The 288,358-nt window shown below is 39.8% G+C and overlaps 2 protein-coding genes across 2 annotated transcripts in view; one reads left to right on the top strand and one right to left on the bottom strand.

Moving 5' to 3' along the window:
• The window catches only part of LOC128654716 (ligand-dependent nuclear receptor-interacting factor 1), a 44,262-nt gene extending 19,123 nt beyond the window's left edge, over nt 1–25,139 (top strand). The window contains exons 4-5 of the mRNA XM_053708794.1: nt 21,582–21,815; nt 22,734–25,139. Coding sequence (XP_053564769.1) covers nt 21,582–21,815; nt 22,734–23,252 — 753 coding nt within the window. The 3' untranslated portion in view covers nt 23,253–25,139. The remainder of the gene's footprint in view (nt 1–21,581; nt 21,816–22,733) is intronic.
• A 68,360-nt stretch (nt 25,140–93,499) lies between these two features.
• LOC128652708 (short transient receptor potential channel 2-like) lies at nt 93,500–230,599 on the bottom strand. The gene is given in 16 exon segments (XM_053705639.1): nt 93,500–93,718; nt 93,721–93,818; nt 110,693–110,822; nt 122,109–122,178; nt 125,464–125,591; nt 129,631–129,823; nt 145,871–145,963; nt 146,696–146,858; nt 159,180–159,380; nt 181,929–182,103; nt 199,928–200,092; nt 201,234–201,437; nt 219,744–220,436; nt 227,336–227,495; nt 229,793–229,978; nt 230,433–230,599. Coding segments are annotated over 16 exon segments (3,045 nt in total).
• Between the last annotated feature and the right edge of the window lie 57,759 nt (nt 230,600–288,358).

The following is a 288,358-nucleotide window of genomic DNA, read 5'->3' as shown; positions in this document are numbered from 1 at the left end:
GCCGCTGAGGCAGGACCTTCTACTCCAAGGTCCATTCAAACATCTAAATCTAATTTCTCTGCGTCTAACTGCTTGGAGATTGAACGCTTGATTTTATCAAAAAGTAGTTTCTCCGAGTCGGTCATTGATACCTTGATTCAGGCTCGAAAGCCTGTCACCAGGAAAATTTATCATAAGATATGGTGTAAATATCTTCATTGGTGTGAATCCAAGGGTTACTCATGGAGTAAGGTCAGGATTCCTAGGATTTTATCTTTTCTTCAAGATGGATTGGAAAAGGGATTATCAGCTAGTTCCTTAAAGGGACAGATCTCTGCTCTGTCTATTCTTTTACACTAGCGTCTGGCTGATGTTCCAGACGTTCAGGCGTTTTGTCAGGCTTTAGTTAGAATCAAGCCTGTGTTTAAACCTTGAAATTTGAAAAGATACCAATGGCACTACTAACATATGAGACCTTGATTCCTACAGTTATTCAATAGTTAGTCAGGATGTGGGTGCTGTGTATAAAACCGTATTTAGCAAAGAAAGAGAAAGTATACACTTCTAGCACTCCTAGGTCTAAAAGTAAATTGAATCTAACTGGATGATACAAATTATTCCCTAAGGAATAAATGGAAGGGGAGAAAAACAGATTGCAAATTAAAATATAACTTTTATTGGGTTACGTTTAAAATAGGAATATACTTAAAATCACACTTAAGCACCGATTTTATTGATGTCAGCAAATAAGTACAAGTTAAGGTTATTGCTCCTAGTACTTTAGTGTAAATGTGGGCTTGGGGTAAGGACTGCTATATACTTATATCTGGAGATCTAATACACCAAATTATCTGTGTCCAAAGTTACCAATTCTTATATAAGAATTAAGTATATAATGTATTCTTTATGTCTCCATAATAATATATCTTTCTATGCGAAGTTTGATTAGGATTGGACAGTGGGTATATAATTTTCAGTATTTCTGCTTGTTTCTAGCTAAGATTATATATACCCCACTTATTATTAGGATTCTAAATAAAATCCTTAACTTGTTCAAATTAACTTCGCTTTTATATTAGCAGTTACCTACCTGAAGATTAAAGTGTAGGCTATTCCCTCCACAGTATTAAAAGCTAACTTGCATAAGTGCTTTTAAATTGTATATAAATAATCGAACTGAATTATAATACACTTTATGTTTATTGAAACAATGTATGTCGTTGTTCAACTGAATAGACTTTTATATGTTTGGTTTCTCTGCTACAACTGTAGTTCAGGATATGCCTGAGTAGTATATTCCACGACTTGTGAGTCATATATAGTTTTTTGTTGTGAATGAACTTCGGTGAAATTTATCTGCTCACAGTTTCTTTTAATACCAGTTTAAGTGGCTCTCTGTGATGCGGCCTTTAAATAATCTTATATGTTTATCTGTTCCTATCATCACAGATTGTCACTGATTTGATTGAGTACCTGTTTGGATAACTCACAGTGTACCGGTGATTAAATAGTGTAGTTTCGTAGTACACTGAGAAATAGTTGTTCTCAGTGATACCAGAGTTTTTTAGCAGATAGATGTACAAAAATTCCGCTTGTATTGTGAGTCTATGGAATTAAACCTGCTGCTTACGTGATCACGCTGTACTTAATAATCTCACCCAAAGCTAATATAATAGCGCTCTAAATATGCTTTGTGCACTTTGGTTTTATAAGATAGAGCTATCTTACAACAAGCAGTATCGTGATTATATACCCAGAGCAACTCGAAGTAGATTTTAAATTATTAGGAGATAGCCGCAAACACAATTCTATTCTTCAGTCTTTGTGTATTTTACATATTACAGTTAGCTATTATAGGAGGGATAGTACTTGCAACAATATTCGGTACCAGCACCATATATTAACACATGATTAAATCTGAGCGTCCATTATTCAGTGAAACCGTGGCTGACTACAGTAATTTGCGGTAGCTTAAGGCTGTCTAAAAACACAGGAGCTCCTAGGACTCCTCACCATTACCCTATCGTCCCTAACATGTTTCGCAACTTGACGTTGCTTTTTCAAAGGTGAACGCGCCGCAATATTCGCGGCTTTTTAAGGCCGTTGGAAACACGCCCCCAATAGGCGTGTGTTGTAATTCAGACCAATGATGTGAGATGAGCTCGTGATTGACGTGTAGAGACGCATCTGAATTCTACTGTTAGAGCGGTTTATTTGATTCTAATTACGAGCTTATTCTTGAATTCGTTCCCAAACCTGATAATAGATAATGATGCAAAAATGGTATAGTAAAAATAGTTAACCTATATGAAATAGTTATTATTTGCCAAATATGTTAACAGAGGTGGCTAATACTATGTTAACCTCAGTGACTCTGTGCATAAGTTTGTATTGTTATGATATACTATTTTCAATTGGCTTATCCTGAGATGTTGTTATATTATTTTTATCATATTGATAGGTCTGATAGAGATAGAATCAGATCTGAGATTGTGATCTGTGTGAAGCCTAATCTCCTAAATATGTGGTATGGAGATAACTATAATGTGAAGTGACGTGTTGAATCGTGATGACAAAAATAGTAAAGAAAAATTGAGATGAAAAAAATTTAATAAATAAAAATAAGAAACAGAACATGGAAAAAGAGGGGAAGTGTTTAAATTATAACCTCCAACCTAACTCAATTAATATGTGCTTAATATTGTGAACATGGGGGATTTATAGACCCCTGAGGGGTGCAATTAATTGTGTACTAATAATTTTAGTCTTATAGAAGAAATGTGAGAAAAAGAATTGTTAACATAATATGGGTGCGTTGATAAATCATGATAAATATCATGATGGGTGGTGTTGAAGTTAGTGCACTAGCACTTATCTAGAAACTTAGTGCATAAGTGTGTTTTAGTGTGAATGAGAAAAATAAGGTTACTAAGATTTGCTGTCTACTTTACATAGACAATCTGTTTTTACAAGAAAGGAGTAAAATTATTTATTTCATTTAATCCATACGGTTGAACTGAATTCAAAAGAAAGATCCATTTGCTCTCCGCTCTGAGTAGGGCATTCTCTACATTGCCACCCCTTATGCCCAAATTTATTTTCTGGATCCCAAAGCATTTCAGATCAGACTGTTTGGAATTGTGTCTTTTCAAAAAATGGCGAGCTACAGATGTCAGATTTTTACCTTCTTGCAGATCTTTAGTTGCATTTTTTATATTCCTCAGATGTTCTTGGAGTCTTTGTCTTATTTTTCTTGTTGTCATACCAACGTATAACAGATTACATTTGCATTGTAAAACGTATATGACTCCTTCTGTATGGCAATTGATGTAGGATTCAATTTTATGGATTTTCCCAAAGTGATCAGTGATTTCTTGTTTATTGACCATGAAGCTGCATGTGCTGCATGTTCCACATTTAAATGATCCTTTCTTGAAGGCTCCCAAGGTTCTTGGTCCCTGTAAATGGCTGGGGCTGATAAGGTCCTTGAGATTGCGAGTTCTTCTGAAGCCAGTTTGTACTTTTTCTCCCACGATTTTAGAGATTATAGGATCAGAGGTTAGGATGTGCCAATTATTTTGCATAATATTAAGAATTTGAGAGCTTTTAGGATTGTAGGTGGAGATGAATCTCACTTGTTCCTGTTTTAATTTGTTTTTCGTTTTCAACAGTTCATGTCTCATGGTATTTTTAGCTCTAAATTCTGCTTTTTTTATTATTCTTTTACTATAACCTCTTGAGATTAGTCTCTCAGTTAGTTCTTTTGCTCTTATTTTGTAATTCTCTTCAGTGGAGCAATTGCGTCTCATCCTGAGAAATTCTCCTGTGGGGAGCGCTTTTACTGTGTTGGGGGCATGAGCACTTGTACTAAAAAGTAAGCTGTTAGTAGCAGTTTTCTTACGATGGACATCTGTTTCCAATGTGCCTGTTATTGTTTTTGTAATTTTTAGATCCAGAAAGTCTATGCTTTCTTGGCTTGCTTCATAGGTCAATTTGATGTTTAGTATATTGGTATTCAGTTTGGCCATGAATTGGTCCAATTCTGTACGAGTGCCTTCCCATAGGAAGAGCACATCGTCTATGTATCTCATCCATAACGGTATTTTATTTAAATCCTCTGTATTGTCATCTGAGAACACATGTTTTTGCTCCCACCAGCCCAGAAAGAGATTGGCATAGGTGGGGGCACAGGCGGTGCCCATTGCCGTGCCTCTGGTTTGAAGGTAAAAGCCGTTATCAAAAGTAAAGAAATTGTGTGTCAAGATGAATTTTAACAATTGTAGAATGAAACTGTCATGAGCTGGGTCTTCCTCAGATCCCATAGAGAGAAACCACTGTACAGCTTCTATACCAAGATCGTGATTTATACAGGTATATAGTGATTCGACATCAGCCGTGACTAACCATGTAGATGGTAATAGGTGTACATTTTCTAGCTGAACCAAGACATCAGTGGTGTCTTGTACATATGATGACAATTGACGAAGATAATTCCTGAGTCTGAAGTCAATGTATCTGCTCGCTTTTTCCGTAAGACTGTTAATGCCAGATACAATTGGCCGTCCTGGGGGTTGTTGTTGGTTTTTGTGAATTTTAGGAATTAGATAGAAAGTTGCTACTGTTGGTTCCTTCACTTTGAGAAATTGATATTCTTTGTTTGTGAGTAGATTATCAAATTTAGCCATTTCTATGATATTCATGTATTCATGGAGGAATGTTTTATTTGGATTAAAGCTTAATTTTTTATAGCACGATGTGTCCCTAAGTTGTTTGTCTGTTTCTTTTTTGTACATATCAATGGGCCACAGAACTATATTTCCCCCCTTGTCTGAATTTCGGATGATGACATCATCCCAGTTTCTCATGTCATTTAATGCCCTTTGTTCCTGAGTTGTCAAGTTTCTTTCAGTTAGTTTGTCTGATAACTGCAGTATTTCATTACAAACTACATCAGTGAACACCTGTAGTTGGGGGCATTGATTTATCTTAGGCATAAAAGATGACTTGTTTATTATCTTATCTCGCCATTTTCTTTCTGTCAAGGAATCAGCTGATTGATCTTGTCCAGGAGTATTCTCTGTCAGTAGAGTTTCTAGTATTTCTAGAGTTTCTCTCTCATCTTCTGTCCAGCTTTGTGTTGAAATTGGTTCTGTAGGTTCTGATTGAGTATTGTTTCTACTGTAGATTCTTTTTAATGCTATTTTTCGAACAAATAGGTGTACATCTTTAATTAGTTCGAATTTATCAAGTTTCGGTGTAGGGCAGAATGACATGCCTTTGGATAAAACTTGGGTATGCGCTTCCGATAGAAGTTTTTGTGATAAGTTTATAATTCTTAGTGAGTCAGTTTGATTTGGGAGAAGGGGCTGGGAGCTCTTTGATAGGGTTTCCAATTTTTCTTGTTGGTTCTGTTTGATGTTTGACTTTTGTTTTGTCTTTTTGGTTTTCCCCCTGCCTCTTCTGGTGTGTCTCCGCTCGAAGAGGCTCCTGCCCCTAAAAAATCTTTCCTTTTTCCTCTTGTTATTCTTATATTTCTCTCCAAATTGGGTGTTTGAGGTTCCACATCTGATTCTGCAGTTTCAGATTCTTCTCCCTCTGTGTCTGAGACATCACTTTGAACCAAGTTTACCCTAGATTGTCGCCCTTTGTTGGTATTGGTTCTAATTTTCCATTTATACACCTTTTGATTTGCATAGTCAGTTTTATCCCTGCTTAGTTTACCTTGTTTTGTTTGTTTTATTTCATTTTCATACTTATCCAGTTCCTTTTGATATTGTTTATATGTTTCCTCAAAATTAGAAAGAGGTTCAAATTCTTCTAATTGTTTATTTAATTCCTGAACTTTGATTTCCAAACAGTCATATTCTTCCTTATCATGTTTAATGAGTATTTTCATCAATTTTCCTGAGCATTCTGTCAATGCTTCTTCCCATTCAATGTTATGTGATGGGTTGCGGAACTCGAATGCTGGGAATAATTGTATTCTCAATCCTCTGGGGATTAATTTTAATTCTATATATTTCTCGAAGAAATGATGGTTCCACCATAACTTGTCTTGTTTAAACATTAATTTGTGTACTTCCCTGAGGGTTGAGTTCATTTTATCTTGTATATTTGAGGCATTAGTGGGTGGATTTTTGAATACATCATTAAGGTCTGTTTCTCTTTTTCGTTGTCTAGATTGTCTGTCTTGCTCCCATTTTGAAGACATGATGGTAAGTTAGATTAAATTTTGTGTGTGCTCTATTGGTGAGAGGCCTGAGAATCAGGTATTGAAATTATTGAAATTTGAAAAGATACCAATGGCACTACTAACATATGAGACCTTGATTCCTACAGTTATTCAATAGTTAGTCAGGATGTGGGTGCTGTGTATAAAACCGTATTTAGCAAAGAAAGAGAAAGTATACACTTCTAGCACTCCTAGGTCTAAAAGTAAATTGAATCTAACTGGATGATACAAATTATTCCCTAAGGAATAAATGGAAGGGGAGAAAAACAGATTGCAAATTAAAATATAACTTTTATTGGGTTACGTTTAAAATAGGAATATACTTAAAATCACACTTAAGCACCGATTTTATTGATGTCAGCAAATAAGTACAAGTTAAGGTTATTGCTCCTAGTACTTTAGTGTAAATGTGGGCTTGGGGTAAGGACTGCTATATACTTATATCTGGAGATCTAATACACCAAATTATCTGTGTCCAAAGTTACCAATTCTTATATAAGAATTAAGTATATAATGTATTCTTTATGTCTCCATAATAATATATCTTTCTATGCGAAGTTTGATTAGGATTGGACAGTGGGTATATAATTTTCAGTATTTCTGCTTGTTTCTAGCTAAGATTATATATACCCCACTTATTATTAGGATTCTAAATAAAATCCTTAACTTGTTCAAATTAACTTCGCTTTTATATTAGCAGTTACCTACCTGAAGATTAAAGTGTAGGCTATTCCCTCCACAGTATTAAAAGCTAACTTGCATAAGTGCTTTTAAATTGTATATAAATAATCGAACTGAATTATAATACACTTTATGTTTATTGAAACAATGTATGTCGTTGTTCAACTGAATAGACTTTTATATGTTTGGTTTCTCTGCTACAACTGTAGTTCAGGATATGCCTGAGTAGTATATTCCACGACTTGTGAGTCATATATAGTTTTTTGTTGTGAATGAACTTCGGTGAAATTTATCTGCTCACAGTTTCTTTTAATACCAGTTTAAGTGGCCTCTCTGTGATGCGGCCTTTAAATAATCTTATATGTTTATCTGTTCCTATCATCACAGATTGTCACTGATTTGATTGAGTACCTGTTTGGATAACTCACAGTGTACCGGTGATTAAATAGTGTAGTTTCGTAGTACACTGAGAAATAGTTGTTCTCAGTGATACCAGAGTTTTTTAGCAGATAGATGTACAAAAATTCCGCTTGTATTGTGAGTCTATGGAATTAAACCTGCTGCTTACGTGATCACGCTGTACTTAATAATCTCACCCAAAGCTAATATAATAGCGCTCTAAATATGCTTTGTGCACTTTGGTTTTATAAGATAGAGCTATCTTACAACAAGCAGTATCGTGATTATATACCCAGAGCAACTCGAAGTAGATTTTAAATTATTAGGAGATAGCCGCAAACACAATTCTATTCTTCAGTCTTTGTGTATTTTACATATTACAGTTAGCTATTATAGGAGGGATAGTACTTGCAACAATATTCGGTACCAGCACCATATATTAACACATGATTAAATCTGAGCGTCCATTATTCAGTGAAACCGTGGCTGACTACAGTAATTTGCGGTAGCTTAAGGCTGTCTAAAAACACAGGAGCTCCTAGGACTCCTCACCATTACCCTATCGTCCCTAACATGTTTCGCAACTTGACGTTGCTTTTTCAAAGGTGAACGCGCCGCAATATTCGCGGCTTTTTAAGGCCGTTGGAAACACGCCCCCAATAGGCGTGTGTTGTAATTCAGACCAATGATGTGAGATGAGCTCGTGATTGACGTGTAGAGACGCATCTGAATTCTACTGTTAGAGCGGTTTATTTGATTCTAATTACGAGCTTATTCTTGAATTCGTTCCCAAACCTGATAATAGATAATGATGCAAAAATGGTATAGTAAAAATAGTTAACCTATATGAAATAGTTATTATTTGCCAAATATGTTAACAGAGGTGGCTAATACTATGTTAACCTCAGTGACTCTGTGCATAAGTTTGTATTGTTATGATATACTATTTTCAATTGGCTTATCCTGAGATGTTGTTATATTATTTTTATCATATTGATAGGTCTGATAGAGATAGAATCAGATCTGAGATTGTGATCTGTGTGAAGCCTAATCTCCTAAATATGTGGTATGGAGATAACTATAATGTGAAGTGACGTGTTGAATCGTGATGACAAAAATAGTAAAGAAAAATTGAGATGAAAAAAATTTAATAAATAAAAATAAGAAACAGAACATGGAAAATTGCCATACAGAAGGAGTCATATACGTTTTACAATGCAAATGTAATCTGTTATACGTTGGTATGACAACAAGAAAAATAAGACAAAGACTCCAAGAACATCTGAGGAATATAAAAAATGCAACTAAAGATCTGCAAGAAGGTAAAAATCTGACATCTGTAGCTCGCCATTTTTTGAAAAGACACAATTCCAAACAGTCTGATCTGAAATGCTTTGGGATCCAGAAAATAAATTTGGGCATAAGGGGTGGCAATGTAGAGAATGCCCTACTCAGAGCGGAGAGCAAATGGATCTTTCTTTTGAATTCAGTTCAACCGTATGGATTAAATGAAATAAATAATTTTACTCCTTTCTTGTAAAAACAGATTGTCTATGTAAAGTAGACAGCAAATCTTAGTAACCTTATTTTTCTCATTCACACTAAAACACACTTATGCACTAAGTTTCTAGATAAGTGCTAGTGCACTAACTTCAACACCACCCATCATGATATTTATCATGATTTATCAACGCACCCATATTATGTTAACAATTCTTTTTCTCACATTTCTTCTATAAGACTAAAATTATTAGTACACAATTAATTGCACCCCTCAGGGGTCTATAAATCCCCCATGTTCACAATATTAAGCACATATTAATTGAGTTAGGTTGGAGGTTATAATTTAAACACTTCCCCTCTTTTTCCATGTTCTGTTTCTTATTTTTATTTATTAAATTTTTTTCATCTCAATTTTTCTTTACTATTTTTGTCATCACGATTCAACACGTCACTTCACATTATAGTTATCTCCATACCACATATTTAGGAGATTAGGCTTCACACAGATCACAATCTCAGATCTGATTCTATCTCTATCAGACCTATCAATATGATAAAAATAATATAACAACATCTCAGGATAAGCCAATTGAAAATAGTATATCATAACAATACAAACTTATGCACAGAGTCACTGAGGTTAACATAGTATTAGCCACCTCTGTTAACATATTTGGCAAATAATAACTATTTCATATAGGTTAACTATTTTTACTATACCATTTTTGCATCATTATCTATTATCAGGTTTGGGAACGAATTCAAGAATAAGCTCGTAATTAGAATCAAATAAACCGCTCTAACAGTAGAATTCAGATGCGTCTCTACACGTCAATCACGAGCTCATCTCACATCATTGGTCTGAATTACAACACACGCCTATTGGGGGCGTGTTTCCAACGGCCTTAAAAAGCCGCGAATATTGCGGCGCGTTCACCTTTGAAAAAGCAACGTCAAGTTGCGAAACATGTTAGGGACGATAGGGTAATGGTGAGGAGTCCTAGGAGCTCCTGTGTTTTTAGACAGCCTTAAGCTACCGCAAATTACTGTAGTCAGCCACGGTTTCACTGAATAATGGACGCTCAGATTTAATCATGTGTTAATATATGGTGCTGGTACCGAATATTGTTGCAAGTACTATCCCTCCTATAATAGCTAACTGTAATATGTAAAATACACAAAGACTGAAGAATAGAATTGTGTTTGCGGCTATCTCCTAATAATTTAAAATCTACTTCGAGTTGCTCTGGGTATATAATCACGATACTGCTTGTTGTAAGATAGCTCTATCTTATAAAACCAAAGTGCACAAAGCATATTTAGAGCGCTATTATATTAGCTTTGGGTGAGATTATTAAGTACAGCGTGATCACGTAAGCAGCAGGTTTAATTCCATAGACTCACAATACAAGCGGAATTTTTGTACATCTATCTGCTAAAAAACTCTGGTATCACTGAGAACAACTATTTCTCAGTGTACTACGAAACTACACTATTTAATCACCGGTACACTGTGAGTTATCCAAACAGGTACTCAATCAAATCAGTGACAATCTGTGATGATAGGAACAGATAAACATATAAGATTATTTAAAGGCCGCATCACAGAGAGCCACTTAAACTGGTATTAAAAGAAACTGTGAGCAGATAAATTTCACCGAAGTTCATTCACAACAAAAAACTATATATGACTCACAAGTCGTGGAATATACTACTCAGGCATATCCTGAACTACAGTTGTAGCAGAGAAACCAAACATATAAAAGTCTATTCAGTTGAACAACGACATACATTGTTTCAATAAACATAAAGTGTATTATAATTCAGTTCGATTATTTATATACAATTTAAAAGCACTTATGCAAGTTAGCTTTTAATACTGTGGAGGGAATAGCCTACACTTTAATCTTCAGGTAGGTAACTGCTAATATAAAAGCGAAGTTAATTTGAACAAGTTAAGGATTTTATTTAGAATCCTAATAATAAGTGGGGTATATATAATCTTAGCTAGAAACAAGCAGAAATACTGAAAATTATATACCCACTGTCCAATCCTAATCAAACTTCGCATAGAAAGATATATTATTATGGAGACATAAAGAATACATTATATACTTAATTCTTATATAAGAATTGGTAACTTTGGACACAGATAATTTGGTGTATTAGATCTCCAGATATAAGTATATAGCAGTCCTTACCCCAAGCCCACATTTACACTAAAGTACTAGGAGCAATAACCTTAACTTGTACTTATTTGCTGACATCAATAAAATCGGTGCTTAAGTGTGATTTTAAGTATATTCCTATTTTAAACGTAACCCAATAAAAGTTATATTTTAATTTGCAATCTGTTTTTCTCCCCTTCCATTTATTCCTTAGGGAATAATTTGTATCATCCAGTTAGATTCAATTTACTTTTAGACCTAGGAGTGCTAGAAGTGTATACTTTCTCTTTCTTTGCTAAAAACTGTGTTTAAACCTGTTGCTCCGCCATGGAGTTTAAATTTAGTTCTTAAAGTTCTTCAAGGGGTTCCGTTTGAACCTTTGCATTCCATAGATATCAAGCTTTTATCTTGGAAAGTTCTGTTCTTAGTAGCTATCTCTTCGGCTCGAAGAGTTTCTGAGCTATCTGCCTTACAGTGTGATTCCCCTTATCTGATCTTCCATGCAGATAAGGTAGTTTTGTGTACCAAACCTGGGTTTCTTCCTAAGGTAGTATCTAATAAGTATCAATCAGGAAATTGTTGTTCCGTCACTGTGTCCTAATCCTTCAAAGAAGGAACGTCTGTTACACAATCTTGACGTGGTTCGTGCTTTAAAGTTTTATTAACAAGCTACTAAGGATTTTCGTCAAACATCTGCATTGTTTGTTGTCTACTCTGGGAAGAGGAGAGGCCAAAAGGCTTCGGCAACTTCTCTTTCCTTTTGGCTGAGAAGCATAATCCGGTTAGCTTATGAGACTGCTGGCCAGCAGCCTCCTGAAAGAATTACAGCTCATTCTACTAGAGCGGTGGCTTCCACTTGGGCTTTTAAACATGAGGCCTCTGTTGAACAGATTTGTAAGGCGGCGACTTGGTCTTCGCTTCATACTTTTTCTAAATTCTACAAATTTGATACTTTTGCTTCCTCGGAAGCTATTTTTGGGAGAAGGGTCTTGCAGGCAGTGGTGCCTTCCGTTTAAGTACCTGCCTTGTCCCTCCCTTCATCCGTGTTCTAAAACTTTGGTATTGGTATCCCACAAGTAATGGATGAACCCGTGGACTGGATACACCTTACAAGAGAAAACAAAATTTATGCTTACCTGTAGTGTATCCAGTCCACGGCCCGCCCTGTCACTTTAAGGCAGGTGTTTTTATTTTTAAAACTACAGTCACCACCACTGCGCCCTATAGTTTCTCATTTTTCTTACTTGTCTTCGGTTGAATGACTGGAGGTGGGGGTTAGGGGAGGAGCTATATAGACAGCTCTGCTGTGGGTGTCCTCTTGCAACTTCCTGTTGGGAAGGAGAATATCCCACAAGTAATGGATGAACCCGTGGACCACAAGAGAAAGAAATTTATCAGGTAAGCATACATTTTGTTTTTCTCTAGCAGTAACCAAAATTGTGAATAAAGTCGAAATCTGAAAATCGCAATCGCGTTTACGCATTCACCCATAACTGAACACCTCACTATTGTGCAAACAACATAGCAAATTATTATTAGCGCTAACCTGACATGAATATAGGTATGTTTCATTTTCCAATGTTGTTTTCCATAACGGAATATGTTCTATTTATTCATAATTAAATGTCTACATATGTGATGGTTTATTAAAAAAAAATATATATATATATATATATATATATATATATATATATATATATATATATATATATATACATACATACATACATACATACATACATACATACATACATACATACATACACATATACATACACACACACACGTCTAAAGATGGATATGTGTATATATATAAAATGTATTTAGAAGTGTATAAATGTATGTACAGACATATATATATATATATATATATATATATATATATATATATACATACAAACACAAATATACAAGTACACATAAATAGACATATATGTGCATTGGAGCCCTTTGCAGTTAAGTAGATGTAAACATAAAAACATATTTATGCAATTTTCATTTTTAATAAAGGTTTTAACTATGTATTTACTGTAAATATTTCACATTCCAATGTTCTGTACACAGGGAAATATGTTCTAAGTGTGTGTGTGTGTGTGTGTATGTGTATATATATATATATATATATATATATATATACACACACACATACACCTATATATAATTATATATATATATATAGGTGTATATATGTGTGTGTGTGTGTGTGTGTGTGGGTATATTTATACATACTGTATGTGTGTATGTATATATATATATGTGTGTGTGTGTGTGTGTGTGTGTGTGTGTATGTATATATATATATATATATATACACTTAGGACATATTTCCCTGTGTATAGAACATTGGAATGGGAAATATTTACAGTAAATAAATAGTTAAAACCTTTATTAAAAATGAAAATTGCATAAATATGTTTTTATGTTTACATCTACTTAACTGCAAAGGGCTCCAATGCACATATATGTCTATTTATGTGTACTTGTATATTTGTGTTTGTATGTGTATATATGTCTGTACATACATTTATACACTTATAAATACATATATATTTTTTATATATATATATATATATATATATACAGATCCATCTTTAGACGTATGTATATATATATATATATATATATATATATATATATATCTCTGATAAAGCCCTTTTGCAGCTTTAAGCCTTTGAGCCTTTATCACCTTTTTGTGCAATATATTTTTTTAATAATTTCTATTAGATGTTGTTATGAGTGTGACTGTCCTTTGTAATGTACAATTGATGTGTAAGTGTCGGAGAACAGTTAACCACAGCTCTGAGATCGCGGTAAGAATTTAAGCGTAAATCGCAATTTTGCTTAACTTTTAATATCAGCGCAATTAAAACTGCTTGTGAAAACACAATATCTCTTGCACAAAATCATTTGCGCCTCACTTGTAATCTAGCCCATAGTGTTTTGTTACGAAATATTTAAATTCTCAGTTTTATTAAATTCCTTAATATACAGGTTATATATATATAAGGTTTTCTTTCTAATGACACAGTGAGTCCACGGATCATCATCAATTACTGTTGGGGAATATCACTCCAGGCCAGCAGGAGGAGGCAAAGAGCACCACAGCAGAGCTGTTAAGTATCTCTTCCCTTCCCACAAACCCCAGTCATTCTCTTTGCCTGCGTTACAAAGAAGAGGTGAAGTTTTTGGTGTCTGATTATTTCTCTTCAATAAAGATTTTATTATTTTGGAAGTCAGAGTAGGTTTACTCTGATCTTTCCCCTCAAGATTGGGTCTAACCGTACTCCACTTCAGTCTCTTCAGTAGGATAGTGGTGGCTTTTAAGCAGTTAGGAACTTGTAAAGTGTGCTTTGCTGCGTTTTCCTAACAGGTTGCTGCCCTGGTATAGAAAGCCTGAGTAGGTTTACTCTGTCTTTCTTTTTTCCACAGGTCTCTGTGAGGAGTGACATCCTCCCATACTTTGTGAGGTCGTCTGACTGTCGGACGACTGGAATGCAGGTAAGTGCCCTTTTTGCCTACTGGGGCTAGGAGGTGAGCACTGAAAGGGTTAAGGACTCTGGTAACTGCCGTTATATGGGACATGAATTCCTTCGTTAGGAATATTCTGGCAGTAAGCAGGTACTACTTAGCATATGAGTTTGGAGACTAAGGGGTTAACTCCTTCAGGAAAGAAAGGGGTTAACTCTTTTGGGGCTCGGTGTTATTTTATGAAATATTCTCTGAGCTATCATGTCCTCAGCAGTATTAAAGAAAGAAGGAAGCACTCTTATTTTTTTCAGCGCCATTCATATTGGGAGAGTATGCAGTGTAATTTCCTCCGTTTTCTTTTGAGATCGGAGCGATGAAATGTATTTAATTTCTATATATGATTTCATAAACCTTAATTCTTAATATTCCATTTTTGTTGTTTGAAGTTCAGCAACTGAATATTTACTAGTAGAACATATGATGGATAGTGGCGCGTATAGCTGATAGTACCACCTTCAGGGTGACAAGCTGTTTGTCCGCACTCTCTGTCCTCTCTACACCCCTCTATCTAAGAGTATACAGGTTTTTTATTGCTCTGGTTTCAAGACCAGATACCTAGTTCGGGATAAAGCGTGAATATCAGAGTGCTTCATCCCATACCGTTTTTATGGCTCCGCCGCCTCTTAGAAGCGGAGCGACACCATTTTAGGCTCTTGTTAGCCTTTTCCTATAACTCTGCCTTGTTTTCAATCGTTTACGGAGCCTCGTTCTCATTATGCATATCCTTCACAGCGGAGTGGTCTTATTGAGAGATCTGCAGAGATAGGGAGGGCTTCTCTTGCAAATATTTGGAAATACTGTACTCCTAGTGGAAACGTTATTTATAAAAGGTTGAATATTTTTTAATATACATAATAATAGGTTCATGTGTTTTTATTAAGATTCTCAAATTGGAAAATTTGTTCTTGGGACAGGGGTTTGTTCTTGGGCTCTTGAGGACCTAACCTCATGTTTAGAATGTTTCACAATAAAATCATTCTTTGATTGGAGCCTCATGACTCATGTCCCTCAGGATTAATTGTCTTTTGCAATTCAGAATTGCTTGCATAGCAAAGGAGCTAAGTAAGCTGTTTTAGTAACTGGAAGTTGCTGGTGAATCCCTATTCTGGTAGGGCCAGTATTTACTAACTATTGAATGCATAGACAGCTGGACAGATAGCTCAGCATGCTAAGGCACTGTGGCTGAGCTCTGTAGCAACCCTAGGGTTGCAGGTTTGATCCCCGGCGAGGTCCACTCAGCCTTTCATCCTTACGAGGTCGATAAAAATGAGCAGCGCCTTGAGACCCTTACGGGTAATTAGCCGCGCTTTACAAGTACCCAATACATACAGTGTGTTTAACTGTTTAATGCCCAATGAGCCCAATGAGCCCCTTGTCTCCCAGGATATTGTTCAGGCAATGCCACAGCTTTCTCCTTACACGTCCCAAGCCTTTATGGCGTCACATGCAGTACCATGCGGTTCGTCTCACTCTCCTGGAGGTGTGCATTTGCTTGCAGATTATGCAGCTCGGGTATCCCTGCGGTATCTGCAGCTTTATCTGTTTTTTCTTTCTACAGAGGAAACCCAAGAGGACTTTTAATGATTCAGATAGTAAGATTTCTACTCCATTCTCTGATACACAGGTTGCTTTTTCTGCTGAGAAGGATTCGCTGGTAACCTCTGAGGGTGAAATGACAGATTCAGACAGTATAATCCCTTCATCTGATGCTGATGTGGTCTACTTTAGATGTATTCTTGCATACCTCGTGTACTGTTATAGGAGGTTTTCGCTACTTGGACGATATCAATAACCCAATGTCATTGTCAACCCTTGGAATTTTTATCTTTCTCATTTCTATGATGTTCCTCCTATGAGGACGTTTTCTAGTTGTGTTTTGGATATTTTCACAGAAAGAGGTCTTCTCCCTGTCTTCCGTCCTTAAAGGATTTTCCTGTCGCTGACTCCAATTATATGCACGGTGTAGAAGGGACCTTTTCTACTATGGATTAGAGATCTTCAATTCATATGGAGGGTAGCTTGGTCAGCTGAGAAGCCTAACTGTGGCCTAGTGGTACAGCCTAGGCTTTATAATTCTGCATTTACAGTTTCAGCATTTTGGGTTTTCTCCAAATCCTCGCTTTGGTTTTTCCTTTCAAGGATAACACCTTGTTTGCACTTGGTCTGGCTGAACTTTCTCTGAATTACGGGGTCAGGTATGTCTCTTGGAAACCTACGTAACCTAGAATTGCCTCCCAAGGGCAGCTTTCTCCTTCTAGAGTATTTGCAATCCAGGTATGACGAGAGGCATTCCTGGAACTGGGTTCAAGACCTTCCTCTCGAAGTGTTCCAATCCCAGTCTGCGAATGGGATTTAGGTATTACCTCAATTTTCTCAGGTTCTGAACTTGCATGGTTCAAGAGGGCCTGTTCATAACGAACATAGACCTAAGGATGTGTTTTTTTTTTTTTTTTTGTTCCCATGATTGGGGATCTTTTTACATTTCTGCGAGTCTTCATCCTAGTAAGACTTTTGGATCTTGGAGTATCGCAAGGGTGTTTTCCTAGACAATATATGGTTCAGGTCTCCATCTTCCTTCAAGCAAACTCTTTTAAGAGATCTTGTCCAATCCTTTTTTCCATGGATGGGAAATTTAATCTGGAGTACAGCTCCCTTGTTCCATCTACATGGGTGAATTTTTGAGAGGAGATTACTAACAGAGGTCAGATAATATAGGATCAAGAGCAGGATCTAGTGGTCCAGTAGATAGCTTATTCATCTTGCAACCAGAGGGCTAGGAATTCAAATCTAGCTGCAGTTGATTTTCCTTCACTTTTCAGTGACTCAATGTATGGAGGGAATTGGTCTCATAGTTATCATGGACATCATTCCCTTTGCTATTTTCCATAAAAGGGGAGAACTTTCGGATCTGTTTCAGAGGATAGATCTAGATCAGTCAAGTGATTTTCTCCCGTAGTGGTTTCTCAGGAGTGTCGGTCTCAGGGCGCGTACTTCTAGAGACATTCCTAGGTGATGTGACAGCGTTCATCAACCAGCTAGGGCTGGGAAACAGTCTGAGTCTTGTTAAAGGTGCAGGGATTATGGACTCGGGAGTCTCTGCTCTCCTTTTTAACATCTTGGAGTTGAGAGCGATGTACAATGCTCTGATAGCGTGGCCTCAGTTGTCCTTAAGCTTGGTTCCAGTTGGACAATATCGCCTCAATGGTTTACATCAACCACCAGGGAGGAACTCTGAGTTCCTTAGCCATGTAGGAGGTGACTTGAAATGTTCAGTGGACGTAAGCTCACAATTGTTGTCTATCTGCCATGCACATTCCAGGAGTGGACAACTGGGAAGCGGATTTCCTGAGCAGACAGATTTTTCATCCTGGGGAGTGGGATCCCCTTCCAGAGGTGTTTTCCATCTTGACTCTCAAATGGGGAGTGCAGAGTTGGATTAGTTGACGGCTCAGCAAATTTCCGAGCTGCCAAGGCTGCTCTGATAGATGCTCTGGAGGTTCCTTGGGACATCAGGCTGGCATACCGGTTTTTCTCAGATTGCACTCCTTCCACAAGTCATTGCTCGTATCAAACAGCAGAGAGCGTTGGTAATTCTAAATAATTCCTGAGTGGCCTCTCATGATCTTGTATGTAGACCTTGTTGTCTCTTCACATTGGAGACTGCCTCTGTGGAAGGACCTTCTGATTCAGGGTCCCTTCTTTCATCCAAATTTCGTTTCTCTGAAGTTGACTGCTTGGATATTGAACGCTTAGTTCTGTCTAAGCGTGCTCTTTCTGAGTCGGTCATTGAGACCATGATTCAGGCTTGCAATCCTGTTATGGTGAAGATTTTCTATAAAATATGGCGTAAATATCTTTATTGGAGTGTAGCCAAGGGCTTCTCTTGGAGTCAGGATCCTAGGATCTTGTCTTTCTCCAGGAGGGTCTGGAGAAGGGTTTCTCAGCAAGTACTCTGAAGGGTCAGATTTCTTCCTGGTCTATTTTGATGCATAAGCGTCTGGCAGATGTGCCAGATGTGCAATCCTTTTGTCAGGCCTTGGTCAGAATCAGCCTGTGTTTTAAACCTGTTACTCCTCCCTCCTGGGAGTCTTATCCTTGTTCTTAAAATTTTACAGCAGGCTCCGTGTGAGCCTATCCATTCTTTAGATATTAAGATGTTATCTTGGAAGGTTTTGTTTCTTGTTACCATTTCTTCTGTTTGGAGAGTCTCTGAACTCTGCGTTGCAGTGTGATTCCTCTTATCTTATTTTTCATTCTGATAAGGTGGTTCTGCGTACTAAGTTAGGTTTCCTTCCTAAAGTTGTTTCGGATAGGAATATTAATTAGGGAATCGTTGTTCCTTCTTTGTGTCCTAATCCTTCTTCTCATAAGGAGGGTTTGCTGCACAACCTAGATGTGGTGCGTGCGCTGAAATTCTACTTGCAGGTGACTTTCGCCAGTCTTCTGCTTTGTTGGTCAGCTTCTCTGGGAAACGCAAGGGTCCGAAAGCTACAGCTACTTCTTTCGCTCTGGCTGAATAGTATAATTTGTTTGGCCTATGAAACTGCTGTGCAGCAGCCTCCTGAGGCAATCACGGCTCATTCCATGGGGGCTTTTTCTTCTTCCTGGGCTTTCAAAAATGAAGCTTCTGTGGAACAAATTTGCAAGGTTGCAACTTGGTCCTCCTTGCATTCTTTTTCTAAACTTTTAGAAATTTGATAATTTTGCTTAGGCTGAGGTTTCTTATGGGAGACAGGTTCTTCAAGCAGTGGTGCATTCTGTTTAGGTTGCCTGTCTTGTCCCTCCCATATCTGTGTCCTCTAGCTTGGGTATTGATTCCCAACAGTAATTGATGATGATCCGTGGACTCACCGTGTCATTAGAAAGAAAACAAAATTTATGCTTACCTGATAAATTTCTTTCTTGCCACGGTGAGTCCACGGTCCGCCCTGTTTTTGTAGACTGTTTTTTGGTATATAAACCTCAGGCACCTCTGCACCTTGTGTTATTTCCTTTCTCTCCTTTCTTTTGGTGGAATGACTGGGGTTTGTGGGAAGGGAAGTTATACTTAAAGTGAAGGTAGACTTACCTTCTATTCGATCGAGTATTAGATTTTTTGGCCCCAATCAATAGGAGTTTACTTCATCATTTTTTTCCAGTCTTACTGTAAGCAAAGATATTGCCACTTTACAAATTCGACCTTTTTTTTTTTTTTGTCTCGACTTTTTTAGCTTGTCCAATTGAAAATCGGGCCGTCCAAGGAGGCGGATGACGTGGGAGAAAATAAAAACGTGATCAAGAATAACAAAAATGGAAAAACAGGTCGAATTTATAAAGTGACGATAACTATTTATAAAGGCAATAACTTTGCTAAAAATAAAATTAAAAGAAATTGATTATTTAAACTCCTATTGATTGTGGCCAGAAAACAAAATACTCAATTGAATAGAAGGCAAGTTTACCATCATTTAAACAGCTCTGCTGTGGTTTTCTTTGCCTCCTCCTGCTGGCCAGGAGTGATATTCCCCAACAGTAATTGATGATGATCCGTAGACTCACCGTGACAAGAGAGAAATTTATCAGGTTAGCATTAATTTAGTTTTTATAACAAAATCTTTCATTCCTGCCTTCTAAGCAGTTGTTAGTATAGAGTCTAGACAACTGTTTATCAAACCTGGCCTCAGGCCTCCATAACAGGCCACATTGTGAGGATATCTACACTATGGAGCACAGGTGAAATAATCAGCTGTTTAGTAAACATGGTTATTTTACCTGCTCTCATTCAAGGTAATTCTGAAAACCTGGCCTGTTGGGGAGGCCTGAGGACAGGTTTGAAAAACAGTTGTACACACCAATATCTGCCAATCCAAAAAAGGACCAATTTTTCCTACAACGTGTACTTGTGTTTCATTCATATTTGCTAAATCTGTAAAGGGTGGGGAGTGATTAAACCCTCTGAAATTGATTTTAAAACTTTACCTTTTCCTATGTAAATTTTCCATTTTAGCAAATTATGAACACAGCATGATACTTCTGGATAATTCTGTATCTTAACCCTTTGGCTGCTAAGCCATTTCCCACCTGGGTGCTAATATTTTTTTTTATTATTATTTTTGCAATTTTTGAAAACTTTTTTTTTACTTTTTTATTTTTTTTACAGACCCCCAATACTTACACTGTTGGAAAGGTTAGGTGATTACCTTTCCAACAATGGGTCTTGGGGGTCTGTAGCTGCTTAGATGCCTGAGATACAGGCTTCTAAGCAGCATGCCCCCTCCTCCTATACTTAACATTGTTAAGTATAAATAAAGTTGCGCGGTGACGTCATCACGTAATTGCGCGTGACGCCCTGGCGATGCCTGTCACTCTACAGGCACGATCGCCAGGGTAGGAGCAGCAAGGAGCCCCCAGATCTCCCTCAAGGTGGGAGAGTACTCATGACAGAGCCTTCATTAACACTCAAAGGGTTAAAGAAACACTGAACCCATTTATTTTTTTTATTATTATTTTTTTTTTTGTAATTCAGATAGAGCATGGCATTTTAAGCAACTTTCTAATTTACTCCTATTATCAAATTTTCTTTAGTCTCTTGGTATCTTTATTTGAAATGCAAGAATGTAAGTTTAGATGCCTGCCCATTTTTGGTGAACAACCTGGGTTGTCTTTGCTGATTGGTGGATAAATTCATCCACCAATAAAGTGCTGTCCAGAGTTCTGAACCAAGAAAAAAGCTTAGATGCCTTCTTTTTCAAATAAAGCTAGCAAGAGAACGAAGAAAAAATGATCACAGGAGTAAATTAGAAAGTTGCTTAAAATTGCTGCTCTATCCGAATCGCGAAATAAAAAATTTGGGTTCAGTGTCCCTTTAAGACTAAAATATCTTTTTATATATCTGATAAGATCAAATTATTTAATAAAATTCGGCAAATGCATGTGTGTTCTGCATATGTAAATATATGAATATTTTTTGATTAAAGAATTAATTTGTTTTTAATTGCCTTAGGAATGTCCGCTATCATTCTGTTATGACTTTTTTTATTGTGAAATGTAGTAATTAAAAACTAAAGAGTAGAAATTAGTTTTTATCAACACATATTCTGTCCTCATTACAGACGAACACCAGAATGTCTCCCAAATTGAAAGTGAACAACAAACTGCCATTAGACCAAATGATTAAACGGTTAAGATGGAAATTTGGCTTGGTAAAAAAAGAAAAGGTTACATTGAAAAGGCTTCCTCTGTTTCATACAGAAAGAATAAAATCCTGCACCTCAGTTTCTAATCGTCTACAGAATAATGTTACAGCAACAAACAAGAGCTCTCAGAAATATGAACTGCTGTCACAGGTCAGTATAGTAGTACATTTTCATAGAAACCTAGATTTCTCATCTTTAATGCTTTTTACATTGATCTTAGTTTTTTCTTTTTTTAAAGGGACAGACTACTCAATTTTTTTTAAAAAAAAGATGGATAACGCCTTTTTCTACCCAGTCCCCAGCTTTGCACAAGCAACATTGTTATATTAATACACTATATAACATTTAAAACTCTATTTCTGCCAGTCTCTAAGCCTATTATCTCGGTGCATTTTTATAGCTTATCACAGCAAGACACTGCTAGTTAATTTGTAACATATTAAATAACATTGTGCTCACTCCCATGTAGGTATTCATGAGTCAGCACTAATTGGCTAAAGTCTCCCCAGGACATTTTTAGTGGTGCACCACCCGGTTGATTTTACTGACCACCCGGCTAAAATTTTAGCCAATATTAAGCTAAAATAAGCCAGTATTAAAAATGTTAACTTTTTATTGCACAAATAAAAATACATTTTATGTTAAATTATGCAATTAATTGATGCTTTGGATAGCTGAAAATTTTATATAATGTTAAAATTTATTACACTGCCCCCTCCTGGGTTACTTCAAAATGCAAGAGTTCAAAAGTATTATGGGGTATTCTCTTAAAAGGTTAAAGGGACATAAAATCCAAAATGTTTTTCATGATTTACATAGATCATTTGATTTTAAAAAAACTTTACACTTTTCAGCATACCAGAGCTCACACCCAATAGCAGCTTCAGAGTGAGTTCTCCTATAATTTGTTGTTCCCAAGTTTCCTTGTTATAGAGAGTTACTTTTTCTGTTGTGGGAAACACCTGAGAAAGGATTGTAAAATTGCCTTTATGATGTGCTTTTTTTTTTTTTTTTTTTTATGAATTGTGTATATAGTTCGCAATAAACTACATTTCCTTTACTGCATAGGTTCCGTTTGAAATGCAGCAGATGAAACGAAAATCAATATCTTTGGACACTTATGAAAACGCAAAGAGACGAAAGAATGATACCTATTCAGCTGTAAACTCTGGTTCACCTTCTGTAGTGTCATCTAACGCTTCTGCCAAAACAATAAATTGTTCTACTCCGCCAAGTATTACCATTTTAACAGGACCAAGCTCCTCCGCAATGGCTAGCAGTTACCTGCCCCACACACACATTGCTTATCCTCCTGTAGTAGCTACTTCATCTTATGTCGACAGCTGGGAAGAAAATCCTGATGACTTACCACCAAGCTCTGAAAATAATTCATACAGCACCGACATCCAGAATGGCCAGGTCTCCTCTGTTCCACTTGTTCCTCCAACTATTAGGTCAGGCCCTGTGACCCCTTCTCCAGTAGATATAGATGAGACTGTGCGTGATGAGAAAATCCGACGGCTTAAAGAACTTCTTAGGGAACGAGAACAAGAACTAGAGGCCATCAGATGGCAGAGGAAACCCTAAATTTAAATCCGGTGGTGTGTGTGTGTGTGTGTGTGTGTATATGTGTGTATATATATATATATATATGTGTATATATATATATATATATATATATATATATATATATATATATATATATATATATATATAAAAAAATCATAATGTGTGTAAGACAGACACTTTTGAGATCTGCACAAAGAGGTAAATAACTTGATGCCTTCTGTCTTGGCTGGCAATCTTCACAAGCAGTTTAACAGTGTACGACGAAGTGGAGACTGAATTGAGTTAGATGTCTTCCAACAGGAACATTTTCCAATGGATCTGAGTTGCAAACCCTGCCGGAATGTGTTTTTACTGAGTTTCAGTATAAAAGTCCTTCCTATTTTGTGTGCATTCACGTTCATTTGCTTAAAGGGACATGGAACCCAATTGTTTTCTTTCATGATTTAGATAAAGCATACAGTTTACTTCTATCAAATTTGCTTTGTTCTTTTGGTATCTTTTGTTGAAGGAGCAGTAATGCACTACTGGGAGCTAACTGATCACATCAGGTAAGCCAATGACAAGAGCAAATATGTGTAGCCACCAATCGGCAGCTAGCTCCCAGTAATGCATTGCTGCTCCTGAGCTTACCTAGGTATTCTTTTCAACAACCGATATCAAGAGAACGAAGCAAATTAGATAATATAAGTAAATCAGAAAGTTGCTTAAAATTGCATACTCTATCTGAAAAATAAAATAAAACTTTTAGGTTTCTTATCCCTTTAACCCATATTGTAATAGGAACACTTTCCCTGTCAGTGTTTGTCTTCATAATTCTGCTAAGATCCATTTAGGTTCATTTATAGCACCAGAAAAAGTATTAACCCAGGAATGTTTGCTTTGAAATACTTTTGTATTTGTTAAATTTATATTTCATATGACTATATGGAATAAATAGTCAAATATGATCAGTTTAATGAAGATACATTTGCAATTTGTAGATGGTTGTTGCAAGGAGGCTAAATCCACCACCGCGGTATCAATGTGTTAAAATTATATATATATATATATATATATATATATATATATACATGTTTATGTGGCTAGCTATCTCAAATCAACAAAAGAGGATGCAAATATTGTTTTATTAATGTTGTAAATAATCTAAATTACCCCACTATCCTTTCAGCTTTTTACTTGAGTGAAAGCTGACATAGCTATTTAGTAAACTTCTACATAGTCAACTAAGTTTCTGTTTCACAAATCGGTGCAAATTTGTTAGGTGGCTCTTATAATTTATTTTTGAAATGACTTTATCATGCGGGCAAATGGTCTCTGTGTCTCTTAACTGTAGTGCACTTAGCAGGCCTGGGCCGCTGGAGAAGAAAAATGGTAGTGTTACTTGAGGACAGGTGTTGATAAATGCTGCCCTATGCAGGTATTATTGCTAGTAGTGTATTGACATAACATGCTATTGGGTGTCTGCTTCCATTTAGAATCAGTTTATATGGGATGTGGTGTCCTTTTGTAGCACTGTAGAAAACTCCACTTTATGTTTTAATGTATTTTACAAACCCAGCAAACCAAATCTGTCAGTGATCTGTTAATTAACTTCATTTTTACTTATCCTTAAACAAAAACAATTTTTTTGTGCATTACATCTCCCCACACTGACATTTTTTTTAAATATAAATTCCTTTATTTTGGAGTATATAACTATGGTATTATTATACATTTTATTTTTCTTTTGCTATTGTTTGTGTTGTGTTTTACCTTCACGTAGCCTCCGCTTTATCATCAAATCTAAGATAAGCCATTAAACCACTGTAAAAAAAAAAAGTTTGTCCACTGATTGCAAAAGTTATTTATGGTTATGTTTAATATTTGTAAGCTTGGTGATTGATAAAGTCCTTAAAGTGTGAAAAATGTAAAGCATTTGTGTGTATATATCATGTGAAGGTGCATGTCAAACAAAAAATAAGAGTTTTACAAAACCGTAATACAATACTTTCCAGGCAATTACTTTATCCCCATAGCAACAGAAAAACAGCGGCACTCCAAACTGTATATTCTTTCACAGATTTATTGCAGCATCAGCAAACACAGCATTGTGTTTTTATCATTACTTTATCCCCCACATCCATTTAGCCAGGAAAGTATGACTACCCCAGTTTTATTTTACTTTTCAAATATTTTTTGCAAGTTAATGACCAAGGGGGATATCTATCAAGGCGTCAACTTTGTTGCATTCAACGGCACCAATACGCTCACCTAACATCGCGGCCGCAGACTTGAATACGATCTCCATATTAATAAAAAAGTATGGGGCGATGAGCAGCGAACTGTTGTTAACTAGCAGTCATCGATCTCGCTGCTATTCGGCTTTTTACCAACTTTATTTCTTTTTAATGACACGATGAGTCCACGGATCATCTTAATTACTTGTGGGAATACCACTCCTGCCCTGCAGGAGGCGGCAAAGAGCACCACAGCAAAGCTGTTAAATAGCTCCTCCCTTCCCTCCCACTCCAGTCATTCTCTTTGCCTACGTTAAGAGCAAGGAGGTGGAAAGTTAGACCTTCTGGCATTGCAGTATGAGTTCCCTTACTTTATTTTTCATTCGGATAAGGTAGTTTTACATACTATATTTGGATTTTGTCCTAAAGTTGTTTCTCTTGGAACATTAATCAGGAGATTGTTGTTCCTTCCTTATGTCCTAGTCCTTTAGAAGTAGAAAAGAGGGCGCCACATAGCGTAATATTGTTGACTCAAAGCCCAAATAGGTGATTATTGTTAACGCTTACCAGAGGTAAATGCACTGTATTATAACCGGTGCTGACAGGCAGGCTAACACTTTCAGTGGCTAGCACACTGGGTGGCCTCAGGCAGGCTGTACACAGGTGGTACTCAGCGTTTGCTTGATTGATGGACGTCTGTGCAGCTAATGTGTGAGACACTGCGGTAGATCAAACACTTTGAAACCTTTACCAGGAAGGATCAAAAGAGAACGAAGGACAACTTCCGTATATAAAATAAAAGAGTTTTAATCCATACAAACTGCTACGCGTTTCTAGACCTACACCGGTCTTTTCTTCAGGCATGTATACAATGTATGCCTGAAGAAAAGACCGGTGTAGGTCTAGAAACGCTTAGCAGTTTGTATGGATTAAAACTCTTTTATTTTATATACGGAAGTTGTCCTTCGTTCTCTTTTGATCCTTCCTGGTAAAGGTTTCAAAGTGTTTGATCTACCGCAGTGTCTCACACATTAGCTGCACAGACGTCCATCAATCAAGCAAACGCTGAGTACCACCTGTGTACAGCCTGCCTGAGGCCACCCAGTGTGCTAGCCACTGAAAGTGTTAGCCTGCCTGTCAGCACCGGTTATAATACGGTGCATTTACCTCTGGTAAGCGTTAACAATAATCACCTATTTGGGCTTTGAGTCAACAATATTACGCTATGTGGCGCCCTCTTTTCTACTTCTAAATTACAGATATCTTCTTCCCGAAGACCAGAGGAGCCTTGCCGCCAGCACATTTGATTGCTCTACAAGACACAGCACCATCATCTCACATGAACTAATATGGTTTGTCCATAGACAAAAATCACTTATTTTTTGTTAGCGCACCCCGCTCGGGGTTCCCTTTTATGACTGTTATGTCCTAGTCCTACCTCTCAGAAGGAACGGCTTCTGCACAATTGGGACGTGGTTCGTGGAAGTTTTTTCTTGCAGGCGACTAAGGACTTGCGTCAGTCTTCTGCTTTGTTTGCAGTTTTCTCAGGAAAACGTATAGGGCAGAAAGCTGCGGCTGCAGCTCTTTCTTTTTGGCTGAAGAGTATAATACGTTTTGTATTTGAGACTGCTGGACAGCAATCTCCAAAGAGAGTTACGGCTCATTCCACGAGGGCTGTTGCTTCCTAATGGGCATTCAAGAATGAAGCTTCTGTGAAACAGATTTGCAAGGCTGCAACTTGGTCCTCTCTTCACTCTTTTTCAAAGTTCTACAAAGTTGATTTTGTTGACTTTTTTTTCGGCTGAGGCCGCTTTTGGGAGAAAGGTTCTTCAAGCAGTGGTGCCTTCTGTTTCGGTTCCGTGTCTTGTCCCTCCTGTATCATCTGTGTACTCTAGCTTGGGTATTGATTCCAAATAGTATTTAAGATGATCCGTGGACTCATTGTGTCATTAAAAAGAAAAATTATGCTTACCTGATTATTATTTTCTCTTGTAAGGTGTATCGAGTCCACGGATTCATCCATACTTGTGGGATATTCTCCTTCCCTACTGGAAGTGGCAAAGAGAGCACCCACAGCAGAGCTGTCTATATAGCTCCTCCCTTAGCTCTGCCCCCAGTCATTCTCTTTGCCTGCTTAACTGCTAGGAAGGGTAAAGTGAGTGTGTGACAAAAATGTTAGTTTTTATTTTCTCAAGCAAAAGTTTATTTTAAATGGTACCGGTGTGCAGGGCCGCCATCAGGGGGTGACAGGGGTGACTACTGTCAGGGGCCCAATGAGCCAGGGGGGCCCCATGAGTCAAGAACTAAAAAAAAAAAAAAAAATTTTTTTTTTTTTTTTTTTACATTTTGGCAGCCACCAGTGGGTACTACAGCAGAGTGATAATTGAGCATGGGAAATGTTATTACAAGGAGTAAAGTATTAGCATTTGAGAGGATTTCTTAGTGTGCACTAAACCACTATGCGCAGTGTGAGACAGACTTGGCACTTTGTACAGTGTGTGCCTGAGTCAGACGGCAGATCACTTTCATTTGCAGAGGAGGTAGGACTTACTTAGCAAATGTTTTTTATTTCTTTGTGCAATTTTGGATTGTAACTTCAGTGTGGTAGTAGTTGTTTGGTGGGGCTAGGGGTCCATAAAAACAATTTTTTTTTTTAGCAGCAGTGTATTTATGATTATTTGACAATGCTGTAGAAATTCTATATTTAAAACCATGCAGAAATGTTTCCTCCTCAATACACAAATGGTAGATGCCCTTTTGGCAGATATGCATTATATATATATATATATATATATATATCATTCCAGTTTACTGCCCCTTTATGCAAGGACTTTCCAGATGCAAGGAGGCATTTTATCTAAGATTTTTACATCTGCATAAAATTTTATACTCTTAGACTAAGATTGCTCAGTGTTTGAACAGTTTTAAGTTAACTTGTCTCATTTCAGTTTACACTACAGATGACTTAATTTTGAAATACATACCAACAAGCCTAAATCCGGCATTTAACCAGATCTAATGGTATGAGTACCACAGATTATGGTCCCATCAAGACCATATAGAGTACAGCAATTTCAAAATCCATAAGTACAGCTGACAGCTGGGAAAATTTGTACACTATATTTGAAGTGGTGCTCTTGGTTGGGGAAAATGGGGACAAAACAAACAAACATATGTCAACCTTTTAAAGGTACTTTTCTTCATCTATCCATCTACCCAGCTCATTAATGTACAATTTTGAATTCACAGAATTATTTTTGTTTGCACATTTACAAATATGATTCTTTAAAAAGTGATCTCTTAATTTCTAAAAAATATTTTTATCATGCATGTCACACACTGTTGATTTAGGTGATGCAAGGTGCATAAATGTTTCCTCCTGTGGGTGTTTCTGTGGGTGTCTGTGTTTATGTCTTTGTGCTTTGGTTTGTGTCTCTATGAGTGTGTATGTATTTTTTATCTGTGGGTCTCTCTGTGGGGGTGGGGTGTATGTCTTTGAGCTTTTTCTGTGGGTGTCTCTGTGAGGGTGTGTGTATGTTTGTCTTTGTGCATTTTCTCTGGATGCCTCTGTGAGGGTGGGTGTGTATGTCTGTGTTTTCTGTGGATGTCTCTGTGTGGGTGTGTGTGGGTATGTATGTATGTATGTCTGTGTTTTCTGTGGATGTCTCTGTGAGGGTGTGTGTTTTATGTGGGTGTCTCTGTGAGGGTGTGTGTATGTCTTTGTGTGTTTTCTGTGGATGTCTCAGTGAGAGTGTGTGTATGTATGTCTTTCTGTGTTTTTTATGTGGTTGTCTCTCTGTGTGTATGTCTTTCTGTGTGTTCTGTGGGTGTCTCTGTGTGTGGGTGTATGTCTTTGTGTGTTTTCTGAGGCTGTCTCTGTTGGTGTTTCCTTGGGTGTATGTGCAAGTTTGAGTTTGTGTGTGTGTGTCCATTGTCTGTTCCTTTTTAGGACATTTTGACCTTACTACTAATTATTCACATCTTTCTACAGACTTTGAGACTAACAAGACCTTTCCGGAAGTAATCAATCCACCATTTAACCTTTAAATTATTGTTTAGGCAGTTCAGGGCCCTTCCTTTCAGCCACTGCATGCTGTTGTCATAATTTAGTTGTCATTTTCCTTTACAAAAAGATAATCAGAACTCCATATTTTGTTTTCTAAATCTCCTTTTTTTATTTACAAAACTATAGTTTACCTCATTACTTGTCAGGTCAATGTAAACAAGTGCTAAGTGTCTGTTTGGGTGTCTGTGTCTGAGTGTGTTTCTTTGCGTGTCTGCTAGAGTGTCTATATGTGAATCCTTATGTGTGAGTTTGTTTGTGTGTTTCAGTGTATGAGTGTGTCTGTGTGTGTGTATGTTACTACCTTTACAACATTTCCAAGTTTAAATAGACAATTAAGAATAAAGTGCATATACGTTTTAGTCACTTGGTCAAAAATTGCACATGTCAAAGGAGGGGGGGGGCCCTGATCAATGGATGAGTCAGGGGCCCCGAAATTCCTAGTGGCGGCCCTGCCGGTGTGTAATATTTACTCTCTGGCAGAAAAGGGATGAAGATTTCTGCAAGGAGGATGATGATCTTAGCATTTTGTAACTAAGATCCACTGCTGTTCTCACAAGGGCTGAAGAGTACAGGAAAACTTCAGTTGGGGGAACAGTTTGCAGGCTAAACTGCATTAAGGTATGTTCAGTCTATTTTTTTCTAGACAGACTGTGTTATTTCTAGAAAAGGCTGGCAATATCCCCATGAGGGAAAGGTAAACTGTATTCAGTAAAAGAGGAATCCAAGCTTGCATAAAGGGCTCATAGTTACTGGTGACACTAATAGGAAAAAAACGTTTTGCTTTAATTACAAATATAAAGTTTTTTGAGGGACTTTAAGGGGTCTTTGTGGCTTGTTTAAGGGTTATTAACCCACATGGCTAGTTTAAGAAACACTCTGTGGTGTTTCTTTTAGGCCCCATAACATCGAGTGAGGTGGGAGGGGCCTATTTTGAGTTGCACAGTTTATTTACCTCAGAAGCATCCAGCTACTTCTCCAGAGATTCCTGCTGTATTTGAGGGCTGTAAAGAGGTTTTTTTTCCTCCACAAATCATTCCTAAAGGGCAGGTAGGCGCCACAGCAGAGCTGTGGCAAGGTGCTGAACGTTATTTTACCAGTTTTGAAGTTTTTTCAATCCGGTTTTTACATTAAGGGGTTCATTGTTTATTTGCATAGTTGTGCAAAGTTACTAAGGCTTTATGATGCTACTGTAAAAAATGTGTTTTGTTTACTGCTTTTTTGTACACTGTTTTGCAGAGTTTGTGCAGCTTTTTTCTCTTAAAGGCACAGTACCGTTTTTGTTTAAAGTGTTATTTTCTTTGATTAAAGTGTTTTCCAAGCTTGTTTGTTTCATTACTAGCCTGTTTAACATGTCTGACACCAAGGAAAATCCTTCTTCTATGTGTTTAGAAGCCATTGTGGAACCCCCTCTTAGAATGTGTCCCACTTGCACTAATATGTCTATAAATTATAAAGAGCATATTTTAGCACTTAAAAATATTGCAATAGATGATTCTCAGTTAGAAGGAAATGATGGTTTAGCATCTAGCTCTCCCCAAGTGTCACAACCAGTAACGCCCGCACAAGTGACGCCAAGTACCTCTAATGCGTCAAATTCATTTACTTTACAAGACATGGCCATAGTTATGAATAAAACCCTCACAGAGGTTTTCTCTAAACTGCCTGGTTTACAAGGAAAGCGTGACAGCTCTGGGTTAAAAACAAATGCTGAGCCGTCTGACGCTTTAGTAGCCGTATCCAATGTACCCTCACAATGTTCTGAAGTAGGGGTAAGGGATTTGTTATCTGAGGGAGAGATTTCTGATTCACGAAAGACGCTCCCTCAGACAGATTCTGATATGACGGCCTTTAAATTTAAGCTTGAACACCTCCGCTTATTGCTCAAGGAGGTATTAGCTACTCTAGACGATTGTGACCCTATAGTGGTCCCAGAGAAATTGTGTAAAATGGACAGATACTTAGAGGTTCCTGTTTACACTGATGTTTTTCCAGTCCCTAAGAGGATTGTGACTATTGTTACTAAGGAGTGGGATAGACCAGGTATTCCGTTCGCTCCCCCTCCTGTTTTTAAGAAAATGTTTCCCATATCTGACACCATACAGGACTCGTGGCAGACTGTTCCTAAGGTGGAGGGAGCTATTTCTACTCTTGCTAAGCGTACAACTATAACTATCGAAGACAGTTTGTGCTTTCAAAGATCCTATGGATAAAAAATTAGAGGGTCTCCTAAAGAAAATTTTTGTTCAAGGTTTTCTTCTCCAACCTATTACATAGTAGATAGTAACATAGTAGATAAGGTTGAAAAAAGACTGAAGTCCATCGAGTTCAACCTATACAAATCTAAAATACTTACAAAAAGCTCCAGTTAAGCTTAAATAACCCCATTAAAATGTGACCCATTTAATACTAGCAATCATATCCATGAATTTTGTTTATATACAGAAATTTATCCAGACTATTTTTAAATGTATCTATGGTATTGGCATTCACTACCTCCTTTGGTAATGAGTTCCACAATTTTATTGCTCTTACAGTGAAAAAACGTTTCCGTTGCAGGAGATTAAATCTCCTTTCCTCCAACCTTAAATTATGACCTCTTGTCAGAACCAATTTTCTTGGAATAAAAAGAGCTTCTGCCATCTCTGTATATGGGCCTTGAATATATTTATATAAAGTAATGTCACCTCTCAAGCGCCTTTTTTCTAAAGAGAACAGACCCAGTTTGGCTAGCCTCTCCTCATAGGTTAATTTCTCCAATCCCCTTATTAGCTTTGTGGCCCTTCTCTGAACTTTTTCTAGTTCTGCAATATCTTTTTTAGCAATCGGTCCCCAGAACTGCACTCCAAACTCAAGGTGAGGTCTTACCAGGGCTTTATATAATGACAGAATTATGCTTTCCTCCCTTGAATCAATGCCTCTTTTAATACATGCTAGTATCTTATTAGCCTTTGAAGCCGCTGCCCTGCATTGTGCACTCATCTTTAGCTTGTTATCTATTACTACTCCCAAATCCCTTTCCTCCTGTGTTTGGCTAAGTCTTGTCCCATTTAAAAAATACATAGCCTGCTTATTTTTACTTCCAAAATGTAGAACCTTACATTTTTCCGTATTAAATCTCATTTTCCATTCACTTGCCCATAGTTCTAATTTTAGCAAATCCCTTTGCAAAGAGAGTTCATCCTGCTCTGACCTAATGACCTTACTTAACTTAGTATCATCTGCAAAAATAGAGATGTCGCTATTTAATCCTTGCTCCAAGTCATTTATAAAAAATATTAAAAAGAACAGGGCCCAGTACTGATCCCTGGGGGACGCCACTGATTACCTTTGTCCAATCTGAGTATGATCCATTTACTGCTACTCGTTGCTCCCTATCTTTTATCCAGTTATTTATCCATGAGCTAACATTTTCAGCTATTCCCAGTCCCTTAATTTTGTGCATTAATCTCTCATGTGGCACTGTATCAAATGCCTTTGCAAAATCTAAGTATATCACATCAACTGATTCCCCTTTATCTATATTTTTACTTACTTCCTCGTAGAATCTAATTAGATTAGTTTGACATGATCTATTTCTCCTAAAGCCATGCTGATTAGAACTCATAATCTTGTTTACACGAATATGCTCATCAATATAATCCCTTATAATCCCTTCAAATATCTTCCCCACTATTGATGTCAGACTAACTGGTCTATAGCTTCCTGGATCATCCCTGCTTCCCTTTTTGAAGAGTGGCACCACATCAGCTTTACGCCAATCCTGGGGTACCATGCCTGAGGATAATGAGTCTTGAAAAATTAAGAGTAAAGGTTTGTCTATAACAGTGCTAAGTTCACTTAACACCCTTGGGTGTATTCCATCTGGGCCTGGAGTTTTATTTACCTTAATATTTTTTAGTTTTTTCCTGATATCCTCTAAACAAAACCCAGTTAGTGGTATGGACTGGCATGTTCTATTCTGTTCCAAAGTATCATTCAATGGTTCCTCTCTTGTGTATACTGAAGAAAAAAACTGGTTTAGTACCTCAGCCTTCTCCCTGTCATTATTTATCATGCTACCCTCCTGCATGCATTGTTCCTGTAACTACTGCAGCTGCTTTCTGGTTTGAGGCTCTCCAGGTGGAGACTCCATTAGAGGATATTATGGATAGAATTAAGGCCCTTAAGTTGGCTAATTCTTTCATTACAGATGCCGCTTTCCAAATGGCTAAATTAGCGGCAAAGAATTCAGGTTTTGCCATTTTAGCACGCAGGGCGTTATGGCTTAAGTCCTGGTCTGCTGATGTGTCATCAAAATCTAAGTTGTTGAACATCCCTTTCAAAGGAAAGACCCTATTCGGGCCTACACTGAAAGAAATTATTTCAGACATCACTGGAGGGAAAGGCCATGCCCTCCCTCAGGATAAAACAAATAAGATGAGGACCAGACAAAATCATTTTCGTTCCTTTCGGAACTTCAAAGATCCTGCTTCAGCTTCCCCTGCAGCAAAGCAAGAGGGGAATTCTGTCCAATCCAAGTCAGTCTGGAGACCTAACCAGGCTTGGAACAAAGGTAAACAGGCCTGCTGCTTGCCTCTAAGACAGCATGAAGGGGTAGCCCCCGATCCGGATCTAGTAGGGGGCAGACTCTCTCTCTTCGCTCAGGCTTGGGCAAGAGATGTTCACGATTCCTGGGCTTTAGAAATTGTGTCCCAAGGATATCTTCTGGACTTCAAAGACTCCCCCCCCCCCCCCCCAAGGGGGAGATTTCACATTTCTCAATTGTCTGCAAACCAGACAAAGAGAGAGGCGTTCTTACGCTGTGTAGAAGACCTACATACCATGGGAGTGATCCGCCCAGTTCCAAGAGCGGAACAAGGGCTAAGTTTTTACTCCAACCTGTTTGTGGTTCCCAAAAAGGAGGGAACTTTCAGACCGATCTTGGATCTCAAAATTCTAAACAAATTCCTCAAAGTACCATCTTTCAAGATGGAGACTATTCGGACTATTCTTCCTCTGATCCAGGAGGGTCAATATATGACAACCGTGGATTTAAAGGATGCGTATCTACACATCCCTATTCACAGAGATTATCAACAATTCCTCAGAATCGCCTTTCTGGACAGGCATTACCAGTTTGTGGCCCTTCCTTTCCGGTTGGCCACGGCTTCCAGAATTTTCACAAAGGTGCTAGGGTCCCTTTTGGCGGTTCTAAGACCACGGGGTATAGCAGTGGCGCCTTATCTAGACGACATCTTAATTCAGGCGTCGACTTTCCAGCTAGCCAAGTCTCACACGGACATTGTGTTGGCTTTTCTGAGATCTCACGGGTGGAAGGTGAACATAGAAAAGAGTTCTCTCGTCCCTCTCACAAGAGTTTCCTTCCTAGGGACTCTGATAGACATTCTAGAACTGAGAGCGATATTCAACGCGCTTCAGGCATGGCCTCAGCTAGCTGCGGCCAAATTCATCAGATTTCAGTCGGAAAACATCACGACTGTAGCCTATATCAATCATCAAGGAGGAACACGGAGTTCTCTAGCGATGATGGAGGTAACCAAAATAATCCGATGGGCGGAGGATCACTCTTGCCTTCTCTCAGCAGTCCATATCCCATGGGTAGAGAACTGGGAGGCGGATTTCCTAAGTCGTCAGACTTTTCATCCGGAGGTATTTGCCCAGCTGACTCAGCTATGGGACACACCAGAATTGGATCTGATGGCGTCCCGACAGAACGCCAAACATCCTTGTTACGGGTCCAGGTCCCGGGATCCCCAGGCGGTACTGATAGATGCTCTAGCAGTGCCCTGGTCCTTCAATCTGGCTTATGTATTTCCACCGTTTCCTCTCCTCCCACGTCTGGTTGCCAGAATCAAGCAGGAGAGAGCTTCGGTGATTCTGATAGCGCCTGCGTGGCCACGCAGGACTTGGTATGCAGACCTGGTGAACATGTCATCTGTTCCACCGTGGACTCTGCCAATGAGGCAGGACCTTCTAATCCAAGGTCCATTCAAGCATCCAAATCTAATTTCTCTGCGTCTGACTGCTTGGAGATTGAACGCCTGATTCTATCAAAGCGTGGTTTCTCTGAGTCGGTCATTGATACCCTGATTCAAGCTAGAAAGCCTGTCACCAGGAAAATCTATCATAAGATTTGGCGCAGATATCTTTGTTGGTGTGAATCCAAGGGTTACTCTTGGAGTAAGATTAGGATTCCTAGAATTTTGTACTTTCTCCAAGAAAGATTGGAGAAGGGATTATCAGCTAGTTCCTTAAAAGGACAAATATCTGCTTTGTCTATTCTTTTACACAAACGTCTGGAAGATGTCCCAGACGTTCAAGCGTTTAGTCAGGCCTTGGTCAGGATCAAGCCTGTATTTAAACCTGTTGCTCCACCATGGAGCCTAAATTTGGTTCTTAATGTTCTTCAAGGGGTTCCGTTTGAACCTATGCATTCCATAGATATTAAGCTTCTATCTTGGAAAGTTTTGTTTTTAGTAGCTATCTCTTCGGCTCGAAGAGTTTCTGAGTTATCTGCTTTACAGTGTGACTCACCTTACCTAGTTTTCCATGCAGATAAGGTGGTTTTGCATACCAAACCTGGGTTTCTTCCTAAGGTTGTTTCTAATAGGAATATCAATCAGGAGATTGTTGTTCCTTCTCTGTGTCCTAATCCTTCATCAAAGAAGGAACGTCTGTTGCACAATCTTGATGTGGTTCGTGCTTTAAAGTTCTACTTACAAGCAACTAAAGATTTCCGTCAAACATCTTCATTGTTTGTTGTTTATTCTGGTAAACGGAGAGGTCAAAAGGCTACGGCTACCTCTCTTTCCTTTTGGCTGAAAAGCATCATCCGTTTGGCTTATGAGACTGCTGGCCAGAAGCCTCCTGAAAGAATTACTGCTCATTCTACTAGAGCAGTGGCTTCCACATGGGCTTTTAAAAATGAGGCTTCTGTTGAACAGATTTGTAAGGCGGCGACTTGGTCTTCGCTTCATACTTTTTACAAATTCAGTACTTTTGCTTCTTCGGTGGCTATTTTTGGGAGAAAGGTTTTACAAGCAGTGGTGCCTTCCATTTAGGGTACCTGTCTTGTCCCTCCCTTCATCCGTGTCCTAAAGCTTTGGTATTGGTATCCCACAAGTATGGATGAATCCATGGACTCGATACATCTTACAAGAGAAAACAGAATTTATGCTTACCTGATAAATTTCTTTCTCTTGTGATGTATCGAGTCCACGGCCCTCCCTGTCTGTTTAAGACAGGTAGTATGTGTGTATATATATATATATATATATTTATTTTTTTAAACTTTATTTATAGAAAAGAATCGAAGACATACACGGCAAGTACAGTCACATTAGTGAAAATGTTTCGATGTTAACATATGCATAAAAAAGACAAGGAAAATAAAGACCGTGTTACAAAGCATGATACATAAATGAAATTTTCATGCATGCACTTGGACTCAACTTTTTTTCAAGACCATTTTTTTTTTACAAACAAAGAAAAACATCAAACACTAGTATGAAAAAGAGAGAGAGAATTGCATCGGCATAAGATGCAGTTCAAAGACCAGGATAAATAGCCAAACACTATATAATGACAAGATTACTACAATAAATCAAAAAATATATGTGCGGTTTATTAGAAAGTAAAAAAACATATTAGATCAAAACACACTTATTAGGCTTGCAAAATAAAGAAATATACCACAGAAAATATTAGGTTACAAAGCATACAAAACCCCCACATAAATACACATGGGACAGACAAACAATACACATGGGCCCCACTTATACCACAAAACTAAACCTAAGCCGGCAAATAAAGGTTCATGATAAGCAGCTATATCCAGCATTGACTGAAATGAAGAAATGACATGGCAACAGGCCAAAACAGGAAATGAATGATGATGGCTGATGCTATAAATGAAAAATGTTCATGGATGACTGAATGAGGAGATGGTTAATAACAGTAAGGTATTCCAAAGCTTAGGTGAAGTTGTAGGGTAAAATACACAAGCAGAGCAAATGCCAAATTGTCACAAGTATATGGGTGGAGAGGTGTGGCGGGCGTAACTTAAATAATAGTTCAAATATATAATCCAGCTGGGGGCGAGTACATGGTCAGATGGATAATGCACGCAAGCGGCAGTAGTAAAGTACTCCAAGCCCCTAATGTCGATCACTCATGCGATCCTTCCTTTCATACTTACGACCGCACCTCACCAACATCCACCAGGTCTCCGATAGACAGAGATAGCAAAACAGGCTTGCTAAGATAGATTGCTTCTGCATACAAGTAGAGGGGTATCCCACGGCCAACACACGCTGCTCACCGACGCGTCCTGTTGCGCGTTTCACTCCCACACGGCAGCAGGGAGCTTCTTCCCGGAAGAAGCTCCCTGCTGCCGTGTGGGAGTGAAACGCGCAACAGGACGCGTCGGTGAGCAGCGTGTGTTGGCCGTGGGATACCCCTCTACTTGTATGCAGAAGCAATCTATCTTAGCAAGCCTGTTTTGCTATCTCTGTCTATCGGAGACCTGGTGGATGTTGGTGAGGTGCGGTCGTAAGTATGAAAGGAAGGATCGCATGAGTGATCGACATTAGGGGCTTGGAGTACTTTACTACTGCCGCTTGCGTGCATTATCCATCTGACCATGTACTCGCCCCCAGCTGGATTATATATTTGAACTATTATTTAAGTTACGCCCGCCACACCTCTCCACCCATATACTTGTGACAATTTGGCATTTGCTCTGCTTGTGTATGTTACCCTACAACTTCACCTAAGCTTTGGAATACCTTACTGTTATTAACCATCTCCTCATTCAGTCATCCATGAACATTTTTCATTTATAGCATCAGCCATCATCATTCATCATTCATTTCCTGTTTTGGCCTGTTGCCATGTCATTTCTTCATTTCAGTCAATGCTGGATATAGCTGCTTATCATGAACTTTTATTTGCAGGCTTAGGTTTAGTTTTGTGGTATAAGTGGGGCCCATGTGTATTGTTTGTCTGTCCCATGTGTATTTATGTGGGGGTTTTGTATGCTTTGTAACCTAATATTTTCTGTGGTATATTTCTTTATTTTGCAAGCCTAATAAGTGTGTTTTGATCTAATATGTTTTTTTACTTTCTAATAAACCGCACATATATTTTTTGATTTATTGTAGTAATCTTGTCATTATATAGTGTTTGGCTATTTATCCTGGTCTTTGAACTGCATCTTATGCCGATGCAATTCTCTCTCTCTTTTTCATACTAGTGTTTAATTCTACTTACCAGGTTGCTGACACTCTATCATTATTTTATTTAATATTTTGGTACCACCTCTTCATCTGTTTGGTGTGTAAAGAAAAACATCAACTAAGATAAGAAGACAAAGAAAATGAAAAGAAAAACAGATAACAATCATACTTACCCAGAGTACCTCCGGATCCCCCCCATCCAGCCGACACATCGATTATATATGTGTGTGAGAGATCGTTAACGGACCTGATCAGAGGATAGACACCAATTGCCTCTAAGATTTTCATTTAGGACATACTGGCTGTTTTTAAAAGGCAGGATAACTCTGTCACTCACTATGTCCGGTAAATGCAAAAGATAGACCTCCCATGTAAGGAGAAATCTCTTTACTCTTTTCTCAGGGTCTCCCCTCGTATCTGCCTGTTCAATTAACATCTGAGTATGTACTGTCTTGAGTAACTGCTGAAACGGTAGGGTCCGCTCACCCACCCACTCCTTTAGAATGATCTGTTTAGCTAGCATGAGGACTGTAGTTATGAAGATGTCATATTTCTATGTCAGGTCTTTAGGCATCAAGAAAATCACATGCTGCGCCGAGAGGGACAAATTTTGTTTTTTCAGCCAGTACGAAATTTTCTGCCAGAATTTCTGCACCTTGGGGCACTCCCACAACAAATGAATCCAATTAGGAGATTTGCGGCTGCATTTACTACATAAATTATATGCCTCTTGAACCCATTTAGCACGCATACCAGGGGTAATATAGGCTTGGTGCAAGAATTTCAAATGCGATTCTCTCAATTTCGCAGAAATAGTACTTTGATTTGCCCTCTCAAAGCTCACAGTGATCAATGTAGTGTCAACCTCTAGTTCCCCAAAGTGTGACCATTTTGATACAATCCCACGTAAGGTGGAGTCCTCAAAATGACGAAGCAGCAGATTATGTGTATGAGAGTCTGTAAGATCCCATCCTTGCCAAAGCACAAAGTCTATCTAAATTAGAAGGTCCCTTGGATAACAGTCCCCCCGAAACCAATGTAGAGATGTAATGTCTGCATTGGAAATAAGCAAACCTATGAGTGTGTGGGAGGTTGTAGCGCGTTTGCAAGTCCTGGAAGGGCACCATATCAAAAGTCAGGGGGTGAAGAAGTTGATGAAGTCTTGTAAGTTGTAATTGTTGCCATATCTGAAATGTCTTTGTAGTGTACCCAGGAAGGAAATTGAGGTTGCCCTGAATTGGGAGATATTCCCCAGATTCTGCAAATTTTGGCCCAGGCTCTCAGGGGATCCCTAAACAATATATGGCTTTGGACAATTGGGGATAGAGACTTAAGATCTGCATGGCTTAATAAAGTTGGACTCTAAGTCAGGGATGGTGTAGCAGTCTTTCCCCACCAGCCAATCTAGCACAAATCTGGATAGGGCCGCCCAATTATACCACATTATATTAGGAAGACGGAGCCCACCCACTGGCATTGACAAGGGCGTTCTACCTATTCTGTGTTTCTTGCCCTGCCAGATAAAATTTCCAATGGAGGTTTGTAAGAAGGTAGCGTCCTGCTGGGTAAGAAGAAGGGGCAACATTTGCAAGGGGTAAAGAAGTTTAGGTAAAGGGACCAGTTTAAAAAGATGTACCCTGCCCGAGAGAGAGAGGGGAAGCCTCATCCAACCCAGCAACATCTGTTTAATGTCACTAAAAATCCCGCTAAGGTTAAGGGAATATAATTTATGAGGATCAACGTGCACCCAAATGCCCAAGTATTTAAAGCAGCCTTCAGTGGTTTTAAGACCAGTATCTGCTAGTGTTATGTTGCGGGAGTTTTGTAACCAAGTGACTTCCGATTTGTCGATGTTAATCTTGTAACCCGAGAACTTGCCGAAGCTCTTGATAATATCCAAAAGAGGATGTAAGTTAGTGCAGGGATTGCCTACAAACAGCAGCAAATCATCGGCATACAATGACAAATTCTGCTGTTGACCACATAGGTCTAGGCCAGTGCAGTGTTGTCTGATATAAGATGCCAAAGGCTCAATAGCCAAGTCAAAAAGGAGAGGGGACATCCCTGTCTCGTACCTCTCTGTAGTGTAAAAGAAGGGGAAAGCCCCCCATTGATTATAAGAGAAGCCTTAGGGGCTGAGTATAATCTCTGTAAAAAGTTAGAAAAATTACCATGTATACCAAAGTTCGACAATGAAGTGTGTAAGTGGTCCCACTCAATCCTGTCAAACGCCTTTTCGGCGTTAAGCGCCAAAAGGAAAGCGTCTGGTAACGGAGAGGGAGATTGTGCATGTGCATTGTACCAGTAATGGGCAACAATACCAAGGGTTTTTCTAATATTTATCACAGATGACCTACCCTTCACAAAACCAGTTTGATCTGCATGAACTATATATGGTAGGACCTTCGCCAGCCTGTCTGCCAAGATTTTTGTTAAAAGTTTATAGTCCCCATTTAGCAATGAAATTTGGCGGTATGAAGAAGTTTGAGTGGGATCTCTATCAGGTTTTAATAAGAGACAGATATTGGCTTCAGAGAATCTGCCACCCATCTGCTCAGTGCCCGCCAAATAAGCAGAGTACAAGGAAGATAGGACTGGGGCCAATTCCTCATCTAGTAATTTAAAATATTCCACGGGCAACCCGTCAGGACCTGCAGCCTTTCCCAGCTTACGCTGCCGTATGGCCCTGAGAACTTCCTGAGGTTGTATAGGCGAGAGAGGTTTGCTCATCTGTAAGGGTAGGAAGTTGTACTGCGCCCCAAAAGTGTCGCTTTGCCTCTAGGTGAATTGGCTGTTTGGAGTATAAAGAGGAATAGTAGTCTACAAATTTGGCCATAATTTCCCTAGAATCAGCAGTTAGAGTACCCTTAGATTTAATAGCTAAGATCTGGGACTTAGGCTTATATGAATTAACTAACTTGGCAAGCAGCCTGCCGGCTTTATTGCCATGCCTGTAGTAATGACCCTGTCTATAAATATTAACTTTGTTGTCTTGTTGAGCTAGAAATGTGTCCCTCGTCTGCTTGAAATCATAATAAGTTTTCCTAGATGATGGAGTGGGGGTAGATAGATAGTTATTGTAAGCGTCAGTAAGCTGGGAAAGAAGATCCCCATCCACCTTTTTAAGCTGCTTATTGTGATGTGCTGTAAAAGAGGTTATGTAGCCTCTCATTACCGCCTTTGAGGCATGCCAGAATAAATCTGGAGCTCCCAGATGGGAGGCATTGTCCGACACATAATGTGCCCAAGAGGCTTTTAGATGCCGACGGAACTCAATATTGTTATAGAGTTGGAGGGGAAATCTCCAACTTCTGTTTGGAGGTTTAGGAAGTTGAGGCTGGAGTACCAAAGTAATTGGGGCGTGATCCGAAATAGTAACTTGACCTATATCCATGGAGAAGATCTGTGGTGTAATAATTGGGGAGGTCAAAAAGTAATCAATACGCGACATGGTATGATGCGTTTTTGAAAGGCAAGTGAAATCCCTCCCATCTGGGTTTCTCGCTCTCCACACATCTAACAGGTTCAGAGTCTCCTTAAAGGAGCCGACCAGGGATACCTCCCGTTTATATCTAGTCACATGTTTTTTCAAGGTCCTTGAGATAGTGGGATCTTTAAACCTATCTAGAGGGAGAGCCTAGGCCAAATTAAAGTCACCTCCCATAATTATAGGAGCGTTGTATGTGGCCAGTTTTGCTAATAAGTTTGTCCAAAAGTCGGGGTCGTATACATTAGGGCCATAGACATTACAGAGAGTATATGTAAAGGTATCAACCTGGAGTAAGGCAACTATAAATCTCCCCTTCTTATCTATCTCCACCTGGGAGAAAGTAGCCGCTAGGCCCTTTCGCACTAAGATGGCAACCCTCCTCTTCCTACCTTCTGTAGGGGAGCATATAATGTGACCAACCCAACGGGTTTTTAACTTCTCATGTTCCTTAACCGTCAGTTTAGTCTCTTGGAGCAAGGCTATGTCAGTACGTAGTGAGTTTAAGTGGTGGAGAATCATGCTTCTTTTTGCCGGGGACGTGATAACCCCACATTCCATGCAATGATCTTAAAAGGAGGTGTCATGTCTAAAACACATAAGGGTATGAAACATGCGGCCCGGAAAGCAAACCCGGCCAGATGTCCTATTTAGTGTATGAGGTGTAGGATGTGTGTTTTGACTTACAGTTGTGTAATAGAGCAGATGAGTCCTCAAAGATGGGTGGCGCAGTGGAGAGGGGGGAACCAGAGGCCTCCAGGCACCAATCTGACAGTAACTGAAAAGAAAGCAAAAACATATGGCAGCATTAGTTATGCATTGAGAAAATAGACCTCTAACCACTTCTGCATTTGTAACATTAAATATGGTCAATAAGGCAACCTGTCTACCATATAGCTGGATAAATAAAGAACTCTCTTTGCAAGAAAAAATAACACAGTAACCTAGGTCCATGAGTCCACTTAGGGAAGGCAGAGCAAGGTAGGGCAAAGCCAGATATGACACAGAGGCATCCAATCTGATTTTAAGGTATAAAGTTGCCTCAAGGGTTTCAGCATGGGGCAGGGGTAGGGGAACAGACATATAATGGCTGGATAAGTATTGAGGTGAGCGACCATATAACTTGTGCTCGTTGTTGATACCCTGGGACCGAGATAGATCTATAACATAAACAACAGTGTACCACAAAGGGTAGAGGGTGGGCACAGGGTCTCCATAGGGTTTTGTGAAAAACAAGTTAGGGGCCAGGCATACGGGGGAGCAAAAGGAAGACCAGAGATAAATAAGAACCTTATTAATAACAATAACTTCTGAACCAAGATTCAGATGCCATGAACACTGTCGCATGGCATCATTTAAACTGTGCATGTAGAAACATGGACTAGTACACACAGTATGAGAACCAGATAAACAAAATATTTGCAGAGTTATATATCTTATAGAACCTAATTCGCTCGTACAGACCGGAGAGGAGGCACCACAACACCCGTAAGCGCAATAAGCGTGTATAAGTAAGGCCAGAACTTAAGGTCAGAAGGCACCTTGGCATCACAGTGCCCCATCTCCCAGCCCCACGAGCGTATATTCAAACCTAGAATAAACAACCAAAACCACAATCCCTGCAAAAGAAAAACAGCATACATTATAAAATACATTATATGCGAAAATTGAGAGCATTAGTACTTATTAGAGTCCCATCAGCCATTGTCCTGCCTTCGCTCTGATGTCAGGTATGCCTGCGCTGCCGCAGGCGTGTGGAAGGTTTTTGGACCTGAGAGGGTCTGGATCTTCAGGGTAGCTGGAAACATAAGAGCGAACCTACGCCCTTGTTCATGAAGGGTGGAACAGATTGAAGCAAAGTCCTTACGTCTCTTAGTGACCTCAACCGAGAAGTCCTGGAATAATAAAAGGCGATGGTCTTCATAAATGACTTCTTTAGCCGCCCTATAGGCTCTTAGAATGGCTAACTTGTCCTGGAAATTCAGACATTTAAAGATTACTTGTCGTGGCCTCTCCCTGGAGTTTTCCAGATACCTGTTGGGGCCTATGCGGTGTGATCTCTCAATATCCAATGGTAAATAGTCCAGCGGCAAACCCAAAAGTTTTGGGAGGGTCGAGACGGCAAACTCCAATAAATCTTTGTCTTTAATGGATTCAGGAAACCTACGATTCGTAGATTATTTCGCCTACTGCGATTTTCTAAGTCTTCCACTTTGTCCATTAGTTGTTGATTCTGTTTCAGTAAGTGTTTTAATGAGATTTCTGATTCCTGTTGCCTATCTTCAACACCAGAGATTCTTTGTTCTGCAGCAGACATACGTGTAGAAAAAAGCCACTCTTCGCTGGTTAATGTGTCTACTCCAGCCTGCAAACTATCCATTTTTGGTAAGAAGAAAGCTTTGAGCTCCTGTAAGTGTGAGGTGTGATCTCCTGAGGAGTTGCTCCCAACATCTGCAACTGAAGAGTTTGCCTGTGCTTCTGTGATGGTTTTTTGTCTTTTTTCTTAATTTTTTGATCTGTGACTCATGGTGCTGCTTGTAGGCGAAGGTAGCCTGTGAAAATACTCGTCCACTTTCATAGAACAAAATATAAAAAGAACTGATGATGCAGTAATGCTGTATATAGACCACTAAGTGGCACTGTTGTTCTGTATAATGCAACAATCACATAAGTAGTGAGAAAAAAAAAAAACGATGAGCTTGCAATCAACACATCTCAGGATGCAAACCGCAATAAGTTTTTCCCTTCTTCCCCTGCAAAGGCTCTTTATATCAATGAGCTGAGGGCAGTCTCTAAAGGGTGCTAGGGCAATCACCTGGGAGGATTTACAGAGTAACAGTGTGGGCAGCAGTATTGAAGCGTGCTTAAACTTTCCCCTGCCATGCAGTTCACATAGAAAACGATGAGATTGCAATCAATCTCCAGATGTAAGCTGTAATGAACCCCTTCTCTTCTTCCCCTGCAAAGGCTCTTTATATCAATGCACTGAGGGCTGTATTTAAAGGGTGTTGGGGCAGACATACAGCAGGGGCTGCAAAATAACAGTGTAGGCAACAGTGTTGAGGCGTGGTTAACTTTCCCTTATTATGCAGAGTCAGTAATTGAAAGGCATTTGCCAAGTACTGCAACAGCCCAGAACTTTTGAGCGATAAAGCTTGTCCTCCCCAGGGAGTTTATACAGATATATAGGGAGTGTAATATTAGAACCGAGCCTTCCTCCTGCACATACACCAAGCAAGGTTAATAGTAAACAGCTCACCCCAGCCAGCGTGGCCGCTATTCACTGTGAGTAAGGATGCTGTCCCTGAGTGTTCCCAATTAGCCAGACAGGCCACAGAGGCCATACACATGCAAACAAATGCAGCCAATATCGTTAGCTCTCTTACTGTGTAAGCCGGATTGCAGCCGTGATGGGAGGGACCCGGGTCGTGGCAAGGTCTGAGGTGCCGTTTTCCAATATGGCACCGTTTGCGCCTTTTTCTTAATCCCTCCGTGGGCTAGGACTGCTGTTATAGTCCTACGTGTGGGTGTCGGCAATCAGCCTGGAAATGGTGGCGAAGTGTTGGGCCACCTATCAGGCAAGATACAGGCACGGGGGCAAGCTGGAAAGCAACCTGGAGAAGCAATTATCTAGACGGAGTTGCGGAGCTCCTGTGAGTTGGGACCAGCTAGTTGCCCCGCCCACCGGAAGTCATCAGGTAGTATATTTTTAATTAAAAAACTTCAGTCACCACTGCACCCTATAGTTTCTCCTTTTTCTTCCTAGCCTTCGATCGAATGACTGGGGGCGGAGCTAAGGAAGGAGCTATATAGACAGCTCTGCTGTGGGTGCTCTCTTTGCCACTTCCTGTAGGGAAGGAGAATATCCCACAAGTATGGATGAATCCGTGGACTCGATACATCACAAGAGAAAGAAATTTATCAGGTAAGCATAAATTCTGGGGGGTTTTGACACGAGTCCACGGCCCGCCCTGTTATTAGACAGGTTATTTGTATGTTATAAACTTTAGACACCCTGCACCTTGTTTTTTCCTTTCTCTCCTTAACTTTGGTCAAATGATTGGAGTGGGAGGGAAGGGAGGAGCTATTTAACAGCTTTGCTGTGGTGCTCTTTGCCTCCTCCTGTAGGGCAGGAGTGGTATTCCCAATAGTAATTAAGATGTCAAAAAAGAAATAAATTAATCAGGTAAGCATACATTTTCTTTTATACCCTGTCACTAAATGCCGCCACTATACTAAAATGTTTAACCCCTATCCCGCCGCTCCCGGACCCCACCGCAACTAAATAAAAGTATTAATCCCTAAACCGCCAGCCCCCCACATCACCATAAACTAAATAAAGCTATTAACCCATAAACCTAACAACCAGCTAACTTTACATTAAAATTACAACATCCCTATCTTATAATAAATTAAAACTTACCTTTAGAATTAAATTAAACTATTAATTAACCTACCCTATTATACTAAAATAACATTAAACTACCAATTAAATTAACTATATTACATATTAAAAAAAAAAACTAACCCTACTCAAATGATTTAAATCTACAATAAAAAATTACGAAGTTAAACAAACCACAGTATCAAAAATAAAAACGAATTACACCTAATCTAATAGCCCTATAAAAATAAAAAAGCCACCCCCCCCCAAAATAAAAAAAAAACCCTAGCCTACAATAAACTACCAATGGCCCGTAAAAGGACCTTTTGTGGGGCATTGCCCAAAGAAATTACCTCTTTTACCTGTAAAGAAAAATACAAACACCCCACCCAACCCCCCAAATAAAAACCCTATCTAAAAAACCTAAGCTCCCCATTGCCCTGAAAAGGGCATTTGTATGGGAAGCTCACCTTTAATACGGTCTCCGCTGTAAACTGGATCTTGAATGCAAGTGACGTCATCCAAGATGGCGTCCCTTGCATTCCTATTGGCTGAAAGGTTCCAAGCGGCCCCTTCCAATCAGCCAATAGGGTGGGAGCTCAATCCTATTGGCTGATTGGAACCAATATTAGATTAGGTGTAATTCATTTTTATTTTTGATACTGTGGTTTGTTTGTTTTTTGTAACTTAGTGGTGTTGGTTTTTTTTGTAATTTAGTAATTTTTTATTGTAGATTTAAATAATTTGAGTAGGGTTAGTTTTTTTAATATGTAATATAGTTAATTTAATTGGTAGTTTAATGTAATTTTAGTATAATAGTTAGGGTAGGTTAATTAATAGTTTAATTTTAATTCTAAAGGTAAGTTTTAATTTATTATAAGATAGGGATGTTGTAATTTTAATGTAAAGTTAGCGGGTTGTTAGGTTTAGGGGTTAATAGCTTCATTTAGTTTATGGCGATGTGGGGGCTGGCGGTTTAGAGGTTAATAGGTTTAATTAGTAGTAGTGATGTGGGAGGCCAGGGGTTTAGGTGTTAATACTTTTATTTTGTTGCGGTGGGGTCCGGGAGCGACAGAATAGGGGTTAATACTTTTATTTAGTTGCGGCGGGGTCGGGCGGCAGATTAGGGGTGTTGAGACTCTGGGATTTTGTTAGGGTGTTAGGTGTAAACTTTACTGGTTTTCTACCATAGAAATCAATGGTATATCTGGCAGCATCAAACATAAGCTTTTGCTGCTTTCAGACTCCCATTGATTCCTATGGCATCCGCGGCCTCCAGGGTGGCGGATTGAAAACCAGGTACTCTGGGCCGGAATAGCCGCAAGCGTACCGGTTAACTATTGGATAACTTTTTAAAAAGTGTCAAATAGTGCAGAATGTGTATTCGGAATATCTGTAATGACGTAAGCATCGATCTGTGTCGGATTGAGACCGGCGGTTCGTATGTTACGTCAGATATCAACTTTTGCCGGTCTTTAGGCTTTGATAACTAGGTCGAATCAAGCTCGCCACAATTACGCAGCGGAATTCCAGCGTATTTGTGGTTGACGGCTTGATAAATATCCCCCCAAGTATTAGTTTATTAGGGATCCTTACATACCTGCAGCACTATGGATTCGTTTTTTTTGTTTTGTTTTTTTTTTGCAATTTTAGTGTTTTTATGGGGGTTTTTTTTATTATTCCTATCGATTCTACTGCTTATGCCCTATGGATCTGCAATATTCTGCAGAATTCCTGGTTATGAGCAGAAGCATTTATTCGGATTAATGTCTTCTCTGAACAATGTTCGAAAGCTATACCAAAATGTATGATCTTTTATCTGCTACTGGAACATGGAAAGTATTTTATTTTTTGTCATTACTGCAGTGTTTTTTTTAGTTGTTATTAAAGCTAATTCATGCATGCCGTTATTAGAACCATAGGATAAAAAAACAAAAAGACCCATCAAGTCTACATATATTACATGTTTATTCCCCCCCCCCCCCATATGCTGCCCCCTGTATCATGTGACAGCCATCAGCCAATCACTGACTAGTATACCCTATGAACTGGTGCACATGCTCAGTTGGAGCTGGTGCATCAAAGTGTGTATATACAAATCTGTCTCATGAAAGTTTAATATTGATTTTAGTATCCCTTTAAGTAATGATCGTTGGGTGGTGATTTTTTTTTATTTATTTAACCCCTTAAGGACCAAGGACGTACGCCACACGTCCTCAAAAAAAATACAGTTAATGACCGAGGACGTGTGGCGTACGTCCTTGGTCTGGAAAGCAGCTGGAAGCGATCCTGCTCGCTTCCAGCTGCTTTCCGGTTATTGCAGTGATGCCTCGATATGGAGGCATCCTGCAATAACCCCCCTTGGCCATCCGATGCAGAGAGAGCCACTCTGTGGCCCTCTCTGCACCGGACATCGGTGGCCGGTATCGTTGGTGGGTGGGAGCAAGTCTGGGAGGCGGGTGGGCGGCCATCGATGTGCCCAGTGGAGTGGAGGGGGGCGGGATCGGGGGCGGGAGGGGCGGGAGCGCGCACGGGAGCGCGCGCGTGCACGGGGGGCGGCGGGCGGGCGCGTGCACGGGGCGGGAGCGGGAGGGAACCGCTACACTACAGAAAAATAAACTTTCAAAAGTACAACAAAATAAGTTTTTGAAAGCTGTAAATAAACAGCTAAGAGATGTGGAAGGGGTGGGGAGTTGATCTTGGGGGGGGGAAGCTACACTACAGAAAAGGTTTTTTTTTTTTAAAAAGGCACATTTTTTCACTAAACTGGGTACTGGCAGACAGCTGCCAGTACCCAAGATGGCGCCCATTAAGGCAGAGGGGGAGGGTTAGAGAGCTCTTTGGTGGGGGATCAGTAAGGCTGGGGGCTAAGGGGGGATCCTACACAGCAGCATATGTAAATATGCTATAAAAAAAAACACAAAAAAAGCCCAAATATAGCTTTTATTTTAGTACTGGCAGAGTTTCTGCCAGTACTTAAGATGGCGGGGACAATTGTGGGGTGGGGGAGGGAAGAGAGATGTTTGGGAGGGATCAGGGGGTCTCATGTTTCAGGTGGGAGGCTGAGCTCTACACTAAAGCTAAAATTAACCCTACAAGCTCCCTACAAGCTACATAATTAACCCCTTCACTGCTAGCCATAATACACGTGTGAAATGCAGCGGCATTTGGCGGCCTTCTAATTACCAAAAAGCAACGCCAAAGCCATATATGTCTGCTATTTCTGAACAAAGGGGATCCCAGAGAAGCATTTACAACCATTTGTGCCATAATTGCACAAGCTGTTTGTAAATGATTTCAGTGAGAAACCTAAAATTGTGAAAAATTTAACGTTTTTTTTAATTTGATCGCATTTGGCGGTGAAATGGTGGCATGAAATATACCAAAATGGACCTAGATCAATACTTGGGGTTGTCTACTACACTACACTAAAGCTAAAATTAACCCTAGAAGCTCCCTACATGCTCCATAATTAACCCCTTCACTGCTGGGCATAATACACGTGTAGTGCGCAGTGGCATTTAGCAGCCTTCTAATTACTAAAAAGCAAAGCCAAAGCCATATATGTCTGCTATTTCTGAACAAAGGGGATCCCAGAGAAGAATTTACAACCATTTAAGCCATAATTGTACAAGCTGTTTGTAAATAATTTCAGTGAGAAACCAAAAGTTTGTGAAACAATTTGTAAAAAAGTGAACGATTTTTTGTATTTAATCGCATTTGGCGGTGAAATGGTGGCATGAAATATACCAAAATGGGCCTAGATGAATACTTTGGGATGTCTACTAAAAAAAAATATATACATGTCAATGGATATTCAGAGATTCCTGAAAGATATTAGTGTTCTAATGTAACTAGCGCTAATTTTGAAAAATAATGGTTTGGAAATAGCAAAGTGCTACTTGTATTTATGGCCCTATTACTTACAAAAAAAGCAAAGAAGATGTAAACATTGGGTATTTTTAAACTCAGGACAAAATTTAGAAACTATTTAGCATGGGTGTTTTTTGGTGGTTGTAGATGTGTAACAGATTTTGGGGGTCAAAGTTAGAAAAAGTGTGTTTTTTTCCATTTTTTCCTCATATTTTATAATTTTTTTTATAGTAAATTATAAGATATGATGAAAATAATGGTATCTTTAGAAAGTCCATTTAATGGCGAGAAAAACGGTATATAATATGTGTGGGTACAGTAAATGAGTAAGATGAAAATTACAGCTAAACACAAACACCGCAAAAATGTAAAAATAGCCTTGGTCCCAAACGGACAGAAAATGGAAAAGTGCTGTGGTCATTAAGGGGTTAATATCAAATTACAACAATATTGTAAACATATCACTTTCAAAACAATATAAGTTTTACAGTTATGTACCAACGTAATTCAATTTGAAAACGAAGGAATAAAGAAAAAAATATGAAATGGCAAATGCTATTAATCCTCAAGCAAGTTGTAGAAAGGGTCTCTAGATAAAAAGTAAATATTAACACCATATAACTTGAGAGGGACTTTCAGATCACATAATTAAAGTCCAGGTTGTTGAATAAATGTCCCAAACTAAAATCTGATGGACTGTGAAGCCTAGGAGTCTAGAAGAAAACCTGATCCAATAAACAAAATTTTATATTCTGAAATGATCAATTCTTAAGACCTAACCTTTTAGGTAGTGTTGAATATGCTGAAGAATGGAAACCTTAAAGTGGAGCAGGAAAACAAATATGTTGCTGAAAAAAAGAAAACAAAAAACCTTCCAGGGTTATTTCTGCCTAACATTTCTCCTAAAACGTGTAATGTGTATAAATATCACTTTTAAAGAACATCGGAGGAGGAAGGCCACAGCTGCAATAACTTGTGAATGTCCAGCCTATTTGTAAGGAAGTAGTTTGAGTGTAAATATGAATAATTGAAATAGTGTCATTTTTATTCATACTTTGGCATTTGTATTCAATAATAAGGAAAGAGGAATTAGAGTAATGTGACAATTTAAATAACTAATCTTTATATTTCTTTTTTATGACACGATGAGTCCACGGATAATCTTAATTACTAATGGGATATTCACCTCCTGGTCAGCAGGAGGTGGTAAAGAGCACCACAGCAAAGCTGTTAAATAGCTCCTCCCTTCCCTCCCACTCCAGTCATTCTCTTTGCCTACGTTAGTTATAGGAAGTGGTAAAGTGATGTGTTAGACTAGATTCTTCAATCAAGAGTTTATTATTTTTAAAGTAGTACAAGATTGTGCTGCTTTGTCCTGGGGTGTAGCCATAGTCCATATCAGTCTCTTCAGTAGAGCATTGGTGGCTTTAGAGTAATGGGAACTTGTGGGACATAATTCTTACTGCGCCTCCCATATTTAATGCTGCCCTAATTTCCTATAGTCTGAGGGAATATGACTCCGTCTTGATTTCTCGGTCGATGTGAGGAAGAGGGCCTCTCAAACCTGTGAACTGCCTTGCTGTCAGGCAGTAATGTGAGGTAAGTTCTACTTTTATTTTCTGGGAGCAGGAGACAACTCAGAACAAAGTAAGCACATTGGATTTGCCTTATTATCTATATAAAGAAGCTCAAGGTAAATGGGGCACTTTATTACTTTTATAAACTCTCCTAGGCTGGAGAGGACTGCAGACAGAATCTTATAGCAGGCACTGGTGCTGGTTTGAGCGCTATAAGATTGGCTACGGTGGTTAGGGGGTTAACTTTTCCCCGGGAAGAATACTTTTACTTTGGACACGCCCACGATGGGCGGGTCTGTCTCTTCTGCGCACCACTTCTATGCGCTGCAGTCTGGGGGACATACTGAGTAGAGTCTGCCTATGCCTGTCTAGGAGCGCATGTTCCATGCTAAACATGCGTTCCTAGGACCGGTCTGCTGAATTTTCTTCTGGCGGTATTCCGGATGGTCTACTGCACGCAGGAAATTCATTCAGCTCTTGGCCAGTAAGGTAGGTGCCTCAGCAGCGTAGCTGAGGTGTAGTGGTAGCTGCAAGTTTATTTGGTAAGAGAAATAAGCATAAAGTGTTATTACTACTTTACACAGACCTCAGACAAATAGTTGCGGTTTGAATTTAAAGAAACAGTAACATTTTTTGGGATTAAATTATTTTTAGTAAATGTTTAGCTTTTTATTCAAAAGTTTACCAAGTGTGAACCAGTTTGGATTAAGGGACTTTGCAAAATGTTCCTTGCTCCTTGTGTTTTAATGCTATTGTGGAACCACCAGTACGTTTCTGTCCCTCGTGTATTTAGAGGACTTTAAGTTATAAGGAAAAAATAAATTCTGAGCCAACTTCTCAAGCTCTGCAAGTTTTACTGCCCTCACAAACAGTGCCCTGCGCCTCCTCTGTAGCTCCCACTGGAGTTACTTCAGGGGACATCACATCTCTCATGTCTTCTACAGTTTCTGATGTGCTGTCTGCTTTCCCTATGTTACAGGGGAAGCGTACAAGGAAGATAAGACATTCAGTAAGCGAGGTTTCTGATGCAATTGTTGCGTTTTCGGAGACCTCTCAAAATCCGGAGGAGGATGCCGTAGTAGCATCTGATGGCGAGATTTCAGATTCTGAAAGCGTAATTCCTCTCGCTGATACTGAGGTTGTATCTTTTAGATTTAAACTAGAGCACCTCCATTTATTACTTAAGGAGGTTTTAGCTACTTTAGATGACAGCGACTCCACGGTTGTGGTTGTCCCTAAAAAAAAGCTGAACAGATATTTCGAGGTTCCTTCCTCGACAGACGTGTTTCCGGTTCCTGACCAAGCTTTTGAGATCATTGCTAAGGAGTGGGAGAGACCGGGTATTGCTTTTTCTCCATCTCCTATTTTTAAAAAAGATGTTTCCCATAGCCGACTCTATCAAGCAGGCTTGGTTAACAGTATCCAAGGTGGAAGGGGCTATTTCCACCCTAGCTAAGAGAACTACTATTCCCATAGTGGATAGTTGTGCCTTCAAAGATCCTATGGACAAGAAGTTAGAGGGGCTACTTAAAAAGATGTATGTACACCAGGGCCTGCAATGGCAGCCAGCTGTGTGCATTGCTACCGTCACTAGTGCGGCGGCATATTGGTTTGACGCACTGTCTGACGCTATCAGAACTGAGACCTCTTTGGATGAGATCCAGGATAGGATAAAAGCTCTTAAGTTAGCTAATTCCTTTATTACAGACATTTTCCTTCAAGTTATCAAACTGGGAGCTAAGATTTCGGGGTTTTCTGTTCTAGCTCGCAGAGCCTTATGGTTAAAGCCTTGGTCTGCGGACGTTTCTTCCAAGTCCAAAATTCTAGCTAACCCTTACAAGGGAAAAACCTTATTTGGACCTGGCCTATTGGAAATTATCTCTGGTATCACGGGAGATAAGGGTCACCTTCTCCCTCAAGATAAGAGAAATAAGCAGAAAGGACGACAGTAATTTTCGTTCCTTTCGTAAATTTCAAGGAAACTTTTCCGCTTCCAAGCAAGAACAGTCCAAACCTGCACGGAGACCCAGCCAGTCTTGGAACAAGGGAAAACAGTCCAAGAAGCCTGCCATTGAGTCAAAGACGGCATGAAGGTCATGCCCCCGATCCAGGACCGGATCTTGTAGGGGGCAGACTCTCCTTCGCTCAAGCTTAGATTTGAGATGTTCAGGATCCCTGGGCATTAGAAATTGTGTCCCAGGGATACAAGTTGGAATTCAAAAGTTTTCCTCCCAGAGCCAGGTTTCTGCTTTCACGATTATCTGCAAACCAGACAAAGAGAGAGGTATTCTTACATTGTGTAAGAGACCTCTCCGACCTGGGAGTGATTGTTCCCGTTCCATTACTGGAGCAGGGTCAGGGATTTTATTCCAATCTATTCGTGGTTCCAAAAAAAGAGGGAACCTTCAGATCCATTTTAGACCTCAAGAGTCTAAACAAATTTCTCAGAGTACCATCCTTCAAGATGGAAACTATCCGTTCCATTCTTCCTTTGATCCAAGAGGGTCAATTTTCAACAACAATGGACTTAAAGGACGTGTACTTGCATGTTCCCATTCACAAGAATCATCACAAGTTCCTAAGGTTCACCTTTCTGGACAAACACTTTTAGTTTGTGGCTCTTCTTTTTGGTCTTGCCACTGCTCCCAGAATTTTCACAAAAGTTCTGGGATCGCTGTTAGCGGTGCTTCGTTCACGGGGCATTGCAGTGGCGCCCTATCTGGTCGACATACTAGTCCAGGCGCCATAATTCCATCAGGCAAGATCCCACACGAACATGGTGCTATCCTTCCTTCATTCTCACGGGTGGAAGGTAAATTTACAAAAGAGTTCTCTTGTCCCAAGTACAAGGGTAACTTTCTTGGGAACCGTAATAGATTCTTTATCAGTGAAGATATTTCTGACAGAAGTCAGGAAATCAAAGATTATCGATACTTCTCGGCCATCAGTGGCTCAGTGCATGGAGGTAGTCGGGCTGATGGTGGCAGCAATGGACATCATCCCGTTTGTTCAGTTCCACCTCAAACCTCTTCAGTTAAGCATGCTCAGGCAATGGAACGGAGATTATACCAATTTGTCTCCTCGGATACTACTGGAGCAGGAGACAAGGGATTCTCTTCAATGGTGGTTGTCTCTGGATCATCTCTCCCAGGGAACCTGCTTTCACAGACCATCCTGGGTGATCGTGACAAAAGACGCCAGCCTTATAGGGTGGGGAGCAGTCTGGGGCTCCCTAAAGGCTCAGGGAGTTTGGACTCAGTCAGAGTCTGTTCTTCCTATAAACTTTCTGGAGCTGAGAGCGATCTTCAATGCTATTCTGGCTTGGCCCCAGTTAGCCTCGGTCCAATTTATCAGGTTCCAGTCGGACAACATAACTTCAGCGGCTTACATCAATCATCAGGGAGAAACGAGAAGTTCCTTAGCGATGACAGAGGTAACCAAAATAATTCAGTGGGCGAAGGCCCATTCTTGTTGCCTGTTAGCGATCCACATCCCAGGGGTGGACAACTGGTAGGCGGACTTCCTAAGTAGGCAGACCTTTCATCCGGGGAAATGGGAACTCCAGCCTGATTCTCAAGTGGGGTCAGCCAGAGTTAGATCTCATGGCATCTCAACAGAATGCCAAACTCCTGAGATACGGATCGAGGTCCAGGGAACCCCAGGTGGAAATGATAGATGCTCTGGCGGTTCCTTGGACCTTCAGTCTAGCATACCTAGTTCCTCCGTTTGCTCTTCTTCCTCGGGTAATTGCTCGAGTCATGCAGGAGAGGGCATCGGTGATCCTAATTGCACCAGCCTGGCCTCGCAAGATTTGGTATGCAGATCTGGTGGACATGTCATCTCTGCCACCTTGGAGACTTCCATTGAGAAAGGACCTTCTAATTCAGGGGGCCTTCCTTCACCCAAATTTAGTTTCTCTGAAGCTGACTGCTTGGAGATTGAACGCTTAATTTTATCCAAGCAGGGTTTTTCTGAATCGGTCATTGAGACTATGATTCAGGCGCTTAAGCCTGTAACTAGAAAGATTTACCATAAGATATGGCGTAAATATCTCTATTGGTGTGAGTCCAAGGGCTACTCATGGAGTAGTAGAGTTAGGATTCCTAGAATTTTATCCTTTCTCCAAGAGGGTTTGGGGTAAGGATTTTCGACAAGTTTTCTAAAGGGTCAAATCTCGGCCTTATCTATTTTGTTACACAAACGTCTGGCGGATGTCCCAGATGTACAATCATTTTGTCAGGCCTTGGTCAGAATCAGGCCTGTATTCAAACCAGTTACTCCTCCATGGAGTCTTAATTTAGCTCTCGAAGTTCTTCAAGGGGCTCCGTTTGAGCCCATGCATTCCTTAGATATTAATTTGTTATCTTGGAAAGTTTTATTTCTTTTTGCGATTTCTTCTGCTCGGAGAGTGTCAGAGCTCTCGGCATTACAGTATGAGTCTCCTTATCTTATTTTCCATTCAGATAAGGTAGTTTTACGTACCAAATCAGGATTTCTTCCTAAGGTTGTTTCTGATCGGAACATTAATCAGGAGATTGTTGTTCCTTCTTTGTGTCCTAATCCTTCTTCTTAGAAGGAACGTCTTCTGCACAATTTGGACGTGGTCCGTGCTTTAAAGTTTTACCTACAGGCGACTAAGGACTTTTGTCAATCGTCTTCTTTGTTGTTTTCTCAGGAAAACGTAAGGGACAGAAAGCTACAGCAACTTCTCTTTCTTTTTGACTGAAGAGTATCATACGTTTTGCGTATAAGACTGCTGGACATCAGCCTCCTGAGAGAGTTACAGTTCATTCCACAAGGGCTGTTGCTTCCTCATGGGCATTCAAAAATGAAGCTTCGGTGGAACAGATTTGCAAGGCTGCAACTTGGTCTTCTCTTCAAACTTTTTCAAAATTCTACAAATTTGACACTTTTGCCTCAGCTGAGGCAGCTTTTGGGAGAAAGGTTCTTCAAGCAGTGATGCCTTCCATTTAGATTCCCTGTCTTCTCCCTCCCGTATCATCTGTGTACTCTAGCTTGGGTATTGAATCCCATTAGTAATTAAGATGATCCATGGACTCATCGTGTCATAAAAAAGAAAATTTATGCTTGCCTGATAAATTTATTTCTTTGTTGACACGATGAGTCCACGGCCCGCCCTGTTCTTATAAGACAGGGTGTTGGTTATTGTAAACTTCAGACACCTCTGCACCTTGGTTTTTCCTTTCTTTCCTTAACTTCGGTTGAATAACTGGAGTGGGAGGGAAGGTAGGAGCTATTTAACAGCTTCGCTGTGGTGCTCTTTGCCGCCTCCTGCTGACCTGGAGGTGAATATCCCATTAGTAATTAAGATGATCCGTGGACTCATCGTGTCATAAAAGAAATAAATTTCAGGTAAGCATACATTTTCTTTTTTAAAGTAGTGCAAGATTGTGCTGCTTTGTTCTAGGGTGTAGCCGTAGTCCATCAGTCTCTTCAGTAGAGCATTGGTGGTTTTAGAGCAATGGGAACTTATGGGACATAATTCTCACTGGTCCTCCCATGTTTTCTTGCTGCCCTATATCCTTCAGTCTGAGGTAAACATTTACTCAGCATTTTATTCTCCTCAAGTCGATGTGAGGGAGAGGACCTCCCAAACCTGAGAGCTGCCTTGCTGCCAGGCAGACGCTAAGGTAAGTGCTACTTTAATTTTCTGGGACACATTGAAACAGTAAGGAGACTCAGAAAAAAAAGCCTAAGGGCACCCCGTCTCTGCAAGGTCCTTAAGCATAAGTCCTGGAAAAATTGCACCACATTTCCCTGATGTTTAAATGTAGGATTTCTCCTAGCTGCCATCAGAATTTCTTCCTTTTCCTGGTATTTGAGCATCTTGATAATGATGTCACGCGGTGGTTCCTCACCCTTAGGCTTAGGTTGTAATGTTCTATGAGCCCGTTCCATTTGGAATTTATTTTCATCCTCATTCCCCATTATTCTGTGGAACAAGTTGGTTAATAATTATTCCATTCCTTAGGAGTCACCGCTTCTGGAACACCTTTCAGCCTTATATTACAGCGGCGGCTCCTATTTTCCAGATCTTCCAGCTTGTCATAGATATCTTCTATGTCTTGTCGTTGGGCATTCGACTAGGTTACTATGTCATTTAAGGCATCTGCCTAAGTATCCCCATTCTCTTCAAGCGTGTTAACTCTGGAACCAAGTTCTCCCATCTCTTGTTTAAGATCATTCAGGCTACTTGTAACTGTGTTTTGTAACGTTTCCATTTTCTCAAGAAGCTTCTCAAAATTAATGGAGGTGTCTTGTTTTGACACCAAATGGTCTAAATCAGCCCTCGTTAGTGGGGTTTGGGTGTTTAACTCCGGACGTCACCTATTATGTCAGCCTGTCCCCCATCAGATCTGGGTGAACGTTGTTCTGGGGATCTCTCACCCCTACCAGTTTTAAAGAATATAGGAGCTGTAGTTTGCTTGCCTAATGGCGTGGCCTTTGTATTCCTCTAACTGCCATAGTGATACTCCTCCACTGATATCAAGCTCACCCCTCCTAGCAACTGTTCTGCTTGCTGCGCTCTTAATTCAGTTAATACCCTTCTTCCTTATTTGTAAAGCTTCTTGGTTTTTATTTTAAAGGCACTGTTTCTCACGCAGTGTGCTTCTCTAGTACCCACCTTCTTTGTGTGGCTGAGGTAAGAATAGGCCGCAGCCTGTTAACACATATGGCTTGTATTCTTGTAATCTGTACCCCTGCTCCAGAGAAGCTTAACTTGTTTGGTGGGCACAGAGCTTACACAGCTTCAGCTACCCATGTAGCTTCATGTCATCTTGTTATAGTGACTTATCAAAGTTGCGACTTCTGAAGCTGTCTAAAGGGGGCTTGAAGTCTGGGGACTGTTAGCGCTGCTGCTTTCCTACTTGTCCCTTCATATTACAATGGCGCCAATTTTATACGGAATGCTTTCACTTTGTCCCTCGTTAATTAGGGGCCTCACAATGCCGGACCTCTGTCCTCATATGGCTATCTGTGCTATCCATATAATTTCCCCCTCTGCTGTACCTTTTGTTTGTTTTTTTTGGGCTCCTTTCAGCGCCCGCTGTCACTCCACGTGGGTTTCCGACATTGACCTCTGCTCTGCATACTATGCGGTTCCGTCTGACACGCTGCTGTAGATAAGCGTTACCGCTCACTGCTGTCCCATCTCAGTCACAAGAAGTGACCCCTGCACTCCGGTCTTTATTGTGGTGACTCAAAGTTCCTCCAGCTGCTGCCTTTATAGCCTGCTAGCCTTTTCCAAACTTTGTACTGCCTGGAGCTCCACACTTATGCAGCCATTTCTCGGCTCCCCCGAAATATGACACTTTAAAGGGACAGTCTAGTCCAAAATAAACTTTCATGATGCAGATAGAGAATGTCATTTTAAACAATTTTCCAATTTACTTTTATAACCAAGTTTGCTTTGTTCTCTTGGTATTCTTAGTTGAAAGCTTAACCTAGGAGGTTCATATGCTAATATCTAAGCCCTTGAAGGCCGTCTCTTCTCTCTTGGCATTTTGACAGTCTTTCACCACTAGAGGGTGTTAGTTCATGTGTGTCATATAGATAACACTGTGCTCATGCACGTGGAGTTCAGGTGAGCCAGCTCTGATCGGCTAAAATGAATGTCTGTCAAAAGAACTGAAATAAGGGGGCTGTATGCAGAGGCTTAGATAGAAGGTAATCACAGAAGTAAAAAGTGTATTTAAACACTTAAACACTGAGGCCATGCTGTGATTGGAGAAGCCGGATTAGTCATTGCTGACGTGTGAAGAGAGGATTTCCAGGAGGGGAAGCTGCTGTAGCTGTGAAAAAAACAAAGGTAAATTTTTTATCAAAACGGCTGATTTGTAAACTTTGATGAATGAAAGTGCCCCTGTTTTTAATAGTATTTTTAAAAAACGGGTTTTCATTCACCAAAGTTTACCTTCACTTTAAAGTACCACTTGATGCAGTAGAATTACATAATTAACACATGCATAATGAAAAGACAATGCAATAACACCAACTCAAAAAATTTATTTTTGGCAAATTTATTTTTTCTCCCATGTTCCGGCCCCATGTATCATGTGACAGACATCAGCCAATCACAGACTAGTATACGTATACCCGTGAGCTTGTGCACATGCTCAGTAGGATTTGTTCCTCAGAAAGTGTGAATATAAAAAGACTGCGCAAAATTTGATAATGGAAATAAATTTGAAAATGTCTTAAAACGTCATGCTCTGAATCATAAAAGTTTATTTTGACTTGAGTGTCCCTTTAAGAAATGTTACTTTATTTCCTGAAATAAAGTGTTCAATACAGTATCAATGAAACCTCTTTGTTATAAAAAAAATAGGTATACAATCTCCAATCCAGATGAGAGATCTTGATGATTGGAGAAAGCCTAAAATATGAATCAGATTCACAAACCAAGTTCTGTGGAGCCTGACTGGAGCAGTCAGATTAACGAAGAATGCTCTATTCAATTTGAATTTAGACTCTTGGAAACAGAAGCCATCAGGTCTAGCTCTGGGAGACCCCATTGTTCCACAATCTGGTAGAAAACTACTTGAAGGAAAAAAAATCATTTTGGAAGGGATTACTTACTAAGAAATCAGTTTCCCAGATTACATTCCTAGGATGCAAAATATAAAAATGCATCCATGTGTCCAATCAAAAAACGTTGAGAATTCCAAAACTATTGATAAGGAACTGCAAGTTACCACTAGATGGCAAATATAAGCTATAACTATAACATTGAATGAAAATGTGGATAAGTTTCTCCTTTCAGAAGACAGCTCTGAAGGGACCTAAAGATTGCAAAGAGTCCAATTATTGGTAACCTCGCCTCCTGAGGAAACCAAACTCCCTGTGCTCTCCTGGACCCCCAAACTCAACCCCAATCACAGAGAACGGTATCTGACATTTTCCAAGTTGGGCAAATAAAGTAACAGCTTATGAATAACAGACTATATTTTAACTGCTACTCTGGAAGTTTGCCCCTTTCTCTTTAAATAGCCCAGTGACTAACTGTAACTACCATGCGTAGGCCTAGATTTGGAGTTTGGCGGTAGCCGTGAAAACCAGCGTTAGAGGCTCCTAACGCTGGTTTTAGGCTACCTCCGGTATTTGGAGTCACTCAAAATAGGGTCTAACGCTCACTTTTCAGCCGCGACTTTTCCATACCGCAGATCCCCTTACGTAAATTGCGTATCCTATCTTTTCAATGGGATTTTTCTAACTCCGGTATTTAGAGTCGTGTCTGAAGTGAGCGTTAGACATCTAACGACAAAACTCCAGCCGCAGGAAAAAAGTCAGTAGTTAAGAGCTTTCTGGCTAACGCCGGTTTATAAAGCTCTTAACTACTGTACTCTAAAGTACACTAACACCCATAAACTACCTATGTACCCCTAAACAGAGGTCCCCCCACATCGCCGCAACTCGATTAATTTTTTTTAACCCCTAATCTGCCGACCGCCAACTACGTTATCCTTATGTACCCCTAATCTGCTGCCCCTAACACCGCCGACCCCTATATTATATTTATTAACCCCTAATCTGCCCCCCTCAACGTCGCCTCCACCTGCCTACACTTATTAACCCCTAATCTGCCGAGCGGACCGCACCGCTACTATAATAAAGTTATTAACCCCTAATCCGCCTCACTAACCCTATAATAAATAGTATTAACCCCTAATCTGCCCTCCCTAACATCGCCGACACCTAACTTCAACTTATTAACTCCTAATCTGCCGACCGGAGCTCACCGCTATTCTAATAAATGTATTAACCCCTAAAGCTAAGTCTAACCCTAACACTAACACCCCCCTAAATTAAATATAATTTATCTAACGAAATTAATTAACTCTTATTAAATAAATTATTCCTATTTAAAGCTAAATACTTACCTGTAAAATAAATCCTAATATAGCTACAATATAAATTATAATTACATTGTAGCTATTTTAGGATTAATATTTATTTTACAGGCAACTTTGTAATTATTTTAACCAGTACAATAGCTATTAAATAGTTAAGAACTATTTAATAGTACCTAGTTAAAATAATTACAAAATTACCTGTAAAATAAATCCTAACCTAAGTTACAAAAACCTAACACTATACTATCATTAAATTAATTAAATAAAATACCTATAATTACCTACAATTAAACCTAACACTACACTATCAATAATAATTAAATACAATTCTACAAATAACTACAATGAAATAAACTAACTAAAGTACAAAAAATAAAAAAGAACTAAGTTACAAAAAAAAAAATATTTACAAACATAAGAAAAATATTACAACAATTTTAAACTAATTACACCTACTCTAAGCCCCTAATAAAATAACAAAGACCCCCAAAATAAAAAATGCCCTACCCTATTCTAAATTACTAAAGTTCAAAGCTCTTTTACCTTACCAGCCCTGAACAGGGCCCTTTGCGGGCATGCCCCAAGAAGTTCAGCTCTTTTGCCTGTAAAAAAAAACATACAATACCCCCCCCCCAACATTACAACCCACCACCCACATACCCCTAATCTAACCCAAACCCCCTTAAATAAACCTAACACTAAGCCCCTGAAGATCCCCTACCTTGTCTTCACCTCACCAGGTATCACCGATCCGTCCTGGCTCCAAAATCTTCATCCAACCCAAGCGGGGGCTGGCGATCCATCATCCGGTGGCTGAAGAGGTCCAGAAGAGGCTCCAAAGTCTTCATCCTATCCGGGAAGAAGAGGCGATCCGGACCGGCAACCATCTTGATCCAAGCGGCATCTTCTATCTTCATCCGATGACGACCGGCTCCATCCTGAAGACCTACACCGCGGACCCATCTTCTTCCGGCGACGTCCAACTGAAGAATGACGGTTCCTTTAAGGGACGTCATCCAAGATGGCGTCCCTCGAATTCCGATTGGCTGATAGGATTCTATCAGCCAATCGGAATTAAGGTAGGAATATTCTGATTGGCTGATGGAATCAGCCAATCAGAATCAAGTTCAATCCGATTGGCTGATCCAATCAGCCAATCAGATTGAGCTTGCATTCTATTGGCTGTTCGAACAGCCAATAGAATGCAGCTCAATCTGATTGGCTGATTGGATCAGCCAATCGGATTGAACTTGATTCTGATTGGCTGATTCCATCAGCCAATCAGAATATTCCTACCTTAATTCCGATTGGCTGATAGAATCCTATCAGCCAATCGGAATTCGAGGGACGCCATCTTGGATGACGTCCCTTAAAGGAACCGTCATTCTTCAGTTGGACGTCGCCGGAAGAAGATGGGTCCGCGGTGGAGGTCTTCAGGATGGAGTCGGTCGTCATCGGATGAAGATAGAAGATGCCGCTTGGATCAAGATGGTTGCCGGTCCGGATCGCCTCTTCTTCCCGGATAGGATGAAGACTTTGGAGCCTCTTCTGGACCTCTTCAGCCACCGGATGATGGATCGCCAGCCCCCGCTTGGGTTGGATGAAGATTTTGGAGCCAGGACGGATCGGTGATACCTGGTGAGGTGAAGACAAGGTAGGATGATCTTCAGGGGCTTAGTGTTAGGTTTATTTAAGGGGGTTTGGGTTAGATTAGGGGTATGTGGGTGGTGGGTTGTAATGTTGGGGGGGGGGTATTGTATGTTTTTTTTTACAGGCAAAAGAGCTGAACTTCTTGGGGCATCGCCCGCAAAGGGCCCTGTTCAGGGCTGGTAAGGTAAAAGAGCTTTGAACTTTAGTAATTTAGAATAGGGTAGGGCATTTTTTATTTTGGGGGTCTTTGTTATTTTATTAGGTGGCTTAGAGTAGGTGTAATTAGTTTAAAATTGTTGTAATATTTTTCTTATGTTTGTAAATATTTTTTTTTTTTTAACTTAGTTCTTTTTTATTTTTTGTACTTTAGTTAGTTTATTTCATTGTAGTTATTTGTAGAATTGTATTTAATTTATGTATTGATAGTGTAGTGTTAGGTTTAATTGTAGGTAATTATAGGTATTTTATTAATTAATTTAATGATAGTATAGTGTTTTTAATTGTAACTTAGGTTAGGATTTATTTTACAGGTAATTTTGTAATTATTTTAACTAGGTAACTATTAAATAGTTCTTAACTATTTAATAGCTATTGTACCTGGTTAAAATAATTACAAAGTTGCCTGTAAAATAAATATTAATCCTAAAATAGCTACAATAAATTATAATTTATATTGTAGCTATATTAGGATTTATTTTACAGGTAAGTATTTAGCTTTAAATAGGAATAATTTATTTAATAAGAGTTAATTAATTTTGTTAGATAAAAATTATATTTAATTTAGGGGGGTGTTAGTGTTAGGGTTAGACTTAGCTTTAGGGGTTAATACATTTATTAGAATAGCGGTGAGCTCCGTCGGCAGATTAGGAGTTAATAATTGAAGTTAGGTGTCGGCGATGTTAGGGAGGGCAGATTAGGGGTTAATACTATTTATTATAGGGTTAGTGAGGCGGATTAGGGGTTAATAACTTTATTATAGTAGCGGTGCGGTCCGCTCGGCAGATTAGGGGTTAATAAGTGTAGGCAGGTGGAGGCGACGTTGAGGGGGGCAGATTAGGGGTTAATAAATATAATATAGGGGTCGGCGGTGTTAGGGGCAGCAGATTAGGGGTACATAAGGATAACGTAGTTGGCGGTCGGCAGATTAGGGGTTAAAAAAAATTAATCGAGTTGCGGCGATGTGGGGGGACCTCTGTTTAGGGGTACATAGGTAGTTTATGGGTGTTAGTGTACTTTAGAGTACAGTAGTTAAGAGCTTTATAAACCGGCGTTAGCCCAGAAAGCTCTTAACTACTGACTTTTTTCCTGCGGCTGGAGTTTTGTCGTTAGATGTCTAACGCTCACTTCAGACACGACTCTAAATACCGGAGTTAGAAAAATCCCAATGAAAAGATAGGATACGCAATTTACGTAAGGGGATCTGCGGTATGGAAAAGTCGCGGCTGAAAAGTGAGCGTTAGACCCTATTTTGAGTGACTCCAAATACCGGAGGTAGCCTAAAACCAGCGTTAGGAGCCTCTAACGCTGGTTTTCACGGCTACCGCCAAACTCCAAATCTAGGCCTACGCATGGTAGTTACAGTTAGTCACTGGGCTATTTAAAGAGAAAGGGGCAAACTTCCAGAGTAGCAGTTAAAATATAGTCTGTTATTCATAAGCTGTTACTTTATTTGCCCAACTTGGAAAATGTCAGATACCGTTCTCTGTGATTGGGGTTGAGTTTGGGGGGTCCAGGAGAGCACAGGGAGTTTGGTTTCCTCTGGAGGCGAGGTTACCAATAATTGGACTCTTTGCAATCTTTAGGTCCCTTCAGAGCTGTCTTCTGAAAGGAGAAACTTATCCACATTTTCATTCAATGTTATAGTTATAGCTTATATTTGCCATCTAGTGGTAACTTGCAGTTCCTTATCAATAGTTTTGGAATTCTCAACGTTTTTTGATTGGACACATGGATGCATTTTTATATTTTGCATCCTAGGAATGTAATCTGGGAAACTGATTTCTTAGTAAGTAATCCCTTCCAAAATGATTTTTTTTCCTTCAAGTAGTTTTCTACCAGATTGTGGAACAATGGGGTCTCCCAGAGCTAGACCTGATGGCTTCTGTTTCCAAGAGTCTAAATTCAAATTGAATAGAGCATTCTTCGTTAATCTGACTGCTCCAGTCAGGCTCCACAGAACTTGGTTTGTGAATCTGATTCATATTTTAGGCTTTCTCCAATCATCAAGATCTCTCATCTGGATTGGAGATTGTATACCTATTTTTTTATAACAAAGAGGTTTCATTGATACTGTATTGAACACTTTATTTCAGGAAATAAAGTAACATTTCTTAAAGGGACACTCAAGTCAAAATAAACTTTTATGATTCAGAGCATGACGTTTTAAGACATTTTCAAATTTATTTCCATTATCAAATTTTGCGCAGTCTTTTTATATTCACACTTTCTGAGGAACAAATCCTACTGAGCATGTGCACAAGCTCACAGGGTATACGTATACTAGTCTGTGATTGGCTGATGTCTGTCACATGATACATGGGGCCGGAACATGGGAGAAAAAATAAATTTGCCAAAAATAAATTTTTTGAGTTGGTGTTATTGCATTGTCTTTTCATTATGCATGTGTTAATTATGTAATTCTACTGCATCAAGTGGTACTTTAAAGTGAAGGTAAACTTTGGTGAATGAAAACCCGTTTTTTAAAAAATACTATTAAAAACAGGGGCACTTTCATTCATCAAAGTTTACAAATCAGCCGTTTTGATAAAAAATTTACCTTTGTTTTTTTCACAGCTACAGCAGCTTCCCCCTCCTGGAAATCCTCTCTTCACACGTCAGCAATGACTAATCCGGCTTCCTCCAATCACAGCATGGCCTCAGTGTTTAAGTGTTTAAATACACTTTTTACTTCTGTGATTACCTTCTATCTAAGCCTCTGCATACAGCCCCCTTATTTCAGTTCTTTTGACAGACATTCATTTTAGCCGATCAGAGCTGGCTCACCTGAACTCCACGTGCATGAGCACAGTGTTATCTATATGACACACATGAACTAACACCCTCTAGTGGTGAAAGACTGTCAAAATGCCAAGAGAGAAGAGACGGCCTTCAAGGGCTTAGATATTAGCATATGAACCTCCTAGGTTAAGCTTTCAACTAAGAATACCAAGAGAACAAAGCAAACTTGGTTATAAAAGTAAATTGGAAAATTGTTTAAAATGACATTCTCTATCTGCATCATGAAAGTTTATTTTGGACTAGACTGTCCCTTTAAAGTGTCATATTTCGGGGAGCCGAGAAATGGCTGCATAAGTGTGGAGCTCCAGGCAGTACAAAGTTTGGAAAAGGCTAGCAGCTATAAAGGCAGCAGCTGGAGGAACTTTGAGTCACCACAATAAAGACCGAGTGCAGGGGTCACTTCTTGTGACTGAGATGGGACAGCAGTGAGCGGTAACGCTTATCTACAGCAGCGTGTCAGACGGAACCGCATAGTATGCAGAGCAGAGGTCAATGTCGGAAACCCACGTGGAGTGACAGCGGGCGCTGAAAGGAGCCCAAAAAAAACAAACAAAAGGTACAGCAGAGGGGGAAATTATATGGATAGCACAGATAGCCATATGAGGACAGAGGTCCGGCATTGTGAGGCCCCTAATTAACGAGGGACAAAGTGAAAGCATTCCGTATAAAATTGGCGCCATTGTAATATGAAGGGACAAGTAGGAAAGCAGCAGCGCTAACAGTCCCCAGACTTCAAGCCCCCTTTAGACAGCTTCAGAAGTCGCAACTTTGATAAGTCACTATAACAAGATGACATGAAGCTACATGGGTAGCTGAAGCTGTGTAAGCTCTGTGCCCACCAAACAAGTTAAGCTTCTCTGGAGCAGGGGTACAGATTACAAGAATACAAGCCATATGTGTTAACAGGCTGCGGCCTATTCTTACCTCAGCCACACAAAGAAGGTGGGTACTAGAGAAGCACACTGCGTGAGAAACAGTGCCTTTAAAATAAAAACCAAGAAGCTTTACAAATAAGGAAGAAGGGTATTAACTGAATTAAGAGCGCAGCAAGCAGAACAGTTGCTAGGAGGGGTGAGCTTGATATCAGTGGAGGAGTATCACTATGGCAGCTTAGAGGAATACAAAGGCCACGCCATTAGGCAAGCAAACTACAGCTCCTATATTCTTTAAAACTGGTAGGGGTGAGAGATCCCCAGAACAACGTTCACCCAGATCTGATGGGGGACAGGCTGACATAATAGGTGACGCTCCGGAGTTAAACACCCAAACCCCACTAACGAGGGCTGATTTAGACCATTTGGTGTCAAAACAAGACACCTCCATTAATTTTGAGAAGCTTCTTGAGAAAATGGAAACGTTACAAAACACAGTTACAAGTAGCCTGAATGATCTTAAACAAGAGATGGGAGAACTTGGTTCCAGAGTTAACACGCTTGAAGAGAATGGGATACTTAGGCAGATGCCTTAAATGACATAGTAACCTAGTCGAATGCCCAACGACAAGACATAGAAGATATCTATGACAAGCTGGAAGATCTGGAAAATAGGAGCCGCCGCTGTAATATAAGGCTGAAAGGTGTTCCAGAAGCGGTGACTCCTAAGGAATGGAATAATTATTAACCAACTTGTTCCACAGAATAATGGGGAATGAGGATGAAAATAAATTCCAAATGGAACGGGCTCATAGAACATTACAACCTAAGCCTAAGGGTGAGGAACCACCGCGTGACATCATTATCAAGATGCTCAAATACCAGGAAAAGGAAGAAATTCTGATGGCAGCTAGGAGAAATCCTACATTTAAACATCAGGGAAATGTGGTGCAATTTTCCAGGACTTATGCTTAAGGACCTTGCAGAGACGGGGCCCTTAGGCCCCTTACTTCACAATTAAGGAAGGCCCAAATACCATATAGATGGGGCTTCCCTTTTGCTTTACATATAACCTGGGAAAATAAATTGATGTCCATCAAAGAGCCGAGGAAATGCCAGACATCTGCAGAAAATTGAAACTAGATATTCCAGAATTATCTCAACAACACGCTCCAGCAAGAAAAGAGGAGAGAGATAGACCACCTTTCCAGAGGAAATGGGCCAGAGTGCCAGAAAAGAAACGGAAAACTTGAGTTTCTCGAGATTGCCTTGTAATACAGATTGAGGGAAAGAAGAAGACTGCGGAACAGGAGAAGGTCGGGAGGTGCCCCGAACTTTATGGAAGGTCTACAGTCTTTCATAATTAGGAGGACAAGAGTTAGAAATTCAAGGACATTTCCAGTGATCGGACAGATGAGTATAAGTTTATGTTGTTCAAAATGTTAAAATCGATGTAGTATACATTAATGATAACGGTAATGTTGTTTTATTTGTTCCTTTTGTAATCGTTAAAAATTATGGTGCAAAATATGTGAACTGTTGCAAAAGAACTGGCCGCACAGGGCGGTGAGAGACACTTTAACAGACTCTAAGTGAAAACCTTTTATACAGACATTTGTTAATGCTTTCGATATCCTGGTTGACCACCAATGTGACTCCAGTAGGTGATGGTCAAATATATTTCAAACAGGATTAATACGTTGCTTTACATAGCTTGAGGAGACTTCAGCTGAAATAAATGCTAGCCTTAAACGTTAATAAGTATGGTTAAAAAAAAACAAAAAAAACCCAGTATTTGTACTGCCTGTTTAGGTAGGTAATTATAATGTACTATGTTGTTATTACAGTGAAAGTTATTGTTTACATGTTGTGTTTGGGGATGTTAATGAATGTTTTTTATCAGGGGGTGCCATTTAAGAATAGAGGTGGGATAGGGAGGGTGAGGAAGTCAAGAGGTGAAGTTAGAACAGGGAAATATGATGGAGGACAGGACTCTTTCTATACACTAGATATTTATTTAAAAGCAGGGGGTGGCAGACAGAGGGGAGTTACAGAGTGATAATGGCGCTTAATTTTGTACTCCTTTCGCATAACGCAAGAGGTCCCAATACAGATGTTAAAAGAAAGACGGCCATGTCACAGTACCTGAAAACCAGAGCCAAAATAATTTTTTTACAAGAGACCATTTTGTTAAATCAAATATTCCCAAATTTTGGTTGCATCCCTTCCCGTCCCACTTTCATGCTACGATGGACACCAAAAAAAGGGGGTCTCAATTTTGATACATAGATCACTAGATTTTGAATTAGATAAGGTGATCAGAGATAATGAGGGCGTTATGTAGTAGTCCAGGGAGCAATACAGGGTACGAAGGTGACAAATTAATCCGGTGCTCAATGGAGGAGCAGGGTCTGGTGGACTCTTGGGAGGCATTAGGTAACTCAGCACATGACTACACTTACTATTCACCAGCCCACAAGACTTACACAACACTCGACTATATATTTTTAGTCAAATTCTAGTACCGAATTTAGTGACATCACAAACTCAAACTTGTGTGTGGTCTGACCACTCCATTATACTTTTGGAACTTGCAGGATTAGTGCACTTTTCTAGGCAAAGATCGTGGACATATAACCCGACCTTACTAAAAGACCCTGAGATATTTGATAGGATACAAAAGGCACTGTCTGAATATTGGGAATTAAATGAAAGCTCAGTCGACAACCCTTAGTGACATGGGCAGCCCATAAGGCTGTCATGAGGGGATTGTTGATTAAGGAAAAAGCAATGCAGAACAAAAAAATTACGGCACTAGCTACTACATTATTGAGGGAGGTAGAGCAATTAGAGAAGGAACACCAACATACACTATCTGAGAGGGTATATAAGAATCTGGTTTTAAAAAGAAGGGAGCTAGCTACGTTACTGAATGATGCCTCAGTGAGAGCTGCTATGCGGCTAAAAGCCCATTACTTCATGTTCGCAAACAAACCGGACCGATATCTTGCGCACAAATTGAGGAGAGAAATAAGTTCTTCTTAATCCCCAAGATAGATACCCCACAAGGGGAGACGACAACGAACCCACAAGAAATTGCAGACAGCTTTGCTCAGTTCTATGAACATTTATATGATGGGAACAAAGTTAAGGGAGACAACATAGACACCAAGATAAGCGAGTTTCTAGAGAGAGCCAATTTAAAATCTATAAGGAAGGCGGATCTAGAGAGCCTTAATTCTAAAGTTACCATGGGTGAGGTAGTGGGAGTAATTAAAGACTTAAAAGCTGGCAAGGCGGCAGGTCCTGATGGGCTGATAGGCGAATATTATAAAGTATTTAAGAAAGAACTGACGCCCCATCTGACTAACTTATGTAACGGGATTTTGGAAGGTAAGAATATACCTAAAGAAATGCTCCAAGCAAAGATAATTGTAATACCCAAAAGTGGGAAGAATGCAAGCTATGTCAAAATTATAGACCTATCTCCCTGATCAATCACGATATCAAAATTTTCACTAAGATAATGGCCAACAGATTGAAAAAGATCTTGCCTACACTGATCCACCAAGATCAAGGGGGGTTTGTCCAGTATAGGGAAGCACCAGATAACGTTAGAAGAACACTTACTTTGTTAGATTATTTGATGGCATCAGAAACTCCAGCTCTACTCCTGTCGCTGGACGCAGAAAAAGCGTTCGACAGGGAGACTGGAAGTTCATGTTTAGGGTTCTAACGGCCATGGGATTTAGGGGGCATTTATACAAGCGTTAGGAAGTATTTACTCCAATCCGACAGCGGTAGTGGGGGCAGCGGGATATTTATCAAGGCACATAGACATTAAGAATGGGACGCGGCAGGGCTGCCCGTTGTCACCGCTGATATTTGCAATCTGTATAGAGCCACTAGCGCAAATATTAGGAATGTGAAAGAAATTACAGGAGTGCAAATAGGAGCTTCCGACTATAAAACCATGCTATTCGCAGATGATGTCTTACTGACAATCACCAGACCCCTAAACTCGCTGCCGTATCTGTACAAAGTACTAGAAGAATACTCTGAGATCTTGGGTTATAAAATAAACTCCGGAAATGTGAGGCACTCGCGATCAAATTACCTCCCCACACCAAAAAAACAATCGAACTAAATTTTGCACTTACCTGGGCGAATAACCACATCACATATCTGGGGGTCAAGATAGGAGATAATGTGGCAGATCTATATAAAATAAACTACATTCCCGTGTATAACGCGATCAGAAGTGATCTGAGGAGGTGGAGGAAATGCAATTTCTCATGGTACGGGAAACTGGTGTCCATAAAAATGAATGTGCTTCCAAGACTAATGTACCTATTCAGGGCTATACCGATTAACATACCGCTGTCAGACTTACAGGTCTTACAGGCTGACGTACTGAAATTTCTAAGAGGAGATGGGAGACCGAGAATAGCCTCTAAGTTGTTAATGCTGCACAGACAAGTAGGGGGAGTAGGAGTTCCAAATCCGGTGGAGTACTACCAGGCTGCTAGGTTGGCGCAGACGGTTATATTGGGGAAAGAACGAAATGAATTGGTGTGGCCGCAGGTGGAGGTGGATATAATGGGTAGCGCAAGAGCGGCAGATATTCTATGGGATCCTGAAGGAAGTTTGAAGTCAAAGGAGTATAGGTCACCAATAACATTAGAAGCAGTAAGTTTGTGGGAGGGAATCACGAAAAAGTTGCGTTTGATTAGGCATGATTATGGGTTAAGACCGCTTAGGTTTCCAATACCAAAGGATCTTAGCAAAACAGTAGACAAATGGGCAAACAAGGGGTTGTACAGGGTGGCAGACTTCCTTACGGGCGCTAAAATGCTTACGTTTAATTTGATTAGAGAACGAATAAACCCTGAGCAGTTACACTGGTTTATGTATTTACAAATTAGTTCAGCCATAGCAGCATATAGGACGCACAAACAAACCCAACAGCTCACTGAGTTTGAGAGAATGATAGTGAGCCCTAACAGAGGGAAAAAAAAATATTTCCAGGATATATGTACTACTTCAGAAAGCTAAACGAGATGCTGATTTAACAATGACAGAAAAATGGGAAAGGGATACATTGGAGAAGTGGGGGGCAGAGGAATGGAATGAGTTGATGTCGAGCTCTTATAAAGGCCTGATTAGTGCAGATATGAGGGAAAATTGTATAAAGGTGATGTTTAGATGGTACTTGACACCAGAGAGGACAGCTCATTTCTCCATAGGGTTTAATGGATACTGCTACAGAGGCTGTCAAGAGAGAGGTACATATAAACACATGTGGTGGGAGTGTCAGGAAGTTCAACCACTGTGGGGGAAGCTATCCAAATTAATTAGCAAACTGTTAGATGAGAGAGTGAACTTCACCATGACACAGGCTTTATTACATGGAAGGGTGAAGCCTTTTAACACAGCAATTAATAGATTTATAAGAATAGTATGCACGTGTTTAAGAATATGTATAGCCAGACACTGGAAGGTGGGAGCGCCCTCATGGCAGGAAGTGGTAGGGAAAATCACGGAGACCTACACATTGTCATAGCTGCATGGGCACAAGGACAGACAGCGCAGTTTCATAAGACTTGGTTCTATTGGGTACTAAGGTCTAGGGACTAACTAAGAGGGAAGGAACGGGGGACAACAATCTACTTGACTAACTGAAGAAACCTATATCATAGACAAGGAATTTCCCTCCATGTGAGAGATTAGGAGATAACTGGGCACCATCACCTCGAGAGGAATAGTAGGCTTGCTAGGACTATAATGGCACCTCCTGGTAGGGAGGGGGTGGGTATTAGTGGGGGAGGGTGGGATAGTAAGGATAGGCAAAACATGAAGGCAGTAAAAAGTACATTGGGATGGGAGAATTACACAGGATATCAGATACATTAGGATATAATGCCATGAGATTTATGTAACCTGCAATCCCAATGAGTTTTTGTTTTGTAGCAACCTTTATAAGAACCCTAATGTACAAATGGGGTAATGCGAAGAGTTTTGTATTGTTTTATTGTTGTTGTAACCAAATAAAAATTATTTCAACATAAAGTGTCATATTTAAAGCTTTTTTTCTTTCTGTTTTATACTACTGGACAATTTCTAAGTGTCTTCACATCAAGGTGTTGTTCAGACTTAGAGGTCGATTTATCAATGACCGCATTGCCCCCAATGAATCTGTTTCGGCTCACCGGAAACAGGAGTTTTAACTCGTAGGCCACCTCTGAAGTGGCGTACAGCATACGATCGGGATAATTGACACCTCCTGCTAACGGCCGATTCAACAATGGTTTGACGCATTGTCTGATTCTCTTCAAGCAGAGATTACTTTGGAGGAGATCCAGGATAGGATTAGGGCACTTAAGTTAGCCAATTCCTTTTTAACTGACGCCTCTTTGCAAGTCATTAAGTTGGTAGCGATTTTGGCACATAGAGCGTTATGGCTGAAATCTTGGTCAGCAGATGTTTCATCTAAGTCTAAGCTTTTGGCAACTCCTTACAAGGGTAAGACCTTGTTTGGACTGGGGTTTGGCAGAAATTATTACCGATATCACGGGTGGTAAAGGATCTTTTCTGCCACAAGATAAGAAGAATAGGTCGAAAGGACGTCAGAGGTAAGTCTTCCCCCTCCTCTGCCAAGCAGGAACAGTCCAAACCTTCTTGGAAACCCAGTCAGTCTTGGAATAAGGGGAAGCAATTTAAGAAGCCTGCAGCTGAGTCTAAGTCAGCATGAAGGGGTTGCCCCCGATCCTGGGTCGGATTAAGTGGGGGGCAGATTTCCTCAGTTCTCTCAAGCATGGATACAAGATGCCCCAGATCCGGGGCCGTGGACGTAGTATCCCAGGGTTACAAATTAGAATTCAAGACCTTTCCTCCCAAGGGCAGGTTCCATCTCTCAATATTATCTGCTGACCAGATAAGAAGAGAGGCGTTCTTGAAATGTGTTCAGGATCTTTCCCTCCTGAGAGTGATAGTTCCATTCCCAGTACAGGAACAGGGTCTAGGGATCTATTTCAATCTGTTTGTGGTTCCCCAAAAAGAGGGAACTTTCAGACCTATTCTAGATCTAAAAAGTGTCTAAACAAGTTTCTCAGAGTGCTGTCCTTCAAGATGGAAACTATACGTTCCATTCTTCTGTTGACGACCATAGACTTTAAAGTTGCGTACCTACATGTTCCCATTCTCAGGGATCATCACAAATTTCTGAGATTTGCCTTTCTGGACAAATACTTTCAGTTTGTGGCTCTTCCATTTGGCCTGGCCACAGCTCCCAGAATTTTCTCAAAGGTCCTGGGGGCTCTTTTGGCAGTGATTTGGTCTCAGGGAATTTCAGTGGCGCCTTATCTGGACGACATTCTGTTTCAAGCGCCATCTTTTCAACTAGCAAAATCTCACACAGAGATCTTGTTGTCTTTTCTTCGTTCCCACGGATGGAAGGTGAATTTGGAAAAGAGTTCCCTTGTTCCGGCTACAAGGGTGATCTTCTTAGGAACCATTATAGATTCTCTATCAATGAAAATATTTCTGACAGAAGTCAGAAGAGCCAAGATTCTTTCCTCTTGCCTATCTCTACATTGTGCGGTACAACCATCAGTGGCCCAATGTATGGAGGTAATTGGTCTGATGGTGGCTTCCATGGACATAGTTCCTTTTGCCCAATTCTATCTGAGGGCTCTACAGTTATATATCCTCAGTCAATGGAACCGAGATTGTGCAGATCTGTCTCAGAAGATAGTTCTAGATCAATCAACGAGAGACTCTCTTCCATGGTGGCTCTCTCAGGAACATCTGTCTCAGGGACATGCTTTTGAAGACCCTCCTGGGTGATTGTGACCACGGACGCCAGTGTGATGGGCTGGGGAGCAGTTTGGGACTCGTTTAAGGCGCAGGGACTTTTGTCTCAGGAGGAATCTGCTCTTCTCATAAACATATTGGAGTTGAGAGCAATCTTCAATGCCTTGATGGCTTGGCCTCAGCTGGCCTTATCTATCAGGTTTCAGTCAGACAACATAACCTCGGTGGCTTACATCAACCACCAGTAAAGAACTCGGAGCTCCTTAGCCATGCAGACGGTGGCTTGGATCATTCAGTGGGTGGAAGCTCACAATTGCTGTCTTTCTGCCATCCACATTCCAGGAGTTCACAACTGGGAAGCGGATTTCCTGAGCAGACTTTTCACCCTGGGGTGGGAACTCCATCCAGAGGTGTTCTCCGGGTTAATCATCAAATGGGGGGTACCAGAGTTGGATCTGATGGCGTCTCGATAGAACGCCAAGCTTCCAAAGTATGGTTTGAGGTCAAGGGATCCTCAGGCCTTCCCGATAGATGCTTTGGCATACTTATTTCCTCTGTTTGCTCTCCTTCCATGAGTCATTGCTCGTATCAAGCAGGAGCGAACATCAGTGATTCTAATAGCTTCGGCGTGGCTTCGCAGGATCTGGTATGTGGACCTAGTGGAAGTGTCGTCTCTGCCGTCGTGGAGACTACCCTTGAGAAAGGACCTTCTACTTCAAGGTCCTTTCCTTCATCCAAATCTAATTTCTCTGAAGCTGACTGCTTGGAGATTAAACATTTAATTCTGTCTAAGCTTGGTTTTATCATAGTCTGTCATTGAGACCATGATTCAGGCTCGTAAGCCTGTTACTAGAAAGATTTATCATAGGATATGGCGTAAATATCTTTATTGGTGTGAATCCAAGGGCTACTCTTGGAGTAGGGTCAGGATTCCCAGAATTTTGTCTTTTCTCCAGGAAGGTCTGGAGAAAGGTTTGTCGGTCAGTACTCATAAGGTCAGATTTCTGCTCTATTTTGCTGCACAAGCATCTGGCGGATGTACAATCTTTTTGATCAGGCCTGTGTTTAAGTCTGTTGCTCCGCCTTGGAGCCTTAAGCTTGTACTTAAAGTTTTGCAACAGGCTCCGTTTGAGCCAATGCATTCCTTAGATATTAAGTTGTTATCTTGGAAGGTTTTGTTTCTTATTGCTATTTCTTCTGCTTGGAGAGTTTCAGAACTCTCAGCCAGGGCTGCCACTAGAAATTTTGGGGCCCCTGACTTAACCATTGATCAGGGCCCCCCCCCCTCCTTTGACATGTGTAATTTTTTACCAAGTGACTAAAACGAATATGCACTTTATTCTTAAGTGTCTATTTAAACTTGGAAATGTTGTAAAGGTAGTAACATACACTGAAACACACACACACTCACACATAAGAATTCACATATAGACTCTCTAGCAGACACGCAAAGAAACTCAGACACAGACACCCAAACAGACACTCAGCACTTGTTTACATTGACCTGACAAGTAATGAGGTAAACTACAGTTTTGTAAAAAAAGGAGATTTAGAAAACAAAATATGGAGTTCTGATTATCTTTTTGTAAAGGAAGATGCCAACTAAATGATGACAACAGCATGCAGTGGCTGAAAGGAAGGGCCCTGAACTGCCTAAACAATAATTTAAAGGTTAAATGGTAGATTGGTGACTTCCGGAAAGGTCTCATTAGTCTCAAAGTCTGTAGAAAGATGTGAATAATCAGTAGTAAGGTCAAAATGTCCTAAAAAGGAACAGACAATGGACACACACACACACAAACTCAAACTTGCACATACACCCAAGGAAACCAACAGAGACAGCCTCAGAAAACACACAAAGACATACACACACAGAGAGACAACCACATAAAACACAGAATGACATAGATACACACACCCTCACTGAGACATCCACAGAAAACACAGACATACATACACACACACACACACCCTCATAGAGACATCCACAGAAAACACACAAAGACATACACACACCCTCACAGAGACACCCACAGAAAATACACACCCTCACAGAGACATCCACAGAAAACACAGACATACATACAACACACACACACCCTCACAGAGACATCCACAGAAAACACAGACATACACACCCACCCTCACAGAGGCATCCAGAGAAAATACACAAAGACAAACACATGCCCACCCTCACAGAGACACCCATAGAAAAAGTTCAAAGACATATGCACACACCCTCACAGACATCCACAGAAAATGCACAAAGACATACACACCCACCCTCACAGAGATACCAACAGAATAAAAATACATACACACTCATAGAGACACAAACTAAAGCACAAAGACATAAACACAGACACCCACAGAAACACTCAACAGTGTGTGACATGCATGATAAAAAAAAATGCAGAAATTAAGAGATCACTTTTTAAAGAATCATATTTGTAAATGTGCAAACAAAAATAATTCTGTGAATTCAAAATTGTACATTAATGATCTGGGTAGATGGCTAGATGAAGAAAAGTACTTTTAAAAGGTTGACATGTTTGTTTGATATTTTTCCCATTTTCCCCAACCAAGAGCACCACTTCAAATATAGTGTACAAATGTTCCCATCTGTCAGCTGTACTTGTGGATTTTGAAAATGCTGTACTCTATATGGTCTTGGTGGAACCATAAGCTGTGTTACTCATACCATTAGATCTGGTTAAATGCAGGATTTGAGCTTGTTGGTATGCATTTCAAAATTAAGTCAGCTGTAGTGTAAACTGAACAGTTTTAAGTTAACCTGTCTCATTTCCAACACTGAGCAATCTTAGTCTGAGAGAATAACATGTTATGCAGATGTAAAAATCTTAGATAAAATGCCTCCTTGTATCTGGACAGTCCTTGCATAAAGGGGCAGTAAACTGGAATCTAATATATATCATTTGTGTATTGAGGAGGAAACATTTCTGCATGGTTTTAAATATAGAATTTCTACAGCATTGTCAAATAATCATAAATACACTGCTGCTAAAAAAAATGTGTTTTTATGGACCCCTGGCCCCACCATACAACTACTACCACACTGAAGTTACAATTTTAAATTGCACAAAGAAATAAAAAACATTTGCTAAGTAATTCCTACCTCCTCTGCAAATGAAAGTGATCAGTTTTCTGACTCAGGCACACATTGTACAAACAAAGTGCCAAGTTTGTCTCACACTGTGCATAGTGGTTTAGTGCACACTCAGAAATCCTCTCAAATGCTAATACTTTACTCCTTGTAATAACATTTCCCATGCTCAATTAGCACTCTGCTGTAGTACCCACTGGTGGCTGCCAAAATTAAAAAAAAAATAAAAAATTTTTTTTTAGTTCTTGCCTCATGGGCCCCCCCTAGCCCATTGGGCCCCTGACAGGAGTCACCCCTGTCACCCCCTGATGGCGGCCCTGCTCTCAGCTTTGCAGTGTGATTCGCCTTATCTCATTTTTCATGCAGATAAGGCAGTTCTTCGTACTAAGTGTGGATTTCTTCCTAAGGTTGTTTCAGATAGAAATATTAATCAGGAAATTGTTGTTCCTTACCTCTGTCCTTCTCATAAGGAACGTCTGTTGCACAACCTAGATGTGGTGCAAGCTCTTAAATTCTATTTGCAGGTGACTAAGGATTTTCGCCAGTCTTCAGCATTGTTTGTTTTGCTTTTCTGGGAAGCATAAATGTCAGAAAGCTACTGCTACTTCTCTTTCTCTGTGATTGAGAAGTATTATTGGTTTGGCATATGAGACTGCTGAACAGCAGCCTCCTGAGAGAATTATAGCTCATTCCACTAGGGCTGTCTCTTCTTCTTGGGCTTTCAAGAATAAAGGTTCTTTGGAAGAGATTTGCAAGGCTGCAACTTGGTCTTCTTTGCATACTTTTTTCTAAATTTTCTAAATTTGATACTTTTGCCTCGGCTGAGGCTTCTTTTGGGATAAAGGTCCTTCAAGCAGTGGTGCCTTCCGTTTAGGTATACCTGTCTTGTCCCTCCCTAGTCCTCCGTGTCCTTTAGCTTGGGTATTGGTTCCCAACAGTAATTGAGGACGCCGTGGACTCACCATATCTTAGGAAAGAAAACAAAATGTATGCTTACCCGGTCAATTTCTTTCTTTCTGAATATGGTGAGTCCACGGCCCCACCCTGTATTTTAAAGACAATTTTTTGACTAAACCTCAGGCACCTCTACATCTTGTATTTTTCCTTTTCTCCATTTCCTTCAGTTGAATGACTAGGGATTGTGGGAAGGGGAGGGATACTTAACAGCTTTGCTGTGGTGCTCTTTGCCTCCTCCTGCTGGCCAGGAGTGATATTCCAAACAGTAATTGAGGACACCGTGGACTCACCATATCCGGGAAAGAAAGAAAGCATAAATTTTGTTTTTTCTTTAAAAAACAAAACAAAAAAACAAACAGATCATTCAAAATTACACTTTCATGATTCAGATAAGGCATTCAATTTAAAACGGCTTTCCAATTCGCATTTATCATCAAATTTGTTTTGTTCTCTTGGTAGTCTTAGTTGGAAGCTAAACCTAGGTAGGCTCATATGCTAATTTCTAAGCCCTTGAAGGCCGCCTCTTGTCTCAATGCCTTGACAATTTTTCACAGCTAGAGGGCGTTATTTAATGTGAACTTAGGGGGTGGCCCTCGGGTAGGGTTACCTCAGAGGTTTACAGAAAACCGATATCAGGCAACAGTCTCCTACATGCGAGGAGTTGCCACCCAGGCATATGCCCCATTCAGTGGCAAAGGGACAATTTGTGTGGCTTAAAAGAAACTGCACCTTGGCCCCTTGCTACGTGAAACATGCGGATGATCTGGAGAAGCGTTTACAGCAGAGGGGCTATAACAAAAAGGTTATTAAGAGAGCCAGAAATGAAGTTAATTCCTTACCTAGGGAACAACTCCTGCTGGATAATGGGGTCCCAAAAAGAGAATCACGAAGTAACAAATTAACCTTTGTAACGGATTATTCGGCCCAGTATAGTGAAATCTGTGAGGTGGTCCGGAAACATTTCGGATTGTTAATAGCAGATGATGCCCTTGCGGAGACAGTTAAGGAGGGCTGTAGATTTTCCTATAGGAGGAATAAGACTATAGGTAATTTAGTCTCACCCTGTCAACTTAAGAAACCAGTCTCCCTAGAGGCATCATCGTCATCATGGCTCAGACATAATGGTACATACAGATGCGGCTATTCACAGTGTAAGGCATGTGAGCACGTCCAAGTGGGGACCTCTTTTTCTTCAGTGGTGACAGGGGAAACCTTTGAGATTTCCTCTTGTTTGAACTGTAGATCAACGTACTGTATTTATTTGCTCTGGTGCTCAACCTGTGATTTACAATACATAGGTTTGACCACCAGAGATGTCCGCTCAAGGATACGAGAACACTATCCACCATTCGAATTGGCACGAGTACTACACCTTTGGTATCTCATTTTGTACAACATCATAAGGATAGCAGATCCCTAAAGTGGACAATCATTGAAAAGGTGTTACCTCAGAAAAGAGGGGAGACCGTTTCAAGGTTCTAGCAAGACAGGAAATGTACTGGATTTTCAGGCTCCAGACTAAGAGACCTCTGGGCCTGAACTCCGAGTACGATTTCATTAATTACTGGACTTAGCTCACGGTGTCATATAGCTAGACCTATTTTCTATGTTCCCTTATAGCTTATAATTTAACCTGTGAGATCAGTACATTTGAGTGTAAGGGACCTCTATAGGTCAATTTAGTGTATATAAAAATCTTTTCTTCCCATATTTTATTCTTATTCAGGATCACTCTGTCTTCCCTTAATGTTTGATACGCCCATTCAAAAATATCTATCTATCTATTAGATCTGTTCCCCAAGCTGGTCACCCTCTGCATATAGATTAATTAATATATGTGTATTAGGTGAACAAGCGTAGCTTAGGGGATGACCTTATTTTGGTTAATAACTTAGGTTATTAGCATTAATATAAGATCTAGATGGACTAGAAGTGTCCTTAAGTACGCTTTAGTAAGATAGATTTTGAATAATCTTAATAAAAGATGAGGTTGTATATACAAAATGGGTGATTCATCCAATATTAAATATATTCAAGTTCTGTTTTTGCTATTTGACACCTTGTATATAGGTCATTTCACGAACAGCAGTTGGTAGATGGACTTTGAATGATATTAATGGTATGATGTTAGAATTTATTAAATTAATTTAGGTCTTTTTATTATAACATATTGGAGTTTCAATGTATATTTGTTTTAAGTTAGAGTTAGTTTGACGTAATACAGATGATGATAAGAAGTTATATGTATAAACATGATTTACATTTGGGCACAATATGTTTTCTATGCTTAGGAAAAACCTCTGTTTCTTTAAATTCAATTAGGAGCTCTGCCAATGAGAGTGGAGCACTAGGTATAAATGTTAGCACATTGTTCGAGTTTTTAAGGACTATGAATACGGCTCTCCTAGCCGAAACGCGTTAGTCTGTGTACAGGGGTTTTTATCCCTTCTCTCTATGTTTAATTTTAATTAAGTTAATAAAGTTTATTTTTTTTAAAAATAAGGTGTTCAGCGAAACGTTTTCTTTTTTGCGGTGTTATTTAATGTGTGCCATATAGATTATATTGTGCTTACTCCTGTGGAATTACTTATGAGGGCACTTATTGGCTAAAATGCAAGTCTGTTAAAAGAACTAAAATAAGGGGGCAGTTTGCAGAGGCTTAGATACAAGGTAATTACAGAGGTAAAAAGTATATTAATATAACTGTGTTGGTTATGCAAAACTGGAATGGGTAATAAAGGGATTCTTTAAACAATACAAATTCTGGAGTAAACTGTCCCTTTAAGTGTGTTACTTGTTAAGCTGTTTCTACTCCAGTTTATTTATGTGGCTCATGTTTAACTATGTTATTGCATTTAGACTAACCTAAAGCTGCTTCTAAGGGTATTACCTCTCCTTCTGTTTGTTTATTACAGGAGACTCTACAGATTTATCTCCAGGAGTGAAAATTGTTATCAAATCTGCAGTTTCTGAAGTGCTGGCTGCTCTCTCACCTTCAACTAAGCATAAAAGGAATTTACCGTCTACTAGTTTTATAACCTACTAAGGTTTATAGTTATAAGGCTGCTGTGTCTTTAGAGGGGGTGGTTTTCTTTGTTGATCAGGAGCCTTTCTCAGAACTTTTATTTATTTTTCTGTTAAACATTTTTCATTCTTTTTCATCCAGACCTTGTATTTAGATATTTTATTTAATCAGGATTCTAGTTCTTCCGACTTCATGGCTGGAGATAGAATCAGAATACTTTTTGTTTTTGAACTATTTGTTCAGTTTCTGAGTATTTATTTGAGGCATGTTAGTCTGTTATTTAAAGGTCAGAGAGGCCTTTATTTCTTGGGTTTTCTTTTTCCAGATTTCTGGCTATATTCTCAGGTTAGTCTACATAATAGTTTATCTGCCAGTTCTTTAAAAGGTCAGTTTATGTACTTGTTTGTTATGTTTCATAAAAAGATTGCTCATGTTTCTGTCATTCTTGGTTTAGCCCTAACCTGGCCGTGTTTTGGTCTTCCTTGCATATATACCATTTTGTTCTGTTTTTGCTTCTTCTGAGGCAGCCTTTGGTAGGATGTCTTTAGGCAGTTGTCTCATGTTAATTTATTTTTGTCTGTTGGTTATTTGTCTTATTTAGGCTCCTTTGGGGTTGTGGATTTAGTTTCTCAGTGAAAAGATCCCACGCTTTTCTGTTATTACTTATGGATTCCACAGCATGGGTATAAGTTCCTAAAACTAATGGATTGTGGACTCTCATCACCTGTAAGAAAACATACATTTTCCTCATAAATTAATTTCTTTCATGATGATGAGAGTCCACAGTGGTAAGGAAAAGTAATTCCAAGGTAATGGACAGTGGACTCTCGCCACCATTAAAGAAATTAATTTATCGGGTAAGCAAAAGTTATGTTTTCTTTCATGTAATTGGCAAGAGTCCATGAGCTAGTGACATATTGGATATACAATCCTACCAGGAGGGGCAAAGTTTCCCAAACATCAAAATGCCTATAAATACACCCCTCACCACACCCACAATTCAGTTTTACAAACTTTGCCTCCTATGGAGGTGGTGAAGTAAGTTTGTGCTTGATTTCTATGATTTCTTCTATGATAAGCGCTTCTAAGCATTCTGAAGCCCAATTCTCTCAGAGTACAGTGTTTGTCAGAGGGATGTGAAGAGAGTATCGTCTATTTGATTTTATGGTTTTCCTTGCGGGAAATCTTTTCAAGGGTTCTCTGTTATCGGTCGTAGGGATTCATCTCCTACTCCCTTTGCAGATGGACGATATACTCTTATATACCATTACCTCTGCTGATAGCTTCAGTACTGGTTTGGCCATCTGCTATATGTGGATGGGTGTCTTTCGGTAAGTATGTATCATTATTTAAGACACTCTCAGCTATGGTTTGACACTTTATGTATTAATATAAAGTTTTAAATATATGTATTTTACTTATATTTGCCATGAGTCAGGTCTATGTGTATTTCCCTTTGCAGTCCAGCATTTCATTATGGGAATCATGTTTTAGGAAGTTTGTCTTACCTGGGTATACCCTTTTTTTCAATTTGACTTGTTTTTTCTTTGGGAAACTTGCGGGCAAATTAGGCTCGTGAGGGCGCAAAATGCTGTTATTTATTGCGTCATATTGGCGCAAATTTTTTTGGTGCGAATGTGCGTCTTTCATGAAGCAAGTTCGTAATTTCCTGCGTCTTAGTTGACCCTAAGTGTTTGGCGCAAAATTGTGTTTGTTATGACGCGAGTTGCACCATTTCCGGATGTTTGTTGGCGCAAAAAAATTCAACTTCCTTTTGCGTTGTGCGTCATATTGGCGCCAAAAAAAATAGTTTTATTTTACCTCACTTCCTATAGTTCCTGCCTTCTTTATGCTCAGAGGGCTATGCTATTTGCTTTTTTTGCCAATTTTAGCATTTGCATTTTTTCCCATTCCTGAAACTGCTATATGTGGAATAAGATATTTCTGTTTAATGTTATTTTTTCTTTTTTACATTTTACAAGATGTCTCAATCTGATCCTGTCTCAGAAGCTGCTGTAGGAACCATGCTGCCTAAACACAGTTCTACCAAAGCTAAGTGTATCTGTTGCAAGCTAGTGGAGATTATATCTCCAGCTGTAGTATGTAACAGTTGTCATTATAAGCTTTTGCATGCAAAAAAGGTTTCTATTAGTGCTAGTACAGTATCTTTGTTCCTTCAACATCTAAAGTACATGATATCCCTGTTGATATGAAAAATTATATTGCTGAGGATACAGAAAGCTATGGCTGCTATACTGCCTTCAAATAAACGTAAAAGGTCTTTTAAAACTTCTCATAATACTGATGAAATTTGTAATGACCGGCAACATACTGATATATCCTCCTCTGATGAGGATCTCTCTGACTCAGAAGATCCTACTTCAGACATTGACACTGATAAATCATCTTATCTTTTTAAGATTGAGTATATTTTTTCTTTGTTAAAAGAAGTGTTAATAACTTTGGATATTGAGGAGTCTGATCCTCTTGATAATAAATCCAGTAAATGTTTAAATTCTGTCTATAAACCTCCTGTGACTACTCCTGAGGTTTTTCCTGTTCCTGATGCTGATGCTATTTCTGATGTGATTGCAAAGGAATGTCTAAGCCTGGTACTTCTTTTGTTCCTTCTTCAAAGTTTAAAAAGTTGTATCCTTTGCCAGTGGCTAAATTAGAGTTTTAGGAAAAAGTCCCTAAGGTTTGAATACTTCTACTCTTGTTAAATGTACTACTATTCCTATAGAAGATAGTATCTCTTTTAAGGATCCTTTAGATAGGAATATTGAATCTTATCTAAAGAAACTTATTTGCATTCTGGCTATATGCTCAGACCTGCCATTTCTATGGCTGATGTTGCAGCTGCATCAACTTTTTGGTTGGATAGCTTAGCACAACGGGAAAAAGACTCTGATTTGCATAGCATTGTTTGTTTGCTTCAACATGCTAATCATTTTATCTGTGATGCTATTTTGATATCATCAAGATTAATGTTAAATCTATGTCTTTGGATTTTAGCTATAAGAGCTTTATGGCTCAAATCATGGAATGCTGACATGGTATCTAAATCTAGGTTACTATCTCTATCATTCCAGGGTAATAATTTGTTTGGTTCCCAGTTGGATTCTATTATTTCCATTATTACTGTGGGAAGGGAGTTTTTTTGCCTCAAGATAAAAAGTCTAAAGGCAAATCTAAAGCTTCTAATCGGTTTAGTTCCTTTGGTCAGAATAGAGAACAGAAAACAACTCCTTCCCCTAAAGACTCTGGCTCCAATTGGAAGCCATCCTTGAGTTGGAATATATCCAAGCCTTACAAGAAACCAAAGCCAGCTACAAGATGCATGAAGGTGTGGGGGCAGATTGAAATTATTTCAAGATGTTTGGGCAGGTTCCATTCAAATCATTGGATTCAGAATATTGTCTCTCATGGTACAAATAGGTTTCAGAAAAAGACCTCCTGTGAGAAGATTTTTTTTTCTCTCTCACGTTCCAACAAATCCTGTGAAAGCTCAGGCTTTTCTGAAGTGTGTTTCAGATCTAGAGCTTTCAGGAGTGATTGTACCAGTTCTAATTCTGAAACAGGGTCTGGGTTTTTATTCAAATCTATTTTTGATATCATCAAGATTAATGTTAAATCTATGTCTTTGGATTTTTTAGCTAGAAGAGCTTTATGGCTCAAATAATGGAATGCTGACATGGATCTAAATCTAGGTTAGTATCTCTATCATTCCAAGGTAATAATTTGTTTGGTTCCCAGTTGGATTCTATTATTTCCACTATTACTGGGGGGAAGGGAGTTTTTTGCCTCAAGATAAAAATCTAAAGGCAAATCTAAAGCTTCTAATTGGTTTCGTTCCTTTCATCAGAATAGAGAACAGAAAACCACTCCTTCCCCTAATGACTCTGGCTCCAATTGGAAGCCATCCTTGAGTTGGAATATATCCAAGCCTTACAAGAAACCAAAGCCAGCCTACAAGATTGCATGAAGGTGGGGGGCAGATTGAAATTATTTCAAGATGTTTGGGCAGGTTCCTTTCAGAATCATTGGATTCAGAATATTGTCTCTCATGGGTACAAATAGGTTTCAGAAAAAGACCTCCTGTGAGAAGATATTTCTCTCTCACGTTCCAACAAATCCTGTGAAAGCTCAGGCTTTTCTGAAGTGTGTTTCAGATCTAGAGCTTTCAGGAGTGATTGTACCAGTTCTAATTCTGAAACAGGGTCTGGGTTTTTTATTCAAATCTATTCATTGTCCCAAAGAAGGAAATTTATTTCAGACCAATTCTGGATGTGAAGTTTTTGAATAATTTGTAAGAGTTCCAACTTTCAAGATGGTGACTATAACGACTATTCTGCCTTTTGTTCAGCAAGGTCATTACATGTCCTCAAAAGACTAACAGGATGCTTATCTTCATATTCCGATTCATTCAGGCCACTATCGGTTTCTGAGATTCTGTTTTCTAGACAAGCATTACCAGTTTGTTGCTCTTCCATTTGGACTAGCAACATCTCCAAGAATCTTTTTCGACGTTTCTAGTGCCCCTCTATTTGTAATCAGATATCAGGGTATTGCGGTGTTTCCTTATTTTGACGATATCTTGGTACTGGCTCAAACTTTTCATTTAGCAGATTCTCACATGAATCAACTTGTGCTGTTTCTTCAAAGACATGGTTGGAGGATCAATTTACCAAAGAGTTCCTTGATTCCTCAGACAAGGGTCACCTTTTTAGGTTTTCAAATAGATTCAGTGTCCATGACTCTGTCTTTAACAGACAAGAGACAAATGAAATTGGTTTCTGCCTGTCGAAACCTTCAGTCTCAATTCCATTCCATTCAGTGGCTATGTGCATGGAAGTTTTAGTCTCATGACTGCAGCATCGGACGCGATCCCCTTTGCTCGTTTTTATAATGAGACCTCTGCAGCTTTTCATGCTGAATAAATGGTGCAGGAATTATACTCAGATATCACAGTTGATATACTTAAATCCCAACATTCAACCCTCTCTGTCCTGGTGGTTAGTGCAATCAATGGATTATTCAAGGGCCTCTTTTGTTTGTCCTGCCTGGACTGTGATTTAAACAGATGCAAGTCTCACAGTTGGGGAGCTGTCTGGGGGCTCTGACAGCACAAGGAGTTGGAATCCTAAGCGGCAAGGTTACCAATCAATATTTTAGAACTCCGTACTATTTTCAGGGCTCTTCAGGCCTTGGCCACTATTAAAGAGAGAATTATTCATTCATTTTTCAGACAGACAATATCAAAACTGTGGCATATGTCAATCATCAACGGGGAACTCGCAGTCCTTTAGCGCTGAAATTTGGTTTCTCTGATAATTTATTGGGGCAGAATCCCACTCATGTCTAATTTCTGCAATACACATCCCAGGTGTAGACAAGTGGGAAGCGGTATATCCCAGTAATCAATTTTTACATCCAGGGGAGTGGTCTCTCCATCCAGATGTATTTTGTCAGATTGTACAGATGTGGGGTCTCCCCGAAATTGATTCTGATGGCTTCCCATCTAAACAAGAAGCTTCCCAAGTACCTTTCAGGTCCAGGGATCCCTCAGGCGGAGATGAGTGGATGCGTTAGCAGTTCCTTGGTTTTACCAACCTGCTTACAACCTGCTTTCTAGTTCTTCTTCCAAGGGTGATCTCCAAGATCATATTGGAAACAATCGCATGTGTTTCTGATATACACCAGCATGGCCTCACAGGTTTTGGTATGCCGATCTTGTCCGGATGTCCAGTTGCCAACTTGTCCACTTCCTTTAAGGCTGGATCTTCTGTCTCAAGGGCCGTTTTTCCATCAGGAACTCAAATCGCTAAATTTGAAGGTATGGAATTGAACGCATAGTACTTAGTCATAGAGGTTTCTCTGACTCAGTGGTTAATATTATTTATAAAGGCTCGTAAGTCTGTTTTCAAGAAAAATTTATTATCGGGTTTGGAAAACTTATATTTCATGGTGTTTTTCTCAGAAATTTTCTTGGCATTTTTTTAGGATTCCTAGAATTTTACAATTTCTCAGGATGGTTTGGATAAAGGTTTGTCTGCAAGTACCTTGAAGGGACAATCTCTGCTTTTTCTGTTTTATTTCATAGAAAGATTGCTACACTTCCTGATATTCACTGTTTTGTTTCAGGCTTTGGTTCATTATTAGACAAGTGCATGGCGAAAAAATTTGGTTCGGTTTGGATCGATTCGGATTTTTTTGAATTTCGGTTCGGAGCGATTCAAATTCGGAAAAATTTGAATCAATTCGGTTCGGATTTGTTTCGGATTCATTCGGATTTGAATAAATTCGGTTCCGGATTTGTTTCGGATTTGGTTAAAATTTGTTTGGATTCGGTTCGGTTCAGAAATTCGGAATTTCGGTAAGTGTTAGGTGGGATATTAGACTAGTATTATCATATTATGTACTAAATTCGGCTGAATTCGGTTTGATTCGGTTCGGTTCAGTTTGGAATTTCCGGTAAGTGTTAGGTGGGATTAGACTTATACTGTACATACTAGTGTAATCCATGGCCATCCGAATTTACCGAATAAATCTGAAGTAATTCGAATTTATTCGGTAAATTCAGCAGTATTTTAATTCGGAAATTCGGTTCGATCCGAATCGCCGAATTTTCCGAATCGATCCGAATGAATCGCACATATCTAGTTCATATCAAGCCTGTTGTTAAATCAATCTCTCCTCCTTGGAGTCTTAATTTGAAGGCTTTGCAGGCTCCACCTTTTTGAGCCTATGCATTATTTGGATATTAAACTACTTTCTTGGAAAGTGTTGTTTCTTTTTGGCTATCTCTTCAGCTAGAAGAGGTTCTGAATTGTCTGCTCTCTCTTGTGACAACATTAGTAGGGAAATTGTTGTTCCTTCCTTGTGTCCTAATCCAGGAATACTCTTGAAAGATATTTACATTCTTTGGATGTTGTAAGAACTTTGAAATATTATGTCAACGCTACTAAAGGTTTCAGGAAGACTTCTAGTCTATTTGTTGATTTTTCTGGTCCTAGGAAAGGTCAGAAAGCCTCTGCCATTTCTTTGGCATCTTGGTTAAAGCTTTTGATTCACAAGGCTTATTTAGAGGCAGGACAGTCTCTGCCTCAGACAATTACAGCTCATTCTACTAGATCAGTCGCCACGTCTTGGGCTTTTAAGAATGAAGCTTCGGTTGATCAGATTTGCAAAGCAGCAACTTGGTCTTCTTTGCATACATTTACTAAATTTTACCATTTTGATGTATTTGCTTCTTCTGGACCAGTCTTTGGTAGAAAAGTTCTTCAGGCAGCTGTCTCAGTTTGATTCTTCTGCTTATGATTTAAAGGGACAGTCTAGGCCAAAATAAACTTTCATGATTCAGATAGAGCATGTAATTTTAAACAATTTTCCAATTTACTTTTATCACCAATTTTTGCTTTGTTCTCTTGGTATTCTTAGTTGAATGCTTAACCTAGGAGGTTCATATGCTAATTTCCAAGACCTTGAAGCCCACCTCTTTCAGATTGCATTTTAACAGTTTTTTCACCACTGGAGGGTGTTAATTCACGTATTTCATTAGATAACACTGTGCTCGTGCACTAGAAGTTATCTGGGAGCAGGCACTGATTGGCTAGACTGCAAGTCTGTCAAAAGAACTGAAAAAAGGGGCAGTTTGCAGAGGCTTAGATACAAGATAATCACAGAGGTTAAAAGTATATTATTATAAAGGTGTTAGTTATGCAAAACTAGGGAATGGGTAATAAAGGGATTATCTATCTTTTAAAACAATAAAAATTCTGGTGTAGACTGTCCCTTTAAGTTTTTTTTTTAAAATTTATGTGAAATTTATAAGAAATACTTATTTTTTTGTGGATTTAATTCTTTCAGCGGAAATAGCTGTTTTTATTTTATCCCTCCCTCTCTAGTGACTCTTCTGTGGTCTCCCACATCTTGGGTATTTTTATCCCATACGTCACTAGCTCATGAACGCTTGCCAATTACATGAAAGAAAACATAATTTATGTAAGAACTTACCTGATAAATTCATTTCTTTCATATTGGCAAGAGTCCATGAGGCCCACCTTTTTTGTGGTGGTTATGATTTTTTTGTATAAAGCACAATTATTTCCAAATTCCTTTGTTGATGCTTTTTACTCCTTTCTTATCACACTACTACTTGGCTATTCGTTAAACTGAATTGTGGGTGTGGTGAGGGGTGTATTTATAGGCATTTTGAGGTTTGAGAAACTTTGCCCCTCCTTGTAGGATTGTATATCCCATACATCACTAGCTCATGGACTCTTGCCAATATGAAAGAAATTAAAATTTATTAGGTAAATTCTTACATAAATTATGTTTTTTTTAAGGGGGGCTTTAGTTTTAGAATAGGCATAACAGTGGGGGTGGGGGGTAATTTGGTTATGTTTTGTTGTTGGCTTTTTGTTATTTGTAATGGTATTTTTTTTTTTTACTGTAATGAAAGTTTTTTTTAATGTAAATATTATGGGGGTTTTTGTTCAGCAATGTTAGTTTTTTTATGTAATGTTAGGTTCATTTTTTGGTAAGTTAGTGGATGTTATGTTAAGGGTGTTGGTTTAGGGGTTAATAGTGTAGTGGGGTACTTTGCGATGGACTATGTGGTGGTTTAGGGGTTATTAGAGTAGGGGGCATATTGAGATGCACGTTAGCGTGTGAGTATGGGTGTTAATTTTTTTCCTACATTCACGCTCCATTGAAGTCTATGGAAGAATACATTAACGCAGTTGCGATATTGTAACTTTCGCTTTTTGAATGCGTTGGGTTAGCGCTTGAGCAAAATTTTTACTTTCAAACTTGTAATACGCTCAAGCGGGAGTGATAAATAGCGCTCCACTCTTAATCAAGCCCCTAATTGGGTTAACACATTTCATTTATTGTTTTATCTTATAGAACAGCTGAGTCCTACTAATTTGAACAGCTACCTCTCCTGCATGTACATCACAAGCTACCAAAAATATTTGTTTTTAAAGAGTTAAATTTTAATTTTTTTTTTTACAAAATTTCATACGTTATTATTAATTATTACCTAATCACCCTAACACACATCTGGGTACTTTACTTCCTATCTTCTCTGCTCTTTTTGAGATATTTAATTATCACACAGTTTGGGTAAAGGGCTTAGTACTGTCATATAAATATACTTATTGGGTTCCTTTTTACAGGTGACATCTATTAAACCAATTATTATTACATCTACTACATTTTATAAGTTCCATAAACTTGTTACAATGTACCAGAAATCCTTATCCCTTAATAATCCCCCTGACTTGTACATGACACATGTATTGTCTTTTTCCTCAACTATCTCGCCTTAGTCAGCCCAACTCAGTTTTCCTTAAAGGGAGGGGAAAAAATATAAAGTGACAGAAACATAAAAATATCAACAGAAGCATGTGCAGCAGGGAAGAGTTGTTTATTATACATATGATTCTGTCAGGTACTTCCCCGGTCTCCGCCCAGGTTACAAGTGGTGCACTATTGATAGCGCAGGATATCAAGGGTCTGCCTTCAGAATAGCACACTATTTGGTATTGCAAGTCAATGGTAAAACAGAATTGTCAAAGAATGTTTAGTGCGGCTGACGTCTCTTTAGCACGCCCTATACTTTCAATGTATAGTGCAGCCGCACTAAACATTGCTCATATTACAAAAAACACATAACAGGGCTCAAAAAGTTAGCGCAACTTGAGACCTGAAGTACTAGGACTAGAATAATGTATAACAAAACACATATAATACATACTGAAATAAAGTATTAAAAGTGTTTTTAACATGTTGTGGTTATATACAGCCAACTATTTATTGATCATTTTGTTGGCTGGTTACCTTATTTCCTCTTCTCTGACATCTCTGCCCTCATTCTGGGGTTTTTAACACCCCCCCCCCCCCTGTTGATAATCCTACTGCCCCCTGGAGCAAAACATTTCTCCAGCTCACTTTCTCTTACAGTCTGTCACAATGGACCGACTGTCCCTCTCACAAAGATGGACACTGCCTTGATCTGTTTTTCAGCTATCAATACACTCTCTCAATCTTCGCAAATTCCCATTTTCCTCTTTCTTACCATCATCTCCTCATTTAACACATCATAGATTTTCCTATTACTCCCCCTTTATCTAACCCACACACCAACTCCACAGAAGCATTAAGTCGCTAAATCAGCAGTATCTTTCAAACTCTCTAAAACCTGTACTACTTCCATCTCCTCCTTTTCCTGCCCTGACCAATCTATCTATCACTACAACTTCACTCTTACATCAGTCTTTGACAATTTGGGCCCTTCTACCATAGCTCGCAAATCACGCGCTAATCCTCAACCCTTGGTATACTACCTATTGAAGAAAATCCCGTTTTTTTGCTTACTTTCTTCACTACAAGTTCATCTTGAACTCCTATTATTCTGCCCTTAACCTCTCTAAACAGGATTACTTATTTAGTCTTATCTCTACTCTTTCTTCAAACGAAAAACATCTGTTCTCCACTTTCAATAACCTTCTCCATCCACTCCCACCTCCTATTATCAAATCTCTCTCAGCTCAAGATTGTGCCAACTACTTCACCAACAAAATTGATTCCATCAGAAATGAAATAATCTCTCAACACATTTCCAGTCTCTCACTAACATTTTTGTGCTCCACTTGTAATCTAGTCCTATATATTTAAACAGTTTCCTGCATTTAGTAAGTATACTAGAGCGTCCCTAGTTACCATTACTTTCCTAGGCGGGTAACAGTGTGCAAACATTAGAGAGAAAGGTTTTTAAATTAAAAAGGTGGAACATTTCTGTTTACACTGAGAAGCTGCATACATGATTTTCAGCACTTTTACATTCATGTTTTACTGTATCAGAGTAACCCTTTCTAACACTCTATATTTTGTTGATAACTATACACAATAGTTAGTTTGTATCTATATCTCATACAGACAGCTGGTGCTATATGAAGTAATTGCAATAATATAGCTGCTAATATATTTTCAGCAAATAAGGCACATTTAATTTGCAGTCTTTACTCCATGAGTAGTTATCCTGGTCTGTAAAGAGCTGGATCTATTTAACTTGATCTCTCTTACATTTACTCCTGGTCAGCATCCTGTCGCACAACACTAGTGTACAACACTTCCTCAGGGTATGGTGGGCAGTCCTCCTCAGGCACACTGACCATATTGTCTTGATGAATTGTCACCTCTGATGATTCCTTTCCTGAGCTGATGGATTCCTGGTCAAAGTTCTGGAAGCTGTTCTTGACTTTCATGAAGTAATGACTCAGCACATTCCCATTATCACTGGGCTGACAGGTGCCTTGTTGTCACAGAGTGAGCGTCTCATATTCTTCACCTCCGACTGCAGGCGAATAACATTCTTGTTTAACTCTGTGATCCTGTTCCCCAAATCTGCAGGAATAATGACACAGCAATTCTTACAGAGTAAAAAGGGCCGTAAACAGCTTGTAATAACAAGTCATTTCTTACATCTTAATGTTTTTAAAACAAATTAACATTATTTTTACTGCAATTGTTTATCAACAGCCAAACTCTAGCCACCATTTGCCTTATTTGGAGGAGCCAATCCGGGCTTTAGTCAGCAGACAACAATACTAGCCACTGTCATTATGTTAGTATAAAGTGCATTGTTTTTCAGCTGCTATCCAATAAAGTCAGTTAGGGACAACTATGTAGTAGGGGTAGCCTTGATACATCAGCAAGTGCACTTGAAAAGGGGACACCAAAAAAAAATTAAAATATATTGCAATTTTGTTGTTTAATTGCACATAACTAAACATTATGGGCTAGATTACAAGTGGAGTGATAAATTATCACGCACCTGCAAATGGGCAAATTTGCCCGTTTGTGGGCTCGCAATAATTAACCAGCTAATACAAGTGGCTTGTTATTGCTACCAACGAGCTTGCGGTAGAAATTAGCTATCAGAAAATTAACCAGAGATCAGATCTCTGGTTCATTTCTAAAAGTGCCAAAAATGCCCCCAAAATAGAGGGGCATTATAGTTTATTTTAAAAAAATGTAGCTTTTTTTTTTAGATAAAAAACAAACTGCACTAGGCAGTTTTTGGATTCTAAAGTTGGTGGGGGTGGGGTGTACCTTTACATTGCGGTCTATGGGAACTGTTTGTTCCCAGTAAATATATATGTATATGCTTATATACAAATTTGCTAGTTTGCGGGAACTCGATAATTAACCAGCGATTACAAGTGGCTGGTTATTACCACTGCAAGCTCGCGGTAGCAATTAGCGCTCAGAAAATTATCCAGAGATCCAATCTCTGGTTAATTTTCTAAAAGTGCCCCAAATTACCTTAAAATATATGGCATTGTAGTTTTTTTATTTTTTTAAAAAATGTAGCATTTTTTAAAATAAAAAACAATTGCACTAGGCAGTTTTTGGAGTCTGAAGTTGGAGTGTTAGGGGAAAAAAAGGCACTGAAAAGTGCCTTTACATTGCAGTCTATGGGAACTGTGTGTTCCCTGTAAATATATATGTATATGATTATATAGTAAGCAAAAGACTTTCCTTATAGATTGCTCCCAGACCAGAAATAATCACTATTTACGGCACATTTATCTGGCGTGGGAACAGTGAACAATGCAAAGAATTTGTGAAGTACTTAAATACTAATGATTTAAACCTAAGTTCCACATTTCAAACTGACAAATATAAAGCAACCTATTTAGATATCCAACTAAAGGTAGAAGAGCATAAAATAGTTACTGAACTATATAGAAAAGAAATTTCAGGAAAACACAATTTGAGGGCTGATTCGTGTCACCCAGCCCACACGACTAAATCCATTCCTAAGGGACAACTAAAAAGAATTAGGAGGATATGTACCAATGATAGTGACTATCTAGATCACTCATTAAACCTAGTTCACAGGCTTACCAATAGGGGATACGATAGAAACAAACTCACTAAAGCTAGAGCTGAAATAGCAAAAATTAAGAGAAAAGATCTAATTAAAAAAAACCGATGAGGCATCCAAAGTATCCAAAAATTGGAAAAGTGACACCATACTTTGTGTCACACAATATAGTAAACAATTTAATCAGATCAAAAATATAGTCAATAACAATCTAAAAATTCTTAGACTTGATGAAAAAATAGACAAATGCCTAGGTAATGGGGTTAAATTTGTATCAGAAAAGCACCAACAATTGGAAGTAAAGTTGTCCAATATGTTTACAACAATTCTACTATAAAGTCCAAAGAAACATGGCTTTCTAAAAAAGGTTTTTTTAAGTGTGGTAAGCACCCTTGCAATGTATGTCAACACTGTCACCTTGCAAATACTTTTACATCATCAGCAAATAATAGCATCTACAATATCAAATACAGACTAGATTGCTGTTCGAAATATGTGGTGTATTTAATAACTTGCCAAATCTGTAGGCAACAATACACAGGCTGTACTAGTCGTTTTCTGAAGGATAGAATACGTGAGCATTTGACATCATTAGAAAAGGATCCACCTAAAACACCAGTAGCTAAACACTATGCCAATCATAGAATAACCATTGAAGAAAGCAAAACAGCCTTTAAATTCCAAGCCATTGATTTTATTCCAGCAAATAAGAGAGGAGGAGATAGATTCAGGAAACTATTGGATAGAGAGGCAAAGTGGATATTTAAACTAGCAACCAAAGAGCCAAAAGGAATAAACTCCAGATGGGATCTTGATTTGTATCAAGGGAATTAAAGCATTAATATGTAAAAATTAAACAATAACCAAAAATCAAAGTTTGGATAATTACAACAGAACCAAACTAGTTTAATAATACTTGTTTACTCCCCAAATACCGGTCCCACCTACTCTATTTTTATTATGTGTCTAAGCCTTGAAAGCCCCAATAAATATAAAATAATAATATAAAAAAATATCATTATTTATTCTAATAAATAATATGCAGGTTTCTATATCCAAGTAGTGAAACAAAAGCCAAAATGGATTCACTATCAAAGAACGATATATAATTATCTAAATCGACAAATTATAATATCAGGTGTAAAGTTCAAAAAACTGTTTATTCACACTAAGTATACAAATTTTAGTATTGTAATATTTTAGTGTTGATATGAACTATCGGCTCTAATATATCTAGTTAACCCCTGCGAAGTAAGAAGATAAACTCTTAAAAAGTAGAGATACACATAACGTACTAATTCTAAATAGTGACAGAGGGGGTAATAAGAAGACTGACAAGATTTCAGACAAACGGAAAACCGTAATGTTCTGAATGCCTATATAAATAAAAGTATCAGAACTTTTAGAAACAAAAGAACAAAACATATATTAACAAAACACAAGAATGACTAAAAAATAGTATTGTAGTAAAATCTCAGTAGAATAAATACAGTACAATGCAACTATAGGAATTCTTTTGTTCTTTGCTATTGGTCAGAAATATGTATGAGCCGTATAGTATCATAAGTTAGTATCTTTTAATAAAAATAAAAATAATTTTTTTAAATAGCGACTCACTTTAAATTAATACACGTAACAAATTTCAATTAAAATATACAATCATCAACACTTTTTAATACACTTTATCACATATAGGTACTAATTATTTTGATTACACAGTTTGCTACTATGACATCACAAAAGGAGGAGTTTTCTTTCACATAAAGTATGCTCACTACACACACCTCCATATCTTTGACAAAGCGCCAGAAGGGCGTGAAACGCGTCAGATGACGTCACACTCCACACACCTGTTTCTCCTGGTAGTCACACCACTTACATTTGTCGAGTGTTTGTCCAACATGCCAAAATAGAGGTATGATCAATTTGCTTTACTTTGATTCATGTGTCTGTGCTGTGCCTTAAATAGTGATTATTTCTGGTCTGGGAGCAATCTATAAGGAAAGTCTTTTGCTTACTATATACCTGGAATGGGCAGCCTGGTCTGCAAGTCTGGGTTTGTGTCGGGAGAGGCGCCGGCACAGTGTTTCCTGTGTGTTCCTGCATAGACCTTACCTTTCAGTCCTTGAACTCTCACTCATCTGTGTATATATGATTATATACATATACATTTATGTGTTAATATGTGTATATACAGATATATTTATCTGTATATACACATATTAACACATAAATATATATATATGTAGCAGCGCCTCCCCTGTCCTATGTGTGTAATTACACTTTTTACATAATGTTTAAAAAAATAAAAAAATATTTTTTAAGTTTTTATATATATATTTTTTATCCCAAGGTACCCCCCCATCCCCCCCCCACCGCTACCATGCAAACATAAACTTAACTATAGCAGCATAGCAAGATTCCACATCCATATTGCGCAAAGAAGGAGAGGCTGTGAACCGTTCAGCTCCCCCTCCTTTGCGCAATATGGATGTCTTAGGAGCATTGAAAAGAAGGCCCGCTAGAGACTGCCACCCAGTGGCTTAAGTCTCTTAGTTGAAGTTAGTTAGTGCGGCCAGTACCGCTCAATAGAGGCTATGTTTTTAAGCAGCCTCTGCCGGAGCCCAGCCAATCAACGCCCTGCTCTCTTTTTTGTCATAGATAGAAGGTCTGGGCGCCGGGAGACTGAGAGATCCGACAGAGAGGTGGAGTCTTGTGTGAGCCGGTGAGGAGGACACTCAGTGTGCACTGTGAGGAGGAGTGGAGTAAGGAGTTCTCTGTCTGAGGCAAAATAATGCACTGCAGAGGTGAGTAGCTGAGCTGGCTCTGTGAAGGATTTTCAAAACAAACTGTCACATCAGAGCTTCCAGCAACCCCCTCCCTCCCTCCCCCTCCACTCCGGTGTTCTGTTTTTTTTTAACACACGGGCAGTGTCAGGTGGTTGAGGAAGAAGGCAAGCTGAGGTTCCGCTGCTATTCTGGAAGCTCTGAGCTAAGTATGCAGTCCCTCTCCCAATAGTGACTCCGGACTGCAGACTCATCACTTCAAACTTCAAAGACATTCTCGTTCAGCACATGGTCACTTTACAGGGGAAAATAAGGTACTGGGTGCGTGGCCCTAAAATCAATTATTTAGTTAATAACTCATTGTGATTTATTTGCCATTGCTACTCATAGTTGTGCTAATTGTTATGTAAATAAAACATGCTGCATATATAAATATATATTCATTCATTGAATGAAGCATTTTTTAGTTAGTGTAAACATTCCCAAAATACAAACTACATTATCTCTCTCCTCTCTTCTCTCTCTCCTGCTAAAGCTCAATGCTTTGTATGTTTGCTAAGATTATGTTAGACCAAGAAAAAATACAAAATAATTATAGTTTTTTTAACCCTGCATATCTTGATATATTATTTTTATAATACACAAAAAGAAAAAGTAACATGGAAGTAAGGAAGATTTTAAAAAAGTTTCTTGCTAGCACTTATAAATTATTCTCGAGCAGTCTTTTTTTTATAATATCAAAGTTAGGTGCCTATGGAGATTTTTTTTGTACACCTTTGATGTAGGTATGAAAGCTACTGTACTGCACTAAATGATGTGATTAACAACTAAATGATGTAATTGTATGTAATTTTATATATATCACGTGGAGCCCAAAAATTCCTGGCTCACTAACCTCTGACCTCACCGGTGTATAAGAGTGTATCTGTGTGTGTCTGTGTTTGTGTGAGTGTGTCTGTGTTTGTGTGAGTGTATAAGAGTGTATCTGTGTGTGTGAGTGTATAAGAGTGTATCTGTGTGTGTGTCTGTGTTTCTGTGAGTGTGTCTTTGTGTGTATCTGTGTTTGTGTGCGTGCGTCTGTGTTTGTGTGAGTGTATAAGAGTGTATCTGTGTGTGTGTTTGTGAGTGTATAAGAGTGTATCTGTGTGAGTGTTTGTGTTTGTGTGAGTGTATAAGAGTGTATCTGTGTGTGTGTCTGTGTTTGTGTGAGTGTCTCTGTGTGTTTATATGTGTATTTCTGTGGTTGGGGGGGGGGCCCAATCAATGGTATAGTAAGGGGCCCCAAAATGTCTAGTGGGGGCACTGCCAGGGGTGGAACTACAGGTGAGGATAGTAAAATAGAAAATTACATACTCTAATTCATTAAAGCATGCTATTTTAAGACTCTGGACCCCTATATCTTTGCCCCCCCCCTCTGCAAAGGTGTTAAACACATAATAGAAATACCACTCAGGCCTCACACACCACTGGTCCTGAGTGGAAACTGACACTAATACAATTATCAGCACTAGTAGCGTGATTCAGCAGTGTAACTAGCACTAATTATACTATGTATTTAACCCATATGCAAGGGTTAAACACGTGGAGGTACAGGTCACTAGTCTTAATACTGCATGCTCTACAGAAAAAGAGTATGTAGTTTTTCAACTATAATGTCCCTTTAATTTCTAAATACGGTGATATATATATATATATATATATATATATATATGTGTGTGTGTGTGTTTCTTGGGGGTATCACAGCCAGTGCCTCACTAGCATCTGAGCTCACCGCACGTCACTGATGCTGCCCCATATCGTCACACTCCCACCTCCTTGATTCACTGTTGATAATCCTGACCAGGTTCACACCAAACATGCTGCACCCCATCTGAGCTGAAAAATTGTATCTTGGTCTTGGCCATCTTACTAATTAATGTGTTCCCAGTAATCATCAGGCTTTTCATGTTGTTTAGCAAAGTTTAATCTTGCAGTTTTATGCCAAAGAGCAAACAAGGTTTTTTTCTCTTGGATGCTGTCCATAGAAGTTGACATTATGCAATGTCCTTAGCACTGTCTGAGCTGTCACAGAAACTCCAATTTCTAACAATAATCCCTAAGCTAAATCTGAAACACTTGCCTTGATGCAAATCTGAAGCACTTGCCTTGATGCAAATCTGAAGCACTTGCATGTTTTTCAGAGCTAGATTGTGCAAGTAGCGCACTGTCCGTGGCGTCATTTTAAGAGGACAGCCACTGCGGCCCTGATTTTTGGCACTGTACCTCCTGATTACTGCTGCAACTGTGTTTTGACTGATTTTTAGTTGGTCACCAATCTTCCTGTATCCTTTTCCATCTTTGCGAAGTCTCACAATCAGATTTTTCCATTCCTCTGGCAATTCTTTTCCATGTGGAGAAATGATGCAGACTTGCAGATAGACACAGCCCATTGGTCAAAAAATAGACTGTTCTGGTAACTATGCTAATGCAATTAGGCTAATTGGAAATCATAGATGTACTCAATTTTGTTTCAGTGATCTAACTTGTGTGTCAGTGACCACAGGTGTATTCACTTTTGTTGCATTAAGTTTCTACTTTGGGCCTGTATTTTTGATTGTTTATAATAGGAAATACTGTACTTATCAACTTAGAAATAAAACAATTATTGAGAGGTGATACCATTTTGAATAGTTTGATATTTAAGTGATATTGCCCAGAAGTGTACTCACTTCTGTTATATACTGTGCTTATATGTATATTGTATATATATATATATACATATATATATATATATATATATATATATATATATATATACACACACACATACATACGCACACAAACACACACTTTTTTATTTCTTTTTATAGACAGGAATTTATGTGCCTTACAGTCACAAATTTAACTGAATGAAGTTGAAACCCTCTTGGCATCAGTAAGGTTAAATAAGTTATTTTATGAAAACTTGAGGGAGTTTTCTGAATGAAATTTGAAAATCCCTTGTCCGGAAGCTATCTCAAGCAATCTTTGCCATCAGTGGAGATGTAAGAAGGAGGAAGGTAATTTGTCAAATTATACACAGTGGACGACCATAGTCAAACTCTGGCTATGTTTGCTGAGATATACACACATTGGAGCTTGTTCTCCTCCTTACGTCCCCACAGCTGTCCATCAAAAGTGGCTTTCTCCGTGCGGTCTATTAAATATTTCCCTTACATATCAATTTTACACATGATCAGCCCATACTCCTACTGACCTGAACCTCCCCGCAGAGGTCCCACCCGCTCCCGCCCCTCCTGCCCCCCTCCTGCGATGGGCCGCCCACCTGCCTCCCTTCTAACCCTCCCACGCCACCAACGATTGGCACCACCACTGCCCGATGCAAAGAGGGACACAGAGTGTCACTCTCTGCTTTGGTACCTCTGCAGGACTATTACTGCACTGCCCCACTCTTGGGGAATGCAGAAATAGCTCATCTCCCTACTTTTAGCGAGATTGCAGCAGAGAGCATCGGTGCTGTTTGTTAAGGGGTTAAGGCCAGGTATGTTTGTCTCGCGCTGCAGTCTCTACTGCGCATGACTGCGTCAGACAAACATACCTGGCCTTTTATAATATAGGACGTCAAGATGCTTACTGTCCCTTTAACATCAATTAGTAGAGCTTTTATTTATTTATTGCATGTAGAATGTTTACTTAAAGGGCATGTTAGAGATAGTGCTCTAATTACAAGTGAATTTATTACATATTTAATCCAGTGCTCTCAGAGACATAACATCATTATTATATAAATGCACAGTAGAGAACAACATTCCAGCACAGCTTTGTAAAAGATCTACCTACAAAAAGAAAATGTATGCTTACCTGATAAATATATTTCTTTTTTGACACAATGAGTCCACGGATTATCTTAATTACTAATGGGATATTCACCTCCTGGTCAGCAGGAGGAGGCAAAGAGCACCACAGCAGAGCTGTTAAATAGCTCCTCCCTTCCCTCCCACTCCAGTCATTCAACCGAAGTTAGGAAGAGAAAGGAAAAGCCAAGGTGCAGAGGTGTCTGAAGTTTACAATAATCCAAAACCTGTCTTACAAGAGCAGGGCGAGCCGTGGACTTATCGTGTCAAAAAAGAAATAAATTTATCAGGTAAGCATAAATTTTCTATTCTTTTTTAAGACACGATGAGTCCACGGATCATCTTAATTACTAATGGGATCCAATACCCAAGCTAGAGTACACAGATGATACGGGAGGGACAAGACAGGAAACCTAAATGGAAAGGCACCACTGCTTGAAGAACCTTTCTCCCAAAAGCGGCCTCAGCCGAGGCAAAAGTGTCAAATTTGTAAAACTTTGAAAAAGTGTGAAGAGAGGACCAAGTTGCAGCCTTGCAAATCTGTTCCACAGACGCTTCATTTTTGAATGCCCACGAGGAAGCAACTACTCTCGTGGAATGAGCTGTAACCCTCTCGGGAGGCTGCTGTCCAGCAGTCTCATATGCAAAACGTATGATACTCTTCAGCCAAAGAGAAAGAGAAGTAGCCATAGCTTTCTGTCCCTTGCATTTTCTTGACAAAATCACAAACAAAGAAGAAGACTGAGAAAAGTCCTTAGTCGCCTGTAAGTAAAATTTTAAAGCACGGACCACGTCTAAATTGTGCAGAAGTCGTTCTTTCTGAGAAGAAGGATAAGGACACAAAGAAGGAACAACAATTTCCTGATTAATGTTCCGATCAGAAACAACCTTAGGAAGAAATCCTAATTTAGTACGTAAAACTACCTTATCTGAATGGAAAATAAGGTAAGGAGATTCGTACTGTAATGCTGAGAGCTCTGACACTCTACGAGCCAAAGAAATGGCAACAAGAAATAAAACTTTCCAAGCTAACAACTTAATATCTAAGGAATGCATAGGCTCAAACGGAACCTCTTGAAGCACTTTGATAACTAAATTAAGACTCCATGGAGGAGTAACTGGTTTGAACAAAGGCCTGATCCTGACCAAGGCCTGACAAAATGATTGTACATCTGGGACATCCGCCAGACGTTTGTGTAACAGAATAGATAAGGCTGAGATTTGACCCTTTAGGGAACTCGTCGATAAACCTTTCTCCAAACCCTCTTGGAGAAAAGACAAAATTCTAGGAATCCGAACTCTATTCCACGAGTAGCCCTTGGATAGAGATATTTACGCCAAATCTTATGGTAAATCCTTCTAGTTACAGGCTTACAAGCCTGAATCATGGTCTCTATGACCAAGTCAGAAAACCCCCGCTTGGATAAAATTAAGCGTTCAATCTCCAAGCAGTCAGCTTCAGAGAAACTAGATTTGGATGAAGGAAGGGCCCCTGAATCAGAAGGTCCTTCCTCAACGGATTTCTCCAAGGTGGTAGAGACGCCATCTCCACCAAATCCGCATACCAAATCCTACGCAGCCAGGCCGGTGCTATGAGGATCACCGAAGCCCTCTCCTGTTTGATTCGAGCAATTACCCGAGGAAGAAGAGCAAAAAGAGGAAATAGGTATGCTAGACTGAATGTCCAAGGAACCGCCAGAGCATCTATCAGTTCCACCTGGACCTCGACCCGTATCTCAGGAGCTTGGCATTCTGACGGGATGCCATGAGATCCAGATCCGGGTGACCCCACTTGAGAATCAGGTCGGAGAACACTTCCGAATGGAGTTCCAATCCCCCCGGAAGAAAAGTCTGCCTGCTCAGGAAGTCCGCCTCCCAATTGTCCACCCCTGGGATGTGGATCGCCGACAGACAGCAAGAATGGGTCTCCGCCCACTGAATTATCTTGGATACCTCCGTCATAGCTAAGGAACTCCTCGTTCCTCCCTGATGATTGATGTAAGCCACTGAAGTTATGTTGTCCGACTGGAACCTGATAAACTGGGCCATGGCTAACTGAGGCCAGGCCAGAAGAGCATTGTAGATCGCTCTCAGTTCCAGAATGTTTATAGGGAGAACAGACTCTGAGTGAGTCCAAACTCCCTGGGCCTTTAGGGAGCCCCAGACTGCTCCCCACCCCATAAGGCTGGCGTCTGTTGTCACAATCACCCAAGATGGTCTGCGAAAGCAGGTTCCCTGGGAGAGATGATCCAGAGACAACCACTATTGAAGAGAGTCCCTTGTCTCCTGATCCAGAGTTAATTGAGGAGACAAGTCTGCATAATCTCCGTTCCATTGCCTGAGCATGCTTAACTGCAGAGGTCTGAGATGGAAACAAGCAAACAGGATGATGTCCATCGCCGCCACCATCAGTCCTATTAGCTCCATGCACTGAGTCACTGACGGCCGAGGAGTGGACTGAAGGACTCGGCAAGTATCTATAATCTTTGATTTCCTGACTTCTGTCAGAAAAATCTTCATGGACATAGAGTCTATAACGGTTCCCAAGAAAATGACTCTTGTACAAGGGACTAGGGAACTCTTTCCCAAATTTACCTTCCACCCGTGGGTTCTCAGGAAAGATAACACTATGTCACTGTGGGATCTTGCTAGTTGAAACGATGGCGCCTGGACTCGAATGTTGTCCAGATAAGGTGCCATCCTCTATGCCCCTTGACCAAAGTACCGCCAACAGAGACCCCAGAATCTTTGTGAAGATTCTGGGAGCAGTGGCCAGGCCGAAAGGAAGAGCCACAAACTGGAAGTGTTTGTCCTGAAAGGCAAATCTTAGGAACTTTTGATGATCCCTGTGAATAGGAACATGTAGGTATGCATCCTTTAAATCCACAGTTGTCATGAACTGACCCTCCTGGATTAAGGGAAGAATGGAACGAATAGTTTCCATCTTGAAGGACGGAACTCTGAGAAATTTGTTTAGACTCTTTAGATCTAAAATTGGTCTGAAGGTTCCCTCCTTTTTGGGAACCACAAACAGATTGGAATAAAAACCCTGACCCTGTTCCTGTACTGAGACGGGAACAATCACTCCAAGGGCAGCGAGGTCTCTTACACAATTTAAGAACGCCTCTCTTTTTGTCTGGTCTGCAGATAATCTTGAAAGAAGAAACCTGCCTCTGGGAGGAAAAATTTTGAACTCCAATTTGTATCCCTGAGACACTATTTCTATTGCCAGGGATCCTGAACGTCACAAACCCAAGCCTGAACGAAGAAGGAAAGTCTGCCCCCTACCAGATCCGGTCTCGGATCGGGGGCATGCCCTTCATGCTGTTTTTGATTCAATAGCAGGCTTCTTGGATTGTTTACCTTTGATCCAAGACTGGTTGGATCTCCATGTAGGCTTAGATTGCTCCTACTTACAGGAGGAAGAGGAAGAAATTCCCTTGAAATTTCAAAAGGAACGAAAATTACTCTGTCGTCCCATTTGTTTGTTTCTCTTATCCTGAGGAAGGAGATGACCCTTACCTCCCGTAATATCAGAGATAATTTCCATCAGGCCAGGTCCAAACAAGGTCTTCCACTTGTAAGGAATCGCTAGAAGCTTAGACTTAGATGACACGTCCACGGACCAGGGCTTTTACCATAAGGCTCTGCGGGCTAGGACAGAGAAACCCGAACTCTTAGCTGCCAGTTTAATAATTTGAAGGGAAGCATCCGTAATAAAATCATTAGCTAGCTTCAGAGCTTTTATCCTGTCTTGGATCTCCTCCAAAGAAGTCTCAGTCCTGAGAGACTCGGACAAAGTATCAAACCAATATGCTGCTGCACTAGTGACAGTCGCAATGCATGCAGCAGGCTGTAATAACAGAACATGGTGAACATAAATCTTTTTAAGTAAACCCTCTAACTTCTTGTCCATAGGATCTTTGAAAGCACAACTATCCTCTATGGGAATAGTGGTTCTCTTGGCTAAGGTGGAAATAGCTCCTTCCACCTTAGGAACTGTTTGCCAAGCCTCCTTGAAAGAGTCAGCTATGGGAAACATCTTCTTAAAAATAGAGGAGGGAGAAAAGGGAATGCCTGGGCTCTCCCACTCCTTAGTAACGATCTCCAAAGCTCGCTTTGGAACCGGAAATACGTCTGAGTAAGAAGGAACTTCAAAATATCTGTCTAATTTACTAGACTTCGCAGGGGCAACCATGACCGTGGAGTTGCAGTCGTCTAAAGTAACCAAAACCTCCCTGAGCAGCAGGCGGAGGTGTTCTAGCTTAAACCTAAAAGTTACAACCTCTAAGTCCGTCAGAGGCAATGAACCTTATGAATCTGAGATTTCACTCTTAGATGAAACAGCAGTACCCTCCTCTTCATGGCCTTGGGAGGGTACCTCCAAAATTGCAACAATTGCATCATAACTTACTGAATGTCTGGTTTTCCTCTTACGTTTGCCCTGCAACATTGGGAAAGCAGACAATGCATCAGAAATTGTAGAAGACATGAGAGGAGCAATGTATTTTAAAGTAACTCCAGCAGGAGCTATAGCAGAAGTGCAGGGCACTGCTTGTGCGGGCGGTAAATTTTGGGACGCTTGGGGAGAAAGCTGCGGCATACCTTGAACCTCGTCATTAGACTCTTGGACAGCATCCGCCTTTGAAAAGTTTTGCTCAGAAAAAATCTTTTCCCTAAAGTTTAAAGTCCTCTCAATACATGAGGGACAGAAAGGGATAGGTAGTTCCACATTTGCATCAAAACACAAGGAGCAAGTAACACTTTGCAAGTCTCCTTGGTCCATACTGAGTCACAATAGTATAATTATGCAATAAAAACTTTAATTTTACCCAAAAAAGTTTGAATGCAAAAAACGTTACTGTTCCTTTAAATTTAAAAGTGCAACTTTTTTACTGCACGTGAAAAAAACGTAGCCATAAACTAATAAAGATAAATGAATTCAAATTGAGACACCCCTACACCTCAGCAACTCTGCTGAGGCGCCTACCTGCCACCCGGACTTCACTATCGCCCTTTGTGGAGCTGGATCGATCCGGGACAACAACAACAACAAAACCGGAGCACAAAGCACTAGAACCGCCTGCCTCAAGTATAGAAAACCATGCGGTTCTAGTGACACGCTTTCCAGACGTCTCTACCACAGAAGATGTACTGAATATTGCGCAGATACAGGAAGCATGGGAATTCGAAGCTCCGCCCATCGTGGGCATTACTGCATTTTAACTCCCGACCGGCTTATCTACTTGTTTAAGCCGTAGGAAAATTTAATCACCCTAGCAAAAAATAAAACCAGCTTAACTCCCAGCCCTAGTGCCTGCAGTGATTGCTGTCCAAATACCCTCCATATAAAGAGAGCTTGATGTCCCAAACATAAAAGCCCCTATCAAATGAGCCTTATATGTTTAACTGATTAAATTAAATTAAAGTGCCCACTTTCCTCTGAGTTAATGTCCTTGACCCCAGAATAACAAAGTCAGCACTTACCTTAAAATCTTGGAGTGGGAAGGGAAGGGAGGAGCTATTTAACAGCTCTGCTGTGGTGCTCTTTGCCTCCTCCTGCTGACCAGGAGGGGAATATCCCATTAGTAATTAAGATGATCCGTCGACTCATCATGTCTTAAAAAAGAAATCTGCCCGACAGCAGGGCAGCTCAGCAGCTTTATGAGGTCCTCTCCCTCACATAGCCCTGTGGATAAAGATAAAGCCTGAGTAATCTTACTTAAGCCATCGGGGTTAGGGCAGCATCAATGTATGGGAGGTGCAGTGAGAATTATGTCCCACAAGTTCCCATTGCTCTAAAGCCACCAAAGCTCTACTGAAGAGACTGATATGGACTACGGTTACACCCTAGAACAAAGCAGCACAATCTTGCACTACTTTAAAAACAATAAAATCTTGATTGAAGAATCTATACTAACACCTCACTTTACCTCTTCCTATCACTAACGTAGGCAAAGAGAATGACTGGGGTGGGAGGGAAGGTCGGAGCTATTTAACAGCTCTGCTGTGGTGCTCTTTGCCTCCTCCTGCTGACCAGGAGGTGAATATCCCATTAGTAATTAAGATGATCCGTGGACTCATTCGGCTAGATTTAGAGTTTGGCGTTAGCCGTCAAAACCAGCGTTAGAGGCTCCTAACTCTGGTTTTGGGCTACCGCTGGTATTTAGAGTCAGTCAGGAAAGGGTCTAACGCTCACTTTCCAGCCGCGACTTTTCCATACCGCAGATCCCCCCACGCCATTTGCGTATCCTATCTTTTCAATGGGATCTTTCTAACGCCGGAATTTAGAGTCTTGGCTGAAGTGAGCGTTAGAAATCTAACGACAAAACTCCAGCCGCCGAAAAAAGTCAGGAGTTAAGAGCTTTCTGGGCTAACGCCGGTTTATAAAGCTCTTAACTACTGTGCTCTAAAGTACACTAACACCCATAAACTACCTATGTACCCCTAAACCGAGGTCCCCCCACATCGCCGCCACTCTATTAAAATGTTTTAACCCCTAATCTGCCGACCACACACCGCCGCCACCTACGTTATCCCTATGAACCCCTAATCTGCTGCCCCTAACACCGCCGACCCCTATATTATATTTATTAACCCCTAATCTGCCGCCCCCAACGTCGCCTCCACCTACCTACAATTATTAACCCCTAATCTGCCGACCAGACCTCATCGCCACTATAATAAATGTATTAACCCCTAATCCGCCTCACTCCCGCCTCAATAAATAGTATTAACCCCTAATATGCCCTCCCTAACATCACCGACACCTAACTTCAAGTATTAACCCCTAATCTGCCGACCGGACCTCATCGCTACTCTAATAAATTTATTAACCCCTAAACCTAAGTCTAACCCTAACCCTAACACCCCCCTAAATTAAATATAATTTAAATCTAATGAAATAAATGAACTCTTATTAAATAAATTATTCCTATTTAAAGCTAAATACTTACCTGTAAAATAAATCCTAATATAGCTACAATATAAATTATAATTATATTGTAGCTATTTTAGGATTTATATTTATTTCACAGGCAACTTTGTAATTATTTTAACCAGGTACAATAGCTATTAAATAGTTCATAACTATTTAATAGCTACCTAGTTAAAATAATTACAAAATAACCTGTAAAATAAATCCTAACCTAAGTTACAATTAAACCTAACACTACACTATCAATAAATTAATTAAATAAAATACCTACAATTATCTACAATTAAATCTAACACTACACTATCAATAAATTAATTAAATACAAATACCTACAAATAAATACAATTAAATAAACTAACTAAAGTACAAAAAATAAAAAAGAACTAAGTTACAAAAAATAAAAAAATATTTACAAACATTAGAAAAATATTACAACAATTTTAAGCTAATTACACCTACTCTAAGCCCCCTAATAAAATAACAAAGACCCCCAAAATAAAAAAATGCCCTACCCTATTCTAAAATTAAATAGAAAAGCTCTTTTACCTTACCAGCCCTTAAAAGGGCCCTTTGCGGGGCATGCCCCAAAGAATTCAGCTCTTTTGCCTGTAAAAAAAAAAACATACAATACCCCCCCCCAACATTACAACCCACCACCCACATGCGGGGGCAGCAGATTAGGGGTTAATAAGTGTAAGGTTAGGGGTGTTTAGACTCGGGGTACATGTTAGGGTGTTAGGGTGTTAGGTGCAGACTTAGGAAGTGTTTCCCCATAGGAAACAATGGGGCTGCGTTAGGAGCTGAACACTGCTTTTTTGCAGGGGTTAGGTTTTTTTTCAGCTCAAACTGCCCCATTGTTTCCTATGGGGGAATCGTGCACGAGCACGTTTTTGAAGCTGGCCGCGTCCGTAAGCACCGCTGGTATTGAGAGTTGCAGTGGCGGTAAATATGCTCTACGCTCCCTTTTTGGAGCCTAACGCAGCCCTTCTGTGAACTCTAAATACCAGCGGTATTTAAAAGGTGCGGGGGGAAAAAAGCCAGCGTTAGATACGCGGGTCGTTACCGACAAAACTCTAAATCTATAGGGTCAGGGTTCTGGGTCCTGCAGAATTCACTCCAACCTCTCTGGTGAGGTGAAGAAAAACACAACACAATTTATATAATAATGACCATGTTTTATTATTTATACTACTATATATGCTGTAGTACTCATGCTCATGTAGCCCTACATACAAAGCTGACAGTCTCACTAATGATTTATATGTTACCTGTCTATGCATATTGTATGTCTGCATCTGTCTATTTTATATAATGACATTAATTGTGTTACCTCTGTGTTTATTTTTGTAGGTTTTCTTTATATTCCATGTAGTTTCTTTATAGAATGGGTTATTTGTGTGATATAATCACAGTAGAGGCAGTAAGGACTAATACTTAAAGGGACACTAAACCCAATGTTTTTCTTTCATGATTCAGATAGAGCAGCAACTTTAAACAACTTTCTAATTTACTCCTATTATCTAATTTTCTTAGTTCTTTTGGTATCTTTATTTGAAAAGGAGGCATGAAATCTTAGGAGCCGGCCCATTTTTGGTTCAGACCTCTGGACAGCGCTTGCTGATTGGTGGCTACATTTAGCCACCAACATTTCAGCACAGGTATATACTTATAATTACAAATGTTCTTTGTTTTTTCTGTAAGGTATGGATTTGCCACTATATTTTGTGTTGCAGTTGTATTGATTTGTCTAAGTTTGACTGCTCCTGGATTAAATACCTTGGAAGAGCTGCATTTTAAGACAGTATGGTTTGGCAGGCTTATTGATTACTTACCTTTACGTCTTCCCTCTTCAAACTCCCTCCTGGCTGTATCTATGTACCTCTGAACCAGAGCTCTGATCACCTGCAGGCGATACGATGCACGGCTTTCTCCAAGGTCACCTTTTTCAAGAGCCCTGTTAGTCTGAACAAATAAAGGCATTCAGAACATTGTAGTATTAAAGTAAAATAAGAAGACAAATTGCCCAGTCCATCAAAATTTCTGAGCAAAAGTAACAAGCGACAGCTTTATTTACATAGACCAAGATTACAAGTTTTGTGCTTTACCGGGTGCATAAATAAAACAAAATCCATCAAGTACAAATTTTCACTTTCTGTCACTTCTGTTGAGTCAAAAGAAGGCAAAAAAAAATTGAAGCTATTTCTAATTGTGCCTTAAAGTGTCAGTCACATTTCTCCTTGGATCAACAACATACTGATAGGACTAACTGGTATATCCGTGTATGCTCTGCTTAGCCAACTAGCATCTTAGCATCTAGTCCTGTTCTTCTAAAAGCATCTACTGAATTTACTAAATCTAGGTAGAGTTCCATGTTCTTATTGTTACGCTGCTGTAGGTGAAATCTCTGTTCATCAAGTCTCAGTGATTGGCCCCTGGTGCTTTGTATAGTCCTACTGATAAACAGGTCCGCCAGTAATTGCTTATATGGACCCCGTATATATTTGTATAAAGTAATAATATCCCCTATGAGAGGTCTCCTATTCAATGTAAATAACTGCAACATGTCCATCCTTTCTTCATAACCCAAATCTTCCTTCCTGAAAACTGCAGCCCAAAACTGTCCGTTACTGTCCTCTAACTGCTGACTGACTTTGTATCTTGTTGCTAAAGTCTTTAGCCTACAATAACTCTCAAGTCCTTTTAATGATATCTCTAACTCATTTACCTCCCAGCTGTCCCTGATTGTGAGCTCTGCCCCTGTGAGACAGCCATATGCTCCTCTTCACAGAATTTCCCTTAGCTCCACCCATGAAACACCCAGAAACACCCACAAATTGCCCTGACAAACCCAAAGACCACCCAGAAACACCCACAAATTGCCCTGACACACCCAAAGACCACCCAGAAACACCCACAAATTGCCCTGACACACCCAAAGACCACCCAGAAACACCCACAAATTGCCCTGACACACCCAAAGACCACCCAGAAACACCCACAAATTGCCCTGACACACCCAAAGACCACCCATAAACACCACAAATCCCACCCATGATCCCTTCCCTCCCAACATGGCTCCACCCACAAAATGGTGACAACCTCCTATTGACCTGTGTCCCTCATTCTCAGCCAAAAATGTTGTGAGGTTTACATTTAAAACAACTTTCAATTTACTTCTATTATGTAATTTGCTTAGTTCTCTTGGTATCCTTATTTGAAAAGCATACTTAGGAAGGTTCAGGAGCAGCAATCCATTATTGGGAGCTAGCTACTGATTGGTGGCTGCATATATATGCTTCTTGTCACTGGCTCCCCAGATGTGCTCAGCTAGTTCCCCCGGAGTGCATTGCTGCTCTTTCAACAAAGGATACCAAGATAATTAAGCAAATTTGATAATTGGAATTAAAATCACATGTATGTCTATAATCACATGTATATCTATAATCACATGTGTGTCTATAATCACAAGTATATATATATAATCACATGTAAGTCTATAATCACATGTATGTCTATAATCACATGTATGTCTATAATCACATGTATATCTATAATCAAATGTATATCTATAATCACATGTAAGTCTATGATCACATGTATATCTATAATCAAATGTATATCTTTAATCACATGTATGTCTATAATCACATGTAAGTCTATAATCACATGTAAGTCTATAATCACATGTATATCTATAATCACATGTATGTCTATAATCACATGTAAGTCTATAATCACATGTAAGTCTATAATCACATGTGTGTCTATAATAACATGTATGTCTATAATCACATGTAAGTCTATAATCACATGTATGTCTATAATCACATGTATGTCTATAATCACATGTATATCTATAATCACATGTATGTCTATAATCACATGTATGTCTATAATCACATGAATGTCTATAATCACATGTATGTCTATAATCACATGTATGTCTATAATCACATGTATGTCTATAATCACATGAATGTCTATAATCACATGTATATCTATAATCACATGTATGCCTATAACCACATGTATGTCTACAATCACATGAATGTCTATAATAACATGTATGTCTATAATAACATGTATGTCTATAATCACATGTATGTCTATAATCACATGTATATCTATAATCACATGTATGTCTATAATCACATGTATATCTATAATCACATGTATATCTATAATCACATGTATGTCTATAATCACATGTATATCTATAATCACATGTATGCCTATAACCACATGTATGTCTATAATCACATGTATATCTATAATCACATGTATGCCTATAACCACATGTATGTCTACAATCACATGAATGTCTATAATAACATGTATGTCTATAATCACATGTATGTCTATAATCACATGTATATCTATAATCACATGTATATCTATAATCACATGTATGCCTATAACCACATGTAAGTCTATAATCACATGTAAGTCTATAATCACATGTATGTCTATAATCACATGTATGCCTATAACCACATGTATGTCTATAATCACATGTATGCCTATAACCACATGTATGTCTACAATCACATGAATGTCTATAATAACATGTATGTCTATAATAACATGTATGTCTATAATCACATGTATGTCTATAATAACATGTATGTCTATAATCACATGTATATCTATAATCACATGTATATCTATAATCACATGTATGCCTATAACCACATGTATGTCTACAATCACATGTATATCAATAATCACTTGTATCACATGTAACTCATGAAGGACAAATTGTGGGTGCAATATTCTGTAAAACACATAAAAACAATAGTAGACATTTTACAGGCGTTAAATGAGGTTTACACAAGGAGAGGGAAGTAGTAATGTTGGGAGCAGACAGACATGAGTATGAAGTATAGGCATATGTGAGGCTGTAGGCTGAGGTCAGTATTCTATAAGGTTGACACAGGGGAACTAGAAACTATAGGTATATGTCAGGCTGTAGGCTAAGGTCAGTATTCTGTAAGGATGCCACTGGTGGAACTAGCAAGTATAGGTATATGTGAGGCTGTAGGCTAAGGTCAGTATTCTATAAGGATGCCACTGGTGGAACTAGCAAGTATAGGTGTATGTGCGGCTGTAGGCTAAGGTCAGTATTCTGTAAGGATGCCACTGGTGGAACTAGCAAGTATAGGTATATGTGAGGCTGTAGGCTAAGGTCAGTATTCTATAAGGATGACACAGGGGAACTAGCAAGTATAGGTATATGTGAGGCTGTAGGCTAAGGTCAGTATTCTGTAAGGATGCCACTGGTGGAACTAGCAAGTATAGGTGTATGTGAGGCTGTAGGCTAAGGTCAGTATTCTGTAAGGATGCCACTGGTGGAACTAGCAAGTATAGGTATATGTCAGGCTGTAGGCTAAGGTCAGTATTCTATAAGGATGCCACTGGGGGAACTAGCAAGTATAGGTATATGTCAGGCTGTAGGCTAAGGTCAGTATTCTATAAGGATGGCACAGGGGAACTAGCAAGTATAGGTGTATGTGAGGCTGTAGGCTAAGGTCAGTATTCTGTAAGGATGCCACTGGGGGAACTAGCAAGTATAGGTATCTGTGAGGCTGTAGGCTAAGGTCAGTATTCTGTAAGGATGCCACTGGGGGAACTAGCAAGTATAGCTATATGTGAGGCTGTAGGCTAAGGTCAGTATTCTGTAAGGATGCCACTGGTGGAACTAGCAAGTATATGTGAGGCTGTAGGCTAAGGTCAGTATTCTGTAAGGATGCCACTGGGGGAACTAGCAAGTATAGGTATATGTGAGGCTGTAGGCTAAGGTCAGTATTCTGTAAGGATGCCACTGGGGGAACTAGCAAGTATAGGTATATGTGAGGCTGTAGGCTAAGGTCAGTATTCTATAAGGTTGCCACTGATGGAACTAGCAAGTATAGGTATATCTGAGGCTGTATGCTAAGGTCAGTATTCTGTAAGGATGCCACTGGGGGAACTAGCAAGTATAGGTATATGTGAGGCTGTAGGCTAAGGTCAGTATTCTATAAGGTTGCCACTGGTGGAACTAGCAAGTATAGGTATATGTGAGGCTGTAGGCTAAGGTCAGTATTCTATAAGGATGCCACTGGTTGAACTAGCAAGTATAGGTATATGTGAGGCTGTAGGCTAAGGTCAGTATTCTATAAGGATGACACAGGGGAACTAGCAAGTATAGGTATATGTGAGGCTGTAGGCTAAGGTCAGTATTCTGTAAGGATGCCACTGGGGGAACTAGCAAGTATAGGTATATGTGAGGCTGTAGGCTAAGGTCAGTATTCTATAAGGATGCCACTGGGGGAACTAGTAAGTATAGGTATATGTCAGGCTGTAGGCTAAGGTCAGTATTCTGTAAGGATGGCACTGGTGGAACTAGCAAGAATAAATATATGTGAGACTGTAGGCTAAGGTCAGTATTCTATAAGGATGCCACTGGTGGAACTAGAAAGTATAGATATATGAGAGGCTGTAGGCTAAGGTCAGTATTCTATAAGGTTGCCACTGGTGGAACTAGCAAGTATAGGTACATGTGAGGCTGTAGGCTAAGGTCAGTATTCTATAAGGTTGCCACTGGTTGAACTAGCAAGTATAGGTATATGTGAGGCTGTAGGCTAAGGTCAGTATTCTATAAGGATGTGACTGGGGGAACTAGCAAGTATAGGTATATGTGAGGCTGTAGGCTAAGGTCAGAATTCTATAAGGATGCCACTGAGGAACTAGCAAGTATAGGTATATGTGAGGCTGTAGGCTAAGGTCAGTATTCTATAAGGTTGACAAAGGGGAACTAGCAGGTATAGGTATATGTGAAGCTGTAGCCTAAGGTCAGTATTCTATAAGGATGACACAGGGGAACTAGCAAGTATAGGTATATGTGAGACTGTAGGCTAAGGTCAGTATTCTATAAGGATGCCACTGGTGGAACTAGCAAGTATAGGTATATGTGAGGCTGTAGGGTAAGGTCAGTATTCTATTAGGATGACACAGGGGAACTAGCAAGTATAGGTATATGTGAGGCTGTAGGCTAAGTTCACTATTCTATAAGGATGCCACTGGTGGAACTAGCAAGTATAGGTATACGTGAGGCTGTAGGCTAAGGTCAGTATTCTAAAAGGATGCCACTGGTGGAACTAGCAAGTATAGGTATACGTGAGGCTGTAGGCTAAGGGCAGTATTCTATAAGGATGCCACTGGTGGAACTAGCAAGTATAGATATATGTGAGGCTGTAGGCTAAGGTCAGTATTCTATAAGGTTGCCACTGGTGGAACTAGCAAGTATAGGTATATGTGAGGCTGTAGGCTAAGGTCAGTATTCTATAAGGATGCCACTGGTGGAACTAGCAAGTATAGGTATATGTGAGGCTGTATGCTAAGGTCAGTATTCTATAAGGATGACACAGGGGAACTAGCAAGTATAGGTATATGTGAGGCTGTAGGCTAAGGTCAGTATTCTATAAGGATGCCACTGGGGGAACTAGCAAGTATAGGTATCTGTAAGGCTGTAGGCTAAGGTCAGTATTCTGTAAGGATGCCACTGGTGGAACTAGCAAGTATAGGTATATGTGAGGCTGTAGGCTAAGGTCAGTATTCTGTAAGGATGCCACCGGTGGAACTAGCAAGAATAGGTATATGTGAGGCTGTAGGCTAGTGTCAGTATTCTATAAGGTTGCCACTGGTGGAACTAGCAAGTATAGGTATATGTGAGACTGTAGGCTAAGGTCAGTATTCTATAAGGATGCCACTGGTGGAACCAGCAAGTATAGGTATATGTGAGGCTGTAGGCTAAGGTCAGTATTCTATAAGGATGCCACTGGGGGAACTAGCAAGTAAAGGTATATGTGAGGCTGTAGGCTAAGGTCAGTATTCTATAAGGATGCCACTGGTGGAACCAGCAAGTATAGGTATATGTGAGGCTGTAGGCTAAGGTCAGTATTCTATAAGGATGCCACTGGGGGAACTAGCAAGTAAAGGTATATGTGAGGCTGTAGGCTAAGGTCAGTATTCTATAAGGATGCCACTGGTGGAACTAGCAAGTATAGGTATATGTGAGGCTGTAGGCTAAGGTCAGTATTCTATAAGGATGCCACTGGAGGAACTAGCAAGTATAGGTATATGTGAGGCTGTAGGCTAAGGTCAGTATTCTATAAGGTTGACACAGGGGAACTAGCAAGTATAGGTATATGTGAGGCTGTAGTCTAAGGTCAGTATTCTGTAAGGATGCCACTGGGGGAACTAGCAAGCATAGGTATATGTGAGGCTGTAGGCTAAGGTCAGTATTCTGTAAGGATGCCACTGGGGGAACTAGCAAGCATAGGTATATGTGAGGCTGTAGGCTAAGGTCAGTATTCTGTAAGGATGCCACTGGGGGAACTAGCAAGTATAGCTATATGTGAGGCTGTAGGCTAAGGTTAGTATTCTATAAGGATACCACTGGTGGAACTAGCAAGTATAGGTATCTGTGAGGCTGTAGGCTAAGGTCAGTATTCTGTAAGGATGCCACTGGTGGAACTAGCAATTATAGGTATATGTGAGGCTGTAGGCTAAGGTCAGTATTCTATAAGAATGCCACTTGTGGAACTAGCAAGTATAGGTATATGTGAGGCTGTAGGCTAAGGTCAGTATTCTATAAGGATGACACAGGGGAACTAGCAAGTATAGGTATATGTGAGGCTGTAGGCTAAGGTAAGTATTCTATAAGGATGACACAGGGGAACTAGCAAGTATAGGTATTTGTGAGGCTGTAGGCTAGTGTCAGTATTCTATAAGGTTGCCACTGGTGGAACTAGCAAGTATAGGTATATGTGAGACTGTAGGCTAAGGTCAGTATTCTATAAGGATGCCACTGGTGGAACCAGCAAGTATAGGTATATGTGAGGCTGTAGGCTAAGGTCAGTATTCTATAAGGATGCCACTGGGGGAACTAGCAAGTAAAGGTTTATGTGAGGCTGTAGGCTAAGGTCAGTATTCTATAAGGATGCCACTGGTGGAACCAGCAAGTATAGGTATATGTGAGGCTGTAGGCTAAGGTCAGTATTCTATAAGGATGCCACTGGGGGAACTAGCAAGTAAAGGTATATGTGAGGCTGTAGACTAAGGTCAGTATTCTATAAGGATGCCACTGGTGGAACTAGCAAGTATAGGTATATGTGAGGCTGTAGGCTAAGGTCAGTATTCTATAAGGATGCCACTGGAGGAACTAGCAAGTATAGGTATATGTGAGGCTGTAGGCTAAGGTCAGTATTCTATAAGGTTGACACAGGGGAACTAGCAAGTATAGGTATATGTGAGGCTGTAGTCTAAGGTCAGTATTCTGTAAGGATGCCACTGGGGGAACTAGCAAGCATAGGTATATGTGAGGCTGTAGGCTAAGGTCAGTATTCTGTAAGGATGCCACTGGGGGAACTAGCAAGTATAGCTATATGTGAGGCTGTAGGCTAAGGTTAGTATTCTATAAGGATACCACTGGTGGAACTAGCAAGTATAGGTATCTGTGAGGCTGTAGGCTAAGGTCAGTATTCTGTAAGGATGCCACTGGTGGAACTAGCAATTATAGGTATATGTGAGGCTGTAGGCTAAGGTCAGTATTCTATAAGGATGCCACTTGTGGAACTAGCAAGTATAGGTATATGTGAGGCTGTAGGCTAAGGTCAGTATTCTATAAGGATGACACAGGGGAACTAGCAAGTATAGGTATATGTGAGGCTGTAGGCTAAGGTAAGTATTCTATAAGGATGACACAGGGGAACTAGCAAGTATAGGTATTTGTGAGGCTGTAGGCTAAGGTCAGTATTCTATAAGGATGCCACTGGGGGAACTAGCAAGTATAGGTATATGTGAGGCTGTAGGCTAAGGTCAGTATTCTATAAGGTTGCCACTGGTGGAACTAGCAAGTATAGGTATCTGTGAGGCTGTAGGCTAAGGTCAGTATTCTGTAAGGATGCCACTGGTGGAACTAGCAAGTATAGGTATCTGTAAGGCTGTAGGCTAAGGTCAGTATTCTGTAAGGATGCCACTGGTGGAACTAGCAAGTATAGGTATCTGTGAGGCTGTAGGCTAAGGTCAGTATTCTGTAAGGATGCCACTGGGGGAACTACCAAGTATAGGTATTTGTGAGGCTGTATGCTAAGGTCAGTATTCTATAAGGATGACACTGGTGGAACTAGCAAGTATAGGTATATGTGAGGCTGTAGGCTAAGGTCAGTATTCTATAAGGATGCCACTGGTGGGATTAGCAAGTATAGGTATATGTGAGGCTGTAGGCTAAGGTCAGTATTCTATAAGGTTGCCACTGGTGGAACTAGCAAGTATAGGTATCTGTCAGGCTGTAGGCTAAGGTTAATATTCTATAAGGATGACACAGGGGAACTAGCAAGTATAGGTATATGTGAGGCTGTAGGCTAAGTTCAGTATTCTATAAGGTTGCCACTGGTGGAACTATTAAGTATATGTATATGTGAGGCTGTTGGCTAAGGTCAGTATTCTATAAGGTTGCCACTGGGGGAACTAGCAAGTATAGGTATCTATAAGGCTGTAGGCTAAGGTCAGTATTCTGTAAGGATGCCACTGGTGGAACTAGCAAGTATAGGCATATGTGAGGCTGTAGGCTAAGGTCAGTATTCTGTAAGGATGCCACTGGGGGAACTAGCAAGTATAGGTATATGTGAGGCTGTAGGCTAAGGTCAGTATTCTGTAAGGATGCCACTGGTGGAACTAGCAAGTATAGGTATATGTGAGGCTGTAGGCTAAGGTCAGTATCCTGTAAGGATGCCACTGGTGGAACTAGCAAGTATAGGTATATGTGTGGTTGTAGGCTAAGGTCAGTATTCTATAAGGCTGCCACTGGTGGAACTAGCAAGTATAGGTATATGTGAGGCTGTAGGCTAAGGTCAGTATGCTATAAGGTTGACACAGGGGAACTAGCAAGTATAGGTATATGTGAGGCTGTAGGCTAAGGTCAGTATTCTGTAAGGATGCCACCGGTGGAACTAGCAAGTATAGGTATATGTGAGGCTGTAGGCTAAGGTCAGTATTCTATAAGGATGCCACTGGTGTAACTAGCAAGTATAGGTATATGTGAGGCTGTAGGCTAAGGTCAGTATGCTATAAGGTTGACACAGGGGAACTAGCAAGTATAGGTATATGAGAGGCTGTAGGCTAAGGTCAGTATTCTATAAGGATGCCACTGGTGGAACTAGCAAGTATAGGTATATGTGAGGCTGTAGGCTAAGGTCAGTATGCTATAAGGTTGACACAGGGGAACTAGCAAGTATAGGTATATGTGAGGCTGTAGGCTAAGGTCAGTATTCTATAAGGATGCCACTGGTGTAACTAGCAAGTATAGGTATATGTGAGGCTGTAGGCTAAGGTCAGTATTCTATAAGGATGCCACTGATGGAACTAGCAAGTATAGGTATATGTGAGGCTGTAGGCTAAGGTCAGTATTCTATAAGGATGCCACCAGTGGAACTAGCAAGTATAGGTATATGTGAAGCTGTAGGCTAAGGTCAGTATTCTATAAGGATGCCACTGGTGGAACTAGCAAGTATAGGTATATGTGAGGCTGTAGGCTAAGGTCAGTATTCTATAAGGATGCCACCGGTGGAACTAGCAAGTATAGGTATATGTGAAGCTGTAGGCTAAGGTCAGTATTCTATAAGGATGCCACTGGTGGAACTAGCAGACATTTAGGTAGAGATCAAGCACTCAGAATGGATTGGAAGGGGGAGTGGCCAGAGTTGTTAAAGTCAATTAGGAGTAAGTTGCAATAGTCAATATGAGACAAACTGAACAAGTGAATTAGCATTTTGGTGATGTCTTAGGTAATGAAGGAATATATTCTAGACATATCACATAAATAAACACAGCAGGATTTAGCAAGTGCTTCTTTATGTGAGGTGGGGAGTTTAATATTAATAATGACTGACTAATGTGTTTGAATGCAGGTTTGTTCCCTTATTTATGTTAATGAATTGCATGAGTAATTCAGTTACTTTTAATTTTATAACATTTTTACTTTACAGATATTTAATTGTAAATAAATGTTGTGATGTCCATGTTTAAGCTATGCACAATTTCCACAGTTTAAAGTGTGATTTCAGCAACTATTTGACATTTGTATTAAACAAAAACAATGTGTTGATTAAGTAGCCATACTATTCAAAAAATAACATGCGCTAATCTATTATAGTCATTTAAATACTATCAACCCTACACTACTGTGTGTTTAATCCCTGCAAAGAGGTTAAACACACAGTATAAGTACAGATCGTGCCCACAGAGTACTGTTGGTCTCAATCAAAAGCCTCTGCTGATCCAGTTAGCAGCGCTAGTCACATGACTCAGCTATGTAACTAGAGCTGCTAATTGGATCAGAACCAGTTTCCGCTCAATACCAGGAGTGATCTGTGGGTCCTGAGCAGTACTTATATTGTGTGTTTAACCCCTTTATTGGGGTTTAAACACATAGTAGTGGAAGGTTGCTAGTCTTAAAATGACCTGCTCTAACAAATTAGACCATGTCATTTTTTTAATATTATGGCCCTTTAAGTATGAAGTTGTGAGAATAACCAAGATGTGCAACTTAGCAGCACAAGGCCGTGTTCAAGAAGCCAAGCAATGTACAAAAATCCTCCATAAATGTGCTGAAAAGGATTTGCAGTTGCTGAATTGATCCCATGCAATATATAGGGATGTTATAGAGCTACAAATGTATTTGAAAAGCTTGGGATTAATTGGTTATGGTGAGAGTGCCACCAATTGCATGCAGAAAAATGCTTAAAGGGACACAAACAACAGCATCTTTCTTTTATGATTTAGATAGAACAACTTTCAATTTACTTCTATTATCAAATCTGTTTCATTCTCTTGGCATCCTTTATTGAAGGAGCAGCAATGCACTGCTAGGAGCTAGCTGAACACATCTGTAAGTCAATTAAATGAGTTATAGATGTGCAGGCACCAATCAGCAGCTAGTTCCAAACTCCTGAGCCTACCTAGGTATACTTTTCAACAAAGGATACCAAGAAAACTAAGCAAATTAGATAACAGAAGTAAACTGGAAAGCTTTTTAAATAATTGAATAAATCCTTTGGGTTTTATGTCCCTTTATGGTATTTTGCATGGACATTCTGCTGCATTGGAACAGACCAGAGTGATGTGAAGTCTCCCTGCTGATGTAAATCATTGCAGTAATCCAGTAAAAACAAGCGGCGTGCAGATACTAATATTAGCGCAGGAACTTACTATAGAGGCAATAGGAGGGTATTCTTGCTTTTTCTTAGGTTTTAAACAGCATAGAAATCTGCAAATGCCCCTGTAGGTAAAATACAATACATTTATTTCATATAAAACAACAAACTGCTATAGATATCATGCATAGGTGATTAGAACTTATTATTATGAATTAATAAAATCCAAAATTATTGAGAAATGTAACTTTACAGTTGGAAATGGGAAATATTGAAACCTGTTATTATGCAAAAGAGGGTAAACATGTTCAATGTTAGGAAAAATAAAATCTATTTCAAGAAAGAGGCTAAGGGGTAGATTTATCAATCAGCGGATGCTGCAATCTACTCCCGAAGTTTCAGGTCCACCTGAAACATAGGTTAAGAAGCAGCAGTCGTAAGATCGCTGCTCCTTAATTTATCCGCCACCTCTAAGGTGCCGGACGGCAATCATCCTGATCAGATCGGAATGATTGACACCCCCTGCTAGCGGCCGAAATGCTTGTACAATGTTAAATGCCGACACTGCCGACAGCGTATGCTGTCGGCATTTAGCTATGTCGGGCTGACATGATCGGCTACAGCGGATCATGTCCGCCCACCATTTAAAGGGCCATAATACCCAAATGTTTAAACACTTGAAAGTAATGCAGTATAGCTGTAAAAAGCTGACTAGAACATCTCTATGTAAAAAAGAAAGATATTTTATATCAAAAGTTTCTCAGTAGCCACATCCCATTGTAAAGGACTTCTAAGCAGCAAATCAGTATGTCTGTCCTGGGACAGCGGAAGGAGCAAGCTTACGTGCACACTCATCTTATTTCCCTATTCAGTGTAAGGAAGTTTACAATGAAATCTCATGAGAGTTAAGTCAAATCTCATGAGATCACAGTAAAAGAGTTCATGAGTTGACTTTAGCACTGCTGATGCTGATTGGCTGCTGTTCATTTCTTCATTTTTTTATTTTATTTTTTTACCTGCAGCTGGGCAGTAACTAGGGTTGCCACCTTTTGCCCAGAAAATTCCTGGACACTTTTTAAGTGGGCGTGGAGAGGGTGTGTCTAGGGGGCGTGGCTTCTTGCAGCCTCAAATTAATTATGAAATCAATTTATATATATAACAGTATGATATAACGGTTAAGCAGATTTGATCTATTCAGGGATATACCAACCAAAAGGCCAGATCATATGGGGCAATACTGAGAATTACAGGGATCACACATAAAAGAGCGTTTGAAGATGGCATTTTATTAAAAACTCTGGCTCTTTTCCCAGTATAACAATATTTCCTGACACTATTATTTTTGACTAATAATAAGGTAGATGTGGAAATACAAAACATTTGTTACTTAATCACTGAGTATTTTTGAATTGCAAATGGTGGATTACTGGTTTTATTGTATGGGAATATCTAAGGAATGCAAGCTTTCTACATTCAAAGCTGTGGGTAGTACCATAACCCTCCTAAGTAACACGTTAACAGATTGTGTTTTCCTACCTACAGTTGGAATCAAGACTGTATCCATTAGAGACTGTGCTTCCAGATAGCTCATCATGCACAGATGATCTAAAATGGCAGGTTATGTTCCTGTTCTGATTCTGAATCCTGCTCTCAGCAAGATGCAACGTCACGACTCCCCTCCCACTGTCATCACCATCCTCCGTCTCCTCCAGACTCCACCTATCCGGGCTAAGCGCTCCTCTGGCCAGCTAATTTTTTGTGAAGTCTGTGCCCTGCTCACTGCTGCGCCAGGGGAGCGCTTAGCCCGGGGCATTTCAAGGTAGTTCCGGGACACGGGACACAGAGCCCCAGACCGGGACTGTCCCGGTGAAACCGGGGCGGGTGGCAACCCTAGCAGTAACTGAGTATATTTTTTTTTACCTGCAGATGAGCAGTAACTGAGTATATTTTTTTACACATAACTTACTCTGCTGAGCTGAGGAAATTGTGAGGTAAAATATCTTCTTTTTTACATAGATATTTTCCGTCAGCTTTTTACAGTTATACTGCATCAGTTTCAAGTGATTTAGCATATGAGTATTATGTCCCTTTAATAAATCTACCCCTAAATATATATTTATTGATTTGAACTAAGAATTAAGAGGGGTAAAACTTTTTAATCAGAGAAGACTGAGCTTCTCAATTCCAGTTTTCAAGGTGCCTGAACAGACCAGATTTATATTATTTTCCTGCTTCAGTGAAGAAGAGGCTAAAAATCGAGCGAGTGTGTTTTTGATAAACAGGAATGGGTAATGAAAAGGGCCATGAATTAAATGTAGACAATACGAGTGTGAATATTCTTCTTTATAGAAGAGGTCAAATATATCTCAAATAGAGAATTAACAATGAATGTATCTTCTTTATACACATAAAGGGACCGGAGTAACCATAGGGCTCACTAATATGCAGGTGATAAACTGCAGTGGTGAACACCTGTCCTTATACACATAAAGGGACCGGAGTAACCATAGGGCTCACTAATATGCAGGTGATAAACTGCAGTGGTGAACACCTGTCCTTATACACATAAAGGGACCGGAGTAACCATAGGGCTCGCTAATATGCAGGTGATAAACTGCAGTGGTGAACACCTGTCCTTATACACACCAGGGAAGCACTTTATAGGCAGATGGGGGATTTTTCAGAGCCCTATGTATTTCCATAAACCACAGGGACTGGCATGAGAACCCATTTTAGAAAGAGAGGGTCACACCACTCCCATGAGGTATTTCATGTTCATTCTTATTTCCTAAAAGTTCACACCTTATAGAATATAAAAATCTACATAAATTCTTTATTCATGAAAATACTTGTCTATTGGCTTAAAAAATACACAAAGAGAGAAGCGCACTCACAGGAACGAACAACCAGCTCAATAACTTGTTAGCCTGTTCTATGGCGATTTACCACCTGGGTGCGGCTTCTTTTTAGCCCAGTAATGCTTTTCACAGAGTAGAACTTTCCTGTAGTATATCAGTCGAAATACCAAACAATTTCTCTCTAAACAAGGAACACGGCAACCCCAAATGATCATTTCAACCTTCACTGGGCCTCGTCAGTGAGGTGCAGCCATATATTTCTCTAAGCACACTGAGCAAGGAGTCCACGTCTGGTTGCCCCTTTTTTGGCTTAAAAAAAAAATCAGAATCCCCCCACTTGAATGGGGCCTTGAATTGGGGTCCATTAAACACCTGCACAAACAGATTCACATGACTGTTCTAATGGATTTGTTAAGACCCCATTGATTACTTAAAGATTATTTACTTTAAACTTAGTAATTGAGGGAGGAACTATTCTTTCTTGACAAGCGAAATCTTCTATAGATTTGTTGAACAAGATTAGTGGCTATTTGCTTAAAACACTAACATTACCTGATGATGTAGTACAGGGCTTTCGGTGTGGGGATGATATTAAAGGGGACAGGCAGAGTCAGACCTTCTCTGAAGTAGGACAGGTAGAGTTTGGATCGAGCAAATTTCCACTCTACGTCAGCATCATCCTGCAGAGACCACAGTATATATGAGCAAACCAGGAAACCCTTGTGTAAGTTTATGCAGCTTCTTTTTCTTCTAACATTTATAACCTTTTATAGGATTTTATGGTAAGAACTTAGCTGTAGTTATTCTTTTGGGAACTTTACATGTTTTCTAGAAAATCAATCTATATTATAAATAAGGAAGGTGTCACAGCATGTTTTCCACATGAACATAACGAACATAATTCTTTTCTTTAATAACTCTGGGCCTTGAGATCATTTATATGTTATCTGGATGTGATGATCTTCTCTGCTGACATCTGTGTATGGCCTCCCTCTGCCTTTTGACCTGTCTTTGGATCACTTCTGCATATCTGTGTATGGCCTCCCGCTGCCTTCTGACCTGTCTTTGGATCACTTCTGCATATCTGTGTATGGCCTCCCGCTGCCTTCTGACCTGTCTTTGGATCACTTCTGCATATCTGTGTATGGCCTCCCGCTGCCTTCTGACCTGTCTTTGGATCACTTCTGCATATCTGTGTATGGCCTCCCGCTGCCTTCTGACCTGTCTTTGGATCACTTCTGCATATCTGTGTATGGCCTCCCGCTGCCTTCTGACCTGTCTTTGGATCACATCTGCATATCTGTGTATGGCCTCCCGCTGCCTTCTGACCTGTCTTTGGATCACTTCTGCATATCTGTGTATGGCCTCCCGCTGCCTTCTGACCTGTCTTTGGATCACTTCTGCATATCTGTGTATGGCCTCCCGCTGCCTTCTGACCTGTCTTTGGATCACATCTGCATATCTGTGTATGGCCTCCCGCTGCCTTCTGACCTGTCTTTGGATCACATCTGCATATCTGTGTATGGCCTCCCGCTGCCTTCTGACCTGTCTTTGGATCACTTCTGCATATCTGTGTATGGCCTCCCGCTGCCTTCTGACCTGTCTTTGGATCACTTCTGCATATCTGTGTATGGCCTCCCGCTGCCTTCTGACCTGTCTTTGGATCACATCTGCATATCTGTGTATGGCCTCCCGCTGCCTTCTGACCTGTCTTTGGATCACATCTGCATATCTGTGTATGGCCTCCCGCTGCCTTCTGACCTGTCTTTGGATCACTTCTGCATATCTGTGTATGGCCTCCTGCTGCCTTCTGACCTGTCTTTGGATCACTTCTGCATATCTGTGTATGGCCTCCCGCTGCCTTCTGACCTGTCTTTGGATCACATCTGCATATCTGTGTATGGCCTCCCGCTGCCTTCTGACCTGTCTTTGGATCACTTCTGCACATCTGTGTATGGCCTCCCGCTGCCTTCTGACCTGTCTTTGGATCACTTCTGCATATCTGTGTATGGCCTCCCGCTGCCTTCTGACCTGTCTTTGGATCACATCTGCATATCTGTGTATGGCCTCCCGCTGCCTTCTGACCTGTCTTTGGATCACTTCTGCATATCTGTGTATGGCCTCCCGCTGCCTTCTGACCTGTCTTTGGATCACTTCTGCATATCTGTGTATGGCCTCCCGCTGCCTTTTGACCTGTCTTTGGATCACTTCTGCATATCTGTGTATGGCCTCCCGCTGCCTTTTGACCTGTCTTTGGATCACATCTGCATATCTGTGTATGGCCTCCCGCTGCCTTCTGACCTGTCTTTGGATCACATCTGCATATCTGTGTATGGCCTCCCGCTGCCTTCTGACCTGTCTTTGGATCACATCTGCATATCTGTGTATGGCCTCCCGCTGCCTTCTGACCTGTCTTTGGATCACTTCTGCATATCTGTGTATGGCCTCCCGCTGCCTTCTGACCTGTCTTTGGATCACTTCTGCATATCTGTGTATGGCCTCCCGCTGCCTTTTGACCTGTCTTTGGATCACTTCTGCATATCTGTGTATGGCCTCCCTCTGCCTTTTGACCTGTCTTTGGATCACTTCTGCATATCTGTGTATGGCCTCCCTCTGCCTTTTGACCAGTCTTTGGATCACTTCTGCATATCTGTGTATGGCCTCCCGCTGCCTTTTGACCAGTCTTTGGATCACTTCTGCATATCTGTGTATGGCCTCCCTCTGCCTTTTGACCAGTCTTTGGATCACTTCTGCATATCTGTGTATGGCCTCCCGCTGCCTTTTGACCTGTCTTTGGATCACTTCTGCATATCTGTGTATGGCCAACTTGCTCTGGGCCAATTAAAATACCTACATTTCTGTTTACTGGATTATGCATGCTGAACATGAATACAGATTTCTGTCTTCATATCTGAATACCTGCGTATTGCCCTGCTTGTTTACTAGACTACGCTTTTGAAAACACATCTTAAATTCCCGTATATTACCCCAATTTCTGAATTACTGCTACTTTTCATGAGCTCTTGTTGACTCATCCCGCTTGGTCTATTTAGTCTGCCGATTCACCGGTATTATATACTTTGGCCTGTTAGATTATATTCCATTATATATACTGTTCCTGAGGTATTTATTGATTTCTGGTTGGAACTGTTACACTTGGGATATAAGCCATTATTAGAGTTTATTTGAATAGTGCTGCATCCCTTTTTTAAAGAGTTTCATCTCAAGTCTCTGCATTAAGAACTAAATGAGAGATAATTCACTAACATACATCTTTCCTCAGTTTCACTTTAGCCTCGTGCTGAGAGATACAAAGCAAGAGCAGAGAAAACTCCCTGATATGAATATGTGGCCCATAAATTGTGGCATGCACTTCTACAGGGTCTTTAGACAGCAAATCAATGGACACTTCCTCTGTAAACAAGTGTTCTTCATTGTATGGCTTCCTCCTTTATCTTTATTCAGAGCTGTTGGAATTAAGGCCTGGAGACTGCGTAGCAAAGACTGAACAACTTGGATCTGTATGAGACAGGGATTTCTATTCAATTTCATAGCTTCTTCAATATCTTTATGAACCACAACAGATTGGATTTACAGGCATCATCTGATGTGAGGTTTGGTTCTATTTATCAGTAGGACAGTGGGTTTTGTATTATCGGATTGGTTTTGCTTTCTTTTTATCCAGGAGTTGTTTTATCACTCCTCTGGTACTCCCTTGTTGGTGAATTGGCTTCAAATACAGAAAAAAAAATCTTTAATTATATGTCTTCCCTCTGTACTGTGGAAGAACCTCTCAGACCCTCTCAGTATTTGTCTGGAAATCAAGGATGACACACGAGACTTAGGGTTGTTTTTAATTCAATCTGCAGTTTTTTTATAATTAGGGTTGGGCACCCTTTTTCTTGCATAATGAGTACGATTTTCTGGACTGAGTTTAGAAAATATAGCAGTCATGTGCTTACCAGAACATTCGGATAGCCAAACCTGTTGGTTGTATCTGACATCAAAAATGTATAATCTTTACGTGTGTGTGACTTTTTATTTATTTAACACCAGCATATGGTCTCACAGTTGAGTATAAAATATGATTTATCTAATGAATTCGTATAACCTATCCATAATATCAGTAAAAAGATGGATATTCTGTCATTAGACATTTGGGGCTATCTATCAATCCCCGAAAGGAGCTTGATGCCCCGTGTTTCTGGCGAGTCTTCAGACTCGCCAGAAACAGCAGTTATGAAGCAGCGGTCACAAAGACCGCTGCTCCATAACCTGTCTGCCTGCTCTGAGCAGGTGGACAGACATCGCCGGAAATCAACCCGATCGAGTACGATCGGGTTGATTTACACCCCCTGCTGGCAGCCCATTGGCCGCGAGTCTGCAGGGGGCGGCGTTGCACCAGCAGCTCTTGTGAGCTGCTGGTGCAATGTGAAATGCGGAGTGCGTATTGCTCTCCGCATTTAGCGAGGTCTTGCGGACCTGATCTGCACTGTCGGATCAGGTCCGCAAGACCTTTGATAAATATGGGCCATTGTCTTTACCTCTTAATACTATAGCCCAAAAAGAAAACAAACTAAATCACATTGCATCAGAGAATAAAATATATAAATTCTTTCAAGCTGTAAACTATTCTCATGGACTAAAATCAGTAGAAAATGACATGTATGATATATACTTAGTATAGAACTGGTGAATATAAATGCAACCAGGACTCACCTCAATCTTCTGGAAGGAGTTTGTGATCATAGCGATAAGCATATTGAGCAGGACGATGACCATGATAATAGTGAAGATACCATATAGAGCCCGACCAACAAACTCAGCCACTATGTAATGATTCATGTCTACTGTGGTCCTTTCCACCATTTGAAACATTGTCCAGAAGAGAAATTGAAAGGTCTCATTGAAGCTGAAAAAAACATAAAAAAGTGCAAGTACTGAGTATGAACGTTGGGCAGTCTTAATATATTATTCATAGTTCATCTGACCCACTGCAATTTTGGGGCCAATTGATCAAATGCCGGGCGGACATGTCGAGGTGTCAATCATCCCGATCGTATCTGATTGGGACGAGTTAAGGAGCAGCGTTCTTAAGACCGCTGCTTCTTAACTCCTGTTGCCGGTGAGCCGTAAGGCTTGCATTGAATAAGCAGCATCTGCTGCTTAATAAATTGGCCCCCTTGACTTAGATTACAAGAGGAGCACAAAAATATTGGCGCTATAATGTGTTAATCTCACTCAAACGCAATCAATAGCGTTCCTAATATTGAACAAAGTTATTTGTTATCACTCAAGCGATCGTCTAGGGTGTGGTAACATCGGCATGTTAGATAGCATGGGTACGCTAAATCCCTCACATAATAGACCAGTAAAATTCATGTTGGTGCACAAGCTATTCATGTAGTTCTGTGCTATACTATTAATAATAATGGTTTACCTTAGGTCTCAGAAAGCACTACAGTTTTCCACTTGTAATACAAGCTCAATGAGCGAACTAATAGTGCTCCCTGTGCTATTAATTATACGTACATAGGGCGCTAAAAATGATTTGCCACATTAAGGTGCTCTGGTTAAAATTTGTAACAATCCACCGTTATTCTTAGCACAAGTGTAAGATAACACAACCCGAGCTACTGTTTGTGCTCCACTTGTAATCTATTCCTTAGTGGTCTTAAATTATAGACAGCACTCATATAGAATATAAAGAACTACCCCTATAGCAATACATAGTAATATGCTTTATTCAAACTTTATTCAACAGAGCAAACCAAAAAGACATTTACCCACCAAACCGCAAGTGCTACCCAGGTGCTGAACCAAAAATGGGCCGGCTCCTAAACTTATATTCCTGCTTTTCAAATAAAGATACCAAAAGAACAAAGATAATAGGAGTAAATTAGAAAGTTGCTTAAACTTGGTGCTCTTTCTAAATCATGAAAGAACACAATTGGGTTTCATATCCCTTACAGGGACAGTACACTGTAAAATAGTTTTTCCCTTAATGTGTTTACAATTGCTTTTTGTACCAACTGCAGAGAAAAAAATGTATGAAAATGAGCTTTTTAAGGCTTATTTGTGTATATTAAAGCTCTGATTTTGTGTTTTGAAGCCACAGCCTAATAAAATGGGTTGAGCTTGTAGGTATAATCAGATCTCATTACTGTATCACATTGTGTACATATACATGTGTCTGTATCTTATATCTGTAGGTATAATCCGATCTCATTACTGTATCACATTGTGTACATATACATGTGTCTGTATCTTATATCTGTAGGTATAATCAGATCTCATTACTGTATCACATTGTGTGCATATACATGTGTCTGTATCTTATATCTGTAGGTATAATCCGATCTCATTACTGTATCACATTGTGTACATATACATGTGTCTGTATCTTATATCTGTAGGTATAATCCGATCTCATTACTGTATCACATTGTGTACATATACATGTGTCTGTATCTTATATCTGTAGGTATAATCCGATCTCATTACTGTATCACATTGTGTACATATACATGTGTCTGTATCTTATATCTGTAGGTATAATCCGATCTCATTACTGTATCACATTGTGTACATATACATGTGTCTGTATCTTATATCTGTAGGTATAATCCGATCTCATTACTGTATCACACTGTGTACATATACATGTATCTTTATCTTATATCTATATATAATCAGATCTCATTACTGTATCACACTGTGTACATATATATGTGTCTTTATCTTATATCTGTAGGTATAATCAGATCTCATTACTGTATCACACTGTGTACATATACAGGTGTCTGTATCTTATATCTGTAGGTATAATCAGATCTCATTACTGTATCACACTGTGTACATATACAGGTGTCTGTATCTTATATCTGTAGGTATAATCCGATCTCATTACTGTATCACATTGTGTACATATACATGTGTCTGTATCTTATATCTGTAGGTATAATCAGATCTCATTACTATATCACATTGTGTACATATACATGTGTCTGTATCTTATATCTGTAGGTATAATCCGATCTCATTACTATATCACATTGTGTACATATACATGTGTCTGTATCTTATATCTGTAGGTATAATCAGATCTCATTACTTTATCACACTGTGTACATATACATGTGTCTTTATCTTATATCTGTAGGTATAATCAGATCTCATTACTGTATCACACTGTGTACATATACAGGTGTCTGTATCTTATATCTGTAGGTATAATCAGATCGTATAACTTTATCACATTGTGTACATATACATGTGTCTGTATCTTATATCTGTAGGTATAATCCGATCTCATTACTGTATCACATTGTGTACATATACATGTGTCTGTATCTTATATCTGTAGGTATAATCAGATCTCATTACTTTATCACATTGTGTACATATACATGTGTCTTTATCTTATATCTGTAGGCATAATCAGATCTAATTACTGTATCACACTGTGTACATATACATGTGTCTGTATCTTATATCTGTAGGTATAATCCGATCTCATTACTGTATCACATTGTGTACATATACATGTGTCTGTATCTTATATCTGTAGGTATAATCAGATCTCATTACTGTATCACATTGTGTACATATACATGTGTCTTTATCTTATATCTGTAGGTATAATCAGATCTCATTACTGTATCACATTGTGCACATATACCTGCTTCTTTATCTTATATCTGTAGGTATAATCAGATCTCATTACTTTATCACATTGTGTACATATACATGTGTCTTTATCTTATATCTGTAGGTATAATCAGATCTCATTACTGTATCACACTGTGTACATATACATGTGTCTGTATCTTATATCTGTAGGTATAATCCGATCTCATTACTGTATCACATTGTGTACATATACATGTGTCTGTATCTTATATCTGTAGGTATAATCAGATCTCATTACTTTATCACATTGTGTACATATACATGTGTCTTTATCTTATATCTGTAGGTATAATCAGATCTCATTACTGTATCACATTGTGCACATATACCTGCTTCTTTATCTTATATCTGTAGGTATAATCAGATCTCATTACTTTATCACATTGTGTACATATACATGTGTCTTTATCTTATATCTGTAGGTATAATCAGATCTCATTACTGTATCACATTGTGCACATATACCTGCTTCTTTATCTTATATCTGTAGGTATAATCAGATCTCATTACTTTATCACATTGTGTACATATACATGTGTCTTTATCTTATATCTGTAGGTATAATCAGATCTCATTACTGTATCACACTGTGTACATATACATGTGTCTGTATCTTATATCTGTAGGTATAATCCGATCTCATTACTGTATCACATTGTGTACATATACATGTGTCTGTATCTTATATCTGTAGGTATAATCAGATCTCATTACTTTATCACATTGTGTACATATACATGTGTCTTTATCTTATATCTGTAGGTATAATCAGATCCCATTACTGTATCACATTGTGTACATATACATGTGTCTGTATCTTATATCTGTAGGTATAATCAGATCTCATTACTGTATCACATTGTGCACATATACCTGCTTCTTTATCTTATATCTGTAGGTATAATCAGATCTCATTACTTTATCACATTGTGTACATATACATGTGTCTTTATCTTATATCTGTAGGTATAATCAGATCTCATTACTGTATCACACTGTGTACATATACATGTGTCTGTATCTTATATCTGTAGGTATAATCAGATCTCATTACTGTATCACACTGTGTACATATACATGTGTCTTTATCTTATATCTGTAGGTATAATCAGATCTCATTACTTTATCACATTGTGTACATATACATGTGTCTGTATCTTATATCTGTAGGTATAATCAGATCGTATAACTTTATCACATTGTGTACATATACATGTGTCTGTATCTTATATCTGTAGGTATAATCAGATCTCATTACTGTATCACATTGTGTACATATACATGTGTCTGTATCTTATATCTGTAGGTATAATCAGATCGTATAACTTTATCACATTGTGTACATATACATGTGTCTGTATCTTATATCTGTAGGTATAATCAGATCTCATTACTGTATCACACTGTGTACATATACATGTGTCTGTATCTTATATCTGTAGGTATAATCAGATCTCATTACTGTATTACATTGTGTACATATACATGTGTCTTTATCTTATATCTGTAGGTATAATCAGATCTCGTTACTGTATCACATTGTGTACATATACATGTGTCTGTATCTTATATCTGTAGGTATAATCAGATCTCATTACTGTATCACATTGCGTACATATACCTGCTTCTTTATCTTATATCTGTCCTTAAAACAATCACCAGTACTTTGAGAGAACAATGGAAAATCAACATTTTATTACCTTATCTCTGCTATATCCCACTGGGAGTGTAATTTCTTCTGCTGGCTGTGTTTACAAAGCTTATCTATAGCTGGTACGCGCGGCCACAAACTTTCAGAATAGGTGGGGATACCACATGCTAAATCAACAATTTCAAATGCCAATATAAGGGTAAAGGAGCTACTTGTAAACAATTTAATACACTCCAGCAGCTAAAGTGGATCATTGGGAACAAATTAAAGGGGAGAAAATTTTTGAGTAAACTGTCCCTTTAAGGACATTCTCAGCCTGGAGGTTTGGATGGGATAATCTTTTCTTTCAGATGATTGGGAGAATAGAATCTTTCTAAAACGATTCAACAATATTCCAACTAAGCTTCATAAAGGGATGAAATTAATACATTTATCATTATTCAGGCAGTCAGGTTATTGATCTCGTCACCTGAAGAAGCAGATTCTGCTTAAACTTGTAGCTGCTCTGCATAGCCTCAAACCCTGCAAATGCTGCTTAATAACTTTACCCTAAAATATTACCAGAGACCTTGCATCAATGCTTTAGGAGTTTCCACCAGAATGGTAATTCAGAGCATATATAGATATCTATAAAGGAGCTTTACTGATCCCGCCTCCATTTCATGTTAACAAAGATTGGGATTAGAGCTTCTGATGGCGATATTTACCCTCGTACAGGAACATTATTTACCCTAATACAGGAACATTATTTACCCTCGTACAGGAACATTATTTACCCTCGTACAGGAACATTATTTACCCTCGTACAGGAACATTATTTACCCTCGTACAGGAACATTATTTACCCTCGTACAGGAACATTATTTACCCTCATACAGGAACATTATTTACCCTCATACAGGAACATTATTTACCCTCATAAAGTAACATTATTTACCCTCGTACAGGAACATTATTTACCCTCGTACAGGAACATTATTTACCCTCGTACAGGAACATTATTTACCCTCATACATGAACATTATTTACCCTAATACAGGAACATTATTTACCCTCATACATGAACATTATTTACCCTCATACATGAACATTATTTACCCTAATACATGAACATTATTTACCCTCTTACAGGAACATTATTTACCCTCGTACAGGAACATTATTTACCCTCGTACAGGAACATTATTTACCCTCGTACAGGAACATTATTTACCCTCGTACAGGAACATTATTTACCCTCGTACAGGAACATTATTTACCCTCATACAGGAACATTATTTACCCTCATACAGGAACATTATTTACCCTCATAAAGTAACATTATTTACCCTCGTACAGGAACATTATTTACCCTCGTACAGGAACATTATTTACCCTCGTACAGGAACATTATTTACCCTCATACATGAACATTATTTACCCTAATACAGGAACATTATTTACCCTCATACATGAACATTATTTACCCTCATACATGAACATTATTTACCCTCATACATGAACATTATTTACCCTAATACATGAACATTATTTACCCTCTTACAGGAACATTATTTACCCTCGTACAGGAACATTATTTACCCTCGTACAGGAACATTATTTACCCTAATACAGGAACATTATTTACCCTCGTACAGGAACATTATTTACCCTAATACATGAACATTATTTACCCTAATACATGAACATTATTTACCCTCGTACAGGAACATTATTTACCCTCATACATGAACATTATTTACCCTAATACAGGAACATTATTTACCCTCGTACAGGAACATTATTTACCCTCGTACAGGAACATTATTTACCCTCGTACAGGAACATTATTTACCCTCGTACAGGAACATTATTTACCCTCGTACAGGAACATTATTTACCCTCGTACAGGAACATTATTTACCCTCGTACAGGAACATCATTTACCCTCGTACAGGAACATCATTTACCCTCTTACAGGAACATTATTTACCCTCGTACAGGAACATTATTTACCCTCTTACAGGAACATTATTTACCCTCGTACAGGAACATTATTTACCCTCGTACAGGAACATTATTTACCCTCGTACAGGAACATTATTAACATTATTTACCCTCGTACAGGAACATTATTTCTTCTGTTAAGTGTGATCAGTCCACGGGTCATCATTACTTGTGGGATATTAACTGCTCCCCTACAGGAAGTGCAAGAGGATTCACCCAGCAGAGTTGCTATATAGCTCCTCCCCTCTACGTCACCTCCAGTCATTCTCTTGCACCCAACGACTAGATAGGATGTGTGAGAGGACTATGGTGATATATTTAGTTTTTATATCTTCAATCAAAAGTTTGTTATTTTATAATAGCACCGGAGTGTGTTATTCCTTCTCTGGTAGAATTTGAAGAAGAATCTACCTGAGTTTTTCTATGATTTTAGCCGGAGTAGTTAAGATCATATTGCTGTTTCTCGGCCATCTGAGGAGAGGTAAACTTCAGATCAGGGGACAGCAGGCAGATTAATCTGCAAAGAGGTATGTAGCAGTTTATTATTTTCTGACATGGAATTGATGAGAAAATCCTGCCATACCGTTATAATGTAAACTCAGCCTTGAATGCAGTAGATGTAGCTGATATCAGGCTGTCATGTATGTATATTTTACACTTCAGTTTTCTGGGAAATGGTACTTCTCTGGCTTTTAAACTGTATACATAGACTTAACCTATTTTGCAGGGACTTGCAATAGGTTTTAAATGACAATTAATTATTGAGGTAAAACGTTTTTTTGCTGGCATGTAAAAACGTTTTTTTCTCTGAGGTACTGGGTGAAAAAATGTTTTGGGCACTTTTTTTCCACTTGGCAATAGTTTTGATTTAAATTAGAGCAGTTCACTGATCCCTCTCACTGTTATGTGTGTGGGGGAGGGGCCATTTTGGTGCTTTCACTATGCATCAGAAAAACTCAGTCAGAGGTTCATTTTCTTCCTGCATGATCCGGTTCATCTCTACAGAGTTCAGGGATCTCAAGAGTCTTTTTTGAGGGAAGTAATCATTCACAGCAGAGCTGTGCTGATTGTATTGACTGTGATATAAAAAACGTTTATTTGTGTATTTTTTTCTGCTGCCTGGGTTAGTTATCATTTGCTGAGGGGAACAATCCTTTGCTAAAACTGTATATTCTGACAAAGATTGATGCTATAACTTAATTATTTTATCTGTTATAATATTTTCTGTGCTTCTTAAAGGCACAGTTCGTTTTCATATTATTTGTAAATTACTTTGAAAAGTATTTCCAAGTTGCTGTTTATTTGCTAGTGTGTTAAACATGTCTGATTCAGAGGAATATCTCTGTGCTATATGTGTTAATGCCAAAGTGGAGCCCAATAGAAATTTATGTACTAAATGTATTGATGCTACTTTAAAAAATAGTCAATCTGTACAAATTGAACATATTTCACCAAACAACGAGGGGAGAGTTATGCCGACTAACTCGCCTCACGTGTCAGTACCTGCATCTCCCGCTCAGGAGGTGCGTGATATTGTAGCGCCGAGTGCATCTGGGTGGCCATTACAAATCACATTACAAGATATGGCTACTGTTATGACTGAAGTTTTGGCTAAACTACCAGAACTAAGAGGTAAACGTGATCACTCTGGGATGAGAACAGAGTGCGCTGATAATGCAAGGGCCATGTCTGATACTGCGTCACAGTTTGCAGAACGTGAAGACGGAGAGCTTCATTCTGTGGGTGACGGTTCTGATCCAAATAAACTGGACTCAGACATTTCAAATTTTAAATTTAAGCTTGAGAACCTCCGTGTGTTACTAGGGGAGGTATTAGCGGCTCTGAATGATTGTAACACAGTTGCAATCCCAGAAAAAATGTGTAGGTTGGATAAATATTTTGCGGTACCGACGAGTACTGACGTTTTTCCTATACCTAAGAGACTTACTGACATTGTTACTAAGGAGTGGGATAGACCCGGTGTGCCTTTCTCACCCCCTCCTATATTCAGAAAAATGTTTCCAATAGACGCCGCCACACGGAACTTATGGCAAATGGTCCCTAAGGTGGAGGGAGCAGTTTCTACTTTAGCTAAGCGTACCACTATCCCAGTGGAGGATAGCTGTGCTTTTTCAGATCCAATGGATAAAAAATTAGAGGGTTACCTTAAGAAAATGTTTGTTCAACAAGGGTTTATATTGCAACCTCTTGCATGTATTGCGCCTGTCACGGCTGCAGCAGCATTTTGGTTTGAGTCTCTGGAAGAGACACTTCAATCATCCACACTAGATGACATCACACACAAACTTAAATTCCTTAAGTTAGCTAATTCATTTATTTCAGATGCCGTAGTACATTTAACTAAACTTGCGGCTAAAAATTCAGGATTCGCCATTCAGGCACGCAGAGCTCTGTGGCTAAAATCCTGGTCAGCTGATGTTACGTCTAAATCTAAATTGCTTAATATTCCTTTCAAAGGGCAGACCTTATTCGGGCCCGGCTTGAAAGAGATTATTGATGACATTACAGGAGGTAAAGGTCATGCCCTGCCTCAGGACAAGGCCAAAGCCAAGGCTAGACAGTCCAATTTTCGTTCCTTTCGTAATTTCAAAGCAGAAGCAGCATCAACTTCCTCTGCACCAAAACAGGAAGGAGCTGTTGCTCGCTACAGACAAGGCTGGAAACCTAACCAGTCCTGGAACAGGGGCAAACAGGCCAGAAAACCTGCTGCTGCCCCTAAGACAGCATGAATTGAGGGCCCCCGATCCGGGACCGGATCTAGTGGGGGGCAGACTTTCCCTCTTCGCCCAGGCTTGGGCAAGAGATGTTCAGGATCCCTGGGCGTTAGAGATCATATCTCAGGGATACCTTCTGGACTTCAAATCCTCTCCCCCAAGAGGGAGATTTCATCTGTCAAGGTTGTCAACAAACCTAACAAAGAAGGAAGCGTTTCTACGCTGCGTACAAGATCTTTTATTAATGGGAGTGATCCATCCAGTTCCGCGGTTGGAACAAGGACAAGGGTTTTACTCAAATCTGTTTGTAGTTCCCAAAAAGAGGGAACCTTCAGGCCAATCTTGGATTTAAAGATCCTAAACAAATTCCTAAGAGTTCCATCGTTCAAGAAGGAAACTATTCGAACAATTTTGCCCATGATCCAAGAGGGTCAGTACTTGACCACAGTGGATTTAAAGGATGCTTACCTTCACATACCAATTCACAGAAGTCATTACCGGTATCTAAGGTTTGCCTTTTTAGACAGGCATTACCAGTTTGTAGCTCTTCCATTCGGACTGGCTACGGCTCCAAGAATCTTCACAAAGGTTCTGGGCACTCTTCTGGCGGTACTAAGACCGCGAGGAATTTCAGTAGCTCCATACTTAGACGACATACTGATACAAGCTTCAAGCTTTCAAACTGCCAAATCTCATACAGAGATAGTACTGGCATTTCTAAGGTCGCATGGATGGAAAGTGAACGAAGAGAAAAGTTCTCTCTTTCCACTCACAAGAGTTCCCTTCCTGGGGACTCTGATAGATTCTGTAGAAATGAAGATTTACCTGACAGAGGACAGGTTAACAAAACTTCAAAATGCATGCCGTGTCCTTCATTCCATTCAAGAGACCAGAAATTCTCTTCTATGGTGGCTTTAGCGGCCACATCTGTCCAGGGGAATGCCATTCAGCAGGCCAGACTGGTCAATTGTAACAACAGACGCCAGCCTACTAGGTTGGGGCGCTGTCTGGAATTCTCTGAAGGCTCAGGGACTATGGAATCAGGAGGAGAGTCTTCTTCCAATAAACATTCTGGAATTGAGAGCAGTCCTCAATGCTCTTCTGGCTTGGCCCCAGTTAGCAACTCGGGGGTTCATCAGGTTCCAGTCGGACAACATCACGACTGTAGCTTATATCAACCATCAGGGAGGGACAAGAAGCTCCCTAGCAATGATGGAAGTATCGAAGATAATTCGCTGGGCAGAGTCTCACTCTTGCCACCTGTCTGCAATCCACATCCCGGGAGTGGAGAACTGGGAGGCGGATTTCTTAAGTCGTCAGACTTTTCATCCGGGGGAGTGGGAACTTCATCCAGAGGTCTTTGCCCAAATACTTCCACGTTGGGGCAAACCAGAGATAGATCTCATGGCGTCTCGACAGAACGCCAAGCTTCCGCGCTACGGGTCCAGATCCAGGGATCCGGGAGCGGTCCTGATAGATGCCTTGACAGCACCATGGACCTTCAGGATGGCTTATGTGTTTCCACCTTTCCCGATGCTTCCTCGATTGATTGCCAGAATCAAACAGGAGAAAGCATCAGTGATTCTAATAGCGCCTGCATGGCCACGCAGGACTTGGTATACAGATCTGGTGGACATGTCATTCTGTCCACCTTGGTCGTTACCTCTGAAACAGGACCTTCTGATTCAGGGTCCTTTCAAACATCAAAATCTAACTTCTCTGAAGCTGACTGCTTGGAAATTGAACGCTTGATCTTATCAAAGCGTGGTTTTTCTGAGTCAGTTATTGATACCTTAATACAGGCTAGGAAGCCTGTCACCAGAAAGATTTACCATAAAATATGGCGTAGATACCTATATTGGTGCGAATCCAAAGGTTACTCTTGGAGTAAGGTTGGGATTCCTAGGATATTGTCTTTTCTACAAGAAGGTTTAGAAAAGGGGTTATCCGCTAGTTCCTTAAAGGGACAGATCTCAGCTCTGTCCATTCTGTTACACAAGCGTCTGTCAGAAGTTCCAGACGTTCAGGCTTTTTGTCAGGCTTTGGCCAGGATTAAACCTGTGTTTAAAGCTGTGGCTCCACCATGGAGTTTAAACCTTGTTCTTAACGTTTTACAGGGTGTTCCGTTTGAACCCCTTCATTCCATTGATATAAAGTTGTTATCTTGGAAAGTTCTATTTTTAATGGCTATTTCCTCGGCTCGAAGAGTCTCTGAGTTATCAGCCTTACATTGTGATTCTCCTTATTTGATTTTTCACTCGGATAAGGTAGTTCTGCGTACTAAGCCTGGGTTCTTACCTAAGGTAGTCACTAACAGGAATATCAATCAGGAGATTGTTGTTCCATCCTTGTGCCCAAATCCTTCTTCGAGGAAGGAACGTCTTTTGCACAATCTGGATGTAGTTCGTGCCCTTAAATTTTATTTACAGGCAACTAAAGATTTTCGACAAACGTCTTCCCTGTTTGTCGTTTACTCTGGTCAGAGGAGAGGTCAAAAAGCTTCTGCTACCTCTCTCTCTTTTTGGCTTCGTAGCATAATTCGTTTAGCTTATGAGACTGCTGGACAGCAGCCTCCTGAAAGAATTACAGCTCATTCCACTAGAGCTGTGGCTTCCACTTGGGCCTTTAAGAATGAGGCCTCTGTTGAACAGATTTGCAAGGCTGCAACTTGGTCTTCGCTTCATACTTTTTCCAAATTTTACAAATTTGACACTTTTGCTTCCTCGGAGGCTATTTTTGGGAGAAAGGTTCTTCAGGCAGTGGTTCCTTCTGTATAAAGAGCCTGCCTATCCCTCCCGTCATCCGTGTACTTTTGCTTTGGTATTGGTATCCCACAAGTAATGATGACCCGTGGACTGATCACACTTAACAGAAGAAAACATAATTTATGCTTACCTGATAAATTCCTTTCTTCTGTAGTGTGATCAGTCCACGGCCCGCCCTGTTTTTTAAGGCAGGTAAATATTTTTTAAATTATACTCCAGTCACCACTACACCCTTGGCTTCTCCTTTCTCGTTGGTCCTTGGTCGAATGACTGGAGGTGACGTAGAGGGGAGGAGCTATATAGCAACTCTGCTGGGTGAATCCTCTTGCACTTCCTGTAGGGGAGCAGTTAATATCCCACAAGTAATGATGACCCGTGGACTGATCACACTACAGAAGAAAGGAATTTATCAGGTAAGCATAAATTATGTTTTACCCTAATACAAGAACATTATTTACCCTCGTACAGGAACATTATTTACCCTCGTACAGGAACATTATTTACCCTCTTACAGGAACATTATTTACCCTCGTACAGGAACATTATTTACCCTCGTACAGGAACATTATTTACCCTAATACAAGAACATTATTTACCCTCGTACAGGAACATTATTTACCCTCGTACAGGAACATTATTTACCCTCGTACAGGAACATTATTTACCCTCTTACAGGAACATTATTTACCCTCGTACAGGAACATTATTTACCCTCGTACAGGAACATTATTTACCCTAATACAAGAACATTATTTACCCTCATACAGGAACATTATTTACCCTCGTACAGGAACATTATTTACCCTCGTACAGGAACATTATTTACCCTCGTACAGGAACATTATTTACCCTCTTACAGGAACATTATTTACCCTCTTACAGGAACATTATTTACCCTCGTACAGGAACATTATTTACCCTCGTACAGGAACATTATTTACCCTCTTACAGGAACATTATTTATCCTCATACAGGAACATTATTTACCCTCTTAAAGGAACATTATTTACCCTCGTACAGGAACATTATTTACCCTCTTACAGGAACATTATTTACCCTCGTACAGGAACATTATTTACCCTCGTACAGGAACATTATTTACCCTCGTACAGGAACATTATTTACCCTCGTACAGGAACATTATTTACCCTCTTACAGGAACATTATTTACCCTCTTACAGGAACATTATTTACCCTCTTACAGGAACATTATTTACCCTCGTACAGGAACATTATTTACCCTCGTACAGGAACATTATTTACCCTCGTACAGGAACATTATTTACCCTCGTACAGGAACATTATTTACCCTCATACAGGAACATTATTTACCCTCGTACAGGAACATTATTTACCCTCGTACAGGAAGGTACAGGAACATTATTTACCCTCATACAGGAACATTATTTACCCTCGTACAGGAAGGTACAGGAACATTATTTACCCTCGTACAGGAAGGTACAGGAACATTATTTACCCTCATACAGGAACATTATTTACCCTAATACAGGAACATTATTTACCCTCGTACAGGAACATTATTTACCCTCGTACAGGAACATTATTTACCCTCGTACAGGAACATTATTTACCCTCGTACAGGAACATTATTTACCCTCGTACAGGAACATTATTTACCCTAATACAAGAACATTATTTACCCTCGTACAGGAACATTATTTACCCTCGTACAGGAACATTATTTACCCTCGTACAGGAACATTATTTACCCTCTTACAGGAACATTATTTACCCTCTTACAGGAACATTATTTACCCTCGTACAGGAACATTATTTACCCTCGTACAGGAACATTATTTACCCTCGTACAGGAACATTATTTACCCTCTTACAGGAACATTATTTACCCTCGTACAGGAACATTATTTACCCTCGTACAGGAACATTATTTACCCTCTTACAGGAACATTATTTATCCTCATACAGGAACATTATTTACCCTCTTACAGGAACATTATTTACCCTCGTACAGGAACATTATTTACCCTAGTACAGGAACATTATTTACCCTCGTACAGGAACATTATTTACCCTTGTACAGGAACATTATTTACCCTCGTACAGGAACATTATTTACCCTCGTACAGGAACATTATTTACCCTCATACAGGAACAATATTTACCCTAATACAGGAACATTATTTACCCTCGTACAGGAACATTATTTACCCTTGTACAGGAACATTATTTACCCTCGTACAGGAAAATTATTTACCCTCTTACAGGAACATTATTTACCCTCTTACAGGAACATTATTTACCCTCTTACAGGAACATTATTTACCCTCGTACAGGAACATTATTTACCCTCGTACAGGAACATTATTTACCCTCGTACAGGAACATTATTTACCCTCGTACAGGAACATTATTTACCCTCATACAGGAACATTATTTACCCTCGTACAGGAACATTATTTACCCTCGTACAGGAACATTATTTACCCTCGTACAGGAACATTATTTACCCTCATACAGGAACATTATTTACCCTCGTACAGGAACATTATTTACCCTCGTACAGGAAGGTACAGGAACATTATTTACCCTCATACAGGAACATTATTTACCCTCGTACAGGAAGGTACAGGAACATTATTTACCCTCGTACAGGAACATTATTTACCCTCGTACAGGAACATTATTTACCCTCGTACAGGAACATTATTTACCCTTGTACAGGAACATTATTTACCCTCTTACAGGAACATTATTTACCCTCGTACAGGAACATTATTTACCCTCGTACAGGAACATTATTTATCCTCATACAGGAACATTATTTACCCTCATACAGGAACATTATTTACCCTCATACAGGAACATTATTTACCCTCGTACAGGAACATTATTTACCCTCGTACAGGAACATTATTTACCCTTGTACAGGAACATTATTTACCCTCTTACAGGAACATTATTTACCCTCGTACAGGAACATTATTTACCCTCGTACAGGAACATTATTTATCCTCATACAGGAACATTATTTACCCTCATACAGGAACATTATTTACCCTAATACAGGAACATTATTTACCCTTGTACAGGAACATTATTTACCCTCTTACAGGAACATTATTTACCCTCTTACAGGAACATTATTTACCCTAATACAGGAACATTATTTACCCTCGTACAGGAACATTATTTACCCTCGTACAGGAACATTATTTACCCTCGTACAGGAACATTATTTACCCTCGTACAGGAACATTATTTACCCTCATACAGGAACATTATTTACCCTCGTACAGGAACATTATTTACCCTCATACAGGAACATTATTTACCCTCATACAGGAACATTATTTACCCTCGTACAGGAAGGTACAGGAACATTATTTACCCTCATACAGGAACATTATTTACCCTCATACAGGAACATTATTTACCCTCGTACAGGAACATTATTTACCCTCGTACCGGAACATTATTTACCCTCGTACCGGAACATTATTTACCCTCGTACCGGAACATTATTTACCCTCGTACAGGAACATTATTTACCCTCGTACAGGAACATTATTTACCCTCGTACAGGAACATTATTTACCCTCGTATAGGAACATTATTTACCCTCGTACAGGAACATTATTTACCCTCGTACAGGAACATTATTTACCCTCGTACAGGAACATTATTTACCCTCGTACCGGAACATTATTTACCCTCGTACAGGAACATTATTTACCCTCGTACAGGAACATTATTTACCCTCGTACCGGAACATTATTTACCCTCGTACAGGAACATTATTTACCCTCGTACAGGAACATTATTTACCCTCGTACAGGAACATTATTTACCCTCGTACAGGAAGGTACAGGAACATTATTTATCCTCGTACAGGAACATTATTTACCCTCGTACAGGAACATTATTTACCCTCGTACAGGAACATTATTTACCCTCGTACAGGAACATTATTTACCCTCATACAGGAACATTATTTACCCTCATACAGGAACATTATTTACCCTCATACAGGAACATTATTTACCCTCGTACAGGAACATTATTAGATTGATATAATTCAGACATAAGAGGAGCAGCAGAATACAGGGCTCATGGTCTGTTACATTATAGGCTGTGGGCAATAAACGTACTTCCCCAGCTTGTCGGAGTCACCGTAGTTCACATAAATGTTGTTGAGACCACACAAGAAGGCGGTGAGGATGATCATCAGGATAAACATGAACCTGCCCAAGACACAGAAGATAATCAGCACGAATCCTATGTATAACGTTGTACTGTTCAGTTGTTAGGATAGTTCAGGTGTCGTGTGATTATGGTAATAGTGTTAGATTAGGGTGACAGTGACTATGTGAATGCCATATGCATAGCCATTACAATTTACATTCCAGTGTTTGTCTCCTAGGGCAGTAACAGAAGACAGCAATCACATGTTACAATGAATTGCTTGCGTTTTTGCAATATACATCCATTACCAAAATGCTTTACTGTTTTTTCAGCAGCATACACACATATGCTGAGTACCCCGTGCACCAGCAATTAAACACCACACCTTTTTAGAGTCAGTGCTGACTTGTATGACACAAATGAAGTCTTCACTGATGCAATAAACACCACAAACAGCTCTATGAGTCCTGACCCTCTAGTTACATGTAGCATATGTGCATATGCCACTGAAACAGTGATTACTTTTACTAGAAGTATTTTGTAAAAATGTTTCCATTTAAAACTAAAATGTATTCATGTATATTTCAATTTTGACCTTTATATCCCTTTAAGGAAGAACATTTGTAACATTTGAATCAAGTGAATTCGTTCAAAGTAAAAAAATTAACATTTACTGAACACTTTAGGTTCTAAAAAATATCTGAAAAAAGCAAATGTCAAGGAGGCAATCTGTACTTCAACTAGAATATCGCACGTTAGAGGAGAATTGTAGGGCTATACGGTCTGGTTACCTTATCATATCATCAATCATCTTGCCAATGGATATCTGCAGGGTCCCCAGGGTCTCATGAGCTGGCAGGATATACGCCAAGCGTGTAAAGCTCAGCATACTGGTCACCGCAAACAGAACCTCAGCTATGAACTGTGGGTCTTCTGTATTCCATTCAGGCCTTTCTGCAAGAGTCAATTAAAAAGGAAAATAATATCGTCTTTATCATTATGGGCTACAATACAAGTGGAGCACTAATTTATAGCGGGTGCGTGATAAATAACCAGCCATTACATTATTCTCTGGTTCATTTTCTAAAAGTGCCGCAATTGGCCCCAAAATAAAAAGAGTCTTTTTATAAAAAAAATACTGAACGGAGCAGTTTCTAGGGGTTAAAAGAGCCTTTACATTGCGGTCTATGGGAACTGTGTGTTCCCTGTAAATATATATGTATATAAGCAGAAACATATTTATATTTGCTGCCCATCGTTGTGCGACTTACCCCCTTTGCTGTGCTAGTTCTCATTTCGTGTCTGTCGGCAAGAGAACAAGGCTCCTATTGGAGCGTATGTAAGCGCGACTTTGTGAGCACAATGCTTCTGTGTAATGTAAGCGTGACCTGCACCTCTCTTGTAATACCAGTGCACATTAGCGTACACTGGTATTACTCAGGTGAGCGCAAATATCGCTTTAGCGTAAGCGATATTTAGCGCCCTACATGTTCTGCACATCTGATCTTCCGGACACAATTTAAACACTGTTTAGCAGGATTTTATTATACTGACCCTGATATTTAGTTCTCTCCTTTCCTACTAACAATAGGAGTTGATTGGTCTTTTAAACAGAAAGCATAATACGAATGGGGCAGGCAAATGCTTTGCCATAACTGTTTAAAATAATAAATATTGGTCATATTAATTATTAACAAATGTTGACTAATTGCTGAACATTCAACAATCACTTTTGAAAAATAATATACATTTTCCCCATGGAATGTTACATTTGAATATCAAATGTATTAATCATATATTAAAGGGACATGAAACCCAAAATATGAATTTAATTATTCAGATAGAAAATACAATTTTAAAGAACATTATAATTTACTTCTATGATCTAATTTGCTTCATTCTTTAAATATCCTTTGTTGTTGAAGAAAAAGCAATGCACATGGGTGAGCCAATCACACGAGGCATCTATGTGCAGCCACCAATCAACAGTTACTGAGTCTATTTAGACATGCTTTTTAGCAAAGGATATCAAGAGTTAATAGATGTAAATTGAAAAGTTGCTTAAAATGTTCTTTCTGAATCATGAAAGATAAAATTTGAGTTCCATGTCCCTCTAACATTCAAAGGTTGATTATCATAGACATCACTGTAAGTTAACAACCTTGAAAAAAGAGATATTAAGTGGAAAAAAGGTTGTGTTTCCTACCGCACAAAGGTAGGAATTGCATATTGCATTACTCATATAGTAGAACATTCATTAGATTTAAGGCGGTATGGTCCAAGATACACTTAGATTTAGACCTCACTAGATGTTACATCTAAGGTTTAAGCTACCATTTGAGTTAATGTTAACTAATGATGGCCCTGTTTATTATGTATATCATTTATTAATGAGCTAGACTTAGAAAAATTCTAATATATAACTTTGACATTTTAAAGAGACATAAAACTCAAAATTGTTCTTTTAGAGCATATCTAAGTAGACAATCTGTAAAATTATTAAAGCATTGTTGCAAAACCACTGTCATATAGTGCTCCACACTCGTGTATACTTATGAGCCTATGTGGGTGTGCTCTTCAACAAAGGATACCAAGTGAACAAAGTAAAGGTGGTAACAGAAGTGAACGAGTAATACTCGATGTGCGCTAACTTAAGGACTATGGATATCTCAACAGTGTTAACTTATTCTCCCTTTACATGGAAGAAAAATGTTCTTTTTATTTTTAAATATACAGTATATTTCTAAATATATATGTTTTTTTTTTGTAAAACATATCTATAAACTATATATAATATTATTCTTATACTTTATTTATAAAGCACCAACATATTCCAAATACAAGTCTGTCAAAATAACTGAGATAAGAGGGCAGTCTGCAGAGGCTTATATACAAGGTAATTACGGAGGTAAGAAGTGTATTAATATAATCGTGTTGGTTATGCAAAACTGGGCAATGGGTAATAAAGGGATTATCTATCTTTTTAAACAATAAACATTCTGGAGTAGACTGTCCCTTTAAATATTAGGAAAGGGGGTCAAATAAATCATGAAAAGTACATTGTAAAGTATTTGTACAATGTATAATTAAATTTGAATTTTATGTCCCTCCGTCATGTGTGCCATACAAACATTTGAACTGCAGAAAAATGTCAAGAGGAACATTTGTGAAGGCTGAAACTGCAAGAAACATAATTTATGTAAGAACTTACCTGTACTTACCAATATGAAAGAAATGAATTTATCAGGTAAGTTCTTACATAAATTATGTTTTCTTTCATGTAATTGACAAGAGTCCATGAGCTAGTGACGTAAGGGATAGCAATACCCAAGATGTGGTACTCCACGCAAGAGTCACTAGAGAGGGAGGGATAAAATAAAAACAGCCATTTTTCGCTGAAATAAATTAATCCACAACCCAAAATATGAGTTTATTCTCATAAATGAAAAGAAAAACTTAAAACATAAGAAGAAGAATCAAACTGAAACAGCTGCCTGAAGAACTTTTCTACCAAAAACTGCTTCCGAAGAAGCAAATACATCAAAATGGTAGAATTTAGTAAATGTATGCAAAGAAGACCAAGTTGCTGCTTTGCAAATTTGATCAACTGAAGCTTCATTCTTAAAAGCCCACAAAGTGGAGACTGATCTAGTAGAATGAGCTGTAATTATCTGAGGCGGGGCTTGACCCGACTCCAAATAAGCTTGATGAATCAAAAGCTTTAACCACAAAGCCAAGGAAACAGCAGAAGCCTTCTGACCTTTCCTAGAACCAGAAAAGATAACAAATAGACTAGAAGTCTTCCTGAAATCTTTAGTAGCTTCAACATAATATTTCAAAACTCTTACCACATCCAAAGAATATAAGGATCTCTCCAAAGAATTCTTAGGATTAGGACACAAGGAAGGGACAACAATTTCTCTATTAATGTTGTTAGAATTCACAACCTTAGGTAAGAATTTAAATGAAGTCCGCAAAACCGCCTTATCCTGATGAAAAAACAGAAAAGGAGATTCACAAGAAAGAGAAGATAATTCAGAGACTCTTCTAGCAGAAGAGATGGCCAAAAGGATCAACACTTTCCAAAAAAGAAGTTTAATGTCCAAAGAATGCATAGGCTCAAAAGGAGGAGCCTGTAAGGCCTTCAAAACCAAATTAAGACTCCAAGGAGGAGAGATTGATTTAATGACAGGCTTGATACGAACCAAAGCCTGAACAAAACAGTGAATATCAGGAAGCTTAGCAATCTTTCTGTGAAATAAAACAGAAAGAGCAGAGATTTGTCCCTTCAAGGAACTTGCAGACAAACCCTTATCTAAACCATCCTGAAGAAACTGTAAAATTCTAGGAATTCTGAAAGAATGCCAAGAGAATTTATGAGAAGAATACCATGAAATATAATTCTTCCAAACTCGATAATAAATCTTTCTAGAAACAGATTTATGAGCCTGTAACATAGTATTAATCACTGAGTCAGAGAAACCTCTATGACTAAGCACTAGGCGTTCAATTTCCATACCTTCAAATTTAATGATTTGAGATCCTGATGGAAAAATGGACCTTGAGACAGAAGGACCGGCCTTAATGGAAGTGGCCAAGGTTGGCAACTGGACATCCGAACAAGATCCGCATACCAAAACCTGTGAGGCCATGCTGGAGCCACCAGCAACACAAACGATTGCTCCATGATGATTTTGGAGATCACTCTTGGAAGAAGAACTAGAGGCGGGAAAATATAAGCAGGCTTATAACACCAAGGAAGTGTCAACGCATCCACTGCTTCCACCTGAGGATCCCTGGACCTAAACAGGTACCTGGGAGTTTCTTGTTTAGATGAGAAGCCATCAGATCTATTTCTGGAAGACCCCACATCTGAACAACCTGAGAAAACACATCTGGATGGAGGGACCACTCCCCCGGATGTAAAGTCTGACGGCTGAGATAATCCGTCTCCCAATTGTCTATACCTGGGATATAAACAGCAGAAATTAGACAGGAGCTGGATTCTGCCCAAGCAAGTATCCGAGATACTTCTTTCATAGCTTGGGGACTGTGAGTCCCACCCTGATGATTGACATATGCCACAGTTGTGATATTGTCTGTCTGAAAACAAATGATGGTAATCGCACAGAGTTCCAAAATATTGATTGGTAATCTCGCCTCTTGAGATTTCCAAACCCCTTGTGCTGTCAGAGATCCCCAAACAGCTCCCCAACCTGAAAGACTTGCATCTGTTGTGATCACAGTCCAGGTTGGATGAACAAAAGAGGCCCCTTGAACTATACAATGGTGATCTAACCACCAAGTCAGAGATAGTCGAACATTGGGATTTAAGGATATTAATTGTGATATCCTTGTATAATCCCTGCACCATTGGTTCAGCATAAAAAGCTGAAGAGGTCTCATGTGAAAATGAGCAAAGGGGATCGCGTCCGATGCTGCAGTCATGAGACCTAAAACTTCCATGCACATAGCTACTGAAGGGAATGACTGAGACTGAAGGTTCCGACAGGCTGCAAACAATTTTAGATGTCTCTTGTCTGTTAGAGACAGAGTCATGGACACTGAATCTATCTGGAAACCTAAAAAGGTGACCCTTGTCTGAGGAATTAAATAACTTTTTGGTAAATTGATCCTCCAACCATGTTTTCGAAGAAACAACACTAGTTGAGTCATGTGAGATTCTGCAGAATGTAAAGACTGAGCTAGTACCAAGATATCATCCAAATAAGGAAACACCGCAATACCCCGCTCTCTGATTACAGAGAGTAGGGCACGAGAACCTTTGAAAGGATTCTTGGAGCTGTCGCTAGGCCAAAAGGAAGAGAGACAAATTGGTAATGCTTGTCTAGAAAAGAGAATTTCAGAGACTGATAATGATCTGGATGAATCGGAATATGAAGATATGCATCCTGTAAGTCTATTGTGGACATATACTGTCCTTGCTGAACAAAAGGCAGAATAGTCCTTATAGTCACTATTTTGAAAGTTGGTACTCTTACATAACGATTCAACATTTTCAGATCCAGAACTGGACTGAATGAATTTTCTTTCTTTGGGACAATGAATAGATTTGAATAAAACCCCAGACCCTGTTCCTGAAACGGAACTGGCATAATTACCCCTGAAAACTCCAGATTTTAAACAAACACACTTCAGGAAAGCCTGAGCCTTTACTGGATTTGCTGGGATGTGTGAGAGAAAATATCTTCTCACAGGAGGTCTTACTCTAAATCCTATGCGGTACCCCTGAGAGACAATACTCAGAATCCATTGATTTTGGACAGAATTTATCCAAACATCCTTGAAAAATCCTAATCTGCACCCTACCAGCTGAGCTGGAATGAGGGCCACACCTTCATGAGGACTTGGGGACTGTAGTTTAAAAATAAAAAACACCTGCCTTAAAATGACAGGGCGGGCCATGGACTGGATACACCACAAGAGAAATAAATTTATCAGGTAAGCATGAATTTTGTTTTCTCTTGTAAGGTGTATCCAGTCCATGGATCATCCATTACTTGTGGGATACCAATACCAAAGCTATAGGACACGGATGAAGGGAGGGACAAGGCAGGCACTTAAACGGAAGGCACCACTGCCTGCAAGACCTTTCTCCCAAAAATAGCCTCCGAAGAAGCAAAAGTATAAAATTTATAGAATTTTGAAAAAGTATGAAGCGAAGACCAAGTCGTCGCCTTACAAATCTGTTCAACAGAAGCCTCATTTTTAAAAGCCCATGTGGAAGCTACCGCTCTAGTAGAATGAGCTGTAATCCTTTCAGGAGGCTGCTGGCCAGCAGTCTCATAAGCTAAGCGTATTATACTCCTTAGCCAAGAAGAAAGAGAGGTTGCCGAAGCCTTTTGGCCTCTCCTCTGTCCAGAGTAGACAACAAACAATGGAGATGTTTGACGAAAATCTTTAGTAGCTTGTAAATAAAACTTTAAAGCACGAACCACGTCAAGATTGTGTAAAAGACGTTCCTTCTTTGAAGAAGGATTAGGACACAGTGACGGTACAACAATCTCCTGATTGATATTTTTATTAGATACCACCTTAGGTAAAAAACCAGGTTTGGTACGTAACACTACCTTATCTGCATGAAAAATTAGATAAGGGGAATCACATTGTAAAGCAGATAACTCCGAAACTCTTTGAGCCGAGGAGATAGCTACTAAAAACAGAACCTTCCAGGATAAGAGCTTAATATCTATGGAATGCAAAGGTTCAAACGGAACCCCTTGAAGAACTTTAAGAACTAAATTTAAACTCCAAGGCGGAGCAACAGGTTTAAACACAGGCTTGATTCTGACTAAAGCCTGACAAAACGCCTGCACGTTTGGAACCTCAGCCAGACGTTTGTGCAAAAGAATAGACAGAGCAGAAATCTGTCCCTTTAAGGAACTAGCTGACAAACCCTTCTCCAAACCTTCTTAGAGAAAAGATAATATCCTAGGAATCCTGACCTTACTCCATGAGTAACCCTTGGATTCACACCAATGAAGATATTTACACCATATCTTATGATAGATTTTCCTGGTGACAGGCTTTCGCGCCTGTATTAAGGTATCAATGACCGACTCGGAGAAACCACGCTTTGATAAAATCAAGCGTTCAATCTCCAAGCAGAGAAACTAGATTTGGATGGTTGAAAAGACCCTGAAGTAGAAGGTCCTGTCTCAGAGGCAGAGTCCATGGTGGAAAGGATGACATGTCCACCAGATCTGCATACCAAGTCCTGCGTGGCCACACAGGTGCTATCAAAATTACCGATGCTCTCTCCTGTTTGATCTTGGCAATCAGACGAGGGAGCAGAGGAAACGGTGGAAACACATAAGCCAGGTTGAAGGGCCAAGGCGCTGCTAGAGCATCTATCAGTGCTGCCTTGGGATCCCTGGACCTGGATCCGTAACAAGGAAGCTTGGCGTTCTGGCGAGACGCCATGAGATCCAGTTCTGGTTTGCCCCAACGTTGAATCAACTGTGCAAACACCTCCGGATGGAGCTCCCACTCCTCCGGATGAAAAGTCTGTCAACTTAGAAAATCTGCCTCCCAGTTCTCTACTCCTGTGATATGGATAGCTGATAGATGGCAAGAGTGAATCTCTGCCCATCGAATTATCTTTGAAACCTCCAACATCGCTAGGGAACTCCTTGTTCCCCCTTGATGGTTGATGTAAGCTACAGTCGTGATGTTGTCCGACTGAAATCTGATGAACCTCACTGCCGCTAGCTGAGGCCAAGCCTGAAGAGCATTGAATATCGCTCTTAGTTCCAGAATGTTTATTGGAAGGAGTGCCTCCTCCTGAGTCCACGACCCCTGAGCCTTCAGAGAGTTCCAGACTGCACCCCAGCCCAGAAGGCTGGCATCTGTTGTTACTATTGTCCAATCTGGCCTGCGGAAGGTCATACCTTTGGACAGATGGACCCGAGATAGCCACCAGAGAAGAGAATCCCTGGTCTCTTGATCCAGATTTAGTAGAGGGGACAAATCTGTGTAATCGCCATTCCATTGACTGAGCATGCAGAGTTGCAGCGGTCTGAGATGTAGGCGGGCAAACGGAACTATGTCCATTGCCGCTACCATTAAGCCGATTACTTCCATACATTGAGCCACCGAAGGGCGAGAAGTATAATAAAGAACACGGCAGGAATTTAGAAATTTTGACAACCTGTCCTCTGTCAGGTAAATCCTCATTTCTACAGAATCTATCAGAGTTCCCAGGAAGGAAACTCTTGTGAGAGGGGATAGAGAACTCTTTTTTTCGTTCACTTTCCACCCATGAGACCTCAGGAATGCCAGAACAATGTCCGTATGGGACTTGGCAATTTGGAAATTCGACGCCTGTATCAGAATGTCGTCTAAGTAAGGGGCTACTGCTATGCCCCGCGGCCTTAGGACCGCCAGAAGTGACCCCAGAACCTTTGTAAAGATTCTTGGTGCCATAGCTAACCCAAAGGGAAGAGCCACAAACTGGTAATGCCTGTCTAGGAAGGCGAACCTGAGAAACCGATGATGATCTTTGTGTATCGGAATGTGAAGATAAGCATCCTTTAAGTCCACGGTAGTCATGTATTGACCCTCCTGGATCATAGGTAGGATGGTACGAATAGTCTCCATCTTGAAAGATGGGACCCTGAGAAATTTGTTTAGGATCTTGAGATCTAAGATTGGTCTGAAGGTTCCCTCTTTCTTGGGAACCACAAAGAGATTTGAATAGAAGCCTTGTCCCTGTTCCTCCTTTGGAACTGGGTGGATCACTCCCATAACTAGGAGGTCTTGAACACAATGTAAGAATGCCTCTCTCTTTATCTGGTCTGCAGATAATTGTGAGAGGTGAAATCTTCCTTTTGGGGAAGAAGCTTTGAAGTCCAGAAGATATCCCTGGGACACAATTTCCAACGCCCAGGGATCCTGGACATCTCTTGCCCAAGCCTGGGCGAAGAGAGAAAGTCTGCCCCCTACTAGATCCATTACCGGATCGGGGGCTGATCTTTCATGCTGTCTTAGAGGCAGCAGCAGGCTTCTTGGCCTGCTTACCTTTGTTCCAGGCCTGGTTAGGTCTCCAGACCGGCTTGGACTGGGCAAAATTTCCCTCTTGTTTTGCATTAGAGGAAGTTGATGCCGCGCTCATCTTAAAGTTTCGAAAGGCACGAAAATGAGTTTGTTTGGTCCTTAATTTATTAGACCTATCCTGAGGAAGGGCATGACCCTTTCCTCCAGTAATATCAGAAATTATCTCCTTCAGTCCAGGCCCGAATAGGGACTGCCCCTTGAAGGGAATGTTGAGAAGCTTAGACTTTGAAGTAACGTCAGCTGACCAGGATTTAAACCATAGCGCCCTACGCGCCTGAATAGCAAAACCTGAGTTCTTAGCCATTAGTTTGGTTAAATGAACAACGGCGTCAGAAACAAATGAATTGGCTAGCTTAAGCGCTTTAAGCTTGTCAAGTATATCCTCCAATGGAGTTTCTACCTGTAAGGCCTCTTCCAGAGACTCAAACCAGAAGGCCGCAGCAGCAGTGACCGGGGCAATGCATGCAAGAGGCTGGAGAATAAAACCTTGTTGAATAAACATTTTCTTAAGGTAACCCTCTAACTTTTTATCCATTGGATCTAGGAAAGCACAACTGTCCTCGACAGGGATAGTTGTACGCTTAGCTAGGGTAGAAACTGCTCCCCCCACCTTAGGGACCGTTTGCCATAAGTCCCGTGAAGCGGCATCTATTGGAAACATTTTCTTAAAAATAGGAGGGGGAGAGAACGGTACACCTGGTCTATCCCATTCCTTAGTAATAATTTCTGAAAACCTTTTAGGTATTGGAAAAACATCAGTGTAAACAGGCACTGCATAGTATATATCCAATCTACACAATTTCTCTGGCACTATAATGGTGTCACAGTCATGCAGAGTAGCTAAAACCTCCCTGAGCAACACGCGGAGGTGTTCAAGCTTAAATTTAAATGTAGACATATCAGAATCAGGTTGAAGCATCTTCCCTGAGTCAGAAAAATCACCCACAGAAAGAAGCTCTCCTGCCTCAGCTTCTGCATATTGTGAGGGGATATCAGACATAGCTACTAAAGCGTCAGAGTGCTCTGTATTTTTTCTAGTCCCAGAGCTGTCTCACTTTCCTTGTAACCCTGGTAGTTTGGACAATACCGCTGTAAGGGTATGATCCATAACTGCCGCCATGTCTTGTAAAGTAAACGCCATGGGCGCGCTAGATGTACTTGGCGCCTCTTGAGCGGGAGTCCCTTGAGCGGGAGTCAAAGGTTCTGACACGTGGGGCGAGTTAGTCGGCATAACTTCCCCCTTGTAAGTTTCCTCTGGTGATAAATCTTTTAAAGACAGAATATGATCTTTATAACTTAAAGTAAAATCAGTACATTTGGTACACATTCTAAGAGGGGGTTCCACAATGGCTTCTAAACATAATGAACAAGGAGTTTCCTCTATGTCAGACATGTTTAAACAGACTAGCAATGAGACCAGCAAGCTTGGAAAACACTTTGATAAATGTAAACAAGCAAAAAATAAAAACGGTACTGTGCCTTTAAGAGAAACAAATTTTGTCAGAAATTGAAAAACAGTGATAAAAAGCAGTAAATCTTACGAAATTTTTACAGTGTGTATAATAGACTAACAGAGCATTGCACCCACTTGCAAATGGATGATTAACCTCTTAGTTTCAAAACCGGATCAAAAAAACGATATAAACGTTTTTAAACAGTCACAACAAACTGCCACAGCTCTGCTGTGGCCCTACCTGCCCATATAACGATTTTGAAAGGCACAAAAACCCCTCAGAGAGGTCCTAAGTGTTCAGGAGACTCCTTCAGGGAAACTGGATGTCTCAAACGGCAAAATCTGATGCGCATTTAGGCGCGAAAATAGGCCCCTTCCACCCTGTATTCACAGTGAGAGGGCCTAACAAAACTAACCCTAGGCAAAATCTAGCCAGCCATGTGGAAAAAACTTGGCCCCAATAAAGTTTTATCACCAATATGTATAAAAAAATGTTTAAAACACTTTCCAGCAAACGTTTTATTTTTCAGTAATGTGAGAAAGTAATAAGAATATTACCTTTTACAGCAAGCATGATACAAGTCGTTATTAAATCACTGTAATCAGGCTTACCTTAAATAACTCCGGTATTAACAGCATTTTCTAGCATATTCTTTCTCTAGAAAAATTTAAACTGCACATACCTCATAGCAGGAGACCCTGCACGCCATTCCCCCAGCTGAAGTTATCTCTGTCTTCAGTTATGTGTGAGAACAGCAATGGATCTTAGTTACAACCTGCTAAGATCATCAAAGACCACAGGCAGACTCTTCTTCTATTTTCTGCCTGAGGCTAAAATAGTACAACTCCGGTACCATTTGAAAATAACAAACTTTTGATTGAAGATAAACTAAATAAAAAACACCACATCTCTCTAGCTACTTCCTATCTTGTCGAGAGCTGCAAGAGAATGACTGGTAGTGGCAGTTAGGGGAGGAGCTATATAGACAGCTCTGCTGTGGGTGTTCCTCTTGCAGCTTCCTGTTGGGAAGGAGAATATCCCACAAGTAATGGATGATCCGTGGACTGGATACACCTTACAATAGAAATGCATTTCCCAGATATGAAACTGACAGTCTGCAAAAGGAAATAAACTGAAAATCTGAATCATGGCAAATATAAGTACAAAACATAGATTTAGAACTTTATATAAATACATAAAGTGCCAAACCATAGCTGAGAGTGTCTTAAGTAATGAAAACATACTTACCAAAAGACACCCATCCACATATAACAGATAGCCAAACCAGTACTGAAACAGTTGTCAGTAGAGGTAATGGAATATGAGAGTATATCGTCGATCTGAAAAGGGAGGTAGGAGATGAATCACTACGACCGACAACAGAGAACCTATGAAATAGATCTCCCGTGAGGAAAACCATTGCATTCAATAGGTGATACTCCCTTCACATCCCTCTGACATTCACTGTACTCTGAGAGGAACCGGGCTTCAAAATGCTGAGAAGCGCATATCAACGTAGAAATCTTAGCACAAACTTACTTCACCACCTCCATAGGAGGCAAAGTTTGTAAAACTGAATTGTGGGTGTGGTGAGGGGTGTATTTATAGGCATTTTGAGGTTTGGGAAACTTTGCCCCTCCTGGTAGGATTGTATATCCCATACGTCACTAGCTCATGGACTCTTGCCAATTACATGAAAGAAATGTATTTTTATCACAATATTTTGGAACCGGATTACCAGAGGATTACATTGTTGTACAGTACTACAACTGCATGATGAAAATGTATTTACTACTGATTTACAAGCTTAAAGGGAAAGTAAACACAAGACATTTCTGTTGTGTTGCTATAAAGTAAAATATCAACTAAGTCTAATTGTTTAAGAACAAATTAACATATTGCTTGCTGCCAATGTTTTTCAATAGCAAAACTCCACCCACAACTTGTCTCATTTGGAGGAAATAATCTGGGCTTTAGTCTGCAGACAACAAAGCTAGCCACAATGAGATTGTGCTATAGCCAATTAGGGACATATATGTAGCAGGGTTCACCTTGGGAAGTCTACAGTGTGTTTTTTCAGATCTCTAGAATTATAATTATCAGAGCTGAATTACATGAAATGGGGGCAAAATAAACATTGAAATTATAATACAAAGTTGATTTAATGTGCATAAATAAAATGTCATATTAAAATCTCAAGGTATTTACTGTCCTTTTAATGCTTACCATTTTATGAGCATCTCACCTGCTTTGGTGAAGTAGAAACACAGATCAGAGTGAGGGTCCTCCAGGCAAGAAAGATACCCTTTAAGATATACCAGAACTCGCAATGAGAACGAAGCCAGGTACATGCTGATGGTGACAATGTCCAAGAAGTTCCACCAGTCTAAAAAGTAGCTTCTCAGCCCTTCTATCCAGACCTCCTTGCACTCATGCCAGAGAAAACCTGCCACAAACAGAGGAACTCAGTGTCATTACATATAGATGATCTAACAGAACATAGCCTATTCTCAGATATACAGAAGGCACATTATATGGTAAGTAAACATCTTATATACCCCCTCCACACTGGTTACGTTAACATTCATTAGTGAGTATTTGTAATGTTGTAAGGTAGCAATAAAAATATAGGTTTGTATGGGGCAATAAAAAAACATATATAATATTTTTTAAGTCTGTAAAATGAGTGCACTAAACAGTATAGTCCCAAAATTATACACCATCAGTTGTAGAAAAAAACCTCCAATAGAAAGAAGAGCTTCAAATGGTGAAGTGCATATGTTATGATAAAGCCTATATGGTGAAACGTATGTCGGATGTTACAGACTTATGTCACCAGGTGGGGGGAGCTTACTGTTTCAACTGCTTGTAACTGTTGTACTCATGCTGAAAGACAGTGTGTTTGTATTACATGTGTAGCGGTTATATGTATTGCTGATCACCCGAGTGACTACTTTAAATTTATATGTACATTTTTTTGTTTTTTGTGCTTGTTGTGATGAAGAGTTCCTCTTGAACGGTGGCTCCTGTTTGAGTGTTTGTGCCTTAGAGCCTGTGAAGGGAAGGCTACATTTGAGCAATTACACTTGAGAGCTAAGTCATAAGCTCAATAGGATGTGAGTACGGCTCTTCATATATGTGAATGTAAATGAGATTACTTACTTCACCATTAGCAGCTCTTCCTATTGGAGGTTTTTTCTACAAGGGAGAAGAAGATTAGTAGATGGTGTATTCATTTTGGGACTATATCCTTTAGTGCAGTGATTTTCAACCTTTTTTTTGCCGTGGCACACTTTTTTACATTAAAAAATCCTGCGGAACACCACTATCCCAAAATTTTACAAAAATACAGTATATATATATATATATATACACACACACACTGTACTGTGTTGTCATGCCATGCCTCCTACAAACTATACATGACATATTGACATTCGTTCACAAACAATCATAATGCGCTGCGCTGTTTCCCCCCCAGTCATCATCTCACTCAAAATAAAAAAACGGGGGGGGGGGGAACTTCCGGGTGGCGGCCATTACAGGTCCCAAAGTTATCAGCTCCTACAATCTATGAGACAAAGCTATGTGAAATCCCTTTTTCATCAATCCATTGTATACATCTTTCAAGCTGAGGACATGCAACAAAGCAAGCTCTTTCACACCTTATCACCATTTCTGTAATGGAGATCATATTTAGCAAACCGGAGTGAATTAAAGGTTGCGGCCTTCCAACTAATTAACCCCCCGGCAGGGCATTGATTTGCCTTGTCGTTAAGAGGCAGTGAAACACCGCAAGACACTGCAAATCCTTCTCTCTGTAAGGCACAATATATTTTTAGGAAAATAGAGAAAAAACATTGCTTGCCTAATATTTGCCTGCTGTATCCTACAACTTATTCACTATGGAGATCCCTTTGAATTTTTTAGAGGAGCTGCGCAGCCTGCTTCAGGGCCATCACGCTACTTTAGAAGATGAACTTACTCTGGCATTTGATATTAGTAGAGATATTTCGTCCCGCAAGTTCACCAGCACCAAAATCAGCAAAGAAGAGGGAGGGGGTGTGGGCGCTTTGGGGCCCCAGTGCTCATGCCCTACTTCTAGTACCTCAGTGGATGACTGGGAGCCTGGAAACATGGACGCAATGGTGCTACCTGAATCAGACCTGAAGATAGCAACAGCGCTTACAATGCGAACCTCTTGTGACTTACTCCGGATCTATGCAGGCGCATTGCAAGAGCCCTGTTGCGAAGGACCGCAGAAGCGGGAAATTAAGGGGACTATCCGGCAATCGCGCCCACCGCAAAAACAAGATTGGTCCGGTGTGATCCCTCCACTGCACACCTTATACACTCTTTCAGTTACAGCAAGACCGCGTGAGCTCCTTCAGGGTGCAGTGCAACATTGGTCGGCACTTATGCGGCCGCCTTTACATTGTCGCTTGTCCTGGGACCCAGGACCCTTACCTTCCTGAGGTGTATGTGGGACAGTTCAGAGTTGTTTCAACGTTGGCATTTAGTGGCCGAAGACAATCAGATATACCGACTTTTGAATCATTGGTGAGATTGCCCCTAAGTATATGATTGTTTCAAGCAGTGTGTCCCTGTCCCCCGTATATACAAAAACTTTTGACCTTTAGCATGTGGACTCTAAGCCTATGTTAAGTACTCTACATATTGCTTATCTTTAGTAAACTTTTATACTGCCCACCTCCTGCTATTTAACATAGTTTGGAGTTAAATGTTAGTGGAATATCACGTTCACTTACACATGTGAGTTTACTGTATTATAGTGTTTCTCTTTATTTTTTTCTATTTGGCACTGCACACGTTCTGAACCTCATTTTGTACCTATAGCTCTCTATATGTTAGGATACAAGAATCTCCTTGCACTAACCCTGCATTTTGACGCAGGCTGGCCCTGCAATTATAACATTGTTATGAGCTATATGGGTTTTTATATATTTATCCTACCCTTGATATGTTTGAATATTGTCTACTCCCTTGGGGTAGCTACAAGCTTACTTAGCTCTTTTACCTATGTTCTTAGTTGATAGAGTGGGGGTTCAGTCTCTTACATGTTGCTGGAGTTATAATTCATTCCCTCTTTTCAGCTTTACCATCTGGTTACCCAGCATAACCTATCCAATGCAACTAGTGTGTGCCCTAGGAACAGTGTATACCTTATCCTATATGTGACTACAGTTAAGGGTTTTACAAATAGTTCTCGAATAATAACTCAATGCCAATTAGCCTCACTGATCCTCACATTATTAATTTAACCCTTCCTTTTACCTACACAGTAGTGGGGATCTACAGATAGACCGCTGTGTTTTCTGCCCACAGGACTTAAGCTGCCATTAATTATTAATTGTGTTATGGAGGGTAGGGATCCGCAATTAGCTTATAAGAACTTACAGCATGTCATCTACACTTTGAGGTCCATAGGCTTGTAATTTAATCTTCCCTTTTACTTATTTAGAATAGGGATCTCCTGAACTAAGGTTATGTCCCATGTTTATAATAAGCACTATCACCAGTCATTGTTTGTTTTTTTTCTTATACTGAGTATTTGCACCTTGTTTATTGTGTCCTTTCCCCCCCCCCCCACACTTATCAGTTGTAGCATAATTAAAAAACAAAAAAAAATAAAAAATATGAGGTGAATGCAAAGAGATCCATAAGTGGTCTCCTATATTCAAGATAGTCTTCTATAAATATCATTTATTTTCTCCTATGAGCTGGGGTCCAAGAGTGGCCTCCAATCTTGGTACAGAAGGCTTAGGTTGTTATAGGCATTCATAAACCATATTTTTACGTGGCATCATTGATATCACTAATTTTAGATTATGTAGCTTGTTAAGTATTCTGTATTATGTATCCTGTTATAGCTACTCTCTGTAAGTAATTGTGTAATGCCTCATTGTTTTACCTGTATGCCGAAACTTTCCCTCAATAAAAATTATAGGGAAAAAAAAAAAAAAATGGCCCAGAATAAAAAACAAGCAAAATTTAAAAAATATGTCACACTGTTGTCAGTCTGCCGTGGCACACCTGAGGATCTCACACAGCACACTGGTTGAAAAACACTGCTTTAGTGCACTCATTTTACACAGATATTTGTATCACTTATTTATTTTGTGTATATTACAAGTTGTATCTTCTTCTTCTTATTTTTTTATTAACTCTAGCAGCTAAAACATTCATCAGCAAGTACAGGACAAGTAATGTATGGATGCATATATAGAAAACACAGAGAAGGCATTTTAAAATGGTCCCTGTCCACCAATAAAGAAAGAAAAACACGTCAAAAAAGAGAGCTTACAGCAGAGGGTTTAATAATATTAGCATATCATTTATTAATAATAACACAACATTGTTACCGATCGCTTTCTAAAAAATGATAACAGGAACTTAAGAGTAATCCTAAAAATAATCCTAAAAATTTATTATATCCCCTTAACTTGAGCAAAAGGTTATGTACAAACGTTATAGCTTTATCAACTAAAAAGTTTAAAAGCTGTAATACGACCTTTAAAGAGACACTGAACCCAATTTGTTCTTTCATGATTCAGATAGAGCAACAATTTTAAGCAACTTTCTAATTTACTCCTATTATCAATTTTATTTCATTCTCGTGCTATCTTTATTTGAAAAGCAAAACTATACGTTTAGAAGCTGGACCCTTTTTGGTTCACAACCTGGGTTGTCCTTGCTGATTGGACACCACCAATGAACACTACTGTCCAGTGGTCTGAACCAAAAATTGGCTGGCTCCTTAGCTTAGATGCCTTCTTTTTCAAATAAAGATAGCAAGACAACGAAGAAAAATTGATAATAGGAGTAAATTAGAAAGTTGCTTAAAATTGCATGCTTTATCTGAAACATGAAAGAAAATGTTTGGGTTTAGTGTCCCTTTAACCCCTTAACGACCAAGGACGTGCCAGGTACGTCCTCCAAAAAACTACCGTTAACGACCAAGGATGTGCCTGGCACGTCCTCTGGGATTTTTAAGCACTGGAAGCAATCGTGTTTGCTTCCAGCCGCTTCCAGGGTATTTTAGTGATGATTCGATATTGAGGCATAACTGCAATACCCTTTTTAAACTATCGATGCAGAGAGGGCCACTCTGTGGCCCTCCCTGCATCGGCCATTGATGGTGCCAATCGTTGGTGGGTGGGAGCAGCAACAGGGAGGCGGGTGGGCAGCCCATCAATGGGTGGTTCCGGTTCCTTTGCACACCGATGTGTGCGTGATGACTCGCGACTGCCGCAGGGGGGACGTGGGGGGTGTGCGTGCGCGCGTAACATTTACATAGAAAAATAATAAATGTAATATGAAGGAGGGAGAGGGAAGGGGGAATAATAAAGATTGGCCAAGGGATCTGGGGGAGAAGGTGGGTAGGGTATTGAGGGGTGGCAGCTACACTACAGAAAATACAAAAAAATAAAAAAGAAATTTGGGGGGGGGGGCAAACTGGATACTGGCAGACAGCTGCCAGTACCCAAGATGGTGGAGAGTAGGTAGAGGGTTAGAAAGCTGTATGGGGGGGGGGGGGGGATCAGGGAGGTTGGGGGCTAAGGGGGGATCCAACACTGCAGAATCAATATCAAAATTAAAAACAAAAACAAATGCTTTTTATGTCAGTACTTAAGATGGAGGGGACAATTGTGGGGTTGGGGAGGGAAGGGAGCTGTTTAGGAGGGATCAGGGGGTGGGATGTGTCAGGTGGGAGGTTGGCTCTACACTAAAGCTAAAATTAACCCTACAAGCTCCCTACAAGCTACCTAATTAACCCCTTCACTGCTGGGCATAATACAAGTGTGGTGCGCAGCAGCATTTAGAGGCCTTCTAATTACCAAAAAGCAACTCCAAAGCCATATATGTCTGCTATTTCTGAACAAAGGGGATCCCAGAGAAGTATTTACAACCATTTGTGTAATGATTGTACAAGCTGTTTGTAAATAATTTCAGTTAGAAACCTAAAATTATGAAAAACTTAGCTATTTTTTTTATTTGATCGCATTCGGCGGTAAAATGGTGGCATGAAATATACCAAAATGAGCCTAGATCAATACTTTGGGTTGTCTACTACACTACACTAAAGCTAAAATTAACCCTAGAAGCTCCCTACATGCTCTCTAATTAACCCCTTCACTGCTGGGCATAATACACATGTGGTGCGCAGCGGCATTTAGCAGCCTTCTAATTACCAAAACGCAATGCCAAAGCCATAAGTCTGCTATTTATGAACAAAGGGGATCCCAGAGAAGCATTTACAACCATTTGTGCCATAATTGCACAAGCTGTTGTAAACAATTTCAGTGAGAAACCTAAAGTTTGTGAAAAATTTAAAAAAAATTTTTATTTGATCGCATTTGGCGGTGAAATGGCGGCATGAAATATAGTAAAATGGGTCTAGATCAATACTTTTGGTTGTCTACTAAAAAAACTAAATTAATGATTACCTGATAAATGTATTTCTTCTTTCTTGACACGGTGAGTCCACGGATCATCTAATTACTATTTGGAATAAGCCAGCAGGAGTAGGCTAAGTGCCTCATAGCCAAGCTGTTAAATATCACCTCCCTTCCCTCCAACCCCAGTCATTCGACCGAAGCAAAAGGAGAGAAAGGAAGCAACAAGGCGCAGAGGTGCCTGAGGTTTATAATACAACAAAAACCTGTCTTAAAAAAACAGGGTGGGCCGTGGACTCCCCGTGTCAAGAAATAAATAAATGTATCAGGTAAGCATAAATTCTGTTTTCTTTCTAATGACATGGTGAGTCCACGGATCATCTAATTACCCAAGCTAGAGGAATCAGATGATAAGGGAGGGACAAGATAGGGAACCTAAACAGAAGGCACCACTGCTTGAAGAACCTTTCTCCCAAAAGAAGCCTCAGCCGAGGCAAAAGTATCAAATTTATAGAATTTAGAAAAAGTGTGTAGAGAGGACCAAGTTGCAGCCTTGCAAATCTGTTCCACAGAAGCTTCATTTTTGAATGCCCAGGAAGAGGAAACAGCCCTCGTAGAATGAGCCTTGACTCTCTCAGGAGGCTGCTGTCCAGCAGTTTCATAGGCCAAGCAAATTATACTCTTCAGCCACAAAGAAAGAGATGTGGCCGTAGCTTTCTGACCCTTACGTTTCCCTGAGAAAAAAACAAACAGAGCCGAAGACTGACGAAAATCCTTAGTCGCCTGTAAATAGTATTTCAACACACACACCACATCTATGTCATGCAGCAGACGCTCCTTATGAGAAGAAGGGTTAGGACACAAAAAAGGAACAACAATTTCTTGATTAATGTTCACATCCAAAACCACCTTAGGAAAGAACCCTAGCTTAGTACGCAGAACTACCTTATCAGAATGAAAAATAAGATAAGGGGAGTCACACTGCAACGCTGAGAGTTCTGAGACTCTGTGGGCAGAAGAAATTGCCACAAGAAACAAAACTTTCCAAGATAATAACTTACGCCTAGATTTAGAGTTTTGTTGGTAAAGACCCGCGTAGCTAACGCTGCTTTTTTTCCCAGCGCACCCTTTAAACAATGCTGGTATTTAGAGTTGTCTGAGTGGCTGCGTTAGGCTCAGAAAAGGGAGCGTTGAGCAGAATTTACCTTCCCTTCAACCCTCAATACCAGCGTTGCTTACGGTAGCGGTAAGCTGGCAAAACGTGCTCGTGCACGATATCCCCATAGGAAACAATGGGGCAGTTTGGGCTGAAAAAAACCTAACAACTGCAAAAAAGCAGTGTTCAGCTCCTAACGCAGCCCCATTGTTTCCTACGGGGAAACACTTTCTAAGTCTGCACCTAACACCCTAACATGAACCCCGAGTCTAAACACCCCTAACCTTACACTTATTAACCCCTAATCCGCCGCCCCCGCTATCGGTGACACCTGCATTATACTATTAACCCCTAATCTGCCGCTCCGGACACCGCCGCAACCTACATTATACCTATGAACCCCTAATCTGCTGCCCCTAACACCGCCGACACCTATATTATATTTATTACCCCCTAATCTGCCCCCCCCAATGTCGCCACTACCTTACCTACACTTATTAACCCCTAATCTGCCGACCGGACCTCGCTGCCACTATAATAAATGTATTAACCCCTAAACCGCCGTACTCCCGCCTCGCAAACACTATAATAAATTTTATTAACCCCTAATCTGCCCTCCCTAACATCGCCGCCACCTACCTACAATTATTAACCCCTAATCTGCCGCCTGCAACGTCGCCGCTACTATAATAAAGTTATTAACCCCTAAACCTAAGTCTAACCCTAACCCTAACACCCCCTAACAAATATAATTTAAATTAAACTAAATAATATTCCTATAATTAAATAAATGAATCCTATTTAAAACTAAATACTTACCTGGAAAATAAACCCTAATATAGCTACAATATAACTAATAATTACATTGTATCTATTTTAGGATTTATATTTATTTTACAGGCAACTTTGTATTTATTTTAACTAGGTACAATAGCTATTAAATAGTTAATAACTATTTAATAGCTACCTAGTTAAAATAATTACAAAATTACAAGTAAAATAAATCCTAACCTAAGTTACTATTAAACCTAACACTACACTATCATTAAATTAATTAAATAAATTACCTACAATTAGCTAAACTAATCTATAATACAAAAAAAAACACTAAATTACAAAAAATAAAAAAATATTACAAGAATTTTAATCTAATTACACCTAATCTAAGCCCCCTAATAAAATAAAAAAGCCCCCCAAAATAATAAAATTCCCTACCCTATTCTAAATTACAAAAGTAATCAGCTCTTTTACCAGCCCTTAAAAGGGCTTTTTGCGGGGCATTGCCCCAAAGTAATCAGCTCTTTTACCTGTAAATAAAAATACAATACCCCCCCAACATTACAACCCACCACCCACATACCCCTATTCTAACCCACCCAAACCCCCCTTAAAAAAAAACTATCACTTACCCCCTGAAGATCTCCCTACCTTGAGTCGTCTTCACTCAGCCGAGCCGAAGTCTTCATCCAATCCGGGCGATGTGGTCCTCCATCCGGGCGAAGTCTTGATCCAAGCGGCAAAGAAGAGGTCCTCCATCCGGGCGAAGTCTTGATCCAAGCGGCAAAGAAGAGGTCCTCCATCCGGGCGATGTCTTCTTCCAAGCGGCATCTTCTATCTTCTGTCATCTGGATCCATCTTCATCCCGCCGATGCGGAACATCCTCCTTCCCCGACGGACTAACGACGAATGAAGGTTCCTTTAAGGGACGTCATCCAAGATGGCGTCCCTCGAATTCCTATTGGCTGATAGGATTCTATCAGCCAATCGGAATAAAGGTAGGAAAAATCTGATTGGCTGATTCAATCAGCCAATCAGATTGAAGTTCAATCCGATTGGCTGATCCAATCAGCCAATCAGATTGAGCTCGCATTCTATTGGCTGTTCCGATCAGCCAATAGAATGCAAGCTTAATCTGATTGGCTGATCCTATCAGCCAATCGGAATTGGAGGGACGCCATCTTGGATGACGTCATTTAAAGGAACCTTCATTCGTCGTTAGTTTGTCGGGGAAGGAGGATGTTCTGCGTCGGCAGGATGAAGATGGATCCGGAAGACAGAAGATGCCGCTTGGAAGAAGACATCGCCCGGATGGAGGACCTCTTCTTTGCCGCTTGGATCAAGACTTCGCCCGGATGGAGGACCACATCGCCCGGATTGGATGAAGACTTCGGCTCGGCTGAGTGAAGACGACTCAAGGTAGGATGATCTTCAGGGGGTTAGTGATAGTTTTTTTTAAGGGGGGTTTGGGTGGGTTAGAATAGGGGTATGTGGGTGGTGGGTTGTAATGTTGGGGGGGGTATTGTATTTTTATTTACAGGTATAATAACTATTTAATAGCTATTGTACCTAGTTAAAATAAATACAAAGTTGCCTGTAAAATAAATATAAATCCTAAAATAGATACAATGTAACTATTAGTTATATTGTAGCTATATTAGGGTTTATTTTATAGGTAAGTATTTAATTTTAAATAGGATTAATTTATTTAATTATAGGAATATTATTTTGTTTAATTTAAATTATATTTATGTTAGGGGGGTGTTAGGGTTAGGGTTTAGGGGATAATACATTTATTATAGAAGCGGTGACGTTGCGGGCGGGAGATTAGGGGTTAATAATTGTAGGTAGGTGGCGGTGATGTTAGGAAGGGCAGATTAGGGGTTAATAAAATGTATTCTAGTGTTTGCGAGGTGGGAGTGCGGCGGTTTAGGGGTTAATACATTTATTATAGTGGCGGCAAGGTCCGGTCGGCAGATTAGGGGTTAATAAATATAATATAGGTGTCAGCGATGTTAGGGGCAGCAGATTAGGTGTTCATAGGTATAATGTAGGTGGCGGCGGTGTCCGGTCGGCAGATTAGGGGTTAAAAATTTTTATTATAGTGTTTGCGATGTGGGGGGGCCTCAGTTTAGGGGTACATAGGTAGTTTATGGGTGTTAGTGTACTTTATAGCACAGTAGTTAGGAGCTTTATATTCCGGCGTTAGCCCATAAAGCTCTTAACTACTGACTATTTTGGCGGTAGGAGTCTTGTCGGTAGAGGCTCTACCGCTCAGTTCTTCCAAGACTCCAAATACCAGCGTTAGGCAAATCCCATAGAAAATATAGGATACGCAATTGACGTAAGGGGATCTGCAGTAGCCTGGAGTCGCGGTAAGGAAGTGAGCGGTAGACCCTTTCCTGCCTGACTCTAAATACCAGTGGGCGGTAAAAAGCAGCGTTAGGACCCCTTAACGCTGCTTTTGATGGCTAACGCCAAACTCTAAATCTAGCCGTTAATATCTAAGGAATGCATAGCCTCAAATGGAGCCTGTTGAAGAACTTTAAGAACAAGGTTAAGACTCCAGGGAGGAGTTACAGGTTTGAATACAGGCCTGATTCTGACCAAGGCCTGACAAAAAGATTGCATGTCTGGTCCGATTACCTCCCTACATTGAGCCACTGACGGCCGAGGAGAGGACTGAAGCGCCTGACAAGAATCAAAGATCTTTGATTTTCTGACCTCTGTCAGAAATATTTTCATCGATAGGGAATCTATTATGGTTCCCAAGAACACTACCCTTGTACCTGGAATTAAGGAACTCTTTCTGAGACTCTGCGGGTAGAAGAAATTGCCACAAGAAACAAAACTTTCCAAGATAATAACTTAATATCTAAGGAATGCATAGCCTCAAATGGAGCCTGTTGAAGAACTTTAAGAACAAGGTTAAGACTCCAGGGATGAGTTACAGGTTTGAACACAGGCCTTATTCTGACCAAGGCCTGACAAAAAGATTACATGTCTGGTCCGATTACCTCCATACATTGAGCCACTGACGGCCGACGAGAGGATTGAAGCGCCTGACAAGAATCAAAGATCTTTGATTTTCTGACCTCTGTCAGAAATATTTTCATCGATAGGGAATCTATTATGGTTCCCAAGAACACTACCCTTGTACCTGGAATTAAGGAACTCTTTCCCAAATTGACCTTCCATCCGTGAGAGCGCAGGAAGGATAACAACATCTCCATGTGGGAATTCACTTGTTGAAAGGATGGCGCCTGAACCAGAATGTCATCCAGATAAGGTGCCACTGCAATGCCCCGCAACCGGAGCACTGCCAACAGAGATCCCAGGACTTTTGAAAAAATTCTGGGAGCTGTGGCAAGGCCACAAACTGGAAGTGTTTGTCTAGAAATGCAAACCTCAGAAACTTGTGATGATCCCTGTGGATGGGAACATGCAGGTACGCATCCTTTAAATCTACTGTTGTCATGAATTGACCATCTTGAACCAAGGGAAGAATAGAACAAATAGTTTCCATCTTAAAGGACGGTACTCTGAGGAACTTATTTAGACTTTTGAGGTCTAGAATTGGTCTTAAAGTTCCCTCTTTTTTGGGAACCACAAACAGATTGGAGTAAAATCCCAGACCCTGTTCCTGCATTGGAACAGGAACTATCACTCCCAGTTCGGAAAGGTCTCAAACACAGTGTAAGAACGTCTCTCTTTTAATCTGGTCTACAGATAATCTTGAGAGCAGAAACCTGCCCCTGGGAGGAAAGGTCTTGAACTGTAGTTTGTATCCCTGGGACACGATGTCCACCACCCAGGGATCCTGAACATCCCGAACCCAAGCCTGAGCAAAGAGGAAAAGTCTGCCCCCCGCAAGATCAGGTCCCGGATCGGGGGCAGACCCTTCATGCTGACTTTGAGTCAGTAGCGGGCTTCTTAGATTGCTTTCCCTTGTTCCATGACTGGCTGGACCTCCAGGAAGGCTTGGACTGTTCCTGCTTTGTAGAGGGAGAAGAAGGCTTACCCTTGAAGTTTCGAAAGGAATAAAAATTACTCTGATGTCCCTTCTGCTTATTCCTCTTATTCTGAGGGAGTAAATGACCCTTACCTCCCGTAAAGCCCGGCCCAAACAAGGTCTTACCCTTGTAGGGAATCGCCAAAAGCTTAGACTTAGACGACACATCCGCAGACCATGATTTCAACCATAAAGCTCTGCGGGCCAGTACTGCAAAACCAGAAATCTTTACTCCCAACTTAATAACCTGTAGGGAAGCATTCGTAATAAATGAATTGGCCAACTTAAGAGCCTTGATCTCCTCAAGGGGAGTATCTGTCTGAATAGATTCAGACAACGCATCAACGCCAGTAAGCCGCCGCACTGGTGATGGTAGCAATACACACCGCAGGTTGCCATTGTAAACCCTGGTGTACATACATTTTTTTTAGTAACCCTTCCAACTTCTTATCCATAGGATCCTTAGAGGAACAGCTATCCTCTATGGGAATAGTGGTTCATCTGCCAAGACTCCATGATAGAGTCAGCTATTGGAAACATCTTCTTAAAAATTGGGGATGGAGAAAAAGGGATACCAGGTCTCTCCTATTCCCGAGCAATAATCTCTGTAGCCCGGTCTGGTACCGCAAAGACCTCCACCGTGGAAGAAACATCAAAGTATTTGTTTAACTTACTTGACTTCTTAGGATTGACCACAAAAGTCAGGTCGGAGTCGTCCAGAGTGGCCAAAACCTCCTTAAGTAACAACTGGAGGTGTTCTAGCATAAACCTGAAGGATACAACTTCAGCATCAGTAGAAGGAATTACACTGTCTGTCTGAGACTTCACCCTCAGATGCTACCGAAGTATGTTCCTCCTCAGACTTCTGGGAGGAAACATTCGGAATAGCCACGACTGTGTCAGAAACCTTACATTTCGTCTTGCGCTTTTCCTGTAGCATGGGAAAAGCAGACAGTGCATCAGTTACCGCAGAGGATATGTGGGTAGCAATGTCATGCAAGGTAACCCCAACTGGAGTTTGAGAGGAAATGCAGGGCACTGCATGTGTGGACGATAATGTTTGGGACACTTGAGGAGAAGGCTGCAGCATATCTTGGACAGGGGACCCCTGGACAGCATCCGCCTTAGCTAATGATGGCTTAGATTCAAAAAGTCTGTCCCTGTAATGTAATGTTCTTTCAATACATGAGGGACAAAATGGAATTGGGGGGTTCCACAGAGTCAAAACACAAGCCACATGTAACATTTTACAGGGCCTCTTGATCCATCTTTACTCAATTTATAAACAAAATAAACTCAACAGCTTTATTAAGTTTGAAAATATTAATACCAAAAAAACGTTACTGTCACTTTAAATTTTAAAAGTAAAAATAATTTTTCTTTTATTCCTTGACTACCGCAAAAACAGCAGTGTACAATAACCCTCAGGCAGCCTCTTCACTTAAGCACTCCTTGCTGAGGTGCTTATCTGTCCTCCTGTGAACCGGATTCCTCAAACTACGTTCCGGACTAAAGTCTAGCTGTTCAAAAACGGCTCCGTAACACTTGTCACTGATTCCTTTAAGTAGAGACGCAGTAACACACTCCGGACCGGAACTAACATGAAAAGCTCCGGAAAGGCACGCAACACTAATTGCCGCCTCAGAAGCCCGCCCTTCCTATTCGTGTGCGTAATCTAACTAGAAGAAGCCGGTCGCCATTATTATTAATGCCAGAGCCGTTCTTTCTCATAGAAATAACACACTGACTCTGTCCCTCAAGAACCGGAATGAAAACAGGAACAATAACCATATCTAAGCCTTCAGAACTGGAACAATAAAAAAAGTCTGAGCCTCTCTCCAAAAGACTATACGTCCCCAGTGCCTGCACACACTGCCTACTAAAATCACATTAACCCCAAATAGGATTGTTAGTGTCCCAAAATCAGGCTTAACTGAAAAAAGGGCCACATTCATCAAGAAAATAAAATTAGGCACTTACCTGAAGAACAATCTGCCCGGCAGCAGGGCAGCTCACATGGTATGAGAGGTCCTCTCCCTCGCATGGACCCGTGGGAAAAATAAGAAAGACTGAATAAGCCTAGTAAGGCTTTCCGGATAGGGCAGCAACAATTGCTTTAAAGCTACCACTGCTCTACTGAAGAGACTGACATGGGTTACGGCTAAACCCCTGGAGGAAGCAGGACAAACTTGCTTTGCTTCAAAATAATAAAATCTTGAATGAAGAATCTTCTTTCAGACACAAAGAGAATGACTGGGGTTGGAGGGAAGGGAGGTGATATTTAACAGCTTTGCTGTGGTGCTCTTTGCCTCCTCCTGCTGGCCAGGAGTGATATTCCCAATAGTAATTAGATGATCCGTGGACTTACCGTGTCATTAGAAAGAAAAATATATATATATACACATGTCAAGGGATATTCAGGGATTCCTGACAGAACTTCCGCTAATTTTGAGAAAACAAATGGTTTGGAAATAGCAAAGTGCTACTTGTATTTATTGCCCTATAACTTGCAAAATAAGCAAAGAACATGTAAACATTGGGTATTTCTAAACTCAGGACAAAATTTAGAAACTATTTAGCATGGGTGTTTTTTGGTGGTTCTAGATGTGAAACAAATTTGGGGGGTCAAATTTAGAAAAAGTTTTTTTCCATTAATTCATCATATTTTATAAATTTTTTATAGTAAATTATAAGATATGATTAAACTAATGGTATCTTTAGAAAGTCTATTTAATGGCGAGAAAAATTGTATATAATGGCCTCTATTTATCAAGCTGTCTACTTTCTAGCATTCGCCGGCACCAATACGCTCGCCTAACATCGCCACCACGGACCGGAATACGTTTGCCAAATTTATCAAGAAAGCTGTCAAAAAGCCGCGCACCAAGTACAATGCGATGAGCAGCTGACTGTTGTTAACTGACAGTCATCGATCTCGCTGCTCATCGGCTTATTCACAGCTTTCTTGATAGCCTGTCACTAAGCACCCACACTATACTATACTGTTTTACCCCCTAAACCGCCGCTCCCGGAGCCCCCCACAACTAAATAAACTTATTAACCCCTAAAATGCCACTCCCGGACCCCGCCGCAACTATAATAAATATATTAACCCTTAAACCACCGCTCCCGGACCCTGCCGCTACCTACATTATACCTATTAACCCATAATCTGCCGCCCCCTATACCGCTGCCACCTACATAAAGTTATTAACCCCTATCCTGCCGATCCCGGACCCCGCCGCAACTAAATAAAATGTTTACCCCCCTAAACCGCCGCTCCCGGAGCCCCGCGCAACTAAATAAACGTATTAACACTTAAACCGCCGCTCCCGGACCCCGCCGCCACCTACATTACATTTATTAACCCCTAATCTGCCCCCCCTACAACGCCACCACCTACATTATATCTATTAACCCCTAAACCTAAGTCTAACACTAACCTTAACACCCCCTAACTTAAATATTATTTAAATTAATCTAAATAAATATTCCTATAATTAACTAAATTATTCCTATTTAAAACTAAATACTTACCTATAAAATAAACCCTAAGATAGCTACAATTTAACTAATAGTTACATTGTAGCTAGCTTAGGGTTTATATTTATTTTACAGGCAACTTTGTATTTATTTTAACTAGGTAGAATAGTTATTAAATAGTTATTAACTATTTAATAACTACCTAGCTAAAATAAATACAAATTTACCTGTAAAATAAATCCTAACCTAAGTTACAATTACACCTAACACTATACTACAATTAAAATAATTAAATTAATTAAATACAATTACCTACAATTAAATAAAATTAACTAAAATTAACAAAAAAAACACTAAATTACAGAAAATAAAAAAATTACAAGAATTTTAAACTAATTACACCTAATCTAAGCCCCCTAATAAAATAAAAAATCCCCCCAAAATAATAAAATTCCCTTCCCTATACTAAATTACAAATAGCCCTTAAAAGGGCTTTTTGCAGGGCATTGCCCCAAAGTAAGCAGCTCTTTTACCTGTAAAAAAAGAAATACACCCCCCAACATTAAAACCCACCACCCACACACCCAACCCTACTCTAAAACCCACCCAAACCCCCCTTAAAAAAACCTAACACTAACCCCCTGAAGATCACCCTACCTTGAGCCGTCTTCACCCAGCCGGGCCTAAGTCCTCAACGAATTCGTTCAAGAGAACGAAGAGAAATTAATCATAGGAGTAAATTAGAAAGTTGTTTAAAATGGCATGTTCTATCTGAATCATGAAAAAAATATATAGGTTTAGTGTTCCTTTCAAGGTGGTATTACAGCTTTTAGACTTTTTAACTCCTAAGGACAATTGAGAAAGTTATATCATTTGCACATAACCTTTTGCTCAAGTTAAGGTGGTATAATAGCTTTTTAGGATCAGTTTTAAGATTACTCTTAAAGGGACACTGAACCCAATTTTTTTTCTTTCGTGATTCAGACAGAGCATGCAATTTTAAGCAACTTTCTAATGTACTCCTATTATCAATTTTTCTTCATTCTCTTGCTATCTTTATTTGAAAAAGAAGGAATCTAAGCTAAGGAGCCAGCAAATTGTTGGTTCAGAACCATGGACAGCACTTGTTTATTGGTGCTGTCCAATCAGCAAGGACAACACAGGTTATTCACCAAAAATAGGCCGGCATCTAAACTTACATTCTTGCATTTCAAATAAAGATACCAAGAGAATGAAGAAAATTTGATAATAGGAGTAAATTAGAAAGTTGCTTAAAATTGAATGCTCTATCTGAAACACGAAAGAAAAAATTTGGGTTCAGTGTCCCTTTAAGAATGTCTTCATTTTTAGAGAGTGACCGGTCTCAATGTTGTGTTAGTAATAACCCCTTTGGCCTATCGCAGTGTTTTTCAACCAGTGTGCCGTGAGAGATCCTCAGGTGTGCCACGGCAGACTGACAACAGTGTGACATATTTTTTAAACTTTGCTTGTTTTTTACTCCCAGTGCAGGGGTAGTTTGTAGGAGGCATGGCATAACAGCACAATACATACAGTATGTGTGTGTTTGTGTGTATGTGTATATATATATGCTGTACTAGGCTACAATGTGTGATTTTTTTAAAATTTTGGGATGGTGGTGTGCCACAGGATTTTTTAATGTAAAAAAGTGTGCCACGGCAAAAAAAAGGTTAAAAATCACTGGCCTATCGGATGTAGATCTAAGTTATGCGGTACACAACCTATCGTACTGCATAACATAGATCTACGTCTGATCTTCAGGCAGTCCACGCAGTCTCGGTTATCAAGCTGTGTGGGAGGGATTAGGTAGGCATCAGGTGATAAGGGTGCTCCTTACATTAGAATACTATTACTCTTGCCAGCTAACTAATTAACCCCTTCACTGATAGTGTGATACGCAGCTGCAATTAGCGGCCTTCTATTTACTAAATGGAAAGGCAAAGCCATGTATGTCTGCTACTTGTGAACAAAGGGGACCCCAGATAAGTTTTTACAACCATTTCTCATATAACTGCAGTAGTTGTGTGTAAATAATTATAATAAAAAAGTTAACTTTTTTTTTTTTAATATGATTGCAATTGGCGACAAATCAGTCAGTGGCGTCACTAGGGTTGGTGTCACCCGGTGCGGTACGTTATGGTGTCACCCCCCCCAAGAAAGCAGACACACACAAACACAGGCACACACACATACAAACACTCAGACACACTTAAAAACACACTCAGATGCACACACAAACACTCGGAAACACACTCAGACACACACACAAAAACACATACAGAAAAACACTCAGACACACACACAAAAAAGCTCAGACACACACACACAAAAACACAGACACACACACAAAAACACTCAGGCACACACACACAGAAACACTCAGGCACACACACAAACACTTAGACACACACAAAAACACACTCACACACACACACAAACTCAGACACACACACACACAAAAACTCAGACACACACACACACATACAAAATATGTAATCTGCACTGCATTAATTATAAAGCTCATGCCTAGAGCTGCTCCCTTGCTCTACAGAGCATCAAATGAAAGATAAACAGAGCACTCTAAAATAAATCACTAAAGAAAAGGTTTAGGTGCGCAAACTATGAAAATTCTGCTCTCTGACTCTGTTCAAGTCTGTCAGTGCACAGCCCCAAGCCACATGCCTACCGCTTCTTATGGCCAATCACATCTGCACTCTGCCCACCCTCAGACCCCCGCCCACCCTCCCTCCCCTCCTACCTCTTCAGTGTGCACTTAGTGTACCGTAGCCGTACCAGTCTGCAACTTCGCAAGCCCCACGGCAGAGAAAATGACTACTGATGTACCTCAGGGTTAACTGTGGGTGCCTGTTCTATTTAGAATGTTTATATAAGTAATACATTGTTAACAGAGGTCAGAGGTGACATTTCAGGAGTGGTAAAATCAGTAGGGTATTAAAAACTGGAGTATTGGACAGATGCAGGGGATTTTATATATTTAGTGTACAAAATTCCAGAGTTTAATTCTCATGTTAGTGTGTGTGGGCACTGGGAAGCAGGCATGGCACAGATATGCTCTTCTCTTTGTGCTTCAATGCTAGATAAATTATATTAATGATTTACACTAGTGTGTGGCTTAATCTAATACTGCCCTCCTATGCTATTTTATTGCCTGCACACACAACTAGGCAATAAAAAGTAAAAAAATAAATAAAAAAAAATTAAAGTAAATACATTAGTCCCTGACCACCCTGACCAAAAAAAAATATATGGCCGAATCCAGGGGGGGGGGGGGGGCAGCAGGATTCTGAGTGCCTAGGGCAACACAAAATCTAAATATGCTACTGTCACAATGTTTACACTTTGATTACTATATTATCACTTCAAACACTATATTATCACTTTGATCACTATGTTATCACTTTGATCACTATGCTTTCACTTTGATCACTATATTATCACTTGGATCACTATGTTATCACTTTGATCACTATGCTATCACTTTGATCACTATGCTATCACTTTGATCACTATATTATCACTTTGATCACTATGTTATCACTTTGATCACTATGCTTTCACTTTGATCACTATATTATCACTTGGATCACTATGTTATCACTTTGATTACTATGCTATCACTTTGATCACTATATTATCACTTTGATCACTATGTTATCACTTTGATTACTATGCTTTCACTTTGATTACTATGCTATCACTTTGATTACTATGCTATTACTTTGATCACTATATTATCACTTTGATCACTATATTATCACTTTGATCACTATGTTATCACTTTGATCACTATGCTTTCACTTTGATCACTATATTATCACTTGGATCACTACAGGGAGTGCAGAATTATTAGGCAAATGAGTATTTTGACCACATCATCCTCTTTATGCATGTTGTCTTACTCCAAGCTGTATAGGCTCGAAAGCCTACTACCAATTAAGCATATTAGGTGATGTGCATCTCTGTAATGAGAAGGGGTGTGGTCTAATGACATCAACACCCTATATCAGGTGTGCATAATTATTAGGCAACTTCCTTTCCTTTGGCAAAATGGGTCAAAAGAAGGACTTGACAGGCTCAGAAAAGTCAAAAATAGTGAGATATCTTGCAGAGGGATGCAGCACTCTTAAAATTGCAAAGCTTCTGAAGCGTGATCATCGAACAATCAAGCATTTCATTCAAAATAGTCAACAGGGTCGCAAGAAGCGTGTGGAAAAATCAAGGCGCAAAATAACTGCCCATGAACTGAGAAAAGTCAAGCGTACAGCTGCCAAGATGCCACTTGCCACCAGTTTGGCCATATTTCAGAGCTGCAACATCACTGGAGTGCCCAAAAGCACAAGGTGTGCAATACTCAGAGACATGGCCAAGGTAAGAAAGGCTGAAAGACGACCACCACTGAACAAGACACACAAGCTGAAACATCAAGACTGGGCCAAGAAATATCTCAAGACTGATTTTTCTAAGGTTTTATGGACTGATGAAATGAGAGTGAGTCTTGATGGGCCAGATGGATGGGCCCATGGCTGGATTGGTAAAGGGCAGAGAGCTCCAGTCCGACTCAGACGCCAGCAAGGTGGAGGTGGAGTACTGGTTTGGGCTGGTATCATCAAAGATGAGCTTGTGGGGCCTTTTCGGGTTGAGGATGGAGTCAAGCTCAACTCCCAGTCCTACTGCCAGTTTCTGGAAGACACCTTCTTCAAGCAGTGGTACAGGAAGAAGTCTGCATCCTTCAAGAAAAACATGATTTTCATGCAGGACAATGCTCCATCACACGCGTCCAAGTACTCCACAGCGTGGCTGGCAAGAAAGGGTATAAAAGAAGAAAATCTAATGACATGGCCTCCTTGTTCACCTGATCTGAACCCCATTGAGAACCTGTGGTCCATCATCAAATGTGAGATTTACAAGGAGGGAAAACAGTACACCTCTCTGAACAGTGTCTGGGAGGCTGTGGTTGCTGCTGCACGCAATGTTGATGGTAAACAGATCAAAACACTGACAGAATCCATGGATGGCAGGCTTTTGAGTGTCCTTGCAAAGAAATGTGGCTATATTGGTCACTGATTTGTTTTTGTTTTGTTTTTGAATGTCAGAAATGTATATTTGTGAATGTTGAGATGTTATATTGGTTTCACTGGTAAAAATAAATAATTGAAATGGGTATATATTTGTTTTTTGTTAAGTTGCCTAATAATTATGCACAGTAATAGTCACCTGCACACACAGATATCCCCCTAAAATAGCTATAACTAAAAACAAACTAAAAACTACTTCCAAAAATATTCAGCTTTGATATTAATGAGTTTTTTGGGTTCATTGAGAACATGGTTGTTGTTCAATAATAAAATTAATCCTCAAAAATACAACTTGCCTAATAATTCTGCACTCCCTGTATGTTATCACTTTGATTACTATGCTATCACTTTGATCACTATGCTATCACTTTGATAACTATGTCATCACTTTGATCACTATATTATCACTTTGATCACTATGTTATCACTTTGATCACTATGCTTTCACTTTGATCACTTTATTATCACTTGGATCACTATGCTATCACTTTGATCACTATATTATCACTTTGATCACTATGTTATCACTTTGATTACTATGCTATCACTTTGATCACTATGCTATCACTTTGATAACTATGTCATCACTTTGATCACTATATTATCACTTTGATCACTATGTTATCACTTTGATCACTATGCTTTCACTTTGATCACTTTATTATCACTTGGATCACTATGCTATCACTTTGATCACTATATTATCACTTTGATCACTATATTATCACTTTGATCACTATGTTATCACTTTGATTACTATGTTATCACTTTGATCACTATATTATCACTTTGATTACTATGTTATCACTTTGATCACTATATTATCACTTTGATCACTATATTATCACTTTGATTACTATGTTATCACTTTGATCACTATATTATCACTTTGATTACTATGTTATCACTTTGATCACTATGCTATCACTTTGATCACTATGCTATCACTTTGATCACTATATTATCACTTTGATCACTATGTTATCACTTTGATTACTATGCTATCACTTTGATTACTATGTTATCACTTTGATCACTATATTATCCCTTTGATCACTATATTATCACTTTGATAACTATTTCATCACTTTGATTACTATGTTATCACTTTGATCACTATGTTATCACTTTGATAACTATTTCATCACTTTGATCACTATATTATCACTTTGATCACTATGTTATCACTTTGATCACTATGCTTTCACTTTGATCACTATATTATCACTTTGATTACTATGCTATCACTTTGATCACTATGCTATCACTTTGATTACTATATTATCACTTTGATCACTATATTATCACTTTGATTACTATGCTATCACTTTGATCACTATATTATCACTTTGATCACTATATTATCACTTTGATTACTATGCTATCACTTTGATCACTATGCTATCACTTTGATTACTATGTCATCACTTTGATCACTATATTATCACTTTGATTACTATGCTATCACTTTGATTACTATGTTATCACTTTGATCACTATATTATCACTTTGATTACTATGTTATCACTTTGATCACTATATTATCACTTTGATCACTATATTATCACTTTTATTACTATGTTATCACTTTGATCACTATGTTATCACTTTGATTACTATGTTATCACTTTGATCACTATGCTATCACTTTGATCACTATGTTATCACTTTGATCACTATGCTATCACTTTGATCACTATGCTATCACTTTGATCACTATATTATCACTTTGATCACTATGTTATCACTTTGATCACTATGCTTTCACTTTGATCACTATATTATCACTTGGATCACTATGTTATCACTTTGATTACTATGCTATCACTTTGATCACTATGTTATCACTTTGATCACTATGCTATCACTTTGATCACTATGCTATCACATTGATTACTATGTTATCACTTTAATCACTATGCTATCACATTGATACAAGTGTACAGATTTAGAGAACATAATATACAGGAAACCAATCACAACAGACCATACACTGCACTGGTAATTCGTCAGCTTCACCCATATTTTGACTAACCTGCCACCCAGATCATGTGCAAGGAGTTCTGCCAGATAGCTTGGCTCCGGCCTTCATATATGTCGTGTCTCCTCTCCATTATCAATGATTCCACCAAAAGGAAAACAAGGAACCAAAGATAAGAAGCAGAATGAAGAAGAAATTTTATTACTGGAATCTTCAGGGTTTTTCCAACCTGGAGAACAGACAAAAAAAAGGTTTGTACCTTATATCAATATAAAGTGATATGCATAAGCCATTATTTATTCTTACCCCTCCATCATCCTAGTATTATTTTCCCATATTCAACTTAAACTTAAAGGGACAGTCTAGTCAAAATTAAACTTTCATGATTCAGATAGGGCATCTAATTTTATACAACTTTCCAATTTACTTTTATCATCAAGCTTGCTTTGTTCTCTTGGTATTCTTTGTGAAAGCTAAACCTAGGTAGGCTCATATGCTAGTTTCTAAGCCCTTGAAGATGCCTCTTATCTGAATGCATTTGACAGTTTTTCACAGCTAGAGTGTGTTAGTTCATGTGTGCCATATAGATAACATTGTGCTCACGCACATGGAGTTACTTATAAGAGGGCACCGATTGGCTAAAATGCAAGTCTGTCAAAGCACTGAAATAAGGGGGCAGTCTGCAGAAGCTTAGATACAAGATAATCACAGAGGAAAAAAGTGTATTAATATAACTGTGTTGGTTATGAAAAACTGGGGAATGGCAAATAAAGGGATTATCTATCTATTTAAACAATAAAACTTCTGGAGTAGACTGTCCCTTTAAAGGAGTTTGTACCAGCAGCAGCAGTTTTTAAAGGGGTAAATGTTTTATCATCTCTCATTTACACTATACTATGTATTTAAAGGGATAGAAAGGTCAACATTTAAAAGTACATAGGTGCATTTCAATGTGAAATAGAAGCATTTTTGCAAAATAGTTCCTTTAGCAAGAATGTTTCTAATAAAACTTATTAGTATTTTTCTGCAGCATATGCACGTATCCTATGAGGGCACGTGCACTAGTATTCAAACACCGCACTTTCTCACAGAGCTGGCAGTGTGTGTATTGCTGCTGAAGACTTAATTTGTGTCGTCACTGCTGACTCTCTTAGATGGCATGGTGTTTGAATACCAGTGCACGAGCCTTCACAGCATATGTGCGTATGCCACAGACAAACAGTAATAACTTTGATCTAATGCAAATTCCTATAGTAGGAGGTTTGCATAGAGCGCAAATATAAATGGTTGTGCTGAAAATGAAATGGATGTGTATGAAACTTAGGTTTCAATTTGTGTGCTTTCCTTTAAATAATTTGGGTATAATTTGGGCACTTTACACCACTTATTTAAACCATTTGAAAGAACAATCCAGGGAGACCAGATTCAGACAGCTGGTGTCTAACATCCCGCCTGCCTTGTTTGCACAATTTCATTGTGTAAACTGCAATGTGAGTACAATTTTGTATATTTTCTTGGAATCATTCTGTTAAAAGTTTAAGCTGCACTAGGAGAAGTTCTGTGTCCTTTATATTTTTAAAGGCTACAACATCCAATATCCAGTCTACTGAAATCTGAGGAAGACCTTGCCCTAATCAGTCAGCTGGAGACTGCAAAGCCTGCACATATTGCACTTTATTAGTGCACACGCCCTTGTGACAGCCTGCACATATTGCACTTTATTAGTGCACACACCCTTGTGACAGCCTGCACATATTGCACTTTATTAGTGCACACACCCTTGTGACAGCCTGCGCATATTACACTTTATTAGTGCACACACCCTTGTGACAGCCTGCACATATAGCACTTTATTAGTGCACACGCCCTTGTGACAGCCTGCACATATTGCACTTTATTAGTGCACACACCCCTGTGACAACCTACGCATATTGCACTTTATTAGTGCACACACCCCTGTGACAACCTACGCATATTGCACTTTATTAGTGCACACACCCCTGTGACAACCTACGCATATTGCACTTTATTAGTGCACACACCCCTGTGACAACCTACGCATATTGCACTTTATTAGTGCACACACCCCTGTGACAACCTACGCATATTGCACTTTATTAGTGCACACGCCCTTGTGACAGCCTGCACATATTGCACTTTATTAGTGCACACACCCTTGTGACAGCCTGCACATATAGCACTTTATTAGTGCACACACCCCTGTGACAACCTACGCATATTGCACTTTATTAGTGCACACGCCCTTGTGACAGCCTGCACATATTGCACTTTATTAGTGCACACACCCTTGTGACAGCCTGCACATATAGCACCTTATTAGTGCACACACCCTTGTGACAACCTACGCATATTGCACTTTATTAGTGCACACACCCCTGTGACAACCTACGCATATTGCACTTTATTAGTGCACACACCCTTGTGACAGCCTGTGCATATTGCACTTTATTAGTGCACACACCCTTGTGACAGCCTGTGCATATTGCACTTTATTAGTGCACACACCCCTGTGACAACCTACGCATATTGCACTTTATTAGTGCACACGCCCTTGTGACAGCCTGCACATATTGCACTTTATTAGTGCACACACCCTTGTGACAGCCTGCACATATAGCACCTTATTAGTGCACACACCCCTGTGACAACCTACGCATTTTGCACTTTATTAGTGCACACACCCTTGTGACAGTCTGTGCATATTGCACTTTATTAGTGCACACACCCTTGTGACAGCCTGCACATATTGCACTTTATTAGTGCACACACCCTTGTGACAGCCTGCACATATTGCACTTTATTAGTGCACACACCCTAGTGACAGCCTGCGCATATTGCACTTTATTAGTGCACACACCCTTGTGACAGCCTGCACATATAGCACTTTATTAGTGCACACACCCTTGTGACAGCCTGCACATATGGGGCGCGATCCGATATAGATCGCAGTTTGCGGCGCAAGCGAGGGAACCGGCGTCGCCCGCAGTTTCAGCTCGCAACTCGAGCTATCCTATATAAGTCGCCGTCAGATGCTAACGTGCCGTAAGTCTGACAAACCAGCGATGTCCAGAAATCTGCGCAAGTACAAATTTCTGGCGTCGCCAGTGACTTACGGCACCTTAGAAACTGCCGGCGCCTATAAAACCTGACTAAAGTCTAAAACACCCGCACTGTCTAACACGCCTCCCTAACATAGCCCGACAAGTCTAACACGCCTCCCTAACATAGCCCGACACGTCTAACCCTCTATCCGCTATCCCCCCTCACTAGCCTAACAATAAAATATGTATTAACCCCTAAACTGCCGCTCCCAAAGGCCGCCGCTACCTAATAAAGTTATTAACCCCTAAACCGCCGCCAGCTATATTAAATCTATAACCCCCTAAAGTGAGCCCCTAACACCGCCACCATCTACCTTACCTACCCCCTAAAGTGAGCCCCTAACACCGCCGCCATCTACCTTACCTACCCCTTAAATGGAGCCCCTAACACCGCCGCCATCTACCTTACCTACCCCCTAAAGTGAGCCCCTAACACCGCCGCCATCTACCTTACCTACCCCCTAAAGTGAGCCCCTACCCCGCAGCTATTTTAAAATTATTAACCCCTAATCTAATCCCCCTACCCCGCCGCCATCTATATTAAATTATTTAACCCCTAAAATACTAAACTATCCCTACCACTAAACCTACGTCTAACCCTACAAATAGCCCTGAAAAGGGCTTTTTGCGTGGCATTGCCCCAAAGTAACAGCTCTTTTGCCAGCCCTTAAAATGGCTTTTTGGAGGGCTTTGTCACAAAGTAAACTGCTCTTTTGCCTACAATCTACATCCCCCTACACCGCGGCCACCTATAATAAATGTATTAACCCCTAATCTAATCCCCCTACACCGCCGCCAGCTATATTAACTATATTAACCCTAATTATATTAGGGTTAATATAGTTATATTATATATATTAACTATATTAACCCTAATTATACTAGGGTTCATATAGTTAATATCGTTATTATAATTATATATATATTAAGTATAATAACCCTATCTAACTCTAACATCCTAACTAAACTCTTATTAAAATAAATCTAATATTAATATTATTCATTAAAATATTCCTATTTAAATCTAAATACTTACCTATAAAATAAACCCTAAGATAGCTACAATATAATTAATAATTACATTATAGCTATGTTAGGGTTTATATTTATTTTACAGGTAAATTGTTAATTATTTTAACTAGGTCTAATAGCTATTAAATAGTTATTACCTATTTAATATCTACCTAGTTAAAATAATTACCCAATTACCTGTAAAATAAATCCTAACCTAAGTTACAAATACACCTACACTATCAATAAATTAAATAAACTACAAATATCTATCTAAAAATACAATTAAATAAACTAAACTAAATTACAAAAAAAAACAAACACTAAATTACAAAAAATAAAAAAAAGATTACAAGATTTTTAAGCTAATTACACCTATTCTAAGCCCCCTAATAAAATAATAAAGCCCCCCAAAATAAAAAAAATTCCCTGCCCTATTCTAAATTAAAAAAAGTTCAAAGCTCTTTACCTTACCAGCCCTTAAAAGGGCCTTTTGTGGGGGCATGCACCAAAGAATTCAGCTCTTTTGCATTTAAAAACATATACAATACCCCCCCCCATTACAAACCACCACCCACATACCCCTATTCTAAACCCACCCAAACCCCCCTTAAAAAAGCCTAACACTACCCCCCTGAAGATCTCCCTACCTTGTCTTCACCACACCGGGCCGAACTCCTAATCCGATCCGGGCGATGTCTTGCTCCAAGCGGCAAAGAAGAATTCTTCCTCCGGCAATGTCTTCCTCCAAGCGGCAAAGAAGAATTCTTCCTCCGGCGACGTCTTCCTCCAAGCGGCAGCAAAGTCTTCTTCCTTCCGGCAACATCTTCCATGAAGCGGCATCTTCAATCTTCTTTCTTCGCTCCGCCACCGCGGAGCATCCATCCCGGCCGACGACTGAACGACGAATGAGGTACCTTTAAATGACGTCATCCAAGATGGCGTCCGCCGAATTCCGATTGGCTGATAGGATTCTATCAGCCAATCGGAATTAAGTTAGAAAAATCTGATTGGCTGATTGAATCAGCCAATCAGATTCAAGTTCAATCCGATTGGCTGAACCAATTAGCCAATCGGATTGAACTTGAATCTGATTGGCTGATTCAATCAGCCAATCAGATTTTTCTAACTTAATTCCGATTGGCTGATAGAATCCTATCAGCCAATCGGAATTCGGCGGACGCCATCTTGGATGACGTAATTTAAAGGTACCTCATTCGTCGTTCAGTCGTCGGCCGGGATGGATGCTCCGCGGTGGCGGAGCGAAGAAAGAAGATTGAAGATGCCGCTTCATGGAAGATGTTGCCGGAAGGAAGAAGACTTTGCTGCCGCTTGGAGGAAGACGTCGCCGGGAGGAAGAATTCTTCTTTGCCGCTTGGAGGAAGACATCGCCGGAGGAAGAATTCTTCTTTGCCGCTTGGAGCAAGACATCGACCGGATCGGATGAGGAGTTCGGCCCGGTGTGGTGAAGACAAGGTAGGGAGATCTTCAGGGGGGTAGTGTTAGGCTTTTTTAAGGGGAGTTTGGGTGGGTTTAGAATAGGGGTATGTGGGTGGTGGGTTGTAATGGGGGGGGTATTGTATATGTTTTTAAATGCAAAAGAGCTGAATTCTTTGGGGCATGCCCCCACAAAAGGCCCTTTTAAGGGCTGGTAAGGTAAAGAGCTTTGAACTATTTTTAATTTAGAATAGGGCAGGGAATTTTTTTTATTTTGGGGGGCTTTATTATTTTATTAGGGGGCTTAGAATAGGTGTAATTAGCTTAAAAATCTTGTAATCTTTTTTTTATTTTTTGTAATTTAGTGGGGGGGTTTTTGTAATTTAGTTTAGTTTATTTAATTGTATTTTTAGATAGATATTTGTAGTTTATTTAATTTATTGATAGTGTAGGTGTATTTGTAACTTAGGTTAGGATTTATTTTACAGGTAATTGGGTAATTATTTTAACTAGGTAGATATTAAATAGTTCATAACTATTTAATAGCTATTATACCTAGTTAAAATAATTAACAATTTACCTGTAAAATAAATATTAACCCTAACATAGCTACAATGTAATTATTAATTATATTGTAGCTATCTTAGGGTTTATTTTATAGGTAAGTATTTAGATTTAAATAGGAATATTTTAGTTTATAATATGAATTAGATTAATTTAATATAAATTTAGTTAGGGGTGTTAGGGTTAGATAGAGTTAATATAGTTAATATAAATACTATAGTAACTATATTAACTATATTAACCCTAATATAATTAAGGTTAATATAGTTAATATATATAATGTAATACCTATATTAACTATAATATACTTAGGGTTAATATAGATAATATAGCTGGCGGCGGGGTAGGTAGATTAAATTAGGGGTTAATCATTTTAATAGAGATGGCGGCGGTGTAAGGGGCTTACATTAGGGGTTAATAATATTAATATAGCTGGCGGCGGTATAGGGGGATTAGATTAGGGGTTAATAATTTTTATATAGGTGGCGGCGGTGTAAGGGGTCAGATTAGGGGATAGATAAGGTAGATGGCGGCGGTTTTAGGGGCTCACAGTAGGGGGTTAGTTTATGTAGATGGCGGCGGGGTCCGGGAGCGGTGGTTTAGGGGTTAATAACTTTATTAGGGATTTCGGGGGGGGGGGGTGATCGCGGTTGACAGGTAGATAGACATTGCGCATGCGTTAGATGTTAGGTTTTATTTAGCAGATCGCGGGTGACAGGTAGATAGACATTGCGCATGCGTTAGGTGTTAGGTTTCTTTTCTAGTTAGTTTAGGGAGTTACGGGGCTCCAATAGTCAGCGTAAGATTTCTTACGGCTGCTTTTTGTGGCGAGGTGAAAATGGAGTAAGATTTCTCCATTTTCGCCACGTAAGTCCTTACGCTGCATATTGGATACCAAACTGCGCTGGTTTGGTATACCTGCCTATGGCCCAAAAAACTACGGGCGACGGCAGAAATATACGCGCGTAACTTCTAGGTTACGCCGTATATGTGATACCAAACCAGCGTAAATATTGGCGTCGCCGGCTTTTGCGGGCGACGATTTTTATCGGATCGACCCCATAGCATTTTATTAGTGCACACACCCTTGTGACAGCCTGCACATATTGCACTTTATTAGTGCACACACCCTTGTAACAGCCTGCACATATTGCACTTTATTAGTGCACACATCCTTGTGACAGCCTGCACATATTGCACTTTATTAGTGCACACACCCTTGTAACAGCCTGCACATATTGCACTTTATTAATGCACACGCCCTTGTGACAGCCTGCGCATATTGCACTTTATTAATGCACACACCCCTGTGACAGCCTGCGCATATTGCACACACCCTGTGACAGCCTGCGCATATTGCACTTTATTAGTGCACACACCCCTGTGACAGCCTGCGCATATTGCACTTTATTAGTGCACACGCCCTTGTGACAGCCTGCGCATATTGCACTTTATTAGTGCACACGCCCTTGTGACAGCCTGCGCATATTGCACTTTATTAGTGCACACACCCTTGTGACAGCCTGCGCATATTGCACTTTATTAGTACACACATCCTTGTGACAGCCTGTGCATATTGCACTTTATAAGTGCACACACCCTTGTGACAGCCTGCGCATATTACACTTTATTAGTGCACACACCCTTGGAAAGCCTGCGCATATTGCACTTTATTAGTGCACACACCCTTGTGACAGCCTGCGCATATTGCACTTTATTAGTGCACACGCCCTTGTGACAGCCTGCGCATATTGCACTTTATTAGTGCACACGCCCTTGCGACAGCCTGCGCATATTGCACTTTATTAGTGCACACGCCCTTGTGACAGCCTGCGCATATTGCACTTTATTAGTGCACACGCCCTTGGGACAGCTTGCGCACATTGCACTTTATTAGTGCACACACCCCTGTGACAGCCTGCGCATATTGCACTTTATTAGTGCACACACCCCTGTGACAGCCTGCGCATATTGCACTTTATTAGTGCACACACCCTTGTGACAGCCTGCGCATATTGCACTTTATTAGTGCACACACCCCTGTGACAGCCTGCGCATATTGCACTTTATTAGTGCAAACACCCCTGTGACAGCCTGCGCATATTGCAATTTATTAGTGCACACACCCTTGTGACAACCTGCGCATATTGCACTTTATTAGTGCACACGCCCTTGCGACAGCCTGCGCATATTGCACTTTATTAGTGCACACGCCCTTGTGACAGCCTGCGCATATTGCACTTTATTAGTGCACACGCCCTTGGGACAGCTTGCGCACATTGCACTTTATTAGTGCACACACCCCTGTGACAGCCTGCGCATATTGCACTTTATTAGTGCACACACCCCTGTGACAGCCTGCGCATATTGCACTTTATTAGTGCACACACCCTTGTGACAGCCTGCGCATATTGCACTTTATTAGTGCACACACCCCTGTGACAGCCTGCGCATATTGCACTTTATTAGTGCAAACACCCCTGTGACAGCCTGCGCATATTGCAATTTATTAGTGCACACACCCTTGTGACAACCTGCGCATATTGCACTTTATTAGTGCACACGCCCTTGTGACAGCCTGCGCATATTGCACTTTATTAGTGCACACACCCTTGTGACAGCCTGCGCATATTGCACTTTATTAGTGCACACGCCCTTGGGACAGCTTGCGCACATTGCACTTTATTAGTGCACACACCCCTGTGACAGCCTGCGCATATTGCACTTTATTAGTGCACACACCCTTGTGACAGCCTGCGCATATTGCACTTTATTAGTGCACACACCCTTGTGACAGCCTGCGCATATTGCACTTTATTAGTGCACACACCCTTGTGACAGCCTGCGAATATTGCACTTTATTAGTGCACACACCCTTGTGACAGCCTGCGCATATTGCACTTTATTAGTGCACACGCCCTTGTGACAGCCTGCGCATATTACACTTTATTAGTGCACACGCCCTTGTGACAGCCTGCGCATATTACACTTTATTAGTGTACACGCCCTTGTGACAGCCTGCGCATATTGCACTTTATGAGTGCACACACCCTTGTGACAGCCTGCGCATATTGCACTTTATTAGTGCACACACCCTTGTGACAGCCTGCGCATATTGCACTTTATTAGTGCACACACCCTTGTGACAGCCTGCGCATATTACACTTTATTAGTGAACACACCCTTGTGACAGCCTGCGCATATTACACTTTATTAGTGCACACACCCTTGTGACAGCCTGCGCATATTGCACTTTATTAGTGCACATACCCTTGCGACAGCCTGTGCATATTGCACTTTATTAGTGCACACACCCTTGCGACAGCCTGCGCATATTGCACTTTATTAGTGCACACACCCTTGCGACAGCCTGCGCATATTGCACTTTATTAGTGCACACGCCCTTGTGACAGCCTATGCATATTGCACTTTATTAGTGCACACGCCCTTGTGACAGCCTGCGCATATTGCACTTTATTAGTGCACACGTCCTTGTGACAGCCTACGCATATTGCACTTTATTAGTGCACACACCCTTGTGACAGCCTGCGCATATTGTACTTTATTAGTGCACACGCCCTTGTGACAGCCTATGCATATTGCACTTTATTAGTGCACACGCCCTTGTGACAGCCTACGCATATTGCACTTTATTAGTGCACACGCCCTTGTGACAGCCTATGCATATTGCACTTTATTAGTGCACACACCCTTGTGACAGCCTGCACATATTGCACTTTATTAGTGCACACACCCTTGTGACAGCCTGCGCATATTGTACTTTATTAGTGCACACGCCCTTCTGACAGCCTGCGCATATTGTACTTTATTAGAGCACGCGCCCTTGTGACAGCCTGTGCATATTGCACTTTATTAGTGCACACACCCTTGTGACAGCCTATGCATATTGCACTTTATTAGTGCACACACCCCTGTGACAGCCTGCGCATATTGCACTTTATTATTGCACACACCCTTGTGACAGCCTGCACATATTACACTTTATTAGTGCACACACCCTTGTGACAGCCTGCACATATTACACTTTATTAGTGCACACGCCCTTGTGACAGCCTCCACATATTGCACTTTATTAGTGCACACACCCTTGTGACAGCCTGCGCATATTGCACTTTATTAGTGCACACACCCTTGTGACAGCCTGCGCATATTACACTTTATTAGTGCACATGCCCTTATGACAGCCTGCGCATATTGCACTTCATTAGTGCACACGCCCTTGTGACAGCCTGCGCATATTACACTTTATTAGTGCACACACCCTTGTGACAGCCTGTGCATATTGCACTTTATTAGTTCACACACCCTTGTGACAGCCTGTGCATATTGCACTTTATTAGTGCACACACCCCTGTGACAGCCTGCGCATATTGCACTTTATTAGTGCACACACCCTTGTGACAGCCTGCACATATAGCACTTTATTAGTGCACACACCCTTGTGACAGCCTGCGCATATTGCCCTTTATTAGTGCACACACCCTTGTGACAGCCTGCACATATTGCACTTTATTAGTGCACACACCCTTGTGACAGCCTGCGCATATTGCACTTTATTAGTGCACATACCCTTGTGACAGCCTGCACATAATGCACTTTATTAGTGCACACACCCTTGTGACAGCCTGCGCATATTGCACTTTATTAGTGCACACACCCTTGTGACAGCCTGCGCATATTGCACTTTATTGGTGCACACACCCTTGTGACAGCCTGCGCATATTGCACTTTATTAGTGCACACACCCTTGTGACAGCCTGCACCTATTGCACTTTATTAGTGCACACACCCTTGTGACAGTCTGTGCTAATTGCACTTTATTAGTGCACACACCCTTGTGACAGCCTGTGCATATTGCACTTTATTAGTGCACACACCCTTGTGACAGCCTGTGCATATTGCACTTTATTAGTGCACACGCCCTTGTGACAGCCTGCACATATTGCACTTTAATAGTGCACACACCCTTGTGACAGCCTGCACATATTGCACTTTATTAGTGCACACACCCTTGTGACAGCCTGCGCATATTGCACTTTATTAGTGCACACACCCTTGTGACAGCCTGCGCATATTGCACATTATTAGTGCACACACCCTTGTGACAGCCTGCGCATATTGTGCTTTATTAGTGCACACGCCCTTGTGACAGCCTGCGCATATGCACTTTATTAGTGCACACACCCCTGTGACAGCCTGCGCATATTGCACTTTATTAGTGCACACACCCTTGTGACAGCCTGCGCATATTACACTTTATTAGTGCACACACCCTTGTGACAGCCTGCACATATTGCACTTTATTAGTGCACGCACCCTTGTGACAGCCTGCACATATTGCACTTTATTAGTGCACGCACCCTTGTGACAGCCTGCACATATTGTACTTTATTAGTGCACACGCCCTTGTGACAGCCTGCGCATATTACACTTTATTAGTGCACACACCCTTGTGACAGCCTGCGCATATTGCACTTTATTAGTACACACGCCCTTGTGACAGCCTGCGCATATTGCACTTTATTAGTGCACACACCCTTGTGACAGCCTGCACATATTGCACTTTATTAGTGCACACACCCTTGTGACAGCCTATGCATATTGCACTTTATTAGTGCACACGCCCTTGTGACAGCCGGCACATATTACACTTTATTAGTGCACACACCCCTGTGACAGCCTGCACATATTGCACTTTATTAGTGCACACACCCTTGTGACAGCCTGCGCATATTACACTTTATTAGTGCACACACCCTTGTGACAGCCTGCACATATTACACTTTATTAGTGCACACACCCTTGTGACAGCCTGCGCATATTGCACTTTATTAGTGCACACACCCTTGTGACAGACTGCACATATTACACTTTATTAGTGAACCCTACCTTGTGACAGCCTGCGCATATTACACTTTATTAGTGCACACACCCCTGTGACAGCCTGCGCATATTGCGCTTTATTAGTGCACACACCCTTGTGACAGCCTGCACATATTACACTTTATTATTGCACACGCCCCTGTGACAGCCTGCGCATATTACACTTTATTATTGCACACACCCTTGTGACAGCCTGTGCATATTGCACTTTATTAGTGCACACGCCCTTGTGACAGCCTGCGCATATTACACTTTATTATTGCACACACCCTTGTGACAGCCTGTGCATATTGCACTTTATTAGTGCACACACCCTTGTGACAGACTGCACATATTACACTTTATTAGTGAACCCTACCTTGTGACAGCCTGCGCATATTACACTTTATTAGTGCACACACCCCTGTGACAGCCTGTGCATATTGCACTTTATTAGTGCACACACCCTTGTGACAGCCTGTGCATATTACACTTTATTATTGCACACACCCTTGTGACAGCCTGCGCATATTGCACTTTATTAGTGCACACACCCTTGTGACAGCCTGCGCATATTACACTTTATTAGTGCACACACCCCTGTGACAGCCTGCGCATATTGCACTTTATTAGTGCACACACCCTTGTGACAGCCTGCGCATATTGCACTTTATTAGTGCACACACCCCTGTGACAGCCTGTGCATATTGCACTTTATTAGTGCAAACACCCTTGTGACAGCCTGCGCATATTGCACTTTATTAGTGCACACACCCTTGTGACAGCCTGCGCATATTGCACTTTATTAGTGCACACACCCTTGTGACAGCCTGCGCATATTGCACTTTATTGGTGCACACACCCTTGTGACAGCCTGCGCATATTGCACTTTATTAGTGCACACACCCTTGTGACAGCCTGCACCTATTGCACTTTATTAGTGCACACACCCTTGTGACAGTCTGTGCTAATTGCACTTTATTAGTGCACACACCCTTGTGACAGCCTGTGCATATTGCACTTTATTAGTGCACACACCCTTGTGACAGCCTGTGCATATTGCACTTTATTAGTGCACACGCCCTTGTGACAGCCTGCACATATTGCACTTTAATAGTGCACACACCCTTGTGACAGCCTGCACATATTGCACTTTATTAGTGCACACACCCTTGTGACAGCCTGCGCATATTGCACTTTATTAGTGCACACACCCTTGTGACAGCCTGCGCATATTGCACATTATTAGTGCACACACCCTTGTGACAGCCTGCGCATATTGTGCTTTATTAGTGCACACGCCCTTGTGACAGCCTGCGCATATTGCACTTTATTAGTGCACACACCCCTGTGACAGCCTGCGCATATTGCACTTTATTAGTGCACACACCCTTGTGACAGCCTGCGCATATTACACTTTATTAGTGCACACACCCTTGTGACAGCCTGCACATATTGCACTTTATTAGTGCACGCACCCTTGTGACAGCCTGCACATATTGCACTTTATTAGTGCACGCACCCTTGTGACAGCCTGCACATATTGTACTTTATTAGTGCACACGCCCTTGTGACAGCCTGCGCATATTACACTTTATTAGTGCACACACCCTTGTGACAGCCTGCGCATATTGCACTTTATTAGTACACACGCCCTTGTGACAGCCTGCGCATATTGCACTTTATTAGTGCACACACCCTTGTGACAGCCTGCACATATTGCACTTTATTAGTGCACACACCCTTGTGACAGCCTATGCATATTGCACTTTATTAGTGCACACGCCCTTGTGACAGCCGGCACATATTACACTTTATTAGTGCACACACCCCTGTGACAGCCTGCACATATTGCACTTTATTAGTGCACACACCCTTGTGACAGCCTGCGCATATTACACTTTATTAGTGCACACACCCTTGTGACAGCCTGCACATATTACACTTTATTAGTGCACACACCCTTGTGACAGCCTGCGCATATTGCACTTTATTAGTGCACACACCCTTGTGACAGACTGCACATATTACACTTTATTAGTGAACCCTACCTTGTGACAGCCTGCGCATATTATACTTTATTAGTGCACACACCCCTGTGACAGCCTGCGCATATTGCGCTTTATTAGTGCACACACCCTTGTGACAGCCTGCACATATTACACTTTATTATTGCACACGCCCCTGTGACAGCCTGCGCATATTACACTTTATTATTGCACACACCCTTGTGACAGCCTGTGCATATTGCACTTTATTAGTGCACACGCCCTTGTGACAGCCTGCGCATATTGCACTTTATTATTGCACACACCCTTGTGACAGCCTGTGCATATTGCACTTTATTAGTGCACACACCCTTGTGACAGACTGCACATATTACACTTTATTAGTGAACCCTACCTTGTGACAGCCTGCGCATATTACACTTTATTAGTGCACACACCCCTGTGACAGCCTGTGCATATTGCACTTTATTAGTGCACACACCCTTGTGACAGCCTGTGCATATTACACTTTATTATTGCACACACTCTTGTGACAGCCTGCGCATATTGCACTTTATTAGTGCACACACCCTTGTGACAGCCTGCGCATATTACACTTTATTAGTGCACACACCCCTGTGACAGCCTGCGCATATTGCACTTTATTAGTGCACACACCCTTGTGACAGCCTGCGCATATTGCACTTTATTAGTGCACACACCCCTGTGACAGCCTGTGCATATTGCACTTTATTAGTGCAAACACCCTTGTGACAGCCTGCGCATATTGCACTTTATTAGTGCACACACCCTTGTGACAGTCTGCGCATATTGCACTTTATTAGTACACACGCCCTTGTGACAGCCTGCGCATATTGCACTTTATTAGTGCACACACCCTTGTGACAGCCTGCGCATATTGCACTTTATTAGTGCACACACCCTTGTGACAGCCTATGCATATTGCACTTTATTAGTGCACCCGCCCTTGTGACAGCCGGCACATATTACACTTTATTAGTGCACACACCCCTGTGACAGCCTGCACATATTGCACTTTATTAGTGCACACACCCTTGTGACAGCCTGCGCATATTGCACTTTATTAGTGCACACGCCCTTGTGACAGCCTGCGCATATTGCACTTTATTAGTGCACACACCCTTGTGACAGCCTGCACATATTGTACTTTATTAGTGCACACACCCTTGTGACAGCCTGCGCATATTACACTTTATTAGTGCACACACCCTTGTGACAGCCTGCACATATTACACTTTATTAGTGCACACACCCTTGTGACAGCCTGCGCATATTGCACTTTATTAGTGCACACACCCTTGTGACAGACTGCACATATTACACTTTATTAGTGAACCCTACCTTGTGACAGCCTGCGCATATTACACTTTATTAGTGCACACACCCCTGTGACAGCCTGCGCATATTGCGCTTTATTAGTGCACACACCCTTGTGACAGCCTGCACATATTACACTTTATTATTGCACACGAACCTGTGACAGCCTGCGCATATTACACTTTATTATTGCACACACCCTTGTGACAGCCTGTGCATATTGCACTTTATTAGTGCACACGCCCTTGTGACAGCCTGCGCATATTACACTTTATTATTGCACACACCCTTGTGACAGCCTGTGCATATTGCACTTTATTAGTGCACACACCCTTGTGACAGCCTGTGCATATTGCACTTTATTAGTGCACACACCCTTGTGACAGCCTGCGCATATTACACTTTATTAGTGCACACACCCCTGTGACAGCCTGCGCATATTGCACTTTATTAGTGCACACACCCTTGTGACAGCCTGCGCATATTGCACTTTATTAGTGCACACACCCGTGACAGCCTGTGCATATTGCACTTTATTAGTGCAAACACCCTTGTGACAGCCTGCGCATATTGCACTTTATTAGTGCACACACCCTTGTGACAGCCTGTGCATATTGCACTTTATTAGTGCACACACCCTTGTGACAGCCTGCACATAGTGCACATGCCCTTGTGAGTAGTCACTTGTTACTTTGTATTCACTGAAAATTCATTTTGGATAAACTGCACTATGAGGCGCTCTTCTTTACATCTTTTTTAGAGTAATAACTTTTACTAGAAGCATTTTTGCTAATGGACATATAGTGCAAAATGCTTCTATTTCACATTGATATTATTTAAAGAGATGGAGGGAATAAATGAATGAGGAGCAGAATTAGAGAGGACACAAGAAAGAAAGAACATTGAGGAGGACAAATTTAGTAGAGTGAAAATAGTATCTATCTGCCTATTTATTGACCTATCTATTTATCTATCTGTCTATCTATTGACCTATCTATTTATCTATCTGCCTATCTATTGCCTTATCTATCTATCTGCCTATCTATCTGCCTATCGATCTATTTCTCTATCTGTCTATCTATCATCTATCGATCTATCTGCCTATCGATCGATCTATTTCTCTATCTGCTTATCTATCGATTTATCTATTTCTCTATCTTTCTATCTATCATCTATCGATCTATCTGCCTATCGATCAATCTATTTCTCTATCTATCTGACTATCTATCTATCGATCTATCTATTTCTCTATCTGCCTATCTATCTATAGATCTATCTATCTGCCTATCGATCTATTTCTCTATCTATCTGCCTATCTATCTATCTATCGATCTATCTATTTATCTATCTGCCTATGGATCCATTAATCCATCTGTATATCAGACAGATCATGAACAGAAAAGAGGTATAAGAAGCGCAGAAAGAGGAGCAAAGACCGGCAAAAGTAGGGAAGAGAAGGAAAGGAAAGAGGGAGTTGGATAAAGTAGAAGGGAAGGAGGAGAAAAAGGCAACTTATACTGAGGCAATAATAAGCGCGTCAGAAATAGTGTGAAATAAACGTGAAATAGACATTGTCAGTGCTGTTTAGTAAATGTGGCAGACAAAGAAATTAAGGGCTAAATTACAAGTGGAGTGCTAATCTAACGTGCGCACTTAAAATGGGCAAATTCGCCCGTTTGCAGGTGCACAATAATTAATCATTCATTACAAGTAGCTGGTTATTGCTACTGCAAGCCTGCGGTAGTAATTAGCACTCCGGAAATTAACCAGAGGTCAGACTATTGCGCTTAACCAGTAATACCAGCGCACATTTGCATGCACTAGTATTACAAGTAGAGCACAAATATTGCGCTTGCGAAAGTGCAATTCTGCGCTCCACTTGTACTCTGGCCCTAAGTTGGTAAAAAGAATACAATTGTGAAATGCAATTTAATAGTCTGACTGTGGCAAAAAGCATGTAGAATATTTATAAAATAATGTGGAGGGAAATAAATGGTAACACATAAAGGAATTAATATACATGCTGCTCTGTATAATGATATTAAGGATAGATGATATCGCACACAATACATAACTAGCTACGTCTAATATGAGCAGATTAGCACGGTTACAATATCCATTGAATGTATTGGGCACACTAAAGGGATGCCAACCGCGCTAATCATTTTCTTTTACTCAGTTTTATCATAGACTTGTAATACCAGATTATGTGCGGTCCTGCAATATTCATAGTGCACACTGCCCTACTAATAGCGCTCGCCTTGTAATCTAGGTCTTTATCAGGAATATAGTTTAATTAATTCTCACTCATAAGTGTAATGTTGCCTAATATATGATAAACTATTGCTTCCCGTCTGTCCTTCCAGATGGTACCTCAGATAATCTCACTGTCCTGAGGTCTCAATGCAGCCTCAGAGGAAGTTTGTCATCTGATACCCAGAGCCTGCCAGGTTTTATTTACATGCTGACCCATTAGTATTGTTCTACTGTAAATAAACAAGCAGGCGATTTTATTTACTTGCATTTCAGCATCATAGCAGAGATATCAATACCAGGTGTAATTTGGTTTATATCAGGGATACATGAGGTTTCGCTTACATCTGATAATGGTGTATAAGGTTCTTCACCTGTGTTTGTTCAGACCACAAGTTTCACTCTTGTAAATCGCCAGTACTTGATTCTTGCTTACCTTAGACTTGGGAGCCAGCCAGTAAAAGAGGCATAGGAAGGGCATAGTGAGGAAAATAGCAAAAGCAATAAACAGCTTCCAGAGGGTATTACTGCCTCTCCACCCTGACAGTTTCCCACTCCATATGGACGACAAAACCTGCTGGCAGATGGGATGCGCCACAAACTGTGCGAGCAAAAGACAGAAATAGAATGAGATCCATTCCCCTGAAATATGTCTCAATATTCCACTAATAAAACAAACGGTGATCTTGCACAGCCCCAAACATCTATGTAAAGAGTAGAATATTCTTCCAATCACACATGAAAAATCTTAGCGTTTACAATTTTCTCTATATTTCCCTCTCTTTAAAAGGGATATAAAAGACTATTTTCTCAGTTTACTTGCATTGTCTAATTTGCTTTGTACCCTTTGTTGAAAAGCATATCTAGGTATGCTCAAGAGCAGCAATGCACTACTGGTTGCTTGTTGCTGATTGGTGATCGTGCATATATACCTCTTTTCATTGGTTCGCCCCAATGTTCTCAGATAGTTCTAGTATTTCATTGCTGCTTCTTCAACAAAGGATACCAAAAGAATGAAGCAAATTTTATAACAGAAGTAAATTGGAGAGTTTAAAATTGTATTCTTTATCTGGATCAAGAAAGAAAAAAAATGGGTTTTTAATTACTTTAAAGGACATGAAACCCACATTTTTTATTTTGTGATTCAGAAATAGCAAGCAATTTTAAACAACTTTCCAATTTACTTTTATTATCTATTTTTGCTTCATTCTCCTAATATCCTTTGTTTAAAAGCATATCGAAATAGGCTTAGTAGCTGCTGATGGGGTCTCCTGTGATTAGATTACCCATGTGCATTGCTTTTTCTTCATCAAAGGATATTTACAGAATGAGGCAAAATGAAATGCTGTTAAAAATTGTATTCCCTATTTGAATCATGAAAGAAAAATGTTGTGTTTCACATCCTTTTAATTGCAACACTTATTATAAACATATACAACTGGAATATTAGTCTCCCCGCTGCACTTACATATATATATATATATATATCTATTAATCTGATTTGTTTAGCACAATAGACAGAGCGCATGCACAATACACAGAGCGCATGCACAATACATAGAGCGCATTCACAATACCATGACAATGTCAAACATCTCTAAACAGCCACCTGAAAGTTGCATTCAATAAAGAACATTATTGCAGCTAGCAATTGCTCTCTATTAGAATTATATTTGTTGTGGTCTCTGGCACCAGGACAGGCTTTAACCACATGCAGATTATACAACAGATTCTGGCTATACCCTTTTCTGGTTGTGATGCACAGCAAAACGTAGTCTGGCCAGGTTAGGGATCCCTTCCTCAAAGGTTTGATTATCCACCTCCTCTTCCTCACTGTCATCTCCACAGTCATTAAGTACAGCGGTGACTTCGCTCTGGTTCCTACACATCCCCAGGAGCTCCACCGCAAACTCTTGACTCAGGTCCTCCAAACTCAGGTATTCAGGCTAGAGAACACAGTGTTGGTTACCACATGAGCGCATCTGAATCGCTACATCAAATTAATGACATCATGATACGTGACCTCATAGGAAGTGACATCACAAGTAACAGAAAGTTAAAAATTGTGTAATGTGCTTTGTGCTCTCAAATGTTTTATTTATTGCTTTATTACAAACCAATGATCCCTGGCTGTCTCTTCTGTGGCTTCCAGTTGTGAGAAATATATGTAAAATATCAGCAAGCTTTTTGATGGTGGTGGGAGTTTGCGAGACACCTTGGGCATTATAAAAAAAACTAAATACACTGCTACTGCATTGCAAAGCTGTTTATTAGCTAAGAAATTATTCCATAGATGTGAAGGAAAACATTTCAGCATTTCAACGTTGCAGGTTAATCCCAAAAATTCAGATACATTTGCACAGAAGGGGTTAATAAAATTGTGTCATTGGCTGGTTCATTGAACTGTGAATCTTGTGGGGTTAATCTGCTGGAACACACTCATTATTCCTGGCCTGCAGGGTTGATATTGAAGGGGTAATATATCAGAATTGGGCAGGTGCACCCATAAATTCAGATGGAGAGTTTTCCACACCGAGTACTATCTTTGAATTTTACAATGGTCCTAAACAAAATGATTTATGCACCCTTCAGATTCCATCACTTTGTCTGAAATCGTCTGTACTGATATGAGATGGTTTTATATATCTAACTAGTCATTTCTGATCACAATTACAAAAATAAAATAAAGAGCTGTAGTCATACAACATTACATAAAGAATAACCCACATTGTGTGCCAGGTGCCCCCCTTATCACACAAGATTGGCGAACCACGCTATAGGTGACTTTCATAAGTACACTTCACTACCTAATGGATAACGCTAAGGAAATCCTCCCCACCCATCCAGTGACAACACACTGTAGTTTTAGAAATGCCAGACTAAAAGGGACATTAAAGGGACGTGCAATTAAAGGCAAAAAAAACACCTTTCAAATTGACTTCCCTTATCAAACTTGCTTTGTTCTCTTGGTGGCCACTGCAGAAGAGCATATGAAGGTTCAGGAGCGTGCACGTGTCTTCAGCACTATATGCTAGCTGGGTTTTTTCAGCATATCTATGTTGCTATTCCGCTGTTTTGCATAACCAACACGGTTATATAAATACACTTTTTACCTGTGTGATTACCTTGTATCTAAGCCTCTGCAGACTGACCCCTTATCACATGACTTTTTATTTATTATCTATTGACTTGAATTTTACAAATTAGTGCAGCGTCATGCACAACTACACAGGAGAGAGCACAATGTTATATATACAGTATGGCCCATGTGAACTAGCAGTCTTCTGTTGTGAAACGCTAATAAAAAAAGCGTGTGATAAGAGGCTGTAGTGGCTTAGTAAACAGGCAAAAATGTAGAGGTTTAAATGTTATAAAATATATTAATATAACAATGTTGGTTGTGCAAAGCTAAGGAATGGGTAGTAAAGGCGCTATCTATCTATTTAAACAATAACAATGTTGGTGTAAACTGTCCCTTTAAGTATTGGAAATAAAGCTTTGTTTTTACTTTGTTTATTCATCTGAACTCTGGACCTTCATTACTATTTTTTATTGTGGATTCATGAAACAGACGTCTAGTAAAGGTAGTAAGAATAAGTACTATAAGAGATATGAATGGGGCAATCCTGAGAAATAATGAATCTTACGCCTCAGAAGGAAATATGAGCAGATTTACTAGGTCTTTTGGTTCTTACCTTGCCATCTAAATCAGAATCTCAATGAGTGTATTTGTTGTGCAGCACATGTGTTCATGGAAAACTGATAAAATCCCCCCTCCAGGGATAGACACAGACAAAGGCTGTGGCGGACATTTTCCAAAGTACAGACCTTAGTGAAGGACACCAAGGTACATTTGAAATTAAAAAACATAATTTATGTAAGAACTTACCTGATAAATTCATTTCTTTCATATTAACAAGAGTCCATGAGCTAGTGACGTATGGGATATACATTCCTACCAGGAGGGGCAAAGTTTCCCAAACCTTAAAATGCCTATAAATACACCCCTCACCACACCCACAAATCAGTTTAACGAATAGCCAAGAAGTGGGGTGATAAGAAAAAAGTGCGAAAGCATAAAAAATAAGGAATTGGAATAATTGTGCTTTATACAAAAAAATCATAACCACCACAAAAAAGGGTGGGCCTCATGGACTCTTGTTAATATGAAAGAAATGAATTTATCAGGTAAGTTCTTACATAAATTATGTTTTCTTTCATGTAATTAACAAGAGTCCATGAGCTAGTGACGTATGGGATAATGACTACCCAAGATGTGGATCTTTCCACACAAGAGTCACTAGAGAGGGAGGGATAAAATAAAGACAGCCAATTCCTGCTGAAAATAATCCACACCCAAAATAAAGTTTAACAAAAACATAAGCAGAAGATTCAAACTGAAACCGCTGCCTGAAGAACTTTTCTACCAAAAACTGCTTCAGAAGAAGAAAATACATCAAAATGGTAGAATTTAGTAAAAATATGCAAAGAGGACCAAGTTGCTGCTTTGCAGATCTGGTCAACCGAAGCTTCATTCCTAAACGCCCAGGAAGTAGAAACTGACCTAGTAGAATGAGCTGTAATTCTTTGAGGCGGAATTTTACCCGACTCAACATAGGCAAGATGAATTAAAGATTTCAACCAAGATGCCAAAGAAATGGCAGAAGCTTTCTGGCCTTTCCTAGAACCGGAAAAGATAACAAATAGACTAGAAGTCTTACGGAAAGATTTCGTAGCTTCAACATAATATTTCAAAGCTCTAACAACATCCAAAGAATGCAATGATTTCTCCTTAGAATTCTTAGGATTAGGACATAATGAAGGAACCACAATTTCTCTACTAATGTTGTTGGAATTCACAACTTTAGGTAAAAATTCAAAAGAAGTTCGCAACACCGCCTTATCCTGATGAAAAATCAGAAAAGGAGACTCACATGAAAGAGCAGATAATTCAGAAACTCTTCTAGCAGAAGAGATGGCCAAAAGGAACAAAACTTTCCAAGAAAGTAATTTAATGTCCAATGAATGCATAGGTTCAAACGGAGGAGCTTGAAGAGCTCCCAAAACCAAATTCAAACTCCATGGAGGAGAAATTGACTTAATGACAGGTTTTATACGAACCAAAGCTTGTACAAAACAATGAATATCAGGAAGAATAGCAATCTTTCTGTGAAAAAGAACAGAAAGAGCGGAGATTTGTCCTTTCAAAGAACTCGCGGACAAACCCTTATCTAAACCATCCTGAAGAAACTGTAAAATTCTCGGTATTCTAAAAGAATGCCAAGAAAAATGATGAGAAAGACACCAAGAAATATAAGTCTTCCAGACTCTATAATATATCTCTCGAGATACAGATTTACGAGCCTGTAACATAGTATTAATCACGGAGTCAGAGAAACCTCTATGACCAAGAATCAAGCGTTCAATCTCCATACCTTTAAATTTAAGGATTTCAGATCCGGATGGAAAAAAGGACCTTGAGACAGAAGGTCTGGTCTTAACGGAAGAGTCCATGGTTGGCAAGATGCCATCCGGACAAGATCCGCATACCAAAACCTGTGAGGCCATGCCGGAGCTATTAGCAGAACAAACGAGCATTCCCTCAGAATCTTGGAGATTACTCTTGGAAGAAGAACTAGAGGCGGAAAGATATAGGCAGGATGATACTTCCAAGGAAGTGATAATGCATCCACTGCCTCCACCTGAGGATCCCGGGATCTGGACAGATACCTGGGAAGTTTCTTGTTTAGATGAGAGGCCATCAGATCTATCTCTGGGAGCCCCCACATTTGAACAATCTGAAGAAATACCTCTGGGTGAAGAGACCATTCGCCCGGATGCAACGTTTGGCGACTGAGATAATCCGCTTCCCAATTGTCTACACCTGGGATATGAACCGCAGAGATTAGACAGGAGCTGGATTCCGCCCAAACCAAAATTCGAGATACTTCTTTCATAGCCAGAGGACTGTGAGTCCCTCCTTGATGATTGATGTATGCCACAGTTGTGACATTGTCTGTCTGAAAACAAATGAACGATTCTCTCTTCAGAAGAGGCCAAAACTGAAGAGCTCTGAAAACTGCACGGAGTTCCAAGATATTGATCGGTAATCTCACCTCCTGAGATTCCCAAACTCCTTGTGCCGTCAGAGATCCCCACACAGCTCCCCAACCTGTGAGACTTGCATCTGTTGAAATTACAGTCCAGGTCGGAAGAACAAAAGAAGCCCCCTGAATTAAACGATGATGATCTGTCCACCACGTTAGAGAGTGCCGAACAATCGGTTTTAAAGATATTAATTGATATATCTTTGTGTAATCCCTGCACCATTGGTTCAGCATACAGAGCTGAAGAGGTCGCATGTGAAAACAAGCAAAGGGGATCGCGTCCGATGCAGCAGTCATAAGACCTAGAATTTCCATGCATAAGGCTACCGAAGGGAATGATTGAGACTGAAGGTTTCGACAGGCTGTAATCAATTTTAGACGTCTCTTGTCTGTTAAAGACAAAGTCATGGACACTGAATCTATCTGGAAACCCAGAAAGGTTACCCTTGTTTGAGGAATCAAAGAACTTTTTGGTAAATTGATCCTCCAACCATGATCTTGAAGAAACAACACAAGTCGATTCGTATGAGACTCTGCTAAATGTAAAGACGGAGCAAGTACCAAGATATCGTCCAAATAAGGAAATACCACAATACCCTGTTCTCTGATTACAGACAGAAGGGCACCGAGAATCTTTGTGAAAATTCTTGGAGCTGTAGCAAGGCCAAACGGTAGAGCCACAAATTGGTAATGCTTGTCTAGAAAAGAGAATCTCAGGAACTGATAATGATCTGGATGAATCGGAATATGCAGATATGCATCCTGTAAATCTATTGTGGACATATAATTCCCTTGCTGAACAAAAGGCAATATAGTCCTTACAGTTACCATCTTGAACGTTGGTATCCTTACATAACGATTCAATAATTTTAGAACCAGAACTGGTCTGAAGGAATTCTCCTTCTTTGGTACAATGAAGAGATTTGAATAAAACCCCATCCCCTGTTCCGGAACTGGAACTGGCATAATTACTCCAGCCAACTCTAGATCTGAAACACAATTCAGAAATGCTTGAGCTTTCACTGGATTTACTGGGACATGGGAAAGAAAAAATCTCTTTGCAGGAGGTCTCATCTTGAAACCAATTCTGTACCCTTCTGAAACAATGTTCTGAATCCAAAGATTGTGAACAGAACTGATCCAAATTTCTTTGAAAAAACGTAACCTGCCCCCTACCAGCTGAGCTGGAATGAGGGCCGTACCTTCATGTGAACTTAGAAGCAGGCTTTGCCTTTCTAGCAGGCTTGGATTTATTCCAGACTGGAGATGGTTTCCAAACTGAAACTGCTCCTGAGGATGAAGGATCAGGCTTTTGTTCTTTGTTGAAACGAAAGGAACGAAAACGATTGTTAGCCCTGTTTTTACCTTTAGACTTTTTATCCTGTGGTAAAAAAGTTCCTTTCCCACCAGTAACAGTTGAAATAATAGAATCCAACTGAGAACCAAATAATTTGTTTCCCTGGAAAGAAATGGAAAGTAGAGTTGATTTAGAAGCCATATCAGCATTCCAAGTCTTAAGCCATAAAGCTCTTCTGGCTAAGATAGCCAGAGACATAAATCTAACATCAACTCTAATAATATCAAAAATGGCATCACAGATGAAATTATTAGCATGCTGGAGAAGAATAATAATATCATGAGAATCACGATTTGTTACTTGTTGCGCTAGAGTTTCCAACCAAAAAGTTGAAGCTGCAGCAACATCAGCCAATGATATAGCAGGTCTAAGAAGATTACCTGAACATAGATAAGCTTTTCTTAGAAAAGATTCAATTTTTCTATCTAAAGGATCCTTAAACGAGGTACCATCTGATGTAGGAATGGTAGTACGTTTAGCAAGGGTAGAAATAGCCCCATCAACTTTAGGGATTTTGTCCCAAAATTCTAATCTGTCAGGCGGAACAGGATATAATTGCTTAAAACGTTTAGAAGGAGTAAATGAATTACCCAATCTATCCCATTCCTTAGCAATTACTGCAGAAATAGCATTAGGAACAGGAAAGACTTCTGGAATAACCGCAGGAGCTTTAAAAACCTTATCCAAACGTATAGAATTAGTATCAAGAGGACTAGAATCCTCTATTTCTAAAGCAATTAGTACTTCTTTAAGTAAAGAGCGAATAAATTCCATCTTAAATAAATATGAAGATTTATCAGCATCAATCTCTGAGACAGAATCCTCTGAACCAGAAGAGTCCAAAGAATCAGAATGATGGTGTTCATTTAAAAATTCATCTGTAGAGAGAGAAGATTTAAAAGACTTTTTACGTTTACTAGAAGGAGAAATAACAGACAAAGCCTTCTTTATGGATTCAGAAACAAAATCTCTTATGTTATCAGGAACATTCTGCACCTTAGATGTTGAGGGAACTGCAACAGGCAATGGTACATCACTAAAGGAAATATTATCTGCATTAACAAGTTTGTCATGACATTTAATACAAACAACAGCTGGAGGAATAGCTACCAAAAGTTTACAGCAGATACACTTAGCTTTGGTAGATCCAGCAGGCAGAGGTTTTCCTGTAGTATCTTCTGGCTCAGATGCAACGTGAGACATCTTGCAATATGTAAGAGAAAAAACAACATATAAAGCAAAATAGATCAAATTCCTTATAAGACAGTTTCAGGAATGGGAAAAAAATGCCAAACATCAAGCTTCTAGCAACCAGAAGCAAATGAAAAATGAGACTGAAATAATGTGGAGACAAAAACGACGCCCATATTTTTTGGCGCCAAATAAGACGCCCACATTATTTGGCGCCTAAATGCTTTTGGCGCAAAAAATGACGCCACATCCGGAACGCCGACATTTTTGGCGCAAAATAACGTCAAAAAAATGACGCAACTTCCGGCGACACGTATGACGCCGGAAACTAAATGAATTTTTGCGCCAAAAAAGTCCGCGCCAAGAATGACGCAATAAAATGAAGCATTTTCAGCCCCCGCGAGCCTAACAGCCCACAGGGAAAAAGTCAAATTTTTGAGGTAAGAAAAATATGATAATTAAAGCATAATCCCAAATATGAAACTGACTGTCTGGAAATAAGGAAAGTTGAACATTCTGAGTCAAGGCAAATAAATGTTTGAATACATATATTTAGAACTTTATAAATAAAGTGCCCAACCATAGCTTAGAGTGTCACAGAAAATAAGACTTACTTACCCCAGGACACTCATCTACATGTTTGTAGAAAGCCAAACCAGTACTGAAACGAGAATCAGTAGAGGAAATGGTAAATATAAGAGTATATCGTCGATCTGAAAAGGGAGGTAAGAGATGAATCTCTACGACCGATAACAGAGAACCTTATGAAATAGACCCCGTAGAAGGAGATCACTGCATTCAATAGGCAATACTCTCCTCACATCCCTCTGACATTCACTGCACGCTGAGAGGAAAACCGGGCTCCAACTTGCTGCGGAGCGCATATCAACGTAGAATCTAGCACAAACTTACTTCACCACCTCCCTTGGAGGCAAAGTTTGTAAAACTGATTTGTGGGTGTGGTGAGGGGTGTATTTATAGGCATTTTAAGGTTTGGGAAACTTTGCCCCTCCTGGTAGGAATGTATATCCCATACGTCACTAGCTCATGGACTCTTGTTAATTACATGAAAGAAACATTATTTTATAGTGCTTGGTGTTATTATACTGATGCAGATACCACTGATCCTATAACCAGCCCTCCTCTGGCTATACCCATGTGCCAGTGTCACTACTGTGTCATATAGTGCTGGGTGTTATTATACTGATGCAGATACCCCTGATCCTATAACCAGCCCTCCTCTGGCTATACCCATGTGCCAGTGTCACTACTGTGTCATTATATAGTGCTGGGTGTTATTATACTGATGCAGATACCACTGATCCTATAACCAGCCCTCCTCTGGCTATACGCATGTGCCAGTGTCACTACTGTGTCATTATATAGTGCTGGGTGTTATTAAACTGATGCAGATACCACTGACCCCATAACCAGCCCTCCTCTGGCTATAACCATGTGCCAGTGTCACTACTGTGTCATTATATAGTGCTGGGTGTTATTACACTGATGCAGATACCACTGATCCTATACCCAGCCCTCCTCTGGCTATACCCATGTGCCAGTGTCACTACTGTGTCATTATATAGTGCTGGGTGTTATTACACTGATGCAGATACCACTGATCCTATACCCAGCCCTCCTCTGGCTATACCCATGTGCCAGTGTCACTACTGTGTCATTATATAGTGCTGGGTGTTATTATACTGATGCAGATACCACTGACCCTATAACCAGCCCTCCTCTGGCTATAACCATGTGCCAGTGTCACTACTGTGTCATTATATAGTGCTGGGTGTTATTATACTGATGCAGATACCACTGATCCTATAACCAGCCCTCCTCTGGCTATACCCATGTGCCAGTATCACTACTGTGTCATTACATAGTGCTGGGTGTTATTATACTGATGCAGATACCACTGATCCTATAAACAGCCCTCCTCTAGCTATACCCATGTGCCAGTGTCACTACTGTGTCATTATATAGCACTGAGTGTTATTATACTGATGCAGATACCACTGACCCTATAACCAGCCCTTGTCTGGCTATACCCATGTGCCAGTGTCACTACTGTGTCATTATATAGTGCTGGGTGTTATTATACTGATGCAGATACCACTGACCCTATAACCAGCCCTCCTCTGGCTATACCCATGTGCCAGTGTCATTACTGTGTCATTATATAGTGCTGGGTGTTATTATACTGATGCAGATACCACTGATCCTATAACCAGCCCTCCTCTGGCTATACCCATGTGCCAGTGTCACTACTGTGTCATTATATAGTGCTGGGTGTTATTATACTGATGCAGATACCACTGATCCTATAACCAGCCCTCCTCTGGCTATACCCATGTGCCAGTGTCACTACTGTGTCATTATATAGTGCTGGGTGTTATTATACTGATACAGATACCACTGATCCTATAACCAGCCCTCCTCTGGCTATACTGATGTGCCAGTGTCACTACTGTGTGATTATATAGTGCTGGGTGTTATTATACTGATGCAGATACCACTGACCCTATAACCAGTCCTCCTCTGGCTATACCCATGTGCCAGTGTCACTACTGTGTCATTATATAGTGCTGGGTGTTATTATACTAATGCAGATACCACTGACCCTATAACCAGCCCTCCTCTGGCTATACCCATGTGCCAGTGTCATTACTGTGTCATTATATAGTGCTGGGTGTTATTATACTGATGCAGATACCACTGATCCTATACCCAGCCCTCCTCTGGCTATACCCATGTGCCAGTGTGACTACTGTGTCATTATATAGCACTGGGTGTTATTATACTGATGCAGATACCACTGATCCTATAACCAGCCCTCCTCTGGCTATACCCATGTGCCAGTGTCACTACTGTGTCATTATATAGTGCTGGGTGTTATTATACTGATGCAGATACCACTGACCCTATAACCAGCCCTCCTCTGGCTATACCCATGTGCCAGTGTGACTACTGTGTCATTATATAGTGCTGGGTGTTATTATACTGATGCAGATACCACTGATCCTATACCCAGCCCTCCTCTGGCTATACCCATGTGCCAGTGTCACTACTGTGTCATTATATAGTGCTGGGTGTTATTATACTGATGCAGATACCACTGACCCTATAACCAGCCCTCCTCTGGCTATACCCATGTGCCAGTGTGACTACTGTGTCATTATATAGTGCTGGGTGTTATTATACTGATGCAGATACCACTGATCCTATACCCAGCCCTCCTCTGGCTATACCCATGTGCCAGTGTGACTACTGTGTCATTATATAGCACTGGGTGTTATTATACTGATGCAGATACCACTGATCCTATAACCAGCCCTCCTCTGGCTATACCCATGTGCCAGTGTCACTACTGTGTCATTATATAGTGCTGGGTGTTATTATACTGATGCAGATACCACTGACCCTATAACCAGCCCTCCTCTGGCTATACCCATGTGCCAGTGTGACTACTGTGTCATTATATAGTGCTGGGTGTTATTATACTGATGCAGATACCACTGATCCTATACCCAGCCCTCCTCTGGCTATACCCATGTGCCAGTGTCACTACTGTGTCATTATATAGTGCTGGGTGTTATTATACTGATGCAGATACCACTGACCCTATAACCAGCCCTCCTCTGGCTATACCCATGTGCCAGTGTGACTACTGTGTCATTATATAGTGCTGGGTGTTATTATACTGATGCAGATACCACTGATCCTATACCCAGCCCTCCTCTGGCTATACCCATGTGCCAGTGTGACTACTGTGTCATTATATAGCACTGGGTGTTATTATACTGATGCAGATACCACTGATCCTATAACCAGCCCTCCTCTGGCTATACCCATGTGCCAGTGTCACTACTGTGTCATTATATAGTGCTGAGTGTTATTATACTGATGCAGATACCACTGATCCTATAACCAGCCCTTGTCTGGCTATACGCATGTGCCAGTGTCACTACTGTGTCATTATACAGTGCTGGGTGTTATTATACTGATGCAGATACCACTGATCCTATAAACAGCCCTCCTCTAGCTATACCCATGTGCCAGTGTCACTACTGTGTCATTATATAGTGCTGGGTGTTATTATACTGATGCAGATACCACTGATGCTATAACCAGCCCTCCTCTGGCTATACACATGTGCCAGTGTCACTACTGTGTCATTATATAGTGCTGGGTGTTATTATACTGATGCTGATACCACTGATCCTATAACCAGCCCTCCTCTATACCCATGTGCCAGTGTCACTACTGTGTCATTATATAGTGCTGGGTGTTATTACACTGATGCAGATACCACTGATCCTATACCCAGCCCTCCTCTGGCTATACCCATGTGCCAGTGTCACTACTGTGTCATTATATAGTGCTGGGTGTTATTATACTGATGCAGATACCACTGATCCTATAACCAGCCCTCCTCTAGCTATACCCATGTGCCAGTGTCACTACTGTGTCATTATATAGTGCTGGGTGTTATTATACTGATGCAGATACCACTGATCCTATAACCAGCCCTCCTCTGGCTATACTCATGTGCCAGTGTCACTACTGTGTCATTATATAGTGCTGGGTGTTATTATACTGATGCAGATACCACTGATCCTATACCCAGCCCTCCTCTGGCTATACCCATGTGCCAGTGTCACTACTGTGTCATTATATAGTGCTGGGTGTTATTATACTGATGCAGATACCACTGATCCTATACCCAGCCCTCCTCTGGCTATACCCATGTGCCAGTGTGACTACTGTGTCATTATATAGCACTGGGTGTTATTATACTGATGCAGATACCACTGATCCTATAAACAGCCCTCCTCTAGCTATACCCATGTGCCAGTGTCACTACTGTGTCATTATATAGTGCTGGGTGTTATTATACTGATGCAGATACCACTGATGCTATAACCAGCCCTCCTCTGGCTATACACATGTGCCAGTGTCACTACTGTGTCATTATATAGTGCTGGGTGTTATTATACTGATGCTGATACCACTGATCCTATAACCAGCCCTCCTCTATACCCATGTGCCAGTGTCACTACTGTGTCATTATATAGTGCTGGGTGTTATTACACTGATGCAGATACCACTGATCCTATACCCAGCCCTCCTCTGGCTATACCCATGTGCCAGTGTCACTACTGTGTCATTATATAGTGCTGGGTGTTATTATACTGATGCAGATACCACTGATCCTATAACCAGCCCTCCTCTAGCTATACCCATGTGCCAGTGTCACTACTGTGTCATTATATAGTGCTGGGTGTTATTATACTGATGCAGATACCACTGATCCTATAACCAGCCCTCCTCTGGCTATACTCATGTGCCAGTGTCACTACTGTGTCATTATATAGTGCTGGGTGTTATTATACTGATGCAGATACCACTGATCCTATACCCAGCCCTCCTCTGGCTATACCCATGTGCCAGTGTCACTACTGTGTCATTATATAGTGCTGGGTGTTATTATACTGATGCAGATACTACTGATCCTATAACCAGCCCTCCTCTGGCTATACCCATGTGCCAGTGTCACTACTGTGTCTTTGTATAGTGCTGGGTGTTATTATACTGATGCAGATACCACTGATCCTATAACCAGCCCTCCGCTGGCTATACCCATGTGCCAGTGTCACTACTGTGTCTTTGTATAGTGCTGGGTGTTATTATACTGATGCAGATACCACTGATCCTATAACCAGCCCTCCGCTGGCTATACCCATGTGCCAGTGTCAGTACTGTGTCATTATATAGTGCTGGGTGTTATTATACTGATGCAGATACCACTGATCCTATAACCAGCCCTCCTCTAGCTATACCCATGTGCCAGTGTCACTACTGTGTCATTATATAGTGCTGGGTGTTATTATACTGATGCAGATACCACTGATCCTATAACCAGCCCTCCTCTGGCTATACTCATGTGCCAGTGTCACTACTGTGTCATTATATAGTGCTGGGTGTTATTATACTGATGCAGATACCACTGATCCTATACCCAGCCCTCCTCTGGCTATACCCATGTGCCAGTGTCACTACTGTGTCATTATATAGTGCTGGGTGTTATTATACTGATGCAGATACTACTGATCCTATAACCAGCCCTCCTCTGGCTATACCCATGTGCCAGTGTCACTACTGTGTCTTTGTATAGTGCTGGGTGTTATTATACTGATGCAGATACCACTGATCCTATAACCAGCCCTCCGCTGGCTATACCCATGTGCCAGTGTCACTACTGTGTCTTTGTATAGTGCTGGGTGTTATTATACTGATGCAGATACCACTGATCCTATAACCAGCCCTCCGCTGGCTATACCCATGTGCCAGTGTCAGTACTGTGTCATTATATAGTGCTGGGTGTTATTATACTGATGCAGATACCACTGATCCTATAACCAGCCCTCCTCTGGCTATACCCATGTGCCAGTGTCAGTACTGTGTCATTATATAGTGCTGGGTGTTATTATACTGATGCAGATACCACTGATCCTATAACCAGCCCTCCTCTGGCTATACCCATGTGCCAGTGTCACTACTGTGTCATTATATAGTGCTGGGTGTTATTATACTGATGCAGATACCACTGATCCTATAACCAGCCCCCCTCTGGCTATACCCATGTGCCAGTGTCACTACTATGTCATATAGTGCTGGGTGTTATTATACTGATGCAGATACCACTGACCCTATAACCAGCCCTCCTCTGGCTATACCCATGTGCCAGTGTCACTACTGTGTCATTATATAGTGCTGGGTGTTATTATACTGATGCAGATACCACTGACCCTATAACCAGCCCTCCTCTGGCTATACCCATGTGCCAGTGTCACTACTGTGTCATATAGTGCTGGGTGTTATTATACTGATGCAGATACCACTGATCCTATAATCAGCCCTCCTCTGGCTATACCCATGTGCCAGTGTCACTACTGTGTAATTATATAGTGCTTGGTGTTATTATACTGATGCAGATACCACTGATCCTATAACCAGCCCTCCTCTGGCTATACCCATGTGCCAGTGTCACTACTGTGTCATTATTTAGTGCTTGGTGTTATTATACTGATGCAGATACCACTGATTCTATAACCAGCCCTCCTCTGGCTATACCCATGTGCTAGTGTAACTACTGTGTCATTATATAGTGCTGGGTGTTGTTATACTGATGCAGATACCACTGATTCTATAACCAGCCCTCCTCTGGCTATACCCATGTGCTAGTGTCACTACTGTGTCATTATATAGTGCTGGGTGTTATTATACTGATGCAGATACCACTGATCCTATAACCAGCCCTCCTCTGGCTATACCCATGTGCCAGTGTCACTACTGTGTCATTATATAGTGCTGGGTGTTATTATACTGATGCAGATACCACTGATCCTATAACCAGCCCCCCTCTGGCTATACCCATGTGCCAGTGTCACTACTGTGTCATTATATAGCACTGGGTGTTATTATACTGATGCAGATACCACTGATCCTATAACCCGCCCTCCTCTGGCTATACCCATGTGCCAGTGTCACTACTGTGTCATTATATAGTGCTGGGTGTTATTATACTGATGCAGATACCACTGACCCTATAACCAGCCCTCCTCTGGCTATACCCATGTGCCAGTGTCACTACTGTGTCATATAGTGCTGGGTGTTATTATACTGATGCTGATACCACTGATCCTATAACCAGCCCTCCTCTGGCTATACCCATGTGCCAGTGTCACTACTGTGTCATTATATAGTGCTGGGTGTTATTATACTGATGCTGATACCACTGATCCTATAACCAGCCCTCCTCTGGCTATACCCATGTGCCAGTGTCACTACTGTGTCATTATATAGTGCTGGGTGTTATTATACTGATGCTGATACCACTGATCCTATAACCAGCCCTCCTCTATACCCATGTGCCAGTGTCACTACTGTGTCATTATATAGTGCTGAGTGTTATTATACTGATGCAGATACCACTGATCCTATAACCAGCCCTCCTCTGGCTATACCCATGAGCCAGTGTCACTACTGTGTCATTATATAGTGCTGGGTGTTATTATACTGATGCAGATTCCACTGATCCTATAACCAGCCCTCCTCTAGCTATACCCATGTGCCAGTGTCACTACTGTGTCTTTATATAGTGCTGGGTGTTATTATACAGATGCAGATACCACTGATCCTATAACCAGCCCTCCTCTGGCTATACCCATGTGCCAGTGTCACTACTGTGTCATTATATAGTGCTGAGTGTTATTTATACTGATGCAGATACCACTGATCCTATAACCAGCCCTTGTCTGGCTATACGCATGTGCCAGTGTCACTACTGTGTCATTATATAGTGCTGGGTGTTATTATACTGATGCAGATACCACTGATCCTATAACCAGCCCTCCTCTGGCTATACCCATGAGCCAGTGTCACTACTGTGTCATTATATAGTGCTGGGTGTTATTATACTGATGCAGATACCACTAACCCTATAACCAGCCCTCCTCTGGCTATACCCATGTGCCAGTGTCACTACTATGTCATATAGTGCTGGGTGTTATTATACTGATGCAGATACCACTGATCCTATAACCAGCCCTTGTCTGGCTATACCCATGTGCCAGTGTCACTACTGTGTCATTATATAGTGCTGGGTGTTATTATACTGATGCAGATACCACTGATCATATAACCAGCCCTCCTAGGGTTGCCACCTGTGCCAGTGTCACTACTGTGTCATATAGTGCTGGGTGTTATTATACTGATGCAAATACCACTGACCTTATAACCAGCCCTCCTCTGGCTATACCCATGTGCCAGTGTCACTACTGTGTAATTATATAGTGCTTGGTGTTATTATACTGATGCAGATACCACTGATCCTATAACCAGCCCTCCTCTGGCTATACCCATGTGCCAGTGTCACTACTGTGTCATTATTTAGTGCTTGGTGTTATTATACTGATGCAGATACCACTGATTCTATAACCAGCCCTCCTCTGGCTATACCCATGTGCTAGTGTCACTACTGTGTCATTATATAGTGCTGGGTGTTATTATACTGATGCAGATACCACTGATCCTATAACCAGCCCTCCTCTGGCTATACCCATGTGCCAGTGTCACTACTGTGTCATTATATAGTGCTGGGTGTTATTATACTGATGCAGATACCACTGATCCTATAACCAGCCCCCCTCTGGCTATACCCATGTGCCAGTGTCACTACTGTGTCATTATATAGCACTGGGTGTTATTATACTGATGCAGATACCACTGATCCTATAACCCGCCCTCCTCTGGCTATACCCATGTGCCAGTGTCACTACTGTGTCATTATATAGTGCTGGGTGTTATTATACTGATGCAGATACCACTGACCCTATAACCAGCCCTCCTCTGGCTATACCCATGTGCCAGTGTCACTACTGTGTCATATAGTGCTGGGTGTTATTATACTGATGCTGATACCACTGATCCTATAACCAGCCCTCCTCTGGCTATACCCATGTGCCAGTGTCACTACTGTGTCATTATATAGTGCTGGGTGTTATTATACTGATGCTGATACCACTGATCCTATAACCAGCCCTCCTCTGGCTATACCCATGTGCCAGTGTCACTACTGTGTCATTATATAGTGCTGGGTGTTATTATACTGATGCTGATACCACTGATCCTATAACCAGCCCTCCTCTGGCTATACCCATGTGCCAGTGTCACTACTGTGTCATTATATAGTGCTGAGTGTTATTATACTGATGCAGATACCACTGATCCTATAACCAGCCCTCCTCTGGCTATACCCATGAGCCAGTGTCACTACTGTGTCATTATATAGTGCTGGGTGTTATTATACTGATGCAGATTCCACTGATCCTATAACCAGCCCTCCTCTAGCTATACCCATGTGCCAGTGTCACTACTGTGTCTTTATATAGTGCTGGGTGTTATTATACAGATGCAGATACCACTGATCCTATAACCAGCCCTCCTCTGGCTATACCCATGTGCCAGTGTCACTACTGTGTCATTATATAGTGCTGAGTGTTATTTATACTGATGCAGATACCACTGATCCTATAACCAGCCCCTTGTCTGGCTATACGCATGTGCCAGTGTCACTACTGTGTCATTATATAGTGCTGGGTGTTATTATACTGATGCAGATACCACTGATCCTATAACCAGCCCTCCTCTGGCTATACCCATGAGCCAGTGTCACTACTGTGTCATTATATAGTGCTGGGTGTTATTATACTGATGCAGATACCACTAACCCTATAACCAGCCCTCCTCTGGCTATACCCATGTGCCAGTGTCACTACTATGTCATATAGTGCTGGGTGTTATTATACTGATGCAGATACCACTGATCCTATAACCAGCCCTTGTCTGGCTATACCCATGTGCCAGTGTCACTACTGTGTCATTATATAGTGCTGGGTGTTATTATACTGATGCAGATACCACTGATCATATAACCAGCCCTCCTAGGGTTGCCACCTGTGCCAGTGTCACTACTGTGTCATATAGTGCTGGGTGTTATTATACTGATGCAAATACCACTGACCTTATAACCAGCCCTCCTCTGGCTATACCCATGTGCCAGTGTCACTACTGTGTCATTATATAGTGCTGGGTGTTATTATACTGATGCAGATACCACTGACCCTATAACCAGCCCTTCTCTGGCTATACCCATGAGCCAGTGTCACTACTGTGTCATTATATAGTGCTGGGTGTTATTATACTGATGCAGATACCACTGACCCTATAACCAGCCCTCCTCTGGCTATACCCATGAGCCAGTGTCACTACTGTGTCATTATATAGTTCTGGGTGTTATTATACTGATTCAGATACCACTGATCCTATAACCAGCCCTCCTCTGGCTATACGAATGTGCCAGTGTCACTACTGTGTCATTATATAGAGCTGGGTGTTATTATACTGATGCAGATACCACTGATCATATAACCAGCCTCCTCTGGCTATACCCATGTGCCAGTGTCACTACTGTGTCATATAGTGCTGGGTGTTATTATACTGATGCAGATACCACTGACCCTATAACCAGCCCTTGTCTGGCTATACATATGTGCCAGTGTCACTACTGTGTCATTATATAGCGCTGGGTGTTATTATACTGATGCAGATACCACTAACCCTATAACTAGCCCTTGTCTGGCTATATGCATGTGCCAGTGTCACTACTGTGTCTTTGTATAGAGCTGGGTGTTATTATACAGATGCAGATACACATCCAGTATTTCAATCAAGCTTTATTTATTCCATAACTTATCACCCAATATCGCTAGCAGTCTCTTGACAAGCCACTAACTTTATTCACACTACATATTTTTTTTATTCCTATTATTTAATCAGAAAGAAAAGATATACTAAGGTTCTGGCGGACATTGCAAGGGCTAGTCACGGACACCAGTATCCATGTACGGACACCTTGCCTATCCCTGCCCCCTCATTGGCCTTTAATATTACTGATTAGAATAAGTTCACCTTCTCAATACAACTTTTTCTTATTTAACATGGGAATTGATGTGCATACTATGTAGACATACCTTAAACTCTGGCTCCTTTCTAGATAGTCGCTTCAGCTCTCTGCTTAGCTTAAAAGCTCTCAGCATGGCATCTTCGCTGGCAATGGACAAGTAAGCCCTACTGGCAATGCCCTTGTAGGTGTTAATACGGGACAAGGAAAACTTGAGTAAGTCATACTTGCGACCATTGCTGCACTCCATGCAGCTGCAAGAGATCTTGTGCGGGGTTGTGATCACATGGCCTTTCTTCATCAGCATCTCCACAATCTCATAGAGGTCCTTCTCACAGGCCAAAGTGAGCGGAGTCACTCCAGGTGCAAAACGCGAGTTATCAATGGAGTTGTCAAAGAATGCCAGTGAGAAAGATTTGATATCCATCTTGATCCCTTTTTCCTGATCTAGTCGGTCCAGTAGCATCTTAACCACATGTGGTTGATTGGTATCTACAGCCACCAACAATGCCTCATGGATTTGACGGAAGTCGAACTTGACACAGTGGAGCAGGGTCTTCATTATCTCTTCGTTGCCTGTGCGAATGGCCAGGTTGAGAGCTTCCCGCCATGACCGATCCTCGTTATCGTCCAGCTGCCGCAAAATCCCATCACTGACCTGTAGAAGCTGCTGCACTTGCAAAAGACTCCCATCGTGGATTGCATTGATGAGAGACGTAGGGAACTTGAGCTTTTTATTGACAATTTCTCTCCAGTTGGCTTGCTGGCAAAATAAACACATTGTTAATATAGAGACATGCATCAATATGAAATGATTTAGTTCAAACAAACATTTCAGAATTCCTTCAAGCAGTAAAATATAACACATGAAGCATCCAGGATATCAGTATCTTAGCCACTAAATCTGTACATAATTTGTATCAGCCAACACTTTCTTTGAAGCTGCACCAATTCTAAATGAATGTGGAGCTGCTAAAATATAACTTTTTTTTTGCCATTAATCCCAAAAACTATATTTTACTCAAGGACGTAGCATCTCTATGAACCAATATGTTGTGTGTGTCCCACCTTTCTTTCTTATGCTCAAATATGACCTAAGGGCTGTGGCTGGACACAAGCTACTAACAGGTCTGCTGGATAGAGATAATCAACTCTCAGTGCCAACCTGATCAGTTCTAGACCTGAGGATAAAAATTAAAATCGTACTCTCCAAAAGCCTGAAATGACTGCCGTGTAACTTACTCAACCTATCTGCCCAAATGTTGCTGATCAATTTACGTATGTGGAGTGCTCCAAGAAATACAATCCTGGAGATATAGTGACGCATTATTATGTCAAACAGTGATGAACAAACTCCACTGAAAGTTTCCTGCAATAGTTCCAGCCTTTTAAAAGTAATGGGTTCAAAATCATCCAATGACCTCACCATAAACCTGCTTCAACCTTTTCACAAAAGACTTGATCAAAAATGACATATCTAAATCTAAATTTCAATACCAAGAAATGTCAAAACCGTGTATTGACCGTCTGTTGGTTCTTCAGTTAATGGGACTACAAAGTGTTTATTCAATCTGCACACGGTGTTCATCAACTGTTCACATTGATTAGATCCGGCTGGACCCACAGGAGGAAATCATGTCAATAATGAGCAGTTGATGAAACACATAAGACCCTAGTCAGAACTTATCTCAAAAACATACTAAAAGGGATCAAATACAGGGCACATGAACCAAACACTCCAGAGGCAGACACCTGTCATACATGATACTGAACTTAAAGGGATATTAAACCCAACATTTTTCTTTCATGATTCAGATCGAGCAGCAATTTTAAGCAACTTTCTAATTTACTCCTATTATACATTTTTCTTTGTTCTCTTGGTACCTTTATTTGAAAAGCAGGAATGAAAGCTTAGGAGCCGGCCCATTTTAGGGTCAGCACCTGGGTACCGTTTGCTGATTGGTGGCTAAATGTATCCACCAATAAGTGAGTGCTATTCAGGGTGCTGAACCAAAAATTGTCCGGCTTCTAAGCTTTTATTCCTGCTTTCTCAAATAAAAGTACCAAGAGAACGAAGACAAATTGATAATAGGAGTAAATTAAAAAGATGATTAAAAGCTCATGCTCTATTCGAATCATAAAATAAAAAAATGTGGGTTTAGTATCCCTTTAAATGTGACAACCCATGAAGTAGAAGCAATATGGGTAAACTGGCAGGAGACATAAGATTTATTCTATGTCTAATTTGCCAGTAACATCCCTGGTCTTGGCACACAGTTGTTTGACAAAGCCTCAGCAAATGTCATCCATCAGTGCAATAGCTTCATTCACTGATGTTCCAGAGGGACAGGTGCTATATTAGACACAATGTCCCCTTCTGCATCTTAGGAACCACACCCAACAGTGAAATAACCAGTCTCCACAAGGGTGGTTCTGGGTAGGGCCCTAATATTCTTCCTTGCTCTATTCTTCTGTACAGCACTTGTAAACTGGTAGGCTGACCATAGATTTCTAACCCTTTTGGAAGTCACAACAACAGAGCAAACTGGTCTGACAAAACCCTTAGTGAGACCCTTCATTGGAACCCCCATAACAGTTTTATCTGAGTAAAACCTAAGCCAAGTAGTTAAAGGGACACTATATGATAAGATTTCTTTCACCTTAAAGGGATACTGAACAAAAAAATATATTTCATGATTCAGACAGAGCATGCAATTTTAAGCAACTTTCTAATTTAGACCTATTATCAATTTTTCTTCATCCTCTTGGTATCTTTATTTGAAAAAGCAGGAATGAAAGCTTAGGAGCCGGCCCATTTTTGGTTCAGCACCTGGGTAGTGCTTACTGAATCAGCAAGGGCTATCCAGGGTTCTCAACCAAAAATGGGCTGGCTCCTAAGCTTACATTCCTGCTTTTTCAAATAAAGATACCAAGAGGACGAAGAAAAATTGATAATAGGTCTAAATTAGAAAGTTGCTTAAAATTGCTGCTCTATCTGAATCATGAAAGAAAAAAATGTGGGTTCAGTGTCCCTTTAATGTATTCCAAATGACTTGTTTTCCACTTGCTAGTGGTGTTTTTTCTTCCATGTATCAATAAAGGTTTGTATCTTCTTTTGACTTTTTACCGTGCCCCGTTATTCGTTATACATACCAAATGACTTTATACCTACTGCAGAGTATTGGAAATTGTTCCTTCATTTATATTCTTGCATTTGAAATATCCATATATGCACACATATATAGACATATATATATAAGTGCATTGGAGCCCTTTGCAGTTAAGTGTAAAAGCATATTTATACAATATTCATATTAATAAAGTGTTTAACTATGTATTTACTGTAAATATTCTACATTCCAATGTTCTGTATATAGCAGAATATGTTCTTTGTATTATATATATATATATATATATATATATATATATATAGGTATAGATATATATTGTACCAAAAAACATCATATATATACAGTATATATACCTTTTATATATATATATATATATATATATATATATATATATATATATATGTGTATTTATGAATAAATAGAACATATTCTGTTATTTGAAGAACAATGGAATGTAAAATATTCATATTTTCATGTCGGGTTGGTGCAAATGAGAATATGCTATCGGGTTTGCATGAGAGGGAGGTGTCAGGTTTTTTTTCCCCTTTTTTTCTCCATTGACTTCTCTGGAGGAATACGCAAACGCGCACTCCATTTTTTAACTTCGGCTTTTTGCTTGTCAGGTTAGTGCAAGAGCAAAAACAGTTTAATATTAAATCGTAGCATGAGCGTAAGCCGGCAAGAGCAAAAAGCTTACTTCTAGTGCAATTAACGCTCAAGCGGAATTTGCGCTCCACTCATAATCCGGCCCTTAATGTGTTCCCATTTATCTTTTTTTTACCAGCTGGAGTGTATTTAATTGTTTAAATATAGCTCCTTTAACTTTATTTTGTCATTGAAATAGCTGTATTTGCCTGTTATATCCCTACCTGTAATGATAATGTCTATACTTAAGTATTGGCTAAACAAAAGCTGTGCCAGCAGGAGAAAGAGATAAGAGCTAAAATATGAATTTTTCTCTCCAGGGACCTGATATTCAAAAGCTCGCTGCTCAGATGAGATGATTTAAAACATCTCAATAGTATGGAGAGGTCCCTAAAAAAAAACATAATTTATGTAAGAACTTACCTTCTTTCATAGTGGCAAGAGTCCATGAGATAGTGACGTATGGGATATACATTCCTACCAGGAGGGGGCAATGTTTCCCAAACCTCAAAATGCCTATAAATACACCTCCCACCTCACTCATTCCTCAGTTTAACGAATAGCCAAGTAGTGAGGTGTAAAAAGGAGTAAAAAAGCACACAAAAAGAGGAACTTGAACAAATATTGTGCTTTTATACAAAAAATCATAACCACCACAAAAAAGGGTAGGTCTCATGGACTCTTGCCACTATGAAAGAAATGAATTTATCAGGTAAGTTCTTACATAAATTATGTTTTATTTCATGTAAGTGGCAAGAGTCCATGAGCTAGTTACGTATGGGATAAAATACCCAAGATGTGGAAGTCCACAGAAAAGTCACTAGAGGGAGGGATAAAATAACAACAGCTATTTCCGCTGAGAAATTAAATCCAAACAATAATTAAGTTTTTCTTATAAACTTCAAAAAAACTTAAATCAACAGTAGTATAATCAAACTGAGACAGCTGCCTGAAAAACTTTTCTACCAAGGACTGCTTCAAAAGAAACAAATATATCAAATTTAGTAAATGTTTGCAAAGAAAGCCAAGTTGCTGCGTTGCAAATCTGATCAACCGAAGCTTCATTCTTAAAAAGCCCAAGAAGAAACGACTGATCTAGTAGAATGAGCTGTAATTCTCTGAGACTGCCCCGCCTCCAAATAAGCTTTGTGAATCAAAAAGCTTTAACCAAGATGCCAAAGAAAAGGCAGAGGCTTTCTGACTTTTCCTGGAACCAGAAAAAACAACAAATAGACTACAAGTCTTTCTGAAATCCAAAGAATGTAAAGATCTTTCCAGAGAATTCTTAGGTTTAAGACACAAAGAAGGAACAACAATTTCCCTACTAATGTTGATAGAATTCACAACTTTAGGAAGAAATTTGAATTAAGTCCGCAAAACAGCTTTTATCCTGAAAGAAAATCAGATAAGGAGGTTCACAAGAGAGAGCTGATAACTCAGAAACTCTTCTAGCAGAAGAGATAGCCAAAAGAAAGTAGTTTAATATCCAAAGAATGCATAGGCTCAAAAGGAGGAGCCTGCAAAATCCTTAAAACCAAATTAAGACTCCAAGGAGGATAAATTAATTTAATAACAGGTTTGATACAAACGAAAGCCTGAACAAAACAATGAATATCAGGAAGTTTAGCAATCTTTCTATGAAATAAAACAGAAAGAGTTGTCCCTTCAAAGTACTTGCAGTCAAAACCTTATACAAACCATCCTGAAGAAATTATAAAATTCTAGGAATTCTAAAAGAATGCCAAGAGAATTTATGAAAAGAACTCCATGAAATATAGGTTTTCCAAATCCGATAATTAATCTTGCTTGAAACAGATTTACGAGCCTGTAACATAGTGTTAACCACTGAGTCAGAGACACCTCTATGACTAAGCACTAAGTGTTCAAATTCCATGCCTTAAAATTTAATAATTTGAAATCCTGATGGAAAAACGGCCTTGAGACAGAAAGTCTGGCCTTAGAGGAAGTGGCCAAAGCTGGAAACTGGACATCCAGACAAGATTCACATACCAAAACCTGTAAGGCCATGCTGGTGCTACCAGAAACACATGAGACTGTTCCATTATGATCTTGGAGATCACCCTTGAAAGAAGAACCAGAGGCGGAAAAATGTAAGCAGATTGAAAAAAACAAGAAACTGCTAACGTATCCACCATCTCTGCGTGAGGATCCCTGAACCTGGAAAGGTATCTGGGAAATTTCTTATTTAGATGAGAGGCCATCAGAACTATTTCTGGAAGGCCCCACATCTGTACAATCTGAAAAAAAACACATCTGGATGGACAGACCACACCCCTGGATGTTAAGTCTAGCGGCTGAGATAATCCGCCTCCCAATTGTCTATACCTGGGATATGAATCACAGAAATTAGACAGGAGTTGAATTCCGCTCAAAAAAGTATTCAAGATACTTCTTTTCATCGCTAAAGGACTGTGAGTCCCTCCCTGATGATTGACATATGCCACAGTTGTGATATTGTCTGTCTGAAAACTAATGAAACATTCTCTCTTAAATGGAGGCCAAGCCTGAAGGGTTCTTAAAATAGCACGGAGTTCTAAAATAATGATTGGTAACCTCGCCTCTTGAGGTTTCCAAACCCTTTGTGCTGTCAGCGAACCCCAGACAGCTTCCCAACCTGTAAGACTTGCATCTGTAAGAATACAGTCCAGGAAGAATGAACAAAGAAGGCCCCTGAATGACATCTAGAAAGTTGGGACACTCACAAAACTATTTAAAGTTTTCAGATCCAATTGGTCCGAATGAATCTTCCTTCTTTGGGACAAAGAATAGATTTGAATAGAAACCCAAACCCTGTTCCTGCTAAGGAACTGGTACAAACATCCCTGAAAAAAATTCCAGTTCTGAAATATATTTCAGAAAAAAACCTGAACCTTCACAGAGTGTATTGAAACATGAGAAAGAAAGAATCTTCCCATAGAAGGTCTCATTCAAACAATCTATTCAAAACCCTAAGAATAATATTCTATAGACTTTGGACTGAATCCATCCAAAAAATAACTTAATCTGCCCCCCATCAGAAGAACTGGTTAGAGAACCGCACCTTCATGCAGTCCTAACAACTAGTATTTGTATAGCGCTTTTCTCCTAGTAGGAATAAAAAAAACGCTTTTTCAGCGCTTGCACTCGGAGTTAACCAAATTGGCAGCTGAATAGTAATAGTTGTTATCATTACCCAAATAAATGGTACACATTTTATTGATCTCAAAAGGCCGATGGGCTGCATCGACCCTGCCGGATATGAACCTGTGACCCTTGGATCTTAGAACAAGCTATTGTAATCAGGGCATTTACCAACTGATCTACATCACCGGCCAAAAAGTAGGGCAGAATAAAACTCTTTTACCTCCAGATAAAGTGGAGATAATAGAAATCAAAACATATTATTATGCTAACAAGATAGAGATAATAAAATATATTTAGACCATGTCAAGATTCAAGATTAAAACCATGAAGCTCTTCTAAATAGAAAAGCTAAAAACATAGATTTGAAATTAATCTTATTCATCTTGAGGTAAATGAACAATGTTATATACTTCAGAATCTGAAAACTGCTTATACTAACTGTCCAACAATAACGTTGAGAGAGCAGCAATGTCAGTCACAGATATAGCTGAACTAGGAATATAAACAGTATGTAAATATGCTCTTTTAAGGTAAGATTGAAATTTAAAAAGATCCTGAAAATAACTAAAAGATAAGAACACAAAGTGCATCCAAGATTCAAGGTAAACACGAATATAACTTTAATTGGTGCACACAATCTATTGCACTTACAAGAGATAAAAGCCTTGGTACACTCTTTCCCAGTGTTCAGCTCCACATGAATTAGCACATGGCTACTGTGCGTGGTGTGTTTACATTTCACGTATTCAGACACATCACAGGAAGGGGCAGAGCTTATACAGCTTTTTAAAGCAAGGGCATCCCCAGATGAATTGTACATCACATCCAGCATCTTGAAGAAATTTGCTGAGGCCAAACGAAATGCGTAGACAGGATGGTCTACCCCAATTACAAACTCTGCACTTTAAAAAGGAGGTTTTTATAAAGATTTTATTACATTTTATACGAACTTGACAATTGGTATACAGAAACACAAGGGGAGCAGAGGTCGCTACCTGCTGATTCATGTGGAGATGAACTCTGGGAAAGAGTGTACCAAGGCTTTTAATAAGGCATTTAATTGTTTTATCTCTTGTAAGTGCAATAGATTGTGTGCACCAATTAAAGTTATATACGTTTTTACCTTGAATCTTGGATGCGCTTTGTGTTCTTATCTTTTAGTGCATTACAAGCCTGAGCCCTCCTTTGTGCTCAGTGAATGGAGAAGCTGCACTAAGGATTCGTCACCAAGGGAGAAGTTACTTAAAGGGACACTGTAGCCAAAAAAATTATTTTGTGATTCAGATAGAGCATGCAATTTTAAGCAACTTTCTAATTTACTCCTATTATCAAATTGTCTTCATTTTCTTGGTATGTTTATTTGAAAAGCAAGAATGTAAGTTTAGATGCCGGCCCATTTTTGGTGAACAACCTGGGTTGTCCTTGCTGATTGGACAGCACCTTTAAACAAGTGCTGTCCATGGTTCTGAACCCACAATTTGCTGGCTCCTTAGCTGAGATGCCTTCTTTTCAAATAAAGATTGCAAGAGAATGAAGAAAAATTGATAATAGAAGTAAATTAGAAAGTTGCTTACAATTACATGCTCTATCTGAATCATGAAAGAAAAAAATTTGGGTTGTGTCCCTTTGCCGGTGAGCTTTTAAATTTCTGGTCCTAAGGGCATGGAGGTCCATTTATCAAGCTCCGAATGGAGCTTGAAGGGCCGTGTTTCTAGTGAGTCTTCAGACTCGCCAGAAACAGCATTTATGAAGCAGCGGTCTAAAGACTGCTGCTCCATAACCCTGTTCGCCTGCTCTGATGAGGCGGACAGGAATCATCGCAATTCAACGCGATCAAGTACGATCGGGTTGATTGACACCCCCTGCTGGCGGTCCATTGGCCGCGAGTCTGCAGGGGGCGGCGTTGCACCAGCAGCTCTTGTGAGCTGCTGGTGCAATGTTAAATGTGGAGAGCGTATTGCTCTCCGCATTCAGCGAGGTCTTGTGGACCTGATCAGCACTGTCGGATCAGGTCCACAAGACCTTTGATAAATGGGCCTCATGGAGAGAAATCACACAAATTATTTGGGATTTTTTTTAGACCTTGTATTGTTACATTTTGAAATTCTAATTATGGCAGGGCACAACCAGTAATTTCAGATTAGGGTTACCACCTTTCATGGAAAAAATACCGGTCATGCTCATTAACATAAATTTGAATAAATAATAATAAAAGCTTAACTCAAAAACTAAAGCTGATCTGTGTCGGTAAAATACCGGCTGGGTGGCAACCCTATTTCAGATACAAAAATGTGTCTCTCCTAACCCCACTGGGAGAATAACTAGTGCTGTTTTCTTCTGTTTACATATCTTTTCTACAGAGAATAATGTTTGTTGCAAATTTTCAGTGTAAATGATGGTTTCTACAGACAAAAACAGCTATTTCAAATATCAAAATAAATGTAAAGGAATTGTGGCCCATTGGGAACACATTAAATGGGAAAACATTTTAGAGTACAATGTAACTTTAAAGGTCCTGCCCTCAGGGGGTTGGTGCCCTTAATAATAGGAAATTAATGAAAGGAGCTATGCTGCCCTGTATTAACATTGGCATAATTTATGACTGAACTGTTGGCTCTACAACCCATACACATTTTTAAAGGGACAGTCTACTCCAGAATTGTTATGGTTTAAAAAGTTAGATAATCCCTTTATTACCCATTCCCCAGTTTTGCATAACAAACACGGTTATATTAATCTACTTTTTACCTCTGTGATTACCTTGTATCTAAGCCTCTGCAGACTGCCCTCTTATTTCAGTTATTTTGACAGACTTGAATTTTAGCCAACAAGTGCTCACTCCTATATAACTACATGGGCGTGAGCACAATGTTATCTATATGGCACACATGGACTAATGCCCTCTAGTTGTGAAAAACTGTAAAAATGCATTCAGATGAGAGGTGGCCTTCAAGGGCTAAGAAATTAACATATGAGCCTACCAAGGTTTAAAATTTCAGCTAAGAATACCCTGAGAACAAATCAAAATTACATCCCCTATATAAACCATTGAAGTTTTTTTTTGACTAGACTGTCCCTTTAAGTACTTTGCCCCCTTCTTACACAAACACTCATGATATCTCCAGCATTCATTACGTTCATTCTTAAAAAATGTATAGGTGACCTGAAAAGCATCAAGCGAAGACAAAGATCTTCTAACCTGGACCAAAGATCTATGTATTTAAGACTAAAATACAACACAGGATTACTCTCCAACCTCCTAGGAAAGCCAAAATCATGTTGTTGCCATGATGTTTTCAAAGCAATCTCATCAATTACACTAGGCTCCCAAATGAAGTGTAACCACAAGTTCTTCTCCCTGTGTACACTCCTTATCTTCATAAACCTGAGAAGAAAGCGCAAATACCATAACATACTTCCCTGCCATGTTTTCTTAGTGATTTGGGGCTTAGGGTGAGAATGTAAGGAATAGAGCACACATGCATAATTGTCTGCAGTGACCACCACAAATACCTTAATAGATACTTTTACTATCTGCTGCACAGGGGCAGTTATAGCAACCAACTATACATTCTTTATTGCACCTTACCACCCAGGGAGTCAGAATAGACAATCAGTAGATGAATCACTATCCTCCATGCTATCCACTAGATATGATCTCCAGTCCCAGAACACTCATCAGATCCAAAATCTACCACCCCAGGTGCCACTCCCACTGCAAACTCTACTGTTGATCTGGACCCACTTTGCATTTCTGTTGCTCTGTTTTAAGCTCCTGGAGCATGTGAGAGCTTAACTAGCAACAAGTTCTACATCACTACACCAGACACTCCACTTACTGCAGTCTTGTTGGTTCCCTTTGCCCTCTGAAGTCCCTGAACTGGAGCATCACGCCCCCCTCTTGTCTATTCTTCCAGCAGCTTGTGACAGAGGCCACTTCCTGCCTTTGCCAAAACCATGCTGTTCCTTTCAGCAAGTGATGTTCCCATAGTTCCACAGTTGCCATTGTCTTGGGTTCCTTCAGCAGAGTGGTCCATTGCATGGGGAAAGCCACAACCAAATCTACACAGCAGTTGCCAGAGGAGCAGGCAGTGCAATGCAAGAGGCCTCCAAACCATCAACCCCTCCATTAATGGGCCCACCACTCTGGCAGATCTAGAAAGTCCAGCAGACCCCTGTGAGCTACCAGAACCCCAAAGGTAAGCTGGGTCCCACACGGAGGGGCCAATATGTCCACTGCACTATGACCCCCCCTAGCCCTCTGATGTGAGCCTGCAGGAGTATATGATGTTTCTTACCTCCCTTGAGTAGTGCTCCCAGTCATGTACTCTTTTACTGCTGTGGGGGCTGATTTACACTCTAGGCAAATTGCATGATGTCCCTGCGATGTAACCAAGACGCTAACAAGAGTAAAAAGGAACCTACCTTACTGTCAACATATACCGCTACCCATAACACCTCCCTTTAGTCACAATGCCTACACTAGCCGTCCCCCTTTACAGTAGCTCTGTAAACAGCAACCTATGCAGGAATGTAAGCTCAGGAGTCGGCCCATTTTTGGTTCAGCACAATATGGGCTGGCTCCTAAGCTTACATTCCTGCTTTTTTTAAATAAATACTCTCTCTGTGCAAAGAAAATCACAAAGACAGGGCGCCTCCTCGTGTGATACAGTTTGGACAAATGTAAAAAAAGTGAACACAGATTTTATACTCACAAGTAAAGCAGCACTCTGTTGTGCTTATAGAGGCAGACTGGGAGTTCACAGTGTCCCAGTTCACTGACCAAGGCAGTGCAACAAATCACTCCAGGGTAGGTTTCAATCAAGCACAGACTCTCAGCGAATTTTTTTAATGTTACTATTTTAGAGTACCATAATAATATCCTATAACATATGATGCTGACATGATATCCACCATAAGGTAATGTTAGGCTATGGTTTTTTACATTTGTCCAAACTGTATCACACGAGGAGGCGCTCTTGCCTTTGTGATTTTCTTTGCACAGAGAGAGTATTCACCCAGACTGGTTTTGCGACAAGGAGCTGACTTCTGGATCTAAGGGAGAATCTTATATATGTGCTACCCAGGAGGACTAATAAACCTCTGAAGTGCCCTCCTAATCTTGGGACTGTCTGAGCATCAATATCATATACAGATAAGAACTTACTAGAGACTTAAAGGGACATGAAACCCACATTTTTTCTTTCATGATTTAGAAAGAGAAATCAATTTTAAACATCTTTGTAATTTACTTCTATTATCTAATTTATTATCTTGATATTCTTTGCTGAAAAGCATATCTAGATATGCTCAGTAGCTGCTGCTTGGTTTCTGCACATAGAAGCCTTGTGTGATTGGCTCACCCATGTGCATTGCTTTTTCTTCAACTAAGGATATCTAAAAAATGAAGCAAAATAAATAATAGAAGTAAATTGTAATGTTGTTTAAATTTGTATTCCCTATCTGAATCATGAAAGAAAGATTTTGGGTTTAGTTGCCCTTTAATACTATTTATTTATTATATATTGTTTTCAGCTGCATTTTCTGTTTATTTTGATCTCATCACATCACATTTGATGAGAGTCCATGTCTCAATTTTTCTGTAATTTTTATTATTATTTTTTGTCTTTATACATTATTATTTGATCATTGTATATTATTTTTATAGTGTTTATTGTTTTTACTAAACTTCAGTATTATCCTACAGATTGCTGTAATACATTTATATTTATATTAGGCTTTGGTTGGCCCCTTTTTTAAAATTATATATTTCTTCTAGCGCCCCCCAGAGTTACGCTTGCATAGTGTAACAGGTATTTCTTTTTTTTAAATAAAGATAACAAGAGAATGAAGATAAATTGATAATAGGAGTAAATTAGAAAGTTGGGTTTCACATCCCTTTAAGTAACCTGCGATACTTCAAAAGTTACAAACTCAACTAATCCCTAACTTTCTCCATTCTCACAGCACAACTCCGAAACAGCCATCATAAAGGACTTCAAAAAATACAACATCATTATTATACTGTATATAAAGCTCTATATAGATTGATCATTATTATATTGTAAATAAAGCTCTATATAGATTGATCATTATTATACTGTAAATAAAGCTCTATATAGATTGATCATTATTATACTGTAAATAAAGTTCTTTATAGATTGATCATTATTATATTGTAAATAAAGCTCTATATAGATTGATCATTATTATACTGTAAATAAAGTTCTTTATAGATTGATCATTATTATACTGTAAATAAAGTTCTATATAGATTGATCATTATTATACTGTAAATAAAGTTCTATATAGATTGATCATTATTAATTTGTAAATAAAGTTATATATAGATTGATCATTATTATACTGTAAATAAAGCTCTATATAGATTGATCATTATTATATTGTAAATAAAGCTCTATATAGATTGATCATTATTATATTGTAAATAAAGCTCTATATAGATTGATCATTATTATATTGTAAATAAAGTTCTATATAGATTGATCATTATTATACTGTAAATAAAGCTCTATATAGATTGATCATTATTATACTGTAAATAAAATTCTATATAGATTGATCATTATTATACTGTAAATAAAGCTCTATATAGATTGATCATTATTATATTGTAAATAAATCTCTATATAGATTAATCATTATTATATTGTAAATAAAGCTCTATATAGATTGATCATTATTATATTGTAAATAAAGCTCTATATAGATTGATCATTATTATATTGTAAATAAAATTCTATATAGATTGATCATTATTATACTGTAAATAAAATTCTATATAGATTGATCATTATTATACTGTAAATAAAGCTCTATATAGATTGATCATTATTATACAGTAAATAAAGCTCTATATAAATTGATCATTATTATATTGTAAATAAAGTTCTATATAGATTGATCATTATTATTTTGTAAATAAAATTCTATATAGATTGATCATTATTATACTGTAAATAAAGCTCTATATAGATTGATCATTATTATACAGTAAATAAAGCTCTATATAAATTGATCATTATTATATTGTAAATAAAGTTCTATATAGATTGATCATTATTATACTGTAAATAAAGTTCCATATAGATTAATCATTATTATACTGTAAATAAAGTTCTATATAGATTGATCATTATTATATTGTAAATAAAGTTCTATATAGATTGATCATTATTAAACTGTAAATAAAGCTCTATATAGATTGATCATTATTAAACTGTAAATAAAGCTCTATATAGATTGATCATTATTATACTGTAAATAAAGTTCTATATAGATTGATCATTATTAAACTGTAAATAAAGCTCTATATAGATTGATCATTATTATACTGTAAATAAAGCTCTATATAGATTGATCATTATTATATTGTAAATAAAGTTCTATATAGATTGATCATTATTATACTGTAAATAAAGTTCTATATAGATTGATCATTATTATACTGTAAATAAAGCTCTATATAGATTGATCATTATTATACTGTAAATAAAGTTCTATATAGATTGATCATTATTATACTGTAAATAAAGCTCTATATAGATTGATCATTATTATACTGTAAATAAAGCTCTATATAGATTGATCATTATTATACTGTAAATAAAGCTCTATATAGATTGATCATTATTATATTGGAAATAAAGTTCTATATAGATTGATCATTATAATTTTGTAAATAAAGTTCTATATAGATTGATCATTATTATACTGTAAATAAAGCTCTATATAGATTGATCATTATTATACTGTAAATAAAGCTCTATATAGATTGATCATTATTATATTGTAAATAAAGCTCTATATAGATTGATCATTATTATATTGGAATTAAAGTTCTATATAGATTGATCATTATTATACTGTAAATAAAGCTCTATATAGATTGATCATTATTATATTGGAAATAAAGCTCTATATAGATTGATCATTATTATACTGTAAATAAAGCTCTATATAGATTGATCATTTTTACTATTTTATTAGCCTTGGTAAGGATCTCCCTTTCCCTGGTAGCAATCTGCTCTTTTACCTTTCTATTCCCCACTCCCAGAGTATGCACAGGAGTTGGCAGAGATACAATGCAGTGAATACATAGCACATGTAGAATGGGATGTTCCACATGATGTAATCAGTGCTGCATCTGATGACATCATTATCATGTTATGTGATGTCATGAGTGCCTTAACGATCTCAGCTCTAAAAGCTCTTAAAGCTCTGATACTTCCCTCTTTGTGTGAGAATTTATAAGTGCCTTAACGATCTCAGCTCTAAAAGCTCTTAAAGCTCTGATACTTCCCTCTTTGTGTGAGAATTTATATATAATAATAGAATATATATATATATATATATATAATATAGGCATACGTATTCACCTTTTTTCACAGTTGGGGCCTTTTTCTATGGAACCGCATGTGTAATTGGTGGGTTTTACATTATTTTTGTACACTTACTACAAACCCGACCACTTACTAGTGCACAGGAACAGCCATTTGCCAGCTAGAGTCAGCACCACATTGGTTTGGGCTTCTAAAAGAGCGTAACTAAGTTAAAGGGACATAAAACAAAAAAAATTATTTCATGATTAATATAGAATATACAATTTTAAACAACTTTTCAGTTTACTTCTATTATTAAATTTTCTTTGTTTTCTTGTTATCTTTTGTTTAAAAGCAGTAAAGTTCAGGAGTGTGCAAGTGTCGGCAGCACTATAATGGCAGCAATGACAATGTTATACATTAGCAAGAGCACTAGAGGGCAGCACTATTTCCTGTCATGTAGTGCCCCAGACATGTGAACGCTACCGATCAATATCTCTTCAACAAAGAATAGCATGAGAACAAAGCAAATTTGAAAATAAAAGTAAATTGGAAACTTTTTTAAAACTGTATTCTCTATCAGAATCATGAAAGAAAAAATGTGGGTTTCATGTCCCTTTAAATAACTGTGCAAAATACATATTGAAGTCTGGAATATTTTAGAACCCCAGGTATTATATCATATGATGTCATTTACATTTACTAATCCATCTCTTATGTTTTTATTGAGTTATCAAGACCCATGTTGTATTCATTCTAATAGATGTATTTCTTGTTTTCTATTTATAAAACCAATAAAAAAAAATAAACATAAATAACTGTGCAAAATGAGTCTTTCGGGAAGTCACAAATAGCCAGAGATAACCATGGTTCTATCCGGCACATACGCAGGAACAATCGCTATAATGATGTCATTGGTGCTTGGCAAAGTTGTCATAGTAACAGATGCCAACAGTAATATACTTTAGAGGCAACAAGTGATCAGCGGCTTCAAAAACATAGGTCTCATCCATCCAATTGCTAAAATGGTATTAATACCATAATAAACTATATGATTAACAAATGATACACTGCAGGATTACAAAACCTCACCACATCAGACATAAACAGCAATACACAACGCTGTAAAGGACAAACTAATACAAAAATAACAAGGGGCACTTGTAGTCAGTAACTAATTGCAAACCACATTACACTATTATATCATCAACAAACATATTCATATAGGTTATATGATTTTTATTCTGCTTTAAAGGATGGAATTAAAGTCACAATTTATTATTATTTATATCATGTGTGTTTCACCTTCGCTGTAAAATAATTGAGCCAGTAGAATTTGCACGATTATGTTGATATAAATTTATAGCGTTACACACGGTGTTATCAGCAATTGCACAGCTATGGAACATAAACACAAAATAACAAACTACAGGGAGGATATTACAGAAGGCACTAAGGTGTGAGCTGCCTCTACAGTCAGAGAATGCTCCCAGCTGTTATGTGGAGTTTCTGCTGAGGAGATTACCCTGTACATATCTCCCCATAGTGAAGCTGTAGACCTATGGAACATCAAGAAAATCCACTACATTTGTTAACATGAGTGACCTATAGGATTGCCATATTACCACTTTAATTATAAAAAAATACATATGTCAGGGGCTGTTTAAAGAAATGTTTATATAATCATCCATTATAAGAACCCTGACATATGTATTTTTCATATGCCCCTCCCTTAAAGTGCAATATGGCAACCTTAGTTACATACCGTTAAATTTTCCATGGCCCCCTCTTCTCAGCCTCCAAAGTGAATATTCTGCTGGTGTCCGGTGCTCCTAATGTCTTGTGTCAGCCCATGAAGAAGTATGGTGGTTCATCTCCTGCTAGAATCCCATCCTAAAGAGTCAGAACCATAGGATCAAAGTAAAAATGAAAAGCATTGTGCTTTGTAAAAATGCAGTATTTTGTGCACTAGTTTCTAATACAAAAACACACCTAACAAATCTACATTGGAACCATTATCTAAGAGCATTAGACAAGGTGCCCTTTCTAATTGAAAGCGTTCTGTTCAGGTGCACAGGGACACAGGAGCTCACCTGGTGTCTTTCACCTGCTGTGAATGTAACCAGTATGCGCACCTCTAGGGACTCAACGCTAACAGCACAGAAAATCATTATGGAAAGAAAAGAATCTGTTCTAATGAAAATCCCTCAGAGGATTTAAGTGGCAGAGAAATGTTTTCCTCGTGTTGCTATTTCCTTTATTATTATCTCTAACCTAGACGAGACCAACGCTACTGCAGCACTGCTCAGTAGTAAGCCCCCTTTTAGGGATAAGTACCACTAACCAGGGCAAATATAAATGTTATTGATTTATAAACACCGATACAATTAGATCTTGACAAATTTAGGAGTCAGATATTACAACAAACAAATATACAGACGGTTATTCTTGTGACTTTTTTAAAAAAGTAGGAAAAATAAATCTCAGTTGAGAGAAAAATATTTCCAGTACCAACACTGTATTAGATATTATTCCATACACTGTTTATCTGGTTCATACTATTATGTCACACTTTACTTGGTACATTTCTGATTAACAATGTTAAAGGGACATGAACCCAAATGATTTAGATAGAACAAGCAATTATAAACAACTTTCCAATTTACTTATGTTATTTAATTTGCTTCATTCTCTTGATATCCTTCTTGAAAAGCATATCTAAATAGGATCAGAAGCTGCTGATTGGTGGCTGCACATAGATGCCTTGTGTAATTGGCTCACCCATGTGCATTGCTTTTTCTTCAACAAAGGATACCTATAGAGTGAAGCAAATTATATAATACAAGTAAATTGGAAAGTTGTTTAAAATTGTATTCTCTATCTGAATCATGAAAGAAAAATGTTGGGTTTCATGTCCCTTTAAACTAGATAATTTATTTGCATGCTTTACCTTTAGTGTACAATCTACTTTAGATGGCACATTTCCTTATGTATAATATTTCACTGTGTGACACATTATCTGTCACCTTTCACAGAGGCACATTAGTTATACATTGGCATTGTGGTTATTTATTAATTAGAGGGCAATTTTTCACTTGTTTATGTCCCAAGCACCTGAGGGGTGCAGATACTACTCTATAGAGCAAATGCACAAACACACTCTCTTAGCTTTATTCCTAGTGAATATAATGTTATGGAAGAGTTTATTAAAAGAATGACATTAAATGCTCCTACAAGATTTAAGATCTTTATAGTAAACTACCTCAAGAATCCCCCCTCATCCATTCAAGACCTAACCACAGTAACTCTCACCCAAGACTATTCTTGTGCAAGCCCATCAGATGACGCGACAAGCAATATGTAGACGGTACTTTGACCTTTCTTCAATGTAACCATCCACACCAACTGCTAATTCTCCACAGCACCACAGGAAATCCCCAGCAATGCAACACTCTAACCCACTGAGACACCCCACAATATACTTCACCAATTACTAATACAGTAACAGCACTGCCAAAGACCTCAGGTGTGCCCTTCCTCACGGTAATAAACGTTAAGTGAAAGCAGTCTTAAAGGGACAATCAACACCAAATTTGTTATTGATTAAAAAGATAGATAACGCCTGTACTACCCATTCCCAAGCTTTGCACAACTAACTTTGTTATATTATTATACTTTATAACATGTAAACCTCTACATGTCTGCCTGTTTCTAATCCACTACAGACAGCCTCTTATCACATGCTTTTTTATTTGCTTTTCACAACAGAAGACTGCTAGTTCATGTGGGCCATATAGATAACATCATGCTCATGCCAGTGGAGTTGTGTATGACACTGCACTAATTGGCTAAAATTCAAGTCAATAGATAATAAATAAAAAGTCATGTGATTAGGGGGCTGTCAGAAAATGCTTAGGTAATCACAGAGGTAAAAAGTATATAATATAACAGTGTGGGTTATGCAAAACTGGGGACTAGGTAATAAAGAGATTATCTATATTTTTAAACAATGATAATGTTGTAGTAGACTGTCCCTTTAATACAGACAATGCATGATGTAGTTTACAACAAAAATAACAGTCTAGGATTGTTAGCAGTGGCAAAATTATTGTCATCCTTGAGGAAACTGCTTCTTACTTTGCAAAGGAACCATAGGGCACATAAGTGTCAGGGTTTTTTCCCTGTTGTGTGTGCCATGTGCTGCTGGCAGCCATTTTACTCACCTCTCTTCCTGACTATGGTGCATTGTGGGGGATGCTGCTCAATTCCTGCACTTCCTTTTATGGCCAGACTGGTGTGCATCATCCATGTGAGACAGAATGCAGTCTCAGAATTGTGATGTCATCACTTATTATTTAAAGGGCCTCTGTTCAGTATGCTTTGCCTTTGCGTTGTCTCAGACCTGTTTGTAAGAGTTCCTGTGTATTACCTGGCTGCCTGACGTCCTTCCTGGTTCCTGATCCCTGGCTTGTTCCTGACTCTGCTGTTTTCCTTGTTTCTGATTCCGGCTCGTCTGACTATTTACTTTGGCTCCTGACTCGGCTCGTCTGACTACCAGCTCTGGTTTTGATTCCTGGCTTGTTATTTGACTTGTGGACTTTTTATTATTTTTTGCTATTAATAAAGGTGTGATTATTTTTGCACTTCTCGTCTCAATCTGATTCCTGGCACCCTGACATTACGCAAAGGCCAAGAATCCTGATGGTGCTAATAATCCACCTTTACCTGCCATCATTTCCAGGATGGATGTACAGGATCACCGCTTGGATCAATTTGCACTAGCCCTGCAAACCCTGCTGACTCGCACTGCACATTTGAACCAAAGTGTCCCGCAAGTTATGGCTGCTCCTGTTTCCGCTGCTGCACCTATGCCTACCAGGAGCATGTCCGGTTCTGCACCTCTACCTCAGCGATATGGAGGCGATCCTATTCAGTGCAGAATGTTTTTGAACCAGGTGGGCATTTACTTTGAGATGTTACCTCAGGCGTTTCCCTCTGACAGAGCTAAGGTGGGATTTCTCATCTCGTTACTCTCTGACACAGCTCTTGCCTGGGCTAATCCCTTGTGGGAGACTAATAAACCTGTGATTTCAAATTACCCTGAATTTGTGGCCTCCTTTCGAAAGGTATTTGATGTTCCGGCTCGCTCCTCCTCTGCTGCTAAACGACTCATGTCCATTCAGCAAGGTACAAGATCTGTTGCTCAGTATGCTATTGAGTTCCGTACGCTTGCCGCAGAGGTAGGTTGGAACAATGAAGCCCTTGTTGCCGCCTTCTTTCATCGGATCTCTGATGCGATTAAAGACGAAGTTGCTGCCAGAGATTTACCAGAGGATCTTGAGGCATTGGTGTATTTTTTTTATCCTAATTGACATCAGACTCAGAGAGAGGCCTTCTTTCAAGGAGCGCTTGCAGAAGCCTCCTGTTCCGTTGTCTCCTATGTGTTCGTTCCCACCCATGCCTCCCTCTCCTCCCATGCCTCCTGGTCCCGAGTCACCAGGTACTGCTGAGCCGATGCAGCTGGGATTCACGCGTCTCTCTGTGCTGGAGAGGGCTTTTAGGAGGAGGGAGTGGCTCTGCCTCTATTGTGGGTTACAGGGCCACCTTTTGCACGCTCACACCTAAGGTCCTGTCGGGGGCAGACCTTGGGTGGTTTATCCTCATCCCCGGAACCGCTTTAGGAGAAACCTTTGGTCACGGTTGTCCTTTCCTGGGTGGACTCCTCCATAGTCACCCAGGCTCTTGTTGACTCCGGTGCTGCGGGCTATTTGATTGACAGTGCTTTTGTATCAAAGCACTCCATTCCTGTTTTGTCTCGGTCCGTTCCGCTTGCTATTGAGGCCATTGATGGCAGGCCCCTTCAGCCCGCACTCATTACTCACAAAACTGCTCCGTTGTCCATGGCAGTTGGGGCTCTCCATTTTGAAACCCTCCAGTTCCAGGTGATAAACTCTCTGCATTTTCCGGGTGTTCTGGGTTATCCCTGGCTCCAAAAGCACAATCCCAGTCTCGACTGGCGCAGGTCCGAAATTTTGTCCTGGTCCCCGCAATGTATTTCCACTTGTCTTCGGAAACCAGTTAAAGTCTTGTGCATTTCTTCAGTTTCTCAATTGCCAGAGGAGTACCGAGAGTTCCTAGATGTGTTTGACAAGGTGCGTGCCGATACGTTGCCTCCTCACCGGTCTTACGAATGTGCCATAGACCTGCAACCCCGAGTCATTCCTCCTCGGGGCCGGGTGTACCCTCTGTCTGTTGCAGAAAATTTGTGCTATGGAGGAGTATGTTGCCGATGCTCTGTCGTGGGGGATCATCCGCAAATCCTGCTCTCCTGCAGGGGCTGGCTTCTTTTTTGTGAAGAAAAAGGGTGGCGAGTTAAGACCATGTATCGCTTATAGGGGTCTTAATTGTCTTACCATTAAGAATGCTTACCCTATTCCGCTTATTACGGAACTCTTTGACCGCCTCAAGGGAGCTACGGTCTGTACTAAACTTGATTTGAGAGGAGCGTACAATCTCGTTAGGATTAAGGAGGGCCACGAATGGAAAACAGCATTTAACACCAGGAGCGGGCATTATGAGTATCTTGTAATGCCCTTTGGCCTATGTAATGCTCCTGCTGTTTTTCAGGAATTTATTAATGATGTCCTACGAGATATGTTGCAACAGTGTGTTGTGGTGTACTTAGACGACATCCTCATACACTCACCCACACTTGAGGCTCATCGTTCTGATGTTACACAGGTTCTTCAGAGATTACGTGAGAACGGCCTGTTTTGTAAACTCGAGAAATGTGAGTTCCATCAGACTCAAGTAACCTTCCTAGGTTATGTTATCTCCGTTGCAGGGTTCTCCATGGATCCTGAAAAGTTATCTGCAGTTCTGCAGTGGCCTCGCCCAGTTGGTCTTCGCTCTATTCAACGTTTTTTGGGGTTCGCCAATTACTATAGAAAGTTTATTAAGAAAAATTCTTCCTTGGTCAAACCTATCAGACATGACCCGTAAAGAGAATGATCCACTCCTTTGGTCACCTACTGCCAATAAGGCCTTTGATAGTGTTAAGACTGCCTTTGCTGCCGCTCCAGTTCTGGCTCACCCTAACCCTGTCCTGCCTTTCGTTCTTGAGGTCGATGCGTCTGAGACTGGAGTAGGTGCCCTCTTGTCTCAATGTCCTATGCCTGCCGGTTCCTTGCATCCGTGTGGTTTCTTCTCTAAGAAATTGTCTCCAGCGGAGTGCAATTATGAAATTGGCGACAGGGAATTACTGGCCATAATTTTGGCACTTAAGGAATGGAGGCATCTTCACGAGGGTACTAGCGTGCCAGTTCTCATTCTTACTGACCACAAGAATTTAACTTATCTATCTGAAGCAAAACGTTTATCGCCCGACAGGCCAGATGGGCACTATTTTTGTCTCGGTTTAATTATGTGGTCTCCTACCTGCCTGGTAGTAAGAATGTTAGGGCTGATGCCCTCTCTCGACAATTTTCGCCTCTGTCCAAGGAGGAGTCTGTACCTACTCCTGTTATACCTCCTGACCATATTTTGGCTACCATACGTACTAATTTGACTTCTCCCTTGGGGGAGGAGATCCTGGCTGCACAAACCAATGCACCTCCTGAGAAACCTATTGGTAAGTGTTTTGTTCCTGAGAATCTTCAAACTAAACTTTTGCACACTTACCACTATCCTAAAGCCGCAGGTCACCCAGGCAAGAACCAAATGATTTGGTCTGTCACTCGACAATTCTGGTGGCCAGGTCTTCGTTCTGATGTTGCTGCGTATGTTGCCTCCTGCTCAGTTTGTGCACAGAATAAGACTCCTCGACTTCCTGTGGGTCTTCTTCAACCTATTGCTAATGGTGAGCGCCCTTGGGCACATCTTTCCATGGACTTCATTGTCGAGCTCCCTGTTTCCAATGGCAATACTGTTATCCTTATGGTGGTTGACCATTTTTCTAAAATGTCACATTGCATTCCCTTGATGAAGCTGCCTACCGCTCAGGAGCTTGCTTCAATTTTTGCCCCGGAGGTCTTCCATTTACATGGGTTACCCAAGGAGATAGTGTCAGACCGGGGTAGCCAGTTTGTCTCCAGATTTTGGCGTTCCTTTTGTGCTCAAATGGGGATCCAGCTTTCCTTCTCCTCGGCATATCACCCTCAATCCAATGGGGCTGCGGAATGGTCTAATCAAGCTCTGGAACAGTTCCTCCGTTGCTATGTCTCAGATCACCGCAATAATTGGTCTGAACTGTTACCTTGGGCAGAGTTTGCTCATAATAGTGCTATTAATGCTTCCTCCAAGATATCCCCGTTCATGGCGAATTATGGGTTTCAACCATCTTGTTGCCCGATTCATTCATGTCTCAGGGTATTCTGGCTTTGGAGGAGCATCTCCGGCAACTCCGTTCCACGTGGGTGCAGATTCAGGATTGCCTTCATCGTTCTATGCAGCGCCAAAAGTTCCAGGCTGATCGTAGGCGTCTGCCCGCACCTTCCTACCAGGTTGGTGAGAGAGTTTGGCTGTCCTCCCACAACTTGAACCTTTGTGTGCCTTCCAATAAATTGGCTCCCCGTTATGTTGGTCCTATTCGAATACTCCGACGGGTTAATCCTGTGGCCTATGCTCTTGACCTTCCTCCAGCTATGCGCATCTCCAATGTTTTTCATGTCTCCCTCTTGAAACCATTGGTTTGTAATCGGTTTACCACTGTGTTGCCTCGTCCCCGTCCTATCTTTGTTGACAACCATGAGGAGTATGAGGTCAGCAGCATTATTGACTCTCGTATGTCCAGGGGCCATGGACAGTATTTGGTTCACTGGAGAGGCTACGGTCCAGAGGAGCGTTCTTGGGTTCCCTCCTCTGATGTTCATGCTCCCGCCCTCCTCCGTGCCTTCCATGCCCGTTTCCCCAATAAGCCTTTTGTCCTCCTGCGGGGGAGGGGTCATTGAGGGGAGGGTACTGTTGTGTTTGCCATGTGCTGCTGGCAGCCATTTTACTCACCTCTCTTCCTGACTATGGTGCATTGTGGGGGATGCTGCTCAATTCCTGCACTTCCTTTTATGGCCAGACTGGTGTGCATCATCCATGTGAGACAGGATGCAGTCTCAGAATTGTGATGTCATCACTTATTATTTAAAGGGCCTCTGTTCAGTATGCTTTGCTTTTGCGTTGTCTCAGACCTGTTTGTGAGAGTTCCTGTGTATTACCTGGCTGCCTGACGTCCTTCCTGGTTCCTGATCCCTGGCTTGTTCCTGACTCTGCTGTTTTCCTTGTTCCTGATTCCGGCTCGTCTGACTATTCGCTTTGGCTCCTGACTCGGCTCATCTGACTACCAGCTCTGGTTTTGATTCCTGGCTTGTTATTTGACTTGTGGACTTTTTATTATTTTTTGCTATTAATAAAGGTGTGATTATTTTTGCACTTCTCGTCTCAATCTGATTCGTGGCACCCTGACAATAAGTCATGAGAACACCCTGATAAAGCTGCACAAACATTCTGTATGGGAATAAAGCCCTATCTTAGAAAGGTATTGGGAAATTATACAACTCTCTGACAGAAACATAGCGGTTGGGAAATACCCCAGCACCTTAGAAACGGTGGCCTGGGCTGTAGTACTCCATGAATGATATCTTCAAAGGATTAAAAAAACTAGCAGATATAAAAACTGTATAAAGCTCAAGATCTTTTTTTAGTAAAGTAACTGTCCTGTTTGCCTGTAATGCAAATTCCTAATTTAAAGGGATATAAAAGTGCAAAAAGAAAATGCTGCAATAAGCATTGTGAATGCATATATATTGCAGCAAAGCACTACTGTGAGCTAGCTGAACACATCTTGTGAGCCAATAACAAAAGGCATATGAGTGCAGCCACCAATCAGCAGCTAGCTCCCAATAGTGCATTGCTGTTCCTGAGCCTACCTAGGTATGCAGTTCAACAAAAGACACCAAAATAACAAAGTTAATTTGATAACAAAATTAAATAGCAAATGATCTTAAAATTGCAGATCTTTATGAAACATGAAAGTTTAATTTGACTTTCATATTTTAATTTTAAGATGTCATATCATGCTAGGAGACTTTGCCTTTTTTCCACACCTGTGGACCACTGCAGAATTGCACATAACATAACATATGCCTGCAGACTGCCCCTTATCTCTGTTCTTTAGACACACATTTTAGCCAATCAGTGCAGACTCAGAAATAACTCCACAGGGATTTTTCCTATAGCTGTGAAAAACTGTCAAAATGCACTGAGAAAAGAGGCAACCTTCAAGGGCTTAGATATTAGCATATGAGCCTACCTAGGTTTAGCTTTCAACAAAGAATACCAAGGGAACAAAGCAAATTTGAAGATAAAAGTAAATTGGAACGTTGTTGGAAATCACATGCACTATCTGAATCGTGAAAGTTTAATTTTGACTAGACTGTCCCTTTAACTTGAAACAGCTTAAACAGTTTGTCCAAACAAAAACAGAGATTTCAAGAACCTTATGACAAAGTAGATAAGACATCCAAAATTATTGATAGCTATGAGATGGGGATGAATATGAATGCTACTATCATTCTGACCATAAATACTAGAGAAAAGTCATCATCCTGGCTTACGCTAGTGTAAAGTTTCGGAAGTTACACATAATAACAGATTACCTCAATATGCCACTGGTAAAAGAGAAGTGAGATATGGTGGTCAAAATGTGCATCTGTGATTAGCCTGACGCCAGCCCTTAGTAAAAACCAGCTTGTACTCACTCCAACAGCTGAAATAATTCATGTGCACTACCAAAAAAACAGCAAAGCTGCATCCAGGTGAATTATTTTGGCTGCGCGGACAGCCAACATTCTGTTGGCTGCCTCGCGCTGCCAACATTCTCTTGAGGATGCGTGCACAACTGCCAACGGCGACGGACATTACAAACGCAATTATAGTATAGATATCCACATATTTTAAGATATTTAAAGTTTTGCTGGTTGCCCTGGAGTATGAAGTCTGGAAGCATTTAATGGTTACGTGGTGCAAGGTCTTTTAGTTTCTATGGGACAAAGTCACACACTTGCAGCTCTGTTAGACAAAGTCATGAGTTTTAGTAAATCTAAGCCATTACTTTATCAATTTAACATGATATCCCAGGCCATATAACAGGTAAAATAATCCACTCCAACGTTGTCCATATCGGACAAGTAAATGTCTAAAACTGCTTAGGCCCAATGCTGTCATTTATAGCACAAAGTGAAAGACTGCTGGGTCTAATTGGAGAGAGGGATTACTTGAAATGCAGCTAAGTAACCAATGTTTCACTGTTCTAAGAAAAAAGTTACAGGCATGCCAAGTCAACGGAACCATAAGAAGCTCAATAGTCAGTCACTTTGTAATCACCTCCTGTGGTAGGAGACTGACCTAGGAGACTCAGATAATGTGACGATTATGGACATTGTAAAGAATTATTAACCATCTATAGTCCTTATTCAGACCAAAATATATATGTATGTTTTTAAGCAAATAGGAAACTGGGTGCATAGATCTATCAATGCAGTGTAGTACTAAGATGCTGCAAGGAAATTGGTGAATACTTGTGGATACACCACAGAATCTGCAAACAACAACCTTGATTAAATAGTATAAGAATATATTGGCACTAATCTTCCTTGTGTGAAAAACTGAACTGGCAAGGCGTAAAAAACCATTTGTGCATGTTCGAAGTGACATGAAACCAAGAGCCTGAAGATCATGGATCATTTTTCACAAACTCCAGGTCTTTTGGATCAAACACAACTCCAGAAAAGATGAAAGAAATGAATTTATCAGGTAAGTTCTTACATAAACTATGTTTTCTTTCATATAGGTGGTGAGAGTCCATGAGCTGTTACTGATGGGATATAATACCCAAGATGTTGAAGTCCACAAGTAACAATAAAGAGAGGGAAAAACCAAAAACAGCTATTTTCGCTGACAAGTAAAATCCAAAAAGTAATAAAGTCTCTTTTAAATAAAAAAACTTAAATTATAGGCACTAGAATCAAACTGAGACAGCTGCCTGAAGAACCTTTCTACCAAAAGCTGTTTCTGAAGAGGCAAAAACTTAAAAATGGTAACATTTAGTAAAAGTATGCAAAGAAGACCAAGTGGCTGCTTTGCAGATTTGATCACCTGTAGCTGCATTCTTGAAAGCCCACGAAGTGGCAACTGATCTTGTAGAATGAGCTGTAATTCTCTGAGGCAGAGACTGCCCCGCCTCCAAAAAAGCTTTGTGAATTAAAAGCTTCAAACAAGATGCTAAAGAAACAGCAGAGGCTTTCTGATCTTTTCTAGAGTCAGTAAAAAGAACAAATAGACTAGAAGTCTGTCTGAAATCCTTAGTAGGATCTACATAGCATTTCAAAGCTCTAACAACATCCAAAGAGTGTAAAGATCTTTCAATAGAATTCTTAAGATTAGGACACAAAGAAGGTACAATAATTTCCCTATTAATGTTATTAGAATTAACAACCTTAGATAAAAATTTGAAAGAAGTCCGCAAAACAGCTTTATCTTGATGGAAATTCAGATAAGGAGACTCACAAGAAAGAGCAGGTAATTCAGAAACTCTTCTAGCAGAAGATATAGCCAAAATAAATAACACTTTCCATGAAAGTAGTTTAAGATCCAAAGAATGCATAGGCTCAAAAGGAGGAGCCTGTAGAATCTTCAATACCAGATTAAGACTCAAGGGAAGAGAAATAGGTTTAATGCTAATAAAGGTTAGCAATCTTTCTGTGAAACAAAACAAAGAGAGCAGAGATTTGTCCTTTCAAAGTATTGGCAGACAAACCTTTATCCAAACCATCTTGAAGAAACTCAAGAATCCTAGGAATTCAAAAAGAATGCAGGGAGTAATAATGAGAAGAACACCATGAGATATAAGTTTTCCAAACTTTATGGTAGATCTTCCTTGAAAAAAAAGCTTGCAGGCCTAAATCATAGTGTTAATCACAGCATCAGAGAAACCTCTATGACTGAGAACTAAACATTTAATTTCCATGCCACTAAGTTTAGAGATTTTAAGTCTGGATGGAAAAAGGGACCTTGAGATAAAAGGTCTGGCCTTAGAGGAAGCTTTCAAGGCAGGCAACAAGACTTCATAACTGCTGTTTCTGGCGAGTCTGAAGACTCCCCAGAAACACAGGCCCTCAAGCTCCATCCAGAGCTTGATAAATGGGCCTCCAGACCTGAAGGGTTCTGAAGAGAGCACAGAGTTCTAATACATTGATTGGTAACATTGTTTTGCAAGGTTTCCAGACTCCCTGTGTTGTTAGAGACCCCCCAGACAGCTCTCCAACCTGTAAGACTTGCATCTGCAGTGATCACAGACCAGGTTGGTTGTGCAAAGGAAGCCCATTGAAATATAAAGTGGTGGTTTAACCACAAAGTCAAAAAAGACGTGTATTGGGATCTAAGAATATCAGTTGTGATCAGTATAATCCCTGCACCACAGGCATAGAATGCATAGTTGGATGGGTCTCATATGAAAACGAGCAAAGGGGATTGTGTCCGATGCTGCAATCATGAGGGCGAGGTTTTGACAAGCTGAAACTAATTTTAGCTGTCTCTATTCTGTTAAGAAAAGTGTCATGGACACTGAATCTATCTGGAAACCTAAAAAAGGTGACCTTTGTCTGAGGAATCAAGGCACTCTTTGGTAAATTGATCCTCCAACCATGTTTTTGCAGAAACAACAGCAGTTGGGTTATATGAGATTCTGTTAAAATAGAAGACTGAGCTAGTACCAGGATATTGTCCAAATAAGGAAACACCACAATACCCTGCTCTTTGATTACAGATAGAAGGGCAACGAGCACCTTTGTAAAAATTCTTGGAGCTGTTGCTAGGCCAAACGGGAGAGCAACAAATTGGTAATGTTTTTCTAGAAAGGAGAACCTCAGAAATTGATGCTGTTTTGGGTGTATATGAATGTGAAGATACGCATCCTGTAAGTTTATTGTGGACATTGCTAAATAAAGGGCAGAATAGTCCTTATAGTGTTCATTTTGAAAGTTGGGACTTTCACAAATCTGTTTAGGTTTTGCAGATCTAGAATAGGTGTGAAAGAATCTCCTGTTTTTAGTACAATGAAGACATTTGAATACAAACCCAGCACTGTTCCAGGAAAGGTACTGGGATAATTACTCCCAAAGATTCTAGGTCTGAAACTGAGGGTTTCCAGGCAAAGCCTGTGGTTCTAGGGGGAAGGTCGGTTTTCTGTTCTCTATTCTGATGAAAGGAACAAAAACGGTTAGGAGCCTTAAATTTCCCCTTAGTCTTTTTGTCATGAGGAAGGAAAGCACCCTTACCTCCAGTAATAGTAGAAATAATAGAATCCAGTTGGGATCCAAATAAATTCTTTCCTTGAAAGAGATAGTAGTCTGGTTTTAGATACCATATCAGCATTCCATGATTTGAGCCAAAGGACCCTTCTAGTTAGAATAGTTAAATACATAGTTTTGGTGTTAATCTTTAGTATGTCAAAAACTGCATCGCAAATAAAATTATTTGCATGTTGCAGTAGATGTAAAATGTTGGTATATTGAGGGTCAAAAGATAACTGCTGAGCCAGATTGGCTAACCAAAAGGAAGAAGCTGCAACTACTTCAGCAATGGATATGGCTGGTCTAAGAATATAACTGGTATGTAAATAAGTATTTCTTAGATAAGATTGAAATTTCCTATCTAGATGATATTTGAAAGAAGTGCTATCTTCCAAAGGAATAGAAGTACATTTAACCTTGGGGACTTTTTCCCACAGTTCTAAGTTAGTAATAGGTAAAGGGTACAATTTTTAAAACCTTGCAGGGGGGGTTAAAGGAGGTACCTGGTTTAAACCATCCCTTAGCAATCATGTCAGAGATGGCATCAGGTACAGGAAAATGTCAGGGAGCTTGGTAACAGTTTTATATACTGAATTTAAACGACTACAGTGTTTATCATCAGCAGGATTATTCTCTGCAGTCCCTAAAGTGACTAAGACTCAGAGGGGTCGATTTATGAAGCAGCGGATGCTGCTTCCAACCCACTCCACTTCAGTTCCGATTGAAGCGGAAGTTAAGAAGCAGCGGTCCTAAGAAAATTGCCACAATATGCCAAGGCAGGAATGGGCACTTTTTTCCTTACATGGTGGCTGTGCCCAAAGATTTACTCATACTGGCTTATAATAATTAAAGAAATAGAAAAAGTAGTGGGAATTAAACTAAAGCCAACCCTTCCTTCTTCCTTTTCAATAAATTCCCACCTATAAGGTACAAGATACGATTTCTCTTACTGTTCATCTTGATTAATTGTGCCAAACAACTGATCCCTAAAAATTGGAAACAATTTGAAGCCCCTACTTTATAAGACTTGAAATATCTAATTACCTTTCCATTTCTCTTAAACAGATACCGTTTTGTAATCACTAACATTTAGATGACTTTCTTTCTATGAACTTTTTTTGGGAGGAGTATATCACATTATATAGCATACTAGCTGTTGCCCGCGTCTTCGCTCGCGTGGACTTTGTGATTTGTAAAAAAAAAAATTGCCAAAAACATGACCACTCACAAAGACGTGTGCCCTCACGTGTGTGTCCATTCGGGTTGCACACTTGCTGCATGAATTTTGTGAGTTTTCGTTAATTCTCTGTGTTTCTCGTACATGGGCACCAATCAGCTAAATTTCGGACGGGGCGCCTGTCTGGCACATCTAAATTATGTTATTATTATTCTGTTTACAATTACTTTAATATTAAATTGTAATTATTTATTATGACTCAACTGTCAGATGTGAAAAAAAGAGTATTATATTTTTTAGTGATATCCATATATTGAGAACTACTGATATTAGGAGCAGGACATTTTGAATGCAAACTTACTTTATAATGAAGATTTTAAATTATAATTTTTACTTTTCTAACATCTTTGGTTTTTGAGATATAGGTATCCTCATAACCCCCCCCCCCCCTTTTCACCACCCTTAAGTGGATTTTCGGAAAATGGTCTAAAATTGCAAACTTTTAGGAGGGCAGTTGTAGTGGAGTGATTCGGGAGAAAACCTGATAGAACAGGGGTCAGATAGTTAGATTGTTGGTAATACTCACATAGTTGCGTATGGACGCATTTTTCTAAGATTTTTGACAATACTGGGAGCAATGATATTGGGCGATAATAACTAAGGTTAACTCACCACTTTTATGGATAGGCACTACTCTTGCAGTCTTCCAAAGTTTGGGTATGTATCCAGACACCAAGGATTTGTTAATTAGGGTTGTGACAGGTGTAGCAATTGCCGGCGCACTGAGCTTCAACAGCATTGCTGGGATTTGATTAGGTCCAGACTGGTTTTTCATTTTTAGATTATTAAGGGGTTTCTTAATGACATTGATGGGTATAGGTCTAAAATTTAACTTCTCTATATTGGGTCTTTGCAGATTTAGTGGGACCTGATTCACATCTGTAGTTCTAGGATGTGTGTCATTTAATAGTTTGTCAATCACAGTGGTGGAGCATCTCACAAAATAATTGTATAAAGGCATTTGCTACTTCTAAGGGAAGTTGCAGGGTTTGGTTGTCCACTTTGACAGTGGAGGGTTGGGAGTGGATTGGGGGATTTTGTAAGTTATTTATGACTTTCCAAAACTTTCTAGGGTTTGATATGTTCTTGTTCAGATTTTCACAGAAATATTGGGCCTTGGCCAATTTTGTTTGTTTAGTGCATATATTTCGCAATTGTCTATATACACAGTGATCGTTCATAGAGCCAGTATGCTTGAACTTTAACCACAGTGAATCCCGAAACTGGTACATTTGAATGAGGTACAGCTGTGATCCAATTCATATGTGCTCCTTTTACTCTCACCTTACGCACCTTACATATATAAAACATTATAGTCCATGAAAGGCAACAGTAATAACTTTAAGCATAGTAGTAGCTATAAAGACTCATACTCAACTAGTGAGCAATGTTCAATAACAAGTTTAGCCAATTCCAGATTTTGGTTGCAGCTCAGAAGATGTAAAATGGGGTTTCCATATGTGAAGGTGACCATCAGTAAAAACACACAAATCTTGCCAGAAAGAAAATATAAGTTGCTCCCAGAGGTGAGGTTCACTATTATGAGCAACAGTCCATTCACTAATTATGTCCCTCAAGGTATCAACATCTTGTAAGATGATCCCAGGTGACTCAATGCATTCAGCAGCTCGGGGGTCACACATGGATCCATCAAGGTTGACAGCATATCTCTCAGTGAAATCGACCTCTGCTCCACCGGTCAACGGTCGTTCCACCATGATCAAAGTGTAGGCAGACTTATCTTTCCAGGGGATCACCCTGAGGTCCCTTATGGCTTCCACATCAGAATGTACAGCAGGTAGCGAGTGCCCGGGCCCTGCAGCAGCATTGCCACCATCGCACTTCGAGCTTTCAAGGCTGGACTGGTTTGGTTCAACCAGGTGACCTGTAAAGGGGAGATCAAGTGCAGCTTGTAGTGAATCTTCAAAGGCCATGTGGTGCCTGTAAAGCAGGTTGCATATTTCCTCTAGCAGGTAAGTAGGCTACTTCATATTTAATGTATATGCAGCAGGAGCTTAAGCGATACAAGTTTAAGGATATATAGTGCACTTTTAGCACTGCTTGACGACAGCAGGACAAACGCTTACTACCGGGGGGGTCTGAAGTGCAGCCAACGCCTTAAATGAATCTCTGAATCGTTGTGGTGATATATACTCCCAAGAGAAAAAAGAGTGGCATCATTCAAGCAATAATTCTTCATAAATCAGGCATATGCTGATATTTGTTTTAGATGACTGCTGTATAAGTAGATATTTTAAGAAACAGTCCGGAGCAGTACACAACAATGCGGCCAATATGGCCGCCACCTGGAAGTCCCTACGTGTTTATTTTTAAAGGAGAATCTAAATACCAATTTTCAAGTCTGTAACATCGTCGGTTTTTGAGATATAGGTATCATAAAAAATTCACCACCCTTTTTCACGTTCCTAGGTTAAACAGTTTGAGCTGGGTGTTGATGAGTCTTTCAGTCAGGACTTTATATTTATATATACCCATGTGTGTGTGTGTATATGTATATATATATATATATATATATATATATATAAACAACTATTAACTAATAGAGGATAGAGATTATATGCTTGGGACTGTGAGGAAGTAAAACACTTACTTTAGATTAAGTTCAATCTTTTTGTCCTAGAAAACAATGCTATCTAAATGATGGAGTGTTTCTGTTGCGTATGTATAATTTTGTACCTTCTGGTTGTAACATGCTATCTAAATGATGGAGTATTTCTGTTGCGTATGTATAATTTTGTACCTTCTGGTTGTAACATGCTATCTAAATGATGGAGTGTTTCTTTTGCGTATGTATAATTTTGTACCTTCTGGTTGTAACATGCTATCTAAATGATGGAGTGTTTCTGTTGCGTATGTATAATTTTGTACCTTCTGGTTGTAACATGCTATCTAAATGATGGAGTGTTTCTGTTGCGTATGTATAATTTTGTACCTTCTGGTTGTAACATGCTATCTAAATGATGGACTTTTTCTGTTGCGTATGTATAATTTTGTACCTTCTGGTTGTAACATGCTATCTAAATGATGAAGTATTTCTGTTGCGTATGTATAATTTTGTACCTTCTGGTTGTAACATGCTATCTAAATGATGGAGTGTTTCTTTTGCGTATGTATAATTTTGTACCTTCTGGTTGTAACATGCTATCTAAATGATGGAGTGTTTCTGTTGCGTATGTATAATTTTGTACCTTCTGGTTGTAACATGCTATCTAAATGATGGAGTGTTTCTGTTGCGTATGTATAATTTTGTACCTTCTGGTTGTAACATGCTATCTAAATGATGGAGTGTTTCTGTTGCGTATGTATAATTTTGTACCTTCTGGTTGTAACATGCTATCTAAATGATGGAGTGTTTCTTTTGCGTATGTATAATTTTGTACCTTCTGGTTGTAACATGCTATCTAAATGATGGAGTGTTTCTTTTGCGTATGTATAATTTTGTACCTTCTGGTTGTAACATGCTATCTAAATGATGGAGTGTTTCTGTTGCGTATGTATAATTTTGTACCTTCTGGTTGTAACATGCTATCTAAATGATGGAGTGTTTCTGTTGCGTATGTATAATTTTGTACCTTCTGGTTGTAACATGCTATCTAAATGATGGAGTGTTTCTGTTGCGTATGTATAATTTTGTACCTTCTGGTTGTAACATGCTATCTAAATGATGGAGTTTTTCTGTTGCGTATGTATAATTTTGTACCTTCTGGTTGTAACATGCTATCTAAATGATGGAGTGGTTCTGTTGCGTATGTATAATTTTGTACCTTCTGGTTGTAACATGCTATCTAAATGATGGAGTGGTTCTGTTGTGTATGTATAATTTTGTACCTTCTGGTTGTAACATGCTATCTAAATGATGGAGTGTTTCTGTTGCGTATGTATAATTTTGTACCTTCTGGTTGTAACATGCTATCTAAATGATGGAGTGTTTCTTTTGCGTATGTATTATTTTGTACCTTCTGGTTGTAACATGCTATCTAAATGATGGAGTGTTTCTGTTGTGTATGTATAATTTTGTACCTTCTGGTTGTAACATGCTATCTAAATGATGGAGTGTTTCTTTTGCGTATGTATAATTTTGTACCTTCTGGTTGTAACATGCTATCTAAATGATGGAGTGTTTCTTTTGCGTATGTATAATTTTGTACCTTCTGGTTGTAACATGCTATCTAAATGATGGAGTGTTTCTGTTGCGTATGTATAATTTTGTACCTTCTGGTTGTAACATGCTATCTAAATGATGGAGTGTTTCTGTTGTGTATGTATAATTTTGTACCTTCTGGTTGTAACATGCTATCTAAATGATGGAGTGTTTCTGTTGCGTATGTATAATTTTGTACCTTCTGGTTGTAACATGCTATCTAAATGATGGAGTGTTTCTTTTGCGTATGTATAATTTTGTACCTTCTGGTTGTAACATGCTATCTAAATGATGGAGTGTTTCTGTTGCGTATGTATAATTTTGTACCTTCTGGTTGTAACATGCTATCTAAATGATGGAGTGTTTCTGTTGTGTATGTATAATTTTGTACCTTCTGGTTGTAACATGCTATCTAAATGATGGAGTGTTTCTGTTGCGTATGTATAATTTTGTACCTTCTGGTTGTAACATGCTATCTAAATGATGGAGTGTTTCTGTTGCGTATGTATAATTTTGTACCTTCTGGTTGTAACATGCTATCTAAATGATGGAGTGTTTCTGTTGCGTATGTATAATTTTGTACCTTCTGGTTGTAACATGCTATCTAAATGATGGAGTGTTTCTTTTGCGTATGTATAATTTTGTACCTTCTGGTTGTAACATGCTATCTAAATGATGGAGTGTTTCTTTTGCGTATGTATAATTTTGTACCTTCTGGTTGTAACATGCTATCTAAATGATGGAGTGTTTCTGTTGCGTATGTATAATTTTGTACCTTCTGGTTGTAACATGCTATCTAAATGATGGAGTGTTTCTGTTGCGTATGTATAATTTTGTACCTTCTGGTTGTAACATGCTATCTAAATGATGGAGTGTTTCTGTTGCGTATGTATAATTTTGTACCTTCTGGTTGTAACATGCTATCTAAATGATGGAGTTTTTCTGTTGCGTATGTATAATTTTGTACCTTCTGGTTGTAACATGCTATCTAAATGATGGAGTGTTTCTGTTGCGTATGTATAATTTTGTACCTTCTGGTTGTAACATGCTATCTAAATGATGGAGTGGTTCTGTTGTGTATGTATAATTTTGTACCTTCTGGTTGTAACATGCTATCTAAATGATGGAGTGTTTCTGTTGCGTATGTATAATTTTGTACCTTCTGGTTGTAACATGCTATCTAAATGATGGAGTGTTTCTTTTGCGTATGTATTATTTTGTACCTTCTGGTTGTAACATGCTATCTAAATGATGGAGTGTTTCTGTTGTGTATGTATAATTTTGTACCTTCTGGTTGTAACATGCTATCTAAATGATGGAGTGTTTCTTTTGCGTATGTATAATTTTGTACCTTCTGGTTGTAACATGCTATCTAAATGATGGAGTGTTTCTTTTGCGTATGTATAATTTTGTACCTTCTGGTTGTAACATGCTATCTAAATGATGGAGTGTTTCTGTTGCGTATGTATAATTTTGTACCTTCTGGTTGTAACATGCTATCTAAATGATGGAGTGTTTCTGTTGTGTATGTATAATTTTGTACCTTCTGGTTGTAACATGCTATCTAAATGATGGAGTGTTTCTGTTGCGTATGTATAATTTTGTACCTTCTGGTTGTAACATGCTATCTAAATGATGGAGTGTTTCTTTTGCGTATGTATAATTTTGTACCTTCTGGTTGTAACATGCTATCTAAATGATGGAGTGTTTCTGTTGCGTATGTATAATTTTGTACCTTCTGGTTGTAACATGCTATCTAAATGATGGAGTGTTTCTGTTGTGTATGTATAATTTTGTACCTTCTGGTTGTAACATGCTATCTAAATGATGGAGTGTTTCTGTTGCGTATGTATAATTTTGTACCTTCTGGTTGTAACATGCTATCTAAATGATGGAGTGTTTCTGTTGCGTATGTATAATTTTGTACCTTGTGGTTGTAACATGCTATCTAAATGATGGAGTGTTTCTGTTGCGTATGTATAATTTTGTACCTTCTGGTTGTAACATGCTATCTAAATGATGGAGTGTTTCTGTTGTGTATGTATAATTTTGTACCTTCTGGTTGTAACATGCTATCTAAATGATGGAGTGTTTCTGTTGCGTATGTATAATTTTGTACCTTCTGGTTGTAACATGCTATCTAAATGATGGAGTGTTTCTGTTGCGTATGTATAATTTTGTACCTTCTGGTTGTAACATGCTATCTAAATGATGGAGTGTTTCTGTTGCGTATGTATAATTTTGTACCTTGTGGTTGTAACATGCTATCTAAATGATGGAGTGTTTCTGTTGCGTATGTATAATTTTGTACCTTGTGGTTGTAACATGCTATCTAAATGATGGAGTGTTTCTGTTGCGTATGTATAATTTTGTACCTTGTGGTTGTAACATGCTATCTAAATGATGGAGTGTTTCTTTTGCGTATGTATAATTTTGTACCTTGTGGTTGTAACATGCTATCTAAATGATGGAGTGTTTCTGTTGCGTATGTATAATTTTGTACCTTGTGGTTGTAACATGCTATCTAAATGATGGAGTGTTTCTGTTGTGTATGTATAATTTTGTACCTTCTGGTTGTAACATGCTATCTAAATGATGGAGTGTTTCTGTTGCGTATGTATAATTTTGTACCTTCTGGTTGTAACATGCTATCTAAATGATGGAGTGTTTCTGTTGCGTATGTATAATTTTGTACCTTGTGGTTGTAACATGCTATCTAAATGATGGAGTGTTTCTGTTGTGTATGTATAATTTTGTACCTTCTGGTTGTAACATGCTATCTAAATGATGGACTTTTTCTGTTGCGTATGTATAATTTTGTACCTTCTGGTTGTAACATGCTATCTAAATGATGGAGTGTTTCTGTTGCGTATGTATAATTTTGTACCTTCTGGTTGTAACATGCTATCTAAATGATGGAGTGTTTCTGTTGCGTATGTATAATTTTGTACCTTCTGGTTGTAACATGCTATCTAAATGATGGAGTGTTTCTGTTGCGTATGTATAATTTTGTACCTTCTGGTTGTAACATGCTATCTAAATGATGGAGTGTTTCTGTTGCGTATGTATAATTTTGTACCTTGTGGTTGTAACATGCTATCTAAATGATGGAGTGTTTCTGTTGCGTATGTATAATTTTGTACCTTCTGGTTGTAACATGCTATCTAAATGATGGAGTGTTTCTGTTGCGTATGTATAATTTTGTACCTTCTGGTTGTAACATGCTATCTAAATGATGGAGTGTTTCTTTTGCGTATGTATAATTTTGTACCTTCTGGTTGTAACATGCTATCTAAATGATGGAGTGTTTCTGTTGCGTATGTATAATTTTGTACCTTCTGGTTGTAACATGCTATCTAAATGATGGAGTGTTTCTGTTGCGTATGTATAATTTTGTACCTTCTGGTTGTAACATGCTATCTAAATGATGGAGTGTTTCTGTTGCGTATGTATAATTTTGTACCTTCTGGTTGTAACATGCTATCTAAATGATGGAGTGTTTCTGTTGCGTATGTATAATTTTGTACCTTCTGGTTGTAACATGCTATCTAAATGATGGAGTGTTTCTGTTGCGTATGTATAATTTTGTACCTTCTGGTTGTAACATGCTATCTAAATGATGGAGTGTTTCTGTTGCGTATGTATAATTTTGTACCTTCTGGTTGTAACATGCTATCTAAATGATGGAGTGTTTCTGTTGTGTATGTATAATTTTGTAACTTCTGGTTGTAACATGCTATCTAAATGATGGAGTGTTTCTGTTGCGTATGTATAATTTTGTACCTTCTGGTTGTAACATGCTATCTAAATGATGGAGTGTTTCTGTTGCGTATGTATAATTTTGTACCTTCTGGTTGTAACATGCTATCTAAATGATGGAGTGTTTCTGTTGCGTATGTATAATTTTGTACCTTCTGGTTGTAACATGCTATCTAAATGATGGAGTGTTTCTGTTGCGTATGTATAATTTTGTACCTTCTGGTTGTAACATGCTATCTAAATGATGGACTTTTTCTGTTGCGTATGTATAATTTTGTACCTTCTGGTTGTAACATGCTATCTAAATGATGGAGTGTTTCTGTTGCGTATGTATAATTTTGTACCTTCTGGTTGTAACATGCTATCTAAATGATGGAGTGTTTCTGTTGCGTATGTATAATTTTGTACCTTCTGGTTGTAACATGCTATCTAAATGATGGAGTGTTTCTGTTGCGTATGTATAATTTTGTACCTTCTGGTTGTAACATGCTATCTAAATGATGGAGTTTTTCTGTTGCGTATGTATAATTTTGTACCTTCTGGTTGTAACATGCTATCTAAATGATGGAGTGTTTCTGTTGCGTATGTATAATTTTGTACCTTCTGGTTGTAACATGCTATCTAAATGATGGAGTGTTTCTGTTGCGTATGTATAATTTTGTACCTTCTGGTTGTAACATGCTATCTAAATGATGGAGTGTTTCTGTTGCGTATGTATAATTTTGTACCTTCTGGTTGTAACATGCTATCTAAATGATGGAGTGTTTCTGTTGCGTATGTATAATTTTGTACCTTCTGGTTGTAACATGCTATCTAAATGATGGAGTGTTTCTGTTGCGTATGTATAATTTTGTACCTTCTGGTTGTAACATGCTATCTAAATGATGGAGTGTTTCTGTTGCGTATGTATAATTTTGTACCTTCTGGTTGTAACATGCTATCTAAATGATGGAGTGTTTCTGTTGTGTATGTATAATTTTGTACCTTCTGGTTGTAACATGCTATCTAAATGATGGAGTGTTTCTGTTGCGTATGTATAATTTTGTACCTTCTGGTTGTAACATGCTATCTAAATGATGGAGTGTTTCTGTTGCGTATGTATAATTTTGTACCTTCTGGTTGTAACATGCTATCTAAATGATGGACTTTTTCTGTTGCGTATGTATAATTTTGTACCTTCTGGTTGTAACATGCTATCTAAATGATGGAGTGTTTCTTTTGCGTATGTATAATTTTGTACCTTCTGGTTGTAACATGCTATCTAAATGATGGAGTGTTTCTGTTGCGTATGTATAATTTTGTACCTTCTGGTTGTAACATGCTATCTAAATGATGGAGTGTTTCTGTTGCGTATGTATAATTTTGTACCTTCTGGTTGTAACATGCTATCTAAATGATGGAGTGTTTCTGTTGCGTATGTATAATTTTGTACCTTCTGGTTGTAACATGCTATCTAAATGATGGAGTGTTTCTGTTGCGTATGTATAATTTTGTACCTTCTGGTTGTAACATGCTATCTAAATGATGGAGTGTTTCTGTTGCGTATGTATAATTTTGTACCTTCTGGTTGTAACATGCTATCTAAATGATGGAGTGTTTCTGTTGTGTATGTATAATTTTGTACCTTCTGGTTGTAACATGCTATCTAAATGATGGAGTGTTTCTTTTGCGTATGTATAATTTTGTACCTTCTGGTTGTAACATGCTATCTAAATGATGGAGTGTTTCTGTTGCGTATGTATAATTTTGTACCTTCTGGTTGTAACATGCTATCTAAATGATGGAGTGTTTCTGTTGCGTATGTATAATTTTGTACCTTCTGGTTGTAACATGCTATCTAAATGATGGAGTGTTTCTGTTGCGTATGTATAATTTTGTACCTTCTGGTTGTAACATGCTATCTAAATGATGGAGTGTTTCTGTTGTGTATGTATAATTTTGTACCTTCATGTACCTATCACATGACTAAGGGGGACTGACCCCGAAACGTTGTGGTGTTTTCTGTGTCTGATCCTGTTCAATAAAATTGGGATTTTAATCAAGAGGAGTTACCCTTTTTCTTCCTTGTACACTATTGTTGGTGAGTGTGGCAGTCACTCCAAAGGAGTACCCTCTATCCTGGGGTTGTAGCTGGTGCTAGATTATATCTATTCTACATAAACCATGGATGAAAACATGATGTGGTTTCTGTGTTTTGTGTGTGTGCGTTTTTTTTTTGTAATAAATGTACAGTAAAGGTGCCCAAAGGTTATGATTACATTAAAATACATAACTTAGAATGTAATTTATATTAGATGCAGGTTACTGACCATGTAAACAGTTTACATGGTCAGTAACCAGACACCACATCATGTTTTCATCCATGGTTTAGTAATCTCTACCTAATAGGAATTGTCTTTTAAATGGCAGCAGTGCATGTTTCCAGTTCCAGTACACCACACACCTGAGTAATTATTTGCATGGGCTGCCGCTTTCTAATGCCAAAGTTCTTTATTATCTTCCATAAAACAATATTCTCAAATGTAAATACCAAGCAATATGGGTATGAAATAAAACATTTCATTTTACAATTAAAAATGTATGGAATAAAACATAAGTAAAATATGTGTGACTCTTGCTAAGTGAATAGCAATAGTGTTTATATAGCATGTGAAGCAATGTACAAATAGGGTGAGTGACTATCCCTATTGGAATACATGTGGAAACTTAATTGAATGAAAGATCCCTAATTGCCAAGTTAAAAAGCAACTGTTAACCCCAAAGGGTTAAAGGGATTGGCTACTATCTAACCCGTTGTCACAAAGCTTCACCAATTATTTAAAAAAAACACTGGATATAGCTTCTAAGCAACCACAAAAAAAATTATTATTTTAAAATCTAAATGCATATAGCAAAAGGGAAGGTAGAGTTAAAAACGCAGCAACATTCAGAAAGTACAAAAAGCTAAATTAATCTGGTATACAATTGTGCAGAGGTGACTGGCCATAAGAAGCGGTAGGCACGCGGCCCGGGGCTGTGCACTGACAGACTTGAACAGAGTCAGGGAGCAGAATTTTCATAGTTTGCGCACCTAAACCTTTTCTTTAGTGATTTATTTTAGAGTAAAATGTTTATCTTTCATTTGATGTTCTGCTGAGCCAGGGAGCAGCTCTAGGCATGAGCTTTATAATTAATGCAGTGCAGATTACATATTTTGTATGTGTGTGTCTGAATTTTTGTGTGTCTGAGTGTTTTGTTTGTGTGTGTGTGTGTCTGAGTGTTTTTGTGTGTCTGAGTGTTTTTGTGTGTCTGAGTGTTTTTGTTTGTGTGTGTCTGAGTGTTTTGTTTGTGTATGTGTGTGTCTGAGTGTTTTTGTGTGTCTAAGTGTTTTTGTGTGTGTGTTTTTGTGTGTGTGTCTGAGTGTTTTTGTGTGTCTAAGTGTTTGTGTGTGTGTGTGTGTCTGAGTGTTTTTGTGTGTCTAAGTGTTTTTGTGTGTGTGTGTGTGTGTGTCTGAGTGTTTTTGTGTGTCTAAGTGTTTTTGTGTGTGTGTTTTTGTGTGTGTGTCTGAGTGTTTTTGTGTGTCTAAGTGTTTGTGTGTGTGTCTGAGTGTTTTTGTGTGTGTGTGTGTGTGTGTGTGTGTGTCTGAGTGTTTTTGTGTGTGTCTAAGTGTTTTTGTGTGTGTGTTTTTGTGTGTGTGTCTGAGTGTGTTTCCGAGTGTTTGTGTGTGCATCTGAGTGTGTTTTTAAGTGTGTCTGAGTGTTTGTATGTGTGTGTGCCTGTGTTTTTGTGTTTGTTTGTGTCTGAGTGTTTTTGTTTGTGTGTGTCTGAGTGTTTTGTTTGTGTATGTGTGTGTCTGAGTGTTTTTGTTTGTGTGTGTCTGAGTGTTTTGTTTGTGTGTGTCTGAGTGTTTTGTTTGTGTATGTGTGTGTCTGAGTGTTTTTATTTGTGTGTGTCTGAGTGTTTTGTTTGTGTATGTGTGTGTCTGAGTGTTTTTGTGTGTGTGTTTTTGTGTGTGTGTCTGAGTGTTTTTGTGTGTCTAAGTGTTTTTTTGTGTGTGTGTGTGTCTGAGTGTGTTTCCGAGTGTTTGTGTGTGCATCTGAGTGTGTTTTTAAGTGTGTCTGAGTGTTTGTATGTGTGTGTGCCTGTGTTTTTGTGTTTGTTTGTGTCTGCTTTCTGGGGAGGGGTGACACCATAACTTACCGCAACGGGTGACACCAACCCTAATGACGCCACTGCGTTTATCTACCTGTATATTTTTGCTTTCTACCAAGCTACCTTTGGAGGGCCCCAGAAAAATCTTGCACCAGGGCCCTCTGTTGAGTCGGTCCACTACAATACTTAGGTAGGCATCTGGAGCACTATATGGCAGGAAATAGTGCTGCCATCAAGTGCTCTTGCAAATGCATGAAGAATAAAGAAAAATTGATAATAGAAATAAATGAGAAACTTGTTTAAAATCACATGCTCTATCTGAATCACACATAAAAACTTTTGGGTTTCATATCCCTTTAAGCACACCTTCTGAGCATGTGCAAGAGTTCACAGGGTATATGTATATGACTCTGTGACTGGCTGATGGCTGTCACATGATACAGGGGCCAGCAAATGAGAAGAAACTGTGAAATTAAAAAAAAATCTATTTCTCCTTTAAACTTCTGTGCAAGTGGCATTACAAAGTCTTTTTATTATCAAAATATACAAAAGGCTACAGCTTCAGACAAAGATTATTCTTATTATTATTATAGGATCAAGTGCATCTGGAGCACTACATGACAGGAAACAGTGCTGCCCTCTAGTGCTCTTGCAAAGGAATAACACTCATGTAAAACTGCTGCAGTACAGTGCTCCAGAAATGGCCCAGCTCCTAAGCATACATCCCTGTTTTTCAACAAAAGATACCAAGAGAAGGAAGAAAAAATGATGATAGAAGTAAATTAGAGAGTTGTTTAACGTTGCCTGCCCTACCCCAAAAGAAAAAAATTGGGGTATCATATCCCTTTAAAGGGACATAAAACCCATATTTTTTTATTTTGTGATTCAGGTAGAACACACATTTTTAAACAACTTTCCAATTTACTTCTATTGTCAATTTTACTTAATTCTCATTGTATCCTTTGTTGAAGGAGCAGCAATGCACTACTGGGAGCTAGCTGAACACATCAGTAAGTAAAAGAAAAGAGGCATAAATGTGCAGCCACCAATCAGCAACTAGCTCCCAGCTCCTGAGCCTACCTATGTATGCGTTTCAACAAAGGATACCAAGAGAACTAAGCAAAGTAAATAATAGAAGTAATTTGGAGAGTTGATTAAAATGATATGTTCTATCTGAATCATGAAGGAAACATTTTGGGTTTCATGTCCCTTTATTAACCTCTTATGTTTTCCAAATCTTCAAATTGCCTAAACCAGCAATTTGATTTGCCCCATTTGCAGGTTACAGCATTTGCTTTTGGGAGTGTGGGACAAGGCACAACTTAAACAAAAGGTGGTTTAATAGCTATATAAGGTTGTCCTTGTATCATATGTCCTCATAATCTGATTTTCCTTACAGAATTTGTTCTTCGTATTAAATTATAGGGACAGTAACAAATTTAAACTTTCATGACTCATATAGAGCATTACATTTTAAATAGCTTTCCAGTTTACTTCTTTTATCAAACTTGCTTCATTCTTTCTGTATAGTTTGTTGAGGGTTAGTGTCAAGAAAGTGATGTGTTTATGTCTCGTCGCTTTGGAAAGCGCAAACAAGGTCTCACTTTAGAACTGAAAAAAGGAACTAACACACGAGAATACAGTAGAATAATAACAGTGTTTATTATGAACTTAGTGCAATAATACACACTAAGCAGTGATAACAGTACAGTAGAACCAAGTAGTGGTTAAACTATAAGTGCATTACTTATCTTCGGGTTTTGGATAAGGTATTAGCATGCAACAGCGCTGAGAGTCATCATTCAGGGAACTTAGGCAGATGCTGAATGAAACTTCTCTCCAATGTGATACCCAGCAGACACTCCTGACCCCCTTCTAGTAATTAAACCATATAGGATAAGTGCAAGTCGATGTGTGACACACTGTATGAATTAAATTATAAAATTATAAAATGAATTGCATATTATTATGGCTAACTTGTATCACACTCTTGGAGCACAGTCACACATTGACTTGCCCTTATCCTATATGGTTTACAATTTCAGAAAGCGACCCTATAATAATATGCTACTGTGAACTTGAGAACAAGACTGAGGCTACACGTAAAGTGTAAGTCCCCGGTATCTCTGGGGATCGTTTTCCCCCTCCGTGCTCGCACACTGCGTCTAACGCTTCAGCAGTAAGTGTGCTGGCTGGGGACTTGGCTTCAAGCCTGTGGTTAAATGCTACTACAGGATATTTGTGAAGGAATTAGGACTGCTGTTTCCTTTAATTTGAGTACATAGTTCAGAAGCTTATTGGCCTCCAAGCCCACCAGCAAGTGAATGCTCTACATATCTGTTCAGTGCTAGTAATCACTCAGCTAATATGCCGGATGTTAATCTGTCTATTACAGTCATACACAATTATAAGGCACAGACCCACATCACATCGCCGCCTGCCCGGCACTCACTGCCTCTCATTCTCTGTAACACACAGCGCATATCCTGGATGAGAGGTGAAATTGCGGCCGTGGGGATGAATGAGGGACATAGTGAAGTGAGGGGGTGCCACATGAGTGTCTCACTGAATGGAGACACAGGAGTGCGCAGGGACGAAAGGAAAGGATCCTGTACTAGTGGGAGCTTTTGGGAGACGTCAGAGAAGGGGGGGGGTCAGGCGGCCATTTCAAAACGGCCAGATGAGATCTAGTAAGTGTATTTCCTGCCAAAGTTAATTTAGATGAAAATTGGGCTACAGTTTACTGTAAAGATCGTTAATTAACTAATCTAAATAAGTTACAGTAATTTTTGGGTTGACTGTCCGTTTAATGCAGTTTTTCTCATAACAAGCAAATATTCTTATGTTAGCCTAGCACTATTTGGAATGTTACACACCCTCTTTCTAGATAAAAACATCTGCTTCAGCAGAGACCATGAAAGCAGAGTGAAAAAAAACAAGTGTAACTTTCTTAAAGGCATATATGATATATGAATATACTATATATGCATGCATTCTGTATATGTGTGTTCTAAAAGCAGTTTTCATATAAACTGCTTTAAACAATGCACTACTGGGAAGGAGCTAAACACATCTGGTGAGCCAATTACAAAGGGGTTAAAGGGACATGGAACCCATATTTTTTTTCTTTCATGATTTATATATATATATATATATATATATATATATATATATATATATATATATATTTATAAACAACTTTCCAATTTACTCCTTTTATCAAATGTGCTTCATTCTCTTAATATCCTTTGTTTCAAAGCATATCTAGATAGGCTCAGTAGCTTTTGATCGGTGGCTGCACATAGATGTCTTGTGTGATTGGCTCACCGATGTGCATTACTATTTCTTCAACAAAGGATATCTAAAGAATGAAGCAAATTAGATCCTATAAGTAAATTGAGATGTTGTTTAAAATTGTATTCTCTATCTGAATCATGAAAGAAAATGTTTGGGTTTCATGTCCCTTTAAGTTTTAACCCCTTGAGTCTACTGGAACGTAGGTATTACATCATACATTAGTGCCTATGTCTAACACTCTGGAGCACGTTGTGGTCCAGGTCCAGCTTACACTTTAACAGCAGGAACTGCAACTTGGGGCAGAAAACATCAGCCTTCATGCTTCATTTGGGTAAGGTGGCAGCAAAAAATAAATGGCAAAGCCATGTATGTATGCCATTTCTGAACAAAGGGGATCCTAGAGAAGGCTTATGAATGCAGTTTTTGTGTGTAAATAATTTCAGTAAGAAATCCAGTCTGTGCAAAAAGTATTTTTTTAATATGATTGCATTTTGTGACCAAATGGTGGCATGCACTGTACCAAAATAAGCCTAAATAAAATAAATATATAAATAAAAAAACAAACTTACCCTAACAACTGCCAATTAAACTCAGGTGTGGCTCATGATTATTGCTCTTGGATTATAGAAGGGAAGTGTTTCTTAGGCTAAGTAGGTTTTTAGCAATTCAGGAGGGGGTGAAACTAAAATACTAAGAAGTTTTGATGTGTTTGCTGATAAAAACTATTTCTGTAACGGACAACATTTGTTTTGATGCAGACACTTGCTGTTTTTGGTAGTTTGCACAGAGAATGAACTTGTTTTGCCCTCTTCTGTGAACAAACTGCATGTGCTGTTGTTAAAGTCACCTCTGTATGTGAAAGAAAATAAAGCTTTGAAAAAACTGAAACGGGATTGTCCTCTATTGCAAATAAACCCGAGAAGACAGTGATTGCCAAAGATCCGGATTACGATATATATACACTGTGCAGCCACTTTATTAGGTACAGCTACCTAGTAGCGTGTTGAGCCTTCATTAGCCTTCAAAACAGCCTGAATTCATCTAGGTATGGATTCAACAAGATGCTGAAAACGTTGTGGAGGTATTGTGTACCATGCAGACATAAGTGTAACACGCAACTCCTGGAGATTCGACGGAGGTGTAGGCCTGCACCAGATAGCCCTTTCCAGCTCATCCCAAAGACGTTCAATAGGCTTGAGATCTGGGGACAGAGCAGGCCACTGCAGCAAATAAAAGTTATTGTCATGTTCCAGGAACTATACCATAGTGATGCAGGCTTTGTGCACCGGATCATTATCCTGCTAGAAGTAACTATCTGCCTGAGGATAAACTGTCAACATGAACAGATGCACTTGGTCAGCAACGATTTATATACACACTGTGGCATTCTATCAATGGACTCAACGTGTGCCAGGAAAACATTCCCCACACTATAACATTAGCATTGACGTGTCCATGGATTCATGCTATTTTCACCAAATTCAGAGTCACCCATCAACATCACGCTCTAGGAACGTAGACTTGTCAGACCAAGCAACCTTCTTCCAGTCTTTGATGGTCCAAAGCTGATATTGTTGTGCCCACAGAAGGCATGCTCTTGTGTTCTTCTCTGATAACAATAGCACCCAACGTGGCGACCAGCTGTTGTAGCCCATCCGCAACAAGGTACGCCTAGTGGTGCTTTGGGATATTTTTTTCTCCACACTAAGGTTGAATTCTGATGTGATTCGCAAAATTGTGGCCTGTCTGTTTGCTTGCACAAGTCTAGCCATCCTCCTCTGACCTCTCTCATCAACAACCATTTTTCCTCCCACAGGACCGTCGATGACTTGATGTTTTTTGTTTATTGCACCTATCTTAATAAACCCTTGAATCTGTTATATGTGAAAAGTTCAAGAGTACTGCCATTTCAGATACACTTAGTCCAGCACATCTTGCACCTACTATCATGTCACGTCCATTAGATCACTGCTCTTCCCCATTCTCGCTGTGGTTTGTACGCTTAACTGATAGAAGGAAGGTTGTTCTGCAATATTTATACCAAAACTGTGTCCATGTGATGTGCAACGCAGTGGTACGACCCATTTGTGTGCACAGCAGGGCTGTACCTAATAAAATGACCACACAGTATATATACATACATATAGCTTTCATAGGTAAATAAAAAAAAACAAATGCTATATTTCTGTTTAAACAGAGTAATAGCAAAAATACTAAAAATTCTCTGGTACTTTGGGCAAATTTTTCTCTGAAATTCCAAGAAGTGAAGGGGTTAATGTTTTTTTTGCCAGCACATTTCTTTTTTAATATATATTTGCACTGCTTTGTGTATTTTTTTCTATCCCTTGGTCTGAACCCCTTCATGCAGTAAACACAAAAGTAAACACTTGCAGTAAAAATTAAATCACACAAATGTCAATGCAATAACGTGATTTCATGGCCAGGATCGGATCATGGGGCACTGTCTACGCTGCTCCCAGGGGGAGGTTGCAGGAAGCCATATAAGGTAGGACTTTAGATGCCATCTTTTGGCTTGGAACGTCCTAAGACGTGAAGGGGTTAATATGTTAAGTTTTGAAGCAAACACCTTGCAGAATAAAACAGACAACAATCATTAGCACATTTTCTTAGAAAGTTACAATGTGTGAACTCAAGGGAGCTTATTAACACTTGGTACAACACCCATTATGTAAGGAAATGTCTTCAACTGAAATACCTAAGAACCTAAATGGAGCACCATTCACTGATACTGTTATATTAGACTATGATTGATAGATAATGCAGATAGTATTTATGTCCATTTGGTCAATCTTCTAATTCTGTTTATACATTCTAGTTATTTTTTATTAAGAGCGGCTGAATTCCATCCCTTCATTTGTCAGCACATTGTGCTGAATAGCTTTGTATGCACACAGATTTACTTTACATCTGTGCTTACTGTCCACAGATAACAAGTCACAGTCAGTGGGCTTTCTATAGTTTCTTTATAGACTCACCAGTTCTTATCTTATTGTATAGAGTACATTCATTAAAAGGATATAAAAAAATCAATTCCTGCTAGAGATAATGTATTCAAAGCAAACATTATCCTTAGAATAATATGTAGACATATTTTTTATAATTATATTCGTTGTTTGAATATTTAAGTTATAAATGTAATGTAAGGCTCAACAAACGTATTAATAATCTAAGAACCATCAGCTTTTGGTCATCTTTATGAGATGGATATATATGTATGTGTGAGCATGTGTTGTTTGCGGGGAGACCTAACGCATTGCAGAGCAGGGCTACATATTTTCTCATACACTTGCAGCCGTTTGACCCCCAATCTGTCCTCCATGTTTCATAGCTCCAGCCGAAATCACATGTGAAGTCAAGTGACACCCCCCCTATCATGACTTGATAAAGAGGCTTTGCAAAAGGTAATCGAGAGAGCGAGCTTAGCCAAAGTTTGATTTGTATTTCACAGCTGCAAGACCTGGGGGGAAGTGGGGGGCGCACCAATTGGTGTATTGGAAACTCTAAATTAGGGCCTAATTTTAAAAAGCCAGTGACTCCCTGGCCCCTGGGTTTTTCAAGCCCTGGTGAAAATAATTAGTTTCTATAATGGACTTTAGTTTCTATAAAGTAATGGGCGCCACCATGTTTAAAATTAAGCTTTCCCTTATCTACCTCTCCTGCTGAGGGCAATCAGGGACAGACATAAGACAGGCAATAAAAAAACTGTGCAAACAAGGCTGTGTGGAAACATTCGCCTAGATTTTGAGTTTTGCGTTAGCCGTCAAAACCAGCGTTAGGGGCTACTAACGCTGGTTTTGGGCTACCGCTGGTATTTAGAGTCGTGTAGGTAACGGTCTAACGCTCACTTTCCAGCCGCGACTTTTCCATACCGCAGATCCCCCTACGCCATTTGCGTATCCTATCTTTTCAATGGGATCTTTCTAACGCCGGTATTTAGAGTCTTGGCTGAAGTGAGCGTTAGAAATCTAACGACAAGACTCCAGGCGCAGAAAAAAGCCAGGAGTTAAGAGCTTTCTGGGCTAACGCCGGTTCATAAAGCTCTTAACTACTGTGCTCTACAGTACACTAACACCCAAAAACTACCTATGCACCCCTAAACCGAGGCCCCCCCACATCGCCGCCACTCTATTAATTTTTTTTAACCCCTAATCTGCTGACCGCACACCGCCGCCACCTACGTTATCCTTATGTACCCCTAATCTGCTGCCCCTAACACCCCGACCCCTATATTATATTTATTAACCCCTAATCTGCCCCCCCACAATGTCGCCGCCAGCTACCTACAATAATTAACCCCTAATCTGCCGACCGGACCTCACCGGTACTATAATAAATGTATTAACCCCTAATCCGCCTCAATAACCCTATAATAAATAGTATTAACCCCTAATCTGCCCTCCCTAACATCACCGACACCTAACTTCAAGTATTAACCCCTAATCTGCCGACCGGACCTCGCCGCTACTCTATTAAATTTATTAACCCCTAAAGCTAAGTCTAACCCTAACACTAACACCCCCTAAGTTAAATATAATTTTTATCTAACGAAATAAATTAACTCTTATTAAATAAATTATTCCTATTTAAAACTAAATACTTACCTGTAAAATAAACCCTAATATAGCTACAATATAAATAATAATTATATTGTAGCTATTTTAGGATTAATATTTATTTTACAGGCAACTTTGTAATTATTTTAACCAGGTACAATAGCTATTAAATAGTTAATAACTATTTAATAGCTACCTAGTTAAAATAATTACAAAATTACCTGTAAAATAAATCCTAACCTAAGTTACAATTAAACCTAACACTACACTATCAATAAATTAATTACATAAAATACCTACAAATAAATACAATTAAATAAACTAACTAAAGTACAAAAAATAAAAAAATAATTTACAAACATTAGAAAAATATTACAACAATTTTAAGCTAATTACACCTACTCTAAGCCCCCTAATAAAATAACAAAACCCCCCAAAATAAAAAAATGCCCTACCCTATTCTAAAATTAAAATAGAAAAGCTCTTTTACCTTACCAGCCCTTAAAAGGGCCTTTTGCGGGGCATGCCCCAAAGAAAACAGCTCTTTTGCCTGTAAAAAAAAACATACAATACCCCCCCAACATTACAACCCACCACCCACATACCCCTAATCTAACCCAAACCCCCCTTAAATAAATAAATAATAAAAACACTAAGCCCCTGAAGATCATCCTACCTTATCTTCACCACGCCGGGTATCACTGATCGGTCTAGGCTCCGAAGTCTTCATCCAAGCCCAAGCGGGGGCTGAAGATGTCCTGATCCAGCTGAAGTCTTGGCCCAAGCGGGGGCTGAAGATGTCCATGATCCGGCTGAAGTCTTGGCCCAAGCGGGGGCTGAAGATGTCCATGATCCGGCTGAAGTCTTGATCCAAGCGGGAGCTGAAGAGGTCCATGATCCGGCTGAAGTCTTCTATCAAGCGGCATCTTCAATCTTCTTTCTTCCGGATCCATTTTCATCCCGCCAATGCGGAACATCCTTCTTCACCGACGACTTCCCGATGAATGACGGTTCCTTTAAGGGACGTCATCCAAGATGGCGTCCCTCGAATTCCGATTGTCTGATAGGATTCTATCAGCCAATCGGAATTAAGGTAGGAAAATTCTGATTGGCTGATAGAATCAGCCAATCAGATTCAAGTTCAATCCGATTGGCTGATCCGCTTGGATCAAGACTTCAGCCGGATCATGGATATCTTCAGCCCCCGCTTGGGCCAAGACTTCAGCCGGATCATGGACATCTTCAGCCCCCACTTGGGCCAAGACTTCAGCCGGATCATGGACATCTTCAGCCCCCGCTTGTGCTTGGATGAAGACTTCGGAGCCTGGACCGATCGGTGATACCCGGCGTGGTGAAGATAAGGTAGGATGATCTTCAGGGGCTTAGTGTTAGGTTTATTTAAGGGGGGTTTGGGTTAGATTAGGGGTATGTGGGTGGTGGGTTGTAATGTTGGGGGGGTATTGTATGGGTTTTTTTTACAGGCAAAAGAGCTGTTTTCTTTGGGGCATGCCCCGCAAAAGGCCCTTTTAAGGGCTGGTAAGGTAAAAGAGCTTTTCTATTTTAATTTTAGAATAGAGTAGGATATTTTTTTATTTTGGGGGGCTTTGTTATTTTATTAGGGGGCTTAGAGTAGGTGTAATTAGCTTAAAATTGTAATATTTTTCTAATGTTTGTAAATTATTTTTTTATTTTTTGTAACTTAGTTCTTTTTTTATTTTTTGTACTTTAGTTAGTTTATTTAATTGTATTTATTTGTAGGTATTTTATGTAATTCATTTATTGATAGTGTAGTGTTAGGTTTAATTGTAACTTAGGTTAGGATTTATTTTACAGGTAATTTTGTAATTATTTTAGCTAGGTAGCTATTAAATAGTTATTAACTATTTAATAGCTATTGTACCTGGTTAAAATAAATACAAAGTTGCCTGTAAAATAAATATTAATCCTAAAATAGCTACAATATAATTATTATTTATATTGTAGCTATATTAGGGTTTATTTTACAGGTAAGTATTTAGCTTTAAATAGGAATAATTTATTTAATAAGAGTTAATTTATTTCGTTAGATAAAAATTATATTTAACTTAGGGGGGTGTTAGTGTTAGGGTTAGACTTAGCTTTAGGGGTTAATAAATTTAATAGAGTAGCGGCGAGGTCCGGTCGGCAGATTAGGGGTTAATACTTGAAGTTAGGTGTCGGTGATGTTAGGGAGGGCAGATTAGGGGTTAATACTATTTATTACAGGGTTATTGAGGCGGGAGTGAGGCGGATTAGGGGTTAATAACTTTATTATAGTAGCGGTGAAGTCCGTTCGGCAGATTAGGTGTTAATTATTGTAGGTAGCTGGCGGCGACGTTGTGGGGGGCAGATTAGGGGTTAATAAATATAATATAGGGGTCGGCGGTGTAAGGGGCAGCAGATTAGGGGTACATAGGTATAATGTAGGTTGCGGCGGTGTACGGAGCGGCAGATTAGGGGTTAAAAAAAATATGCAGGTGTCAGCGATAGCGGGGGCGGCAGATTAGGGGTTAATAAGTGTAAGGTTAGGGGTGTTTAGACTCGGGGTACATGTTAGGGTGTTAGGTGCAGACTTGCAGAAAGTGTTTCCCTATAGGAAACAATGGGGCTGCGTTAGGAGCTGAACGCTGCTTTTTTGCAGGTGTTAGGTTTTTTTTAAGCTCAAACTGCCCCATTGTTTCCTATGGGGGAATCGTGCACGAGCACGTTTTTTAAGCTGGCCGCGTCCGTAAGCACCGCTGGTATTGAGAGTTGCAGTGGCGGTAAATATGCCTGTACGCTCCCTTTTTGGAGCCTAACGCAGCCCTTCTGTGAACTCTAAATACCAGCGGTATTTAAAAGGTGCGGGGGAAAAAACAGAATTTATATTTACCTGATAAATTACTTTCTCCAACGGTGTGTCCGGTCCACGGCGTCATCCTTACTTGTGGGATATTCTCTTCCCCAACAGGAAATGGCAAAGAGCCCAGCAAAGCTGGTCACATGATCCCTCCTAGGCTCCGCCTACCCCAGTCATTCGACCGACGTTAAGGAGGAATATTTGCATAGGAGAAACCATATGTTACCGTGGTGACTGTAGTTAAAGAAAATAAATTATCAGACCTGATTAAAAAAAAACCAGGGCGGGCCGTGGACCGGACACACCGTTGGAGAAAGTAATTTATCAGGTAAATATAAATTCTGTTTTCTCCAACATAGGTGTGTCCGGTCCACGGCGTCATCCTTACTTGTGGGAACCAATACCAAAGCTTTAGGACACGGATGAAGGGAGGGAGCAAATCAGGTCACCTAAATGGAAGGCACCACGGCTTGCAAAACCTTTCTCCCAAAAATAGCCTCAGAAGAAGCAAAAGTATCAAATTTGTAAAATTTAGAAAAAGTGTGCAGTGAAGACCAAGTCGCTGCCTTACATATCTGATCAACAGAAGCCTCGTTCTTGAAGGCCCATGTGGAAGCCACAGCCCTAGTGGAGTGAGCTGTGATTCTTTCAGGAGGCTGCCGTCCGGCAGTCTCATAAGCCAATCGGATAATGCTTTTAATCCAGAAGGAGAGAGAGGTAGAAGTTGCTTTTTTGACCTCTCCGTTTACCAGAATAAACAACAAACAAAGACGAAGTTTGTCTGAAATCCTTAGTAGCTGCTAAGTAAAATTTGAGAGCACGAACTACATCCAAGTTGTGCAACAAACGTTCCTTCTTTGAAACTGGATTAGGACACAAAGAAGGCACAACTATCTCCTGGTTAATGTTTTTGTTAGAAACAACTTTTGGAAGAAAACCAGGTTTAGTACGCAAAACCACCTTATCTGCATGGAACACCAGATAAGGAGAAGAACACTGCAGAGCAGATAATTCTGAAACTCTTCTAGCAGAAGAAATTGCAACCAAAAACAAAACTTTCCAAGATAATAACTTAATATCAACGGAATGTAAGGGTTCAAACGGAACCCCCTGAAGAACTGAAAGAACTAGGTTGAGACTCCAAGGAGGAGTCAAAATTTTGTAAACAGGCTTGATTCTAACCAGAGCCTGAACAAAGGCTAGAACATCCGGCACAGCTGCCAGCTTTTTGTGAAGTAACACAGACAAGGCAGAAATCTGTCCCATCAAGGAACTTGCAGATAATCCTTTTTCCAATCCTTCTCGAAGGAAGGATAGACTCTTAGGAATCTTAACCTTGTCCCAAGGGAATCCTGCAGATTCACACCAACAGATATACCAAATTATGTGGTAATTTTTCTGGTTACAGGCTTTCAGGCCTGAACAAGAGTATTAATAACAGAATCTGAGAACCCTCGCTTTGATAAGATCAAGCGTTCAATCTCCAAGCAGTCAGCTGGAGTGGGTCGAACGGACCTAGAACAAGAAGGTCTCGTCTCAAAGGTAGCTTCCATGGTGGAGCCGATGACATATTCACCAGATCTGCATACCAAGTCCTGCGTGGCCACGCAGGAGCTATCAAAATCACCGACGCCCTCTCCTGATTGATCCTGGCTACCAGCCTGGGGATGAGAGGAAACGGCGGGAACACATAAGCTAGTTTGAAGGTCCAAGGTGCTACTAGTGCATCCACTAGAGCCGCCTTGGGATCCCTGGATCTGTACCCGTAGTAAGGAACTCTGAAGTTCTGACGAGAGGCCATCAGATCCATGTCTGGAATGCCCCACGGTTGAGTGACTTGGGCAAAGATTTCCGGATGGAGTTCCCACTCCCCCGGATGCAATGTCTGACGACTCAGAAAATCCGCTTCCCAATTTTCCACTCCTGGGATGTGGATAGCAGACAGGTGGCAGGAGTGAGACTCCGCCCATAGAATGATTTTGGTCACTTCTTCCATCGCTAGGGAACTCCTTGTTCCCCCCTGATGGTTGATGTATGAACTTGGCCCTCGCTAGCTGAGGCCAAGCTTTGAGAGCATTGAATATCGCTCTCAGTTCCAGAATATTTATCGGTAGAAGAGATTCTACCCGAGACCAAAGACCCTGAGCTTTCAGGGATCCCCAGACCGCGCCCCAGCCCATCAGACTGGCGTCGGTCGTGACAATGACCCACTCTGGTCTGCGGAAGGTCATCCCTTGTGACAGGTTGTCCAGGGACAGCCACCAACGGAATGAGTCTCTGGTCCTCTGATTTACTTGTATCTTCGGAGACAAGTCTGAATAGTCCCCATTCCACTGACTGAGCATGAACAGTTGTAATGGTCTTAGATGAATGCGCACAAAAGGAACTATGTCCATTGCCGCTACCATCAAACCTATCACTTCCATGCACTGCGCTATGGAAGGAAGAGGAACGGAATGAAGTATCCGACAAGAGTCTAGAAGTTTTGTTTTTCTGGCTTCTGTCAGAAAAATCCTCATTTCTAAGGAGTCTATTATAGTTCCCAAGAAGGGAACCCTCGTTGACGGAGATAGAGAACTCTTTTCCACGTTCACTTTCCATCCGTGAGATCTGAGAAAGGCCAGGACAATGTCCGTGTGAGCCTTTACTTGAGGAAGGGACGACGCTCGAATCAGAATGTCGTCCAAGTAAGGTACTACAGCAATGCCCCTTGGTCTTAGCACCGCCAGAAGGGACCCTAGTACCTATGAGAAAATCCTAGGAGCAGTGGCTAATCAGAAAGAAAACGCCACGAACTGGAAATGCTTGTCCAGGAATGCAAACCTTAGGAACCGATGATGTTCCTTGTGGATAGGAATATGTAGATACGCATCCTTTAAATCCACCTTGGTCATGAATTGACCTTCCTGGATGGAAGGAAGAAGTGTTCGAATGGTTTCCATCTTGAACGATGGAACCTTGAGAAACTTGTTCAAGATCTTGAGATCTAAGATTGGTCTGAACGTTCCCTCTTTTTTGGGAACTATGAACAGATTGGAGTAGAACCCCATCCCTTGTTCTCCTAATGGAACAGGATGAATCACTCCCATTTTTAGCAGGTCTTCTACCCAATGTAAGAATGCCTGTCTTCTTATGTGGTCTGAAGACAACTGAGACCTGTGGAACCTCCCCCTTGGAGGAAGCCCCTTGAACTCCAGAGAATAACCTTGGGAGACTATTTCTAGCGCCCAAGGATCCAGAACATCTCTTGCCCAAGCCTGAGCGAAGAGAGAGAGTCTGCCCCCCACCAGATCCGGTCCCGGATCGGGGGCCCGCATTTCATGCTGTCTTGGTAGCAGTGGCAGGTTTCCTGGCCTGCTTTCCTTTGTTCCAGTCTTGCATAGGTCTCCAGGCTGGATTGGCTTGAGAAGTATTACCTTCCTGCTTAGAGGACTTTGCCCTTGGGGCTGATCCGTTTCTGCGAAAGGGACGAAACTTAGGTTTATTTTTGGTCTTGAAAAGACCTATCCTGAGGAAGGGCGTGGCCCTTGCCCCCAGTGATATCAGAGATAATCTCTTTCAAGTCAGGGCCAAAGAGTGTTTTCCCCTTGAAAGGAATGTCAAGCAATTTGTTCTTGGAAGACTCATCCGCTGCCCAAGATTTTAACCAAAGCGCTCTGCGCCACAATAGCAAACCCAGAATTTTTTCGCTGCTAACCTAGCCAATTGCAAGGTGGCGTCTAGGGTGAAAGAATTAGCCAATTTAAGAGCACGAATTCTGTCCATAATCTCCTCATAAGAAGAAGAATTACTAATAATCGCCTTTCCTAGCTCATCAAACTAGAAACACGCGGCTGCAGTGACAGGGACAATGCATGCAATTGGTTGTAGAAGGGAACCTTGCTGAACAAACATCTTTTTTAGCAGACCTTCTAATTTTTTATCCATAGGATCTTGGAAAGCACAACTATCTTCTATGGGTATAGTGGCGCGCTTGTGTAGAGTAGAAACCGCCCCCTCGACCTTGGGGACTGTCTGCCATCAGTCCTTTCTGGGGTCGACTATAGGAAAACAATTTTTTAAATATGGGGGGAGGTACTAAAGGTATACCGGGCCTGTCCCATTCTTTACTAACAATGTACGCCACCCGCTTGGATATAGGAAAAGCTTCGGGGGGCCCCGGGGCCTCTAAGAACTTTTCCATTTTACATAGTGGTTCTGGAATGACCAGATAATCACAATCATCCAAATTGGATAACACCTCCTTAAGCAGAGCGCGGAGATGTTCCAACTTAAATTTAAAAGTAATCACATCAGGTTCAGCTTGTTGAGAAATGTTTCCTGAATCTGAAATTTCTCCCACAGACAAAACCTCCCTGGCCCCCTCAGACTGGTGTAGGGGCCCTTCAGAAACCATATCATCAGCGTTCTCATGCTCTACAGAATTTTCTAAAACAGAGCAGTCGCGCTTTCGCTGATAAGTGGGCATATTGGCTAAAATGTTTTTGATAGAATTATCCATTACAGCCGTTAAATGTTGCATAGTAAGGAGTATTGGCGCACTAGATGTACTAGGGGCCTCCTGTATGGGCAAGATTGGTGTAGACGAAGGAGGGGATGATGCAGTACCATGCTTACTCCCCTCACTTGAGGAATCATCTTGGGCATCATTTTTACTAAATTTTTTTATGACATAAAATACATATAGTTAAATGAGAAGGAACCTTGGTTTCCCCACAGTCAGAACACAATCTATCTGGTAGTTCAGACATGTTAAACAGGCATAAACTTGATAACAAAGCACAAAAAACGTTTTAAAATAAAACCGTTACTGTCACTTTAAATTTTAAACTAAACACACTTTATTACTGCAATTGCGAAAAAGTATGAAGGAATTGTTCAAAATTCACCAAAATTTCACCACAGTGTCTTAAAGCCTTAAAAGTATTGCACACCAAATTTGGAAGCTTTAACCCTTAAAATAACGGAACCGGAGCCGTTTTTATATTTAACCCCTTTACAGTCCCTGGAATCTGCTTTGCTGAGACCCAACCAAGCCCAAAGGGGAATACGATACCAAATGATGCCTTCAGAAAGACTTTTCTATGTATCAGAGCTCCACACACATGCAGCTGCATGCCATGCTGTCCTCAAAAACAAGTGCGCCATACCGGCGCGAAAATGAGGCTCTGACTATGATTAGGGAAAGCCCCTAAAGAATAAGGTGTCTAAAACAGTGCCTGCCGATATAATCATATCAAAATACCCAGAATAAATGATTCCTCAAGGCTAAATATGTGTTAATAATGAATCGATTTAGCCCAGAAAAAGTCTACAGTCTTAATAAGCCCTTGTGAAGCCCTTATTTACTATCTTAATAAACATGGCTTACCGGATCCCATAGGGAAAATGACAGCTTCCAGCATTACATCGTCTTGTTAGAATGTGTCATACCTCAAGCAGTAAGAGACTGCACACTGTTCCCCCAACTGAAGTTAATTGCTCTCAACAGTCCTGTGTGGAACAGCCATGGATTTTAGTTACGGTGCTAAAATCATTTTCCTCATACAAACAGAAATCTTCATCTCTTTTCTGTTTCTGAGTAAATAGTACATACCAGCACTATTTCAAAATAACAAACTCTTGATTGAATAATAAAAACTACAGTTAAACACTAAAAAACTCTAAGCCATCTCCGTGGAGATGTTGCCTGTACAACGGCAAAGAGAATGACTGGGGTAGGCGGAGCCTAGGAGGGATCATGTGACCAGCTTTGCTGGGCTCTTTGCCATTTCCTGTTGGGGAAGAGAATATCCCACAAGTAAGGATGACGCCGTGGACCGGACACACCTATGTTGGAGAAAAACCCAGCGTTAGCTACGCGGGTCGTTACCGACAAAACTCTAAATCTAGCCGTTAGTTAGATCATTACTTTAACAACCTTATATCCTACATAGGCTTTTGCACAGTCTCTTTTATTGACTACTTGTCCGCAGCAGGAGCGATAGATAAGGGGAAAACAAGTTCAAACATGGCGGTGCCCATAAGTTTATAGAAACTCAGTGGAATTTAGAAAACCAACAATTTCAGGGTTAAAATACAAGAAACCAATAAAGTAACCAACAGGGATTTTTATCCCATACAAATAAGAGGTCCTAAGATTAATACTTTCCTATAAAACGTAGAGCATGACATCATTAAATTTGGCTTCTGATATTCAAATAGCTATAGAACCTAAAATATATCATAACTTAACTCCAGGGGAATATAAAGCTTTAAATTAATTAAAGTGATAGTAAATCCTAGCGTTTGTGAAACACTAGGATTTACCATTGGAACAAATAAAGGGGAATTTCAGTCATGAAGTATAAAAACAAAATTTATGCTTACCTGATAAATTTCTTTCTTTCTTGACACGGTGAGTCCACGGATCATCAATTACTGTTGGGAATATCACTCCTGGCCAGCAGGAGAAGGCAAAGAGCACCACAATCAAAGCTGTTAAGTATCACTTCCCTTCCCACAACCTCCAGTCATTCGACCACAGGAAAAGGAGAGAAAAGAAAAGCAAACAAACAATGCAGAAGACTGACGAAAGTCCTTCGTAGATAGAGAGAAGGAACAACAATTTCATGATTAATATTTCTGTTCGAAACAACCTTAGGAAGAAAACCTAACTTGGTACGGAGAACAGCCTTATCTGCATGAAATATTAGATAAGGAGAATCACACTGCAAAGCTGATAGTTCAGAAACCCTCTGAGCAGAAGAAATAGCCGTAAGAAACAAAAACCTTCCAAGATAATAACTTCATATCTATGGAATGCATAGGCTCAAACGGAGCCTGTTGTAAAACTTTAAGAACAAGGTTAAGGCTACAAGATGGAGCAACTGATTTAAACACAGGCCTGATTCTGACCAGGGCCTGACAGGAGGATTGCACATCCAGCATGTCGGCCAGACGCTTGTGTAGCAGAATCGATAGAGCAGAAATCTGACCCTTGAGGGTACTGACAGATAACCCCTTCTCAAGGCCTTCCTGGAGAAAAGATAAGATCCTTGGGATCCTGACCTTACTCCAAGAATATCCTTTAGACTCACACCAATAAAGATATTTATTCCATATCTTATGGTAAATCTTTCTAGTGACAGGCTTACAAGCCTGAACCATGGTCTCAATGACCGACTCCAAGCAGTCAGCTTCAGAGAAACGAGATTTGGATGAAGGAAGGGCCCCTGAAGCAGAAGGTCCTTCCTCAGCGGTAGTCTCCACAGAGGTAGAGACAACATCTCTACTAGATCTGCCTACCGGATCCTGCAAGGCCATGCAGGAGCTATTAGAATCACCAATGCTCTCTCCTGCTTGATCCGAGCGATGACTAGCGGAAGGAGAGCAAATGGAGGAAAGAGATATACCAACCTGAAGTTCCAAGGAACTGCCAGAGCATCTATCAGAAAGGCTTGAGGATCTCTCAACCTCAAACCGTACTTTGGGAGCTTGGTGTTCTGATGAGACGCCATCAGGTTCAATTCTGGTAACCCCCATTTGGTTGTTAACCTGGAGAACGCTTCCGGGTGGAGTTCCCACTCCCCGGGATGGAACGTTTGTCTGCTCAGAAAATCCGCTTCCCAATTGTCCACTCCTGGAATGTGGATAGCAGATAGGCAGCAATTGTGGGTCTCCGCCCACTGGATGATCCGTGCCACCTCCTTCATGGCTAAGGAACTCCGAGTTCCCCCCTGGTGGTTGATGTAGGCCACTGAGGTTATATTGTCCATCTGGAACCTGATAGACCGGGCTAGGGCCAGCTGAGGCCAAGCCATCAAGGCATTGAAGATCGCTCTCAACAAGGCATTGAAGATCGCTCTCAATATTTATGGGGAGAGCAGATTCCTCCTGAGACCAAAGTCCCTGCGCCTTCAACGAGTTCCAGACTGCTCCCCAACCCAACAGGCTGGCGTCCGTGGTCATAATTACTCAAGAGGGTCTTTAGAAACACGTTCCCTGGGACAGATGTTCTTGCGACAGCCACCATGGTAGGGAGTCCCTTGTTGATTGATCCAGAACTATTCTCTGAGATAGATCTGTATAATCCTCGTGCCGCCGACTGTAGGGACAGGCAAGCAGACAGAATCTTGGCTCTTCTGACCTCCGTCAGAAATATTTTCATAGATAGCGAATCTATAATGATTCCCAATAAGGTCACTCTTGTAGTCGGAACTTTTCTCCAAATTGATCTTCCAACCGTGGGAAAGAAGAAACGCCAACAAGATCTTTTTAGGAGATTCTGCTAGTTGCAATGATGGCGCCTGAACCAGAATTTTGTCCAAATAAGGCTCCACTGCAATTCCCCGAGACCGAACTACTGCCAGCAGAGCTCCCAGGACCTTTGAGAAAATTCTGGGAGCAGTGGCGAGGCCAAATGGAAGTGCCACACACTGAAAATGTTTGTCTAGATAGGCCTCAGATATTTGTGATGATCTCTGTGAATGGGAACGTGCCGGTACGAATCCTTCAGGTCTATGGTCGTCATGAATTGACCCTCTTGAATCAGAGGAAGAATGGAGCGGATAGTCTCCATCTTGAAGGACGGCACTCTGAGGAATATGTTTAAAAGCTTTAGATCTAGAATGGGTGGAAAAGTTCCCTCTTTTTTGGGAACCACAAACAGGTTGGAGTAAAACCTGAGACCCTGTTCCTGACTTGGAATTGGAACTATCACTCCCAAGAGGGAAAGATCCTATACACATTTCAAGAAAGCCTCTCTTTTTGTCTGGTCTACAGTTAATTTCGAGAGGTGGAACCGCCCTTTGGAGGAAAAGTCTTGAATTCTAACTTGTATCCCCGGGAAACTATGTCCACTGCCCACGGGTCTGGAACATCTCGTTCCCAAGCTTGCGTGAATTGAGAGAGTCTGCTCCCCACCTGATCTGATCCCGGATAGGGGGCAACCCCTTCATGCTGACTTGGATTCAGCTGTGGGTTTCTTGGATTGCTTCCCCTTGTTCCAAGACAGACCAGGCTTCCAAGAAGACTTGGATTGTTCTTGCTTGGTAGAGGCAGGGGAAGACTTACCTCTGAAGTTACAAAAGGAACGAAAATTAGTCTGACGTCCCTTCGATTTGTTCTTCTTGTCTTTACCACCCGTGATATTGGAAATAATTTCTGCCAAAGGCGGCCCGAACAAGGTCTTTCCCTTGTAAGGGATTACCAAAAGCTTAGCTTTACAAGAAACGTCTGCAGGCCAAGATGTAACCCTTGATGAGTATACATCTTCTTTAAAAAGGCCTCCAGTTTTTTATCCATAGGATCCTTGAAAGAGCACCTATCCTCGATAGGGATAGTAGTTCTCTTAGCCAAAGTGGAAATCATCCCTTCCACCTTTGGAACCGTCTGCCACGACTCCTTGATGGAGTCGGCCACCGGGAACATTTTCCTAAAGACAGGGGAGGGGGAAAAAGGTATCCCTGGTCTCTCCCATTCCCAGGTAATAATCTCCATGGCACGGTCTGACACTGGAAACACCTCCCCAGATGAGGGGACATCAAAGTATCTTTTTAGTTTACTAGACTTTTTAGGGTTGACAACGATAGGCGTATCGGAGTCGTCCAAGGTAGCTAAAACCTCCTTTAACAAAACACGGAGGAGCTCAAGCTTGAATCTGAAGGAAACCACTTCAGCATCAGAAGAAGGAATGACACTATCCGAATCTGAGATTTCACCCTCAGAGGCTACCAAAGTATCCTTCTCTGAAAGAGGAACCCGGTCAGTCTTAACAGGATCTGATACCTTATCTGATTCCAAAATCTTCCTCTTACGTCTCCCCTGTAGCATGGGAATGGCTGCCAGCACCTCAGATACCGCTGAGGATACCTGGGCTGCAATCTCAGCTTTTAAAAATACTCCATCTGGAGCTTGAGAGGAACGACAGGGCACTGCATGTGACGAGACCACAGATTGGGACACTTTGGGGAGAGGCTGTGGCAGTGCCTGTACAGCATCATCCTGAGGGAATGGTGGCTCAGAATTAAACAGTTTGTCTTTATACATAAGAGTTCTATCAATACAAGAACTGCAAAAAGGCAAAGGGGATTCTACTTAGGTATCCAAACAGAGTTTACACTCTTCAGTAGGCCTAGACTCCAAGTCCATCTTGCACCACAAATTTAAGCACACATTTTCCTCTTTTATATGTGTTTATAAAAAAGTGTTACTGTCTCTTTAAGATTTCAGTAATAAAAAACGACAGTCAATACTTTTATTAATGGATTCAAAAACCCTTTAGGTAAAAATTCCTTTAACCTGATAAATGTTAAACAGTATCTAATACTATTAAAAACCTCCCAAGCACTCTGTAGACCTCAGCGTTAAGCTCCTGAAGAAAGGAAGCGACTGAGAGGGGAAGCTAATTAAGCTGTGCGACTGATTCTGTGAAGAAAAATGGCGCCAAAAGGAAACAGCGCCCTGAAAGGAGGAGACATGCCTCCTTAGTGACGTCACGCCATGAACAGGCAAAAAACATCTAGCCGCAACATATAACCCCATTCTCTACCAAAAGTCCCCCAAACTATAGCGACTGCACATATAAGCAGGACGCTTCTGAGCCATCAATTATTAATAAATAATAAAGTTCCCCTTTCTACCGCCACACAGTACCCTGCATCCTGCCAGAAAAATCCTGACCCACAGGAAATTATGCCCAATATGGTGCAGCTATTTTTGTAGTGCCAAAGGAGATTCTATAAGAAATAAAATGGCACTTACCTGCACCCCTGACTGTCCGGCATGAGGTCAGCTCCCTGGTATAAGAGGAAGCCGCTCCTCACAGAGACCTGTGGATAGAAGAAATGAACAGAGTAAGCCTACTCTGGCATTCTGTTTGAGGGCAGCAATCCTGTCAGGATAACGCAGTGAGGCCCACCCGACAAGTTCCTAACTGCTTGAAAGCTACCACAGTCCTACTGAAGAGACTAACGTGGAGTACAGCTAAACCCAGCCTGTCAGGGAAGATCAGAGCAAGCCTGCTCAGGCTTCCAAAATAAAAAAATCTTGATAGAAGAATCTTAATCAGACACCTAAACTTCACCTCCTCCTTGCACTGAAGGCCAAGAGAATGACTGGGGGTTGTGGGAAGGGTAGTGATACTTAACAGCTTTGCTGTGGTGCTCTTTGCCTCCTCCTGCTGGCCAGGAGTGATATTCCCAACAGTAACTGATGATCCGTGGACTCACTGTGTCTTAAGAAAGAAATACTTAATGCAGAAAGCTCCTTTATTTGTTTAAAGAGTTCGCTGCACTGAGCATTTTCAGGCAGCCCACGGCAGAACGCTATTTTGCTGTGAAAAGATGTTTCCACCTCTTAGCCACTAGCCGTGCAGGCTATTGGGCTTGGTGCCAGTTGGAATGCACGGCTATTGGCTAAGAGGTGAAAACATCACCTCATTGATTAAATAGTGTTCTGCCGTGGGCTGCCTGAGGCATTCAGTGTGGCGAACACTTCCAACAAATAAAGGAGTTTTCAGCAGGAAGTATTTTATACTTCATGACGGAAAGTCCCCTTTATTTGTTCCAATTGTAAATCCTAACGTTTCACAAATGTCAGGATTTACCATCACTTTAAAACATTATTAAAATATAGTCATTAGAAATGCAGATAATGGCAATTCTATAGTCATATTAAATAAAACAGACTATATTTTAGAAGCAGATAAACAGTTATCTGACGAGGCATTCTATCATAAATTATCTTGTCACCCCATTTTTAAATTCAAGAATGAATTGCAAAAACTTATACAAGATGGAGTAGCCATCCACTCATTTTTATTTTCCATCATGTCCCAAAAATTCACAAGGACAAAACAGGACACCAGGGAGGCCCATAGTGTCTGGCATTGGCTCTTGGTTGGAAACAATGTCAGAGTGGATGGATTCTATTCTGCAGCCAATGGTCACTAATTTATTTAGTTATCGGGATTCCAGTCATCTTTTGCAGAATATTAAAGAGATTTCATGGCAACCTGATTATTATTGGGCTACTGTAGGTATTCTCTCCCTTTATTCATGTATTCCTCACACACTTGGTATTAAAGAAGTAAGATATTTCTTGGACTGAGACACTACTTTTGAGGAAGCTGCAAAAGTATGTGTGTAAATGTCTGGAGTTCCTTCTAACCCTCAACTTTTGTTTGTTTAATAATCAATGTTACCTGCAATTTGCACCAGTACATTTATTCAGACTGTAATTTCTTTATGGGTAAAACCATCTTGTATAGATGTTTTATTGATGACGTGATTTTTAATTAAATGTTTTTATTATATTTTCAAACAGGTGTACAGAAATTGCATTTGTACATACACTTTCAACAAACAAAGGCAAATATAGAAAGGAAAAATCTTTTGTCAAGATATGTATCAACATCTATTGGAACAAAAAGTTGTTCCTACACTCCAGACGATCCTGACATGAAATTATTATTTTTTTTAATCATACTCCAGAAAGGTTCAAGACAATTGAGAAACTACTACCTGTTACAACTTCAAGTTATTTACAACAAATCGTCCCAGTTAAAATTGTAAAAAATAAAGAAAATATAATGCTGAGTTCCGCCCTGTCTAAACCAACAGTCTATTCTTATCTATTAACACATTGTAACAGTTATAACATTCTCTGTTCCCATATATATAAAATATCTGCAATAAAGTCTTGCTTACCGATAAAGGTGTAGTGTATTTTTTCCAAGGCTAAGACATGATCTACCTCTTTTAACCACATAGGGAAGGTGGAATCTGACTTTTATTCCCAAATCTAGGTATTAAGCGTTTAGCATAATTAAGCATAGAGTGAAATAGTTGTTTTCAATATATACAGGAGATGTGGGGGGGGGGGGGTATTATTTAGTAAGACTATAGTGGGTGAAAGTGTAATCAAAACACCCAGTGTTGTGGTAACACATTCAGTGATTTCATTCCAGAAGGTTTGTAGGAGAGGGCAGGACCACCAGATGTGAGATAATGTGCCTGTGCAAACATTGTAGCTCATTGTTGTCAAGAGGGACTCAAGTTAGTGCTTATACTTGGATATAAGGAAGGGCTTGAGAAATATGACTAAAAAATGTAGACGCTAGACCAAAAGTACACTTTTGGGGCTGCAATATGATGAAAAAAGATTTACACACACACACACACACACACACACACACACACACACACACACACACACACACACACACACACACACACACATATATATATATATATATATATATATATACATACATACATATACACACACACACACATATATATATATATACATACATACATATACACACACACACACACACACACATATATATATATACATACATATACACACAAAAGACTAATCATTAAACTGCGCTTCTCTTACTTTTGCAAAAGATTTATTTGCATAAATCTTATGGAGACCAGTTAGTATAGTCCCAATTATAGTTGATATTCAAAATTGGTATTCAAAACGTCCCTCTACATAGAAGAGGTTGTACAACTTTGAAAGGCAGGCTGTTGTAAATATGTAATCAAATTTACCACAGAGGTAGCTAATTGTAATAGATAGGGTGTAAGAATATAGCAAATAGCATACACATTTATAGCATATAATACATAAGGAGAATATAAATACTTCCCAGATGGTGATAGAAGTAATGAGAATCGAGTGGATGCTGCTCTGATAGGGGGTGCAAAAACTGTGCTCCTGCTCCCAAGAACGATACTGCAAACACAAAAAAGGGAACAGAGCGCAACCCACTCTAAGAGTAAAACTGTTTTAATACAGGATATTAAAGCACATACATAACAAACACGTACACAGCATAAAATATGTGCAGGCACTAAAAAGTCACCACAGATAATATCCTTCACCAGCTCCCGGATAGAACTGTTCCTGCTCCTGCTCCTTTAGTATTAGATATCCGGAACGCCACAGGAAGTGGCTACGATACCAGGAATGCCACAAACTCACGGACTGAGAGTACCAACGGATAATCACCTGTAGCCGTATATGCAAAAAGACTCTACGCGTTTCATCAGGTTACGACCCGACTTTGTCAAGAGATAATTTGTCAATGGTATATAGTTCCTTTTAAATGTAGCGGGCTTGACACACCTCCGATGTGAAGTGGAATTTGATTGGCTGATACTCCTGATCGGAGCGATGATCCTTCTTGTGTATATACAATGTCTTTTTTGCAAAAAACACACAAGCTGTATAAAAGCAGAATAGAAGGACAGTATGAGAACATAATAACCACATATTAAAAAGTATATATTAAAAAATAATCACATATTATAAGATTAGAACACTAAAGTGCATAAAATCGTTCATTATTATAACCCACCTACTTTGATACGGTATAAACCCCAAACATTCAATAAAACCCTATTACTCAATTTATAGAATGTTGCTATTTTTGATTATAGTTATAGATAAGTTTAAACATATGTAAACCGATGTATATTAAAAATAGTGATAGTATAAAAAAATACCATATCTTAAATATTAATATTGCAATCTTCCAATATTCATTATGTGCTTGTATATTAGTGTGTATAAAAGTATATATCCACCAATATACGAATGGGAGAACAAGATGGAGAAAATCAGAGAGAACATCCAAAACAAAAGGAGTTATCCTCAGGTATGCCTAGAGTCCCTCAACCCTTATGATTATATTCCTATTTGTTCATTAACGACATGTGATGTTCACAGTAAAGGGGAGACTGCACTAAGAGCCTATTTAAATGGGATGTATTAACTGTTGAGCACCCATTGGGAACTCCCAATATTAATACAGCAGTTAAGATAAAGAGTCTACATAAAAGCCTGCAGGTCTAAATCAATATTTAGACCTTTAGGGTTAGCTGTATTGAGGGTTCTGAGTTCGTGAATCCAAAAGGTTTCACATTGTCTCAAACTCCTCAACCTATTTTTGGAACAATTAGGAGAGATCCAATCTAGAACCATGATTTTTAGTCCTATGGAGTTTGCACCATGATAGTGCTTAAAATGAAATGGAACACTATGGTTCTCTATTTTGTATCTCTATGGTTAA

Source organism: Bombina bombina, chromosome 3 (assembly GCF_027579735.1).
Source record: "Bombina bombina isolate aBomBom1 chromosome 3, aBomBom1.pri, whole genome shotgun sequence".
NCBI lineage: Eukaryota > Metazoa > Chordata > Amphibia > Anura > Bombinatoridae > Bombina > Bombina bombina.
Note: the sequence above shows the minus strand (reverse complement) of the source record. Positions and strands in the feature narration are given on the sequence as shown.